The 286,659-nt window shown below is 44.8% G+C and overlaps 4 protein-coding genes, 1 long non-coding RNA gene and 2 pseudogenes across 14 annotated transcripts; 4 read left to right on the top strand and 3 right to left on the bottom strand.

Annotated features, from left to right (window-relative positions):
- Nucleotides 1–7,689: 7,689 nt before the first annotated feature.
- HEATR3 (HEAT repeat containing 3) lies at nt 7,690–43,951 on the top strand. Of its 3 annotated transcripts, XM_081215507.1 has the most exons (15): nt 7,690–8,005; nt 8,149–8,321; nt 10,310–10,397; nt 12,306–12,418; nt 14,654–14,763; nt 17,018–17,158; nt 18,665–18,942; nt 23,233–23,323; nt 23,430–23,587; nt 23,873–23,955; nt 25,381–25,517; nt 31,889–31,977; nt 36,997–37,140; nt 40,232–40,408; nt 43,191–43,951. In XM_081215507.1, exons 1-15 carry the CDS (start codon nt 7,871–7,873, stop codon nt 43,311–43,313), a joined length of 2,040 nt encoding a protein of 679 aa, XP_081071633.1. In that variant the 5' UTR covers nt 7,690–7,870; the 3' UTR covers nt 43,314–43,951. The 3 variants fall into 3 exon arrangements, with proteins under 3 accessions (XP_081071633.1, XP_081071634.1, XP_081071635.1); XM_081215508.1 differs by lacking the exon at nt 36,997–37,140; XM_081215509.1 differs by lacking the exons at nt 36,997–37,140; nt 40,232–40,408; nt 43,191–43,951 and adding an exon at nt 32,954–33,282.
- A 21,480-nt stretch (nt 43,952–65,431) lies between these two features.
- Nucleotides 65,432–81,747, bottom strand: LOC308605725 (RAD52 motif-containing protein 1-like; annotated as a pseudogene). The gene is made up of 4 exons: nt 81,665–81,747; nt 81,438–81,581; nt 81,014–81,299; nt 65,432–66,186 (listed from the first exon to the last, which is right to left on the bottom strand). The product of its transcript is annotated as an RAD52 motif-containing protein 1-like (transcript).
- A 216-nt stretch (nt 81,748–81,963) lies between these two features.
- TENT4B (terminal nucleotidyltransferase 4B) lies at nt 81,964–141,946 on the top strand. Of its 2 annotated transcripts, none has more exons than XM_081215503.1 (12): nt 81,964–82,671; nt 125,094–125,217; nt 126,927–126,973; nt 128,392–128,512; nt 129,838–129,945; nt 132,772–132,900; nt 133,651–133,864; nt 135,664–135,790; nt 135,895–135,998; nt 136,235–136,281; nt 137,982–138,146; nt 139,304–141,946. In XM_081215503.1, exons 1-12 carry the CDS (start codon nt 82,040–82,042, stop codon nt 139,478–139,480), a joined length of 1,995 nt encoding a protein of 664 aa, XP_081071629.1. In that variant the 5' UTR covers nt 81,964–82,039; the 3' UTR covers nt 139,481–141,946. The 2 variants fall into 2 exon arrangements, with proteins under 2 accessions (XP_081071629.1, XP_081071628.1); XM_081215502.1 differs by having other exon boundaries at nt 136,094–136,281.
- LOC308606201 (large ribosomal subunit protein eL21-like) lies at nt 107,933–109,267 on the bottom strand (annotated as a pseudogene). The gene has a single exon. The product of its transcript is annotated as a large ribosomal subunit protein eL21-like (transcript).
- Nucleotides 141,947–155,029: 13,083 nt separating the features above from the next.
- On the top strand, nt 155,030–215,139 carry ADCY7 (adenylate cyclase 7). 3 transcript variants are annotated; one of them, XM_081215506.1, is made up of 26 exons: nt 155,030–155,098; nt 187,997–188,434; nt 189,783–189,986; nt 191,134–191,295; nt 192,124–192,273; nt 192,573–192,721; nt 193,759–193,870; nt 197,179–197,306; nt 198,708–198,866; nt 199,084–199,216; nt 202,356–202,544; nt 202,910–202,944; nt 203,465–203,548; nt 203,692–203,764; nt 205,021–205,118; nt 206,057–206,141; nt 206,526–206,651; nt 207,494–207,592; nt 208,616–208,809; nt 210,172–210,259; nt 210,634–210,789; nt 211,482–211,628; nt 212,188–212,292; nt 212,681–212,795; nt 213,407–213,531; nt 213,733–215,139. In XM_081215506.1, the coding sequence occupies exons 2-26, from the start codon at nt 188,264–188,266 to the stop codon at nt 213,877–213,879; spliced, it is 3,234 nt and encodes a 1,077-aa protein (XP_081071632.1). In that variant the 5' UTR covers nt 155,030–155,098; nt 187,997–188,263; the 3' UTR covers nt 213,880–215,139. The 3 variants fall into 3 exon arrangements, with proteins under 3 accessions (XP_081071632.1, XP_081071630.1, XP_081071631.1); XM_081215504.1 differs by lacking the exon at nt 155,030–155,098 and having other exon boundaries at nt 187,618–188,434; XM_081215505.1 differs by lacking the exons at nt 155,030–155,098; nt 203,465–203,548 and having other exon boundaries at nt 188,143–188,434.
- A 4,324-nt stretch (nt 215,140–219,463) lies between these two features.
- BRD7 (bromodomain containing 7) lies at nt 219,464–258,061 on the bottom strand. 3 transcript variants are annotated; one of them, XM_081217125.1, is made up of 17 exons: nt 257,756–258,060; nt 257,133–257,341; nt 244,560–244,689; nt 244,156–244,213; nt 240,887–241,031; nt 236,966–237,076; nt 232,339–232,523; nt 231,213–231,336; nt 230,476–230,551; nt 227,878–227,985; nt 226,998–227,133; nt 224,755–224,866; nt 223,120–223,176; nt 220,936–221,050; nt 220,494–220,637; nt 220,135–220,278; nt 219,464–219,823 (listed from the first exon to the last, which is right to left on the bottom strand). In XM_081217125.1, the coding sequence occupies exons 1-17, from the start codon at nt 257,802–257,804 to the stop codon at nt 219,768–219,770; spliced, it is 1,959 nt and encodes a 652-aa protein (XP_081073251.1). In that variant the 5' UTR covers nt 257,805–258,060; the 3' UTR covers nt 219,464–219,767. The 3 variants fall into 3 exon arrangements, with proteins under 3 accessions (XP_081073251.1, XP_081073252.1, XP_081073253.1); XM_081217126.1 differs by having other exon boundaries at nt 220,936–221,047; XM_081217127.1 differs by lacking the exon at nt 227,878–227,985 and having other exon boundaries at nt 257,756–258,061.
- Nucleotides 258,062–258,200: 139 nt separating this feature from the next.
- On the top strand, nt 258,201–261,173 carry LOC308606200. The gene is made up of 2 exons (XR_014013785.1): nt 258,201–258,550; nt 260,477–261,173. It is a non-coding gene; the product is annotated as an uncharacterized lncRNA (long non-coding RNA).
- The last annotated feature ends 25,486 nt before the right edge of the window (nt 261,174–286,659 follow it).

Raw genomic sequence — 286,659 nt, 5'->3', positions numbered from 1 at the left:
CGCGGCATGTGGGATCTTTCTGGACCAGGGTTCGAACCCGTGTCCCCTGCATTGGCAGGTGGATTCTTAACCATTGCGCCACCAGGGAAGCTCCTAAAACAATAATTTCATACCATCAAATATTCAGCTCATACTTCCCCAATCGCCTCATAAGTGTCTCTTTTAGAGTTGGTTTGTCTGAATCAAGAATCAGATAAAGTAAATTTAAATAGCAACAGTTTGGAAAAAAAAACAAACTAGGGTCCAGGCCTGGGTTTCTGAAATTATATCTGATTACATTTGTGAACTCATGCATATAGAATACTTTTTCAATAACTAAAGTGACTCCAGTTAAGAGCTTCCACAGTAAACAACATTATCCCAGTGAACACCATTGCTCTCTCTTCATGTATTAACAGCTTCTAAGGAAATGGGGAACCCAATACTCAAGTCACAGTAAAAGTCCAGTATGACTGCTGTGTGGCATCCTTAGAGAATTCCCAGTCCAGATAAGGGCAGGAGGAAAGGAAGGAGATCACAGGAAGAAACTGGAATGGGTATATTTGAACATATGGCAAATACTGTTGACAAAGATGTTAGACTATTTGGAAAAAAATAATGGCAGATTGATGGAAAGCCAGGATAATGAAAAAAAGGCAGTTATTAACTCCAAGAAAAATGAAGGTTGTATAAGAAAGAGACTGGCTTTAGTGGACTTCTTAGAAGTTTAGCAGTGAGCAATATTTGCATTGTCCTAGTAATTTGGATAGTGATCGCTGATTTAATCAAGAATTGTGGTACAGTTTTGTTGGATGAAGGAGAAATGGGGGAGAGGGTACAGGAGAGCTAAGTCCTTACCTACCAGGGCAAGAAGGTAAGAAATAGTATATGATACTGACAAATAAGAAAAAGTAATAGCTTATCATTTGGGAGTATGGAGATACTAATAGGAGAAACAGGTGGAAGAGTTGAGAATGTCTGCTTCCTAGAATGGGCTTGGGGTTGGGAAGAAGTAAAGCAAGGGACTGTTGTTCTTCCTTCTATGATTTTTCAAATTGTGTATATATATAAATACTTCTTTTCAGTGAGGTAGCAAAATGAATATGAGTTTGCTCGCTGGAGTAGTTCGTTTTATGAGTGGAGAAACAGGTAGAGAGCATTTTACCCAATTTGGGAGCCCTTTCTCTGCTCTTATACTTAGCCATTTTCTGGGTTCCTCCCTTTATCTGGTGTTACCCATTAAACCTTTGGTTTCCTCAGTTTGCTAGCTCTTCAGTAAATACCAACAAATTCATTAGGAGACAGTGTATTGCATTTATTACAACTCAAGTCTGACTGTGTAGGGTCAGTCCCATATTTGTCGTTTGCAAATCATGTGCTTTTAGGCAAGTAGCTTAACTTCTCTGTGCTTCAGTTCTCTCATCTCTAACAGGGATGCTAACGTCACATGGGATTGTTGACGGTTTATATAGCTTAATACGTGTAAAACTCTTAGAGCAGTGTCTGGCATGCAGTGATGGCTCAATAAATACTGTCAATGGGACCCTCACTCTCCAAATAGGGAATGGAACCCATTATTATTACCAATGAATATGGGGGAACTGTTCAAAACTGGGATAGGTTCTAAAGGCTTTTTAAAAAATCAACTTTATTGAGGTTAATTTACATAAAACAACTCTCTAATTATAAAAAACAGTTTTTAACTGTACAGTTTGATGGATTTTGATAAATGTAGCACCCCTGTAACAATCACTACAAGTAAGACACAGAACATTTCAATCACCCCAAAGGGTTCCATCCCCTCCATTTCCCAGTCATTTCCATCCCCAATCCCTGGCTCTGGGCAACTCCTGTTCAGCTCTTTAGATTTGTGGTTTCTAGAGTTTCATATAAATGAAATCATAGTATAATCATACAGTACTCTTTTGTCTGGTTTCTTTTGCTAAACATATTTTTGAGACTTTTTGTCTATGTTAATATATGTATCTGTAATTCATTCCTTTTCATTGCTTTTTTTTTGTTTCTCCATTTACCTGTTGATGGGTATTTGGATTGTTTCCAGCTTGGGGCTGTTATTAATAGACCTTCTGTGAATATTCATGTACAGTTCAGTGTGGATATATTCATTTTTCGTGGGAATACCTGGAGTGGGATTGCTGGATTATGGGCTGAGTGTACGTGACTTTATAAGAAACCACTCAACTGTTTTCTGAAGAGGTTGCCCCATTTTACATTCCCACCAGCAATGTTTGAAGGTTCCAGGAGCTATACCCCCACTAAAAAGGCTAAAATTAGAAAGACTGACAATACTGGTTTAGGCGAGGAGATAGAACTGACTCTGTTGACTTTTGGGTAAATAGGATGCTCTTAAAATGTTCTCCCCGCACTCTGTTTGGATCAAAACCATTTAAGGTTTGTTGCTTTCCAAAGGTTAAGTGAGTTAGATGGGATTTAGGGCAATCTGTATTGCCCTAAATACTCACCGCAAGGAAGAGTAGCCCAGGCTCACCGCAACTAGAGAAAGCCCGCCCACAGCAACAAACACCCAACGCAGCCAAAAATAAATAAATACATAAATAAAAAATTATGCCAATACTACCTGCTCATTCTAGAAAACCCTCAAAATAAAATAGTTGAAAAATAAGATATTTAAATGATCACCCTTAACTCCCCCTATAGTTAAACACAGGTGACACTTTGGTATATATACTTTCATAGGTATTCCCTCTGTGTGTGTTTTTCCAAAAATGGGATTATACTATATATGCTGCTTTGTAACCTGCCTTTTTGCTTCATAGTACCTGGTGAACACCCTTCTTGCCTTATGAATAAACACCGTCAAAGGATGATTTTCAACAAGTTTAAATTTTCATTCATCAAATAAACGTATAGTGAGCATCTGTCAGTTCCTCAATGAAGGAACCAGGAAGATGGTAAAATTGGTATAAAGGAGGAACAGAAATTTATTCAGTGAGGAAAAATATACTTAAACAAGACTGCTAGGAAACCATAAAATTCCTAGAAAGAAGAAAAGATTGGCAGTACTCTTTTTTTTTTTTGGTTTTTATCTTATTTATTTTTAAATGAATTTTTATTGGAGTATAGTTGCTTTACAATGTTGTGTTCATAGGCAGAACTCTTTGACATAAATTGCAGCAATATTTTTTTGGATCTGTCTCCTAAACTGAAGGTAATAAAAGCAAAAATAAACAAATGGGACCTAATTGAACCTAAAAGCTTTTGCACAGTAAAGTAAACCATTGACAAAATGAAAAGACACCCCACTGAATGGGAGAAAATATTTGCAAATGATATGACTGATAAGGGGTTACTATCCAAAATATATAAACAATTCAACATCAAAAAAACAACCCAATTAGGGCTTCCCTGGTGGCGCAGTGGTTGAGAGTCCGCCTGCCGATGCAGGGGACATGGGTTCGTGCCCCGGTCCAGGAGGATCCCACATGCCGTGGAGCGGCGGGGCCCATGAGCCATGGCCACTGAGCCTGCGCGTCCGGAGCCTGTGCTCTGCAACAGGAGAGGCCACAGCAGTGAGAGGCCCGCATACCGCAAAAAAACAAAAACAAAAACAAAAAAAAACCCAATTAAAAAATGAGCACAAGAACTGAATAGACATTTTTCCAAAGAAGACATACAGATGGCCAACAGGCACCTGAAAATATGCTCAACGTCATTAATCATCAGAGAAATGCAAATTAAGACCACAGTGAGATATCCCCTCACACCTGTCAGAATGGGCTATCATCAAAAAGAACACAAATAACAAATGTTGGCGAGTATTAGAGAAAAGGGAATCCTTGCACACTGTTGGTGGGAATGTAAATTGGTGCAGCCACTGTGAAAAACAGTAGGGAGGTTTCTCAAAAAACTAAAAATAGAACTACCATATGACCCAGCAATTTCACTCCTGTGTGTATATATAAATATATATATAGAGAGAGAGAGAGAGTGCGCGCGCAAGCGCGCTAGTTGAAAAAGATACATGCAATGTATCAATGTTCATAGCAGCATTATTTACAATTGCCAAGATACAGAAGCAACCTAAGTGTCCATCAACAGATGTATGGATAAAGAAGATGTGGTATATATATACGATGGAATACTACTCAGTTATAAAAAAGAATGAAATTTTGCCATTTGCAACATGGATGGACTTGGAGTGTATTATGCTAAAGTGAAATAAGTCAGAGAAAGACAAATACTGTATGGTATCACTTATATGTGGAATCTAAAAATTAAAATAGTGAATATAACAAAGAAGAAATAGACTCACAGATACAGAGAACAAACTAGTAGTTACCAGTGGGGAGAGGGAAGGGGGGAGGGGATTAAGAAGTACAGACTACTAGGGACTTCCCTGGCTGTCCAGCAGTTAAGACTCCTTTGCTTCCATTGCAAGGGGCATAGGTTAGATCCCTGGTTGGGGAACTAAGATCCCGCAAGCCGCAAACCATGCGGTGTGGCCAAAAAAAGAACACCAAACAGTACAAACTACTATGTATAAAATAAATAAGCTACAAGGATATATTATACAACACAGGGAATATATTTTATATAAATTATAATATTTTAAAACTAATGGAATATAACCTTTAAAAATTGTGAATCAATCACTATGTTGTACACCTGAAACTTACACAATGTACATCAACGATACCTCAATAAAAAAAAAAAAGATTGCTAGGTTAGGTATGAAATTGGTTATGTCCTACAAGTCAATGAAATTGTATTCTTTGAGGTTATATTTTCTACTAGACAGAAATAATTTGCTTCTCAATAGGACAAAATCATTTGCAATTTATCAATCTATAAATTATATCTAACTTCATAGAGTCTAGGCCAATAAGCAAATAGTCACTCAACAAAAGTACATTTCTCTGATTCTCAACCTAGGGCAATACTGCTGCCCAGGAGACATTTGTCCTCTGAGGGGCAAAGTCATCCCCCCTGCTTAGAACCCCTGGTGTAGATTTGCACTGTACAAAACGGTACACGGAGGGCTGAGGATAGAATATCTGCTGGGACAGGAGGACAACAGGCCAGGCCCCACAGGACAGCCATCTTTTTGTTTTACATCTCCTATCCCACAATGAGTCTATAACACTCAGAGGAACTGGAAGTAGATCTGAGACTGTGTATCAGGAAAATGGAAATAATTAATGCCAGGGTGTACTGGGGAAGCTTGCTGAGCTATACAGCCCCCAGGCCTGGGTAAAGGAAAGTCCAAGGGAGTTTCTGTGGTGAGTGAGGAGGCTCCCCGGCAAGAGATGAGGTGTTGGAAGCATGTGGCAGGGTGCTGTGGCCGCACAGGTATGTCATGTAAAAGTCTGAGCCTGATTCTACCTGGTTCAGTTATGCACCTACAGGGGACTGTCAGAGGTTTTCAATGAATATTGATCGGAGTGTGTTTTTAGGAAGATTACCCAACAGACATGTGAAGGGGGAGAAACAGGAGTCTGAGAGAACAGCTAGTTCCTATTTAAAACAAAATTTATCTGCAAATAATTGATTACAAGCATTTTTATTGTCTTAAAAGGAAAGAGGCTTCTAAGCAATCTAATTCAAAAATTCCCTCTTGACAATGATAATTTGTAGGAAAAGGGGATGGTTGGCTGGATCATTGACATTGATCATGTCAATCATTGCTTGGCTGGATTTTTTAAAATGCCTGGTTAACCTGGATTATTAGACTGGTTAAAGGTCACTGGGCTTCCCCTAAGACTGATGATCTTAGGTGGGTCCTGGAAGAGCTCTTAAGCTCATTAAATAGTTTATCATTCATTTTTAGCAGAAATGTAATTTCTCACAGGAAATAGTAATGAAATAGATCCCATAGTTCTCCCCCGACTAAGGTTTTGAACTATTTTTTCTTGCTCATCCCCACAGTGAGAGAAATAGCAAGAATCTGTTTTGTCTCCCCCTATTCTGTCTAGATTGCATGCCCTGCTCTTTCTTGATTATGTGGTCTCTATTCATTTAAGAAATGGCATGCTTATTTTGTGCCAGGTCTTGGCCAGTGTTGGGAAGACAGTGATGTGTGAAAACAGGCAGTCTTATCCTCACAAGGTTTAGTGTGCAGTTGGGCAGAGTATGGGTATAAGAATTGTGTAGAACTATACACAAATTTAAGTTATAACTGTAATTTTGAACTGTGCTTTGAAGCAAAGGAACAGGATATGTGCCATCTCAAGGGAGACCCATCTCAGACTTCAAAATCAGAGGAGGAAAAAAAAAAAATCAGAGGAGGCACCTATGAAGAAGTGACTCTTGCATTCACCGTGACAGGGGTGGGGTCTGGGGCTTGTCCAAAGGCCTAAGGCAGAAGAGGCCCTTTGGAGGGCGGCTTAAGGGCAGAATGCAGGAGGTGACGTGAGATGAAGCTGCAGGCCAGGATGAGACACTGCAGCCGGCTAAGATTTTGATCCCCATCCTACGAGAAATGGAAGCCATTGAAAGGGTTCAAGCAAAGGAATGCATATGAGAAAGTTGGAGGGATATTCATTCTGAAAGAAATCACTCCAGCTTCTCAACGGATGGTGAGGGTAGAAAAAGAGAGACCAGAAGGCCATGTGGTCAAGACAAGAGAAGATAGTAGCTTGGACTACGGAGGTTAGGAGATCAGTAGCCAGAAAAGAGAGATCTAGGAAGTAAAACCCACCAACATATATCTGGGGGCTCCAAGTTTTCCTTGTGCCTAAAGTTGGTCTTTGATAGGCCTCAGCTTCTGTACAACTTCAGCTACACCTCTGTGATTATTTTCCAAAATATGCTATAGTAATTAGTCATTTCCTTTACTAGACAGTCAACTCTTTGAGGGTAGGGTTGCCATGGGATGGAACTTTTCTCCCATACATTGGTGACCTGAAAGCTATGTATCTATTGGGTGCTCCATAAATGCATGTTAATTATAAAGACTACAGGAGATTCTCCTGTACTTTTCCTTCTTTCTGAGTACTTACCACAACTTAATTAAATACTCACATAATTATATATTTAACACATTTCTCACTAAACTGTAAACTCCATAAGGACAAAGACAAATGACAGGGTCCATATCTGTCTTGGTTATTGTTTTATCCCAATGCCCAGCACTGTACCTGGTACTCAATAAATATTTGTGAAAGAATCCTTTTGTTATTTGTTAAATGAAAGTTTCAACCATACATTTATATGGTGCTTATTATGTGTTCTTAGCATATTAAACACATTAACACATTTATCCTTATAACAACTCCATTACGTATATATTATTGGTATCCCCATTTCACTGATGAGGAAACTGAGGCAGGAAGGTTTAGTAACTTCTTAGGGAGTCCATCAAATAGGGACTTTGTCTATGACAGGAGCTGTGCTAGGCACAAAATAAAATCGTGGTTAATATTTTTTGAGCACCTACTACATACATACATCAGGCTTGGAGTTAGGCGCTTTACATAATATTTTTTAAGCCTCACAATAACCTGGCAAGTTAGGTATCCTTAATCGCATTTGATTATTATGGAAATAAAGGTTTGGCAAGTTCAGTAACGATAAATGTCACTAGCTGGTGGGAGGCGGAGTCGGTTCTACCCTTCAAATCCAGCCTTCCCCTTCCTGAGAAAACCCATAAGACGCGCCCCTCCGCAAGGTCTGGGCCCGCCCAACCTCCCCTTTACGCCTGCGCTCTCCCCGCGCTGGCCACCACCCACCTTCGCCGCCAACACGCCACGCGCACGCGCATTGCTTCCCCATGTGGGCTCCGGCCGTCATCGGGCCCAGCTGAACAGTAGTGCGTAGACCCCTAGACTGCAAGATTTTGCTGCCAGCTGAGCAGACTCCACCCTCTTGCTGTTGCCCTCCTCTCTCGGTCTTCCCGCCAGGGCAGTTCACCATGGGCAAGAGCCGGACGAAACGCTTCAAGCGACCTCAGTTCTCCCCTACGGGCGACTGTCAGGCCGAGGCGGCGGCGGCGAACGGGACTGAGCCAGAGGAGGACGACGGGCCAGCGGCGGAGCTGCTAGAAAAAGTGAGGCGAGGGCTCGCCGGGCCGCGCGGGGAAGGGCGGGGGTCAGGCCTCGCGTGGAGCCCCCCGGCAACGCCACACGCCCCTGCCGCCGCGCCCCCGCGCGTGCGCTCTGCTCTCTCTTTGACACTTGTTCTTTCCTGCAGCTCCAGCACCCGAGCGCCGAGGTCCGCGAGTGCGCCTGCGCGGGGCTGGCCCGGCTGGTGCAGCAGCGGCCGGCGCTGCCGGGCCTGGCTCGCCGGGACGCCGTGCGACGCCTCGGGCCGCTGCTGCTCGACCCCAGCCTGGCGGTGAGGGAGACGGCGGCTGGCGCACTGAGGTGAGCAGGGAATGGAGTCCGGGGTGGTGCCTCGGATCCGGGCCCACGGCGTCCAGCTGGCGCCTCCTGTGTGCCACGCACCGTAGCTAATCGGCTTCATCCTCAGTGCACTTGTCTGCGGCAGCTCGGGAGGGCCGGGAACTGCAGAGGCTCTCCTGTTTGCAGAGGGGGCATTTGAACTCAGGCTTCAGACTCCGGAGGACCCCAGTATAAATGCCAGTTGTTCTAGGTGCGGTAGATTTTGAGCAGGCAGGACATTGAGCAAGACAGCCAAGATCTCTGCCTTCACAGAACCCGTGTTGATGCGGAGACAGACAGGAAACCAGTAAACAGGTGAAACCTAACATTAGATCGTAAGTGGTGCTATGGAGAAACCAAGAGGATGATGAGTTGGGGGTGGGAAGTTACTTTAAATTGGGTGATCTTTAGATGACATTTGTGAACTCTAGCCTCCTGGCTCTGGAGGCTAGAGCCAGGCGTGGACAAACAAGGGAAAGAGCATTCCTGACAGAGGGAACAGCAACAGCAGAGGGCTTGGCATGGTTAAAGAATGGGGGGCTTCCCTGGTGGCGCAGTGGTTGAGAGTCCGCCTGCCGATGCAGGGGACACGGGTTCGTGCCCCGGTCTGGGAAGATCCCACATGCCGCAGAGCGGCTGGGCCCGTGAGCCATGGCTGCTGGGCCTGCGCGTCCGGAGCCTGTGCTCTGCAAGGGGAGAGGCCACAACAGTGAGAGGCCCGCCTACCGCAAAAAAAAAAAAAAAAAAAAAAAAAAAAAAAAAAAAGAATGGGAAGGTAGGAAGGTTATGTGGCCGAATAGAGTGGAGGGCAGGCATTGTAAGAGTTGAGGCTGGAGAGATGGATAAGGATCCGGTGGTGTAGAGCTAAAGGACCTATTCTAAGCAGGAGTGACTGGTCTAATTTACCTTTTCAAAAGGCCACTCTGGTAGCTGTGCAGAGAATGGACTGTAGGGGGGGCAAGAGTAAAGTTAATATTTGTAGTTTTCATAGCTCTGTCTTTATTTATTCTGTTTCATTCATTGATTTAGCAAGTATATATTGAGCGCCTGCTGTGCACCAGGCAGTGGGCTAGGTCGTGGGCATGTGGCAGTGAACAAGACACATAATTTCTGTCCTTAATGGATCTTACAGTATTGAGGGAGGCAGGCATTATGCAACTAATCACACGTGTGTAATTACAGCCAATGATATTTACAGAAGATGCTCTGAGAAGGTATACCTGAGGGTTCAGGGAAGAAAACCCTAAGGGCGTGATGTTTGAGGTGAGATCTGGGGGATGAGTGGGGATTAACCACTTGATGGAGGAAACGATGTGTGGAAAGCCCTCCCCTCCCCCCAAAGCATACACACACTGAGCGCTCTTGGAAGATGGCGAGGCTTCATATCCTGAGTGCCTAGCACAGTGCTGTGCACTCAGAGGGGAAGCAATGTCTTTCCAGTCAAAATTAAATTTAGTCGGGATTGCTTCAAGGGAATGTCTTTCTCAATAGTCTCACCCTTCCTACCCTGGAAGTCTTGATTCCAAGAAAAGTTCCCTTCGTATAAGATCAGGCAGGGGACTTCCCTGGCAGTCCAGTGGTTAGGACTCCGTGCTCTCTCTGCAGAGGGTGCGGGTTCAATCCCTGGTCGGGGAACTAAAATCTCACAAGCCAGGCTGTGTGGCCAAAAAAAAAAAGATCAGGCCATGACTGATTCACATTAAATAGGAGAAGTCTTCCCTCTCCCTGTGTATCGTCTCAGTCCTGAAAACGAAGCTGTTGCAAGACAGAGACATCTGTTTACTTCATGTAGAGCAAGGATCAGCATAGGTGGAGATCTGTGGATTGGCTGTGCAGCATCTTACAGGAATCGTAAGCGATTTCTTCAGGGAAACCTTAAGTATGGGTAGAAATAGAAATAAACTTGAGCGCTTAATATGTTTTGTGACATGTGGTCTGAAAGTAAAACCTGTTTTAAACTTCTTGTGTAGAAATCTCAGTGCTTGTGGTGGTTTCGAAGTTTGTGATGACATGGTGACTAAGGATATCATGACTCCGCTGGTCGCACTGCTGAAAGAGGTATGCCACTTTCCCAGGTCGCTGTTAGTATACACACTCAGACGGTTTGGGATTTTGTTTTGCCTTTTTTTTTTTTTAAATAAGTTTATTTATTTATTTTTGGCTGCGTTGGGTCTTTGTTGATGCGCGCGGGCTTTCTCTAGTTGCGGTGAGCCAGGGCTACTCTTCGTAGCGGTGCCTGGGCTTCTCATTGCAGTGGCTTCTCTTGTTGCGGAGCATGGGCTCTAGGTGCGAGGGCTCAGTAGTTGTGGCTCGTGGGCTCTAGTGTGCAGGCTCGGTAGCTGTGGCGCACGGACTTAGTTGCTCCACGGTATGTGGGATCTTCCCGGACCAGGGATCGAACCTGTGTCCCTGCATCGGCAAGCAGATTCTTAACCACTGTGCTACCAAGGAAGTCCCTGTTTTACTTTTTAAGTACTTTGGTGTTGGTTATTTTGTCTTCCCTCAAAACATTCTATAGGAATTGTATTTCTTTCCTGGAAGCACTGATCTCATCATGTATACTAGTCTCTAGTTTGTCCCCACTACCTTTATTTAACTGCTTGTTAGAAAAGACCTTCCTAAAACTATAGACTGACTCCTTTAGACTTTAAACTTCATGCGATGAAAATAATTTGTATTTATTGGTTGCTTATTTATGTGCTAGGTGCTGTCTTGTGTATTATTTCACTTATTCCTTGGAGCAGTCCTATTTGGCAGGTATTGTTATTCCTGTTTTACAGATGAGGAAGCTGAAGCACAGACATTAGGAATTTGCTGAGAAGACTAGATTATGTTCTCAGATTTAATCATGCCACCTTTATTGCATGATGTAGTTCAGGGATTAAGGAGCTCTTCCTCCACCGTGCCTCTGGTCCACTATTCTGTATTGATGGGTAATTTTCACTTGAGGCCATATAAAGAATATCCAGTTTTGATAAGAGGTGTCAGTCTTGTTCCCTTTAGAACAGTGATTCTACTAGGGATGATGTGCCCTGCAGGGGACATTTAGCAGTGACTGGAGCCATTTTTGATTGTCATGGCTTTGGAGTAGGGGTTGCTACTGGCATCTAGTGGGTAGAGGCCAAGGATGCTGCTGAACACCCTACATTGCGCACGGCAGCCACATGCACCACGGCAAAGAATCGTCCCACCCAAATGGCAATAGTGCTGAGATTAAGAAGCCTGCTTTAGAGGGTGCCGTGGATTGTAGGAGAGGGGCAGAACTGCAGAGTGGTTCAGAGCACCCACTTCGGAGCCAGGATGCCTGGATCTGAATCCCACTTCACTAGATACTAAGCTACACCTTCAGCAAGCTCTCTGTACCTCTGTTTCCTATTTGTAGCAGGACATTAGGGATAAGAGTTCATCTGCTTCATAGGTTTGTGGTGAGGATTAAATGACTTAACAGACATGAAGTGCTTAGAATAGTGCCTTGCACATAGAAGGTACTGTATAGATGTTAGCTCTTATTATGTGTTACTTTTCTTTGCCTTATATACTATCTTTACCACGTTAGATAATATATTTTGTATTGATTTTACATTTTCACTTAAAATGTGAAATGCTTTTTATCCAGTTTGTACAGTGACTTGTGAATCTTTCTTGTCTGTATTTCTTGCCAGAAGGGTGCAGGGTTACAGGAACTGTACTGTTTATGAGAATTTGATGGGCTTGTTAACCACTATTGTTTTTTTTTTAATTTTTATTGAAGTATAGTTGATTTACAATGTTGTGTTAATTTCAGGTGTACAGCAAAGTGCATCAGTTGTACATATACATATATCCACTCTTTATTTTTTTCTTTAGATTCTTTTCCCATATAGGCAACCACTATCATTTTTGATGTTTACTTTTTGTGATTCTTCACTGTCTTTCTGTTTAATTATTCTTTTGAACAAAGTTGCTAATCATGGTATTTGGTTTCAGTGTAGTACTGGACTGGATTCAAATGAGATGTCTCCACAGGAAGAAAAAGATCAGAACAGAAATTCTATTGAAAACATAGCCAATGAGGCCGTGAACGTGCTGTGGAATATATGGTAAGATGCTTTCCAGACGCAGCCTCCTGCTTCAGTGCTACTCAGGCTGCTGCTCCCTCTGTTAAACTGCAGAGGAATCTCTGTTCTCTTTGGTAGGCGTGTAAATCTGTGATGTTAGTGCTTGGTCGGAGGTCCCATCAAGTGACCTAAGATCAACTGTCCTTCCCAAGCCGTTTTCCTCATAGCATCACTACGTCCTTTTTTGCTTTACAGCTCTTCTCTCCAGTCATTGCTGCTGACAAAAATAAGAGGAATCATGGCCATTAGTACCCACTGCACCTCCTTCCTCCCCCACTACCCGTGTACCTTAAGGAGCAGTTGTCTTAAAGCCAGCCAGGCTCCAGTGCAGTAGCTGCTTTGGCCTGGCATCTGGAATGAGACAGGGACCACAGACCTCAGTGGGTGCTTCACTCCTCTGCCGTGGCAGGTGCCACTTGACAGGGAGGTAGGTGCCCGAGAAGAGCTCCTTTGGTCCCAGTAGGAAGAAGGCCACGCTCCATTCCATCATTGTAACAGTGGCCCGGGGCGGGGGAGGGTGGGAGTAGGGGTGGGGGTGGGTGGGCTTGCTTTTAGGAATGGAGATGGCTGGAAACACAACCTGCATTTTTTTCTATGCCATTTTATTGTCTCACATTTCTAGCCAGATTCTAGCAAGAATCTGTCATTTCCTTATTTTTCAGTCAGCAGCGATGATTATTTCTGACCTAAAGCACAGGTACTTCATAGAATACAAGGTTAAGTTGGATCCTAGAAAGCTGCCTACATAGCAATCCAAACTTGCCTATGAGTTCTCTCTTTTTTTTTTTAGTTTTTGTTTTTATTTTTTAATTTTTATTGGGGTAGAGTTGATTTACAATGTTGTGTTAGTTTCAGGTGTACAGCAAAGTGAATCTGTTATACATATACGTATATCCACTCTTTTTTAGATTCTTTTCCCATATAGGCTATTATAGAGATATTGAGTAGAGTTTCTTGTGCGCTACACTAGGTCCTTATTAGTTATCTGTTTTATATATAGTAGTGTGTATATGTCAGTCCCAATCCTCCAATGTATCCGTCCCCCCCGTGATTTCATTTTAAACTAGTGGATGCATTCCACCAGGAAAATTGGAGAGATCAGATCTGAGGAAATGCCATATTCAAGCAAGCTAGTGGGTGCTGTTTTTCAGATAACTTTAATATATAAATTGTTGAACTCAGAAATTTAAAAAAAGTTTTCTTTGAAAAGTGCCTGAAAAAGTGGTCTCCACAGTGATCTCTCTTTCCTGAGTGCCCATTATCTTAACACGTTTATGCTTTATTTTCCTGACTATACCTGACTTTACTATGGGCTTCTTGAGGGGAGGTTCATAGCAGTGTTGCAGTAACTAGATTGGATGGATGGATGGATGGATGGATGGATGGAGAGATGGATACACAAACAGAAAATAGTTTATCTTTAGACAGCAGGATTGAATTTAATCATTTAGTCAGCTCTGTTAGCTGTTAGTCTGTCATGTGTATATATGGTATGTCTGGAGGAATATTCTCTGGAACCAGGGATAAAATTATTATAATTAGTTCTGTTTACCCTATATTTAGCATATATGTTAATTAATAACATTGATAACATTAATTCTGATTCTTTTATTAAAAAGTAGTATAATTTCAAAAATATTTATTTTAACAATTTCTCTGTTGCAGACTGCAAATTCTGTTAAAATTATAACAGTCTAGATGGAATGAATAAAATTTTAATTTTGCTTTCTTTTAAATTTGTACTGTTAGTGTAATAAGTATAAAGGCCTTTTATCCTTACTTTAATTTATTATTACTGTGATATAGTGGAAAGACAAGTAAGCTGGACCCAAAGACTCACCAGTAACAAAGTGTGTGATCTTTGGACAGATCACTTCACCTCTTGGGGTCTGAGTTTCCTTATCCACAAAATGAGGAATTGAAGTAAATGATTTCTAAGCTCTCTTCCATCTTTAACCTCCTGTAAGGAAATTGGCGTGCAGGTAAAGAGGTTGGCTAAAAGATCCTACTGTGATGGAAATAAAAATACAGATAGCCAGTTGTGTTCCTGCACAGTGACTATGAATGGGCATTGGTTTCTTCATCTATAAAAATGGTGGGTGTTTGACTACAACTCTTTGGTTCTTTTACAAAGCCTAATTATTTTTTCATGAATTTCTGTGGTTGATAATGTTAAAATGTGAATAGTAAAACTCTTTTTTCCCCCCTTCAATTTAGTGAATGCAGTAGTAGAGCAGTATCTATATTCAACAAAGAAGGGTGTTTGGAGATTATATTAAAGTATTTAAGTAGGTTTTCCACCAATGTTGACCTGGCCATTTCAGTAGGTAAGTGAAGAAAAGTATGTGTGGCCTTATTCAAAATTTTTTATTCAGACATAGCATGTTTATTCTACAGGAGTGATTTTTTTTTCTCATTGTATGTAAATGCATAGCTGAGTTCTATTCTGAATCTTTTAAAGTCTGTGATTAATGCTTTACTTACTCATGTAGTTTTCCTGCTCTTGACCCTGAGAGGGAGGAAAGTAATTATGTTGAGCATATGTGGTTTCTAGTATACTACCATTCTTAGAAGGCTTTATTAATTCTTGAAGCTTTCATCTCCCATTTACTGAGAAACAGTAACCCACAACTACCAGGCCTTTGAGCCAAAGTTAATTGGAATGTAGACTTATTTAAATGGCTTGTACCACTATCTCATACTTCCAGAAGAATACTTCTGATAACCTGTGCTTTTTTTGAGAGAGGAAAATAAGTGATTGGAATTTCACATAGGCCTGCTTGCCTTCCAGACAGGGAAAGCAAAGTCTGGCAGCCTCAGCTGCCTTGGCTCCCTTGCCTTCTGTACATGGGGTTAGAGAGCCACCGGGGGCCCTTACTCAGCAGGGGGAGGAGACAGAAACCAGAGGGTGGGTGGCTCAGCAGAACTCTGGGGGCAAGTGGAGAAATAATGGGTGAAAAGCATTTTTTTCTACCCATCATAATATAGGCATCTGGCTGTCCTTTTATTTAACTGTGTATTTCTCCTGGCAAGGACAAGTTTATTCCGCTTACTGAAGTGTATTCCCCTTACCAGTGTTTCTCTTGGCTCTAGTGGAAATAGAACAGAAAAGGAAAAAATAATAGTGGAATAAATACTACTGAGAAAAAATTTTAAATCAGTTTCTCAAAATGGAATCTTTGGCAAAGGGGAGATTTGTGAGTAAATGAGAATTTTAAAAACAGTCGAACTAGGAAATTGGTAGGTGACTTTTAGTCTCAGAGGACAGTCTTTATTACAATAAGAGAATTTCAGGAAAGTTCATAGCTTTTAAAGGAGAAACTTCACTTCTGTTTTGGGGCCTTAAGTTTTATAGAGTTGGTTATTTATTTAGTTTTTTTCCTAAAGAACTTTTTTAAAGAACTTTAAAAAAATGGATCAGAATAAAATTATTTTGCATTAAATAGCAGCGTTTTCCTTGGCACTTACCTAGGTTCATGATTTTTTAAACAAATGTCAAATTACTTTTGTTTTGAAAATCAAGCACAGCTTATATACAGTAAAGGGAAATTCTGAGATTCCATACTATGTATTAATATAGCTTTCTTTGAGCTTGTGTTGTCTTAGCAATCACAACTTATCTTGTTTTTTTTGCTAAAGTGAATTTAATTAGTCTCTTAATGAAAAAAGTACTACATTGGGATGGAATATATGTATATGTACATATATACATATATATGGATTTATATCTAAATGTATTTTGGAAACCAAAATAGAGCACAGCAATAGCATGTATTTTGACTACTAATTTGGATGGGAACGATCTGCTTTGGAAGTTTTAGACCTGGAAAGAAATGGATTTGTATGGTCTACAGTATCTCAAAGAAAACAGATTTGGGCTTGCTTCCTCATTTGTGCTTCAGTCAGACCTTTCATGCAATCCCAACTTGTTTTTATACTTTCAGTTAATTATTTCTAATTTACAAGTTGTAATCCATTGTCTTGTTCTAATGCCAGAGAACAGTTAAGTGCTAAATAAATCATATGTCTATTAATATTTTACCCATCTCTTAATTTGCTCATATTTTTATATAAAATACTTTTTTCCTTAAATATGTTTCACCAGAAATAACTCTAACTTTTAAGGTCATGCTGAATTTCAAAGAAGCCAGAGTGTTCCCAAACCTAGGGCTTGTCTTTGACAACAGAACTACCCTGAGAGTGTTGTCAGTGCACTGGTGTTTGGTCCGCAGGCTGTTTGCTACTGGTCTGTGATGAGTACAGAAATAGAGGCTAAACCTTTATAAATGTTTATAGTAATTCCACATTGTCACGGCGGTTAAGAGGCTTTTAAATTATATTTTATAAAAGTATAGTTTTATAAAGGATTAGAAATTAAGAAAAAAGGTCTTTTATACCTCTGGCAGTTTGGGAAGCCTCATTTGCATGTACCATGTTTGAGGGAAAGCGTATATCTCCTACAAAAGCTACCTGTGTCCAAAGAACTTGTAAAGATGCAAATGTTTTTTGATGAGTTATTTTGGTTTAAATTATCCTAGCAGAATTCATTTTTTTCTAAATATTTCATGTTTGTCTTTATAGCATATTGTTTGCAGACGGTGACCGAAGATAACCCAGAGCTACTGAAATCTTTCAGTGCCCCAGCATTGCATGTGCTGGAATCAGCAATGCTTTCACCTGTCAATTCCATGGAATATATTCTATTAAAGACATTGGTGGCAGGTAAAGTTTAGCCATATGTGATAGTGTGCTTTTTTAGTAACTTGTAGCAGGTAAAGATGGGGGACAAAGTTATTCCCCCATTTCACCACATCAGGGCTTTCTGTGCTTAGTCTGTTCTGAAAATTTTAATATTTTAGTGGAGACCCTTAATTCAAGCGGTTCTGCATAGTTTCAAAGCCTTCTAAGATTAAATTTGTTTTTAGTTTAACAAACTACTGTTGTCTGATAAAGAAATGCTGTTGTCAGGACCCCCTCTTATTTATGAACCAGTGAGTTCAGAAGTTGACTGTAGTGTAGGCATCTAAGACATGACCATTCACTTTCCTATAAGATCTTCACCTGCAATGCATCTCCCCAGAATTTCTAAATACAGAAAGAAGAAATAATCTGATGACATGTCAAGTAGTAGGAAACTTATTATATATTTTCCTCTTGCCCTTTGGTCTTCCAGGGGTAACTTATCTTGAGAGGTGGTTTTTTCCCCTAAACTGATAAAATACACATAATATAAAATTTAACATCTTAACCATTTTTAAGTGTACGGTTAAGCAGTGTACATTCGCATTGTTGTTTAACCAATCTCCAGAACACTTTTCATCTTGCAAAATGGAAACTCTGTACACATTAAACAACTCCATTTCCCTCTCCCCTCAGCCCCCAACAGCTGCTATTCTCCTTTCTGTCTCTATGGATTTGACTGCTCTAGTCCTCAAATAGGTGGAATCATACAGTCTTCTTTGTGACTGGCTTATTTCGCTTAGTGTAATGTCCTCAGGGTTCATCCATGTTAAAGCATGTGTCAGAATTTCCTTCCTTTTTAAGGCTGAATAATATTCCACTGTATGTATATATGACGTTTTGTTTATCCATTCATCTGTGGATGGACACTTGGCTTGCTTCCACCTCATTGTTGATGAATAATGCTGCTATGAATATGGTTCTACAGATGTCCGTCTGAGTCCTTGCTTTCAATTCTTTTTGAATATATATACCCAGGAATGATTTTTATTTTAACCGTCACATTTTTTTTTTTTAATTAGTCTAACTACTTAGTAGTAGCTATTTTAGTTTCATAAGCAAAAAACCAAGAACCTGCTCTCTGGTTGTCCGTGAGACCTTGGAATTTTACTGCATTCCATTCCACTCTTGGAATATAAGAAGCTGCTTAGGAGAGCAGCTCAGGTTAAGATGAAAGAAAGCCAGGCAACTCAGTTTGTCGTGGTAGAAGAAACTCGATCGGTATTCTCTTGATCTGTTGCTCTCTGGTGTATCAGAGCAAGGCATTGTGTGCCAAGAAAAGGAGACGATTGTGAAGGACTGCTGTAATAAAGGGAGCTGCCTCAGTGCAAAGCTTTTTGACATTTAATAAAAACTGAACAAAGGCAGTGGGATCGGGATTTTTTGAAATTACACCTGAGCTTAAAGAACCACTCTCATGGAAACTGTATTTAATAAAAGATTTCACAGTTGATTTCTTTGTCCTTATGCTCATTTTTTTTTCCACAGGCACAATTTGGAATCTAAAGGACATTATTCCATCCAAGAGTCAGGCAGAAATCATAAATGCCATACTAAAGATCTTATCTGAAGTTCTGGAAATGGATGCTGGTAAAACAGTTATTCAAATGAAGGAGGCCGAAACTCAAAGGATAAAAACTGCTGCAGAGACTGAGGACACACTACAGAATGTTAATGGTGATGATTTGATTGAGGATGATGAAATGGAAGAAATTCCTCATAGAAGGAAAGTCAGAAGGAAAGCTTTCATTTCAGATTTACTTCCAGTAAGTCGGATTGATGCTTTCAGACATGGATTAATACAGCTATTTTCTTTCAATAGGTATCCTAAGCTTTGTAGGAAAATGTTACAGCAAAGTTAATTATAAAGTGAATTTCAGTTTAAAAAAAAAGTCATGTTTTCCCATTAACTTATAACTCAGAAATCTCCCAAAGGAGAAAAAAAAATGTCCTAAGACAAAACTTTTATATAGAGAAGGTTTGAAAGATGCGGTAGACCAGTACTTTTGCAGCACTTCAGAGACATGTGGTCATCTCCCACTTCAGTTACATATTCTCTCCCAGACTGTCTTCAAACTAAAGGAATTTTTACTTTGCTTGAATTGTCCCTTGCATTCTTGTCTCTTTTATTTTAGTGTTTAGCCTTACCAAAGTAGCAAGCCAAACTTTCATTTACCCCCCACTGGCGAGCAGAGGAGGTTGGGTGATTATGAAAATTAACGATGGTTTGTAGTTTTTGCAGACTGGTTTCTAGTTTTTGTTTGTTTGTTTGTTTGTTTATAAATTTATTTATTTTTGGCTGCGTTGGGTCTTCGTTGCTGCACGCAGGCTTTCTCTAGTTGCAGCGAGCAGGGGCTACTCTTCGTTGCGGTGCGCGGGCTTCTCACCGCGGTGGCTTCTCTTGTGGAGCACAGGCTGTAGGCACGTGGGCTTCAGTAGTTGTGGCACGCAGGCTCAGTAGTTGTGGCTCGTGGGCTCTAGAGCGCAGGCTCAGTAGATGTGGCACACGGGCTCAGATGGAAGCAGAAAGGCAGATGCTCTCAGAAAAGGCTTTGTGGACAGAACACCTGAGCTGTCTTAAAGGATGGCGTAAGAAACAGCACGGTGAAAGCGGGTTAGTGTTGTTTGAGGGGACTGGCCGCAGGAAGACCAGACAGGAGGCTGCTGAAGTCATTCGGAAGAAAGAATGAAGCCTGAACTGGAAGAACCCTAGTAATGTCCTGTCACACTTTCTACCATCTCACTCGTGGCCTGTCCTGATTCATGCACAATGAACTGACACTGAGAAGTATCTTAAGTCAATGTCTTAGAGGGGTTTTTTGTGTGTGTGTGTGGTATGTGGGCCTCTCACCGTTGTGGCCTCTCCCGTTGCGGAGCACAGGCGCCGGATGCGCAGGCTCAACGGCCATGGCTCACGGGCCCAGCCGCTCCGCGGCATGTGGGATCTTCCCGGACCGGGGCACGAACCTGCGTCCCCTGCATCGGCAGGCAGACTCTCAACCACTGCGCCACCAGGGAAGCCCCAATGTCTTAGAGTTTTGACTTATTTATTTATTTATTTATTTATTTATTTTTGTCAGATTTATTTTTAAAGAATTCTTAGTGGGCATAAACTCATCAGTATACCACTGCCCTACATTCATGACGTCTTGTGAAGCTGAATTGGTGGGGTCTTAAAGCAGTCAAATGTTGTAGTTAAGAACTACTTTCTCACTACAAATAACTCAATTTCGTTTCTTTTTGTGGCTGATGAATACTCCGTTGTGTATATGTGCCACAATCCCCATGAATAGCTGTTAGGTGCAAAGCGTTGTGTTAAGTGCTGGGGTGAATACGAAAATGAAAAGGCCCTCCTGCCCTTGAGTTGCTTGCAGCTCGCAAAGCAGCTTAAAAATCACATCACCCCCTTGTGGTGCAAGAGGCGTGCATTTGAACCCCACATTTACTCCTTGTCTCACTTGTGCATCTGAGTCAGAGCGGGCAGAATTTAAAATCAGTAAAGCAAGATAGTCAAAGGCATAGCTATGAGCCTTGTCATTCCAAAGGGTGTTTCTAGAACCCCAGCAGCATCCCCTCAGGTACCACATGGAGGTGAGTTACAGATCTGGGATCCACATGCGGAACATCAGCTATAACAGGTCAGGGTTTGGAGGCTCTTCTGCACGTGTTGCACCGTGCTGACCAGGTCACTTTATGCTGCCAGATGCACATATACTATGTTTCCCCACCCCGAATTCCCATCAGAGCAGAAGTGGAAATTCCAGTTGGGCTGTCAGGGGGACTCTGAAAGATTGGACATCTCTGGCTGGGAGAACAGCACTCCTGCAGGGTTTCTCCATCTCCAGCCTTGCTTTCAGGGGCCCTACGGGGAATGAGTGAGTGGGGATTGAGATCCACGTCCACCAAGATGAAGTGCCACTGTTGAAAAGTATCGATATTTAACTTATTTAGAGATTCACTTTCCCAAGTATTACTTAGAAATAGAATTTTGGTCCTTAGAAAATGCAGTATTTTCTCTTAACAAAAGCTTGCTTTTTAAAGCCTATCACCATAGCTGAGTAGACTGGATGATTAACATGCTGATCAGGCAGCCAGTGTTTGAGTGCCAGTAGGGTGCTAAGCATAGCGCTGCCATGTGCCAGGAATACAAATTTACAGCCAGTCAGCTCTGGTCTTTCACGCTGCCCAGTGGCTTGTGCAGGGATCCTTTAGAATCAAAACCCTTAATTGCATCATCTAATTTAAGAAGGTATAAGCACAAATCTGTAACGAGAGAACTGACCCAAGTTGTGGCTGTAACATGCAGAGAAGTAGGACACTCCCTACCCAGCTTCCACAGTTAGCAGTTGTCAAATCACAGTCTGTTTTCTTTCATCTATTTCCCTACCCACTCTCCCCTCTCAACTACTGAATATTTTGAAGCAAATCTCAGCTGTCATAACATTTCCTCTAGATTGGTTCTTTATGTCAATTTGATAACAATAAGAAGCAGGGAAATGTTCTGAGCAGGAAAGTCAGGTAAAGAAGAGGAACTTAGTTTCAGAATTCTTCTAAGCCAGATCTTCGTAGGTTTTAAATGGATGAGAGCCCAGCAAAGGCATGTCTTATGTAGCTTTGAGTCGCCTCTAAGAAATGTTTAGTTGAATATCATACACGCACGAAGTGAGTAGGAGTAAGTTTTAGATACGTTCTTTTCTTTTTACTTAATTTTATTTTTGGCTGCATCGGGTCTTAGTTGTGGCACACGGGATCTTTCATTGCGGCGCACGGGCTCCAGAGCACCTGAGCTCTGTGGTTGTGGCCCGTGGGCTCAGTAGTTGCAGCACGCGGCCTTAGTTGCCCCGCGGCATGTGGGATCTTAGTTCCCTGACCAGGAATCGAACCCGCATTCCCCGCATTGGAAGGTGGATTCTTAACCACTGGACAACCAGGGAAGTCCCTAGATACATTCTTGCCAGCAATAAAATGAATATAAACATAAGGATTCCTATGCTACATCTATTAAATTAGCTGTCTGCTTTTTTTTTTTAAGAATGTGGTTCAAAATTACAGTTAAATCGTTGCACAAGAAGTTACTGGAGGATTAAAAATGAGTACAACATTCTGGAAAAGGAGACCAGGAATATGTCACAAGATCTATAGATGTGTTTTTAACCTTTGATCCAGTAAATCTGAGGAAATAGGATAACCAAGTAATCTGAAATATTCCGTGCTAGAGGAATGCTTAATAAATTATAATACATTCATTTAATGGAATATTTTACAGCCATTGAAAAGACAGAAAACTTTTGAAACTGGGAAACATTCAGACAACAAAATATACATTACTTTTAGCTTATGTACTGTTTTGGAGTGAAGCTATTTCACTTTTCATAGGTGACTTGAGAATTAAGGTCATATAAATTTATACAACCCATTTTGAGAATGTCAATTGATAAGTTAGGTTCATGTTATTTATTTCCAGAAGAAAAAGTCCCCCTCTTCCTTCAGTCTTTAAGAAATGCTTTATTGCAGTCTTCAAAGAAAGCCAGAAAGCAGCAAGCCTATCTGCTCCTTAGCCGAGCTCTGTTGGTCATATAAGGGCCTGTTAGTAGTTCTGGTTAATGAAGTCTTTTCCAAGAAAACGTGTAAGCGTCTAAGAGCAGGTTTGTTGTGTGTAAGTGCCTGGTGTCCAAAATGAACTCTTGTTTTAATCTTAGTATGCTGAGCTACTTCTTAACACATTAGATTAAGTTTCAGGGTGAATTTAGTTCAGAATTCCTGAATATTTTTCTGTTCTCTCCAGCTAACTAAGCAACACTTAGAAAATAACCGTGCAGATAGATGCAAACCCGGTGAACGGTGGCACACTGCACAGCGCCAAGAGGAATCATAATGCCTGTTTGTGCTTCCAGCACTTTATGACTTTTCTTCTATTTACCCACCCCCACCCATGTCCTCTATTCCAAGTGCAAATATCATTTAGTAGGCTTTAACTAAGGAGAGTCACATGAAAATATTTTTCCACACATTTGAGAGTTGGTCGTTTGCTTTTTTTTTTTTTTTTTTTTTTTAAGCCCACCGACAAGGAGCTGAGAGAGACCATAGCGTTGCTGACAGCCCAGCAGACTGCTCTGGAAATCATTGTCAACATGTGCTGCAGTGAAGGTTTGTGACCAGTTCCCATTTAGATATCCTCCCCTGGACTGGGAGGGCAGCTTCCATGAGGATTATCTTAAATAGTCCAGTTCTGTGTGATCTGCACTCTTCCCAGATCCCACCGATGATGAATGGGAGGAGCTTTCCAGCAGTGATGAAAGCGACGCATTTATGGAGAATTCCCTCAGTGAATGCGGTGGGCAGCTGCTGTCTCCCCTCTGCCTCTCCCATGAGGTTCACACCGCTCTCACCAACTACCTCATCCCCCAGAAGGTAATCTGTTTTCAGTCCAGGCTCATTCTAGAGCACGGGGAAGGCTGAAGAAAGCTGTTCCTTCTGTGTGCAAAAGAAGTACGCTAATACTGCCAGGTGTGGGTAATTGATAAGATCTGGGAAACAAAACAATGAACAGCACTGGAGGTGGGCTGTTCAGAATTCCTGAGTACCTCTTTATCAAGCCTGACCATCTCACTTTGAAGTCACATGTTGGGATTTTATAAAGGAATCATGTAAAAACCCTACTCTTTAACCTTTGCCTTACTTCTTTTTTAAATTCAGATTTTTGAGAAAACTGCCTTTCCAAACAGCACTGCAGTTGACATGTGTTCTAGAAGCCCCAGTTGGAAACCTTTGATTAGAAAGTAAGAACTTTTCTGTTTTCAAAACCATTTGTCATTATGTTATTATATGAAATGATGGACCATTAAATGGAAGATGCCAACTCCCCCCTCAAGATCTCTCCCCCAGTGTCCTGTGTATGTTCCCTGGAGAAGTGTGCCCATATGTTCACTAAGACAGGAGAGTGCACATAGCAGTGTGGTTCACAGTTGCCCCAACTTGGAAACAACCTCAATGTCCCTCAGTGGCAGAATGGATAAATAAATGCTGACATAATCATACAGTAGAATACATACAGCTGAGCTACTTCTTAACACATTAGATTAACACATACGGCAATAAAAAATCTGAACTAGAACACTGACACTGAACTGTTTCATTTAGTGATGCATACATAGGTGGTAAACCTGTAAAGAAAAGCAAGGAAATATCTGCTATAAAAGTCTGGAGAGTGGTGACCTTTGGGGTCAAGGAGGTGGGGCATGATAGGGAAGGGACAGGTGGGCCGTGAGGGCGCTGGCAGCGTTTCTTTTTTTTTTTTAATTGAAGTCTAGTTGATTTACAGTGTTGTGTTTGTTTCAGGTGTATAGCAAAGTGTTTCAGATATATATGTATTCTTTTTCAGATTCTTTTCCCTTATAGGTTATTACCCTATAGTTCTCTGTGCTATACAGTAGGTCCTTGTTGCTTATCTATTTTATATATAGTAGTGTGTGTATGTTAATCCCAAACTCCTGATTTATCCCTCCCCCACTTTCCTCTTTGGCAACCATAAGTTTGTCTTCTATGTCTGTGGGTCTACTTCTGTTTTGTGAATAAGTTCATTTGTATCTTTTTTTTTTTTTTTTTTTTTAGTTTCCACCTATAAACAGTATCATATGATGTTTGTCGTTCTGGCTTAGTTCACTTAGTATGATCATCTCTAGGTCCATCCATGTTACTGCACGTGGCATTATTTCATCCTTTTTTATGTCTGAGTAATATTCCATTGTATAAATATGCCACATCTTCTTTATCCATTCATCTGTCGTTGGACATTTAGGTTGCTTCCATGTCCTTTAAATAGTGCCAGCATTGTTTATTTCCTACCTAGATGCACAGGTGTTTGCTTTGTAAACCGTTAAACTCTGTATATCCGTTGAGTGCTTTATGTATGTCATATTTCACAATTAAAAATAATTTTAAAGATGCTGCCATGCATAGAAATTTTTCTCAAGCAGATTCCATGTGACTCATAAATGAGCTGTGCCTCAGAGGCCTTGAGTGCTCAAGCAGTTTGATCTGGTAGGATTGACAGTTCACTTTAAGAATCCTTGCTCACTGCCCTGGAACTCCTTCTTCTTACAGATGGTCCCTTTCAGAATCTGACACTTAGTTTCAAGGTCAGTGCTGAATTCCGCTGGGTTACTGTGAGAGGAACAGACTGCATTCTCTCTCTTCCTTTGCAGAATGAGCACTATACAATGCAGAGCCCTCGTGTGTCTCCAGAGCCTTGTCTCCCTCCTGGATGTGGACCATCTGGGAGGACCTGCAGCCCTTCAGACACTTGCACAGCATCTGTCACAACTGCTTTTCTCTCAGCCAGGTAAATATTTAGGCCTTATTGTGAAAAACGACTGGGATAGAGCAGAATTTTGAAGGGCCAGGAACTTGGAGTTTGTAATTATACAGTCTCTCATCCAACCTGCAGAAGCCTTTCCCAGACGGTAGCAGTCATATATTTATAGTTGCCGGTGGTATAGAGTCAAAACAAAGTGTGCAGGCAGGCCTCTGGGGTATATTTTTCTTTTTCATTAAAATTGCTTGCATCCAGTTATGTCAGGACAAATATCATAAATATTAGGGTTCATTAAGATATTCGGGTAATTCTCTATTCTTTCGTTTTCTTCTTAAATATAAAATCGTTTGATTTACATTTGATTGGGTGCTACAGATGTGTATGACAGAATTCACAAGGTTTGGGAGCACATGAAGTGGAAAGCCTCCCTCCTTTTTCTCACACTACCCAGTTCCTCTCCCAGAATTGGTCACTGTTACCGGTTTCTTGTGTATTCTTCCAGAGAGATTCTCGATACAAAAGTATGTATGTGTATTTTTAAGGCAAATGATGGACTACCATACACACAGTTCTACACCTTGCTTTTTTTCTAACACATGTCTTTCTTCAAATACCTTTGCATGGTATAAGCTGAATCTCTTAAGTTACAGGTATCTGATATGGATTAATTTCATTTGTACGCAGAAACCTAGAGAGATACTGCACATTAGTTAGTTAGGTGTTCTTTTTAATTTTTACTGGAGTATAGTTGATTTACAGTGTTGTGTTAGTTTCTGCTGTACAACAAAGTAAATCAGTTATACATATATCCACTCTTTTTTAGATTGTTTTCCCATGTAGGTCATTACAGAGTATTGAGAAGAGTTCCCTGTGCTATACAGTAGGTCCTTATTAGTTATCTATTTTATATATAGTAGTGTGTATATGTCAGTCCCAATCTCCCAGTTTATCCCTCCCCCCGCCTTCCCCCTGGTAACCATAAGTTTGTTTTCTACATCTGTGACTCTATTTCTGTTTGGTAAATCAGTTCATTTGTATCATTTTTTAGATTCCACATATAAGCAATTTGTTAACTGTTCTTTTTAAATGACCTAGCTGTACAGTGTATAATGCATGCTCTTCTAACAGATTGTCATAGTTCACTGTAGTAGAATCTCATTTAACTTCGCCACATTAAACTATAGGAGCTCAAACAAGACAGAGAAAGGAAATAGAGGTATTTTACATAGTAAAGGAAAATTCCTCGCGTTACTCTATCCAGCATGTATGTCTGGAGTGAGGGTTAATATGGGAGATATGAATCTGCTCTTATTTCTGTACCAAACGTTTAACATTTCCCCTTCTCAGACACAGTACTAAGTCCAAGAGATGAAACTCTTAGAAGATCAAAATATGGTTACTTTTGACTAAATACAAGTTTCTGTATAAGCATTCCTTCAAGAGTCGGTCTTTGATTCTTTAAGACATCTATCTTGCACTCTATGAAGAGGTGCTGTGTATTTAATGGTGCATGTTTTAGAAGTTCTAGATTAATTTTTAAAGATTAAGTAAATATTTAGAAACTCATTATATAGTTATCAAGATATTTGTCAGTTAACAGGCAGAGTTTTCAAGTGATCTCACGCTGTGTATTCTTTAGCTGGTGCCATCATGTGAAAACCACATGCCCAGCCATACCTAAGACAGGATGTCGAACAGGATGTGAGCAGTGTTAGCCCCACTCCCGTTCCAAGCCTGTACTGGGCCAGCTCTGGAGTACAGAGGTGACTGGTCATTGTGAGCTGGCCAAATGATGACTATAGCTTTATATTTCTCTCCCAGCCTTATAAACCTAAAGAGATCTGGATGGCATGGGGGGCAAGAGGGATGGGTTTCCGTCGGCCCAGCAGGATGTCCTGTGGAGGGGTGGTTGGGGGAGACTGCTATTGCTCATGTCCCCTCCCATCCACGCATTCCCATGGGCTCCCTGCAATGAGCAGGGCCAGATAGGGGAGTCCACAGCTAGGCCCCCAGGCGAGCAGGACCTACCCAGACCTCTTAGTGCTTCTAAGACCTGCTTAACCTGAGAGAACCCTGTCTGCCCTAGTTTCACAATTGCCATCTCTTTCCTCTGGGCCATTTCTCAATGAGAATCCAGTCAAGGTCCCACAAGCCCGATTCCCTGCCAGCATGAAGAGTTTATTTCACTGGAAATAAGTGCACATATTCTGTGCCTCTGCTATGCAGAAAACACTTAGGTGTGTTTCTCCTAGTTCAGCTGGCTATTCTTGGTCACTGGTACATGCACATTTATTACCTGGAAAGATCACAGGAAAACTATAACAAGCTGAGCCTTAGAGAAATAATGGAAAGTTTCTTAATTGTGAGAAAGTATAATTAAACACTTAGATTTTAAATAAATTCCAATTTCCTAGCTATTCTAGACATAACCTTTTTATCAGAATGAAATTTTTGATAAAGGATAATTGCTTATATTTATACTATTCTAGTATAATCTTTCCAAATATTTGGGATTTATAAAATAGTGTAGCCCTATGAGCTCTACATAGATAATGTGAACTGTTATTGAAGAATTTGGTGGGGAGAATGGGGCTAAATTTCTCCTTTTTGTGTTACCATGTTTGAAAGTTAAATGTATGAGGATCGTACAGCTGTACTGTATTTAACTTGTTTTAGTTTTTTTTTTTTTTTTTTTTTTTTTGCGGTACGCTCACGCTCAGCGGCCATGGCTCACGGGCCCAGCCGCTCCGCGGCATGTGGGATCTTCCCGGACTGGGGCACGAACCCGTGTCCCCTGCATCGGCAGGCGGACTCTCAACCGCTGCGCCACCAGGGGAGCCCTTGTTTTAGTTTTGATGCTGAAATACAGTTCTGAATACTTATAAAATTTGTGATATAGGGCTTCCCTGGTGGCGCAGTGGTTGAGAGTCCGCCTGCCGATGCAGGGGACACGGGTTCGTGCCCCAGTCCGGGAAGATCCCACATGCCGCGGAGCGGCTGGGCCCGTGAGCCATGGCCGCTGAGCCTGCGTGTCCGGAGCCTGTGCTCCACAATGGGAGAGGCCACAACAGTGACAGGCCCACGTACCGCAAAAAAAAAAAAAAATTTGTGATACATACCTACATAGATTTGTGGCTGACATCAGAGATAAAATGAGCAAGTTTTTAGTAGAGTCTGGTCCTTGTGTTCAAAACACCAGCATCTTTGTCTCCTTCATTTAAAATATTGATCTTCAAAACATAAGAAATTTTTAGCAATGTTGTATTTGCAGATTGGGTCAGTTTGTCATTTGTTCCATTACATGGGTTCTAAAATCATTTAGGATTCCCTGCTACCCTAGATTTTGGGAAGCAGAAAGCTCTTTTACATTACAGTTAGAATGGTAGTAGCACCCATTCTGGGATATGTTTTTTATTCCATATCAGAACATTGAAAATCAGTCTGCAGAATTCACCTAAATATAATTTGCTGCTTGATTACTTGTGGGTTGACTGTTTACCTACATTTAGGTGTGCTACAAATTCTTAGATACTGTACAAAGTTGTTGCAGGGAAAGACATTTTGAATCACCTCTTTTGTTTAATAACTTCTTTTGACATTTACTTAATTTCTTTTGACAGTACCACATGTCTTGACCTTTTATTGAGAATTTCTCAGAAAGGCAGAGTTGTTTGAACTTCCTTCCCTAATTTGGATAAATGACCAGAAATGTGAATTAAATAAAAGTCATCCAAATTTAGGGAAAATATGAATTTCACATAATGTAAAACAGTAGTGTAGTTGAGATTAGGATTTTGAATCTAAGGTAATTGTTATTTTCCTAAGAACAGAGGATAGAAAAAAAATTGGTACTGAGATGTGTTCTAGTTTGTATCAGGTTAGTTCTTCATAACATGGTTTAATAGTTTTATGTGCAGCTGACAGATTTCCAGGACTACACTTACAGCTTTAATCGAATATAAGTTACTTTTCAGAGCCAGTATGGTGACTTTTGGAAGTTTAATAATAACAATTTTATACCAATTTTCGAGGGCCTGTTAGGTACTAGGTTTTATGAGCTAGGCATTTATTACTCCACCTGCCTGATGAGGACGCTGAGATTTAGAGGTTTAGGAACTTTTTTCAGGGGGGTTCCTTCTTTTAACCACTATTTATTTATTGACTTACTTTATACCTTGCACTGTTCTAGGTCCAAGGTATACAGGCATAAACAAGATAGGCAAGGCCGCCATGCTCATGGAGCTTGCATTTTCATATAAATAAAGGTTTAAGGTCATTTTGGCTAGGAAGGAAAAACATAAAAGCAGAATGGTATGAGGTGTTGCACTAGTTAGTATGGAAAGGCCCCTTTGAGGAGCTAACACTTGGGCTGAGACCAACATGAGAGGTCACATAATGTCAAAGGCTGGATTCTGTCCCTGGTCTGTCTGATCCTAAAGTATCCTGGTATCTGTTCTGTGATACTTACAGGAATTCCCTACCTCTGTGCATAACATATATCTGAAAATGAGAGAGCTGAAAGATAAAACAAGCCTTGATTCCAGTCTTTGCAGAAGCTGCCTTGCTCTCATGCAGCCCAGAAAGGGGCATCAGAATCTTTATTTGGCCAAGGGCACCATAGAGGAGAAAGACAAAGTGTCTACTGCTATATAACAAATCACCCCAAAACTTGGTGGCTTAAAACAGCAGTAATCATGTGCTATTTCTCATGGTTTCTATGGGTCAGGGATATAGAAAGGGTCCAGTGGAGATGGTTTTCTCTACCCCATGATGTCTAGGCCAGTGTTTCTCAACTGGCAGCAGTTTTTGCCCCCGAGGACTTTTGTCAATGTCTGGAGACATTTTTTGTTGTTATAATTTGGGGGTTGCTGCTGGTATCTAGAGGGTAGAGCCCAGAGATGTTGTTAAATATCCTAGTGCACAGGCGACTCCACACGCACCACAAAGAATTATCTGGTCCAAAATGTCCATAGTGCTGAAGTTGAGAAACCCTAGCCTAGGGCCTCTGCTGGAAGACTGGGAGCCAGAATCATCTGAGGCCTATTCACTCACATGTCTGGTAGTTGGTTTGGGGCTGTCAGCCAGAACACCCACCTCTGACCCCTTCGTGTGACCTGGGCTTCCATAATATGGTGGCTGGGTTCCAAGGGCGAGAGTTCAGAGAGAGGAGAGGGCAAAGGCATGTGAGTCAGGTGGAAGTCATGCCTTTTACCACTTAGCCTGTCACTTTGACATGTTGTCCTGGTTGAAGAAGCCACAAAGTCCCACCCAGGTTCAGGGGGAGGGGAAATAGGCTCCACAGTCTTTATGGGAAGTGGCAAGGTTCTGCAAGATTATACAGAACTGGATATACTGTTGTGGCTATTTTTTTTTAATTTTAAATCAATTTATTGGTTTTTTAAAAAAATTTATTTATTTGTTTTTTTATTTTTGGCTGTGTTGGGTCTTCGCTGCTGCATGTCGGCTTTCTGTAGTTGCGGTGAGTTGGGGCTACTCTTCGTTGCAGTGTGCAGGCTTCTCATTGCGCTGGCTTCTCTTGTTGCAGAGCACGGGCTCAGGGCACGCGGGCTTCAGTAGTTGTGGCTCGCGGGCTCTAGAGCGCAGGCTCAGTAGTTGTGGCGCACGAGCGTAGTTGCTCCGCGGCATGTGGGATCTTCCCGGACCAGGGCTCGAACCCGTGTCCCCTGCATTGGCAGGCGGATTCTTAACCACTGTGCCACCAGGGAAGCCCTGTTGTGGCTATTTTTGGAAAATATAACCTATCACACCACATCAGTCGCTTTCCCTTCCCACCAAAGGGGTTAGGTAGCCAGCTCACCTAGGCGGTCCTCACCCTCCTATATGGCTGTGTTAGCATAACTGTTTATTGCTGTTGTTCTGTTTATCCTGTGTGGGAAGAAGGAACAATAAGAAAAGAGTAAAACTGAGCAAGAGTGGGAAGGGGAAGTTGGGTCAGTAAAAACCACAGGAACCACTGAAAACCAGAGGCATAGTGGCCTGGCCCTGCACAAGCAACACTTCTTGGCTGGGCAGTGGGCTTGGGTTGGCGAGGAAACACTGTGACTTGGGAGATGACTGTACCCTATGTCTGCCCAGCACCATGATAGCAGTCTGTGAAAAGCGGAATTCAGTCTACAAAGGTTAGCTCAGGCTTATCATGTGCTAAAGTGTGAGTTACATGAAAATCCAGCATCTACAAGTCAAGGACTGTCAGGACTATCCTGATTGTGGTAATCTTTCAAAAAATATACAGTTCACAGTTTGGGCTTAAATATCAAATTTTTTATTATTGTAGCGTATATTAACATTTAACATGCTTTATTTTGACTCTTTTTCTATAAAATAACTCTTCTTAGAGAAAGACAAAAACAAATTTCTATATCACTTTTGTGTTTTAGATTTTGCTAAGCATGTTGACTTTTTAGAAGCCATAAGTAGTGCCTTGAGGGCCCTTTTGCAAACAGTGGCCTCCAAGAACATTCCTCAGGTAAGGTTTTAAAATTTTTATGTGAAACTAGCAAAGATTCTATATTACGGAGGCAAAATTTATTGCTTAACTATTTTTAAGTATTTATTTCTATTGAAAGAGTAATGCATGATCCTTGTAAAGTGGAAACAAAAGTACTGAAAGTATAAAAGTAAAATCCTTTCCTTCTCCCCACCACCCCCATCAAAACATACAGTTTTTTAGTTGATACAATGTGTTTGGCATTTGTGTTGTAAGTATTTTCTCTGGAAATCATTTGTCTCTTTAAACATTTTCTTACAGAAATGTTCAGGCATGTGCTCCAGATCCTCCACAGTGATCTGTCTGCACTTCTGTGATAGGTGCCTTATCACTTTTACTTTTTACTTTTCATGAAGGAAATTTTCAAACATTTCTAAAAGCAGAGATAATAGTATTGTTACCTGAAAGCATTATCATCAAGTGTCAACAGGTTGCCAACATCTTGTCATTCTTGTTTCTTTCACTTGCCCTACATTTCTGTTTTAGCTTCTTGGAATAGTTAAAGCAAATCATATTATTTCACCCATGAATGTTTTATTGTGTGCTTCATTATGTGTCTGTGACAGAAAATGAACTTTTAAAAAACTTAACCGCAATACCATTATCCCAAACCCTCCAAATCAACAGATGTTTTAAAATTATCATTTGATATGCAGTCTGAGTTCAGTTTTCCCTGATTGCTTTTAAAATGTCTTTTTTTTTTCAATTTGTTTGTTCAAATCAGCATCTAAGTAGGATCCACGTATTGTTCTTAGTTGACCAAAATACATATTTTGGTCTCTTAAATATATATATTTTAACGGGGTTAGTGAGATTTAATTCACATACCATATAGTTCACCCATTTAAAGTATACAATTCAGTAGTTTTTAGTATACTGACAGATCCTTAAATCTCTGAATTTATAACATTTCCCCTGCCTGCCCCCCTTTCCCCGTACTATTTATTCATTGAAGAAGCTATCGGGCTTCCCTGGTGACACAGTGATTGAGAATCCGCCTGCCAATGCAGGGGACACGGGTTCGAGCCCTGGTCCGGGAAGATCCCACATGCCGCGGAGCAACTAAGCCCGCGCACCACAACTACTGAGCCTGCACTTTAGAGCCCGTGAGCCACAACTACTGAGCCCGAACACCCAGAGCCTGTGCTCTGCAACAGGAGAAGCCACCGCAATGAGAAACCCACGCACCGCAACGAAGAGTAGCCCCTGCTCGCCGCAACCAGAGAAAAGCCCGCGCACACCCAAAAATAAAGACCCAGTGCAGCCAAAAATAAAAAATAAATTTCTTTTTAAAAAAAGAAAATGCCATAATATTAAAAAAAAAGAAGAAGATGCTGTCATCTGTCCTAAAGAATTTTCCCCATTCTCAGATTTGGCTGCTTTAACAATGTTGTTATTTAACAGGTCCCTCTGTCTCCCATATTTCCTATAAATTGAGAGCAAGGTCTAGAGCCTTAATTAGATTCAGGATCAGATTTTTTTAGGCAAAAATAATTCGTAGTGCTGTATGTATATTCTACTTTTATATCACAAATCACATATTGTTGTAAAATAGTGATGTTAAGATTAATCAATGGATTCACTTGTAGCAACCAGTGATTTTTGTTGTATAGATCCACTATTTCATTAGGGTTTGCAAAATGGAGATATCCTAATTTTGTCATTCCTTTTAAAGCATTTATTAGCTGTGATTCTTCTATAAATAAAAACTTCCTATTTCATCAATTAGTTGGTAACTTTGAAATAAATTTCATACCAAAAAAGATAGGGTATGATTCTCCCTCCCCCCACCCTACCCTTTTTTCTAGAATAATGAGTTGGTGTCCTAGCAGTCTCTTAAAATGACCAGTTTTTTAAACCATCATTAAAAACTCATTATTAATTATTTACTTTACCTTACAGAATGTAGTTAATAATTTCAAAATAATGGTATTACTAACAGTAACACTACTGAGTGCAGTTTAAGATTTCTTTGTGATTCTTCATGTCCTTAGGGAAACAGATCCCTCTAGGACTATACAAATTACTGTGTTTTAAAGTTGCTTGAAAAGTTCTCTTTGTGGCTTGTTATAAATTTAGCTTCAGTTGTTTCAGCTTTTTTTTTTTTTTTTTTGCGGTACGCAGGCCTCTCACTGTTCTGGCCTCTCCCGTTGCGGAGCACAGGCTCCGGACGCGCAGGCTCAGCGGCCATGGCTCACGGGCCCAGCCGCTCCGCGGCATGCGGGATCCTCCCGGACCGGGGCACGAACCCGTGTCCCCTGCATCGGCAGGCGGACTCTCAACCACTGCGCCACCAGGGAAGCCCGTTTCAGCTTTTTTTTAAAGCATTTTTTGTTTGCTTTAATTTTTACTTTTTAATTATATAAAACATTTACACAGTTTCAGAGTTAAAACTGAAACAAGATATATTCAGAGAAAAATATGGTATATACATACTATGGAATAGTATTCAGCTTTAAAGAAGAATGAAATTCTGATACATGCTACTGCATGGATGAACCTTGAAGACATTATGCTAAATGAAAGACACAAAAGGACAAGTATTGTATGAATCCTCTTATGAGGGACCTAGAGTAGTTAAATTTTGGGGACAGAAAGTAGAACAGTGGTTACCAGGGGTTGGGGTGAGGGTGGGGTTTGTGGGGAGACATTGTTTAATGGGTACAGGGTTGCAGTATGGAACAATGAAGAAGTTCTGGGGATGGATGGTGGTGATGGTTGGTTGCACAACAGTGTGAATACACTGTACTTACTGCCCCTGAACTGTACTTTTAAATATGGTTGAAATGGTAAGGTTTACGTATATTTTATCCCCAAAAAGAATATATATATGTATATGTTTAGAGAAGTCCAGCTTCTGTCCCTTTACCCCTGTTCTTTCCTTTGTGCCATTGGTAATCATCCTTTTTGATTTTTTAGTTTATCATTCTATTGTTCTTTTTTGGAAAACATAAGCAAAATATGTATGTATTTGTATTTCACTCCTTTTCTTTTTTTTTTTTTTTTTTGCGGTACGCGGGCCTCTCACTGCTGTGGCCTCTCCCGTTGCGGAGCACAGGCTCCGGACGCGCAGGCTCAGCGGCCATGGCTCACAGGCCCAGCCGCTCCGCGGCATGTGGGATCTTCCCGGACCGGGTCACGAACCCGTGTCCCCTGCATCGGCAGGCGGACTCTCAACCACTGTGCCACCAGGGAAGCCCCACTCCTTTTCTTAAAAGTAGTGCTTCTGTACTTTGCTCTTCTCCCTTATTAATCATCATAGGCATGTTTCTCATTTCTTTTTTACAGCTTCATATCACTCCATTGTGTACATATTCCATATTCAACATGTCTGCATCGATGGATATTTTAGTTGTTTCCAATCTTTTGCTATTACAAATAGAACTGCAGTGAATAGCCTTTTTACAGAAGTTCCATTGTGTTTTTGCCATTGTGTCTTTGGGATCGATTCCTAGAATTGGGCTTGCTGGCTCAGAGAACGGATGGATTTGTAACTTTGCTCTGGGTATTGCTGTAGACCCCTCCCTAGAGTCTGAGCCATTTCGAATCTCCACCAGCAGCGTATGAGAGTGCCTGTTCTGCCAGAGCCTCACCAGAAGAATATGTTGTCAAAATGTTGGATTTTAAGTGGTCTGATGGGTGAGGAATTACATCCCAATTTTAATTTGCATTTCTCTTACTGTGAGGAGGTTGGACATCTTTTCATGTGTTTTAAGGGCCTTTGCATTTCTTTTTCTGTAACTTTTCCCATCTTTTGCCAGTTTTGCTATCGGGTCCGTGGTCTTTTTCCTCTTTGTGTATAAGGGCAAATCCTAGGGCTTTGCCCCCAGTCTACGGAAGCAGAAACTCTGGGGAGGGGCCCAGAGACGTCTGTGTTTTAACAAGTTCTCTAGGTGATTGTCATGCACTCTGAAGTTTGAGAACTACAGTTCTAAACCGTCCTCACTGCTTCCTTTCTAAAATCCTCCAGTTCTGAGTACCATGTCACTAGACCACACCACCCCACCTCTCTTGGTTACTGTCACCCACCATCCCCAAGGGCGTCCCTCGTTCCTTGAAGATTCCTGCTGTTGGGCTCTGTTACTTTTCACTGGTCCCGTCGTGATTCTAGGTGATTTCAGAATCCATGTGGATGCTCTTCCCAGGAACCTGGCTTCACAGTTCTTGGGCCTCCTTCCCTCTGGTGGCCTGTCTTCCTTCCGTCCTTAGTCATTGCATGGCCACACCTCTAGAGCAGTGCCAACCCAGACTTGGCCCTGTTCCAGAGTTTAATGGGAAGTCTCTGGTGTTTTACTGTTAAATATAGCACATGATGTTGGCCTCTAATATATACTCTTTAAATTTTTTCTCTTTGTATATTTGAGAATTTTTTTCAAGAACATAACTTCTAAAAAAAAAACGAAAACATAACTTCTGACCCTCAGTTTCTATGAAAGAGAAAGTGACATTCGCACTCTGTTGTGATACCTGTGTCCACGTGTGTGTTCACATCAGCTTAAAATGAAAATTATCACTACTTGGTGGAAGCACTATATAATTTAATGGGTTTTACAATCTTTAATAATTTACCATAACACACAAATCTCAGAGTCAGTTCTTACCTTGTATAGATTTCAGCCCATTTTTATTAAAGCTGCATGATCCTATTTACATTTTTTATGATCCACGTTGAAAAGAAGAAATGAGAATCTCTTTGGTCTGTGTGCCTCTGAATGAAAGTCTTCAAATGAGACAAATAGGAACTGAAGGTTCTTTTACAGGCTTACAGCCGTGGGATAGAGTAAGTGGTGACAGTGACATGAGCAGGCCTCGTCCTAGTTCAGAGTTACCAGCGTTATTAATGAGTGATGAGAATATGTAATAACTTCTCCCCCGAGAGCTTGTGTCACTTGTAGCATCATGCCTCTTGTAGAAGAGACTCCTGCCAATCCCGTTGCACATGCTGTTGGAATTGGCTGAGTTTAACATGCTAAATCCTCTCTCCTTCTCTTTCAACAGTGCATGACTCCCGACCAGCTGTTGACACTATGCAGAGCAGGCATCCATAGTAGTAATGTTGGGGTGAGGGTAAATGTGGTTAGTATTTTAGGAATCACTGGCAGCGTCCTAGCCAAAGAAGATGGCACACTTGACACTCTTAAGGTAAAAACAATATGCTTCCAACCTAAATCATTAAATCATTAGAAATAGGAGAAGAGTGATGATTGGTGTGGGATTTTAAAAACTTCTATGGACTTCATGAGAAGAAATCATATCAAGAAGTTGCTTACTGGGGACTTCTCTGGCAGTCCAGTGGTTAAGACTCCAAGCTTCCAGTGCAGGGGGTATGGGTTTGCTCCCTGGTCAGGGAACTAAAATCCCGCCTACCGTGCGGCACAGCCAAAAAATAAAACTAAAAAAAATATATATATATATATATATTGCAAGAAAAAGAAAAGTTGCTTACTAAGGTATATTATTAAAATATACCCCTTGGCTTAATCTAACTCCATGAATCAGGTAGGTACTTGAAGAGTTGTCGCATTTTGCCATTTAACTTTACTCTGGAGATGCTTTATCAAAAATAAATTTGTCTTCAGTGGAAGGCCAAGGTTCAAAGTTGTTCAAGATGCCTCTGCCTTTGCTGTTGCATTAAATGTGTACATGTTGTATTCTCCTACTGATGAAGGAACAGTCCAGACAGTTTCCTCAGCACACCAGGCTGTAGTGCATTCTGCACAAAGCCACCCAGTTCATCCTAAGACCTCTCATAAATTTTAAGCAGCAACTCTGGTAGTGCCAGCACACTAAGAACTCACTCAGCATGTTTGCTTCCAGCACTTTATCTCAACAAGTTGCTTAGGAACTGCACTGCCAGAGATACAGCCTAGTAAGTAAAAGAACAGTAATAGTAAAATTACCCTTTGTTGTGCTAATCATAATTGCTGAAGTGTAGATTGCTGATAATGGTTTATAAACTGATTATTATAAAGTATTTCTTAACTTGCTAAGAGCTAAACAATGTGACTGGTATTTTTTAGAAGCTTATTTTGAAATGGTGATATATGCATATAGCAAAACATTTAGGAAAGTAGAAAAGAATCTATAGTGCAAAGACACATCTCCACTCCTAAACATCCTGTCCCCCAGTTCCACTCTAGAGAGGTAGCCACTGTTACCCATCTCTTCTGTGTCATTCCAGGGATTTTGATAGACACCAAGTGAGAGAGCATGGCTGTGTGGCTCTGTACGTGTACCCATATACCGATGAGGATGTGTAGGTATAATCACTTCCCACCCCTTTAGACTGTAAGGTCCAAGGTCCACTTTAGGAGAACAGCGAGTTTTTCTCAGGCATAACATAAGATTTCTAAAATATCTTTATTTAGTCACATTTTCAAGCATGAAGAAAAGTAGCAAGTACAGTAAATTTTTGTATAGCCATCAAGCGTATTTAAGAATTCCTAGTTTTCTATCATATATACTTCAAGTAGTTCCTCTGCTGAGTGTGTTAAAGTAAAGACATCCTGGTATTTTGCCCCTATGGGTTCAGTACGCATGTCTTAAAAAGAGGGACACTCTCTTATATAACCACCATTATGCTGTACACAATTAACAGTATTTCTTAATATTTCTAATACCTGGTCCATATTCAGAACTTTCCAGTTGTTCCAAAAATATCTATTTGTGGATAGTTTGTTTAAACCAGGATCTAAGTAAAGTCTACATGTTGTGCTTGTTTTGGGGTCTTCTAAGCCTCTCTTCATGTAGAGCTGGGCTCCTTCTAGCACCACCTCCCAACACCTGTTTTTTCCTCAGCTCCTGGGTTGGTTGGCTCATAATGTTCAGCCTTCTGGATTTGTCTGATTGCTTCCTTGCGGTGTTAAGTTTGTTCCTTTATCCTCTGAATCTCCCGCAAGATGGAAGTTAGATCTAAAAGCTAGGTTAGATTCAGATTTAATCTTTTCGGTAAAACTACTTCATAGGTGATGCTGTATATTTCATGTTACATGATAAGATACTAAATTTTAATACTATCCTAGAGGTTATCTAGACCACTTATATTCAGATGAGAAAACTGAGGCCCAGAGTGGGTAACGGGACTGTCCCGGTGTCACCCCATTATTTACGGTAGAGCTGGAGTTCGAACTCAGCATTTCTTAATTTATTTTATTTTATTTTATTTTTGGCTGCGTTAGGTCTTCGTTACTGTGCGCGGGCTTTTCTCTGGTTGCGGTGAGCACGGGCTACTCTTTGTTGCGGTGTGCAGGCTTCTCATTGCGGTGGCTTCTCTTGTTGCGGAGCACGGGGCCCTAGGCACGCGGGCTTCAGTAGTTGTGGCTTGTGGGCTCTAGAGCGCAGGCTCAGTAGCTCAGTAGCTGTGGCACACGGGCTTAGTTGCTCCGAGGCATGTGGGATCTTCCCAGACCAGGGCTCGAACCCGTGTCCTCTGCATCGGCAGGCGGATCCTCAACCACTGCGCCACCAGGGAAGCCCTGGACTCAGCATTTCCACTCTCCCACCCGTAATACCAGATGTGCACATCGCCCTTAAGACATAAAGTGTGAAGCAGAAAGTGTGAAGCAGAACAGCCAAAATAAAATAACTTTACTCTTAAACAATTCTTTGCAGGTTGGAAATGGTCCGTTCATTAGCTAGCTAATTGTGAAAAAAATGGGTAGATGTTAAAAATCATCACAGTGATGCAAAATGAGATTATGTGCTCGTTATTTTTTTAATTAGAGTGTTTTTCATGTAATTTAAAAAGCAGGGTTTTTTGTTACAAATAATATTTATATGCATTTTGATACCATGGGAAAAGCCTTTTTGATGGAGATAGAAGGGAAATTTTAATAACTTCTAATATCTGTCTTTCATATATCATTTATGGATCTTAATTCATTTTATTTAGGAATATAAACTCTAAGATTTTAAATTTATCTTGCTTATGTCATACTTGGTATTTTTATAAATATGTGATGCCTTTGATCTTTTTAAAGTTTTAATTTTTCCCTAACATTTATTTATTGGCCACACTGCATGGCTTGTGGGATCTTAGTTCCTGAACCAGGGATCAAACCCACGCCCCCTGCAGTAGAAGTACAGAGTTTTAACCACTGGACTGCCAGGAAAGTCCCTCCCTAGCATTTTTATGTAAAATTTTATGCGTGAATTGTTGTCACCTTTAGAGTTAGTACTTATTTCGAAAGCTGACTTAGGATATTGGATGATAACTGTGTTTTGTTGTCTCCAGACCATCGGGTGCTTTCTGCTTGAGGTTGCCACCAAAGATCCCTCCCTTGTAGTAGCAGGAGAGGCTTTGGATGCCCTCTTTGATGTTTTTGCAGATGGTAAAGAAGCTGAAAGGGCCTCAGTTCAAATTAAATTGTTATCTGCTCTGAAAGAATTCCAGCCAGTCTTCAAAATGAAGGTATGTAGCATTTTATTTAGAAATGCTGAAGTCTCAGCATTCTATGGGAGGAGGGTGTGTGTGGTTCCCTCCGTGCAATCTCAGTGATTCATATAGCACTTCATCCCCAGTTCTGTGTAAACGCTTGTTGGCTGAGTCAGGGCTCAGTCTCCCTTTCTGTTGAATCACTGTGACGTGAGCCAAAATGGTGTCAACACGTTCCTCTTTCTGCAGCGGTTTAGAAATGTTAACAATGCTTATGTGTAAGCACTACAGTCTGGCCTGCAAAGCACTTTCATAGACATGTTAAATTTATTTTATATCATGTAATGCATTATAGGCTGATTTCATTGTTACGAATATTTCCTTTTGGTGCTCTGAAAAAAAGGCAAACAAACTCCAAGCTGGCCTGTAATGGAGAACGTAGCTACCTTCATTTGCCCTTTTACTGACTGATTGATTCATTCATTCATCAGAAGCATCAAAGCTAACTTTGAGTCAAACAAATAATGTTCAAAAACTGTTTTAGTGGTTGGGGGAAGGCAGCCAGAAATTTTAAAAACAGCATTTGATCACATGTCCACAAATGTAAGTTTATCAATTCTCCTCTTATCTAAATCTCTATTTCATTTTGAGAAATAAAAATATTTGTATTTTTTGCTTTTACATTTTAAATTAAACTTTTGCTTTTAAAGCTTTGTCAAGAGAATAGAGGCTTTAATGGAAAAGTAGCTTTCTTTTGTTGCTTTCCAATATGTGTTTCTTTTCTCTAACAAGCTTCTAAGGCAGAATTCAGTTCCTGTGGCCAGAACTCTGTGATAAGTTTTTAGGTGAATGTGATTGTATGTTTAGAAATTTAAACTTTTTGAATTTTTTTTTAAGGCATAAAAAATAGTTTTCTTTTGCAGAAGAAGAAAATAGCAGCACATGCCATGCACATTTTGTGTCATAGTCACATCAGTATTAGTTTAGGAACATTAATAATTGGTTTGTTTTTAACCTTTTCATGTTTTGGCATCCCACATTCAAAAATGTAGTGATAGTGGCTGACACTTACTGAGTTAAGCTTCACCAGTAGGTGACTTTAGTCTTGAGGGGGGAAAATTGATCAGTTTACTCTTAATTATGCTTTGTTTAAGCCTGTAGTTTTGTTTGTTTGTTTGGGTTTTGTTTTGTTTTGAGATGTAATTGACATATAGTGTTAGCTTTAGGTATACAACATAATGATTTGATATATGTATATATTGCAAAATGATTACCACAGTAAGTTTAGTTAACATTCATCACCACACATAGTTACAAATTTTTTTTCTTGTAATGAAAACTTATAAGACCTACTCTCTTAGTCACTTTCAGATATATAGTACAGTGTTGTTAACTGTCATCACCTTGCTATACATTACATCCCCAGGACTTATTTCTCTTATACAGTTGATCCTTGAATAACACGGGGCAGATCCACTTAAATACACAGATTTTCTTCAGTGGTAAATACTACAGTACTACATGATCCGCAGTTGGTTGAATCCGTGGCCAACAGTAAACTTATACCCAGATTTTTGACAGGGGGGGTGGGGAGTTGACGCCCTGACCACTGCATTGTTCAGGGGTCAGCTGGAACTGAAGTGTGTACCTTTTGACCACCTTCACCCGTTTTACCCACCCCGATCCCCACGGCCTAGTGTTTATTTTTTAAGCACTGAGAAGTTTTATTCCCAACTGTTCCCTGTCTCATGGGTAACCAGATTGAATGGTGTTTCTCTAAGCAAAGACAAATGCACCTTAGTATTTTCCCCCTTTATTATCCAAAAGGTAGTATAATATATTCACATTCCTGCACTTTATGTGCTTTTACTTAACACTGTCTCCTAGAGACATTTCCATACCAGTACGTGGAGGGTGTCCACGTTGTTCTTAAAGATCACAGGCCCTTTAAACTTCTGAAAAAGCAGTCTGCATGGTAAAGAGAAAATATCCCCTTTCCCTGCAGCTGCAAGGAAAGCAGATGCAGTTGAGTCATCAAACTCTATAGAAGCGAATGCTTAGAGAGCAGTGAAGTAAACTGTGAACTAGGAAAGTAACCTCTAACCTCTGGAATGTCCATTGTTCTGATTGATTTTCCTACTTAATATGCATTGCAGTGGTGGTGATATTTAATTGTTTTTCTTTTCTCAAAGCTATAAAGCCCTGACGAAATTTCTCTGTTAGCCAGAATGGCAGCATGTAGTTTTTTATATGAAGCTCCTTTGTGAATGAAGCCACAGTTGCATTAAAGGCTGTTTGGTATATATTTAGCCCCAAATTGCATCTAAACACAATACAATGCATTTTACCAAAAAACTTCTTTAGAGCAGCTGTCCTCAAAAGTGTCCTGTATCCGCAGCGCCAGCATCAACTGGTAACTTGTTACAAATGCAGATTCTCAGGCCCAGCTCCAGACCTACTGAAAATCAGAAACTGTGTGGATAGGCCCACCAGTCTGTTTTTTAACAAGCCTTCCAGATGCTAAAATTTGAGAACCATGGCTCTGGATTGGAGGTGAGGTATAGTTCACATACCATACAACTCATTCCTTTAAAGTCTACAATTTAGTTGTTCTTGTAACTATCATTTAAAAGGTGCACAATCTTAATTTATCTTTATTATGGCTAATGTACTGTGTTCCATCACCTTGGAAGTGAAAATGTTTCACCAAAATCTGACTGCTGTTTGTTCTAAAAATAAATACACCGCAAATTAAATGCTTTCTTATTTAAAGGAATTAGTGATACATACCAAACCACATATGATATTTTTTTGGCAGATACGGAAAGAAGGGAGAGCTAAATACAGTCCAGATCAGCTGTGTGTTCTCGACAACGTGAAGATGAACTTGAGAAGGTTTGTCGCTTATCAAGAAACTGTTGAGAAAAAACTGACTACTTGAAAGAGACCAGTCCTCGCCTCAAAGCGTTCAAAGCTGAAGAATACTAGAGGGTTTCCTTTCAGTGTGTGTGTTCCTGAAAGTCATTTTTTAATGCGTGTACACTAATATGAAGTTCATAAAAACTCCAGAACCTGTCAGAAACTCTTTAAAGCTCTGGGATCTGTGTGGCATTTCTAGTGCTCTCAGAAATGTTTCCAGCATGTTTTCATCACTGGAAACAAGAAGAGTGGAGACACAAGGAAATCTCAGGTGCTGCTTCACGAGCAGTGAAGACACTTCCAAACAGTCATGTTTTCCTTGAATTTTGCAAAAAAGGAAAATGCAGAGCATTGCTTGGATGTTCTTTTAAGCCATTATCATTTTATATTAGCTGAATCTTTAACTGAAATATGAAGACAAGCTTTATAAATTTTTTTTGGTATGAAGTATATCAATTATGCTTACCTTTTGTGAAGAGGGGAGTGAGCTGGAGTCATAGACCACTATTTAGCAGACTACTAGCTAATGAGCTCATGAAGTCATCATCGTCCTCTGTACAAAAGGATCTGATCGGATACTGCTTTGGAACATCACTCCTTATTTAATTTGATATGAAATCAGAGTTGGAAGAATATGTTTTTTAATAAATAACTTTTAAATTGAAAGCTTTGTGTCTTGGAAAATCGTTTTTAAAATATCAGATAATCCTATTACCGCGTGTTTGCTTGCTAATGGATCTTGCTTTGAATATATGTGTGCTATTAAAAACAAGACTTTATAGCAAGAATATCCAGCATTACTATCAATGTCCTTGAAGTAGTACAGTGGCAGGTGGAGCAAAGAGAGGGAGTTTCAGTGCACATCATTGTTGGAGTGGGGCCCCTGGACCAGGTCTGTTGTCTATCCATTTGCCTGATCAGGGGAGTTGTTGGAGATTTGAAAATTTACCCACTGTAGATCTCAGTTGACCTGTTAAAAGGCCCAATACCCAGCACAGGACTTAACTTTAGTTAACGTCCATCACCTCACATATATTTGTTTTCCTTGTGATAAGAACCTTTAGCATCGACTCTCTCAGCAACTTTCAAATGTGCAATAAGGTATTTTTTTTATTAGTTTCTGCTTTATAACAAAGTGAATCAGTTATACATATACATCTGTTCCCATATCCCTTCCCTCTTGCGTCTCCCTCCCTCCCACCTTCCCTATCCCACCCCTCCAGGCGGTCACAAAGCACCGAGCAGATCTCCCTGTGCTATGCGGCTGCTTCCCACTAGCTAGCTACCTTACGTTTGGTAGCGTATATATGTCCGTGCCTCTCTTTCGCTTTGTCACAGCTTACCCTTCCCCCTCCCCATATCCTCAAGTCCATTCTCAAGTAGGTCTGTGTCTTTATTCCTGTTTTACCCCTAGGTTCTTCATGACATTTTTTCCCCCTTAAATTCTATATATATGTGTTAGCATACGGTATTTGTCTTCCTCTTTCTGACTTACTTCACTCTGTATGACAGACTCTAGGTCTATCCACCTCATTACAAATAGCTCGATTTCGTTTCTTTTTATGGCTGAGTAATATTCCGTTGTATATATGTGCCACATCTTTATCCGTTCATCCGATGATGGACACTTAGGTTGTTTCCATCTCCGGGCTATTGTGAATAGAGCTGCAATGAACATTTTGGTACATGACTCTTTTTGAATTATGGTTTTCTCAGGGTATATGCCCAGTAGTGGGATTGCTGGGTCATATGGTAGTTCTATTTGTAGTTTTTTAAGGAACCTCCATACTGTTCTCCATAGTGGCTGTACCAATTCACATTCCCACCAGCAGTGCAAGAGTGTTCCCTTTTCTCCACACCCTCTCCAGCATTTATTGTTTCTAGATTTTTTGATGATGGCCATTCTGACTGGTGTGAGATGATATCTCGTAGTTTTGATTTGCATTTCTCTAATGATTCATGATGTGGCGCATTCTTTCATGTGTTTGTTGGCAGTCTGTATATCTTCTTTGGAGAAATGTCTATTTAGGTCTTCTGCCCATTGTTGGATTGGGTTGTTTGTTTTTTTGCTATTGAGCTGCATGAGCTGCTTATAAATTTTGGAGATTAATCCTTTGTCAGTTGCTTCATTTGCAAATAGTTTCTCCCATTCTGAGGGTTGTCTTTTGGTCTTGCTTATGGTTTCCTTTGCTGTGCAAAAGCTTTGAAGTTTCATTAGGTCCCATGTGTTTATTTTTGTTTTTATTTCCATTTCTCTAGGATGTGGGTCAAAAAGGATCTTGCTGTGATTCATGTCATAGAGTGTTCTGCCTATGTTTTCCTCTAAGAGTTTCCTAGTTTCTGGCCTTACATTTAGGTCTTTAATCCATTTTGAGCTTATTTTTGTGTATGGTGTTAGGGAGTGATCTAATCTCATACTTTTACATGTACCTTTCCAGTTTTCCCAGCACCACTTATTGAAGAGGCTGTCCTTTCTCCACTGTACATTCCTGCCTCCTTTATCAAAGATAAGGTGACCATATGTGCGTGGGTTTATCTCTGGGCTTTCTATCCTGTTCCATTGATCTATATTTCTGTTTTTGTGCCAGTATCATACTATCTTGATTACTGTAGCTTTGTAGTGTAGTCTGAAGTCAGGGAGCCTGATTCCTCCAGCTCCCGTTTTTCGTTCTCAAGATTGCTTTGGCTATTCGGGGTCTTTTGTTTTTCCAAACAAATTTTGAAACTTTTTGTTCTAGTTCTGTGAAAAATGCCAGTGGTAGTTTGATAGGGATTGCATTGAATCTGTAGATTGCTTTGGGTAGTAGAGTCATTTTCACAATATTGATTCTTCCAATCCAGGAACATGGTATATCTCTCCATCTATTTGTATCATCTTTAATTTCTTTCATCAGTGTCTTATAATTTTCTGCATACAGGTCTTTTGTCTCCTTAGGTAGGTTTATTCCTAGATATTTTATTCTTTTTGTTGTAATGGTAAATGGGAGTGTTTTCTTAATTTCACTTTCAGATTGTTCATCATTAGTGTACAGGAATGCCAGAGATTTCTGTGCATTAATTTTGTATCCTGCAACTTTACCAAATTCATTGATTAGCTCTAGTAGTTTTCTGGTAGCATCTTTAGGATTCTCTGTGTATAGTATCATGTCATCTGTAAACAGTGACAGCTTTACTTCTTCTTTTCCAATTTGGATTCCTTTTATTTCCTTTTCTTCTCTGATTGCTGTGGCTAAAACTTCCAAAACTATGTTGAATAAGAGTGGTGAGAGTGGGCAGCCTTGTCTTGTTCCTGATCTTAGTGGAAATGGTTTCAGTTTTTCACCATTGAGGACGATGTTGGCTGTGGGTTGGTCATATATGGCCTTTATTATGTGAGGAAAGTTCCCTCTATGCCTACTTTCTGCAGGGTTTTTATCATAAATGTTCTTGAATTTTGTCGAAAGCTTTCTCTGCATCTATTGAGATGATCATATGGTTTTTCTCCTTCAATTTGTTGATATGGTATATCACGTTGATTGATTTGCGTATATTGAAGAATCCTTGCATTCCTGGAATAAGCCCCACTTGATCATGGTGTATGATCCTTTTAATGTGCTGTTGGATTCTGTTTGCTAGTATTTTGTTGAGGATTTTTGCACCTATGTTCATCAGTGATACTGGCCTTTAGTTTTCTTTCTTTGTGACATCCTTGTCTGGTTTTGGTATCAAGGTGATGGTGGCCTTGTAGAATCGGTATTGTTAACTGTAGTCCCCGTGCTGTATATGACATGCCCAGTCACTTATAATTGGAAGTCCGTATCTTTTGACAACCTTCACCCGTTTTGCTTGCCCCCCACCGCCCACCTCGGGTGACTAACAATCTGTTCTCTCTATGAGTTCAGTTGTTTGGTTTTGGGGGGTTTTGTTTTTTTTCTTTTTTTAGATTCCACATATAAGTGAGATCATACAATATTTGTTTTTCTCTGATGTATTTCACTTAGCATAATGTCCTCAAGGTCTATCCACATTGTCACGAATGGCAGGATTTCCTTCTTTTTTATGGCTGAATACTACCCATTGTGTATATACACTACATTTTCTTTACCCGTACGTCCACTGATGGGCGTTTAGTTTGTTTCCATGTCTTGGCTACTGTGAATAATGCTGCAGTGAACAAATGGTGCATATATCTTTTTTAAAATAAAATTTATGTATGTACGTACGTATGTATGTATGTACGTATGTATGTATGTATGTATTTATGGCTGCGTTGGGTCTTCGTTGATGCCTGGGGGCTTTCTCCAGTTGCGGTGAGCGGGGGCTACTCTTAGTTGCGGTGCACAGGCTTCTCACTGTGGTGGCTTCTCTTGTTGCGGAGCATGGGCTGTAGGTGTGCGGGCTTCCGTAGTTGTGGCTTGCGGGCTCTAGATCGCAGGCTCAGTAGCTGTGGCGCACGGGCTTAGTTGCTCCGCGGCATGTGGGATCTTCCCCAACGAGGGCTCGAACCCGTGTCCCCTGCATTGGCAGGCGGATTCTTAACCACTGTGCCACCAGGGAAGTCCTGCAGATATCTCTTTGAGACAGTGACTTCATTTCCTTCAGATCTATACCCAGAGGGGGAATTGCTGTATCATACGGTGGTTCGATTTTGAATTTTCTGAGGAATCTCCCTGCTGTGTTCATAGTGGCTACACAATTTACTTTCCCACCAATATTGCACAAGGGTTCCCTTTTCTCCACATCCTCACCAACACATACCTCTTGTCTTTTTGAAAATAGCCATTGTAGCAGGTGTGAAGTGATAACTCATTGCGGTTTTGAGAGACAAATTCTTCCAATGAAGAAAAGTTTCAGAGTTCTCCCTGCTTCAAATGTTTATAGCATATATTCATTTTCAAGGAGGATACAACTTCCAAGTTTGTAATCTTTCTCACACTTTCCAACCTGTAAACATTATGCAAAATATCTAGCACGGGGCTTAGTACGTAGTAGGCTCTCGATAAATATTTGTCGAACAAATAAATGCTAGTGATTTTCTGTCTTATTAAGCACGCTTGTTGCAGTTGTTGAATGCAGAATCACCCTATGGAACAGTAGAACGTGAGTTAGTACATTGGAAATGTGCCATCCCCCCAAGTTTTTAGGCTCCGAGGCATTAAGAGTCTGTACTGCTACCATTTAATTTTGCTACTCAGAACAACAATAAAGATAGGAAAAGATTAAATATACTCTACGGCTGTTTACATAATAGCTCAGCAAGCATATGAATATTATTCATGGCACAGTAAAATAGAAACTGTAGTTTTTATGTAGGAAAAAAAAAGTCTGCTTTAAAATACAGTTATTTGCAAATTATCCAGAATAGTCCATTAAGAATATACACTGTTTTGGGCTTCCCTGGTGGCGCAGTGGTTGAGAGTCTGCCTGCCGATGCAGGGGACACGGGTTCGTGCCCCGATCCGGGAGGATCCCACATGCCGCGGAGCGGCTGGGCCGGTGAGCCATGGCCGCTGAGCCTGCGCGTCCGGAGCCTATGCTCCGCAACGGGAGAGGCCACAACAGTGAGAGGCCCACGTACCGCAAAAAAAAAAAAAACAAAAAAAAAGAATATACACTGTTTTAAGAGTTGAAATATAAGCTCACGTGAGACCCTTTTTTCTAGAAAATATTTTTAAGTGTCCAACCTGCCATGGCATGTTTATCCAAGGAAATAAAAATCACTGCTTTACTTCTCTCTGTTTCTTTTTGCCTTTAAGATGGAAACTCATTTTAAAATAGAATTGATTTTGAAATATTAGTCATTTAATTACATTTCTTTATCTGTAGTTTTATCTTTTGCCTTTATCTAGTCTTTCAAAGAAATACCTTTGAGTAATCAAGATAGGGAAAGTTCTTATCTCTTCAGCGTTCCTGTTCAGCCAGTTCTGTTGTAGGCTTGCTTCCTGCCTTTTTGAAATTGCATGGACCAATACTTGATTGTACAGGCAGACCTCAGAGATATTGCCAATACTAGTCCAGACGACCGTGTCAAAGCAAATATTGTAATAAAGTGAGTCACCAATTTTTTGATTTCCCAGTGCATAAGTGTGCAATAGCATTATGTTTAAAAAATAATGTACATACTTTTTTTTTTTTTCCCCTTTTTGGCTGCGTTGGGTCTTCGTTGCTGCGCGCAGGCTTTCTCTAGTTGTGGCGAGCGGGGGCTACTCTCCGTTACGGTGCCTGGGTTTCTCATTGCGGTGGCTTCTCTTGTTGTGGAGCACGGGCTCTAGGCGCACGGGCTTCGGTAGTTGCAGCACGCAGGCTCAGTAGGTGCGGCACGTGGGCCCTAGAGCACGCGGGCTTCAGTAGTCGTGGCGCGTGGGCTCAGTAGTTGTGGCTCGTGGGCTCTAGAGCACAGGCTCAGTAGTCGTGGTGCACGGGCTTAGTTGCTCCGCGGCATGTGGGATCTTCCAGGACCAGGGATCGAACCCGTGTCCCCTGCATTGGCAGGCAGATTCTTTTTTTTTTTTTTTTTTTTGCGGTACGCGGGCCTCTCACTGTTGTGGCCTCTCCCGTTGCGGAGCACAGGCTCCGGACGTGCAGGCTCAGCGGCCATGGCTCATGGGCCCAGACACTCCGTGGCATGTGGGATCTTCCCGGACAGGGGCACGAACCCGCGTCCCCTGCATTGGCAGGCGGACTCTCAACCACTGCGCCACCAGGGAAGTCCCAGGCAGATTCTTAACCACTGCACCACCAGGGAAGTCCTACATACCTTAATTTTAAAATACTTCATTGTTAAAAAATGCTACCCATCATCTGAGCCTTCAGTGAGTTGTAATCTTTTTTGCTGGTGGAGGCTCTCGCCTGGATGTTGATGCTGCTGACTGACCCGGGTGGTGGTTGCTGAAGGCTGGGGGCACTGTGGCAATTTTTTAAGTCACCAGTAAAGCATCTCTTGACGCCTCCTTTCGCAAACAAGTTCTTTGTAGCATGCAAAGCTTTTGATAGCATTTTTTCCACTTCCTTCAAAATTAGGGTCAATCCTCTCAAACCCTACTGCTTCCTTATCAACTAAGTTTTTGCTCATCCATAAGAAGTAACTCCTCGTCCATGAAAGTTTTATAATGAGATTGCAGCAATTCAGTCACATCTTCGGACTCCACTTCTGATTCTAGTTCTCATGCTGTTTCCACCACATCGGCAGTAGCTTCCTTCACTGAAATCCTGAAATCCTCAAAGTCATCCATTAGAGTTGGAGTCAACTTCTTCCAAACTCCTGTTAATATTGATATTTTTACCTCTTCCCATAAATCATGAATATTTTTAATGGCATCTAGAATGGTGAGTCCTTTCCACAAGGTTTTCAGTTTATTTTGCCCAGGTCCATCAGAGGAATTGCTGACTATGGCAGCTATAGCCTTACAAAATGTATTTCTTAAATAAGACTTGAAAGTGGAAATCACTCCTTTATCCATGGGCTGCAGAATGGATGCTGAGTTAGCAGGCATGAAAACAACATTAATCTCATTGTACATCTCCATCAGAGCTCTTGGGTGACCAGGTGCCTTGTCAATGAGCATTAATATTTTGAAAGGCATCTTTTTTTTTTTGCTGAGCAGTAGGTCTCAACAGTGGGTTTAAACTATTCAGTAAACTATGTCGTAAACAGATGTGCTGTCATCCAGACTTTACTGTTTCATTTATAGAGCACAGGTAGAGTATATTTAGCATAATTCTTAAGGGTCCCAGGATTTTTGGAATTGTAAAGGAGTATTGGGTGCAACTATAAAGAGTCACCAGCTGCATTAGCCGCTGACAAGAGAGTCAGCCTGTCCTTTGAAGCTGTGAAGCCAGGCATTGACATAACCTCTCTAGCTGTAAGTCCTAGACGGCATCTTCTCCCAGTATAAGGCTGTTTCATCTACAATGAAAATCTGTTCTTTAGCGTAGCCACCTCCTTCATTATCTTCGCTAGATCTTCTGGATAACTTGCTGCAGCTTCTATCTACATCAGTACTTGCTGCTTCACCTTGCACTTTTATGTTATGGAGTTAACTTCTTTCCTTAAACCTCATGAACTAACCTATGCTACCTTCAAACTTCCTTCTGCAGCTTCTCACCTCTCTCAGCCTTCATAGAATTAAAGAGAGTTAGGGCCTTGCTCTGGATTAGGTTTTGGTTTAAGGGAATGTTGTGGGTGGTTTGATCTATCCAGACCACTAAAACCATTTCAGCTATAAGGCTGTTTCACTTTCTTATCATTCCTGTGTTCACTGGAGTAGAACTTTTAATTTCCTTCAAGCACTTTTCTTTTGCATTCACAACTTGGCTAACCGTTTGGTGCAAGAGGCCGAGCTTTTGGCTGATCTAGGCTTTCACGTGCCTTCCTCACTGAGGTTAATCATTTCTAGCTTTTGATTTAAAGTGAGAGACATGCGACGCGTCCTTTCACTTGAACACTTACAGACCAGTTAGGGCTATTAATTGGCCTAATTTCAATATCTTTTTGTCTCAGGGAATAGGGAGGCCCAGTAGAGGGAGAGTAACAGAACAACCCATTGGTAGAGCAGTCAGAACACACACAAAATTTATTAAGTTCATCATCTTATCTAGGTGCAGTTTGTGGTGCCCCAAAACAATTACAATAGTAAACATCAAAGATCTTTGATCACAGATCACTGTAACAAATATAACAACAATGAAAAATTTGAAATATTGTGAGAAATACCAAAATGTGACACAAACACAGAGCAAGCAAATTTGTAAAAAATGCCGCTATCTGTGAATTGCAAGGTATGCCTAATTTAACTGATATATTGGACATGAGCAATTTTAACACTCTCTTCTCCATATCCAAAAACACTTTGTTTTCAGCAACAGTAAACTTGTATTATACTAGTTTAAAACATCCGCTTTTAGGAACAGAACACTTCCTTCCTTTCCTTGCCATTTTATTTTTATAAAATGTGGATTTATAGTGTATGGTTAGTCCATATATTCTGTCCCCTTCAAAATAAAATCTGTCATCATCTCTGCTTAGATTTATTGCTGCTTAGATTTATTTCTTTTTTAAAAATTTATTTTATTGACGTGTAGTTGATTTACAATATGTTAATTTCTGCTATACAACAAAGTAATTCGGTTATACATATATACATTCTTTTTCATATTCTTTTCCATTAGGGTTTATTACAGGATATTGAATACAGTTCCCTGTGCTGTCCAGTAGAACCTTATTGTTTACTCATTCTATATATAATAGTTTGCATCTGCTAGTCCCAAACTCCCAGTCCTTCCCTCCGCTACCACTCCTTCCCCTTGGCAACCACAAATCTGTTCTCTATGTCTGTGAGTCTGTTTCTGTTTCATAGATAAGTCCATTTGTGTCATATTTTAGATTCCACATATAAGTGATATCATATAGTATTTGTCTTTCTCTTTCTGACATACTTTACTTAGTATGATAATCTTTAGGTCCATCCATGTTGCTGCAAATGGCATTATTTCAGTCCTTTTTATGGCTGAGTAATATTCCATTGTATATATGTACCACATTTTCTTTATCCATTCATCTTTCGATGGGCACTTAGGTTGTTTCATGTCTTGGCTATTGTGCTGCTATGAATGTAAGGGTGTATGTATCTTTTTGAATTATAGTTTCTAGCTTTGTCTGGATATATAGCCAGGAGTGGAATTTCTGGATCATACGGCAACTCTATTTTTAGTTTTTTGAGGAACCTCCATACTGTTTCCATGGTGGCTGCACCAATTTACATTCCCATCAACAGTGAGAAAAGGAGGGTTCCCTTTTCTCCACACCCTCGCCAGCATTCGTTATTTGTAGGTTTTTTAATGATGGCCATTCTGACCAGTGTGAGGTGGTACCTCATTGTATGCTTAGATTTATTTCTAAGTATTTATTTCTATTATAAGTGGACTGTGATACTGATAGATTGTCTGCTGCCAAAGTAATTCTTGGTCCTTTGGATGATTCTGCCCCAGGACTTGGACTGCTATGGAGCCAACACCAAGTCAAGTGTTTGTGAGATATTTGTGGCAGGAGCAAGAGGCCTGTGGTCACAAAGGTGTCCTCTTTTGGGCAGCAGTTTCTTACTAGGCCGTTCCTATGGCTGCACCAGGTCCTTCGTGCCCTGTGTCTGCATTTCCTGTCCATCTACAGAAACTGATTCTCCCTCCCTCTCATCAGTTTTGTGAGCTACCCTAGAACTTTATAATAAACTTTATTTTTTGATAGCCATGCTCAGTTTCTGCTGCTTGCAACTTAAAAACCCTGGTTGATAGGTATCCTTCTAGAACTTTCTGGGCACATCCATCTAGACATACATGAATATATTTTTTCTACAATAGGCACATAATGTTCTGCAGCTTGGCTTTTTTCTTTAACAGTAATTCAAGGATGTATTGTCATGTCAGAATCGTGATTAGGTCTTAGGGTAAACCTTCCTTCTTGAACGTGAAAAATCACTTCATTTCCACTGGAGAGTCTGTTAGATCTTAGCTTGATAGGTTGGGGTGAATTTGCTTTTCTAGGCCTGTTCTTTTTTTTTTTAATTGAAGTATAGTGGATTTACAATGTTGTGTTAATTGCTGCTGTACAGCAAAGTGATTCAGTTATAAAAGTATATACATTCTTTTTCATATTCTTTTCCATTATGGTTTATCACAGGATACTGAATATAGTTCCCTGTGCTATACAGCAGGACCTTGTTGTTTACCCATTCAATATATAATGGTTTGCATCTCTAGGCCTGTTCTTGAGACAGCACTTTTAAACATTCTTTTGAATCTTCCAGTGGTTTGGAAAATTGAATCTCCTCATTTGTTGGACCTAATCCCAAACTTTTATTAAAAATACATGCATAGAAACTATAAGATGGGGACCAAAGATTTTTAGAAATCTAGTACGTATTTTACAGTAGTAATTCCTAACCTTTTCTAGGTCATTAATTATGCTGAGAATCTAATGAAAATCATAGACCCTTCAAATAAATGCATTGCATTAGTTATCTCCTGTGTAACAAATTACCCCAAATTTAATAGCTTAAAATAACAAACTTTATTATCTCACAATTTCTGTGGATCAGGAATTCAGGAGCAACTTAGCTGGGTGGTTCTGCCTCTGGGTCTCACAAGGTTGCAGTAAAGATGTCGTCCAGGGCTGCAGTCAGCTGAAGGCTTGACTGGGCTGGAGGGTTTCTTCCAAGGTGGCCCATTCACTTGGTAATTGGCAGGAAGCCTCAGTCCTCATGACACAGCAAGTGGCTTTCGCCAGAGTCAATATTCCAAGAGAGAGAGGAGAAAGCTGAGATGCCTTTTATAACCTATTTTCTTTTCTTTTTTTAAAAAAAACATCTTTATTGGAGTATAATTGCTTTACAGTGGTGTGTTAAGTTTCTGCTTTATAACAAAGTGAATCAGCTATACATATACATATATCCCCATATCTCTTCCCTCTTGTGTCTCCTTCCCTCCCACCCTCCCTATCCCACCCCTCTAGGTGGTCACAAAGCACCGAGCTGATTATAACCTATTTTCAAGAATATGAAAAAGAATATGTATATGTATAACTGAATTGCTTTGCTGTACAGCAGAAATTAACACATTGTCAATCAACTATACTTCAATAAAATTTAAAAATTAAATAAATATAACCTATTTTCAGAAGTAACACACCATCACTCCAGCCATGTTCTGTTTGTTGTAAGTGAGCCTATAAGTGCAACGCACGCTCAGGAGGAGGAGAATTAAGTTCCACATCTTGAAGAAAGGAATAGCAAAGAATTGGTGGACATATTTTTAAACATACATACCTTTATTCTGCATCAGAGTTCAGATTGTTTATGGATTTTTCAGTTCACACATGGACATCAGGTTGAGATTTGTGATTTTATACTGAGTTGGTTACTCTTCTAACTTTAAGTCAAAAAGTATTCTGTGCACTTCTAGATGCAATTGTCTATTGAATTAATTTTTAAAAATTTTATTGAAGTACAGTTGATTTATAATGTTGTGTTCATTTCCACTGTACAGCAAAGTGATTCAGTTATACATATACACACATTCTTTTTCATATTCTTTTCCATTATGGTTTATCACAGGATATTGAATATAGTTCCTTGTGCTGTACAATAGGACCTTGTTGTTTATCCATCTTATACATAATAGTTTGCATCTGCTAATCCCAAACTCCCAATCCTTCCTTCCCCCATTCCCGCCCCCCCCCCTCCCGCAACTACAAGTCTGTTCTCTGTGTCTGTGCGTCTATTTCTGTTTCATAGATAAGTTCATTTGTGTCATATTTTAGATTCCACATATAAGTGCTATCATATGGTATTTGTCTTTCTCTTTATGACTTACTTCACTTAGTGTGATAATCTCTAGGTCCATCCATGTTGCTGCAAATAACATTATTACATTCTTTTTTATGCTGAGTAGTATTCTGTTGTATATGTATACCACATCTTCTTTATCCATTCATCTGTCGATGGACATTTAGGTTGTTTCCATGTCTTGACTGTTGTAAATAGTGCTGTTATGAACGTAGGGGTGCATGTATCTTTTTGAATTATAGTTTTGTCTGGATATATGCCCAGGAGTGGGATTGCTGAATCATATGGTAACTCTATTTTTAGCTTTTTAAGGAAACTTCATACTGTTTTCTGTAGTGGCTACACCAATTTACATTCCCTCCAACAGCATAGGAGGTTTCCCTTTCCTCCACATCCTCTCCAGCATTTGTTATTTGTAGACACTTTTAAATATTTTATTTTATTTTATTTGTTTGGCTTTGCCTTGCGACATGTGGGATCTTAGTTCCCTGACCAGGGATCGAACCTGTGTCCCCTGCATTGGAAGGCGAACTCTTAACCACTGGACCACCAGGAAGGTCCCCCATGTAGACTTTTTAATGATGGCCATTCTGACTAGTGTGAGGTGGTACCTCATTGTGGTTTGCATTTCTCTAATGATGAGCTAGATGTAATTGTCTATTAACAGATTTCTTTATTCATTCAACATTTAGTGTTTTATTAAACAAATACTGCCCCCATTGTTATCTTTTCTCCACATTGGAGTGAGAGTAGTCTTTTTGAAACATGAAATAACTTATGTTGCTTCCTTGCTTTTTGCTCTAATTCTTCAATGTTTCCCATCACCCATAAGACAAAGTTTAAAATCCTTGCTATCCCCTGCAAGTAGCGTGATTATATGTCCAGGTTTGCCTGAGAGTCCAGCATAATTATTAACACCACTCTATTTGACTGTCAGAGGTGCTGTGGATTAGGATTAAAGGAAACTAATGAGACAGTGTAAAATCCAGGATTGGGTCTGGGACCAGGATACAAGCAGCTCTAATGGACATAACTGAGACAACTGACCAAGTAGAATTTGTAATGTGGACTAGATAGTAGTATTTTATCACTGTTAAATGTCCTGATTTGATTACTGTGTTTATGAAAGGGAATGTCCTTGTTCTTAGGAAATACACATTGACACATTTAGGAGTAAAGGAGCAGGATGTCTCTGACTTACTTTCAAATGATTCAGAAAAAAAATTCATCTATATATAAATGTAGAAAGAAATAAAGCAAATGGGGCCAAATGTAAAGAACTAGTGAATTGGATAAAGGGTACATGGGACTTCTCTGAACTATTCTTGTACTTTTCATTAACTTTGAAATTATATCAAAATTAAAACTTAGAAAAATAATGTCTTTAAATTAGGGGAAAAAAAGTTCTCCAGTTTAGACATTAAATTAAATGGTCATCCTAACCATAACCCCCTGCTTGACCCCTGGTTCCTCCTGCTCTGCTATCTGCCTCGCTAAGTTTCAGCCATTCTGTCCTTTATTCAGTTGTTTGAATGCACCATGCTCCTCCGTGTCACATGTGTATGCAAACCCACCATCTGGCTTCTTTTCCCACTTAACTTAGGGAACTCCTATTCATCCCTCAAAACTCAGCTCAAATAGCAATTTTGCAGGGAAGCTTTCTCTAATCCTCCAGACAAGGTCAGGAGTTAGTGTTCTAGCCACTCATAGCATCTTGTACTATATACCCTTCCTTTGTAGCACTTCATTCTTCATCATGTTAGCACTTGCCTGTGTGCCAAGCACTCAGCTTCTGTAGACACCAAGGTAAGGAAAATGTCTTTATAGAGCTTATGGACTCACAGGAGACAGACATAGTCAACGTAAAATTACAAACGTGAGAAGTGCTACAAACAGAGAGTACAGGCTGTTATGAGGTCATAAGAGAGACTTGCTCTAGTCAGCGAGGTCAGTGAAGGCAGGATACACAGGAGCAACCTGAGAGGTAGGAGAAAAACCAGAAGAGTGCAAAGACAGGGGCACTAGGGAGTGCTTTCAGGAGGAAGGGGCCAAGATCGTGGAATGTGATTCAGGTCCAGGAAGAGGAGAGACGAAAAACGGCCACCAGTTTAGTGACTCGGATGTCACCGGTGTCAGTAGCAAGGGCTCTTTCCATGGAGTGATCAAGTCAGACGTCAGCCTGGAGGGAGTTGGGGGAATGTGAGAGGGGAGGAAATGAAGCTGGTGCGGAGACCAGTCTTCAGAGAGGTTTGTGAAGGGAAAAAGGAGACAAGGCAGTAGCTGAAGAAAGGAGTCACATGTGTTCATTTACTATTTAATTCATTAGAAATGAATGAATTGGTGATGTATTGGATATGGACGATAGAGCAAAAGAAAATCCCAGGATGATCCTGGCTTCCAGCTTATGGAACTAATTGAATAGTGGTCTATTTGTCTATTTGAGATGAGAAGCAAGACTCAAGTTAGGAGGAAAGTACCTGTAGTTTGAGTTGAGGAAGAATTTACCTAGGAAAAATTTTTTTAAATTAATTTATTTTTGGCTGCGCTGGGTCTTTGTTGCTGCGCGCAGGCTGTCTCTAGTTGTGGCGAGCGGAGGCTACTCTTCATTGCGGCGCGTGGGCTTCTCATTGCAGTGGCTTCTCTTGTTGCAGAGCATGGGCTCTAGGCGCACGAGCTTCAGTAGTTGTGGCACGAGAGCTCAGTAGTTGTGGCTCACGGGCTCAGTTGACACGCGGCATGTGGGATCTTCCTGGACCAGGACCGTGTCCCCTGCATTGGCAGGCGGATTCCTAACCACTGCGCCACCAAGGAAGTCCCTACCTAGGAAATCTTAATTTACCTTTTAAAGAAGTTGCTTTTTTCCTCCCCAAACCTCAAAACCTGTTTACTGCTTCTGTTGGTAACAAACATTGAGAGTTTCAAAGTCTTAACACACACTCTTTTCATCTTATCCTGTCTTTGAGTTAAAAGTTCACCTTAGTCTTACTGTCTAACCAAAAAAATGTTATTTCTTCATGTAGTGGAAGATTCTCAAACTTTGCCTTATTAGAGAAATTTATACCTTTAATTGAAACTATTTTGGTCCCCTTATTTTAATGAACAGAATTAATTTGAGTCATTTTTTTCTAGGCAAAGTGAGAAATTACAAACAAGTGATTTCCAGTTTTGCTTAAATATATTTTTATCCTCCCTAATCTCATATAGGAATCCTAATTATGAGAACACAGTTGCCCTAAACTTTTAACATTTTCAGCAATGTATGCCTGTCCATGAAAAAAACAAATTCTTTTTGAATAAAGAAGTTATAGTCTTCAATTACTTCCATTTAGTATGAATGAAACCAGGAAAAATGCTTTCCTACTCTCATTTGTAGGAACCAATTTCCTGAGTTTATTTAACATAAAGATAATTAAAGTTATTCAAGTAAAATAGGAAGAAATGAAGTTTTTTTTTAGACTGTATGTTATTGAATTAAAGGAATAATGGATTTGTTTTTAGGGCCATGAAATTTTAAATTACAGATAGTGGAATAGGTACAGAACATGGAGCTGAAATGATTTCACAAAGGTGTTAGAAATAGTCGCCTCCTTTTCCTTTTTTATTTCAAAGATTAGTGTACAAAGTCAGAAAAGAAGTTTAAAATCATGGCCATTTTTTTTTCTTTTTTAATTTTTGGCTGCATTGGGTCTTCATTGCTGTGTGCGGGCTTTCTCTAGTTGTGGTGAGCACGGCCTACTCTTCATTGCAGTGTGCAGGCTTCTCACTGCGGTGGCTTCTCTTTGTTGCAGAGCACGGGCTCTAGAGCGCAGGCTCAGTAGTTGTGGCGCACGGGCTTAGTTGCTCCGTGACATGTGGGATTTTCCCAGACCAGGGCTCGAACCCATGTCCCCTGCATTGGCAGGTGGATTCTTAACCTCTGCACCACCAGGGAAGTCCCATGGCCATTTTTAAAACATTACACACTCAAAGGAAATAACTCCGTATCGTGCGATTATTTTCATTAAAATTTACACATGAATTTTTTTTTTTTTTCTGGTACGCGGGCCTCACTGTTGTGGCCTCTCCCGTTGTGGAGCACAGGCTCCGGACGCGCAGGCTCAGCGGCCATGGCTCATGGGCCTAGCAGCTACGCGGCACGTGGGATCTTCCCGGACCGGAGCACGAACCCGTGTTCCCTGCATCGGCAGGCGGACTCTCAACCACTGCGCCACCAGGGAAGCCCTACACATGAATTTAATGTGTTTCACAATTTGATAAAAGTAAAACTGATAAGCCACCAAATAAATTTTTAAACCATATGAAAGATAAGGAAGTTTTCACCTTTGGTCTTTCACTTTGACCTTAAAGTATAAAGTAAAATAAGTTCTGAAAAATTCAGAAGATGACATTTCCCATTGCTCTATTGAAAGAAGTTACATTGCCTTTCAATTATTTATTTATTTTAATTAAAAAAGTTTTTTTATTTTTATTTTTTGGGCATGCTGCGTGGCTTGCAGGATCTTAGTTCTCTGACCAGGGATTGAACCTGGGCCACAGCAGTGAGAGCGCCGAGTCCTAACCACTATACTGCCAGGGAATTTCCTCAATTTTTAAAAATTATATTCAAGAGGTATTACATGTGTATGATAAACAATTAAACAATAACAGAAAAGTCCTTGAAAAGTTTTTCTATTTCCCGGTTCCTCTCCCCAAAAAACATACCCCTTCCGGTTTTACATGCATCCTTCTAGAAATGCTCTTTGCATGATAAAGCTCATATATGTGTTCTGCCCCTGTTTTGTATAAACATCTTAGGGTACTCTTCATACTATTCAGTATCTTCATGTTGTTAGTTAATATCTTCAAGATATTTCCATACCAACTTTTATAGAACTGCCCCCCACCCCCCCCTTTTTTTTAGCAGCTCCATAGAATACCATTAAAGGGCTGGAAGCATGATTTAATTAATCTCCCCTTAGAGAGGGAGGCAGCATTGCATCCAGGTCAAGAGGTTAGACTCTGGAGCCAGATAGCCTGAGTTTGAATCCCGATTCTACCACTTCCTCATTGTGTTAAGTTGGAAACATGACTTAATTTGCATGCCTCAGTTTTCTCATCTGAAAAAGGGAATAATGACATTAGACCCTTAATAGGTTTGTTGTTGAGGGTTAAGTGAGTTAATATTTGTAAAACACAGAACAGTGCCTAACACGTATTTAAAGCTATACAAATGTTTCTTACCTAGATAGGTACCTAGACTGTTTCCAGTCTTTTGCTGCTACAGACAATGCTGAAGTGAATATTCTACTACTTATGTGAATATCTATGCACAAGATCCTAGGACTTGAATTACTAAAGGAAAAGAAGTGTATATATATATATATATATATATATATATATGCACACACTTATATGTATATATAATGTATTATATATATTATATATAACATATATTATGATGTCCCTTCCCACACCCCTCATCTGAAATAACACACCCTTGGGAATTCCCTGGTGGTCCAGTGGTTAGGATTCGGTGCTTTCACTGCTGGGGCCCTGGTTCAATCCCTAGCTGGGGAACTAAGATACTGCAAGCCACACAGCACAGCCAAAAAAACAAAACAAATAAAATAAAATAGCACACCCTATACACACTATACGCCCTTACTCTGCTGTATATTTCTTCTTTAGTACTTATCACCATTTGATATATACTTTTATTTAGAACATTATATTTTAAATTCAATAAATCAGCCCAGATTTCTTCTCTTTACATTTGGAAAGAATAGCAACCAGAAACTGGAGAAACCTCCTGTGTTCTAGGTTTTCGCATTGCTTTAAAGAGGGCTTTAGAAAGAACAGGGATCTGGAAGCCGCGTGTTACCTAGCGCTCACCTTGCCCTTTCCTGCTAGCGCTGGAAGACGAGGAAGTTGCTGTACCTGCCTTCCGGGGGCTTGCAGCGTCCCTGCAGAGAATGAGAGGCCTGTGAGTCTCTGCGATTTGTAATGACATGGGCAGCCAAATAAATTTTGGAAGAAACAGGGGAAAAGAGGCAACTAATCCTGCTTAGAAGTTTTAGGAAGACAGGTGTGTCAGATGCTATCCTACAGATCTGCCCTCATCCTTGCCCCCTTGGCGCACACCTGCCTAATTTCCTGCTGCCAGCCCCTACGTTTCCTTGCCTGAGGACTTTCTTTGGCCCCCAGGTGTTTCTTTGCCCCAGCATGACAAGGAATGGATGAAACCTCCCCCTTCCCATTCCTTCCATCAACGACTGGCAGGCAGAGGTGTAATAACTACCCAGCAAACTTGTCCCCTGGATGGGGTGTGGCTCTGAGGTGCCCACATGCTCCAGCAGGATTAAGGCTTAGTTACTCACACTGGTAACTAAGACTAAAACAAACCCTTCATCACTGCCTCCCTTCCCCATCTGGCTTTCCTTCTTCCCACTGGGGTCTCCTGGGATCACCTCCCACATAAACTGTTTGCACTTGAAACCTTGGCTCAGTGCCTGCTTCTCAGAGAACCCAAAGCAACACAAGACATATTTAAGTTGTATTTTAGGGGGCAAAACTATGTGTGTGTCAAATTCGTAAGTTCATAAATTTACATTCTGGGTGTGCAAGAGTTTTGTGCATTAGCCATACCCATGGAGTGGTTCTAGTCAATGTGCAGGGTGATTATCTTAGATTTCCTGCCTTAGGATAGAAGATAATTCTCATTTCCATTTATCAAACTAATTTCCTTCTGCAGATATCAAAAATTGCTTACGCCAGCCCACATCTCTATTTAACAGAAATGGATTTGATGATCGATTAAATTATATTTCAAACTACTTAGGATCAGAATAATATAGCTATTTGAAAAAAATGTGTTAAAAAATACTAGTGGGGGCTTCCCTGGTGGCGCAGTGGTTGAGAGTCTGCCTGCCGATGCAGGGGACGCGGGTTCGTGCCCCGGTCCGGGAAGATCCCACATGCCGCGGAGCGGCTGGGCCCGTGGGCCATGGCCGCTGGGCCTGCGCGTCCGGAGCCTGTGCTCTGCAGCGGGAGAGGTCACAGCAGTGAGGGGCCCGCGTACCGCAAAAAAAGAAAAAAATACTAGTGGGAAAATATGATGGCACTCCCCATATTTGTCATGTCATTGCCAATTACATGGGCAACAAATTCAAGAGGGAAATATTTCATCCTAAAACTCATAATTGCTGGTGGATTCTGAGGTCCAAACAACTAACTTCAAAGCTGATTTTTGAGATCTAACCTATGAGTGTGTGGATGGAAATACTTGCTGAACTACACATGAAACTGCACTTGAAAAGCCAATTGATAAGTTCTTGTCTAACAGGAATGAGATGAAATGAGATACTGGAAAATCAGAGCAATACACCTAGTGTGAAAAACAATGTTTTAATCCAGGAGAGATGACAGGTATAAAAAATATAAGAACTTCCTTATCTAAACTGTGCCTCATTTCTTCATCTGTGAGGGGGGATCACCTTGATGATTACTTGGATAGATCTGGGGACTGATTTAGAAAAATAAAAATAAAGTCGTTATTAAAAGACATGCATTTTAAGATATAGAACTGTGCAGACTCCTATGAAGATCTTCCTTACAGCAGTGTTTATGATAGCAAAAGATTGCAAACTAATGCCCATCTGTAGAGGGGTGGCTAAATTCCGTATGAAGTTAAAAAAGGAGGAACGTAGGGGCTTCCCTGGTGGCGCAGTGGTTGAGAGTCCGCCTGCCGATGCAGGGCACACGGGTTCGTGCCCCGGTCTGGGAAGATCCCACATGCTGTGGAGCGGCTGGGCCCGTGAGCCATGGCCGCTGAGCCTGCGTGTCTGGAGCCTGCGCTCCGCAACGGGAGAGGCCACAGCAGTGAGAGGCCCACGTACCGCAAAAAAAAAAAAAAAAGGAGGAAAGTAGATCTACATGTATTAACACCGAGAGATCTCTAAGATTGCTAAGTGAAAAGAAAGTTACATTACAAAATACACATCTATATTTTTAAGACAAATTATATGTTTTGATAAAGATACATATGTATGTGTCTAAGAGTATGAGTGTGTGTGTATTGAATTTTTTAATTTTTTGTTTGTCTCTCCTACTAGACAGTACGTTCTATCAAATCATGGGCTATGTTTTTTTTTATATATGTATAACTGATTTACTTTGTTATAAAGCAGAAACTAACACACCATTGTAAAGCAATTATACTCCAATAAAGATGTTAAAAAAATAATAAAATAAAATGTTGCCATTTCCTTCAAACTCTCAGTATTCACGTCTCGTTATTAATTCACCACTCTATTACTAGGGGTTACCACTGAATCAGTGATGACTCCAGAACTTCTGTAGGAGGGGTTTGGGGCAGGTGAGCAATTCATTCTGGGAAAGAGAGTCTAAAACCAAGTGAATGGCCCTTTACATTAGCACGGGAAAACTTTCCCCATCCCACCTTGTCTCAACAGAGCCATTAATCTAGAAAAAACTACAGTGTCACTTTTCAGACGTCTACCCTGTGTGCACACATGGAGAAGGTACTTAGAATGTTAAAGTCAGCATGTTAAGTAATTTTCTTGAAATACTGTAACTAGTACCCAGTTTACTTTCTTCACAGTCCTTTTCATAATCTATTTAATTTTATTCATTTTTAATTGTCTGGTACACGTTTAACACCTAAACTCCAAGAGAGAAGGAGCTTCATCTTATTTCCAGTGCCTAGCACATAATGGTTTCTAAATGGAACTGATTCCAAGATTGGCCTCATTTAGGAATGGATGTTGTTATAATCAGGTTTCCGAAATCTTTAGTATCAATACGGAATCCTTTCCTCTCACATTTCACAGGAAGCTAGACTTCTTAAAGCCCAAACATGGATATGTTTGAAGTTTCCTTGACTGATTTAAATTGAATTAAAATAATAATAATAATAATTATTATTATTATTATTATTTTTTTTTTTTTTTGCTGTACGCGGGCCTCTCACTGCTGTGGCCTCTCCCGTTGCGGAGCACAGGCTCCGGACACACAGGCTCCGCGGCCATGGCTCGCGGGCCCAGCCGCTCCGCGGCATGTGGGATCTTCCGGGATAGGGGCACGAACCCGTGTCCCCTGCATCGGCAGGCGGACTCTCAACCACTGCGCCACCAGGGAAGCCCTAAAATAATTATTTTGTACAGGAAAAACTTTCAAAATTTTTACATTTTTCAGAACATAACCACCTTTTGTTTCTCTACTTTCTTCCCTTCAAAACAAACTTTGCAACATTGGGGTGAGTTAAATAATCAGAAATCTAGCCCCAAATTAAGTTCTCAATGACATGAAACACATTTTTTGCTCCTTTTGAATAAAAATCCTATATGCAGTACATTAATGTTTTCTTTTAGAAATTACGTTGACAACTTAATCCCTAATTCAAGGCATCCATATAATTGGTTTACAGAAAGGTTCTTCAGCAAAATATTTAACACAAGATATATATGAGATGCTGAGATCTGGGTAATATACCTTACTTGAAAGGCATGAATAGTTTTTAAACACTGTAGCATAATCACACTTAAGGCCATAGTTACTTTGTTCCCAAATCCCTGCAATTCTCTTTGAGGGGAGTTCGAAAAGGCCTGTGTCTTCTCCTGTGTCCACAACTGTAGACGTACACTGATGGCCCTCAATCCTGCTCTCCAAACTTCAAATAAGGGGCCAGAGACAAGGCTCGGGACTTGGAAAAGTCCTAGAAATACCCTGCCTCAAAAGCAGTTTCAGAGTTTCACATTTTCCTAAGGATGACAGAGCTGAGTAGACATGCCAAAGTCTTCCAAATCCTGCTGGTTGTTTTGAATTATGGCTACACTGGCTGTGTACCCCTTGAGTTTTTATCTCCACATACTTGAATTAAATCCTGTAGTTCCTCTTCGGTTCTAGCATCTGTGACCTCTTCACGGGGTCTATATGCCACAGCTATTTTACCACTTTCTAAAACCACAATCGGCAGTTTCTGGAATGCATCTGTCATAGCCTTCTGAATAGCAAGCTTCTGGGTTACCTTCCTTTTCATAAGGACTGATAATGACCCTTCCTCCGACTTATCCAAAGGTTCCTCAGCCATGCCAACTCCAGGACTCCTGCACTCGTGGGAGGGCAACACCACCTCTAAAGCACAAAAGAACTTCAGGCTTTGCTTCTGAAGTGGTGTCACAATATCTTCATTTTCCCTTTCTTCAAGGTTAGAAAGATCCTGAAGCTTGATGATCCTTTTGACTACCCATTGAAACCAAAGTAGTAATTTGCCAATGCTTGGCATCTGGAGCTGTTTAGGGCAAGCGTATTATGTTGAACCGCCTTCTGTCTGGTGCCGAGACGAAGCATCACTGGAGATGTCTGAAAAAGCGGCTTCTGGTCGCATGCCTTTTGGGCTCTGTGGGCATCCCTTGCTGAATAAAACTTGATGATGGCATAGAACCCAGGACCGGCCACTGCTGCGTTTGGGAAGACTCAGACCAAATACGGAAGGCTAAATTGCAAGGCCTCGGCAGTGGGTCCAGAGCTCAGCTCCCACACCAGCAAGGTTTTGTCACCCGCGATGGGAACCGCAAAAGGTACCTACTCCACCATCCTACCGTCACCACGTGTGCGCGGCTCGGGGCGCAAGCGGACCAAGGGCTATGTATTATACGTTATGTTCACTGCTATATGTACCTTCAGTGTCCTTAGCAGGAGCTCAGTAGTTATTTTTATTTATGTGTATATGTGTGTGTATGTTCCTCTTCTTTTTTTGTGGCAAAATATACATAAATATATTTTTAAAATATACTTAAATATGACGTAAAGTTACATTTTCATCCCTTTTAAGTGTACAGTTCAGTGGCATTAAGGACACTCACACTGTTGTGCAACCATCACCACAAAGCATCTCCAGAATGTTTTTCATTTTCCTCAACCAAAACTCGGTACCATTAAACATTAACTCCCCTCACCCCACAGCCCCTGACACCCATCATTCTACTTTCTGTCTCTATGAATTTGACTACTCTAGGTACCTCCATATAAGTGGAACCATATGATATCTGTTGTTTTGACTTATTTCACTTAACATTATGTATTGAAGGATCATCCATGTCTGAGCGCGCATCACATTTTTTAAAATCCATTCATCTGTTGACGGACACTTGGGTTGCTCTCACCTCTTGGCTATTGTGAATAACGCTACTATAAACACGAGTGTATATATGTCTGCTCAAGTCTCTGATTTCAATTCTTTTTTAAAAAAATATTTATTTATTTATTCAGCTGCACCGGGTCTTAGTTGCAGCACACAGAATCTTCGTTGCTGCGTGCGGGCTCTTTTGGTGGCTACATGCAGGCTCTTTTGGGTATATACCCAGAAGTGGAATTGCTGTGTGGTGTGGTAGTTCTGTTTTTAATTTTTTGAGGGACGACCATGATGTTTTCCCCAGCAGCTGCACCATTTTACAGCCCCCACAATAGTGTGAGGTTGCAATTTCTCCACATCTTTGACAACACTTGCTACTTTTTATGTTTTGATAATAGCCCTCCTAATGGGAGTGAAGTAGGCAATAGTTATTTTTTTTGAATAAACAAATAAACAAACAATATTTCTAAAATTAGAATAATGACTGTTTATTGCATGGCATTTGTCTAAGGATATTAATATTACAGAAGAATACTGGTATCCTTCTGAGATGCGCTGTTTCAGTTCAATTCAACAGCAAGAGCATTAGACTTTCCTTTTTTTTTTTGGCGGTACGCGGGCCTCTCACTGTTGTGGCCTCTCCCGTTGCGGAGCACAAGCTCCAGACGCGCAGGCTCAGCGGCCATGGCTCACGGGCCTAGCTGCTCCGCGGCATGTGGGATCTTCCCGGACTGGGGCACGAACCCGTGTCCCCTGCATCAGCAGGCAGACTCTTAACCACTGCGCCACCAGGGAAGCCCTAGACTTTCCATTTTATACAGGATATCTAACAGACCCTAAGACAAAATATAATGTTAAACCCAAATTACTGCTTTAACTACAATAAATAATATCCATTGTCAAAGAGAGACCAGCCTAAAAGATCTCTCAAGATCCTGTCATATACATTCTCATTTATGGCATGTAACTAAATATTTAAATACAATCAAAAGTAATATTCGGGCCTCCCTGGTGGCGCAGTGGTTGAGAGTCCGCCTGCCGATGCAGGGGATACGGGTTCGTGCCCCGGTCTGGGAGGATCCCATATGCCGCGGAGCGGCTGGGCCCGTGAGCCATGGCCGCTGAGCCTGCGCGTCCGGAGCCTGTGCTCCGCAACGGGAGAGGCCACAACAGTGAGAGGCCCGCATACCGCAAAAAGAAAAAAAAAAAAAAAAAAAAGTAATATTCATCCTCAGAAAGTTAAAACATAGAATTACCATATGACCCAGCAATTCCACTCCCAGGTATGTACCCAAAAGAACTGAAAAGAGGTATTCCAATAAAAACATGTAAACAAATGTTCATAGCAGCACTGTTCACAATAGCTAAAAGTTGGAAACAATACAAATGTCTGCTGCGAATGAACAGAAAAACTACCTGTAGGATATTCATACAATGAAATATTGTTCAGCCATAAAAAGGAATGATACATGCTACGGTATGGATGCATCTTGAAAACACTATCCTAAGTGAAAGAAGCCAGGCAGAAAGCCCACACTCTTATGATTCTGTTTCTAAGAAATATACAAAGAAGGTAAATCCATAGAGATGCAAAGCAGATTAGTGGTTGCTAGGGGCTGGGTGGAGAAGGGAGAGTGATCGCTCCTTTGGGGTGATGAAAAGGTTTGGAACCAGAGAGAAGTGATGGTTGCATAACATTGTGAATGCACTAAGTGCCGTTGAATTGTACGCTTGTAGATGGTTAAAATGATGAATGTTCTTCTACGTAAATATTTTACTTAAAAGAAAAGTAACGTGCCTTCACCTAGCAGTGAGGGTGGGCAAAGCACAAACGGTATGGAAGGGTATAAGGAACAAATTCTTCCTCCTCATGCTCCAAGTCCACTCTTTAGTGGTAATGACTGCCAATAGTTTCTTGTAAATCCTTCCAGAAAATATTGGTGCTTAATTTTTTTTCCTTTTTACAGAGATTGCATCATATTCTATACACTGCTTTGCACCATGCCTTTTCCACTTAATGATAGAGTTTAGTGAGTTCTCCATGTCACTGTGTTTAGTGCTGGCTCATTCATTTTAACAGTTGCATAGCAGTATTTTATTGACTGAATGTACCTTAATTCGTTTGACTAGCCATCTCCTGATGGATGCTTAGGTTATTTACAGTTTTTGGCTACAGAAGAGAGTACAGTTTTTGGTTTTTTAAAAAAATTATTTATTTAATGTATTTATTTTTGGCTGCATTGGGTCTTCGTTGCTGGGCTTGGGCTTTCTCTACTTCCGGCGAGCGGGGGCTACTCTTCGTTGTGGTGCATGGGCTTCTGATTGCGGTGGCTTCTCGTGTTGCAGATCATGGGCTCTAGGCATGCGGGCTTCAGTAGTTGTGGCACACGGGCTCAGTAGTTGTGGCGCACGGGCTTAGTTGCTCCATGGCCTGTGGGATCTTCCCAGACCAGGGCTCGAACCCATGTCCCCTGCAATGGCAGGCAGATTCTTAACCACTGCGCCACCAGGGAAGCCTGACAATACAGTTTTAAATATTGTTATTTAAAGATCTTTGTGCACAATGCAAACACATATGTTGGATAAATCTCCAAAACTGGATTTGCTGGGTGTTATGGACTATACTGTGACCCTAACTCCTGCCCCCTGCCAAATTCACATCTTGAAATCCTAACCCTCAATGTGTATTTGGAGAGAGGTCTTTAGGGAGGTAATTAAGGTTAAATGAAGTCATCAGTGTGGGGCCCTGATCCAACAGAACTTGTGTTCTTTAAAGGAGAGGAAGAGAGTCCAGAGATAGCTTTCTTCCTCTGTGTGCACATTTAGACACAGGGAAAAAATGTCATCTACGAGCTAAAAAGAGAGTTCTCACCAGAATCCAACCCCATCAGCACCTTGATCTTGGGCTTCCAGCCTCCAGAACTGAGAGAAAATAAACTTCTGTTGTTTCAGCCAGCCACCCAGTCTGTGATATTCTGTTATGGCAGCCTGAGTAGACTACAACACTGGGACAAAGGACATACACATTTTTAATTTGATAGATGGACCAACATAATCCTCTGAAGTTTTGCTCCACTTGACCCTTCCACACACAGTCAACAAGGCTTGTTTCTCCTGTATCCTCACCGGCACTGGGTATAATCACACTGTTTAATCTTTGTCAATCTGAGAGGCACAAAAAATGTATGTATGTAACTTAATGTATGCTTTTTAAAAAATTTTTATTTATTTAGTTATGGCTGTGTTGGGTCTTCGTTTCTGTGCGAGGGCTTTCTCTAGTTGTGGCAAGTGGGGGCCTCTCACTATCGCGGCTTCTCTTGTTGCGGAGCACAGGCTCCAGACGCGCAGGATCAGTAACTGTGGCTCACAGGGCCAGCTGCTCCGTGGCATGTGGGATCTTCCCAGACCAGGGCTTGAACCCGTGTGTCCTGCATTGGCAGGTGGACTCTCAACCACTGCGCCACCGGGGAAGCCCTAATGTATGCTTGAAATTGAGATTTTTTTCCAAATGAGTGTGTGTGACTTTTAGAGTGAATCCTTTATCCTCCCTCTCCATCCCTGGAAGCCCATTATGTGGTATTACGTGAAAGCTCGTCCAACTCCACAGGGACATTTCGAGTAATTTTCTTATTCACTTTCCATTTCCTCTTGCTTCTTTAATAATTCATGAGTTGAAATGGCTATAAAAGAAATAAAGGTAAGAGAACATTATTGGGAGGGTCTCTCATATTTGGTAGTAAGATATTTAATTCACTGTGATTTGGAAAAATGAGCTATAGGTCATATGATATTATAGATGAACATAAGTTTCCACTAGAGTCAACTTTTCTCAACTGCCTGATTGCCATGTGAAATGTATTTGAACAGTTATAGAACAGAAGCTTTTATTGCATGTGTCCACAGACCGATAGAAGTAGGAATGAGGGAGTCGTGCAATTTTGTTTCTTTGAGATATGTTGAGCTAGCTTCTTACTGATCATTCTTCTTACTTCTTGGGAGTACAAGGATGTGTCACCAGGACACTCTGCTCCAGGGGCTCCCAGGTGCCCCATTTGAATTATACATCCCCTATGCCTGTCATCCAGGTGCTTGCATTCCAGTCAAATGAAAAAGGTTGGGCTACAATGACATACATTGATTAGAAAACACACCCACACACCCACGGACCACTGGATTATGAATGATGCCCCTGACTTATGCCTCTTTGTACCCCAGTGTTAAATGTTGGTGGAACGAGTAAATGTATGTATGTAGGAATGAATGGCAAAAATACCAATTAGTTCAGTATCCAAATGTTTCTTGGGAAGGATGTTATTTTGGCCAAGAGGCTGAGCACAGCTTTTGATCTTCATAGCATTCAAAGTCATGACTTTGTAGCCACATTGGCAAATTTCGTGGCTTGAACAGATGGAACAATCAAGCCAACCTATGAAAAACTGAAATATTTTACACATATGTACCCTCATACGAAATGAATTACGATTTGAGAAGCTGGATAGCGGTGATATCTTTTTTTTTTTTTTTTTTTTTTATATTTTTTTTTTTTGGTGGTACGCGGGCCTCTCACTGTTGTGGCCTCTCCCGTTGCGGAGCACAGGCTCCAGACGCGCAGGCTCAGCAGCCATGGTTCACGGGCCTAGCCGCTCCGCGGCATGTGGGATCTTCCCGGACTGGGGCATGAACTCGTGTCCCCTGCATCGGCAGGCAGACTCTCAACCACTGCGCCACCAGGGAAGCCCAGCGGTGATATCTTATTACTCACTGTTTTTTAGCCGTTAATTCACAGATGTTGATTAATCATTGACCACTCATGATTGTATGTTTTCAGATTCAGTTTTAGAACTTTGAACAAGGTCAGTAACCTTGTGTTGCTGCGGTCATAGTACCTTGCTAATTACTGAGAGTGAATAATTATGTCAAATATTTTCTAGAGCACTAAGAGAAATGGCTTTCAGTATATCGTAAATTTGTTATATAGGCTAGTTTCAAAACAGATCGGGGCTACAAATTTGAAACTATCCCACTGGCATGATGTCTACGGGGGCGGGTGTGTGTGTGTGGTGTGTGTGTTTGTTTTTTGTTTGATTGTTTGTTTTGGTAAGTGGTAACCTTGGCAATTTCTATTTGTGGCACATGGTGTGTGGCCTCTCAGAGCTCTGTGCTATACTCTCTGACTCAGTTTTCCTTGCTATGCAATGAGTCCATTTGTCCTCAGCCTGCAAATTTCAGTTGGCTTTTTTTCCCTTCTGCCAAACCAATATGGAAATTGCAACCCCCCCCCCATTATTTTGGCCACATTTTTCAAAGCTTATCAGACCAGCCCCAAACTCCAGCGTAACTCTATAACTTAAATTATTCAAAATTTTCTTGAATGAGATGCCTTTTAGACTGGATACATGATAACAATAAGGGAAAAACTTGGCACATTTTGTCTCACATTTTACTGTAGAAAAGGCCCTGGTGGCTTAGCTTACACATGCCTGGAAACAAAATTTGCCTTTCTGCTTCTTTGTGAGGCAGTCAAAGCATGATGTGCAAGTCCAAAATATATTTAGTTCTGTCTGTAGCAATTCTTTTTAAAAAATATTCATTAATTTATTTGACTGCGAAGGGTCTTAGTTGCGGCATATTGCCACGTGCGGGATCTTCATTGCAGCATGCAGCATCCGTTGCGGAGCACAGGCTCTGGACGCGCAGGCTCAGCGGCCATGGCTCACGGGCCCAGCCGCTCCGCGGCATGGGGGATCTTCCCGGACCGGGGCACGAACCCGTGTCCCCTGCATCGGCAGGCGGACCCTCAATCACTGCGCCACCACGGAAGCCTCATGTGGGATCTTTGATTGCAGCATGAACTCTCTTAGTTGTGGCATGTGGGATCTTAGTTCCCTGACTAAGGGATCGAACCCTGGCTCCCTGCATTTGGCAGCATGGAGTCTTAGCTACGGGACCACCAGGGAAGTCCCCGTAGCAATTCTTTTGTTGAAGATGCTTGCCACGAAACATCCTGGAGGGGGACTGGGTGGAAGAATAATAGACTAGGGTGTTGCTTGGATGGGGCAGGCAGAGCACCACCTAAAGGAGTAAGTGCTGAAGAAGTGATTTTACTTTAGAAAACATTCAAATCTGAAGTCACGGGGGCTATTTTGTTCTGTTGTGTATGTGTTTAAGCATTTATAGCATAAAACTATTTTTCAAACAGTTCAAAAGGGTATAAAATGAAATGAAAGTCTCCCTCCTTCACGGGTTTCTAATACTTTTGTTTGCCTCCCCAGACTTTTGTCAGTTTCTTGTAGACCCCTCTAGAGAAATTCTACATTTATGCAGGTACACACATACACACACAAGTGATAGCATATTATAACACTATTGTCCACTTTGTTTTCTCTGTTTTGTTTTTTCATAATAATATAGTAATTCAACAGGCATTTATTGGGCACCTAATATATGCTGGATCCTGTTCTAAGTACTCAGGATAGAATGATGAAGAAAAAAATCTATGTTGGTTTTCTATTGCTGAATAACAAATTACCACAAATTTAGTAGCTAAGAACGACAGACATTTATTATCTCTCAGTTTCAGTGCATCAAGAGTCTGGGCACTACTTAGTTGAGTTTTCTGCTTCAGGCTCTGGCCAGGCTGCAATCAACATGTCCGCAAGGCTGTGTTCTCATCTGAAGGCTCAGTTGAATTCTTCATCTGCTTCCAAGCTCACTCCAGTTGTTGGTAGAATCATTTCCTTGTGGTGCCTGGACTGAGAGCTTCAGGTTTTCAGCTGGCTATTGGTCAGAGGTGCTAAGTTCCCAGTTGCCACCCTCAAACAGTTCACAAATGGCAGCTTGCTTCTTCAAGGCCAGCAGGAGAGTGAGAGTGGATCCACTAGCAAGACAAAGTCTTATATTATGTAACATAATCATGGGAATGACAGCCCATCACTTTGTCACATTCTGTTGGTTAGAAACAAGTCACATGGGACTTCCCTGGTTGTCCAGTGGGTAAGAAGCCATGCTCCCAATGCAGGGGGCCCGGGTTCGAGCCCTGGTTGGGGAACTAGATCCCACATGCATGCCGCAACTACGAGTTCGCATGCTGCAACTAACACTCCGCGTGCCGCAACTAAGAAGCCTGCATACCGCAACTAAAAGTCAGCATGCCGCAACTAAAGATCCTACATGCCTCAACTAAAAAACATGCCACAACAAAGATCCTGCATGTTGCAACTAAGACCCGGTGCAGCCTAAATATATATATATATATATATATATATATATATATATATATATATATATATATATATATATATATATACACACACATACACACACACACACACATATATATATAAAAGAAACAAGTCACAGGTCCCACCCGCATGGAAGAGGAAGGAATTAAACACCAGTAAGTGGGGATCATGGGTTGGGGCATGTGTCTTAGAGTCCGTTGCCTCACGAACCAAGCCCCTGCGGTCCTGGAGCTTACATTATAGTAGGGGAAGAGAGACAACAAAGGAATAGACAGATAAAGGTTGCAAATAAATGCTAAAGCAGAGCAATAAATCTGGCTAAATGGAACAGAAGTGAAGGGTGCAGTCAGGGCAGGCCTCTCACGGGCAGCAACATGGGAGCAGAGACCTGAAGGGAGTCAGGAAGCTGCACAGAGTGCCAAGAGAAGTGGGTTCCAGCCTAAGACAGCAAGTGCAGAGGCCCTACCTTGTCGGCTTGCTGGAGAGTTCTGAAACAGTCGGCAGACTGGTGTTGCGGCAAGCCATCGCTCAGGTGGTAGGACACAAGGCCAGAGAGGAGATGGGGTCAGATGGGATAGGACCTTGTGGGTGTAAGGATCTCTGAGCAAGATGCAGAGCTATTGGAAAATTGGGGGCAGAGGAGAAAGGTTGTCTGGCTTATCTTTGCAAAAGATCACATGGTTCCTGGGGTGAGAACAGACTGAAGGGAGGCGTCGGTGGAGTCAGGGAGACCAGTTTGTAAGCTGTTTTAATTGCCTCGGGAGGAAACAATGATGGTTGGGATCGAAGTGGCGCTGGTGTGTTTCCTGGAAAGTAGGTGGATCTAGTCTGAGGTGGAGGCTGCAGCACTGAGGGTGGAATTGATGGGCGGTGGGAAGGAAAGAGAAAGGTTAAGGGTGATGGCAAGGATTTGGGCCTGAGCCACTTGAAGAATGGGGTCACCATTTACTGAGATGCAGAAGACACTGGGAGGAATGGGTTTGGCCAGAAAAAATCTAGAGTTTGATTTTATTATACACTTGAAGGCGAAGGATATAGTCAACTTCATATTTTTAAAAGTTCACTCTGGTTGCTGTGACATGTCGGATTGCGAAGTTGAAGTGTGGATGCTCTGAGACAACAATTGGAATGGTATTGTGGCAGTCCAGGCAAGGAGTGTTGGTGGCCCGGGCTCAGCAGAATAAGGTGGGAGGAGACGGAAGTGAATGGACTCTCAGTGTGTCCTGGAGGTAAAATAGGGCAGGTCTGGAGGTTGTCTGAAGGTAGTAGGAATGGTTCTGTTGCAGGGAAGACCACACTTATCTGATGGGCATAAAGCAGAAGATGACTATCAAAGTAGAACAAGAGCAAGAGTAAAACTGGATTCTCCACAGGGGCTTTGGAAACTTCTTTCATGAACAAGTGTCTTAGTCCAGGCTGCCATAACAGAATGCCACAGAAAACCACAAGGTGGCTTATAAGCAACAGAAATTTATTTCCTGCAGTTCTGGAGACTGAAAGCCTAAGGTTGGGGTTCCAGCATGGTCAGGTTCTGGTGAGGACCCTAGCTTGCAGACTGCCAATTTCTCGATGTATCTTCATATGGTGGAGAACAGAGGGAGGAAGCTAGTTCTCTCATGACTCTTTAAGGGCACCAATCCCATTCGTGAGGGCTCCACCCTCATGACCTCATCTATTCCTAGTCCTATACTCAACTCCCCCAGCCCCAGACTCCTATACCATCACATCAGGGAGTAGGGTTTGGGAGAACATAAACATTCAATCCATAATATTCTGCCCCTGGATCCCCCACATTCATGTCCTTCTCACACACAAAATACATTTGCTCAAAAGTCTTAAACTCATTCCAGCATCAGCTCTAAAGTCTAAAGTCCAAAGTCTCATCTAAATATAATCCAAATCAGGTATGGATGGGACTTGAGGTATGATTCATCCTGAGGTTGATTCCTTTCTAGCTGTGAACTTGTGAAACCAAACCAATTATGTGTTTCTAAAATACAATGATGGGACAAGCATAGGACAGACATTCCCATTCTAAAAGGGAGAAACAGGGAAGAAGGCAGGGGTGATGGGTTCCAAGCAAGTCCAGAACCCAGCAAGCCAAACTCCATGAGATCTTAAAGCTCCAGAATAACCCTCTTTGGTTCCATGCTCTCCCCTCCAGGCCCACTGGGGCAGAAATCCCACCTTCCTGACCCACTGGGGCAGTGGCCCCACCTCCACTGGGGTGGAGGTGCTGCCTCCAGAGCCTTACTAGGCAAGAGTTGGCCCCCAGGACTCTTCTAGGAAGCCCCATCTCCACAGCTCTGGGCAGCCCTGCCCGTCTGGCTCTGGGCAGGGGCTGTCTGGCCTGGTAGAAACAAGGCAATGGTCTTCTTTTCTGAAACCAAGGAGGCAGCCCTGATGATCTCTGAATCGCCTTTGGGGTCACTCTTCTCTCGTCTTGAAGAATAGCACATGATCTCACCAAATAGCTCTACGGTTTCATCCTGTAAAATCCACAAAGTTTGACAGCCTTCCTTCATTCCTTCCTATTTCCTTCTCCTTCAGTTTAAATTGGCAGTTTTCCTCCTGGGGTGTCAGCCATATCCTTACTCATTTCCTGATGCCCCAAATGGTCACTCGGCCATATCCTTAGTGTTCTCATTTTCTGCAATATGGATAGGCTGAGAATTTTCCAAATCATTAAGTTCTACTTCCTTTTTGCTTAACAGTCTGTCTTTAAGTCATTTCTCTCTTCTTGAATTTTACTATAAGCAGCCAGGAAGAGCCAAGCCACACCTTCGACACTTTATTTTAGCAATCGCTTCAGTTAAATACCCAATTTCATTGCTTGCAAGTTCTACCTTCCACAGAACACTGGAACACAAACACAATTCAGCCAAGTTCTTTACTACTTTATAACAAGGATTGCCTTCCCACCAGTTTCCAATAACATGTTCCTCATTTCCATCTGAGACCTCACCAGAATGGCCTTTACCATCCATATTTCTACCAACATACTGCTCATGACTACTTAGGTATCCCCAAAGAAAACGGAGACTTTCTCTACAGATCTCTTTTCTTTGACCTCTCATCAGAATGACCTTTAAAGGGGGAATTCCCTGGAAGTCCAGTGGTTAGGACACTGTGCTCTCGTTGCCAAGGGCCTGGGTTCAATCCCTGGTCAGGGAACTAAGATCCTGCAAGCCATGCGGCCAAAAAAAAAAAAAAAAAATTACCTTTAAAGGGCCGTTCATGGCAGTAAACTTTTCTACCATGTGCCTCCAAACTTCCCCAGTCTCTACCCACTTCCCAGATCCAAAGCTGCTTCCACATTTTAGGTATTTGTTAGAGCAGCATCTCCACTTCCTAGCACCAATGACCTATATTAGTCAGGGTTCTCCAGGGAAACAACCGGGAGGATATATATATATTATCTATTATTTGGATTTCTTATATATGTAATATATATCCATATATAGAGATCTATATGGAGATTTATTATGAGGAATTGGCTTATGCAGTTGTGAAGGCTGAGAAGTCTCATGATCTCCTGTCTGCAAGCTAGAGACCCAGGAAAACCAGTGGTGTAATTCAGTCCAAGTCTGAATGCCTGAGAACCAGGGATGCTAATGATATAAATCCCAGTCCAGGCTGGAAAAGATGAGATGAGGTGAGATGTCTCAGCTGAATCAGCAAGGCATGAAAAACGGGGTGAATTCCTCCTTCCTCTGCCTTTTGTCCTATTCAGGCCCTGAACCCATAGGACTCCAAAACTGGATTGTGGTGATGGCTGCACAACTCTGTAAATTTAGTAAAAGTTATTAAATTGTACACTTAAATTGAGTGAATTTTATGGTATAGAAATTATAGTATAAAGACTTTAAACACACACATGTGTGTAAACACACACACACATGCATACACACACAGATACTCTCACTCCAAAGATCCCAGAATGCACACAATTTGAGCAATATTTTTTCTAAAAGTTAGGAATGGGAGAAATTTCCATTGTACAGAACAAGATACAGGCTTCCACATTGCATGTTATTTTGAAGTCTCATTGAAATGTAATTCCCTACTTGGAATCCTCTTTGTACTCACAAAGGAGGAAACAAACATGGTACAATGGTGTATATTCTGTGCAAAAAAGGGAAAGTTGTAAATGGTACCTAATCCCAAGATTATTAATACCTGGGCAAATACTTCATTTGCTAAACACAGAAGATACTAATAACTATAACTATGTGACTATTATTCATGGTTTTGTGAACTCTGGAGTAATATAATCACACACTGTCTAAGATTTAGTTATAATGACAATTATTAATAACACCATGTAGTAGTATGTATGTGCAATTCCCCTTCTGTTTTATTCAAGTTAATAAATCAACAAAATTGTACTTAAATTTGCCTGATTCTTGGGCAACTTGCTTCTCATTTATCTACTCAATTTTTACTCTGCAGAATCTTGGTGTTTCTGTAAATCTTGCAAGTTGAGACCATCAGCTCAGTATTTTCCCCCCTAAGAACAAGAATGCTGAGAATGAATAGGACGTTATATTATGCAGGATAATGTCTGGTGTTGTTTTTTTTTAATTAATTAATTTATTTGGTTGCACAGGGTCTTAGTTGCGGCAGGCAGGCTCCTTAGTTGTGGCATGTGAACTCTTAGTTGTGGCATGCATGTGGGATCTAGTTCCCTGGCTGGGGATCAAACTTGGGGCCCCTGCATTGGGAGCACTGTTCCAAGCACTGTGCCACTGGGGAAGTCCCCAATGTCTGGGTTTTTGATAGCTGTGTTTTTTGGCTCATCAGTTTAATGAAGGTGGTTTTAAAGAATGTAATGTTCTTTTTTTTTTTGTGGTATGCGGGCCTCTCACTCTTGTGGCCTCTCCCGTTGCGGAGCACAGGCTCCGGACGCGCAGGCCCAGCGGCCATGGCTCACGGGCCCAGCTTCTCCGCGGCACGTGGGATCTTCCCGGACGGGGGCACGAAGCTGTGTCCCCTGCATCGGCAGGCGGACTCTCAACCACTGAGCCACCAGGGAAGCCCAAGAATGTAATGTTCTAAATAGCAAAATGAAAAGGTTGAGTAATCAAAATTTATTATTGAAATTAGTGTAGTCTTTCTCTTTGGTCCCAGTAATAGATTACTTTGAGACAAAACATTGAGATTTGTTGTGGAAAGTGAATATATTTTTGCGTATTTAAAATTCCCTATTGTTTTAGACTGGATGGTTTTTGAGGAAACTTCCAGAAGAGATACTTTATGATTCTATACACATTCAACACTCATTTACATTGCCTTATCATCCTGCACACAAAGCAAATTCCTGCCTCAGGGCCTTTGCACTTGCTGATTTGCACTTGCTATTCCCTCTGTCTGATGTGTCATTCCCTAGATGGTCATGGTCCACTCCCTCACTTAAGTCCCTGATCAAATATCACTTCCTCAGAGCAGCCTTCCCTGATTAGCCCATCTAAAAATAGCACACCGTCACTATCCTTTTAGCTTGCTTTCTTTCTCTTCACAGCACTTAGCCACTGTCTGACCTTATATGCTTGGCAGGGACATCGTCAGTATTGTTCATTGCTATATCCCCAGACTTTGGCACATAATAATTGCTCAAAACATGTTTGTTGAATTAACTGAATGAATTTTAATTTGACTTTAAATATTTACCTTTTTTTGCCTCCCTAAGCAGACAGTAAATTCATGGAAGGCAGCCAAAGGCCCTGGTTGCTTATTTATCTTCTCTAACACAATTAGCTCAGCTCTGCAAGGATGCTAAACATTCAACCAAGATTTACTGAATGAATGCCTTGAAACATGGACATGTGACACGGCTAACCAGTCAGCATTACCTGCAGGTGAACAAGAACAGTGATGTCTTGCCTTACAGCCCACATTTTACAAACAACTTTTATGTATATTAACTCATATGATCATTTTGGTAATACGTTAGTAGTTCTGAAGGTTTGCCTGAAGAAACAAGCATTCAAAAATAACAAATGTTAATTTCTGGCGTGTACTATTGCTAATTCTGAATACTTTTTTTTTTTGGTTTAAATATCATTTAATGTGTTCTTGGACATCTGAAAAACTATTTTAAAAGACTAAGATTTAAAATAAATAAGGAAATAAGTAAAAATAAGAAAGACTGTCTTGAAACATATATATGCATGGAGAGATTTTTCGAAGAGTGTTTATCGAAGTCTTCATGGTAGTTATTTCTACACGGTGGGATCTTGGTAATGTTTACTATTTTTGGCTTTGTATTTTTCTCACTTGAATGTTTAAAACAAATTTGAAGTCATGAAAAGAAACTTTTTTCTATACAATGCTTTATTTTTAATTTGCCAGTGTGAATAGCATAAAAATATCACTACTCATTTTCCTGGCTATGTAATTCTCAGGACATAGCAAATTTCATTCTGAGAAAACTTTTAATACTGATTTATAGTAAAGCAACAACAAACAGAACGAACCAAAATTCTTTAGGGTTTTCGGTGTGTTTTCCATATTTATGCCCATGTTATTCTCTGAGCAAGAAAAAAGGTAGAGCAATGCTTCGTAATTTGTTAATTTTTCATCTTCGCCAAAAAAACCTTTCCAGGAAATTGAGCTCCCAAAATAGGCCAAAATCGAGCGTTAGGGGCTCATTCTGGACTTTGGACCAACCTTAGAGCGCACACATGAAACGTACTAACTTATTTTCCGTTTTTCTCTTGATTTAAAACACTTAAAATCCTTGTCTTCTCTCCACAGGAATTGGGAAGATATGCAAATAACCACTTTGTGGAAAATCTCTGCTGATGCCAACAATATGGTCCTCAAATTAGGCTTAAAAGGTTTTGGGTTTTCTTTCATTCTGAACTAAGAAGGGTTTTTCATGGTTGCTGGTGCACCTTAGGGCAAGTGAAGTTTCTTTACACGCCGAACACCTTGTTCCTGTCTCCCTGCCGGTGCGTCTGTGCGCGTTTCTGTGTGCAATTCTGCATAAAGTCGGTTTGGGGTGTGTGACGGTGGTTTTGAGCCCATGGCTTACGCACTCTACGAAGAAGCGCGTCCAGCGCTGTAGGTGGGCACAGGTTTCTCCAGTCTCGGGGTCGTGTGGGGGGACCCTCCGCCAAGGCCTGCGGCTCCCAACCCCAGCCAGGGCGCGGCAGAGCGGGCGCAGGGAGTAGTGGGATGGCCCGGCAGCCTGCGTCCAGGCAGGGTCCAGGACACATGCTCGGGTGGCGAGGGGGCGCATTTTCTCCCCTCTGGAACAGTGCTTAGAGCGGAGATCTCGGGAGGGGTCGGAGAAGCGCAGGGGGTCCCGGCGCTGCAGACTGGGGGAGGGGACAGTGGGCGGGGCGGCACCTCCCACAATCCATTCCCTGCGGAGGGGGCGGCGACCTCCGTCCGGCCCCACCCAGCCTCAGGGACCGGGAAACTGATACCGGAGACGGCACGCGCGTCAGGGGCGCCTGGACGCCCAGGTACGTGCTACCCTCTCCCTAGCCGGCGCCGGGACGGTTGGGCCGGGCGGTTTCGGCCCCAGACGCACCTTTCCCGCAGCCTCTGTGACGCACCGCGCGGCCTCTGGGGCTGGACCGGCGGCGCGGCGCGCGCTGTGGGGGCGGGGCGGGGGCGGGGCGTGAGGGGCGGACCCGGCAGGGGCCCCGCCCCGGGGCCGGAGGAGCAAGGACGCTACGGAGCAGGCGCGTCCCGCCGCCGCCGCTGCCGCTGCCGCCGACGACGATCGCCCTTCTCCAGAGCAGCCGCTGCAGCCGCCATTTGCACGGGGACCCCGGTGACAGGGGCTCGGCAAAGGGGCGGAGGGAGGGGGGGAGGGCCCGCGGAGCCCCCGAGGGCGGGAGCGACGCCGCCGGCGCCGGCCGGGCTCACAGCGCGACCGCGCCGCCCGCGGCGGGCCGGGAGCAGCAGCAGCAGCAGCAACAGCAGCAGCAGCAACAGCAGCAACAGCAGCAGCAGCCGCCGAGGCCGGGCGTGCGCCTGAGGCGCGGCGGCGGCGGCGGCGGCCCTGCGGGCAGCCAGGAGGGGCGGGGGCAGCGGCCGCCGCCGTTTGATGGATCCGAGGATCGCCTGGTTCCAGCCAGAGCAGCTCGGACCGTCCAACAGTCTGTGGATGCAGATCTGGGAGACGACCCAGGGACTGAGGAACCTCTACTTCAACCACCACTGTCACAGCAGCGGCGGCGCGAGCGGCGGCGGCGGCGGCGGCAGCAGCACGGCCACCGGCGGGAGCGGCAGCAGCACCGGCAGCCCGGGCGGCGCGGCCCCGGCCCCGGCCCCGGCCGGCATGTACCGTTCCGGGGATCGCCTGCTGGGCGGCCACGCGCTGTCGGCAGAGCAGCGGGACTTCCTGCCCCTGGAGACGACCAACAACAACAACCACCACCACCAGCCCGCGGCCTGGGCCCGCCGGGCTGCCGCGGGCCCCTCGGCATCCCCGTCCCCCTTGGCGTCCTCGTCCCCGCACTCCTCGGCTGCCGTCCCCGCCGCGGAACCCGCCGACCCAGCTTCGGGCAGCAGCAACAAGAGGAAGCGCGACAATAAGGCCAGCACCTACGGACTCAACTACAGCCTGCTGCAGCCCAGCGGAGGGCGGGCCGCGGGGGGCGGCCGGGCCGACGGCAGCGGGGGCTTGTACAGCGGGACCCCGTGGAAGCGGAGGAACTACAACCAGGGAGTCGTGGGGTGAGTGGTGGCCCTGCGGCCTGGCGGCCTGGCCCTTGCACACGCGCAGCCGGGCACACGCCCACAGAAGGGGGATTGGGGGGGAGCCTGGGTGAGGCCACCCCCCTCTGCCTGCTTTCTTTACTGGTCCTCAGGGGGCTGATGGCCATCCCTCCATCCCTCCGCCATCCATACCTTCTCCCAACCTTCGTTAGCGGTTCACAGCTTTCCCCCCTCCCCCTCAGCTCCACGCCTTTTCTGGACATCCCCTCAGCCATCCACACCCTCCCCTCACCTCCCTTAGTCATCCACATCCTCCTTTTTAACCCTCCACACCTTCCCTGGACACCCACCCCCCCCCGTTATCCATCCACTCTTTCCTCCCATCCCCCCTAGTCAAAGACACCTTCCCTCTATTCCTTCTCCAGCCCTCTAGCCCTCCCCACCCTGCTCCCCATCATCACACCCCAAAATGAAGTCGCTTAGCACAGGCAAATCATTCATTCCCTGAGAACGTTCCTGTGTTAGTGCCTTTTGACGGTACAGGACTTGGAGGTGCTTTCCTTGCCAAGAATAGAAACATCCAGAAAGCTCCTCCCCCTCCCCCAATCCCAAACAGGAATCGTGTCAGCCCTGAAAGGCTTTGCCTGCTATTGACCCTTTGGCCCATCTCTTTATTTTTTATTTTTAAAACTTTCCTATATTAGCGATGCCTTGCTTTGTGGGAGTGAGGAATGGGGTGACAGTTAAGTTTAGGCTGATGAAGATGGTGAGCTCTTCTTCTCAGACGGATAGAACTTTCTAGGAGTTCATGGTCCTTGGCCCCAGTTTCTCCCTGTAAAGTTGTCATCCTGGCAGAGACAGCCAGTGCTTTTCATTCTAGGGGGTAACTTTATGCTAATGAATGAGCGTTGCACCACTAATGACTTTCTGTTTAAAGTTCAGCTGTTACAAAATGGAATCTTACCTGACCCCTAGTGAATTATGTACATAAACAGGAACTGTTTCCAGCTAGATTTCCCTTCTGGAAGAGCCCTTGTGCTGGAATAGATTATAGAGTCTTTTAAAAAATGTTTTGTAAAATAAAGCTTTTGGGCCGTGTGTGTGTGTGTGTGTGTGTGTGTGTGTGTGTGTTTAGCTTGAGTATGGAGAATGAGCTTTAAAATTGCTTTTCATTTTTCAGATCCTGTTTTACATTGTGGGCTACAGTAGGCAAATGAAATCACCATTAGTAGTCCCTTGTGAAACCTTTTCTTAGATTCATCCATTCAGATCTGCCCTGCTTTGGCAAGCAGAGAGAGTTCTGTGTACCTTTTTGAAGGTCTGGGTAAAATGAGTTGGTGGGTTCCATCTGCTTCTAGTGGGCTGGTGTCTGCTGTATGCTACTATTACAACTCCCACCTTTTATGGAAAATGCAGTCAAGCATTTTAGGACTGGCATTGGGGTACATATCAAACCTGTCCTCACTTTCCAGAGGGGAACCTTTTTGGGTTTAGTCCTCTGTTGCTAAGCTTCAAGGGCGCTCTCCATGGTCATCTCGTTTTAATAAAAGGCTCATGGTTCCATCCTGTTAGCATTTCCAAGATGAAGCATAAACCTGTGGTTTAGTGACAAGCAAATTGATATTGAGGGATTCTGGTAGTTTCATTTCACAGGAATAAGCTCCAGTTAAGTAATCACTGTAAACTAAAATCTTGAAGTTCCCTAATTTCATTTTACTGAAGCTTCTGCATATGTATGTAGCAATGATACATTATAAATCCAAAATGCTGGCTGCCTCTCTTTTTGGTAGATTAGAAATTCTCCTCTCTTTTACTTGCTATTTAATGTTGAGGATACTGTAAAAGGCTCACATTTGAACTTAGGTAGAAGCAAGATGTTCTTGTTCCTGATTCAAATATTATGTTGTCCTCAAAGGGATTAAGGAGAGGAATTTCCATTTCCCAGAGGGATTACTGTTTAAAAACTGATTGTAAACCTGTCTTAAAACTGCTTATCACTTCATCCTACTTTCCATTCTTTTGCCTCCTTCTTTAGAGGATGTCAAGAGTTAAATTTAAAAAATTTTATTAAGCGGTTCCTAAGAGTGTTTTTGCAAAAGTGTCTGGGTGCTTAAAAATTCTTCTTGTGATTTATGGATCCTTATTTCTTGACTTTTACAAAAGTTTTGCTTTTTTTAATACAGGTATTTTAAAAAATCTGATTTCAGAGTGCACCTCAATGTTACGCTATTCTGAGATTAAATATAGTAAAGCTATTCCAAGTTCTTGGGATGACTGACATTTAGCTAACAGATTAACAAATCGTGGTGGTCCCTGGCCTCTGAACTGACATGACTGTCCAGATAGCGAGAGGAAGAAAAAGCACATGAACAGTGGACTGGAACTGTGGGACAGCTGTATACACACTCTGTCTCACATGTTTGATCTCTCTGTGTTCTTTGTTTTGACCAGACTGGTTGACTTATTCCCTGAACACTCCAAGATCCAGTTCAAAATCCTGACTTTGTTGCCCAGGTTCATAATTTTTTTGGTTCTTCCTCTGAAATCTTGTAGTACTTGTTTCATGCTCTTGGTATAGCTTGCTTATGTTTGATTTTCCTTTTATGTATATGTTTTCTCTTACCCACTAGATCACTAGTTAAGATGAAATTTCTTTCTTTCTTTTTTTTAAATTGAGGTAAGATGGAAATTTCTTAACTGTAGAGTAAGATATTTGGATTTCATCCTGAAGTCTTCATGGTCCTGTTTCAAAATTAAAACTCACCTGGGCTTACCATCTCAGCCTTCTCTGTGTACCCCAGATCCAGGGAGTTTGTTTGCTTTTCTTTTATTTATTTATTTATTTATTTATTTGCGGTACGCAGGCCTCTCACTGTTGTGGCCTCTTCCGTTGCGGAGCACAGGCTCCGGACGCTCAGGCTCAGTGGCCATGGCTTACGGGCCCAGCTGCTCCGCGGCATGTGGTATCCTCCCGGACCGGGGCACGAACCTGCGTCCCCTGTATCGGCAGGCAGACTCTCAACCACTGCGCCACCAGGGAAGCCCTCTTTTTTTCTTTATAAAGTTGCTTTCATTTATTCTGTTTCTTGGAATTCATCCCCTTTCAGCGCTGGCTATGGTGTAGGACGAGTCCACCTGCTCCTTCTGGTTGTCCATGAAAATGAGCTTTAAGCCCTTTGCTTTTCAGAGATTTAATTGTTGATCATAATGGAGAAAGAGGAGATGCCAAAAGGTAGCAAACATGGGAAACTTTTGGAGATTCAGAGTCCTTGGTCCTGAGTCCAGGTGTCCAGAAACTTCTTGTGGAAGGTGCTTGGTGCTTGTCCAAGCTCATGAGGATAGGCTTGTGTTGGCTGCACTGCCAAGTCTGTAGATATTTTTTCAAGGCTTGGATGACTTGTTCAAAACAACGTTTTAGAGTATGAATTTGACTGTGGGACATCAAGAAGTCCCTGGTGGGAAACTTGGGTTTAAGGAATAATTTCTTGAACTGGGATGATGGGTATGGGAATGGGAAGGAGTGAATGTGAGAGGTACCACAAGGTAAGAATGGAAAAGATTCTGACTCCCTTCATGGATTTAATAACAACTTTGAATATGAGTTACTAGGGTAATGTTAGTGTTATTGTTGAAAATAAGGGTTATGACTGTTGGTTTGGAGCAAAAGGTATGGTGATGTTTAGATAGAACTGTCTAGCAGGGAGATGAAATTTTGGGGCTGAGATACAGTCATCTTTACTGCAGTGGGGCAGTGTCCTTTCTTATGTGTGTTGTACACTGTATCATAGTAAGTCCGAGATGTTGACGCTATTCTTCGGCACTGGCCTTATGGCCTCTTTCTGACTGTTTCTACACAATATGATCAGTGGGATTGGTGTTAGTGCTGGGCTCCAAAGCGAGCAGGCAGATTAACATGAAACCATTTAGAGGCCTTATTCCAAGGGTTTGCTCTAAGTATAATTTCTGTGCATTTGCAAATGTAGCCCACAGTAATTCTTCAGTGAACTAGGATCTTCAGGTTATTGAATTTTACTGCATTTGGGTGTTTAAATGTGCTTTCAAGGAGACATCAGGTTTTCTGCAGTGTAGTTTCTACACTAACAACATAATTCATATTTGAGAATTTCAAATCTAGTATACTGTGTTCAACTAAGCTGCTTCCATGCCACAACTCATCTTCTGTCTGAAATCTGTGACAGTGAACACTGTCACACCGTCAGAATCATTGGCATTTTAGCGTGTGGAATTTTCTTCAACACCCATTAAGTTTTTAGGTGCCGAAAGGCAGAAAGAAACAATGACTAGAGCTTTTTGGAATCTACCGGGGGGTCACACAGAAGGTTTAGTTTTTTTCTGGGAAGGAAGCATGGGAAAGGGATACTAGGAAAGTCTAAGGCAGGGAGGAGGAGGGAGTGTGTGTTACAGCAGTTCTGGTCCTGGTGTAGTAGATGGCCTTACATCACAACTTCTTCCATGAAACCGCTACCAGTAAATCCTAGTGTTAGGAGTCCAGAAGGGTCAATGGGGAGAAAATTTCAAGGGCTCCCTTGCTGGTATTGGACTGGTCAGACAGTTGTGGTTGGGTATTCTTATACCTGAGAAAAATTTAAGCCACTTTTCTATGGAAAGTAGAAAAGCAAGGTGTTGTATGATTTTACTCAGCTTTCTTTTTGTCCTTTAGAGTAACATTTAGTGGAGGAAACTATTTCAGGATCACACCCACTGCACTGGAGACTGTATGTATTAATCATTTATACACACATAGGTATGGAGTAGTCTTGAAGGGGCTGTAGGCCAAAGAGGATGCTCATCTGAAGAATTAGGGTCCAGTTCCCAGCAGCTGGTCTGAGACTCCTATTTTGCCTCTCTCCTACAGAGCTGGCTGGACAGCTCAGCCTACTTCAGGGATTCAGAGGATGGCCAGTAGAGTGTTCTTCCTAACCCTCTGAATATTTGTTAGGGACTCAGCTGATACAGAACACCAAAAAGACTTTGAATTCATTTTTACCATTTTTAACATGGCAGGAAATTATTTTTTTCTAAGAGAATATTTAGCATAGTTGAGGATGCCCTTGAACTAGGCTTTTCATTAATTTGAACCCAAACAGCAGGTGTTAATTTATTTCCATTCTATAAGTTACTTAATGATATTAGAGACTTTTTTTATACTAAGGGCTTTGGGTTATGTGGAAATCTGAGTTAAAGATTTTGGGAAAAAGCTGAATGTGGAGCTGTTTTTGTTGTGTACTGGCTCCTTAATCACTTGAACGGATTCAGACTATGGAAAAGAATCTTGCCATGTGCATAAGAGATTTCATGTAGTATCTGGTAACTGAACTCTGGAATTCTAGCTCAAGTCATGCTTTCTGCTAAAATAGTTTGAATAGTATACAGAAACCTGTGTTTTCAAATTAGTTGCTTTATTAAAAGTGGTCTATAAAATAAAAGTGCTCATGGAGCCTTTTTACCATGTTCCATACGCTATGTTAAACCTTTTGTATTTCTTATATTAACCTTCTCATGCATAGCCCCATCTAATTTTTAAAAACTATTTATTTTGAAATATAGATTCACAGAAAGTTGCAAAAAATAGTACAGAAAGATCCCACGTTCCCTTCACCTAGTTTCGTGCAGTGATAACATCTTACATAAGTATAGTTTAATATCAAAACCAGGCAATCAACATTGTTGTAATCCATAGCCTTATTCAGATTTCACCAGTCTTATGTGCACTCATTTGTGTAGTGTGTATGTGTTTAGTTCTGTGCAATTTTACATGTGTAGATTTGTGTAACCACCGCCACCGTCTTTAAGATGCAGAACTATACCGTCACCTCAAAGATCCCTCATGCCGTCCCTTTATTTTCATGCACACACCCCCTCATCTCTAACCTCGGAACAACCACTGATCTGCTCACCATGTTTATAATTTTTTCATTTCGAAAATGTTATATATGAATGGAATCATAGAGTACTTTACTTTGACTTTTTTCCATTTACCATAACTCCTTTGAGTTCTTTCCAAATTGTTGCATGTTTAATAGTTCCTTCCTTTTTAATGCTGAGTAGTGTTCCAAAATTTGGGTGTACCACAGTTTGTTTAACAGTTTACCTGGTGAAGGACATTCCGGAAGAGTTATATGGTTTTTGGCTATTGCAAATAAAGCTGCTATAAACATTCACGTAGTACACATTTTTATGTGAATGTAAGTTTTCACTTTGGGGGGAATAAATGCCCATAAGTGCTGAGTCATTTGGTAAGCACATGAAACTGCTAAACTCTCTTCTAGAGTCGCTGTATCACATTACATTCCTACCAGCAACGTATGTGAGATCTGGTTTCTCTGCATCCTCGCCAGCATTTGGTATTATTACTGTTTTTTATTTTAGCTGTTCTCATATGAATAGCAATAGTTTATTATGCTTTTGTCATATTAACCTTCTCATAAATAACTCCACCTAATTTTAACTTTAATTTTTATTTTAAAAACTTCTTGGCAGTATTGAGAATGTCTGCAATTAAAAATCTCTAAGTAAAATTGACTTAAAAGGGCCTTACTTTTCGATTTGCTTTGATTTTATGCTTAGCAATATTACTTTAACTCTTTTATCGTTGAATTACTTTACAGTGTTTCCTTTACATGTTGCTTTTTCTTAGAAACTAGTATGAAGTAGAGCTTTATTTTCATTTTCTAAAAACATATAAAAGGATGACTTCAGAGTTGATTTCAAAATTTAGAGTCCTTCCTTTCATATGCTATGAATAAACTTTATTTTCTGTTGGCTTGGCTATATTTTGGGGACTAAACCCTGTGGTTAGTGGTGATTTTTTTTTTAATTAATTTATTTTTTGGCTGTGTTGGGTCTTTGTTGCTGCACGCGGGCTTTCTCTAGCGGTGAGAGGGGCTACTCTGTTGCAATGTGCGGGCTTCTCACTGCAGTGGCTTCCCTTTGTTGCAGGACATGGGCTCTAGGCGTGAGGGCTTCGGTAGTTGTGGCGCGCGAGCTCAGTAGTTGTGGCGCACGGGGTTAGTTGCTCTGCGGCATGTGGGATCTTCCTGGACGATGGCTCGAACCCATGTCCCCTGCATTGGCAGGTGGATTCTTAACTTTTGCGCCACCAGGGAAGTCCCTAGTGGTGATTTTTTTTGTTGGTGGTGGTAGTAAGGTTTTTTTTTTTTTTTTTTTTTACGGTATTTTTACATCTGAACAGTGCCTTCAGACTGCGTAGAATAAATATATTATCTTCATATCTATGCTAGAATAAACCATGTTTCATTGGAACCATTTTCTGGACTGAGAATAAGGACCTGGTCTCTTATCTTTCTCTTACCAGCCCCTCGAAGTCACTGTTTTGATTTTTGTCAAAATAACATAACTTTTAGCACTGTCAAGTTTGTATTATAAATTGTAAATTTATTGTATTGTAAATTTCTGCCAAAGCAAGAGTAAGGATGCATTAGGACTGTGGTTGTGGAGTTTTAAAAGTTATTTTCTAGTAATTTGGATTTAATAAAGTGTTAGCTCTGTGATGAGGTTTTAAATTTGATGTCTCTCTCTTTTTTTTTTTTTTTGCGGTACGTGGGCCTCTCACTGTTGTGGCCTCTCCCGTTGCGGAGCACAGGCTATGGAAGCGCAGGCTCAGCGGCCATGGCTCACGGGCCCAGCCGTTCCGCGGCATGTGAGATTCTCCCAGACCGGGGCACGAACCCGTGTCCCCTGCATCGGCAGGCGGACTCTCAACCACTGCGCCACCAGGGAAGCCAGATATCTTTATTCTTAAATTTAGTTATTCACCCTTGGTTTTCTTCTTTGTTTGAGGTGTTAATACCACTGTTCCTTAGAATACTTGTTTTTTGGTGTTTTTTTTTGGGCCGTGTTGGGTCGTTGTTGCTGCGCGCGGGCTTTCTCTAGTTGCAGGGAGCGGGGGCTACTCTTCGTTGTGGTGCATGGGCTTCTCATTGCGGTGGCTTCTCTCTTTTTGTTGTTGTTGCAGTTTTATGTTTTTTTAACATCTTTATTGGAGTATAATTGCATTACAAAGGCGTGTTAGTTTCTGCTTTATAACAGAGTGAATCAGTTATACATATACATATGTTCCCATATCTCTTCTCTCTTGCATCTCCCTCCCTCCCACCCTCCCTATCCCACCTGTCTAGGTGGTCACAAAACACCTAGCTGATCTCGCTGTGCTATGTAGCTGCTTCCCGCTAGCTATCTGTTTTACGTTTGGTAGTGTATATATGCCGATGCCACTCTCTCACTTTGTCACAGCTTACCCTTCCCCCTCCCCATATCCTCAAGCCCATGCTCTAGTAGGTCTGTGTCTTTATTCCTGTCTTACCCCTAGGTTCTTCATGACCTTTTTTTTTTTCTTAGATTCCATATATATGTGTTAGCATACGGTATTTGTTTTTCTCTTTCTGACTGACTTCACTCTGTATGACAGACTCTAGGTCCATCCACCTCACTACAAATAACTCAATTTCGTTTCTTTTTATGGCTGAGTAATATTCCATTGTATATATGTGCCACATCTTCTTTATCCATTCATTCGCTGATGGACACTTAGGTTGCTTCCCTGTCCTGGCTATTGTAAATAGAGCTGCAATGAACATTTTGGTACATGACTCTTTTTGAATTATGGTTTTCTCAGGGTATATGCCCAGTAGTGGGATTGCTGGGTCGTATAGTAGTTCTGTTTGTAGTTTTTTAAGGAACCTCCATACTGTTCTCCATAGTGGCTGTATCAATTCCCACCAACAGTGCAAGAGTGTTCCCATTTACCATTGCAACAAAAAGAATAAAATATCTAGGAATAAACCTACCTAAGGAGATAAAAAGACCTGTATGCAGAAAATTATAAGACAGTGATGAAAGAAATTAAAGATGATACAGATAGATGGAGAGGTATACCATGTTCTTGGATTGGAAGAATCAACATTGTGAAAATGACTCTACTACCCAAAGCAATCTACAGATTCAATGCAATCTCTATCAAACTACCACTGGCATTTTTCACAGAGCTAGAACAAAAAATTTCAAAATTTGTTTGGAAAAACAAAAGACCCCGAATAGCCAAAGCAATCTTGAGAACAAAAAATGGAGCTGGAGGAATCAGGCTCCTTGACTTCAGACTATACTACAAAGCTACAGTAATCAAGGCAGTATGGTACTGGCACAAAAACAGAAATATAGATCAATGGAACAGGATAGAAAGCCCAGAGATAAACCCAGGCACATATGGTCACCTTATCTTTGATAAAGGAGGCAGGAATATACAGTGGAGAAAAGACAGCCTCTTCAATAAGTGGTACTGGGAAAACTGGAAAGGTACATGTAAAAGTATGAGATTAGGTCACTCCCTAATACCATGCACAAAAATAAGCTCAAAATGGATTAAAGACCTAAATGTAAGGCCAGACACTATCAAACTCTTAGAGGAAAATATAGGCAGAACACTCTATGACATAAATCACAGCAAGATATTTTTGACCCACCTCCTAGAGAAATGGAAATAAAAACAAAAATAAACAAATGGGGCCTAATGAAACTTCAGAGCTTTTGCACAGCAAAGGAAACCATAAACAAGACCAAAAGACAACCCTCAGAATGGGAGAAAATATTTGCAAATGAAGCAACCGACAAAGGATTAATCTCCAAAATTTATAAGCAGCTCAATAACAAAAAAACAAACAACCCAATCCAAAAATGGGCAGAAGACCTAAATAGACATTTCTCCAAAGAAGATATACAGATTGCCAACAAACACATGAAAGAATGTTCAACGTCATTAATCATTAGAGAAATGCGGTGGCTTCTCTTGTTGCGGAGCTTGGGCTCTAGGTGCGTGGGCTTCAGTAGTTGCAGCACACGGGCTCAGTAGTTGTGGTACGTGGGCTCAGTTGCTCCACGGCATGTGGGATCTTCCCCGACCAGGGATTGAACCCGTGTCCCCTGCATTGGCAGGCAGATTCTTAACCACTGCACCACCAGGGAAGTCCCAGAATACTTGTTTTTAAAATCAATGTATGTTTTATATACTACTAATAAGTGCTAATTGTCAAAAAATTAGAAAATACAGCTAAACCAAAGGAACAAAAAATAGCCCCTATAATACTAGTACCAGGACATAACTATTGTTAGCATATTTTGTTGTAGATATTTTTATAATTTTATAGTTAGTAAATATATTTAATCTACTTACTATATTTCCTTTTTTCTGCCTATCAATATGGACTCCACTATGGGTATACTTAAAATTTTTTCCAATTTAAAGAAAAAAATTTTTTGAATAACAGAAGTTTATTCTCTCACAATCTGGAGGCCAGAACTTAGAACTGGTTTTTATCTTAAGATTGTTTTCTACTTTGGGAGAAGGGTATCAGACTATTGTGGGCATACTTTTTTGACTTAAAAAAATGTATTAATATGACAAATATCTTGCATATGAAATACATTTCTACAGCATTTAAACATACCCCATTACCTTTAGTATGACTCTGTACCTACCGTGTGTGGACATGGTATTCCAGTGATTGAATGCACCTTAATTTATTTCACCAATCCCCAGTTGAACATTTAGTTTGTTTCCAATCTTTTGTTTTTTAAAAGACATGTTTTTAGCTAAGCCTGTGCCACAGTGAGGATTATTTCTTCTATTTTTCTACTTATTTTTACTGAGGTAAAATTCATATGCTATCATATTCACCCTTTTGAAGTGTACAATTCAATGGCTTTAGACCATTACAAGATTGTGCAACCATCACAGCTATCTAATTCCAGAACGTTTTAATCACCACAGAAAGAAACCCTGTACCCATTATCACTCCACTATCCCCTTCCCCTTCAGATCCTGGAAGCCTCATACAGACTTTTTGTCTCTGTGGATTTATGATTCTGGACATTTCATAAGAATGGAATCATATAATATGTGGCCTTTTGTGTCTGGCTTCTTTCACTTAGCATGTTTTCAGAGTTCATTCGTGTTGTAGCATGTATCAGTACTTCATTCCTTTTTATGCCTAAATATTCCAGTATATGAATATACCACATTTTGTTTATCCATTTATTAGTTGATGGACATTTGGGTTGTTTCCACTTTTTGGCTATTATAAATAATGAACATTCATGTACAGATTTTTTTTGTGAACACGTGTTTTCATTTTTCTTGGGTAAATAACTTGGGGTGGAATTTCTGGGTCATATAAAGTGGCTATAATATTTTTCATTCCCACCAGCAATGTCTGAGGTTTCCAATTTCTCCATGTTCTTGTCAATACTTTTTATTATCTGTCTTTTTGATTATAGCCATCTTAAGGAGTGTGAAGTAGTATCTCATTGTGTTTTTTTTTTAATTTATTTAATTTATTTTATTTTTGGCTGCGTTGGGTATTTGTTGCTGCGTGTGGGCTTTCTCTAGTTGGCGCGAGCGGGGGCTACTCTTCGTTGCGGCGCGTGTGGTCTTCTCATCGCAATGGCCTCTCTTGTTGCAGAGCACGGGCTCTAGGTGCGCGGGCTTCAGTAGTTGTGGCGCGCGGGCTCAGTACTTGTGGCTCGTGGGCTCCAGAGCGCAGGCTCAGTAGTTGTGGCGCACAGGTTTAGTTGCTCCATGGCATGTAGGATCCTCTCCGACCAGGGCTCGAACCCGTGTCCCCTGCATTGGCAGGCGGATTCCCAACCATTGCGCCACCAGAGAAGCCCCCATTGTGGTTTTGATTGCATTTCTCTAACGACTAAGGGTGTTGAGCATCTTTTCATGTGCTTGTAGGCTGCGTGTATATCTTCTTTGGAGAAATGTCTATTCAAGTTGCTTGCCCATTTTTTCCTAGTGGACTTTTTATTGTTTATGGTAAGAGTTCTTTATATATTCTGGATTGTAGACCCTTATCAGATAGATGATTTGCAGATATTTTCTCCCATTTTGTGGATTGTCTTTATATTATCTTGATATTGTCCTTTGAGGCACAAAGTTTTGTTTGTTTGTTCTATTTTATAAATTCCAATATGTCTATTATTTTTTTTCTGTTTCTTGTCCTTTAGGTGTCATATCTAAGAAACCATTGCCAAGATCACAAAAATTGACCCCTATTTTGCCTTTTAAGAGTCTTACAGTTTTAGCTCTTAAATTTAGGTCTTTGATCCATTTTGAATTCACTTTTGCATGTGGTGTGAGGTAGAGGTCCAAGTTCATTCTTTTGCCTGTGGATATGAGGTTGTCCCAGCACCATCTGTTAAAGACCATTCTTTCTCCATAAATTGTCTTGCCACATGGTTATTTCTTGAGGATAAAGTTTTAGATTGGAGAATGTTTATATCTTTTAAGGCTTTTGCCAAATTTTCCTGTGGAAAGATTGGATCAGTTTACCCTTACATTAGCAGTGTGCAAGAGTCCGAATTTTCCCTAAACCTTCACCAATGCTACATGTTACAAATAAAAGCAAATACCAATACAAAAGAAAACATTTTTTGCCAATTTTATAGGTAAAAAATAGTATTTTACTGATTTCATTTGCACATGCCTTCACATTAATTGGCTATTTATTTTTCTTTTCAATTTCTTATTTCCCTTGCCTATCTTTTTTTTTATTGGAGTATAATTGCTTTACAATGTTGTGTTAGTTTCTGCTGTACAATGAAGTGAATCAGCTATATGTATACCTATATCCTCTCCCTCTTGGACCTCCCTCCCACCACCACCCCCCATCCCACCACCACCCCGCATCCCACCACCACCCCGCATCCCACCACCCACCCCCATCTCACCCATCGAGGTTGTCACGGAGCACTGAGCTGAGCTCCCTGTGCTATACAGCAGGTTCCCACTAGCTATCTGTTTTACATGTGGTAGTGTTTTTATGTCAAACCTAATCTCCCAATTCATTCCATCCACCCCTTTTCCCCTCTGTCTACATGTCCGTTCTCTATGTCTATGTCTCTATTCCTGCCCTACAAATAGGGCGTTTGTACCATTTTTCTAGATTCCACATATATGCGTTAATACACGATATTTGTTTTTCTCTTTCTGGTTTACTTCACTCTAGGTCCATCCACATCTCTACAAATGACCCCGTTTCGTTCCTTTTTCTTGGAGATGTTTGTCTTATTTATAAGAGCCCTTGTTCTGTCCTATTACAAATACATGTAATTTTTAATTCTAATTTTATGATTTATAAATAGCTTTTATTAGGATATGATTTATATATAATAAATTCACCCATTTAAATTGTACAGATAGGTGACTTTTGGAAATATATACAGTTGTGTGACCACAACAATCAAAATGTAGGAAGAAGATATAGAACATTTCCATCACTCAGAAAGTACCCTCATGCCCGTTACAGTCAGTTGCTTTACCCCATCGCTTCCCCTGAGCAACCACTTTTGCCTTTTCTAGGATTTTGATTAAATGGAATTATATATGCTGGGTAGTCTTTTGTGCCTGACTTCTTTCTCTTAGCATGATGTTTTGGAGATTCATCCATATTGTGTGTAATATAGTTGTTTGTTACTTTTTAATGCCGAGTAGCATTCTTATTGTATGGATCTATCACAATATGTTCATCCATTCTTTATGACATATAGATTTTATAAACATGTCCTCTGCTTTTGGTTCTTTATTACTTGTTGATTTTGTGACTCATCTCCAAACCAGAATGACCAGAATGATCCACACGGTTTTTTTGGTTGGATAATCTACTGCTGTATGCAGGCCACTGCGCTAGGCTTTTTGTGGGAAGTAAAGACAGTAAAACATTCTCTGCCTTCTAAGAAATTATGGTCTGGTTGGATAAACTGGATAAGGTGGAGAGGTTGCTTTTGAGTAGTGAGGTAAGGGCAAACTTTGAGAAGTGTAGAGATTTTTTGCTAATGTTTTGAAAGATTGGTTAGGTTGTGGAGGGTTGGAAAGGAAAAATTGGTTGTATTGGTTTCATATGACAAGCCCTAAAGGGATAGTTTGGATATACAGTGGTCCCTGGGTATCCATAGGGGATCAGTTCCAGGATGGATACCAAAACACGGGGATGCTCAAACCCTTACATAAAATGGTGTAGTGCAGTGACTACCGTTGGCCCTCCGTATCTGTGGGGTTTGCATCTGTGGAATCAACCAACCTCGGATTGCCTCTACTTCATTTTTAAAAACATTTTTATTATGGAGAATCACAAACAGTATGAAAGTACACAGAATAGATAATGAACTTCCATGTACTCATCACACAACTTCAACAGTCATCAACCCATGGCCAAACTCATTTCACTTGCATGCCAGTCCATTTCCACCCCACATTATTTTGAAGCAAATTCCAGATGTCGCATCATTTTATATAAATGTTTCTGTATGCATGCGTCTCTAGATAAGGACTTAAAAAGAAACCATAATCTTGATACTATTATTACACCTGAATAAGTTAACAATAATTCCTTAGTTACCTCAAATACCCAATGTTTATATTTCCCCAGTTGTGCCATACTTATATTTTTAACAGTTTGTTCAAATCAGAATCCAAATGAGTTTCTTGCATTGCTGTTGGTTGAAATGCCTTTTTAATCTTTTAATCAACAGCTTTCTCTGCCGTCTGTTTTCCCCCCATTAATTTATTTGTTGAAGAAGCTGGGTTGTTTTTCCTGTAGATTTTTCTACTTTCTGAGTTTTGCTAATTGCATTCCTGTGGTATCAATTTAATATGTTCTGTGTCCCCCTGTATTTTCTATAAATTTGTAATTAGATCTAGAGGCTTGTTTAGATTTGTTGTTGTTGTTTTTTTGCAAGAATACTTCATAGAGGGTGGTGTGTACTTCTCCCAGGAGACATATAGTATCTGAATGTCTTTATTTTTGTGATATTAGTAGCCATTAATGATCATTGCCTATAAATATTAGTTCATTATTAGAGTTGTAAACTTGGGGTCTTCTTATTCTCTTGATCCTTTATCATTTATTAGCGAAACACTCCTAAAAGGAGAAACTTTTCCTCCTCAACCATTTGGTTGTCCTGAGGGTACGGTTCCCATAGGGAAAACAGGATAAGAGTGAGAAAGGGGATATAACTTTTAACTAGCTCTGTTAATGACCTGTCATCCCTCAGAAAAGAGAAGCAAGGTGGGCTGCAGGAGCTGAAGTGGGCTTTGGGCCGACTAGTGCCTGGTGTGTGGAAGAGGCAGTAGTGAACTGTACGTGGCCTTTGGTCGGTGGCTGGCACTGTCAGGTCCACAGGCACACCTGACCCTTGGCCCACAGGCACACCTGACCTTTGCTTTCAGCTTGTGGTAGCTGAAGAAAACCATGATGGATGTAGTGGCCTGTGAGCCTCTGCTCAGGAGACAGAATTCTCACAGCCTTAACTTGACAACCAGAGTAATACATTTATTTTTCCTTTAAATGAAACTTGGATTATGTTTCTTCATCTTGTGCTAATATTCTTTAACCTTAGGCTAAAGAATGCTGTAACCCATACAGCATTATAGGAAGGATTCCTACCGGGAGTAAATGTTTAACACCTTACCTCCAATCAAATACTTATTTTAAAGGTTACTATTTACGTATAAAAACCATGTAGCAAGGTGTGTAAAGGAAGGGTAGTATGACCTCTGTAAAGGAAGGCTCCAAGATGATGACCTGAATTGAGCCTCTAGATCATGGTTTGGCTTCAGCTTCCTTAGCAGTTTGTGGTCGCCCCTTCTGGGGAGTCAGTAGGCAGGGAAAACTGTGAGACCTGGGCAAAGTGGAGATATTCATGGACATTTCTGTTCTGAAGTAGTTGGATCCTCTTTCCTTCCCCAAGAGCCGTGTGTGTGTGTGTGTTTTATGTATATATGTGTGTGTATATGATTTTTCTTGAGCAGTTTTACGTTTACAGAAAGATTGAACAGAAAGTACAGAGTTCTCATATACTCCCTCACTTCCCCACTCCCACCACAGTTCCTCTATAATTAATATATTGTATTTATTGTATTTGTTACAATTGATGGGCCATATATTGATACATTACGACTAATTCAAGTCCATAGTTTACTGTTAGGTTTCACTCTTTGTGTTGTACGTTCTGTGGATTTGGCAAATGTATATATAATGACTTGTATCCATCATTATGCAGAATGATATCACGCAGAATAGTTTCACTGCCCTAAAAATCCCGTGTTCTACCTGTTCATCTCTCTCTCCCCCTGAGCCCCTGGCAACCACTGATCTTTTTATTGTCTCCATTGTTTTGTGTTTTCCAGAATGTTATATAGTTGGAATCATACAGTATATGACCATTTCAGATTGTCTACTTTCACTTAGCAGTATGCATTTAAGGTTCCTCGGTATCTTTTCCTGGCTTGATAGCTCATTTTTATTGCTGGATAGTACTCCAAATGTATGGATGTACCACAGCTTATTTATCCAATTACCTGCTGAAGGACATCTTGGTTATTCCAGGTTTGGCAGTTATGAATAAAGCTGTTATAAACATCTGTGTGCAGGTTTTTGTGTGAACATAAGTTTTCAGCTCCTTTGAGTTAATACCAAGGAGTGTGAGATTCCTGGATGGATGGTAAGAGTATATTAAGTTCTGTAAGAAACTGCCAAACTGTCTTCCAAAGTGGCTGTACTATTTTGCATTCCCACCAGCAATGAATGAGAATTCTTGTTGCTCCACATCCTCTCCAGCATTTGGTGTTGTCAGTGTTTTGGATTTTGGCCATTCTAATAGGTGTATAGTAGTATCTCATTGTTTTAATTTGCAGTTCCCTAATGACATATGATGTCAGGTATCTTTTCTTATACTTGTCATCTGTATTTTCTTTGGTGAGGTGTCTCCTCAGATATTTTGCTTTTTTTTTTTTAAAAAATTGAAGTATAGGGCCTCCCTGGTGGCGCAGTGGTTGAGAGTCCGCCTGCCGATGCAGGGGATACGGGTTCGTGCCCCGGTCTGGGAGGATCCCATATGCCGCGGAGCGGCTGGGCCCGTGAGCCATGGCCGCTGGGCCTGCGCATCCGGAGCCTGTGCTCCGCAACGGGAGAGGCCACAACAGTGAGAGGCCCGCGTACCACAAAAAAAAAAAAAAAAAAAAAAAAAAATTGAAGTATAGGTGACTTACAATATTGTATTAATTTCAGGTGTACTGCATAGAATTTGATATTTTTATAGATGATACTCCATGTTTTGCTCATTTTTAAGTTAGGTTATTTTCTTATTGTTGAGTTTTAAATATTTTGGATACCAGTCCTTTATTAAATATGTATTTTTTAATTTTTATTTATTTATTTATTTTATTTATTTTTGGCTGCGTTGGGTCTTAGTTGCAGCATACGGAATCTTCATTGAAGCATACGGGATCTTTCGTTGTGGTGCGCGGGCTCTTCGTTGCGACACTCGGGCTTCTCTGTAGTTGTGGTGTATGGGTTTCCTCTTCTCTAGTTGTGGTGCGCAGGCAGGCTCCAGGGTGCGTGGGCTCTGTAGTTTGTGACCCGCAGCCTATCTAGTTGAGGCACGTGAGCTCATTAATTGTGGCACGCGGTCTTAGTTGCCCTGCAGCATGTGGGATCTTAGTTCCCCGACCAGGGATTGAACCCGCAACCCCTGCATTGCAAGGTGGATTCTTTAACACTGGACCACCAGGGAAGTCCCTTAAATATTTGTTTTGTAAAAAAAATTTTCCCAGTCAATGGCTTGCCTTTTCCTTCTCTTGACAATGTCTTTTGCAGAGCAGAAGTTTTTACTTTTAGTGGAGTCCAATTTAGCAATTTTCTTTTATGGACTGTGCTTTTGGTATTGTGTCTGAAAAGTCATGGCCAAACTCAAGGTCAACTAAATTTTTTCATAGGTTATCTTCTAGGAATTTTATAGTTTTGTGTTTTACATTTAGGTATATGATCCATGTTTTAGTTAATATTTATGAAAGATGGACAATCTGTGTCTAGATTCATTTTTTTGCATGTGAGTGTCCAGTTGTTCTAGCACCGTTTTCTATGAAGACTGTCCTTGCTCCATTGAATTGCCTTTGTTCCTTTGTCAGAGATCAGTGGACCATATTTTGTGTAGGTATATTTCTGGGCTTTCTATTCTGTTCCATGTCTAGTCTTTCGCCAGTACTACACTGTCTTGATTACTTTAGCATCATAGTAAGTCTTGAAGTCAGGCATTGTCATTCCTCTGACTTTATTCTTCTCGTTCTATATTATTTTGGCTATTCTGGATCTTTTGCCTTTCCATATAAATTTTAGAATCAGTTTGTTGATATATACAAAATGTCTTGCTGAAGTTTGATTGGGATTTCATCGAATCTGTAGATCAAGTTGCAAAGAAATGGAATAGATCTTTGATTTCTTTCATCAGAGTTTTGTACTTTTCTTCATATAGATCTTGATCATATGTTGTTACATTTATACCTAACTATTTCTGTTTGGGTTTTTTTTAAAAATGATATTACATTTTAAATTTCATATTTCATTTGTTTATTGCTGGTATATAAGGAAGCAATTGACTTTGGTTTATTAACTTTGTATCCTGTTACCTTGCTATAATGGCTTATTAGTTCCAGGAATTTTTTTGTTACTTCTTTGGGATTTTCTACATAGATAATCATGTCAGTAGCAAACAAAGGCAATTTTATTCTTCCTTTCCAATATGTACACTTTTTATTTCCTTGTTTTGTTTTATTGCGTTAGGACTTCCAGTATGATGCTGATTAGGAGTGGTGAGAGTGGACATCTTGCCTTGTCCCTAATCTTAGTGGGAAAGCATCTAATTTCTCATCATTAAGTAGCTATAAGATAATTTGTAATATGTTCTTTATCAAGTTGAGTAACTTCCCCTCTATTTCCGGTTTCCTGAGTTGTTTTTTTTTTGGGGGGGTGCACCACGAGCCATGGGGGAATATTAGTTCTCCAACTAGGGATTGAACCCGTGCCCCCTGCAGTCGTAACCATTGGACCACCATGGAATTCCCTTCCTCAGTGTTTTTGATTGGGTGTTAGATTTTTTCAAATGCTTTTTCTGTCTATTTGATATGGTAATAGGATTTTTCTTCTTTAGCCTGTTGATGTGATGGATTACATAAATTTATATTTGAATGTTGACTCAGTCTTGCATACCTGGAATAAATCCCACTTGGTCATGGTGTATAATTCTTTTTGTACATTATTGTATTTGGTTTGCTAATATTTTGTTCAAGGTTTTTACATCTGTGTTCAGAGATACTTCAGAGATAATTGGTCTGTAGTTTTTCTTTCTTATAATGTCTTTGGTTTGGGGATTAGGGTAATCGTCTCAGAGAATGCATTAGAAACGATTTTCTCTGCTTCTATTTTCTGGAAGAGATTGTAGAAAATTAAGATAATTTCTTCCTTCGATCTTTGGTAGATTTCCCTAGTGAACCCATCTGGGGTTGTTGCTTTTTATTTTAAGAGGGTTATTAGTTATTGATTCAGTTTCCTTAATAGACATAGGCCTATTCAGATTGTTCTTTGCTTCTTGTATAAATTCTGGTAGATTGTCTCTTTCAAGGAATTGGTCTGTTTTATCTAGGGTATCAATTTGTGGGTTCATAATATTTCTTTATCTTCCTGTTAATATCCATAGGATCAGTAGTGATGGCCCTTCATTCATTTCTGATGTTAGTAATTAGTGTCTTCTCTCTTTTTTCTCAATTTGGCTAGAGGTTTATCCATTTCATTGATCTTTCCAAAGAGTCAGCTTTTGTTTCACTGATTTTTCTCTATAGATTTCTTTTTTCACTGATTTCTGCTCAAATTTTGATTATTTTCCTTGTCCTTACTTTGAACATAATTTATTCACCTTTTTCTAGTTTCCTAAGGTAGAAACTTAGATAATTGATTTTTAGATCTCTCTTCTTTTCTTTCTTTCTTTTTTTTTTTAATAAATTTATTTATTTTTGGCTGCACTGGGTCTTCATTGGTGCTCGCGGGCTTTCTCCAGTTGCAGCAAGCAGGGGCTACTCTTCGTTGTGGTGCGCGGGCTTCTCATTGCGGTGGCTTCCCTTGTTGCGGATCACAGGCTCTAGGCACGCAGGCTTCCATAGTTGTGGCATGTGGGCTCATTAGTTGTGGCTTGTAGGCTCCAGAGCGCAGGCTCAGCAGCTGTGGCGCACGGGCCCAGCTGCTCTGCGGCATGTGGGATCTTCCCGGACCAGGGCTCGAACCCACGTCCCCTGCATTGGCAAGTGGGCTCTCAATCACTGCGCCACCAGGGAATCCCTCTCTTCTTTTCTAATATTTGCATTCAGTGATATAAATTTTACTCTGTGTACTGCTTGCCCTGCATGTCACAAGTTTTGATAAGTTATATTTTCACTTTCATTTAGTTAGGACTATCTCTTGAGACAACTTCTTTGACCCAAGTTTTAATTTCCCAATTATTTAGTCTCCAAGTATTGCATATTTAATCTTCAAATATTGTATTTGGGATTTTCCAGCTATTTTTAAATCCTTTTTTTTTTTTTTTTTTTGCGGTACGCGGGCCTCTCACTGTTGTGGCCTCTCTCACTGCGGAGCACAGGCTCCGGACGCGCAGGCTCAGCGGCCATGGCCCACGGGCCCAGCCGCTCCGCGGCATGCGGGATCCTCCCGGACCGGGGCACGAACCCGAGTCCCCCGCATCGGCAGGCGGACTCCCAACCACTGCGCCACCAGGGAAGCCCCTCCAGCTATTTTTAAATTACTGATTTCTAGTTTAATTCCATTGAGGTCTGAGAGTATACTTTGTATGATTTAAAATTTTTTAAGTTGTGTTTTATGGCCCAGAATGTGATCTGCTTACAGGTCTTTTTTTTTCCCCCCAAGAAATGTGATGATGTAAGGTTCTCTCATTTTTATTGTATGTGACTTCAAAGTAACATACAGTTAAAAAAAGAAATCAGAATGAAGCAACCCAAGTGTTCATTGATGGATGAATTGGTAAACAAAATATTGTAATATACACACAATGCAATATCATTCAGCTTTATAAGGGAAGGAAATTGACACATGGTACAACATGGATGAAACTTAAGGACGTGCTAAGTGGAAAAAAAAGCCAGTCACAAAGGACAGAATTGAATGAGATTCTACTTCTGTGAGATACCTAGGGAGTAGTTAAATTCATAGAGACAGAAAGTAGAACAGTGACTGCTAGGGGTTTGGGGGCGGGGGAGAGCAGAATGGGGAGTTAGTGTTTAATGGGTACAGAGTTTCATTTGGGGAAGATTAAAAAGTTGTGGAGCACACACTGTAACTACGGAAGCCCGCACGCTTTACGGCCTGCATGCTGCAACTACTGAGCCCGCGAGCCACAGCTACTGAAGCCCGTGCGCCTAGAGTCTGTGCTCTGCAACAAGAGAAGACACCGCAGTGAGAAGCCTGTGCACCACAACAAAGAGTAGCCCCCGCTCACCGCAACTAGAGAAAGCCCGCACACAGCAACGAAGACCGAACGCAGCCAAAAAAAAGAAAAAAAACAAGTTCTGGAGCAAAGTTTCAGTTATGCAGTATAAACAAGTTTTGAAGATCTATACAGCATGGTGCCTATAACTAATAGTGTAGGGCCTAGCCGCTCCGCGGCATGTGGGATCTTCCCGGACCGGGGGCACGAACCCATGTCTTTTGTCTTTTGTTACGTATTCTTACCACACACATTAAAAAAATAAATAAAGGGGGCAGGAGGAAACTTTCGGGAGGTGTTGGATATGTTTTTGGCCTTGATGGTTGGTGATAGTTTTACAAGTATGGTTATATACATGAAATATTTTATGTGTCAGTCATACTTCAGTAAAGTGGTTTAAAAAAAAAGTTCTATAGATGGATAGTAGTGATAGTTTCACAAGATGTGTATGTCTTTTTTTGTTTTTTTAGCGTCTTTATTGGAGTATAATTGCTTTACAGTGGTGTGTTAGTTTCTGCTTTATAACAAAGTGAATCAGCTGTACATATATCCCCATAACTCTTCCCTCTTGCATCTCCCTCCCTCCCACCCTCCCTATCCCACCCCTCTAGGTGGTCACAAAGCACTGAGCTGATCTCCCTGTGCTATGCGGCTGCTTCCCACTAGCTATTGGTTTTACATTTGGTAGTGTAAATATGTCCATGCCACTCTCTCACGTTGTCACAGCTTACCCTTCCCCCTCCCCGTGTTCTCAAGTCCATGCTCTAGTAGTTCTGCATCTTTATTCCCGTCCTGCCTCTAGGTTCTTCGTGACCGTTTTTTTTTTTCAGATTCCATATATATGTGTTAGCATAACAGTACTTGTTTTTCTCTTTCTGACTTACTTCACTCTGTATCACAGTCTCTCGGTCCATCCACCTCACTACAAATAAATCAATTTCGTTTCTTTTTATGGCTGAGTAGATGTGTATGTCTTCATGCCATAGAACTGCACACTTAAAAATGGTTAAAATGGTAAATTTTACGTATATTTTACCACAGTTTTTAAAAAATGGGAAAAAATTTCTTTAAATCAGAACATTGACAAAGATTGAATTATTTTAAAAATTTCTTTATTCCAAATGTATTTATTTTATAGTTTTATTTATTTATATCTTTTTATTATTTTTTTAAATAGATCTTTACTGGAGTATAATTGCTTCACAATACTGTTTCAGTTTCTGTTGTACAACAAGATGAATCAGCCATATGCATGCATATGTCCCCATGTCCCCTCCCTCTTGAGCCTCCTCCCCACCTTCCCTATCCCGCCCCTCTAGGTTGTTGCAAAGCACTGAGCTGATCTCCCTGTGCTATGCGGCTGCTTCCCACCAGCCAACCGTTTTACATTCGGTTGTGTATGTATGTCGATGCTACTCTCACTCCGCCCCAGCTTCCCCCTCCCACCCCATGTCCTCAAGTCCATTCTCTATGTCTGCGTCTTTATTCCTGCCCTGCCACTAGGTTCATCAGTACTATTTTTTGTTTTGCGGTATGCAGGCCTCTCACTGTTGTGGCCTCTCCCGTTGCGGAGCACAGGCTCCAGACGCGCAGGCTCAGCGGCCACGGCTCACGGGCCCAGCCGCGCCGCGGCATGTGGGATCTTCCCGGACCAGGGCACGAACCCATGTCCCCTGCATTGGCAGGCGGACTCTCAACCACTGCGCCACCATGGAAGCCCAGTACCATTTTTTTTTCTTTAGATTCCATATATATTCATTAGCATATGGTATTTGTTTTTCTGTTTCTGACTTCACTCTGTATGACAGATATTGAGCTCCATGAGCTGTTTGTATATTTTGGAGATTAATTCTTTGTTTCCTTTGCAAATATTTTCTCCCATTCTGAGGGTTGTCTTTTTGTCTTGTTTATGGTTTCCTTTGCTGTGCAAAAGCTTTTAAGTTTAATTAGGTCCCATTTGTTTGTTTTTATTTTCATTACTCTAGGAGGTAGGTCAAAAAAAATCTTGCTGTGATTTATGTCAAAGGTTGTTTTTCCTATGTTTTCCTCTAAGAGTTTTATAGTGTCTGGTCTTACATTTAGGTCTTTAATCCATTTGGAGTTTATTTTTGTGTATGGTGTTAGGTAGTGTTCTAATTTCATTCTTTTACAAGTAGCTGTCCAGTTTTCCCAGCACCACATATTGAAGAGGCTGTCTTTTCTCCATTGTATGTTCTTGCCTCCTTTGTCATAAATTAGGTGACCCTATGTGTGTGGGTTTATCTCTGGGCTTTCTATCCTATTCCATTGATCTATATTTCTGTTTTTGTGCCAGTACCATACTGTCTTGATTACTATAGCTTTGTAGTATAGTTTGAAGTCAGGGAGCCTGATTCCTCCAGCTCCGTTTTTCTTTCTCAAGATTGCTTTGGGTATTCGGAGTCTTTTGTGTTTCCATACGAATTGTAAAATTTTTTGTTCTAATTCTGTGAAGAATGTGATTGGTAGTTTGATAGGGATTGCATTGAATCTGTAAATTTCTTTCGGTAGTAGAGTCATTTTCACAATGTTGGTTCTTCCAATCCAAGAACATGGTATATTTCTCCATCTGTTTATGTCACCTTTGACTTCTTTCATCAGTGTTTTTAGTTTTCTGAGTACAAGTCTTTCACCTCCTTAGATAGGTTTATTCCTAGGTATTTTATTCTTTTTGTTGCGATGGTAAATGGGATTGTTTCCTTAATTTCTCTTTCTAATTTTGTGTTGTTAGTATATAGGAATGCCAGAGATTTCTGTGCATTAATTTTGTATCTTGCAACTTTACCAAATTCATTGATTAGCTCTAGTAGTTTTCTGGTGGCATCTTTAGGATTCTCTATGTATAGTATCATGTCATCTGCAAACAGTGACAGTTTTACTTCTTCTTTTCCAATTTGTATTCCTTTTATTTCTTTTTCTTCTCTGATTGCCGTGGCTAGGACTTCCAAAACTATGTTGAATAATAGTGGTGAGAGTGGACATCCTTGTTTTGTTCCTGATCTTAGAGGAAATGCTTTCAGTTTTTCACCATTGAGAATGATGTTTGCTGTGGGTTTGTCGTATATGGCCTTTATTATGTTGAGGTAGGTTCCCTCTATGCCCATTTTCTGGAGAGTTTTTAATCATAACTGGGTGTTGAATTTTGTCAAAAGCTCTTTCTGTGTCTACTGAGATGATCATATGGTTTTTATTCCTTAATTTGTTAATACGGTATATCACATTGATTGATTTGTGTATATTGAAGAATCTTTGCATCCCTGGGATAAATCCCACTTGATCATGGTATATGATCCTTTTAATGTGCTGTTGGATTCTGTTTGCTAGTATTTTGTTGAGGATTTTTGCATCTATGTTCATCAGTGATATTGGCCTGTAGTTTTCTTTTTTTGTGATATCTTTTTCTGGTTTTGGTATATCAGGGTGATGGTGTTTTCGTAGAATGAATTTGGGAGTGTTCCCCCCCTCTGCAATCTTTTGGAAGGGTTTGAGAAGGAGCGGTGTTAGCTCTTCCCTAAATGTTTGATAAAATTCACCTGTGAAGCCATCTGGTCCTGGACTTTTGTTTGATGGAAGATTTTTTTTTTTAACCTTTCATTTATTTATTTATTTATTTATTTATTTTTTGCGGTACGCGGGCCTCTCACTGTTGTGGCCTCTCCCGCTGCAGAGCACAGGCTCCGGACGCGCAGGCTCAGCGGCCATGGCTCACGGGCCCAGTCGCTCCACGGCACGTGGGATCTTCCCGGACCAGGGCACGAACCTGTGTCCCCTGCATCGGCAGGTGGACTCTCAACCACTGTGCCACCAGGGAAGCCCTCATTCATTTATTTTAAATCCTTTGTTCATAGGAATTTAGAGACTATTTTCAAACTAGTACAAATTTTTATAAATAATATCTAGCAGTTTATTAACCAGTGGAGTATACTGCACAACAAACTACCTCACATCTTTCAGGAAGAAAAAACACTAAATTTGAAAAGTAAAAAGATGTCACCTACTGAATTTGGACACAATTAAAATGTGCTTTAAATATTTGTTTGGGGGGGGTCACACACTTCTACTCAATTAAGAGAAACATTTATACAGTCCAGGTCTTCTATTTTCTTTACCCCCATCGTGCCATGAATTCATAGGGAATGGGCTCCAACAGTTCAGGATCCTTTCCGTTGGTTCTCAGAAAGTGTGCTTCTCTGAGTGGAGCAGGCTGGTGCTTCAGTTGAACCCAAGTACCTTTCTCTTTGTCTTCCTTCTTTTTCTGATCATTTTCCTTCACCCGTTTCAGGAAGCTGTCTCGGCTCTTAGAGTGCTTAATATGCTTGATACGCACATTAATTCTCTTGGCAAGAATCTTGCCCTTAACTTGTTTGTTTACAATGATGCCAACAGCATGCTGGGTGACATTGTAGACTCTCCCAGTTTTGCCATGGTAACATTTCTGGGGTATTCCTTTTTGAACAGTGTCCTGATATCCACAGTATCACCTTTCTTGTAGATTTGCATGTATGTGGCCAAAGGAGCAACTCCATATTTTCTAAAAGGCCTAGAGAACATGTAGCGGGTGTCCCTCCTCTTTCCCTTTGTGTTGGTCATTTTGGCGAATTACTGGAAGATGGTGGTTCCGGCCGAAAAGCTGTTGGAAGATTTTTAATTACAGTTTCAATTTCATTGTTTGTGATAGGTCTGTTTATATTTTCTAATTCTTTCTGGTTCAGTCTTGGAAATATGTACCTTTCCAAGAATTTATCCATTTCTTCGTGGTTGTCCATTTTATTGGCATATAGTTGTTTGTAGTAGTCTCTTATAATCCTTTATAATTCTGCAGTGTCAGTTGTGATTTCTCCTTTTTCATTTCTAATTTTATTTATTTGCATCCTCTCCCTTTTTTTCTTGATGAGTCTGGCTAAGGGTTTATCAATTTTGTTTATCTTCTCAAAGAACCAGCGTTTAGTTTTATTGATCTTTGCTATTGTTTTCTTCATTTCTATTTCATATATTTCTGCTCTGATCTTTATGATTTCTTTCCTTCTACTGACTTTGGGGTTTTTTTGTTCTTCGTTCTCTAGTTGCTTTAGGTGTAGGATTAGATTGTTTATTTTGATAGCTTTATTTATTTATTTATTTGTTTAATTTTTAAAGAAATATTTATTTGGTTGCGTTGGGTCTTAGTTGCGGCTCGCAGGCTCCTTAGTTGCAGCTCCAGGGCTCCTTAGTTGTGGCTCGTGGGCTCCTTAGTTGTGGCATGCAAACTCTTAGTTGCAGCATGCATGTGGGATCTAGTTCCCCAACCAGGGATTGAACCTGGGCCCCCTGCATTGGGAGCGTGGAGTCTTATCCACTGCGCCACCAGGGAAGTCCCTGTATGTATTTTGAGACTTATGTGACCAGTTTAATTTTCACTTGTGATTGATCTGATAGAATCTAATTACGTTCAGTTAGGATTTCTTATGGTGTGACGATGAATAGAATTTTTCTGTAGATTAGCACAGAATTATATGTATGATGAATCTGATACTCGCAGAAGATATTCATGCATTTATTTAAGGACACTCTGCTTATGGACTTGATTGAGTTGTGGCCACATGGTAGAATCATCATGGGGTTTGAGATCAGAGGGTCTTCGGAGGTCATTTATTCCAGTCCTTTAAAAAATTGATAATTTGAATCTCAGAGAGGTTAAATGACTTTACCAAGTTTCAAGTTAGTGGGGTGACTTTATCTTTAGTTGAAACCAGGGCTTCTTACTAGCCCTAGTTTATAATGGATCTTAGTTATAGAGAATCTGGTCCTGTTAGCCTAGCTCTGTGATTTCAAATAAAACTGGGGGTTGGTGTTTCACCTCCTCTGCTGGCTGCCACTGTGTTTCCTATGGCCCATGCAGATAATGGTGTTCTGCTTAATGAGCTTGATAAGGGCAACGCCTAAACCAGTTACTTCAACACAGGGTTCTCAATCTGAGGAAGTTAAAAAAGAGAATTGATGACTGGAGCCCACTTCTCAGAGATTCTGATTTAATAGGTCTGCAGTGGGTGGTGGCTTTCACGTCATATTTAAAAAATAATAATCATATGCAGCACGGATTGAGAAGTACTGCTTAAAACCCCCTTTTAGAGCGTGGGTTCTCAAATCCGGCTAATTGTCAGAATCCCTTGGACCCCCTTGCTATAAGGGGGTTGAGGTGGGAGATGAGATGCTGGAAGTCCTCTGAAATTATGCTCAAAATGGAATAGCTTTGCCTTCCCACTAACTTTTCTGTATTGATTAATACCAGACCAGGTGAATGAAACAACTTCAAAATAGTTATGTGGGCAACAGACATCATCTTAATGAGGTGAAGTTTGGCTAAGGCTTTGTAACACTATCGTTTTTTGGATGAAAAGTAAAAATGCTTATTAAGGAGTTTGAGATTATGTGTAAGATTTTTTAAAAATTTGGTCTTGTACTAAAAGTGCTTTTTTCCTTTTTTTTTTTGGCAAGGAGGGTGTCTGGGGTTGTTTTTAAGGAAGGAAACATGTTTACATTGTTGGAGAGGTACAGAGGGAAGTGTGTTTTTGTATTTAAATGTGAAGACAGGGCACCTTCAATGCCCTTTATCAGTTAGACTCAAACCACCTGTGTTCATATAGATTTGAATTCCCTTAATGGAATATTAGATAAATCACATGCAGTTTATGACCCAGAGATTTTTCTTAAATTATAATTATGGAAATAAGGCATGAATTTATTGTCCTTGTAAAAACTCAAAACGTTACAGAGAAGTCAGGAGTCTCCTTTGACCACCATTCTTGTTCTTAGCCCCAGCCTCTTCTTCAGAGGTAATGATTGTTTCCAATGTCCTGTGGATCCTCCCAGAACTTTTCCTACTGGGTGGACTTTATTTTGTAAATTTTGTTTTTTTCCAAATAATGTATCTTGGAAATTTTTTCGTGTCAGTTCACGTGCTGTGTAGAATTCAACTGTGTAGTTGTACCGTAATTTTTAAAGCCATTTTCCTACTGGTGAACACAAATGTTGTTTCCACTGTTTCCTATTCCAGTGCTGCAGTGAACATTGTTGTGGATGCCTCTGTGTGCACATGTGCTGTGATTGCTGGGGCAAAATGCTAAATTGTCCTCCAGCCAGGTCATGTTGCAGAAGTGTCGAGGGGAACTCAGGAGAATTTTCTGGACTTCATTGAATTTGCAAATATTTCAGTGAAGACACAAGAGTAGCAGAGCAATTTTTTTGTTTATAATTGTCAAAAATTTGAGGAGTGTTTTGGGTTTGCTCTGCAGACCCTGAATGTCTTCATGCCCAGTGCCATTGTGCTGGCTGCTGACTTGGAAATAGTTTATAAAAAACGCTGAATTAGGTTAGTGATGTGAAGATGATTAACAGATAATGGTAGCCAGAATAATTGTGTCAAAACAGCAAGAAATATCAAGAGGATTTGATGAGTTCTGCGTTTTCTTTGGTGCTTGCCTTTCATAATAGTGTTAGAAACTTTACGTTGTATATTCAATAATTTGTATTGTATATCTGATCAACTTGACTGTAAAATAACAACAAATACGCCATTTCAAAGAAGCTCTTCATTAAAAATTATCAACTAATAGTAGTCTCCATAAACTCTTATTTAAGTGTCATTGTAAAATGTCCATTTAAAAAAATACAATTTTCTTCTACTTGAAAGATCTTATTGCTTCTCCTAGTTTACATTTTGCATGGTCTTTTCCATGTATTTACATAGTCTACGATGCAGTGTTTTTTGGAGAGGGTAGAACACATTTTCCTACATGACTATATACCAGGGTTTACTAAAGCACGCCCTTGTTGTTGGACATCTAAGTTGCTTTTCATTTTCTGTTGTGAATAAAGCATGAGAAACATACTTATAAGTGTTGTTTACTTTTGAGCCAGTTTCTCCATCTGTGTTCCTCAAAGTAAAATTGCTGGTCTCATTGTGTGTTAGAAAGACTGTGAAGGTTAACGGTGAATGAGGGAAACTGTTACTACTTTTCTGAAGGCTCCCAGGCTCCTACCCCGCACCCCCCTACCCCCAAGGAGATTTGGGCTTTATCCGTTTACTTATTTTTGTCATGGAATAGTGGTTGTGAGATTTTTGCCCCATGGGTTTGTTGGTGTGTGTGTTTGTTTGTTGAGGTATGTGTAAATGTGTTGGCTGTATTATTATTCTACTTTGAAGTTTCTAGTGTGTTAATGTTCTGATTTTTCTCACGCGTATCACTTTCTTATCTGAAAGTGAGGTAATAGTGAACTTGGCACCACTGAATTAGAACATTGGCAGTTTGTCCTTGACCAGAAGATCATATGCCCAGGAAAGGGGTAATTACATGAGGGATTCAGCAGTTCCAGAAACGGGTGGTTGTGTCTTCCAATGGAGAATGTCAAAGAGTTATTCAGATTTATATAACTTTCTGTAAAATGAGATAAGACTTCCTAAGTAATGGTAAACTTAAGGACATATAAATATATGCTCATTGTTAGGGAAGTTAATGGTGAAAAGAGTTTTTGTTTTTGTTTTTTTGTTTTTGACTTTCTGTGGATGCTTGAGGATTATCCTGTGAAACCAGCAGTGCCCAGGAGGGAGCTGAGGTGGGCAGGCGCAGATTCATGGACTCTCTAATGACATGTGGAGAAGCTATTGGGACTCTCGGATTAGATTGATGTTGCGTTAAAAGTTCTGAATGCCTTAGATACCTGTTGACCCTGGGATCCCTAGGTCCTTTTTGGGTCTTTCAGTATTTCAAAAAGTGTAACAATTTGCCTGTTACCTTGGTCCATGTGCTAAGTAAAATGTCAAGTTGTTTTGTTTTGGGTTTATGTTAAGTCATTTACTACCTGGATATACAAGTCTTCTTTCTGTTGACTCATAGACTCTCCTATTCGTCTTATTTTGCTTTGTGGTAACATACAAGTTAAGGCAGAATCTTTTGGGGTCTGTAATGGCAGCTTGTCCTTTCTTTTTCTTTTTTCCCTAATAATAGCCTCACTGAGATATGTACAGTTCAGGTGTTTTTTAGTATATTCACAGAGTTGTGCAGCTATCATCAGAATAAGTTTTAGAATATTTTCATCACCGCCAAAACAAACCTCATATCCACTAGCAGTTACTTTCTATCTCTACGGATTTGCTTATTTTGGACATTTCATATAAATGGAATTATATAGCATAGGTGTCCTTTTGTGTGTGCCTTCTTTCACTTAGCATGTTTTTAAGGTTCATCCATGTTGTAGTATGTATCATTCCTTTATGTGGCTGAATAACATTTCAGTGTGTCCACATTTTGTTTATCCATTCATCAATTGATGGACACTTGGATTATTTCCACTTTTTGGCTATTGTGAATAATGCTGTTACAAACAGCTTTTGCGTGGGTATACGTTTTCATTTCCCTTGGATAGATACCTAGGAGTGTTCCTTCTTTTGGTTCTTAGTGTCATTTTGAGCCTGGTGTACTTTTACATCTCCCATACTTAAGTGGAAATAGTGTTTTGGCTGAAAGAAAAAAGAAAGATCTAATTGTGTTGTGTGTGTGTGTGTGTGTGTGTGTGTGTGAGAGAGAGAGAGAGAGAGAGGGAGAGGGAGAGAGAGAGAAAGAATGACTATGAATGGCTCTAGGGTTATTTCTACCGTGATCTTATTTGTACAGTTTTGATATAACTGGCAAAGTAGCAAAGCTCCAAGTTGCGGTTGCTTCCAGGTTCTGGCTTATTTGGGAATTTTTGCCTTTTATTGACAATTTTCAGTTACCTGCAGTAAGTAATTATGAACCAATCGTAACTGTATTACTAGCCTGGTATGAATTTAATTGTATGTAGAAATGCTGCAGTTTTTACATTAATTCTAATGGGAATTAGTGTTTTTTTAACTTGCAATTTTGGAGGCAAGCAAAAATTGTAAGACCAATTATGGTCTCAGAGTGAGAGAGAGAAAAGTCTGGCTAGTGAATGCTGATTGACAACTCTTGACTGCTTGTTGATGGCAGCTTAGATCTATGGGGAGAGGGGAAGATGGGAAGTAGAAGGTGCTCTTGATGGTAAATTGGGAACATGGCCTGTGTCTGGGCTGTCTGCTCATTCATTGTGTAGAATGGCTAAAGGAAGTTTTAATTCCTTATTATGTAAACTTTTGATTCTTAGTCATTTCAAATTTTTATTATTAACTATTTCAAACATGTGGAGAGGATACAGAATAGCAATGAACCCCTGAGTACCCACCATCTGGATTTAACAAATTTGACTTTTCCCCTTTTTTTCCCCTCCCTCCCTCCCTTCTTTTGTTCCATTTTTTTTTCTTTTTTTCCTTTACGTAAGGAATATAACTTTTCAGATACACTTGAACACTGTTTGGCATACCTCCCATTTACCTCCCTCCTTTCCCAGAGCTAACCACTCTTGCAACGCTGATGTTCTTACGCTTCTATGTTTACATCCATAGCAATATATACCATTGGTGTCTATATTTTTAAACATTACGTAAATGGTTTAATTTTTAATTCTAACTCTGTAGCAGTGTTTCTCAAATTAAGATCTTCAAAAAATATTTTTGGCAGATATCCAGTGTTAGCTTAAGTTTTTCTTATTGTGATAAAATATGCATAACATAAAGTTTACCATTGTTAAGTATACAGTTCAGTGGCAGTAAGCACTTCACATCACTGTCCAACCGTCACCACTATCAGTTTCCAGAAGTTTTCGTCATTCCAAGCAGAAACTATCTACCCATTAAACTGTCACTCCCCATTCCCCCCTCCCCTCCAGCCCCTGGTAACTAACCTCTGTTCTGCTTTCCCTCTGAATTTGCCTATTCTAGGTACTTCATGTAAATGGAATCATACAATATTTGTCCTTTTGTGTCTGGCTTATTGTTTCACTTAGCATAATGTTCTTAACATGCATGTTATGACATATATCAAAATATCCTTCGTTTTTAATGCCAACTCATATTCCACATTTTGTTTATCCATTCATCTGTTGATGGACATTTGGTTGGTTTCCACCTTTTGGCTATTGTGAATAATGCTATGAACATTGGTGTATAAGTATCTTGAGTTTCTGCTTTCAATTCTTCTGGGTTTATACCTAGGAGTGGAATTGCTGCATCATATGGTAATTCTACTTTTTAAGGAACTGCCACAGTTTTCCACGTGAGCTAATCATTTTATATTCCCACCAGCAATGCAGGAGGGTTCCGATTTTTCCACATCTCACCAACACTTGTTAATTTCTGTTTATTTGATAATAGCCATCCTAATGGGTTGAAGTAATCTGATGGTACTGATTTGCATTTCTCTAATGACTGTTGATGTTGAATATCTTTTCATGTGCTTATTGGTCATCCATAGATCTTCTATGGAGAAATGTCCATTCAAGTCCTTTGTCCATTTTTGAATCGGGATTTGATTTTGTTGTTGAATTTTAGGAGTTCTTTGTATATTTTGGATATTAATCCCTTATCGGATATATGATTTGAAATATTTTCTCCCATTCTGTTGGTTGTCTTTTCACTCTCTCTCTTTTTTTTTTTTTTTTGTGGTACGTGGGCCTCTCACTGTTGTGGCCTCTCCCGTTGCGGAGCACAGGCTCCGGACACGCAGGCTCAGCAGCCATGGCTCACGGGCCTAGCCGCTCCGTGGCATGTGGGATCTTCCTGGACCGGGGCACGAACCCGTGTCCCCTGCATCGGCAGGCGGACTCTCAACCACTGTGCCACCAGGGAAGCCCCCCAGCACCATTTTCTGAAAAGACTGTCCTTTCTCCATCGATTGCTCTTGGCACCCTAGCTTGAGTTATTTTTATTATAATGTAAGAATGCACACAAGGATAAATTTCTTATGTTTAAAAAAGGTTACAAAAACAAAACAACCAGTTAAATACAGATACAATGACAGAATCAATAAAATTAAAATGAATTTATGGGACACATGATGTTTTACGCAAATCATATTGCTACTCTCAATGTAAATATGATATTGCCAGCTGTGGTGTTGGGAATGCACTGGAAATGCCTTTAGTACCTTGCCATGTGACAACTCAGTTCTCTCATCATTTTTCTCTATTCTGAAAGCTGTAGAAATGTTCAGGGGTGCCATTTGACCTTTACTTGGCATATATGTGTGATACATGTATCAGGTCTTACCCTGTTCTTGACTGTTAGTACAGACCAATTAAAATCCTATTCTTTGGCCTTAGCTTGATGGTAAACACAACAGCACATGTGGGCTGGGGAATCCTTGGGCAGCTCTCTGTTTCCAGAGAAGCATCTAGATGATCCAGAACAAGCTCATGCTAATGTTATACAGAGTAATATTGAAGTGAAAACACACAATTTAAAAATTCTCATAGAGAACGTATGAACTTGGAAGAAGTATCTACAGGGCCAGTTTGAGACACCTTTCTTTCTTTCTTTCTTTCTTTCTTTCTTTCTTTCTTTCTTTCTTTCTTTCTCTCTTTCTTTCTTTCTTTCTCTCTCTCTCTCTCCCTCCCTCCCTCCCTCTCCCTCCTTCCCTCCCTTCCTCCCTTTCTTTCCTTCCCATGCCACGCACGTGGCACCTAGGATCTTAGTTCCCCGACCAGGGATCAACCTGCACCCCCTGCACTGGAAGCAGGGGAGTCTTAACCAGTGGACTGTCAGGGAAGTCCCAGGTTCAGTTATTTTTATTATAACTTCAGGGTTTTTAAAAATTGCTTGTCTTTAGTGATTTTATATATTATTGTTTTTTCTCTTGATTACAACCAAAATAAAAGCTGGTATTCTTAATCTCAGATCCTGATGTATGTGTTTAAATATAATTTTACTGCCAAAAATCTGTCAAAGTTGGCTCTTATTACGTTAGTTTTGTTTTTTGTGGATAACATGACCCTCGAATACCATGTCTTCTCACTGTTAAATTCTCAACTGAGTTGTCCCTATTTGAAGTGTAAGACTGCCAATTTGATTTTAAAATATTGGAAGTGAATTATGGTGAGATAGAGCTGTGAAGAAAGAAGCTTCATGTTCCTCTGGTTATAAATGCCTTTGGCATTTGTTTCTACTTGAAGACAACTTTTTCCTAATGCTTTTTTGAGGGAAGAACGTCTCACCTCTTCAGATAGGTCTGGGGGCAAATGGCTAAGAGACATGAACTAAAGCCCTGCGCTGTCTCCTGACAGGAAATCCCTTTCACACTCTCTCTCTAGTGTTCTAGTATGTAAGTGTGTTTCCTGTTTGTGTGAACTCCTATTTTTAGCGCCTAAAATCAAACTCTTATCTTCTATGCCTGACATGAAGTTTTATGACATGTGGACGTGAGTGTGGGTAGATGTACACACGTCAGCTCAGGGTCCCTTCCTCAAGAAGTGCTTTTCTGTACTGCGTCCTGGGTCTGGGGACACAGAGCTGAATCGGAGAGTCGAGTCGGAGCAGGGAGGCCTGTGAGCAGGGCATTTGCTGTGAACTCGCTTGGATTGACTGCTGGGCAGGAGGTAGGACTAAGACTAGAGGGTCAGGAGCACTGAGGAGGAGCTAAAGTAACACTGCTTCTGGGAACTTGACTGAGGAGGTACTAGTTGAGCTCTCAAAGGCTGAGTAAAAAGGTATTCCAGGCACAGGGCCTGCCTGTACAAGGGCAGGGCTCTTGAAGAGGCCTGGCATGTTCTGGCACAGTTCTTTGTGGCTGTACTGGGGGGAAGAGGCATCAGGAAATGACACAGATAGCTTGAGGAAGGGTGATCACGTGGAAGATGGCCCAGAGAAGGGGAAAGCTAGGGGCAGGGAGACCAGTTTGGTTTCCATTTTGGGGAAACAATAACTCAGGGGAGAAAATGCAAGCAGGAAGGCTAGGTTTTGGAAAAAGACAAGGAATTTCATTTTGAATGAGTTTGAGGTGACATATAGGTAGAGGAGTCTAGCCAGCAGCTGGAAATATAGGACGTGTGTGTGTGTGTGTGTGTGTGTGACAATTTCTTTGTAAAAATCAAATTCTAGAGCCTCCTGAAGGTGTTACTCAGACTGCTCTAGGGATTGCCCCAGGGCTTGCTGTTATTCACTTCTCTTGGTGCCTACTTGCATTTGAAAAAAATCAAACAGTACAAAAGGCTATATAAATCCCTATACCTCAGACCTCAGTCCCACCCCCTCCCCGCCAAGAGGAAACCACTGCGAGCAGTTTTTATGTATTCTTCCAGAAATTTGTCTTGCATATACACACACATTTAAGTCCCTAGAAGGGGTGAGTCAGACAGCAGCAGAAACTTACTACTATACTCACTGCATCATGCATGCAGTAACTTCCCAACTGTGTCATGTGTCAGTTGCTGCGTGCCCCGGTTTGGGGTCCCTCTCTGCTCAAGTCTTCCAGCTGCCTGATGTGTAGCCTTTTGGTCTGCAAAGCTTGATTATTAGAGTAAGTTGAGTCTTTTTCCTTTAAGTGTTAATTTTCTTTAATGATATTTTTCCTTGTTATAAAGATCTTGTTATGAAACTATACAATGGTAATGAACATGTATGCATTTTAAATGATAGACTATATATATCAGTGTATACTTTAGAAAAAGTGAGTCTCTTCCCACCCCTAAATTCACTCACCAGGTTTAATCACCATAAACAGTATGGTATACAGACCGTGTTCTGTGGGGCGAAGCTTTGTGGAAATACATACACACATGTATTTTTCACATGGAAAATATAAAGAAGATGACAAGTGACCTGTAATCTCTCCAAACAGATAATGATGATTCCTGTTAGAAAAGCAGACAAACAAATAAACATTAGTGGTTTTTAAAAAATTATAAGATTATACAGAGTGATATGAAATAAAAAACTAAAGTGTCCCTACCTCTCCTGCCATGTCCTGTCCCTACAGCCATCACTGTTAACAGTTCTCCTTCCAGAAAACTTGTAATGCAAATAGAAACATATTGTGACTCTCTCTCTTTGTGTGTGTGTTTTTATTTTATTTTTTTTAATTTATTTTATTTATTTATTTGGCTGTGCCGGGTCTTAGCTGTGGCGCGCGAGATCTTTGTTGCGGCATGCGGGATCTTAGTTGCGGCATGAGGGATCTCGTTCCCTGACCAGGGATCGAACCTGGTTCCCCTGCATTGGGAGCATGGAGTCTTACCCACCGGACCACCGGGGAAGTCCCTGTGTGTGTCTTTTAATGTACATGAAAGGGATCCTTTCTTTTAAACATAACAAATCTTAGATCTTTCTCTCTCAGCTCATATAGCTCTTCATCATTCTTTTTAATGGGTTATTGGCTGTAGTTCAAGGGAAGATCAATGAGTACTCCTGTGATTATTTAACTGGATCCCATTGATGGACATCGAGGCAGTGTCTCAATTATTTAGTATCCTAAATCATGCTGTGGTGAATATCCTTGTTCCCTCATGGAAATATTTCTGAAGGGTGAAAAGAAGGGGATTTGTTTTTAAACAGCTTTACAAAAAACTGCACGTATTTCATGCAGATATCCAACTTGATGAGTTTGGACATATGCATACCCCCCATGAAACCATTACTACAATCAAGGTAATAGATACATCCAGCACCTGCAAAAGTTTCCTTGTGTCCCTTCACTTGTTTTGTGGTAAGAATACACATGAAATCTACCCTCTTAACAGATTTTTAAGTGCATAACACAGTACTGTTAACTATAGACACTGTGTTGTACAGCATATCTATAGAACTTATTCATCTTGTTTAACTGAAACTTTATACCCATTGAACAACTCCCCACCCACACCCCCATGCCAGCCCCTGGCATCCCCCATTCTGTTCTCTGCTTCTATGAGTTTGTTTTAAATATTGCATATAAGTGGAATCATACAGTATGTGTCTTTCTCTGATTGGCTTATTTTACGTAGCATAATGTCCTTCAGGTTTGTCTTTGTTGCAAATGGCAAGATTTCCTTTTTTAAGGCTGAATAATATGTCATTATAGGTATAGACCATGTTTTCTTTATCTGTTCATCTGTCAATGTACATTTGGGTTGTTTCCATTATCTTGGCTATTGTGAATAATGCTGCAGTAAACATGGGACTGCAGATAAGATACTCTTCCAGGTCCTGATTTTAATGAAATAATGGGATTTTAAAAATGGTTTATATAAACATTATTTATCACTAATTAATACAACCACCTCTGGAGAGGTTGTAGTAATTTATATTTTTACACACAGCATGTGAGTGCCTTTTCCATATGTCCTTGTCAAAATTGGTTATTATTAGTCTTAAAATTTGGGGGGGGAAGTAATTGACTAATTGAATAGAACTTTGTCCATGCCTTCATGTAAGTCTGAAGTTATAATTAATGAGGACTTCAGTTATGGAAACTGGAAAGCTTGACCTTGATGTGGCTGTGTTCTCAGGCACATTGCAAGCTGGGCAGGTGTCCCTCAGGAAGCAGGGTTAGCCCCTGAACAGATTTTGGCTGAACTGCAGGGGGCAGTGTTGAGCAGAGGGGCCAGCAGTGGGGGATCTGCCTGCCTTGGCCTGGAGGCATCAGGGAGACTGCCATGTTGCCTCTGGTTTTGAGGGTACAGAAGCTCCTAAGAGACTCACACCGCCACCCTGGGCAACCCAGCTGAAAGGGTGTGAAGCAGTTCTTCCCTTTGATAGCCAGAGAAACTGAGCCTTTGAGGGCCATTTTGAAAGGCTAACATTTCTCCCTGGTGGAACTTTTCTCAGAGCAGAAGCAATTTTTTTTTTCATGTCTCTGTTTTGACCTAAATTATCTGTGGGGTTGTACTTTTTAAAATACAGAAGCTATTTTTTGTTGATATTTCTTCCTTGTCACTTTAAATTTTTGTATTATCATTAATTTTGAGATTAACGTAAATTTTACCCCAGCAAATTAATTTTGATTCTGTTTTTTGGGGGGGTGGTATCCTCTCCAGTTGTATAGTAGCACCTACTTTATCATATTGCTTTTATATTATGTACTTTTCCTTTAAAAACAGGGAGTGGGTGTGCTTTCTTGCTCACTTTATCTTATAAAAAGAAAACATTGATATCCTGATAGAGGTCACTGTATTTTGATCACTCAGGAGTTTGGATCACAGGAGAGTTGTATTTTATAATTTAAGACGAGAAACCGTAAGGCTGCGTATGTAGCATACAGCAATATTTACTAATTAATCATATTGAGTTTTGACCCAGATGTGGGAGAAACTAAAGTTTTCTCTGAGTCGTTGATTTCAGAGGCATAAAGTTGCATTAATATGTGAAAGCAGACTTGCAAAGTTTCTCTAGTTTCCAGCCTTTATTAGGTCATCATGTCACTCAGAAGTGTGCCAGGAATGTAGTAGTTACTCCAAAAATGGGATTCAGTTCCTTCAGGATTTTTGAAGCCCCTAGATAGACATGGCACCATGCCAGTAAAATTATGCAGTCCACAGGGATAGAGCCCCTCAGAATTATTTTTAAATCTTTACTGGAAATTTATTTCCGAAATATACCAACATTTCTCACTTAGTTCTTTAAGCATTTTACAAGTAGTTAGTTAAATATAGACGAGATATAGGTAGTGATGTTTGTGTTTGGTGTGGGTAAGGAGATGACCCTGGCAGGCTTGAGATGGGTTCTCTTGTTCTTACTGTTCCAGTACATTTTTGTTTTAATAGCCCTCCCTTTTTCCTTTATTCCTCTTTCCCCCTTTCAATATGGCAAATGCAAATCTACAGATAAGCTGTAGAACCATATTTTCCTAAATGGGAAGATGGTTCCATGGATTTTTAAAGTTTAGGGTAGTCTTCATTTAAGGATTTGTCACGTAACACTGTAATATCTTGTCTCCAAATTAATGTGCTAATTAGAAACCTAAAAGCCTAGTGATAAACAGGAATTTTAGAATCTTCTCCACTTTTTACCAAGTTCAGAAATCTCTTATAAGACCTTTGTTTGCTTCATGGTCATCTAGTTTTTTTATTTATACTTGTAGTGACGGGGACCTTACTACCTTGCAAGGCAACCCCTTTCCATTTCCCGAAGCTATCATCATTGGAAAGCACTCCTGTTCATCTGCAACCTGCCTGTGGTGGAACAGTGCGGAATATATATATTACACATCACAAAACTACTTCAAATGAGTATTTCTTTTCATCATTAGATGGAAACTACCCAGTGCAAGGATCATGTGTGACTAGCCTTTTTCCTTGTAATGCCCTGAACATAGGCACTCAGTAGTGTTCAGAGGATGAATTCTTACTTAGTTTCATATGACTTGAAGATTAACTGGAAGACAGGCTAAATATTTTTTGCCTGTATTTGAATTAGAAAATGTGTAAGTGGGCCTTTGTAGAATAGATAACAGTCAAATTTAGGAGGTTTTTTCCATTGGTTAAAATGGAAGTATTCTACAGTGATGTGCTTTTGAACCACAAATAAACTCTGATACATAGCAAATGATCCAGTTAGATAAGAAGTCCATTTATTTTGTTGTTTATTTGTGGCCCTCATCCCTGCCAAAAGTGCAGAAGAGTAAAGCAAGCTGTAAACTCTGTAATGACTAGTCATTTTAGCTGTTGTCTTTAAGAAGCCAAAGGGGATACTTTAGAGAATGTATTAAAACCTGGGAAGCTTAAAAAAAAAATCAGAAGATCCTAGGGTACCTAGAAGCATACCAAGGAAGACTTGATTCCACCTGCAGAACTCCCTGGAGTTTTAAAATCCAGTTTTCTGTGGTATTGCACAGTGAACAGGCAGAACACTGCTATAAATCATTCCTTACCAAATGGCCCAGGGTTTGAAACTAAGGGGCTGAAAAGGCTCCCTGTTGCCAACCCCTTGGTTGTGCCTGAGGATACTGAGGCCAGAAAGTGCCAGTCGCATTTCAAAAAGAACATAGCTGCCCTCAGGCAGAGCCTGAGTCTGGAACCCAAGTTTTTTTGACTCTGTCTAAAAATAAAACATCAGAAGAGGCAGAAACTGTTGATTGCTTACTCAGCCACATTTTAAATGTTATAGCCAGTGGAGGTTGGGACTTAAGACATTTTTCTTTCCTTTCTTTATAACCATTTTGGATCTCCTGGTGTTTCTAGCTTCCTCTGAATCCTGTACCCGCTCTGGACCTGAATGGGCTTGCCACTGCGGGCACACCCCTCCTTCCAGATTCTGTTACTTCGAGGCTGCACTGCCTACCACTGCCCCCCAGCATGCTCCCCTCTGGCACGTGGCACCCATTGCTATTTAACTAGTGCCCTTCTCCTGGCTTCCCGGTCCATCACAGCTGTGCTAGACTGAGACACCACGAGAACAACCTCACTCCGGCTTACCTCCAGCCACCTGGAGCCTGGCCTCCCACCGTGTCTGCGTCCAACACAAGTTTAGCAGATTTCCTCCCATTTTATATTCAGTTTTCCCTCCTAAAGGTAGCTCTTCACAGTTGCGCCAGCTTGTTAAGGAATGCTATTTTCATTTTCTTCTATTCTGCAGTAGTAATTGACTACACCCAGCCCCTTAGCCAGCCTAGTTTTTCCTTTCATCTTGTTCATCGATGCCCCCAGCCTCTCAGGCCTCAGCCCTTGCAGGTGTCCTCACTCCTGTCTTTCCATTGCTGGTCATGCCCTGCGACCCAGCCATTGTGTCTGTGTGTGTGGCACTTCTGGAGCCCATTTCTCTCCTTCCACCATCCTCCAGGCCTTCAGCTAGTTCTTCTACAGTTGCAGTAATTTATGAGCCATTCCTCCGCCTCCAGTCTCGTCTCTTTCCCAATCCATTGTTTGCACCACTGCCAGATGAATCTTCTTAAAATGCTCCATTTTTTAAGTCAGTCTTTCCTTGGTCCCTCTCAGAAGCATTTAAATAGTTCCGTTACCACCGGGGAAGGTCTGAACTTCTTAGCTTTTTGTTCAAAGCCTGCTGTCATCAGGTGCTGCCTTCCTCTCAGCTGCTGTTCCTCCCTTTACTCCTCCCTCCGCCACAGGCTGTGCCCTTTGCTCGGTGCTCCCTGAGTGTGCCTCGTACCTCTCGGTCTCTGGAAGTCTTCTTAGCTCCTTCATGGAGCCTTGTCTGCCAGCCATTCTTTTCAGGTCTTTGCTGATATTCGCTGGCTGACCTATTCATTTGACACTTAATTCACTAAGCAAACATTCTGAAAGACACGCTGTTTTGCTCCTGTGAGGAATGGATTACAGAGGGGTTAGAGGGTCATCCCCACTGCCAGGAAGCTTGTCTTTGTCACCTAGCTTCTGTATCTTCTTGTGTTCATATCCACTGGATCAGAAGTGTAAAGGCAGAGGCCGGGCCTTACACTTGAAATTTAAGAAATTTAAAAATCACCAGCGCCCAGCAAATATTCTGCACAGGCAGATAATACATGCTGTGAAAGCTGCTAGTACACTTCTATTAAGGCTTCTTGGAATTGGGAATTTCTTGTTTTATTTATCTTGGCATTTTGATTAAATTTCGTACGTTCCCATTTTAGCATGAATTGTAACTTTAAAATTAAGGCGAGACCAGTCAGAATGGCCATCATCAAAAAATCTAGAAACAATAAATGCTGGAGAGGGTGTGGAAAAAAGGGAACACTCTTGCACTGCTGGTGGGAATGTGAATTGGTACAGCCACTGTGGAGAACAGTATGGAGGTTCCTTAAAAAACTACAAATAGAACTACCATATGACCCAGCAATCCCACTACTGGGCATATACCCTGAGAAAACCATAATTCAAAAAGAGTCATGTACCAAAATGTTCATAGCAGCCCTATTTACAATAGCCCGGAAATGGAAGCAACCTAAGTGTCCATCATCGGATGAATGGATAAAGAAGATGTGGCACATATATACAACGGAATATTACTCAGCCATAAAAAGAAACGAAATTGAGCTATTTGTAATGAGGTGGATAGACCTAGAGTCTGTCATACAGAGTGAAGTAAGTCAGAAAGAGAAAGACAAATACTGTATGCTGACACATATATATAAAAAAAATAAAATAAAATTAAGGTGAGAAATCTATGCATGTAAAATCATCAGCTGAGTTATCCTGTAGACTTAATCAGGTAAGATTATTTAAGCTAGTGATTGCTCATTAGTCTGGCCCTGCTCATATGAACTTTTCTGCTTTTTTTTTTTCAGTCTGCATGAAGAAATAAGTGATTTTTATGAATACATGTCTCCAAGACCAGAGGAAGAGAAGATGCGAATGGAGGTGGTGAACAGGATCGAGAGTGTGATTAAGGAGCTCTGGCCCAGTGCTGACGTGAGTACCTGTCTGGGTCGGAGGGTGCTTAGGTGGTAACATCCCTGTGTATGTGCATCTGTAGAGTTGTGATCTAATGCAATTTTAAAAGCAAAGAATTTTCTTCAGCCTTTAGAATTTTGGGCTTCCTAATTATTTGCATTGAGTTGGATGACTTACTTAAAACTGTTTCTTTGCAGTACTGAATAGCAGCTACTAACTGCAAACTATTTTTAGGAATCATTACTATAAAGAGAAGAAAGACAAATAAACCCTCCTTGTAGTAGTGGGTTATTTGGATGTGATGTATCAAAACGCTGTTACTATTTTGTTCCAGCCTGTCCGTATGAACATTACATAATTATGTACAGCTGAATGAAGATGTCCAGTAGGAATTTCTTATGTCATTTGAAATTCGTCTACATAGGCTAATGCGGGCGTGTGTTCTACTTTCCTGAAACTGCTGTTTTCTTCTCTTTTTCTAATCACTCCTTGTCTCCCAGTATAGCTCCCACCCAGTGAACAAAACTTTTGCCCAAGATTTCCTCTGCTTATTTGTGGTTCTTATTGTTGACGCTCACTTTTTAGGGCTGCTTTGAGGGTCTGTTGTACAATTTTGTGCATTCGAAGAAGTAACTTATTAGAATCCATTACATTGTACATTGTGTTATATAGCTTTTCTTTAGACTCCGTCATGGGCTGGTAAAGGTGAAGCCAGGGAAGTTTTTCTGGTCCAGTTGGCAAAACAAAGAAGCTTCAAATAAGATACTGTAGGTACAGGGAAGAGGGGAGGACACTAATAATATTTTGTTGAGCAGCCACTGTATGCCACGTTGTTTCTCCTGTGTGATCTAGATTGACAGCTTTCACCTGGAGACAAGTTTCTCCCCCACGAGGCATCTGGCAATGTCAGAGACATTTTTTATTATCGTGACTGGTGAGGTTCTCCTGGCATATAATGAGTAGAGGCCAGGGAGGTTGCTAAACACCACATGATGCACAGGACGGCTCCTCAACACAAAGAATTATCTGCCCCGGATGCTAGTAGTGCTGAAGCTGAGAAGCCCTGATCTAAATCAGTCCTCCTCCTTCTGAGGTGGGGGATTTTATCCACAGTTTCTTTGCAGATGAGGAGCACGAGGCTGTGATTAGGTTCCTGGGTCCATCTCACCTCAAAAGTTGAACGTTTTCCATTGTTCATCCTTTATTGCAATTACTTGCAGACACATATTTGCCTGAGTCTTCCACCGTTCTCTGTGGTTTGAGATAGGATATGTCCTGATTTTATGCCACAGCATGATGTTATAATGACAGTGCCTGGTGTTCTCTGTGGAGATGGCCTATAGGCTGGCACTTGTCCTGGAACTGAAGTAGCCTGACCCTAATTCAGTAATCTATGAGAAGATTCCTTTTGAGAGAACAAAAGTTAAGGATTTGTGATTATATCTCTAGATTATCAGGGAACATTAGTGACCTGAACATTACTTTCGAAAGGTTTCTATTTAAGTCTACATATTTGATATTTGATATTTGAACCTAATAAGTTTAAGCTATATTCCGAATGTCTGCCTATAAGCCACGGGATCCCGCTTCATGAAAGCATGGTGTTAGAAAAAAAGTGCTCTTGTAGTACTAAAAATTACCAGTAGAGGGTGGCAAAACCCTGCATTTCTCCATAGCTTGGTGGCTTTTCATCTGATATTTTAATATAACAATTTTTTCTCTTTTAGGTCCAGATATTTGGAAGTTTTAAAACTGGCCTGTATTTACCTACTAGGTTAGTACATTTATGCACTTTTAAGGGACTGTACATTTTTTTAGAGTGTATGCACTTTGACTGTTGAATGTGTAAGAGTTGAAACAAAGCAGATTTATGAAACAAAAATTCACATACCTGTATTTTATTTGAATTATCTTGAGGTAGAATATCACTGCAGAGAACTGTTCAACCCCATAACTTAACCCACTAACACAGATGTTAATGTAATATTATGGTAAAACACCTGATTATGCTCTAGAACTTTGTATTCTCTGGAATGCCAGGTCTCTCATTTTTTATTAAGAACTCATACTATTAGCTCCTGTTCCAGTGTTCTGATTCAGAAAATCAGGGTACAAACTCTTCTCTGGGGGAAGTCTTGGTCTTTTCAGGCCTCTTGTTTGTTTCGGTCTTCTCAAATGAGGGCTGTCTTGGCCAATAGCTGGGGGTGGGGCGTGTGTGTTGTGGGTGATTTGGGGGTTAGTAAGACTTCCTTGAGGAGTGAGTACCCGTTCTGTAAGAATTGAAATGCTGTGGTCTTTACGAAGCAAAAACTCTTATGATGTTTTTGTTTTTACTGTGGTAAGAGCACTCAACCTGAGATTTACCCTTTTAACAAATGTTCAAGTGCACTATAGGCATCCATCATTTTTTTTCATTTGAGTTTGATTCAGTCTACTTTACCCAAACTTAAAATGTGTTAAAGTGGATGGATCCTAGCAATTTCCATTCTTCCCATTGCTGTCTTAGGCCTACAAAAGCCGTAAAATATTCAACTTTGAGTCCATTAATATTTTTCCTTGTTTAGGTTCTGAGCCTCAGCAAAACCTGAGTCACTCTTTCTAATAATTAAATTTTATGAACAGTACTACATTTACCTAGTTCAGATTTGAAAAGAGCACACACGTAATTACAATGAAAAGTCTGGATCCCACCTCTCTCCCCCAGTTTCTCTCCTTGGAGGAGCTGCTATTACCAGTTCTTTGCATATCCTTCCAGAGATATTCTATGCATATAAAAGGAAATGTGTGTTTCTTCCTTTTGTACACAAATGGTAGCATACTAGATACACTGCCTGCATCTTGCTTTTTATACTTAATAATGTAAGTCACAATCAGTTAACCTCATTCACTTGGAAGGTCTTAAGTTTTTTAGTACCAGAAGCCTTTATGAACAGGAAACGTTAACTGGTGTTTTTGAGGTGTTACCTCTTTTAAAATCACCCCGGGAAATGACCAGGAGAAGGAGGAGTTTGTTAAAATCACCAGTTTCCACCTCCTCTCTAAAAACAGTCCTCACCAACACATTTAGTCTTCATTGGGCGGGGTGAGAAATAGAGTTCCATTGTACTAACCTGCTATCTGTAGCTTGAATGAGTTAAAGTAAGTACAGTTTCTCACTTCTTGAAACAACTCTTGTGTGTGCTCCGTGTTCAGTGACATCGATCTTGTGGTGTTTGGGAAGTGGGAGAACCTACCCCTCTGGACCCTGGAAGAAGCTCTTCGGAAGCATAAGGTTGCAGATGAGGATTCGGTGAAAGTTCTAGACAAAGCAACTGTAAGTTCTTCAACATTTCATCTTAAACTCTCTAGGTTACTTATGCATGAAACTTGTAAAATTAAAATTTAATTTTGGTGAGCACCTCGGATTGTGAGTGCATTATTCCTTCCTTTTGTTAATGATCACGGTGCTGTACATAAAAAGTTGTGTTTGTGAGACAAGTGAATTATTCTGGTTGTACATTTCTTTAAAAAGTATTATTCAATTTATCATACATAATACTGTAGAGATTTTTTAATATAAAAACGTAAGTAAAAATGTGGATATCTGATAAAGTTTATAGTTGCACAGCTGTTACTTTTCTGTCATATTTTGTATCCTTGAAGAATTGTATTAATTGAAATTTTGTAAATCAAGTCATATTTTAACTAACGGAATGGACATTAAAGAATTTTCACAGAAGCTCATTTTAGAAATAAATATGTCTATTTTAGAAGTTTGGATTTTTGCATATTAGGTTTTATTAGAGCAAAACAACTTGTATTGTTTTTTATTAAAAGCTGTTAATTTGGAAATCCAGTTCTGTACACAAAGTTTGCTGGCCTGAGTTTTCTAATGCATGGTAGAAATAGAGCTTTTTTTTTTTTTTTTAAAGGATTCCTGATATCGCATATAAATCATCCTATCATTGTTCATTTGAGAATCATTCTTACATTTTAAGTTCTCTTGTTAGGTTGTTTTTTGGGCTGTTTGCAAAACTGACCAAAAAGGCCAGTGACTTACTGTGTGTGACTTAAGAATCTAGCAGTTTTCTTACTGGAAACAGTTTGGTGCTGTGGGCTGATATTCATAATTCTTGATTTTCTTGAGTTGGAAACTGTTCTCCAAAGTATATTAATGTTGAGAAAGTTTTTGTTACCTGAATTAAAAACTCTCAGTTAGTAGAAATTACAAAATATATTGCATGAGGTTAAATGCTAAATATGTAATGTAAAATATCTAGAAGGCCAAGTCAACTACGGTATGGAGTGTTCAGAATACTCAGTGTTTTTTTTTTTTTTTTTTTTTTGTGGTACGTGGGCCTCTCCCTGCTGTGGCCTCTCCCATTGCAGAGCACAGGCTCCGGACGCGCACGCTCAGCGGCCATGGCTCATGGGCCCAGCCGCTCCGCGGCATGTGGGATCTTCCCGGACCGGGGCACGAACCCGTGTCCCCTGCATCGGCAGGCGGACTCCCAACCACTGCGCCACCAGGGAAACCCTCAGTGTTTTTTTATGTCCTCATGAGGAGGTCAAGACCTCAAGTCTGATAACCTTCCATCCCCTGATTTTGTCATTTAATCTCGTTAAAGTGTTTAAATTTTACCTGTCTTCTCTTTCTAGGTACCTATTATCAAATTAACAGACTCTTTTACTGAAGTGAAAGTTGATATCAGCTTTAATGTACAGAATGGGGTGAGAGCAGCTGACCTCATCAAAGATTTCACCAAGGTCAGAGAATGTATAGCGTTTATTCAGTGAAAATATTAGAAATGGAGTTGTGTTTTGAGATTCTGTTGTGGTGGTGTTCTGATATACTTGGCTGAACTATTTTTATATGTGTATCGCTGACAAATGCTTCTTTTCTGTGCAGTGGTTTTACTTTCCTTGAATCCGCTTGTAATAGTAATTGATAATGTGACCTCAAGTAAGAATGAAGGGTTGAGGAATCTTTTGAAGAACTTCTCTCCAAGAGTTCAGATTAAGACCCTCTCTAGGGAGCCTCTTCTAGATTTTAATCCCCAAGTCACCTGTAAGATAGGTCCTGCAGGTGTCCTTATCTTATCTTGAAGTGGTTTAAGTCTGTTTCTGCTTATTCTGTTTTCTTCCCAGATAGGGCAGAATTTGTCAGCATCATCTTCAGAACATTTCACATGCTTAAACCCATCAGCTTTTTTCTCCCAAAACTAAAACTGTGAACTGCTTTGGCTTATGTAGAATATCATTCCTCTCCATTCACAATGTTTTTTTTCCTTTAATAAATTTATTTATTTTATTCATTTATTTAATTTTTGGCTACATTGGGTCTTCGCTGCTGCACGCGGCTGCTGAGAGCGGGGGCTACTCATCGTCGCAGTATGCGGGCTTCTCACTGCAGTGGCTTCTCTTTTTGCGGAGCACAGGCCCTAGAGCATGCGGGCTTCAGTAGTTGTGTCGCATGGGCTCAGTAGTTGCAGCACGCGGGCTCTAGAGCGCAGGCTCAGTAGTTGTGGCGCACGGGCTTAGTTGCTCTGCGGCATGTGGGATCTTCCTGGACCAGGGCTCGAACCTGTGTCCCCTGCATTGGCAGGAGGATTCTTAACCACTGCGCCACCAGGGAAGCCCCCACGATGGTTTTTTTTTTTTTTTAGCAGCTCTTCAGGTTCACCTTTTTCTTTTCATGTCAGAAAAAATGTTAACTCCCCTGTGGTAAACATTATATTCTTGTATAAGTGAGCAGAGTATAGAAAAGCAGAAAAAGAAAAGAAATATTATCTGTAATCCCACTCTTTTGGAGGTACTGGGTGTGTATAAAGTTTCTTTTTACCAGAAAGAAACTTTTTAAAAAATTGAGAATAATACGTACGATAAAAAATCTTACCAGTATAAAAGGGTAGTGAAAAGTGAGTCACCCTTATACCTTATATGCTTAGATCAGCTTCATAGGATGTGCCTTCATTGGCTTTTTTTCTTTGCTTTTTATCCTCTTCTTGAAATTTTTAACAAAAGGAATATAGAACACTATATAAAGATGTCTAATACTTTTTTTCTAACTTAATATTTTGGTGCGTTTTTCTCTATCAGCACAGTCAGGGTTCCTTCATTCTTTTCACTGACTACATGGTTGTCCCTTGTCAGGATTATTGTGCTTTGTGTAGCACTTCCCTGGTGTTGCTTCCAGTGGTTTTTTCTGTTACAAAAAGTGCTTGGTGGACATCCTTCCATGCCTACATCTTTCTTTACACTAATAAATTGTAGGAAGATTCCCGGAAGTGGAATTTCTGGGTCAGAGGATATATGCAGAAAAAATTCTGTTGGAAATTTGCCTAGTTGGTTTTTTTTTTTTTTTTTGCGGTACGTGGGCCCCTCACTGTTGTGGCCTCTCCCGTTGCGGAGCAGAGGCTCCGGACGCGTAGGCTCAGCGGCCATGGCTCACGGGCCCAGCCGTTCCGCGGCATGTGGGATCCTCCCGGACCAGGGCATGAACCTGTGTCCCCTGCATCGGCAGGCAGACTCTCAACCACTGCGCCACCAGGGAAGCCCGCCTAGTTGTTCTTTAAAGAGACTATATTTCTGAGTTCAACTGTAGTGTTTAAAAATGATTATTTCTCCATATTTTTGTTGTTTCTCATGCTTGCTTACTTTGACATGATTTGCAAAAGTATAAACTTTTTTCTTTCTTATGGAAGCAGTTTGTTTTCATTGTAAGTGTCAAGAAAAGAGTGGAAATCACTAGTAATTCTACCACCCCTAGGTAATGGCTGTTGACTTCTTTCTTGATGTTTGTGCCTGCTTTGTTCCCCTCAGCGTCCCTAGCCTAGGGCCTGGCTTGTGGAGAGTACTTCATGAGTGTGTGCCTGAGTGAAAGACAGGCTCACACTGTCCATATTTGCCAGCATGGATGTTCTCACCCTTTGTAAAGCACAGAAGGTGTGTCTGTGTGTTCACCTGCCAGCATGGAGAACAGCAGGCAGGATGGCTCCTGCTTCTGGGCACTGCAGAGTCATCTGAAGGACCCTGGTCTGCCTATGGAGTGCCACCTACAAGAAGTGATTCTTTAAAATCCCACTGATTTAGTGCTTTAAGAGATGGGAATTCCCTGGCGGTCCAGTGGTTAGGACTCTGCGCTTTCACTACATGGGGTCTGGATTCGATCCCTGGTCGGGGAACTAAGATCCTGCAAGCTGGGAGGTGTGGCCAAAAAAAAAAAAAAAAAAGAATTGAGACATTGTCCTATACTGTTTCTGTTACCTATTTACAATTGAATATTATTCAGTAATAGTCATAAATCAGTGTCACAAAATATGTATTGCTAGCGTTTCTGTCCTGTAGTGAGTGCTTGGGTGCTGTCATTTACGTCTACATGTTTTAGATTTTAGATGTGAGGAGACAATCCTTAATTACTTATAGCTTGCTTTTTTATAGCTTGTTTTTAAAATAGAAAATTAAGTATATTACATATGTCCACCAAAGTTTGTAATGTAAGGACCAGTTTATACTTAGAGACCATATATGCTGTTAATGCTTAGAGCTATTATTGATGTAGGAATTCATTTAAAATACAATTTTCTTTTCCAGAAATATCCTGTATTACCATACTTGGTTTTAGTATTGAAACAGTTCTTATTACAGAGGGACCTTAATGAAGTATTTACAGGTGGAATTGGTTCTTATAGTCTCTTTTTAATGGCAGTGAGTTTCCTTCAGGTAAGTTATACCATACTAGTGTACACTAAACATTTTTTAAATAAATCAGTTGGGAATCATTTTGGAAAAAATTTAAATCAAGCTCTAATTAGAGTGTCTCCCTTGATTACTAATGACTTTTCCCTTTAAACTAGGTACCTTTTTATAATTTAGCAAATAAGTATCTTAAAATCCCTAGGGAAGAATATTTAAAAAAATTTTTAATCCCGTGTGCTCTAGTATTTTTGAGACTTTTCACTGCAAATTTTAGCATGCAGAAGTATGGTGTGGTTTCCACAGGTGTAAACAGTAACACAAATGCCAAAATTAAGAATGTCTTCTCAGCAACTACTCTTGTAAGTTTAGCTGGAATTGAGATTTGCTGTCTGGTTAAGATGAGTTAGAAGTCTTGATCTCACCAGTGAGCATATTTATGTGGCGCAGTGTTGCCAACTGTGTGACTCTGCTGGTGAGTCAGAATGACTTCCCTGATGTTGGACCAAGCCCGCGCTCTCAGCATCCTGGGGCAGCTGTAAAATTCAGCCTTATAAATTGTCCCCCACCAGGTCCCCCCACACCCATGGGGCTTTAATTTAGGTTGTCTATAACAGAAGTACTATTATGATTAGCCTGCTCTAACTCCATGACCTATTGGCTGCTATACTAAACCAAAATTATAATAATACTGTTTATAAAAGTTAGAATGTCATTTATTATCCTCACCTTGAATTTAGAGAAAGTCCAATATAATTCTTTTTCTTCTCATTATAGTTACATCCCAGGGAAGATGCCTGCATCCCCAATACAAACTATGGTGTTCTCTTAATAGAATTTTTTGAATTATATGGACGACACTTCAATTATTTAAAGACTGGCATCCGGATAAAGGATGGTGGTTCCTATGTGGCCAAAGATGAAGTACAGAAAAATATGCTAGATGGCTACAGACCATCCATGCTTTATATTGAAGATCCTTTACAACCAGGTATTGAATTTAGGTAAATTTATGGACATTCAAAGAAAAAGCATTGGGAATTCCCTGGCGGTCCAGTGGTTAGGACTCACTCTGTGCTTTCACTGCTGAGGGCCTGGGTTCAATCCCTGGTCGGGGGAAGTGAGATCCTGCAAGCCTCGCAGTGCGGCCAAAAAAAGAAAGAGGAAGGAAGGGGCATTGTCAGTCATCATATTGTACTTTAAACTCTCTTCAGATGAAAAATTAAGCATTAACTTGTAATTGTAGTCATTTTTTTCCTCTCTCTCTCTCTCTCTCTCTCTCTCTCTCTCTATATATATATATATATATATATTTTTTTTTTTTTTTTTTTTTTGCGGTACGTGGGCCTCTCAGTGTTGTGGCCTCTCCCGTTGCGGAGCACAGGCTCCGGACGCGCAGGCTCAGCGGCCATGGCTCACGGGCCCAGCCGCTCCGCGGCATGTGGGATCTTCCCGGACCGGGGCACGAACCCATGTCCCCTGCATCGGCAGGGGTACTCTCAACCACTGCGCCACCAGGGAAGCCCTCAAAATATTTTATAAGCAAACACATGAACATAAACACACACACACAGCAGAAAAACACATTGCATACTTCCAAATGAGTTGAGTTGGGAGTAGAATCCATTTGATTCTTAAAGGCAAAGGAGAATGGGTACTAACTATATGGGTGGGTTTGTGCATCTCCAGTTTGGTGCCATGTTTCTTCTTTCTTGCGTCCTCACTGCTCTTGATTCTAACCAGTTGTCAGCCGGTGCTTTAAGTGAGGATTTTGAGGTCCTTAGAGGGAGTGAGCACGCTCATATGTCTCAGAATTCATGAGGGAAAGGGTACCAAGAGATAGTTTAGTTTCCCTTTGGACCCCTTCTTACCTCTTTAATTTTGCATAGTCTCCCTGTGTTTTTTCCAGCTTTATGTTGGCTTAAAAGTGAGCAGAAAATGAATTCCTCCTGTGCTTTCATGATGCTGTGTTTGCTTGCTTGTATCCTAGTTTTTCTGGGCAATATTTTTTCCTGATATAATTGTAGAATATTTAGATTCCGTGTTATCGGACTTCAATGGAAATGCTTTTAGTCATTTGCTTTAATGTATTGGCCTTGAAAATGAGTAAGGAGAGGGAGTTAAGAGATAGAGTAGTTGCCTAGGAGCCCTTCTGTGGCTTGATGAGCCATCTTATAAACATTAATAGTTCTGTGTGGTGACTTCCCTGGCGGTCCAGTGGTTAAGACTCCACGCTTCCAATGTAGCGGGCTCAGGTTCGATCCCTGGTCGGGGAATTAGGATTCCATATGCCGTGCAGTGCGGCCAATTAAAAAAAAAAAAAAAGTTCTGTGTTTATTCATTGAGGAAATGTTCACTGGGAACCTGCCCTACATAAAGGACACAAAGGTTTTTTCAGCAAGATGGTCCTTGCTTTTTAGGAGCTCATAATTTAGTGAAGGAGATGTCTATATACCTACCAAGCAAAAAATAAGTATTTATAATTTAGCTTGGTTTCCCTCTTAGGGAAAAACAGGCAGTTACTTCTTTTATTTGCATGACTGTGTTTGGGATAGTCCTGTTGGGTCAGAAGACATTTAGGCAGTTTATATGCCACAAGAACATACTTATGTGTGATGCACACGTTTATAGAGCCTGGGGAGCTGTGGGACCGACTGACAGCTCAGATTCTGAGTGCCGCTCCAGCAGGATAGTGAGTGCCCTTGCCCTCCCAGAAGAGGGCTCACAAACATTTAGTTCATCTTAAGCCACGGTAAGTTTTAATATCTTATGTATATATTTCTTTTAAAGGTAATGATGTTGGAAGGAGTTCATATGGGGCCATGCAAGTGAAACAGGCCTTTGATTATGCCTACGTTGTTCTGAGTCATGCTGTATCGCCAATAGCAAAGTACTATCCCAACAACGAAACGGAGAGGTAAAAGTTTAACTAAAATCAGCCCATTGGGTCAAAATTGGTTGTGGCTTCTTATCTTCAAATTAATGTACCTCCCCTCTTTTTTTTTTTTTAAACACTTGCAGCATATTAGGTAGAATAATTAGAGTAACAGATGAAGTTGCCACATATAGAGACTGGATATCAAAGCAGTGGGGCTTGCAGAATAGGCCTGAGCCTTCATGCAATGGTAAGAGTTTTTCATCGATTGAGTATTCGAGGCTTTTCTGTGTTGTGTGTGCTTAATGGGAAGAAACGTTTTCCAATCTTTTGCCACTCTTTCAGGAAATGGTGTTACCTTGATAGTAGATACTCAGCAGTTAGATAAATGTAATAATAATCTATCTGAAGAAAATGAAGCCCTTGGAAAATGTAGAATCAAAACTTCGGAATCTGTTAGTAAACACTCTTCAAACTCTTCATCAGGTCCAGTGTCTTCCTCTTCCGCTACACAGTCCAGCTCTAGTGACGTCGTAAGTATGAAGACATTGTTTTCTAAACCTAGACCCTCAGCAGTTCTGTCGGGGGTATAACTCTATCTGGAGAGCCAAGGCTAGCTCATTTTCTTATTTGTTCCTGGGAAATTTTAATAACTTTATGATTGTACTTTTTCTCAACATTGTGTTCAGATTTTCAAGCATACAGGCAAAAGTGAAAGGATTTTAGTGAACATCCATATACACCACCACTAGATTCTACCATTAACATTGTATTGGCTTATCACAGAGCTGTCCATTCATTCGCCAGTTCATCTTATTCTCTGACACATTTCACAGTATTGCAGACGTTAGCACACTTCCCACAAAGTAGTGCTCTGTGCTCATCAGTAACCCACAGTTCAGTGTGTGTCCAGTTTTTTCTTTTGATATAAAATTAATGTATAAGGAAATCTTAATTATACATTTACTAAATTTTAACAAATGCATACACATGTGTAACCCCAAATCCTAACAAGATACACACTATTACCATCACCCCAAAGAGTTCCCTCATGATGTTTTCAAGTAAATTCCCCATCTTACCCTCAGAGGTAACCACCGTTACGATTTCCTAATACCATACATCAGTTTTGTCTGTTTCAAAATTTTATATAAGTGGGATGTATGCTCTCTTGTTCACCATTTAGAAATGTACAACTTAAGTGGGTTTTTTTTAGCATATTTATAATATTGTGCAGCTATACCACTATCTAATTCCAGGACATTTCCATCACCCCAAAAACAAACCTATTAGCAGTCCCTAATTTCTTCTCTCCCCCTGTGCCCTGGAAATCCCTAATCTACTTTCTGTCTTATCCTGAGTTTACTTAAAATCAAGATCTATTAATAAAATGGGCTTTATTGGCTTCATTAAGTGTATAACATTAAATAATCTGAATATGGAAGAGGCATAGTTTTCTGTTGTCGACGATGACCATTTATCGTAATGGACTCATAAAGGCTCACATGCAGGATCTACCTGTGGGCACTTCTGGTTCCTAGAGCAGAGCTGTGGAGGACAGGATGCTGAGCTAGATGTCAGAGACACAGAGGGGTGAAAGCAGACACGGCCTCGAGAGGGAGCCTTAGGGACTGAGAGTATGTGTCTCTGAAATGCTGGGCAGAGTGTGAGGGGAAGGGTAGACCTGAGGAGAGAGTAGCAGTCATGGCCCCAGCAGCCCAGAAACAGGTGGGCTCAGACCAGTGTCTCTGGGAAGTCTGATCCGCTCGGTGTGTTTGGGGGAGGGAGCACTGATTTGTCATCGCAGACTCTGAGAGACCGAGCTTTGTAAAGTGACTGTTCTGTATTTGGTTGAAGACATTGAATCAGGGACTGGGACCTAGGTGCTCACTCTTTATCATGCTCCTTCAACTATACCATGGTTCATTTTCTGTAAATAAAAATGCACATAAACTTGGACCTCTGTGAGCTCCTTCAAGGCCGATTAACAAGGTCAGGCGTGGGCAGTGGATTTAACAATGAACAGAAACCCTCTGATAGAATAAGCCACTTTAAATGTTTAGAAGAAAACTTAAGCAGTTAATTTTATAAATTCCTCAGTGTGCTTCCTTTAACTCCCAAATATTTATTAGACTTAGTCCAGAGAGTGCTTAGCTGAAGTTCTTTTCCTTTCTTAATATTGAATGTCTAAATTATTACTGTGTCACATTATAATTCATGTGACTTGTGTTAGGATTCCGATGCGACACCGTGCAAAACCCCGAAACAGCTGCTCTGCCGCCCGTCCACTGGGAACCGGGTAGGGTCGCAGGATGTGTCCTTGGAGTCCTCTCAGGCAGGCGGGAAAATGCAGAGCGCCCAGACCACTAACATATCCAACAGCACCAACAAATCCCAGGTGTGTGGAATTTGTGTTTTTGATTGTTAATATTCCGTATAGAATACTTAGAGTTTTGTACATGCATATACATATATACATATGTATTCATACATATTATGGGTTTAAAGAAAGCTCTAGGTTAAAAAACAAACATATTTTGTTCTGAGAGGTGCCAAAGCATGACAGTGCTGCTAGTAACAGGATGTCCTGAGGACCTCTGTGAGACACCATTGTAACATAAACCTTTGTGGGAATCTAGCACCTGGTCCTTATAAGATGTCCCAGCCAACCCACCTTATTACAGATTCAACATAAAAGAAATTGCTCCAAGTTATAAAAAGTTTCAGCTGTACTTGAAGTAAACTCACGTGAAGTTTTTGCATGATCTCATTGCAGTGTTGTGCACATCTGGGAATAATATATCCTTTTTTATTTTAAACTTCAGTACCTAGTTGCCTGTGTTGAAATGATCAGGCAGCAGTCAGCCATGGTCAGCTGATTAGCTTTAGCTTTGACTTAAAAAGGCCACAGACACTCTATTGTAAGTTTTTCAGTTGCCTGAAATTTTATGCGTCATGAGTAATGAATCAAAATGAGGGGAAGAAGTCATTTCGTACTAGACTCTGGCCTAAGGCCATCACACCTTCTCCCAGTACATCAGGGACCCTGGGGAAGGCCCCTTGGCAGTACAGATTGACTGTTAATGTCAGTCACCTCATGTGTGACGTGACTCGCAGAATCCACTTTACCTATAGTCGTGTGCACCAAACACAGACTCGTTTAGAAATGGCAATTAAAGTGACACGTGATAGCAGGAAAGGAGTGGCCAGCTGTGATGACCCCTGACCTGGCAACACACCTGCATGTCTGACAGCTTCTTCCAGTAATGCCATTTGTTACGTGGTGTATTGGTTGATAGGCTCCTTAAGAAAAGCCTTACATTCCATATACTCTCTTAAAAAGACAGGGCGGCTTCTTGACAGAAGAAGTGGTCTATGTTTTTTGATATTTAAAAGTTTTAGAGCCCGAGGGAGTTAACCCCTGTAGCATCGTTTTCTGCCTGCTAGATAAGTCAGCATATTCCTAGTTACGAAAGCTCCCCGAGGTAGGTCTTAGCCGGTGCTCTGTGGAATGTGCAATACTGATGTCTTTTTGACCGCTTTCCTTCTCTGCAGCATGGATCAGCAAGGCTCTTTCGTTCTTCCAGCAAAGGCTTCCAAGGTACAACCCAAACAAGCCATGGTTCCTTGATGACAAACAAACAGCATCAAGGCAAATCAAATAATCAGTATTACCATGGCAAAAAGAGGAAACACAAGAGGGACGCCCCCCTCTCAGACCTTTGTAGATAGTCGGCGTTGTACGATGGACTGTCTTCTGTGTGCAATGATCTCATGCTCAGGACAGTTGGATAGGGACTCCTGGGAAACATTCGGGAGCCTTACACTGTTCAGACGTTGATTTAGCAACTGCGTTTTTTCCCAGCTCGCCACGGAATGGATCATGAAGACTGACAACTGCAAAAACAAAAAGCAAGCAAAAAAGGGGAAAAAAAAAAAGGCTGCTCATTTGATAAGTCATATGCTATAACAGGGTCATTTTAAGATTTAAAGCTTGAATGTAAAATAAATCTATTTCTCATTGGCTTTATGCAGAGTTATAGGGAATAGTATTCAGTGTGGGTAGGGTGATAGAAACAAGAAACAATTTCAGAGGATGGGGTGGGGAAGGAAAACAGGTATCTTATAGGAAGTCCAGATTTCAAAGGGGAAAGTGATCTGTGCATGTTTTTTTTTTTTAATATTTTTGCATATATTTACCATTTTATTGTGTGTATATATAGATGACCATATAGGAAATTGATATTTGTAATAGTGGATTTGTTAATACTTTTTACATAACATTACTGTTTAAATTGTAAACAGATTTTTCTCAGGATTAGTTTGAAAAATAATCTGAATTGTCATCTTAACATCCATCTATAGGGAAGTGATTAGTTCTATTACTCAATTTGTTTCCTCAACATTCAAATGACTTAATAGAACCCTTGTGACCTGCTGCAAAAATTTTCCTCTCTAAAGAAAAGATTATGGTGGCAAATGACGTTTACTTTATTTTGTAAAAAAAAAAAAAAAAAAAAAAAAAAATGTACTATGTACTTTTGTGTAAACACTGACAAATCTCTAGTCATCTCTAAGAATTAACTTGCAACTGTTTTCTATAGTGCTGTCGTCTTGGGCAATGGGCAATTACATGACTTTGTGTTTGTTTCCTTTGCAGTCTTTTTTTTTTTTCTTCTTCTTCCTAATAGGAAAAAAAAAAAAGGCCACCCACGTCTGGTCCCATTCCTGTTTCAGTGAAACCTCGAGTTCCACAGACGTTGCATGCTGGCTCCTCTAACCCTGTGTGCTGCGTGTGCTTGTTTTTCTCATCTCTTATTCTTTTTTAAATTCATGCTTAACTACTGTGGGAGAGAATAACTGTAAACAGCTTTAATTAAATCATACTTATAAAAAACTATTTTCTTATACTCCACTTTATGCTTTTGGTATTGTTGATCTTTAAAAATTAAATGGTCTTTGATAATGGATCTATTTTGTATTGCCTTATTAAGACCAAATACTTCTTGTCATCCCATTCTTTATCCTCTCCTTTCATGGAATTGTTATATTTAATTAAAACTTTTTTAAACATTGGCTTGTTTCAATCATACTGTAAATTTTGGTTGTGGTCAGTTTTGAGTGCAAATGAGATGTATAATTCTGTTATTCATCACATGTTGAGTTTGGAACTCGGTTGGGAGTATTTAATAGAATGTAAGTGATATTTCTGAAAATGCTTGCTTTCAAGGTGAACGCTCTTACGTTTAGCATCGCTATGTCTGGCTCTGTTAATTACAGCCATTTCTGAGATGAGGTTCTTTTATAAATATATACCTATAAAGTACTATTGGCTTTTAGGAATTTCTTTTATATATGTTTATGAAATACTGAAGACCAATCAGACCATTAATGGACACTTAGTGCAACTTTTTATAAAGAAAATAATGCTAAAATAAGACCAAAACTGATGTCATCACTGAAATTAACAGTTTCCAGTAAGTTCGTATTTTAATTCGCAACAAAAAAATGTGTTCCAAAACTGGAAGTTCATAATACTTGTGTAAACCGTGGAAGATTTTAAATGTGATGTTATTTTGACAATGTTTTAAATTTTAGAGTCACATTTTATTCTGATCAGAATTTTTATCAAGATGTTGAGCTTCTGTTTTTTGAAACTAGTTTGTCATAACATATTGTGCGTAATCACAGTATTTATTTTCTAGGACTATTGTGAATGTGTAGACTTATGTTTACTGCTAAGGGAACAATTATTTATAAAATAATATTAAATCCAGTATTAGCTGCCTATTTCAGACACTTAATACTTGCAGAGATCCATGTTACATTTACCACACTGAAGTTTTTTTTAAAGAATCACCCTCATTGTTGAAAGTAAATGTACTCTTAGGGTGCAGATATTAGTGTTTCAATAAGCATGTGATTATATTAAGGTGGTGGTAGCGGGAAGATAATCTTGATTCCATTGGGAATCTTAGGTTTTCGTAAATTTATTGGGAAAATAGTTTTTCCTGTACTGCTGACGTTTCTTTTTGGTAAACAGTATCTTTCTAAAAGAAAAGCATGAAGGAGAAATTGAGGTGTGTACATTTCCTCAAATGACCAGCATTGTATTCGTGAATACTGTGTATCTTGCAATGAACGGTGTGGAAGCTGTTCATTTTTCAACCTGAAGTAAAATACTTTCAAGAACTTTTAGTTTGCCTGCTCATTTGTTTTGTACATTTCATCTCTGTATTTGACTCCTGTCTTTTTTCTTTTCTGAGTTTAAATACTTTCTATAAAGATTTTGTGAATATGTCAGAAATGTGCCATTTAAATATTATAGTCCATCCATATCCATGAGTCATAACCTCCCTTTGCTAGTACTTGTCGAATGGGGTTTTACAAATCCTGCCTCACTGTGGTGACATTTCCCTGGCAGTGGCGTATGTGTACCTGGTTGGTGTGGAAGCTCCTTAAAAAGTCATAATAAACTTTTCAAAATACTGGTTTTTAGAGGTGCTGATGGGTCAAAGAGGTGTCAGCACAAAACCTGAGTGGTTATGCTTTGATGATAAAGGTAAATGCATTTTTTCTTCCACTTTTAAGGTGTCCGTGGAGGTGCCCAGTTTTTAGTGTCTTTGATTTGTTTGGAGATGTTGCGCATGGCCTGCAAATCTAGCTTTGATCTGTGGGGTCCACTGGTTTTACATGTAGTCGCCCTCCAGTCTTCACCAGTTGACCATATTATATTTTTGTCCTGTTTTGAGTGTTTTACCTTTCCTTGCATTTTGAGCCTCTCATTAATATTTAGGTTTAATATTTAGGTCATTTGCTTTGGCTCCAGATATTCCTGGATAAAGTCTTCACAGAGCAAAACACGTGCGGTAGGGAGAGCATTTTTAATAGCCTTTTTTCCTCTGGAGTCTTAAATCTCCTTGTGTTTTCTTTTCATTGCCTTAACCTATGGCTTAGTGTTTGGGGGTTCTGAACTGTAGGTGGGTCACAAGAGAGTATGGCTGCTCTGAGCTGCAGGACCCTATTGCTGTGACGTGTATTCATTGCAAAGACCTCCCCGATGACTAGGATGTAGTTTTTTAAGTTGCTCTGTAGAAATCCCTAGGAATCACCATGGATATTATTTTGGGATAAGTTTTGCTGATGTTTTTATTGTTCATGACGTATCTTCTCAACTTTAATATCGATGTAAAGTTTGAAACCAATCAGTTCCCTCAGTTATCACACGCTGTTGATTTCTTAGTGTTTCAGTCACTAACTTGGAATGTTGATAGGAAATTGGTTGCTTCTCAATTAACTTTTCAAGCATTAAATGGTCAAGCATAAAAAGTAGTCCCAATTTTGCTGTGATAAATATTAAAATGTCAAAATTAATAATCAGAAGAGTTTATGCTTATCCATCAGTTCTTACTCTCATTAAACTGTTTGAATTTGTGGAAAGCAACATTCTCGTAACGTATTTTGTGAGTGGAGTATTCAATAAATGACTCTATTAAACCTGAGCAGGAAAGTTATAGTTAACAGTTACTCTTTATCCTAGTTTTCATCAGTGACATCTAGTGAAATGTGTAGAGAGAGGATGATGTAGCATTGAAGTGGGATCAAAGATACGTGTAAGTAATTCTTTGGAAGTGGTGTCTTTACCTTGTCTCAGTTTCTAAACCTCAAGACTCTTAACTGCCTGCAATTTTGTCAGAACATTTATGGGAGGAATAATGTTAAAGAATGAATTCTAATATGCTACTTGGTAGTTACCATAACTAAGAAAGAAGCCAGATTTTACCCCGGAGAGCATTTGCATGACTTGAAAACCCTACATCACCCAGAAGCCTTTTTCTCGACTGTCTTGTGAGCTGTCTTGACTTTACACCTTAAGCAACATTTTTTCTTCAAAGAGAATGAACTAAATGTCTGTATACATTGAATACTGACAAAATTATTAACCAAAGGAATTGCTTATAAGGTCTGCTGATCTGTTTTATATCCAGAGTTAAATATTTACTTAAGGACGGCTTTTAGCTCATAAACTGCTAATGTGCTAATGTTTGTTTTACTCATGTCAGGTTGGGTTTTTGTTTTTGTTTTTTCTGAGTATTTGGCCTTTATATTTTCTGCTTGAGTACGTGCCTTATTAAGTTTAAGTTTAGCCTAGTCCATAATCTACTAGCCTGAAGGAGGTAACACTTTAGAAAGAGGCTGAACCAGAGAGATGGAGATAGTGCATCCCCTTTGATGACTAAACACTTGAGGTATCTCCTGGATTTACTGAGAGACATGTTAGCCATGTCAATAAGAACAGATGCTAACAGGGAAGTCAGGTGTTCTCTTATTTTGTGTATTTCAGCGAACGTGTTGATTGGTTTTTGCACATCATCTTAATTTTGCATTTTAATTTAAGTCCTTTTGGTTCCACACAGCCATGGCTTCTTTTCATTGCAGCAGCTTCTACGTGTCCTGATTACAGGGAAGGTCTCTACTAAGGAAACAGTCTGGATGAATTTGTTAGGAGTGTTGTTTTATCTTAAAGATGCTGTGGTAACGAGAGATGATAAAGTAAAACAAGCTGGTCGTTACCCACTGGTGGGGTGGGTGGGGAGGGGAGAAGAAAGAGGCCCAGGAGGAGCATTCTATAAAGCCAGTAATTTGGTGAAATGTAGTCCTTGTCCCTTATGGATTAGTCAGCCGTACTTTTTGAGGAGAATGAGATTTTTGGTTATCAACCACTTTCTTGGAGTTTAAATTTATCTTCAGCTTTCTGCTTGGGTTCTGTGCAATTCATAGCTGTTCCCTAAATCATTTCATATTACCTTTTATATTTGGTTGCGGCTTATCACAAAATGTCTCTTTGTCCCTAAACATAATCTCTGAAATTTAAGGTCCCCTCCCTCTGATTTTTACATACTGAAACTTCCAGTCACTTTTTTTAAAGAAGTCTTTTGAAAGTCCTGTAATCCTAAAACAATTCAAAGACTTGTTACAAATATCAGAGTCTTCACACTGTACTCACTACTAAAAAGCACCGTCTTACCGCATGGTGTTAAAGATGAGAGGATAGGTGGCAGCCAGTGTAGCTTCTGGATATGAAATGTGAAGGACTATTGAGATAAACATTTTTTTTTAAGTGGAATATACATAGATACACGTACTTAGCAGTTTAATGAACCTGTGTTTGTTTTTAATAACCTTTTATTTATTTCCTTCTTTGATTAGCGTTGCCTTCTGTGCTAAGAAATGCGGACTCCTGTGAGGTGCTGGAGGCTTGAATCATCTTGAAAGCTTTGCAATCTTGTCTAGTTACCGCTGCAGAGGCAGTAAGGAATTTACCAGAAAAAGAGATTTGATACAAGTGATTTATGAAATCTCGACATTTCCTGAGGTCATATCACTGGGCACCGGTAACCCTGAATGCTCTGAATGAATTGCACATCTGGAAGCTTTTTTTTTTTTTTTTTAAGCTAACAATGATTTCTTCAAAGATGTCAATTGTTCGCCTTAAAAATTTTATAAATTGCATTTCTGCACACATCTGCCCCCAGTGCTTACCATTGGGTTTATTATTCATAATCTGCAATTGAATAAAGGCTTTGTGCTTTGATTTATCTTCATAACCTCTGGTATGAGCCTTTATGTAAGACTGGAATAGCTACTTTAAAAAGAAATTATCTTGTAATTCTAAGGATGGCCCAATTTAGACTGGTAAGAGGTTTTCTTGTATCTGCACAGATAGCATTTCTGTGGGTTTTCATTTTTTTAAATGCCAGCAGTGGAGAGGAAGCTGCTTGAAGATGCTTTTTTTTTTTTTTTCTTTTGCCCATGTCCTAGCCAAAGATATCCTTTTGGCCTCCCCATAGCCATTGCAAGACTCTGGGGATGGACTCCCTCAAATCTGGATATTTGCAAGTACCAACCCAGTTTTACTCTTTGCTTTAATGTAAGGGGTTGTGCTTGCTGTACTAAGAAATTGAGATACCATTTGTTCAACGGAGCAGATGACACAGACTCTTACAATAGAGTAATGAAAATGTTAGTTTCTCCAAGGAACAGAGAGAAGCAGGGTTAATGATCAAGTGCAACTAAAGCATGTGTTCAGAATTATGCTCACCCAGGGAGCAGAACTGGCAGTCCTATGGCATGGACCAGTGGTGCTTGCCTGGAACGCAAGGGAGTGGTGGTGGGGAAAATCCTGAATAGTTTGCTTCAGGATGACTACAAAGCTTGGTTCTGGGTGAAGAGTAGCTCAGCAGTCTGTAGGCAACTGGCTGGTAAATCCAGACTGCCCACTCCAGTTACTGGAAATGTTCTCTTTTAAAAAGCAATAGGGCTTCCCTGGTGGCGCAGTGGTTGAGAGTCCGCCTGCCGATGCAGGGGACATGGGTTCGTGCCCCGGTCCGGGAAGATCCCACATGCCGCGGAGCGGCTGGGCCCGTGAGCCATGGCCGCTGAGCGTGCGCGTCCGGAGCCTGTGCTCCGCAACGGGAGAGGCCACAACAGTGAGAGGCCCGGGTACCGCAAAAAAAAAAAAAAAAAAAGCAATAAAGTATAATCCTGTTAAATAGCACCCCAGAAATTTCTCAAAGTAAATTAGAAAATAAATTGAATATACAGGATGATTTTGTCCATACACCCAGACACAGTGAATTTACTTAATTTCTCAACAAATACGTGAATGTATGTGCATTGTAAAGAAATGTAATTTGTAAATAGCTACATAAAAGGAGTTAGTTACCCTTCACCCTCTAATCCCTTAATGTTAGAGCCAGCTTCTTTAATATTTCGGGATGTATACTTTTTTTTTTTTCTTCTGGTATGTGGGCCTCTCACTGTTGTGGCCTCTCCCGTTGCGGAGCACAGGCTCCGGACGTGCAGGCCCAGCGGCCGTGGCTCACGGGCCCAGCCGCTCTGCGGCATGTGGGATCTTCCCGGACCGGGGTACGAACCCGCGTCCCCTGCATCGGCAGGCAGACTCTCAACCACTGCGCCACCAGGGAAGCCCGGGATGTATACTTTAAGATTTAAAAAGAAATGCATTTTCACACATAAACATATCTGCACAAATATAATTTCAGAGGGGTCATTTCCCCTTTTACATAAGTGGTATCATTCTATAGTATTCTGCAAATCCCCTACCATATAGAGACATCTTTCCATGTCAGTGCACATACAGATCTACTTCGTTCCTTTTTATATGCTGACGTTTGCTTGCAAGTAGCTTTGGTAAATTCACATGTCAGATACCCCAAGGCTCTTATAAGCTAATAAGCGCTTATGAAATGTCCAGTACTTTTCAGCTCGACTTGAATAGGGGTTTTATAAAGTGTTGCTGTTTGATGGCTTTTTTCTTCTGAACCTTTACTGAGAAAAAAAAAGATTCCCCCAGTTTTATCTTTTAGGTGACTTTTCATGAGTTGCTTTTTGATATTTTTACTAGGATTTAAATGTTATAAATGCAACATGGTCGTCTGAAACTACACCCTGCTACTTTTCTGTACTTCCACGTAAAAAGTTACCCTTGGCAAAACTGATAAAAAGATATTAGTTTTATTGATCATTTTCCCCCCACCTGTCCCCTAACTTAATCTTTTAAGACCATTCAGTGACTGTAGCAGCAACAACCGTAAAATTCTCTCTAAAAATAAGTTGTCTGTCTTAGAGTAGAATGAATCATACAGTGAGCCAAGAGAGGGAACTCTGGCAAGAAAAGGGATCCAGCTATTTGGGTCAAGAGTAGGTAAAAAACTGCCTTGGATTTTATTGGGAAAATCTGCTGGAAAAATTTGTTGGAAAAAGGATGAACAGTAGCTTTCGGAAATTCCAGATGGTGATCTCCCTGCTCTTCAGGAGCTCTCATCTTCTAAGGAGATACTTCCCTTGAAATCACTTTCTTAGGCTGCAGTTGTAGAATTTTTGCTGTAATCTGTGTTCATTAGCATTCAATAAAGTCTGTGATGAGATGTTCTATATTTTCCAGGTTAGCTTAGGAACGCAACAACTTTGACTTTTTTTTTTTTGTGGTACGCGGGCCTCTCACTGTTGTGGCCTCTCCCGTTGCGGAGCACAGGCTCCGGATGCGCAGGCTCAGCGGCCATGGCTCACGGGCCCAGCCGCTCCGCGGCATGTGGGATCTTCCCGGACCGGGCCACGAACCCGTGTCCCCTGCATCGGCAGGCGGACTCTCAACCACTGCGCCACCAGGGAAGCCCTTGACTTTTAAATTGGGGCCATTTTTCACTTTATAAGGAGAACGCTTTATACTTCTTGCTTGTCGAATTTAAAAAATTTTTATTTTTAAATTGTCTTGCCATAAAATATGAATTTTTATTTCATCGGCATTTTTAAATGGTTTTCTTTAAAGAGAGAAAAATTTTCTCTGCCTGTTTGGGCCTCTTCCCTCCCCTCTGGTGTGCATTATGCATCTGCATTATGCATTAATGAGACCTCCCCAAGGGCAGAAATACCTGCTCAACCATAAAGATCAATTTTTCTCCTTCTGGTACCAGCCATGTAACTCCTTAGACGATAACATTCCTTTCTCTATCCTGTAAGGGGTCATAATAATCTTGTACATGCAGACATCTTTGGTGAACTTTCTGTACAATGCCAATATATCATTTCCTTTAAAGATAGCAATTGGTGCAGAACAGACTGGTCAGATGACCTGGGGATCTACTGGGCTGCACCTAATAGAAGTTCTTAAATACTTACTTATGACCTTATTAATGTTACTAGCTATGTTACTTGTATTCTGCCTATTTTACAAGATTACTGTTTCTTGCATTACCAATGTGTGCCTAGCCTCAGATAAAATTAATGATGATTAGGCAACTTGAAACAATTGATCAAATATGCAAGATAATGACTGTAATAGTGTAACTCTAGATGTGGGAAGAGGGAACTTTCCTGGACCATAACAGACTAGTAAGACAGGTGGTCCAGAGGCTTTTGGTTACTGTTAATAGGGCCTAGTCCAGTAATAGCAAATTGAGTGGCCTATCAACGAAATCCTTGCCTGACCAGGGAACGAACATTCTTGGCATCATGGGACAAACTGGTCACGAAATGCCTCCCAAAACTTGGTCAAAATTAAGAACAAAAGGCAAGGGATTGTAAAATGAAGAATGTTGCCCACCATCCAGTCCTTAGCCACTGCAGCTGCTGACCCCCAGTACACCCTGAAAGGAGTTCAACGTGAAGATCAGATGAGGCACTTTGTGCTCTGAGAAGACAGAGACTGGCCCTCAGATAGTTAGATATTTTCAGGAGAAGGTTTTACGAACCCAGTTTCTTGCATCTTCCCATACTTAGAAAACCATTAGCTAAGGTGTTTGTTCCTTGTGGCTAGCAGCGACCGTCTACCAAGATGTGTGCTTGGTTGCACGTACGCCTTTTGCCAAAATCACATCTCTACTGGACTCCGCCACTTACCTCTTCAGAACAGTTCTCAGAGCTCTCTGAGAGCCTGTCTCCTGGGTTATAATCCTCAGTTTGGCCCAAGTAAAATTTACCATTTCTTTCTTAGATTGACTATTAAATTTTTTCGTCAACAACCCAAATTAATATGTGAAATAATCTATTTGGGAAATAGTATAAATTTGTGTTATATGTGTGTTTCTAAAGCAAGTAACTAACTCCAATTTGAAAACACAGGATTTGGGCTTCCCTGGTGGTGCAGTGGTTGAGAGTCCGCCTGCCAATGTAGGGGACACGGGTTTGTGCCCCGGTCCGGGAAGATCCCACATGCCGCGGAGCGGCTGGGCCCGTGAGCCATGGCCGCTGAGCCTGCGCGTCCGGAGCCTGTGCTCCGCAGCGGGAGAGGCCACAACAGTGAGAGGCCCGCATACCGCAACAAAACAAAACACAGGATTAAAACGTTGAAGAGAAACCCATCAGAGATAAAAATGTCAGTGTTTAATGCCAACATGAAAATGAAGGGAAAGGAGAGGGTTAAAAGTATCAAGTGACCTAATCAAATGGTGTCAATCAATATTCAAAAGAGCTATTGCTCAATGTGGGTTGCAAACCACTTTTGTACTTAAATCACTCAGCAGGTATCTTTAGGAATGTGGTTTTGTGCAAGCACTCAAGATAGTTGGAAGGTGATTACATCATGCATCTTTGTTTTCTAAAATCCAATTCAGGAAAACAGTGCTTTCACATAAGTAGGCAAGACATCTCCACAGGAAGACCCAAGTGAAGGGGAAAAGGCGACACAGAACAGCCTATGGAGATAGGGGTGCGTAAGGCAGCCAGGCTGGCATGAGGGGGCCCTGCCAAGGAAGTGAAAAGCAGGTGGATAAGGACAGAGCAGGAGTTGTGTTATAGTTTAAAACCAATCGTTCTAAAAGTTTGTCTCCCATTCCCTCCCTCTGCTTTCTCCCTCCCTGCTTTTTCGGGGGGGTGGAGTGTTTACCTCCTTGTCTCTAAATAACATACCTTTAATACACTTCTTGATTTTTTGTGTGTGTGTTGACTTCTCACCAACCCCAAACTTCTGTGCCCCAACCTCCCAACACAGTTATATTGAATTTTGCTTAGCACAATATACAGTGGTTGCATTATCGTGACTGTGTAGATGCTGTTCTTACCCATTGAGCTGGATGATAATATGACTCCCTTTTATGCACAAGCTTTTTTGTTTTTCCTGGAGTTTTTTTGTTTTCAGTTTTCCACGTTAATTCACCCTAAACTCTGCCAATTTTCTAAGCCTCTCTAAATGCTCAGGTGCATCAGAGGCGTCTCTCCTGGAGCTTCTGGCCTGCTATGCGTGTGCACACGTCACCCTGGTCTGTCCAACCTCCACCTGGACATTCCTATCACGTATCCTGTGTTGCAGCTCCTGTTCTCTGTATCCCGTTTCCCTCTTTTTGATAAACTCTCTCCTTTCCTTAGCACACATTCCAGTACCCTGGAAAAGGGTGCACAGACAGTAAACATCTGAAAATGTCTTTGTTCTTCATTTATGCTCAACTGATAGTTTGGCTGGGTAGGAATTCTAGGTTAGAAAGCACTTTTCCTTCAGGATTTGAAAACATTCCTTCATCACTCCCACTGTTGTTGTGAGAAAAGCTGGTTGTAACCTTTTGTTTGTTTGTTTGTTTGTTTTTTTCTCTTGAAACATTTAAGAACTTCTCTTTGGTTCCCAATGGTCTGAAATTTCACTACTATGGAAATTTGGTGGTTCTATTTTTGTCACTTGTATTGGGGCATTAGATAGTACGGGCCCTTCTGATCTGACACCGCATGACCTTTAGTACTGGGAAATCTTGAATTCTTATCTTCCTTTCTTCTGTTTTCTCAGGAACTCCACAATTATTCCGATATTGTGTCTCCTGGACCGATCTCTCGTTTTCTTATCTCTTCTTCCCTATTTTCCATCTCTGACTTTTTATTCAATCTTATCTTCCAGCGCTTCTGTTGGCTTTTCATTTCTGCTATCATGTTTTCATTTGAGGATTCTTTTTTTTTCCTCAGATGTTCCTTGTCAAAAAATAGTACCCTATTCGTTTTCATGTTTACAATGTATTTTTTGAATCTCTGAAGATATTAATGATACAGTTATTGTTTGCCTGTATAGTCTCTGTGAACTTTTTTCCCCCTCTTGCTGTCTTGGACTCTGTTTTCTTGGGTTAGAGGCTTTCCTCGGATTCCTGATGTCTTCTGGTTGCCTGCACATGTGTAAGAATGGGGCCTAACAAGCTTGTGGGAAGCTCTGCACTTAGTGTGGCAGCCAGCTGTGTGCTTCTCTCAGGGTGATCAGGCTTGATGAGGCTGAGGAGAGGATCTTCAGGGGTTCCCCAGAGAATCCCTCCAGCCTGGGGGTAATGGTCTGGCTGCCAACCCCCTGGGACTAGCTGAGTGGAGAAGAGGCCTGGCTTGGGGCGGGGTATGTCTCAGCTTCCTGTATAAATTTGCCCTTTAAATTTCTCTCTTCCCACAGCTGGGCTTGGTGTGGTCCAATCCAGAGACTATTTTAGCTTTTCTAGAGAAAAACCCTGCAGATTTCTGCTTGCCTGGGGAGGGGTACTCAGCTGGGTGGTGGTAGTCAGGGGTGGGGGAGAGACTGGCACTCTTAATTGCTTCTTAGGTTTTCAACCTACCTTCTTTACTTGAGCTGTACCTTGCTTCCTGAGATACCCAGCACTTCCACTTTCTGAGACTTTGGAGCTTACTCCAGTATAACTGGGATTGAGTCTTACTTCCCAACTGCCAGTGGATGATTCAGTTTCTTGTGTCTGCCAAGTGAGTACCACTGGTCCATCTGCTTTCCACCTTCCAGATTTGTACTCTTTACTTCCCCTCTCATTCTCTTCATTTTTGTGGGCCTTAAAAAATCCTTTCATTGCTGTTTTAGTAGGTGTAAGGGGGTAGCAGGAGTAGATAACGGGTTCAGTCCACCATCTTTTCTGACCATTGTTCCCCCCCAATTTTATTGAGATACGGCTGACCTACAGCACTGTATAAGTTTAAGGTGTACAGCCTAATGATTTAATCTGGTGAGTTTTCTAACGTAAAATTGCGTTGCCAAGGAGAAGGGTGTAGAAAGAATATAACCCAAGCCTTGAGAATCCATTCTCTCAGGGAGTGGCATGAAGGAGAGGACAGATTTCCAATCCTTCATATCTTTGGATTGTTTCATTCTTCTACTGTGAAGTACATATCCCCTTTCTAATTAAAAATCGATAGCTGCATAGCCCATTCCACAGGTACTCAAAGAACACCTGTCCATGACAAGTGCTACTCGGGGGAGTGAGGGCAAGAAGAAAGCTCCTTCTTCCTTAGCGGTAAGTGACAAGGACCATCTGGCTGGGAAGGCTCACGCGGCTCCACGTAGTGATGAGTGATGAAGTTGCACCAGGACTGCAATGACAAGCACCAACTTGGCATGCTGTCCTGCTTGGCCTGATAAAGAGAAGGGTTGAGTTTGCTGAGATAAGCAAATCATAGCTTCCATTGTAGTGATTTATTTTAGGTTTTTGAATCTTCTCCCTACACAAGTGAATCAAGGCCCCTGAACTGTTGCCTACCACAGAAATTCATTCAGGCAACCAATGCTGATGGTTTTCTAGTGGCAGATGCCGGCCCTCCATGGGAGACTCTGTCCCTGGGGCAGTTAATGAGGGACTCTTCAGACAAACGTGCTGTGGAGGTTTTCAACACAGTGGATAATTAAAATCACAAACATACTCGATGTGGACATTTGGAGACCCCTCACCTGGAGAGAGATGTTCAACTTTTAACTGCAGCCTTTCAGTGTGGATTTGATTTCCTATGCAGACTTGTCCACTCCGAAATTACTAAAATATCTTCTTTTTTTTGCGGTACGCGGGCCTCTCACTTCTGTGGCCTCTCCCGTTGAGGAGCACAGGCTCCGGACGCGCAGGCTCAGCGGCCATGGCTCACGGGCCCAGCCGCTCCGCGCCACGTGGGATCTTCCCGGACCGGGGCACGAACCCGTGTCCCCTGCATCGGCAGGCGGACTCTCAACCACTGCGCCACCAGGGAAGCCCTAAAATATCTTCTTTTATAAGGTTTGTTTTCATACACAAAGATCTGATTCTACTGGTTGACTGTTGTTGTTACTGCTGTTTTAGTATGGTGTGAGGTGCTTTCTAATAGTTTTGCCTCAGTGGTAGCCAATTCAACACTATGGATTGAAGGAGCTATTCCTTCCCTTTCTGATTTCAAGTGCCATCTTCGTCATGAACTAAACTCACTATGGGCTTTTTAATAATGCATATTCGCAGACCTACCCCAGTATCAGAATCTCTGGGAATAGGATCCAACCATATTTGGAGACCAGTGCCTTAGAGCCTTGCTACACAGGCTGGCCTGAGGACCAGCAGCATTGGCATCACCTGGGAGCTGGGTAGAAGGTAGAACTCTCGGTGGCCATTGCTGGACCTGCTGCATCAGAAACTCGAAGTGGGGCCCGGCAGGGTGTGTTTTCACGAGGCCTCTGGGCGATTCTCATGCTGGCTATAGTTTGAGAATCACTGACTGAGGACTGAGTATGCAAGGAGGTGACTGCCACTGAGGTGACCACAGCACTGATGGGGTGATGGAGCTATCCTGGCAGTTCATGGCGAGTGCTTTTGCAAGCATCACACTTAACTCACTTTCTCTGGCTCCGCTTTCCTGTTCACTGTCAAGAGAGTTGGTCACAGAGTTGCATAAAGATGACACACACAACAGGGTGGGAAGTCATAGCATCGCTCCCCGCCCCCCCCATCACGAAGGGCAGAAGGCTTCTAGAGCTCTGCATGGAGAGGCCAATGGAGGGAGACAGCTGAGAGCAAGCCCCAACTGGGCCATCCCATGCCCACGGCTCCACCTCACTCTCCAGGGCTGACCTCACGCAGCAGAACGCACTGCTGCGGGGCTGAGACACTCACTGTTCTTGAGGCCTTGGGGCACACAGGTGGGCTCCCTGACTTCCTGGGTGGTTGAGGGGGAAGGGCTGCAGGAGGTAGGCAGGCACAGCTCCCAAGTCAGCTCTGCTGAGCATGAGGTGTGCCCACCATCTTGCGCACTGCAGGGCTTCCCATTTCCTGCGGAGGGAAGTCCCAGCAGCTGGGAAGACCTTCCCCTGTGAGCCCTCAGGAAGCAGCAGTGACCGCACCAGGGCTCCAGCCTAGAGGGCCAAGGGCCACTGTCTGGACACCCAGAGGCTGTGGGAGCCCAAGGAGGTGCCTGACCAGTCTCCAGGGAACCAGGGAGGGCTTGCTGCTGAGGACAGACGTTTCAGCTGGGATCTTCCCACCTGCCATCTGGAATGGAAATCAGATGTTCACCTTCCAGCATCCCATCATCTGATTCCTCATAATAGTTCCAAAGTAGGTGGCCTCTGGGCTGGGTTCTAGGCCCACTGCAGGGTCAAGGCTGTGACACATCCAGGGTCTCCTTCCCCCTGGAGTAAGCTGTGGTACCTGGCTCCAGGATTCCACCACAGGGTCCCAAGTAGACCAGAGTTCATCAAACTGCTTCTCATAGGATCACCTGGGGGCTCGTTAAACTGCAGATTCCCAGGAATCTTTCCTGTGGGGCTCTGGCCTCTGAGGTTGGACCTGAGAAATGGGTATAACAGATGCTCACGTGATTCCCCTCAGCAACGTGGGAGCCTCGGGATTCCACGGTGGGCATAAGGGTGCTTTGGACAAGTGGGAAGGGAGAAACTCATGCAGGTCTATGAGTTAAACGCCTCCTGCTCTTGATTACCCCTTCAGTCAGCCTCCTTTGTCCCTCCCAGTGGTGACTCAGAGGAGGGATTTCTTGTTCTCCCAGCCTGGGTTCCTCGGAAACAGGACAGATTTTTTTGCTGCCAGCTCTGGGGCCTCACCCGGGATGTAGGCAGCGGTGAGTGCGATCACGACGAGGTTACGGCACCTGCTTTCTGAGGACAGCTACTTTCTGAAGCGGTCTTGGTCTTCCCGGTGCCAGAGAAGAAGGTCAATAAAGGCCTGACTCTCGCAGGTGCTGGGGCAGCTCCCGCCTCCGGACCCCTAGGAGTTTAAGGCCTGAGTGAGACAGTGGGTTTCGACTAGTTTCCCTCATCTTGGCAGGAGGGCACTGGACCACAGTCCATGGGTCCTCGTAGAAACGGCGTTACTGGTGGGGGTGGGATGGGAGTCTGGAGCAGAAACAGCTGAAAGAATTTGCTAGAAAGTGTTTTCCTCTGGGAGTGGGGCTGCACCTGGCGCGTCCAAACACGTGCGTGGCTTTGAGGAAGAGAATGTGTTTTGAAAAGGTTTTGTTTCCTGCTCACGTTCCGAGGTTGCCTGGCCGCTCGCTCCCACACCCGCGTGGGAAGGCGGGCGGCGGCTGTGGGATGCTTGTGCGTTTTCAGCGTTTCTGGTGAAAACCGAGCAGGGTGGCGGCACGCGGCGCCCGAATGGGGGCCGGGGCGTCCGGGCCGCCCTCTCTCCCGGCCGCAGGGCCCGGGGCCCAGAGCTCCGGGCTGGGCCGGGCGGCCAGCGGGGGGCGCCTGCGGCCGCTCCGCCGCCCCCGCCCGCACATCCCGATCCCGCCCGCGGCGGCGCGCCCACTCGGGCGGCGGCGGCAGCGGCGACGGCGGCGGCGACGGCCGGCGCAGGAGCGGGGCGGCGGCGGCGGCGGCGGCGGCGGCGGCAGCGGCAGGTGAGCGCGGTCCGGACGGCGGGGAAAGGCGCGTTGGGCGGACCGGGCCGAGGGGGCGCGCGCCGCGGCTCGGGGCCTGGGGACGCGTCCGCCGGCCGGGTCCTTGGACCCCCGCGTGGCAGGGCGTCGGCGTGGGGGGCGTCTGCGGCTTCCTCGTTGCTCGCCCGCCAGGCAGCACCCGAGCGGAGGGGTGGGGGTGGGTGTGGGCGGGGGCGGCTGCAGCCGGGCCCCTCGCTCGGCCTGCCTTCCCGGGCCTCGGGAGCCGGGGAGAGGCGCGGGGCCGGCCGACTGCCCCCTTCCCCCGCCCCGCGGAACCGCCCCCGCCCCATTCCCCGGTCTTGCTCTTTCGCTGGCCCAAGCTTGGGGTGGTTCTTCTCAGATGCCCCCTCGCTCAGGCACTGCGGGGAGACGTTTCCCGCCTAGGAGCTCAGCGCAGGAACTGGGGCCCAACCCCACTTTCCGGATGACAAGACTGAGACCTCACTGAGGGGCATGGCTCTGCGTCCCCCCTGGGTCTGGCACGCTCCGACCACTCTGTTGGAACGCCCATTGGCTTATGATGGTAAAAAAGAGGGGCTGGTTTTTCAGGTTTCTCAGACTCAGGCAAGGCAGGGGCCCCAGGAGGGTCAATATGGTCTGTTTAAAGTAAAAAATAACTCAAAGGGAGAAGGCTCAGCTAAGGGCAAGACTACGGCCTGGGGTTGGAAGCAGTCCAGTCACAGCCACAGTGAGCAGGACGCCTCACCAGTTAAGGGGGGCAGTGTGTAGATGGGAGAGCCGGTGAGGCATTTGCTCTGGCTTGCGTCCCCACTGGGACACTCCCGAAACCTACCCTTTTACGCGAACGGCATGGTAACCATCCCTGGTTGGGGGTGAGATGATGGATCCTTTCTCAGTGTGGGCTGGAGTTGTTCTCTCTCCTGGTGTATATCTTGGGTCCCCTTCCTCAAAGGCGAAGAATTCATGTTCTTTCTGAGTCCCAGAGCCAGAGCTGGAAAATGAGAGTTTGGGCCCTTTCGCTAGAAGTAGAGCCTTTAAGGTGAGGACCACTGGTGCCCTTGGTGGTTAGGCTGTGCCTGGAATGGCCAGATGTGGACTGGCCTTAGGTTCAGGGCCCTCATTGCTTGCTGAAGCCTCCTCAGACCTGGTCCAGGATGATGGTCAGCAGAAGCATGAATGAATGAATGAACGAATGAATGACCAGCAGGACTGCAATGGTCTCAGGGCGTGAGGCTGAGGGCACTTGGCAGGCTGGGGCTTTGGGCTCAGAGATGAGGGCCTCTGGCATTCAATCAATCACCGCTTTCACAAGTGGGCAGGTGCCCTCCTAGGAGAGGTGAGCGTTTCCCGCTGTGGACCTGGAGCTATAGGGGAGGACCCCCAGTGGAGTGAGGAAGCCCCACAGGAGTGGCCAGCTGGGTCTGGGGCATGGAGTTGGGTCCACAGGGTGACTTTTGGAGCCGCCTCCCCCAGTGCTGAATGTTTGGGATCCTCAGAGGCTGGGTCTTCTTCCTCAGCCCTCGAGGCCCTTGGGCTTTTGAGAGCGGTTGCTCTTGGGCCTTTTATGGAGGAAGGCAGGAAGAGGTGGGAGAGTTCCAATTTCTGAGGCCAGGTGGCTTACAAAGCCATGGCATGTCCCTTGTACCGTTTGATCCTGTGAGTTAGGGCCAGGATGATGAGCACCGTTTATGGGTGGGAAAGCTGAAGTCCTTGAAGGTCTTGTAGCAAGTTAGGCCTGGAGTGGGGACTAGGGCCTGGCCTTCTGGTCTTCCCATCCTGTTCTGGCCGGGTGCTGGTGGAGTCTGACTAAGCCCCCATTGGGAGCCTGATCCCACCCCAACAGGCAGTCTTAAGTGAGCCCATTAAATCCCCCTCAAGGGTAAAGCACATTGCCCGCCCACCTACCTGCCCACCTCTCTCTTCCTCCTGTTCCTACTCCTTACCAGGAGATGCTCTGGACTTTGCTGCTGGCCTCACCTCTTGGATCCCCTTCCTCTGCAGCTGGCCTCAAAGGGACTGCTAATGGGGGGATAATGGCTTATGTTGCCTCCGTGGCTAACTCCAGCAAGGGAGCCTCGACGGGCCTGCCCTGGTAGGAGGCAGAAAAGCGAGTTAGGCGTGATCCCTGCCCCCTGCCAGTAGGGGGCGACAGCGTGGTTGCACCTTGACCCCAAACACCTCTGTAGAGAGAGACTCACAGAGCAGGCAGGCCGGTCTGTGCACTAGAAGGATGGACGGAGGGGTCTTCATTGTGATATCTTTGGGAGAGTTTGTCAATAGGTCATTTTCTTATTTCTTCATACTTTCTGTATTTTCAAAATTGTCTACAATGGAGAAGAAAAGCAAAACTATTCCGTTTTTGTTTGTTCTGGAAAATTTTCAAGACCTGTTCTGCTTCTGAAACTTGGAATTGGGTTTGCAGGTGAGGTCGGTAAACTTCGGAACTTAATAGGGCATCCAAAGGGAAGGTCCCAGGATTTTGAGATATTTCAGCACAAATTAGTCTCCAGAATGGCCTGGAACTCAGGCAGAAGTTGCAAACTTCTTGTTGACAGTGTTGCCCCTCCCACTGCAAGTCTGCTGATATTTGTGGCTCACGACCAACTGTTGGAGAGCTGTCTGATGGGGCCTAGCTGGTGGGTGGGCAAGAGCTAGAGGTGATGGAGGCAAGGCTGGTGGCAGCTTCCAGGCCCTGAGCCACACCCATCTGGGAACCAAAGAGAGTGGTTTTTTAAGCTGATGCTGCCCGGCCTAGGTTGGCATTGGGGGTAGGGACTTTGGCCAGAGAAGAGTGGACAAGTCCACATCCATGTGGATCCTCCCTGAGGAAGCTGAGTTTGTGGGATCAGCCCACAGCCTCCTGGTCCTCTTTGCACGTAACACAGGCAGCGTGATGCCCTGGAGTCCTGAGTCCTTGCCGCGAGAGCTCCACTCCCACCTCCAGCCCTTGCTATTCCTTCTTCCTATAAACCCTTCTCTCCAGTGCAACTCTGTCGTGTGTCTTAGGATGTGCTCAGCCCGCCTCTTGGACAACTGACCTCAGGGGTCCCCTTCAGTCTGGTGCTCTGTGGGTCAGGGACATGGCCTGAGGGCCCTTTTGACTTCAGGCTCTGTCCCTGGGGTATTTGCCTTGCTCTGATTTTGGGACGTGGGCGTTTGTACCTGGACTGTCACTTTAAGAGGGGGAAAAAGCAAGGTAGGAGCTGTGGTCCCCTCCAGCTCTCCACCGCCCAGCTTGTATAGAGGGAGCTAAATGGGGCCCCACAGGGTGGGGTGGTGGGCCTTGGGCCAGGGCCATTGCCAAGTGTGGGGAGCTGGCAGCAGGAGGTCCAGCCAGTGTGTGCACAGGAGGCCACCTCTTCAGTTAATGACCACCTGCTGAGTGAGGTGGCCGTGATCAGCCATCCACCTGTTTGCAGAGGGAGCCACTGTTTCCAGTTATTAACAACAAAGGCCATTATTTGCAAGCTTTTATGCCTGGAGGACAAGAACACAGGCTCTGGAGGGAACCTCTTGGGCTTGAGTCTAAGCTCAACATTTCCTAGCTGTGTGACTTTGGGCAGGTGCTTCAACCTCTCTGAGCTTCAGTTTCTTATCTATAAAATGGAGACAGAATAAGACAACTGATCTCAAAAGCCAGGAGCAGTTCCAGATTAAAAGAGACCAAAGTGACGTGACAACCAAATGCAGTTATGTGAACCTGGGCTGAAAAAAATTACATAAAGGACATTATTAGGACAGCTGATGAAACTGGATATGGACTATAGATTAAAGTAGTGTGTCAATATTAAATGACCTGATACCTATATTGATCCTTGTTCTTAAGAAGCATGCACTGAAGTATTTAGGGGTAGAGGCTCACGGTATAAGCAAACCACCCTCAAATATTAAAGAGAAACATATGTATAGACAGATAATAAAGAAAGAGAAAATGGTACAAATAGGCAAACATGAATTAAAGTATAGGAGAGTTCTTTGTAGTTTTCATCTAACTTTTCTGAAAGTTTGAAACTGTTTCGAAATACACAGTTAAAAAAAATGCCTCTCTAATAGTATGAATGAAATGACTTTAACTGATGTTACTTAGGACAGTGCCTCGCACTCCCTGAACATTAGCTGTTATTGTTAGTGTTGCTTTTTGTTATCATTAATATGGACAAAGTATACATCTTTGTCTTTGTCTTACTTCATTGTCACAATACCCTGTGTTATTTTTCCACTTTACAGATGATAGTTGAAGCCCAAAGAGGTTAAGTGGTTTGCTCAGGGCCACACAGCAGTGAGCCCAGAGCACTGATAGGAGAACTGCTTAAAATTTATTTTGGATTAATTGCCAGCATCTGCAACCATGAGATTTTATGTAAAAAAACCCCAGATTTCTTTTTTTTTCAGTTATATATATGTAATATATATATATATATATATTCAGTTACATATATGTAATTATATATATAAAAATTTTAAAAATACATATTTTTCAGATTATTTTCGTTATAGATGATTACAAAATATTGAATATAGTTCCTTGTGCTATGCAATAAATCCTTGTTGTTTATTTTATATACAGTAGTGTGTATCTATTAATCGCACACCCCTAGTGTATCCACACACCCCCCCCCCGCCCTTTCCTCTTTGGTAACCGTGAGTTTGTTTTCTATGTCTGTGAGTCTGTTTCTGTAAAAACCCAGATTTCTGATTTCCTTTGATAATTCAGAAGGCTTGCAACACTGGCCACATTCCTTTGTGGCAGCTACTGGCTGAAGCTCGGCAGCAGCTTCTCTTTACACAGAGCTTGGGCCTCCAGTTTACCCTAGTCCCCAGCCAGCCAGCCAGCCAGCCAGCATCACTGGTTGATGTCCCGTCTGATCTCTGGGGGCTCTGAGTTTGCGCTCCTGGGAGAGTGCCATTGTACACCTGATCCCAGGGTGCCAGGCCAAGGCTTGGGTTCTTCCCTTCCCTCCTGGTGCCCCACCTTGGGTTCTTCCCTCCGCCCACCTGCTCCTCCAGCCAGAGGGTGCAGCATTGCACGTCCTGTGCTCAACCTACACTTGAGCGCCTACCAGCTGTGTGGAGAGGGGCTGGGGGGCTGCAGGGGAGGGGGAGGAGGAGCCGGAAGTTCTGTGGCTCCAGCCTGGTGTGTCCTACCACGTTCCGCGTCTTCCCTCGGTCCTGCCCGCAGCCCTAAGCAGTGCGCCTGGCTCTTCAGAAAGGGTGCGGGGTGGTTTGCTGATACCCCATGAGGAGGGTGTAGGAGGAGCTCACAGAAGGGCCCCCAGGCTGCAGTCTTCATCTTGGTTTGGTATATGTAGATGGGCGGTTATTTCTCTTCTCTGAGTCTCTGGTTCTTTCTCTGTAAGTCGGGGCTATACCGCCTTCCTGGAGGGTGGTCAGAGGACTGGAGGGACTAGCCTGTCAGCCTCGAGCAGCTGGAGATCTGGGGGTGTGGTCGTAGGGCTTGTTTCATTCCACGTTTGGCCTCTGATGCCCCTGGTTCCCCACCACGCTGGGTGTAGGGTCACCAGGTGCCCAAGAGGCAGAGGAATGAGCAAGGCTGGCAGTGAGGGCGCCAGTCCCCAGTGGGGGAGGGGAGGCTAGGCAGGTGGTGTTTGTGTGGCCTCGCGGGTGTGCCTTACTGTACCCATGTCACAGAGGAGGGAACAGGCTCTGTGAGGAGGTGGGAAGAGCTCACCTGGTGGATTTGGTGTCTGACAGATGGGGAAGCTGAGGCTCAGAGAGGCCGTGTGGCCTTGAGAAGTCCCACAGCCAGGCAACTTCTGCCTCCTGGGCCAAGACTGAGCAGCGTTCCTGGGGAGGAGGAGAAGGTCAGCTCATTTTTTATTTTCAAATGGCTTGAATTTTGTGTTAATTACCCAAATAATTCACACTTATTACTAAAAAATCAGAAAACCTAAGCAGTAAAGTGGGGAGAAAAGCCAGAATCTGTACCCATTAATGTAACCTATTAGCGTATTGGTGTACGTCTTTCCAGACAATTTCTTGTTTTGGGGTTTTTTTTTAAACATATGACAAGAAAAAAAAAATGAGCATCACAACATTTCTTACTGTGTCTGTCCTGCTTGCCCCCAGGCTTTGGGAGTGGAGTTGCTGGAGTTCTCAGACACATATCAGGCCCACTCCAGCATTTGGTATACTAGGAACCCTGGTTGATTTTCTCTGTCCCCTATTGCTGGACATTTAGGGTTTTCTGCAGTATTTTTGCAGTTAGCTCACGGCGCTAAGTAGCCCATAAGTGAAGTCTTTGTACGCACTGGGGATTATTTTCTGTAGGGTTTGTGGCACTGCAGACTGGGTGCAGGTTTGTGGTTGGGCCGTGTCTGCAGGCGTGGAGGTCCTGGGCGCCCCACTCCCCCGGTAAACTGCTTTGCAGTCAGAGGATGCGACGGGGAGGGGCTCCCACCGGAGGGCTTTGCCAGAAGAGGGGTTAAGATGCCGCTGCCCAGGCTGGTACTGGAAGCCTTTAAGCTCCTGTGTGGGGAGTTGGGTGGAGGTGGAGGCGAAGGAGAAGGTGGCCGCTGCTCCAGGCTAGTACCTGGCGGTGGAGCCTGCAGCCTTGCAGCCTCCTGTGCTTCCGCAGAGGGGCCTGGGGGTGTCTCTGCCCTGCTCAGGGTTCAGGCCGAGAGTGCATCCGCCCCTCCCAGTCGGGAGCAGGGCTGAGGCGGATTCTGTGTTACTGGCTCTGAGACTCCCTGGGGGCAGGGTGGGGGGCATTCCTCATCTGTAGGAAGGGGCTGAACGTGTCGCCTTCACCAAGTGAGACTCAAATGAGACAAAAGATGCCAGAGCTCTTACAGTGACAGTGTTTCAACATTCCATTATGGAAAAATTAAACACCCACAAAGGAAGAGAGAATAGCACGTCCACCCCCACATACCCGTCCCCTAGATGCCACGGTTTCCAGCTCTTGGCCAACCTGGAGTCATCTCTCCTCCCACACACTTCCCTCCTTCAGACCTCATATCACTTCATCTGTAAAAACTGTAGTACAGGCATCATCCGTCGTTTTATTGTGCTTTGCAGGTATCGTGTTTCTTTTTTTTTTATAAATTGGAGGCTTGTGGCCACCTTGCCTTGTCAGATGACCCTTAGCATTTTTTAGCAATAAAGTCTTTTAAAATTAAGGTATGTACATTTTTTAGACATAATGGTATTGCACGCTTAATAGACTACAGTATAGTGTCAGCATAACATTTATATGCACTAGGAAACCAAAAAAATGTGTGTGACTCACTTTATTGCAATATTTGCTTTATTGTAGTGATCTGGAACTGAACATGCAATACCGAGGAACTATTCCTAAAGGAGAAGGAGTAGAAAAACAAAACAAAACAAAAAAACCCCAGAGTATTATTACCACACCTAAAACTTAGCAATATTCTTTAAGATCATAGCTATCCATGCAGTGTATTGTGTTCAAATTTCCAATTGTTTCGTAAGTGTCAAAAAATATATATATGTTATTTGAGTTTTTTAAAATCAGCATCCAAATGAGGTCTATGTAATGAGATTGGCTGATATATTTCTCAAGTCTTCTTTCATCTGTATGATTGATATTCATTCACTCTCTCTCGAGCCATGTTTTTTTTTTTGCTTCCTATAATGCTTAATGTGTTTTTTATCTGCCGAACCTCCTATAGATTGGTAGTTGTATCTGGAGCCTTGATCTAATTTAGTTTGGACTTTTTTCCCACACAAGAGCACATTGGAAATGGGGTTGCAGACTTCTGCTGGGAGGCTCACATTGTCTGGTTCAATCTCTTTTTGTGATCTTCAATGGCTTTAAGGTAGTCGTTTGTTTTTTTTTTTAATTTATTTTCTTTATTTTTTTGGCTGCGTCAGATCTTTAGTTGCGGCACGCAGGATGTTTCCGTTGCGGCACGGGCTCTTCGTTGTGGCATGCGGGCTTCTCTCTAGTTGTGGCACACGGGCTCAGTTGCCCCCCCCCGGCATGTGGAATCTTAGTTCCCTGACCAGGGATTGAACCTGTCTCCCCTGCACTGGAAGGTGGGTTCTTTACCACTGGACCACCAGGGGAGTCCCAAAGGTAGTCATATTTTAAATTATCATAAAAACTTTCCATTTTCACTTGGTTACAGGTGGTGCTGAGTTTGGCATTGGGTGGAGACCTTCCAGTCTCAGGCCATTGTTTTCCCTTATTCCTGCTTTTTCTTCATAGTGGTTGCTTTTCCCTGTTATCTTTTCATTGCATGGGAGGTATATTTTCATTAGAGAAAATTGGAAAACAGGCATAAATGAGAAAATATGCGATTAAAACTGTGCTAAATTTTATCACCTGGCGATAACTCCTAAGATTCGGAGTATATTTTTCCGGATTTTCCTCTGTGCAAACAAACATACGTGCATCTGTGCAACTGTTGAATGAGAGGTCTGTTTCCACCTCGTGGCACCTCCATCACCTCCTTCCCAGGGTCTGTAGGGAGGGTCATGGTCTCCCTCCCTGCCCATCAGTAGTCCACACCAGGCGGGCTGTGGGGCCGGACCGGCGGCCGCTGGTGTAGCCCAGCTGCCACGTTCTTCAAAGGAAATAAAGGACTTTTGGTTGGCAGGGCAGTTGCTTTCACATCTGTTCTCTTAGGATTCTCTGCAGTTACTCAACACCCTGTGACCTGGGCTGCCCTTTCCTTCTCCAAAGCCCTGCCCCCGAGGCCTGGCAGAGGCTGGGGCCATGGGGGTCGTGGGAGCCAGCCCCCTGCCCTCTGGCAGGCCGTACCACCCACATGATGCAGGGGTGTTCATTTTTTCCTTGACTGGCATTCTAACTGAGACCAGCAGCAGCTAGTTAGATTTCTGCATAGGCGGGGCAGTGGCTAAGGGAGCTGAGTTGGGTTGCAAAGGTGCTGTTTACTTATTAACACATGTGCTTTTTTGGAGTGGCTTTGTATCTCACCCCTTAGGACCACCCCTGATTAGGAGTGAAGGCCTTTGTTCCATCCTATAACTTGTAACTGGTTGCATGACCGCAGTCGGCCCCTTCTCGTCTGGACTGAAGGACTGAGCTAGAGCATCTCCGTATGTCCCCGGCCTGGGGAAGGAAGGGGTCCTAGCGCATCCCTGAGCTTGCAGTCGACTGGGAAGAGATGATGGCAGAGGGGCCAGGGGTGAGTCACTGCGTTGGAATGCACCCCACCCCCACCCCCCCAGTGTGAAAAATCATTCTGGGAGGAGGGTGAGTGACGGGACCACAAGGCTGTGCCTGCCTCGGTGAGGCTGTCTCCTTGGGGAGCTCCTGGCCCAGAGCGTGGAAGAGCTGGGGGCCTGGAGGAGCGGGGCCAGCAGACCTGACACCAGTACTGAGCCAGACTGCTCTGTCCTCCCAGGCACGGGGAGTGCTGCTGTCTGCACAGACTGGGCTCTGCGTTTCTGCTTTATGTTCTTGTCAGGAGATTCTGGGTGCAGATCAGTTTGGCAGAAATGTCATGAAGGCCTCTTAAGTGCCTGGTACTGGGGATGGGTGGGTCTGCTGGAAGAGAAGAGGTGTCCCTCTGTCATTTCTGATCAGGTAGGGATGCTACAGTGAGAGTGCATCAGTCCAGTCTTGACGGGGACTGGAGGATCTGCTTCCGAGGTGACTCAGTCACATGGGTGGCAGGTTGGTGCTGGCTGTGGGCAGGAGGCCTCAGTTCCTCACCACAGGGCTGCTTGAGTGTCTCACAGCACGTTGGCGAGCTTCCCCCAGAGGGAGTAATCCAAGAGGCAGCAAGGTGGAAGCCAAAGTATTTTTCATGACTTCAGAAGTCAAACATGTGATTTCTGCAGTATTTTGTTGGTCGCCCAGGTAATGTGGGAGGACACCATACAAGGGCGTGGACACCAGGAGGCAAGGGTCACTGGAGGCTGACTACCACTGTGGCACAGATGAGCCCAGCAGCTTCCAGCTCATATCCTCCCAGCCTAGTGAAACGAGAGCGTCTTCTTTTTCCATTTAGTTCCAACAAAAGTCCCAGAATTCAACATTTTGAGTCACACGCCCATTCCTCAATGGACACTGATCAGGAGCCCACCCCTGAAGTGCTGGTTCTCCATAGGAATAGGGAGCTGTTACTAGAAGTGGAAATGGACGCTACAGAAGGAAGGTAACAGTGTATATCCTCTAAGGAGAGGCCTGGGGCACTGTGGCCCAGCGGAGGTGACGATGGGGCATTGCTTCCTGAAAGAGGTGGCATTTGTACTTGTCTTGGCAGGATGAGTAGCATTTTGACCATTCCTGGTGACAGAAAGGCTTGAGCCAAGGCATAGCAGGGTGAGGCAGCTGGATCATGGGGTCAAAGGAGATCAGGATGGAAAGACGAATTGGGCCAGGTGTGGAGGCTCGAGAGGAGGAGCCAGGACTTGACTCAGGAGGTACCGTGAAGCCATGGAAGTTCTTTGAACAGGACAGGCGTACAGCAGAGCCAGGATCTAGGGCTTAAAACTGAGAGAGCACCCTCTGTGCAGCCTCCCTTGTCTTCAGCTGTAACTGAGCACTTACTGTGTGCCTTATACACATTTCTCACTAGCCCTCACAGCCTCCCAAGAAGCTGGATGATGTTGTCCTGACTTTACAGATGGGCTCCTTGAGCGGCCAAGATCATGTAACTTGGCCAAGGTCACTTGATGGGGACTCTGACTGCAGAGCTCTCAGCCTCTTCATCCCACATTCATGGGACAAGGGACTGGGCTGGGGGCGAATCGCCAGGCCTGATTGCTCAGACCCCTCTCGGGCTGCTCTGGGGTGTGGTGCCTGTAGTATTGATGGTTTCCCTGCTACACTCCCTCTCATAAATCTGCCTGGAGTTTGAAACACGCTGGGGTGCTCTGGGGTTTCTTCCCAAGGGGAAAGGGATTGACATCTGGGTTTGTCAAATGGGGCCAAACTATGTGCTCAGAGCTCAGTGTTATTTGTCTCTTGGCCGACTGCCAACGGTGTCTGCCTTGTTTTTGCTGCAGTTTTATTCCTTCTTGCCCACTATTTCACGGCCTTGCCACTCTCTACAGCCTATTGCTCCCACGCACCAGTCAGGGATTGGCTGGGCCATCTCCCGGGCCTGGGACACCCTCTCTTGGGTCCCTTTCTTCAGGGAGGCCCTGAACCTCCCCCAGGTGGGTGAGGTCTCTCTCCCCTGAGCTCCGGACCACGTATCTTGCCTTCACGGATGCTTCTCCCAGACCTTTGTGCCATGTCATTGGTGGTGGGCACGCTGTGTCCAAGTCACGCTTGTGTCCCCAGCACCAGAGAGGAGTCCTGCCCACGGGGAGGAGGGCGGGTGCCGCTGAGTGGAACAGGAGAGGGTTGGGCTGTGCTTTGTGCCTGGCACCTTGAGCGCACAGAAACCAGTCTTCCCTGCCTGATGCTGAGAAAGCCCGCAGTTGCCCCTCCTTTGGGGAAGTTTCGCTGGCAGGTTTGGGAGCACCGAGTGCCAGGGCTTGGAGATCTCGGGCGAGGGCACCTGCCAAGGAGGGCGTAGTGGGATTTGGATCAGTCTGTCTCCAGGGAAGCCCTTCTTTGCTTCTGGGGAGGGTCATGATGTGAGTGGTTGAGAGAGCCTAGGCCATAGAGTCAGACAGACCTGAGTTTGAATCCTGGCTCTGCCTTTTTTTTTTTTTTTAAGCTGTGTGTGCTTGGGCAAGTGAGTAGCCTGAGTCTCAGTTTTCTCTTCTATAGAATGGGCATAATAGCAGGACCTCCTCATGAGGCTGTGCATGGTGCCCAGCACACAGTCAGTGTTTAAATAGTGATCCTGGGTGCGTTAGCCTGTGTGCACAGGTCCTGCCTGCTGGGACCTTGCAGTTGGTATGAGGGGTGAGGTGTCAAGTGCCAGGTGGCTGGGCCTCGGGGTGCAGCAGGTCAGCAGCAGAGAAGCGTCTGCTTCCTCTGAGGAAAGAGCTGGAAGGGAGACCTGGGGAGGGCAGGGCGTGTCAGCCGGGAAAACTGGGCTCCGTTCCCTACTTTGTTACTAAACAGTAGGGTTTACTGTCAGGGTAAAAGGTAGAAGATGATCCCGGGTCCCCATGTCACATGCTCAGAGGGCTCCCTGAGGACCAGGAGGCGCTTTCCCCCTCTGTTTGGGGAGGTCTGTGCGCCCTGCTTCCCAGCCCCTCCTAGTCTCCTGCCTCACCACTGAGCACCCCATGATCCCAGTGGGGAAACTGAGGCTCAGAGCCTTGTGTGAGTGGCGGAGCCAGGATGCGGCTCCCTGCCAGGCCGCTCTTGCTTCTAATTGCTCATTAGGGAGGCGTTTACTCCCTGCCTCCATAAGTTGTCGCCGGGCTTCTAATGCAGGCTGTTGGTGCTTGTTTTATTTTTTTACTTCTTGAATATGGTTCCAGCTTAAAGCTTCCAATTTCCATGAAGTCACTGGAGTCAGGAGCCTGGCCTGACAGCTCCCCCCCCCGCTCCTGTTGAGGGCCCTCTGTGGCTGGGAGAGCCCCACTACACACCCCGAGAGGCCCTGAGCTGAGGGTTGAACGCGAGGCTTTCTGCTGCTCCCACCGCCAGAGCAGGAAGCTGTGGGTCCCAGATGTGACTCACTCTCGTTAGGTAGCTGGTGGAACGAGCCTTCACACGTGTGAGCCTGGACACTGGCCTAGGAGGGGCAGGCGGCGGCCACTTCCACGCTGGCTCTGACCCTGGCCCAGCTGCCGAGGGGCCCTGGAGGAGAGCCAGGTAATGTGGGGAGGGGAGCTGGGGCACCAGGTGTCCTAGTGGCCTGGGCTTGAGGGGACCGCGGGGCAGCGCCCCTCCCCACCAGGCGGGCCTAGCCTGGGAGTGGATGGACAGGGTCTGGACTGGAGGTAGGGGAGGCTTTGGAGGCTGCTGGGCAGACAGCAAGGTGGGGGTGCTTCTGGACAAGAAAGAGATGCCTTGTCACCGGTTTTTCCAGGCCTGACTGGAAGGTGCTGTTATGACTGTGCTGGTGTTTATTTGGCTTGGTCCACCTAGACTGCCGTGACTGTCTCTCAGGTGCCCGCGTTTCTTTACAGGGTTGTAATTTTACCTTTACAAGTACACTTTACTTTTCTCAATGAAAGTAAAAGTTAACTGGGGAAGTGCAACTGAATTTATGTTGTTAGATTGAAAAAGAATAAGCAAAAACCAAACCCTGAAAATGATGCATGCCCATGAGGCAAAGAACCAAGATGTCTCAAGAAAATGGAACAGTCTCTCTTTCCCTCCAAGTCCTCCTAGCCCAAGGTCTCGGGACCACCAGTGTGGACCATGGGGAGTGGGTCTTTCGGGATCTTTCTGCCCACTCATCCAAACACACGTGCACAGACACAGGGCGAAGCAGGCATCTCCTGTCCGTGTCATCACATGGGGTTCAGGACAGCTGGCCCTGGGGGCTTCCTTCCTGGCCAGCCCTGAGGTGGGGGGTGTGGGAAAGCAGAGGCCTGGGCTGGGCCTCTGGGAGACAGAACCCCGGTCCCCAAGGCCTGGATGGGTGGCCGGAGCCCAGGCTGGCTCTGCCTGGAATGGCTGTGTGACCGTGGGCTGTCACCGGCTCTCAGCCGCAGACATGCAGGTGGACGATGTGAGGGGTGACCAGACCAGCATTTCTCAGGGTGGGGACCCTGCTCCTCGGACGGTTTAGCCTGGATGTGGATGAACATGCTTCAAATGTAGGTATTCGTTTGAATACATTTCAGAGAAACAATTTGGAAATAGGACATTGGATCTGTGACTTCATGCACGTATTTTTGCCTTGGAAAAGGCCGAAGAAGACACAGAAATGAAACGGGTAGACTTAAGAGGAAGTATAGTGGGACTGGCTCCACAGGAAGTGCAGGCGTCCAGTGGGGCGTGGAGTTCTGGAAGGCCCGTCTGAGCGCCCTCCGTTCTGACCAGGCTGCGGGCCTCCCCACTCCAGATGGGCCCTGGGCTCCCTGGAGTTTTCCTGTGGCTCCTGGTGTAGGGGAGGGGACGCTCAGGTTGTGCACATTCTCTGCCCTCAGTGGGGAAGGTGTGAGCTTTGGAGGGGAAGTCGCCAGTGGTCATTCATCGAAAAGAAGTGACTGTTTACTGGCAGCCGTTTTCCCAGGGGTCGGGGGTGAGGGTGGTCTCACGGGGCCTCTTTGCCAGGAGTGGGTCTGGGGAGAGGCAGTCTTCCTATGGGCCCTACGGGGCTGGGGGCTGGCGCAGTGAGCTGGGGGTAGGGGGTGGGGAACGAGGCAGGAGTGGGGCTTCCACACAAGCCAGAGGTGCTTCTCAAGAGGAGACAGAGACCCGACTTGATATCACTTTGGACATGTGCACCCCCCTTTACAGTTTGTAACTATTGGTCTAACCCATTTCCTGCCTCCACGCCACCCTGTGTGGTAGTGTCGTCTGTCCCCAGTTGACAGAGGAGAAGCCCAAGGCCAGCAGGGCACCGTCTCGTCCTGGGCCACAGAGGGGGTCGGTCCCCGGGGGCGTCCACTTGCACACACCACCTCTCACGGAGAGCCGCCGCGTTCGAAGCCTGGGGTTGGGTAGGGACGCTGTGCCTTTGGGGAGGTTGGTGGGGGGCAGCACAGCTGAACAGGGGTCCTGGGTGGCTTTGGAGAGCTGGTGCGGGGGAGCCTTCCTGGCGGAGGGTCTTACCTGTCCCCGCTGCGGGGTGGCCGGGCTGTCAGGGCTTGCGCCCCAGCTGGGCCGTGTGTTCTTGGATCCGTGCTCGAGTCCTGCCTCAGCCGGGAGGTGGATGACCCAGCCCTTTGCATTTTCCATGACTTGCCATCCCACCATTACCAGGGGTCATGAGGGGGTGGCCAGTGGCCTGTCCCTCACCTCCCTCCTCCTGTCCTGGGCACATCGCACTGAGCTGAAGGTGGCTTTCCACATCCCATTGCCCAGGCCAAGGGCAGTGCTTAACTCGCCCGGGAAAGTTCCAGGGCCCCCTGAGGGAGCAGGCAGAGTGGGTCACACTGGGCACCTGAGTCCGAGGAGCCGATTCTAGCCTTTTGTGGGGTCGGGTCTTAGGGATGAGAGGGAAGTGCTGATGGTGGACCTTTGGGGGGTTTAGTGTCTTTAAAAAGGCCTATGTAGAAAGAGCTGGGAGTTAGTTTGGCCCAGTGAATGAGGCCTTGGCGTCTGAACAGTCGCCAGAGGAGCTGGGTCTTCCGGAGGTCACCGCGTCCAGCCCGTCTCCGGGCAGAGCTGGGTGATGGCCTGGGTTCAGCCGCACTGTGCCTCCTCCTGGCAGTGTGCGAGATGAGCAAGGGGCTGAGCTAGTTTCTCGCATCTATAAAATGGGCTGCTCATGCTACCCAGCGTGCCAGGTAGTTGTAGGATTAAACGAAGGGATGTACGTGGTACGGCTGGCACAGAGAAGCCACTACGCAAGTGGAGGTGTTTGTCATTACTGCCCCGTCCTGCCTTGGGTGGGAGGGTGGACCTCCCTAGGGAAGGGAGCCTCGGAGGTGAGGATGGGCAGGGCCAGCTGAGGGGTGTCACTGAGAGGCCTCCCTGGTAGCCCGTAGCCCTTGGGGTAATCACTGTCTCTCTATGCCTCAGTTTCCTCATCTGTAAAATGGCAGCGCCCAGGCAGGTTGCTGGGAAAGTTAAATGCGTGAAAAATGCTTCCCAGGCATCTGAGACCAGCAAGCCGAGGCCTGGAGGTCCCTGGCGGTGGCGAGCCCCCCGAGCCTGTGTGTGTGGAATCCTGCCAGCCCCTGCAGGGGTCCTCCAGCTCCGCCCCCACCCTCCCAGCTGAGCCTGCTGGCGGAGGCTCCGCTTGCCCACCTGTGGCTCCTGCCAACACCCCCCCAAGGAGGGTGGCACGGTGCCCACCTGACAGCCACTGGCATCTGGCTCAACCTGCCGCTGCCCACGCATTTCACAAGGGGCTACGTCATGGCTGGGGCATTGCCCAGTCCCGGGCGCAGACCTACTGGGCTGAAGCACCTCCGTTCCCTGGGCTCCCCTTTCCCCACGCCCGCGCCCACCCCAAGCCTTCGAAGGAGGACAGGGTGTCGGGATGGGGCGGGGCGTGAGCCCTGGGCAGAGGTGGGCTCATTCCCTCTTTGGTTGCCTTTCTCGCTGTGAAGCCTGGGATCCTCGTTTCTCCCTGCAACGTGCTGATCTCCGATGGGTGTATTTCACAGGCGTCTTCTGGGGCACTAAGTGCTGTGCTGGGGGATAGACCTGAGCCCACCCTGTTGTGAAGATGGGGTGGGACAGCCCTGGAGAGGAGGCCCCTGGGGTTCCTGGGTTCCTCTTACACCCGCGTCAGTGGGTTCCTCCTGTCTGGTGTCACGTTGGAACCCCTTCTCCTGGCTTTTGCCCCCCTTGCTGTGTTGGCGGACCACCCGCCCGCCCCCAGTTCTATGTCTCAGACACTCTGGGCCCACCCCGTGGCTTGGGCAGCAGGTCGGCTTGCCCCCTTTGCCATGCATCCCCTCTGCTTAGAGTGCTTCCCCACCTCGAGCCCCCCCTTGCCTCGTGTCCCCCCCTCAGGGGTCCTCGGGCTCAGGAGAAGACGGGGGCCAAGTGTGTCTGCTCTACTTGGCAGCCTCCCCCTCCCCCTGGGCTCCGTGTTGAGACCCCCTCTTGCTGGTGCCGGTGCTGGGGGCACCAGGAACACCCTCCTCGTTCTCTCCTCCTCTTCGTGTCTCTGTCTGCCCACCCGCCTTGAGCTCTGAAAGGAGTTACCCTGCAGCTGTGCCTGAGGAAAAAGAAACAAATTGAGGCCTTTGTTGTGGGTGCCCTGGTCCTCAGACGTGATCCTGGCCCCCAAGGCCCACCTTCTCTTGCTTTCTTCTGAGCTGGGCTGGAGGTGATGGGGTGGATGACCCAGGGGGGAACTCGTGCCCCCTTGGGGGTGGCAGCCTGGCAGGCCTGGCTTTCGGGCATCGTGAGACCCCCGGGGGTGACGCGGTCAGTGGTGCCACCACCCACCTTCAGGACCCAGAGTACCTGCTGGAGGCCTCTTTGTCTTGCAGGAATCCAGGCCTTCTTGCCCCTTGGAAGTGGCTTAGTTCACTACCTCAGGTGCAGCTGACTTGGGTCGACGGTTCCTGGCATCACTGGCTGGCCAAGCAGGGGGAGGCCCAGGATCCAGGAGTACAGCCTTTCTCTGCACAAATGGGGAAACTGAGGCCCAGAGGGCTCCACAGCCTCGGGGCGAGTGTGATTTCCTGGTCAGAGCTGTTTGGAGGCACATTTCCCTGGCCTTGCTCAGTGGGGGATGTGGATTTGGGGTGGTCGTCCTCTCCTCCTGGCCTCAGTCTCCTCATCTCTGCAGTAGTCAGGTTGACCCTATTCCTGCGCACCTGCCTGTTGTGCGGTCCAGGGACCTCCCGGGTCCACCCACCCCTGCTGCCCAAGCCCTACTCCCTGGCTTCTCCTTCGGGCCCCATCTGCCTGGGGGAGGAGGTGCCCTTTGAATAAGTTGTCTGGAGGCGTTGCTTTAATGGGGTCCTGGGCTAATGGGGAAGTGCCCTCTTTTGAAATATTCAGACTCCCTGGAGCCACTGCCAGGTCCCCTGGGGAAGGGGTGCCTTAGTGCCAGGCAAGGCCTGGGACAGGGGCTGGCACCCCGGCATCCCTTTGTCAGACGACCCTGCTTTCTGAGCAGGGGAGCAAGAGAAGAGAAGAGCTGCCTTTTGGGGGCTGACAGGAAGTGAGGCTGAGGCCCCTGGGTCTCGAAGTGTGTCCCCCAGGTCTTTGTTGTTGAGGTCTTTGTTGTGGGTGCCCTAGTCCTCGGCCGTGTTCCTGCCCGCCAAGGCCCACCTCCTCTCTCTCTCTCTCTCTCTCTCTCCTGGGCCCGGCTGGAGATGATGGAGTGGGAGTGATGTCAGAGTTTCTCAGGCCCACCCCTCCTGTTTGGAGCCAGTTGGGGCCGACCCACGTAACAGCACTCCCTGTGTGCCAGCCTCTGTGTGAGGCCCTTGGGCGTTCGGTACCATCACCAGTCCATTCTACAAATGAGAAAACCAAGGCCCAGAGAGGTTAATTAACGTGCCTCAGGTCACACAGCTCCTCTGATGTGGAGCTGGGGTTCTCGCCTGTTTGGTCTCAGAGCCTGTGCTCACAACCACTAGGCTTTCCTGCACTCCTGACTGCCCGGCCTGAGGCTGGGCCCGCTCCCACCCTGGCATTTCTTTGCCTCGTGTGGCTTCTTTGGCACACGTCTCTTCCCTCCCCGCAACATGGGCTCCCAAGGGACCCTGCGTCCATCTTGTTTGCTTCAGCACTTCACCTGGTACCTGGCACAGGCAGGAGCCCAGTGGGCACCTGTTGGATCGCAGTGTGGGAGCCTTAGGCTGGGGCCTGTTTTCCTGTGGTAGAAACAAACACAGCAAGGTTGGCCCCCTTCCATGTGCGAAGTTTCTGGATTTATAAGGAGTTTTTATAGCCACGAGGTCATTTCACTGCCAGAACAGGCTGGGGAGTGGGGGAATGTTTTCGTCCCCATCGCTCAGGTGAGAAATCGAGGCCTGAGAGGCAGGTGACCTGCCAAAGCTCAAGCAGATGGGACTAGGGACACCAGGGTTGGGGGCCAGACCCTGCAGTTCAGGGCGGACTGTATTTGACTCAGTTCATGAACTTGGGGTTTGAGTGTCCGCTATGTGCCAGGCACTGCTGGGTCCTGAAAGCAGGGCAGCGCGTGGCCAGACATGGCCTTGGTAGAGCCATCACGTGATCGGGCAGCGACAGGCCAGGGGCCTGTGTTGGTGGTGGGAAGTGCAGACACTGAGTCAAGGTTGGGCAGCCCTCCTGGAGGAGGTGGCAGCTCAGCCTGGCTCTCAAGGGCAGGTAGGAGTGTGCCAGGCAGAGGGAGTTTGGGGGTGGGGAGGTAGGCAGTGCTTTTAGGCTGTCTGAGCCTGGAGACAAAAGGGTGGGGCTTGTTTGGGGAACCGAAATAAGTCAAATCACACAGCCGTGAAGAAGGTCTCAGGAAGCCCTGGAGGAATTGGTTGGCCGGGGGTGAGCAGGACGGGGCTCGTTGTCTTTGGGGTCGCGGACAGGCGTGGGGAGCCCTGGTGGAAAATCCCAGGGGAGGCTTGGGTTTGGGGGGCATGTGGCTGCCGGGGACTGAGCCTCCATCACAGCGACTTCCTGTGCCCAGCGGAGCCTGGAAGGAAGGGTGCCCAAGCAGGAATGGGGAGCTTGGGCTCGGGGGACAGCCGTGGGGAGGGGCTCCCGAGCCCCTGTGTTTGTGGCTCCGGAAGCCAGGCTTTTAGGGGTGCAGGGGAGGTCGGCTGGGGCTGCTTCCCCTGTAGAAGGGCTCTTCCGGGCTCTGGGCTGGGCTTCACCAGGCAGCCCTCCCGCCCCTGCCCCCCCATGTGCCCCTTTGACCTCGCACAGTTCTCAGGAAGCCTTGGCGAAGGGGGGTCTTAGCATCTTGGATTAGGGCCGGGCACTTTTAGTGGCTGGTGTGGCAGGAGTCCGAGGGAGGACCTCTGGGGGAGGCACTGGCTTTGGGAGGCAGACAAGATAGACAGTGATGCCTCACGGGTGCTGGGGAGGCCACGGCCCCCACAGGGCCTGCTGAGCTCTGCGTGGAGGTGCCTCTCCATGTGCCTTTCCCGCTGCCCTCTCTGTGGCTAGCTTCTCTGGTAGGTGGTCTCAGTGAGAAGGGACCTCGCAGACCCTGGGGGCCTTCCCTGCCCCTGGGGGAATCAGGCCCAGAGAGGGCGAGAGGCAGAGTGGGGCTGGACCTTAGGTCTCTATCCCCCACCCCCGCACTGCTTTGCTTATGGCAGGTGGGGAGACTGAGGTAGGGGGCACTTCGCAGCCCTTCGCGGGAGAGGCAGGAAGTATGACAGGCGGGTCTTTCCTGGTCGGTATTTAGTGCCTTTTCCCACTTTCTCTTCCCCAGGGCAGATTGCTTCCCCAGCTGAAAACTGCCCTAGGGCAGGGCCTCCTCCAGTCTTCCCCGAAGGCTACCCTGAAGGCCAAGATCAGGGCTGGTCCCTGTGTGCCCACGCAGCCCAGCCCAGGGGAAGGTGGAGGTGGAGGTGGGGGAGTCGGGGCCCAGCTTGAGAGAGCTCCCAGGCTCTCAGAAAAGGGGCAGATAGTGGCCTCTGTGGGCCACAGTTGCCAGGGAGTCTTCTTGGGGGAGGATCCCTGAGCCGAGTCTTGGAGATGCCAAAGTCAGCATTTCCCCAAGAGGATTCCTTAGAGATTTAATGCAAAAAGGGCCTCGTGAACCAAAAAGACTGGGAAATGCTTAGCCGTGTTCATTAATTCAGCAACTTGCTTTCCTGCAGGACTTCTCAGAACCTTGAATTTGCTAACGTGCACAGGGTATCTTTAGAGAAGGAGGAAGAGAATGCTTAAGCCCAGCACTGCCTGTGACCAGAAACTGGCGTGCATGTGGCTTTTCACGGCCCTGCTGTTGGGCAGAGCACACCTCAGGAAATGCAGACACGGGGTTAGGAAGGAGCCTGGGCCTTGGAGTGGGCAGCTCTGAGTTTGCATCCCAGCCAGGAGGCTTTGGACGAGGAGCTTAGGATCCCAGAGTTGGTTACCCTGGCTGGAAACAGAGGGAGAGCGCCCCTAACCCACCCTGGGGGTCCGGATGCAAGGACCTTGCCTCTTCCCAGCAGGTGCTTGGAGGCTGATGGCAGGGGCGCCTCCCGTCGGGTTTCCTGCCCTCTGTCTCCCAGTTGGGTTCAGGGTGTGCAGGGCATGTCTGGAGGGCCGGGCATTGTGTTTCCTCTCCTCTCCTGTCCACAGCCCTAAAGGCCTTGGGGTGAGGACCCGGTGCTGCCTGGAAGCTCTCTCTGGCTCAGGCCCACCTTCCCGCTTTCCTTGACCCAGTGGACAGCTGCTCCCTTGAGGTCCAGCTAGGCTCTGCGTGGTCGTGTGGGCCCATGAGATGCTGATGCTGCTTGTACCCCAGAAAGCAGTCCCTAGGTGCTGACACTGCTGTATCCACCCCAGAGGCTAGGCCACTTCCAGAGCAGGGAGGGGGCCGGGGCGCCGTGACCTCTTTGGTGCTGAGGCCCACGACAGAGTGGGCTGAAGGGGAAGGGGCGGGTTCTGCGCCCACCCACAGCCCTTGAGGCCCTTTCTGCCAACTTGGTAGTACTTGTCGTCTTGACCTAGCGTGTTGTGCCAGGTGCAGCCCCCTCCCCGCCCCCCGCCTCCGTGCGCTGCTTGCATCACCTCCACCGAATCCCCTCAAAGCCCTGGGTGGTCTGAACGTTTTTCTCCCTTTCTTTCAAATGACGAACGTGCGGCTCAAGGAGGATAAGTAACTTTCTCAGGGTCATGCATCTTAGATGCGATGGACCTGGGGCTCGTTTTCCTTTTCTTCTTCTTTCGTTTATAGGCTCTATTTATTTTTTGTGTATTCACATACATATTTTATAAAATTTTTTAAAAAAATTATTTATTTATTTTTGGCTGCGATGGGTCTTTGTTGCTGTGCGCGGGCTTTCTCTAGTTGCGGCGAGCGGGGGCTACTCTTCGTTGAGGTGCACGGGCTTCTCATTGCGGTGGCTTCTCTTGTTGCGGAGCACGGGCTCTAGGTGCACGGGCTCAGTAGTTGTGGCTCACGGGCTCTAGGCGCACGGGCTTAGTAGTTGTGGCTCACGGGCTTAGTTGCTCTGCGGCATGTGGGATCTTCTCGGACCAGGGCTCGAACCCGTGTCCCCTGCATTGGCAGGTGGATTCTTAACCACTGCGCCACCAAGGAAGTCTTCACATACATATTTATATATGTACACACACACACACACACACCCCGACAAAGATGCCAGGAACACATCTTTCCATGTTAATAAACTTAGAGCGTCACTTCAATGATCAGTTGCTTTATATTGCCCTTTGAGTTTTTCTGTTAGGGTCGTTATTTTTTACTTTATGTATTTATTTTAAAAAACCCTTTATTGAGGTATGAGTGACATACAAAAAGCTGTGCATTTTTATTGTATACAACTTCATAAGTGTGGAGATAAGTATACACCCGTGAAACCATCACCACAATCCATGCCATAAACCTGTCCCTCACAGCCTAAATTTTCCTCCCCCCTTTTAGTTTATCATTATTATTTTTAAGATAAGAACACATACAATCTACCGTCTTGAAAAACAATTTTTTAAAATATATTTTTATTTAGTTTTGGTTGCACTGGGTTTTTGTTGCTGCATGTGGGCTTTCTCTAGTTGCAGCGAGCGGGGGCTACTCTTCGTTGCTGTGAGTGGGCTTCTCACAGTGGCTTCTCTTGTTGCAGAGCGTGGGCTCTAGGCGCACAGGCTTCAGTAGTTGTGGCATGTGGGCTTCAGTAGTTGTGGCTTGCAGGCTCTAGAGTGCAGGCTCAGTAGTTGTGGCGCACGGGCTTAGTTGCACTGCAGCATGTGGGATCTTCCCGGACCAGGGATTGAACCCATGTTCCCTGCGTTGGCAGGTGGCTTCTCAACCACTGTGCCACCAGGGAAGTCCCTTGAAAAAATTTTAAGTATACAATACAGTGTTGTTAACGATAGGCACTATGTATATGGTTCGTCTTGTTTTCTCTACTGAAAACTTAAAAAAAATTGCATAAGCTACATTATAACAATAGAAATAGAAACTGAAAATGAGGAGAAGTAAGATTCGTTCACTTTGACAAAGCAGCAGTTTTGGTGTTTCTGTGTCCTGGTTGAGTCCCTAATCCATTCTAGGCATGACCTTCACCATGTGGATTTTTTACAGGATACCCTTCCACAGTATGGTTCAAGCTGCTGCATCTTTGTGATAGCTGCATTGTATTCCACTGTAAGAATGTATTGTGATTTATCTTCCCCAGACTGATACACGTATTGTTTTCAGTGTTTTGCAATTACAAATAATGCTGCAATGAATAATTTTGTACATATGTCAAATTTCACACATGTGAAAGTGTTCGTAGGATAAATTACTTGATGTAGGTTTGCTAGGTCAAAAGGTGTGTGTGTACATTAGTGAGTCTGTTAGATATGATGAAACTGCCTGCCCCAGAGGTTGTGCTGAATCACACGCCGGCCAGGGGTGAGCGTGAGTGTCTGTTTCCCCCCGGCCTAGCCAACACAGATTTATGAAATGCTTTGATCTTTGCCAGTTGGGTAGGTAGAAATGGTTTTCCATAGTAGTTTTAATTTGCATTTCTCTTGTTATGGGTGAGGTCAGCTTCTTTCCAAATATTTAAGAGATTTGTATTGTCTTTCTGTGAACTTTCTGTTCATCCTCTTCTCCCATTTTTCTACTGGGTTATTGTTCTTTTTGATTTGTAGGAACTCTTTACATATGAGGGAGATTAGCTCTTTAGGGAGATAAAAATTGCAAATGTCTCCATAATCTCTCGCTCATCTTTTGATTTTGCTTTTGATAATTTTTACTATGTAGAAAAAGAATTTTTAATTGTAATCGAATTTATCAGTCTTTTCATTATGGCTTTTAGGTTTTGTGTCAGGTTAGAAAGGACTTACTCACTACAGCATTATATGAGAATTCTTTCATGGTTTCTTACTCTTTGGAAATCATCCTGGTATAAATTATGCCTCCAGCTTTCTCTCCCTCCTCTGGGCTCTGCTGACTTTTTAAATAGGCAACTTAGCAGTGCAGAAGTTAAGACTTAAACCTAAATCTTTCTTGCCCTTTCCAGGACAGTGGCTACTCTGGGTTAAATCTTCTGTCACCAGCAGACCCACTGTTTGGGTGGGCCGTGGGAAGCCCAGAGTTCTGCCATCTTGGGCAGAAGTAGCACCACATGAGGTCCCTGAAGGCCAGCTAGACTTCCCCTTTCTGTTCTTTGTTATCGAGGGGAAAGGGATCAGGAATGAAACATGGGCATGAAAGTGTTCTTATTCTAAAGGGGGATCCTAGTGAAGATAGTGCTTAAAGGAATGAATAACTAATGGTGGAATTTCAGGCAAGAGTTGGGGGAAGATATAACTGTTCTTTCCAGTATGGGAACCTGGCTGTTTAGTTGGTTCATTAGTAAACATTGTTGCCTGAACACCTCCTGTGTGCAGAGCCCTTTGCAGACACCTGGGGGAAGGGGGCACCAAGGTCTCTGCCTTCTGAAAACTTGTGCCTGGAGCTGAGTTTCCTCTTGACACATAGAAAGTGTTAGTGCCCATCTGCTGAAGGAGTGAATGCGTAAATCTCTGTCAAGATGCGTGAATGAATAGATGAACTCCTCCCAGGCAATCACTAACCATCATTAGAATTGGCACAGGAAATGGCAAACTGGATTTATTATCCCTGGCGGCTGGAGCCTTGGGTGGGGAGGGGTGACAAGGTATTTGTGCTTTAGAGGAGAGATTGATGAGGGTAATGCCTAATCCAGAGGAAGAGTGGAAGGGAGGATTTCAGGAGCAAGGAACAATTCCCTACCCCACCCCTGGAATTAGCCCTCTGGGGCCAGATGACAACACAGCAGGCTTTTCAACTTTTCCTCAGTTCTCTTTGTTTTATGATTTAGCCTCCGTTCCTAGCCCAGCCCAGAGCTGGGCCTCAAAGGTTTGACATAACCATCTCCTTTGGCAGAAGGAAAACCGAGGCCCGGATCAGGTAAGGGTCACAGAACACGTTAGTGGCAGAGCTGGGACTGGCACTCAGGTCTCTAGACCCCAAGACTGAGTGACAGCCTGTGGTCCCTAGAGGCCGGGGTAGAGTCAGCCTGGGAGTTCTTGGGGAGCAGGGCTGTCTGGGGGCGTGTGCTATTGGGGGCTTCGGCTTTTGCTCCAGCCTGGTGGCTTTGCAGACTGTCACCAGGAGGTGGGGCGATAAAGAGGAGGGTCGTGCACCTCTGTCTCTCCTGTTTGGACCTCATGGTTGGGCTTCCTCAGCTCTAGGAATCGAGCTTTCCTTCTGGGCGCGTTTGCTATTTTGTCCTCACAAACTTGGCCTGTTGGCCGTGAGGACCTGCGCTTCGCTCTCCCCCGAACTTGGGTATCAGCACCTCAGTTTACTGATGAGAAAACTGAGGCCCAGAGTGTGAGAGACTCTGCCACTCCTATGGCCAAGGGTAGCAGAGCTGGGATTTGAACCCAGGCCTCCTGCCTCCAGGTACAGCTCACCTGCGGAAAGGTGTGATGCAGCAGGTGCTTCCTGTTCTGGGGGAGACCCTTTTGTCTGTTTTCATCATCTTCCGCCCTCATGCCTGCCCCCCAGCCCCCTCACCAAAGCCGCCCTGCCTGCTCTCTGCCACCTTTCTGCCTGGCTCAGGACTCGAGCTGGTTGGCTCATCCATCTGTCCGTCCCACAAGCATCTGCCAGGGCCTATCTGCAGGACACAGACTTAAGTCCCACAACAGTTTGGTGAGGTAGGTGCGGGGATGTTTGATAGAAGTCTCAGAAGGCCTCCCGAGGGGGGCAGGTGTCCAGGAGAGAATGGTGTGGGGAGGGAGGTTAGGCCCCGGCATGAGCTAAGGCTTGGGGAGGCCCTTAGTCCCATGAGGTTTTCTGGGTGCCCCTAGGTGCCAGGCCGGGGCTGGGCAGAGCAGCTGCTGGCTCTCCTTCACAGAGCTCCGGGTCTCCTGAGGGAGGTGGCATTAACATGAGTCCCTCAGCAAACAGAAAGTCTGCCAGTGACCCAGCCCACCAGGCACTGGGCTGGCCTAGGGGGCAAGACTGTGCTGGTGGGTTCCCGGCTGCAGCAGTACGGTCACCTGGGCGGGGCGTGGGCCCAGGGTCCAGCCTGAGGGGCTTGAGTGGGCCCTCTCCTCTCCTTAGGCCTGCCTGCCTGCCCCGCTTCACACCCCAAGGCCCCACTTCCCCTTTCTGGGGCCACCAGACCCTGTACAGCTCCGGGGCCTGCCAGGGCAGGGCCAGAGGAAGCCGGGCTGGGTTCCTGCCAGTATTGCTTGGGTGAGGAAGTGGGTATCCTGTCTGTGCCTGTGAACGCTGGGGTGGGCTAGAACTCCCCCGGGGTGTGGTAGGGCTGGGGGTGCTGCCAGACCAGCCAGTTCCGCCGGGGAAGGACTTCCTGAGCACCCCTGAGGGCCCAGTCCTGCAGTCATAATTCGAGGTCCCAGTGCCCTATCTCCAGCAGCTCTTCTAGCTGAGGAACCTGGACCCCGCCTGTCAGTATTTGGCAAGAAGACCCCAGCCCTGTCTTGTTTCAGGGAAGGGAGAAGACGGTGTGTATGGGGTAGTTCAGAGGGCTTCCTGGAGGAAGAGGCCCTCCTGGATCTTGCTGGCTTCGAGGAGGCTCCCTGGCATGGCTGCCTCATTTTGCCCCTGGAAGGCAGAGGGAGGTACCTTGCTGGAGTCCACTTTGCCCCCCACCCTCTGTCTGGGGCCTTGAACGGGGAGGGCAGAAAGGGGTTGGCATTTTGAGATGTTATGGGCTTTTTTTTTTTCGGTACGCGGGCCTCTCACTGCTGTGGCCTCTCCCATTGCGGAGCACAGGCTCCGGACGCGCAGGCCCAGCGGCCATGGCTCACGGGCCCAGCCGCTCCGCGGCATGTAGGATCCTCCTGGACCGGGGCACGAACCTGCGTCCCCTGCATCGGCAGGCGGACTCTCAACCACTGTGCCACCAGGGAAGCCCTGTTATGGGCTCTTTGAATGTCAGCATTGGAAGGGTGATGGGCAGGACCCTGAGTGGCCTGTATTCAAATCCCAGCTCTCCTTTACTAGCTTTGTGACCTCAGGCAAGTAACTGAATCTCTTTTTGCCTCAGCTCCCACATCCATGAAACAGACACAGCAGTCTTACCTACAGGGCAGGGGTGGAGATTTAGAGAGACTACATACAGTGCTGGGTACACAGTAAGCAGTCAGTAGATTTTGTGATGGTCTGTCCTGCTCAGTCACAGGCCCTGCGGCTGCGGGGAACTGGGTCCACCAGGATCGCTTGGGGGAAGAGCTTGATTCCGCCGGTGTCAAGTTTCTTCCTAAGTATATCCCTTTGCTCCCTGATTCCTCCCGCAGGGGAGGAATCTCTGGAGGGCACTGGCCTCCTGCAGCCCTGGGCCCCCTGCTGCCCTGCTTAGCTTGGGACACGGTGACAGAGGTATGAGCCGGGGTGGGGATGGTGAAGGGTTCCCCTCCCTGGCCGGCGTCCCTCCCGAGGAGGTCTTAGCCAGGACTGGCTGCGTCTGCAGGGGCCCACTCTCACCTTTGAGCTAACTTCTCCCGACTTGGACTCATCAAGGGGCCACGAGGGCTTTCTGGGCACAACAAACTGGGGCAGGAGGCCCAACATGGACCTTGGGACTCTTGGTTGCAAGTGCCAGAAGCTCACCCTGGCTTCAGCTGGGAGGGGTATTGATTATCCCTTGGGAGTAAATATCTGGGGGTTGCTTGAGCCTCAGACAGAGCTGGATCCAGGGGCCCCCAGCGGGTATGTTCAGGGCTGTGTCTCTCACCAGTTCTCCGTGCGGGCCTCCTTCTCAGGTGGGCTGTCTACTGTGGTGGCTCAGGTGGCTGCCAGCAGTTCCAGGCCGCTGGCGAAGAGCCTCTTTTCCTCGTGGGCCAGCAAACATCCCAAAGAGTATTCGCACTGACACGGTTTTGGTCACGTGTCTATCCTTAAACCAGTCACGGCGGCTTGGGAGAGACTGTGCTGATGAGCCAGACCTGGGTCATGTGGCCCCTGAACCAGGGCTGAGAGGGGGAGAGGACCATGTCCCTCAGAAGCGGGAAACACCCTCCCCCCTGGACCCCTGGGTCCCCCTCCTCCGTGGGATGGGGCTGCTCCCCTACCAGAGTTATTGTGAGGTGTGAGTGACAGTGAGGGTGCCCTGGGAATCCAGCCTCTCCAGGGAACGGGGCCTCGACGTCTCTGCTCTTGGTGTCTCTGGAGTTCACAGAGGACCCGTGGGGTGGGGGTGAGGGAGTGACAGGGAGGCAGGGCCTGGCTTGACCTAAGGTCGGACTTACAGCCAGAGCGGCGCCCAGCACTGGAGAAGACCGCCCTGGGAGGGGGTGAGCTCCCCGTCACCGAGGCCTGCAAGTTGAGGTTGCGGCAGCACTTGTTGGAGACCTGGCAAAGGAGTTCATCCAGGGCCTCGTAGGGGCCCTCCCAGTTGTCAGCTGAGTTGGCAACTGGCAGGAGAACTGGAGATTGGGCAGAGGGGCCTTGAAACCTGCCCTGACAGAGGGGGCCTCTGGGTCTCATTTTGTGGGCTGGCTGCCGGAGAGGAGCTGGCCTGTGGAGATGCCTGTCGGTGCTGGGTTGTCTGCAGGAGGGGGAAGTGCGGCCCTTCCTCCCAGCCCTGCCTTGTGCTGCCGGAGCTGGACGGGGTCCCGGGGTGGGCCTAGTCTCCGTGCCCAGCACTGCCCGTTGTCCGCCTCCTCTCCCGCCTGCCGTCGCCCAGGAAGTGGCCTAATTAGGTCCCCAAGAGGAGTGTTTACCAGGCCCGAGTTCCCAAGACTCTTGGAATCTTCCAACTAATCCCTCTCTCTCCATGCCTGGCTCAGCCCAACTTTGTGTGCCTGGAAGGGCAGGTTGGCATCTGGGGGTGAAAGGCTCCATGGTGTGTGTGTGTGTGTGCACGTGTGCATGTGCACACACATGCACACTTGTGCATGTCCTGGCCACCCACAGCTCTGCTCTGGGGGCTTTGCCTGGGGGATGGAGCAGCTGTGGGGAGTTGCCTTGGTTCCTTGGAGTTTGGGGTTTCTCAGCCTGGAAGTCCCGGTGCACTGGTGTTTGCACCAGGCCGGAGGGACAGGCAGTGTTGTGTATACTTCTGACAACTGGTTCAGTCACTGGGACCTGCTGCTTCTGGAAGGAGCTCCATGGGGAAGCCTTTCTCAGTTCAGTAAGACAGTGAGGCTGGGCCAAGGAGCCCTGGATGCAGACTCAGGTTTGAATCCCAGCCATTCTACCAACCAGCTCCAGCTGTGTAATCTAATCAAGGCACGCTCCCTCTCTGGGTTCAGTTTTGCATCTGTAAAATGGCTGTAACACCTTGGCCTTAGCAGGTTATGAAGGCGAGAGTGGAGACGGATGTGCAGGCACCCGGCGTGACAGCTGTTTTACACGTGCCCTGGAGTGGGGGCTTCTCAGGGCAGGGACCTTACCTTGTTTCGTGACCCCTTTAGCACAGGGCTGGGCATATAATGGTTAGTAGTCAGAAAATGCCTCCTGTGGAACAAAGACTGGTGAGTATAGCTTTAGAGGTGGCAAACTAGTGGGCTGCACTATGCAAATTTTATAAATTTTTAAAAATTGAAGTAATGTTGATTTACAGTGCTGTACAAATCTGCTGTGCAGCAAAGTGAGTCGGTTACACACATATTTATGTTCTTTTCCATTAGGTTTATCCCAGGAGATTGGATATAGTTCCCTGTGCTATACGGTAGGACCTTGTTGTTTATCCCTTCTAAATGTAATCGTTTGCATCTACCAACCCCAAACTCCCAGTCCATCCCTCTCCCTCCCCTCTCCCCCAGCAGCTACAAGTCTGATCTCTATATATCTATGAGTCTGTTTCTGTTTTGTAGATACGTTCATTTGTGCCATGTTTTAGATTCCACATGTAAGTGATATCACCTGGTATTTGTCTTTCTCTTTCTGACTTAATTCACTTAGCATGATAATCTCTAGTTGCATCCATGTTGCTGCAGATGACATTATTTCATTCTTTTTTATGGTTGAGTAATATTCCATTGTATATATGTACCACATCTTCTTTATCCATCCATCCATTGATGGATATTCAGGTTTTTCCACGTTTTGGCTGTTGGCACCAAGCAAATTTTAAAAATGAGCTGGGAACAGTTTGAAATCAGTATTTCACGTAGAAATCAGATTTGTAGCTTTTGTCCAAACACTTTGCACACTTTGGCGGTGCTGGCCCAACCCCCTCAGGGTTGCCTGGGTTAAACAGGTAGTTGCCGAGGCTTGTAGACACCTGCCTGGGCCCAGAAGGAGCGGAGGGGCCCGGACTCCTGGCAAACAGCCCCTTCCTCCACCCCCACATGTGTGGTTTTTCCATTTTGTTCCTGGGATTTGAGGAACAGGAACTCCCAGATGGAATAGTGCCGCAGGTGACTCCTGATCCAAGGTGGCCCCAGGTTGCTCAAGGCATTTGGCACTCACCGGGGGACTTCACTCAGACTCTGGGATTCTGGGTGCCCTTCTATTTTGCCTTTGGGGGCTCTGGACCAACTTTCCTTCGCAGCGTCCACCAGTGGCCATTTGCACCCTTTGTGACTGCCCTGAGACTTCCCATGTCTTACCACCTCCCTGCCCCCTGCCCCCTGCCCTGTCCTGGTTCCTATCGCTGATGCAGGCCTGGAGGATGTTGGGGGCCTGGACTCCTGGTCCAGGGCTGCTCCCTTGACACAAGGTTCCTGCTGGGAATGTGTCAGCCACCCCAAGCCCCAGTCGCTGCATCTAGGGATTGCACATTTTTTTGGTAACTTTCTCTCCCTGGAGACTGGGAGCCCTAGGAGGACAGAGAGCTAACCTGACACACAGGCGATATAATGGGCCTGGTGTGCCGCAGGCATGGTTAACAAGCTGTTTGGGAATAAACAAATGGGCAAATAAATGAATGGTGCTGGGGAAAGAGGGAGCCCCTCTGGGCTAAGCATGGCAAGCCTGGGGTCCGCTCTCAACTTTGTCATAAAGGGTCCACCGTGTTCTTCTCTGAGGTTCAGTTTCCTTATCTATGAAGCGGAGCTTGCAAGGTTCTTAAATTCTTGTCAGTGGGCCCTTTTAGAAAAATTCAGTCTTACGTGGAAGCTTAACTTAATGTGAATGCAAGGGGTATGCTCTGAGTGAAGCTGGCGTTAGTGTCTGAGACACAAGACTCATTGAAAGGTTCCAGTAATCGAGTGAGTGAGGTCTTTGCACAAGAACCATTGGAACAGAAGAAAGCCTGCAAACAGACTTCACATGCATGGCCACCTGACTTAGGACAAAGGTGCCTCCGCTAAAACTCTTGAAGGAAGGATGGTGGCTCCACGAAAGGCTGGTGGGGTAGTTAGATATCCATTCAGAAAAAAGAAGCTTGATCCTTGCCTCACACCATACACAAGAATTCCTTGAGATGGATCGGAGACCTACATGTGAAAGTAAACTGTTCAAACTTCTAGAGCAGTGCTTTCCAGTAGAAGTTTCTGGATAATAGAAGGGCTCTATATCTGTGCTGCCCAATGTAATAAACGCTAGCTGTGTGTGGCTGTTGAGCACTTGAAATGTGACTGGTGTGGCTGAGAAATTGTTTTTTTAACTTTAAAAATGTTTTAAATGTAATCATCAAGCTATTATTGTACTCAAAAAATTAAGTGTAATTTATTAACTTAATCCCACCTTCAGTTCACATTTAGATTTCACCAGTCGTTTCAAAATTTTTTTTGTGGTTGCAGCTTTTTAAAATCAAAATCCAGATAAAATCCATTATATTGCATTGGGTTTGTAAGCCTTTTAAATTTATTTTATTCTGTAATATCCCCACTCTCTCTCATGGTACTGACTGGTTAATAATGGGTTATTTGTCCTGTAGGCCAGTAGTTTTCAAAGTGTGGACCAGCAGCTTCATCATCTTCTGGGAACATGTAAGAAATGCACATTTCTTCTCAGGCCCCTTCCAGTCCTACTGAAACAGACACTGGGAATGCAGCCCAGTGATTTGTGTTTTAACAAGCCCTCCAGGATCTCTCCTGGGTACCAACCACTCTTGTTGACTAGCCCACGTCATAGATTTGGCTAGTTGCCACCTCCTGCCGCCATTTATCTTCTCCAAGTAGCCTCTATATGGGACTGAACTTTTAATTTCTTTTTTTTTTTTTTCTTGCGGTACGTGGGCCTCTCACTGTTGTGGCCTCTCCCGTTGCGGAGCACAGGCTCCGGACGCGCAGGCTCAGTGGCCATGGCTCACGGGCCCAGCCGCTCCGCGGCATGTGGGATCCTCCCGGACCGGGGCACAAACCCGTGTCCCCTGCATCGGCAGGCGGACTCTCAACCACTGCGCCACCAGGGAAGCCCCTTAGTTTTATTTTTAATCAACTTAAATTAAATTTTTGATAGTCATATGTGGCTAGTGGCTACTGTATCGGACCGTGCAGTTCTCGGAAACACAGGAGACTAGCTTTATGACCTTGGGGTGGGCCAAGCTTTAAAGACCTAAAAGTTAGGTTTGGTTAAGGTTGATAAATCAGACCTGGGGCTATGAGGCCTGGCCTTGCTCTCGCCCAATGCCAGCCTTCCCAGTCCAGGTCAAATCTTGGTCTGCTTTGTGTCTCTGCAGAGCTGAGGACCCTGCATGTCTGTTCATTCGGGCCTGGATGCAAAAGCAGATGCGGGAGGTCCAGTGAGCGAGACCTGGTGGCTGGAGCAGTGCAGGCCTCGTGTGTCCATGGAGCTGCTGGCTGGGGGGACTCCTGCCCAGCTCCGCCTGCCAGGCTCGGAGAAACCAGAGGCCTAGGTGCACAGGGGTGGGTGTCAGCAGACAGATGCTCCCCAGGCTGTGGGGTTTCCTGTGTGGACTGTTGGGCGGGTGTGCCAAAGGTGGAGGATGCCGGCCAAGGGGCACTACTTCCTCAACGAGGGCGAGGAGGACCCCAACCACGACACGCTCTATGAGAAGTACCGCCTCACCAGCCAGCATGGGCCGCTGCTACTCACGCTCCTGTTGGTGGCCATCACTGCCTGCGCCGTCCTCATCATCATCGCCTTCAGCTACGGGGTGAGTGGGGGCAGCCCGTGGGCGCTGGGGGCTTCCCTGGGGCCCAGGTCTCAGCTCTGATGCTTTGTGCTTGGGAGGTCTTGGGCAAGTCATTATCTTCTTTAAGCCTGAGTTTCTGCATCTGTAAAGTGCTGTGGAGCATATTTAGGCTGCAGGAAGACACATTTTTTATTTTAATTTTTAAGTCTGGGGTGGTTTTAGATGTTACATTAATTTGGCCAAATAAAGTACCCTCACTTTTCTCCACAATGGACTTTGATTTTACTGAAGGCCTGTGTATCACTGCTCCCACTTCCAGTACCGGGGCAGACATCATGCATCAATCCCAGCACTCCTTCTCACGGAGCCGGCTGGGGTGGGGGTGTGTGTGTCTTAGAATCCTTCTTAAGACAGCAGGCACCACTAATATTATCTCTGACTTAGGCCTCGTCCTGCTATAGCCATTACCTCTGCGTGGCTGTTGAGCACTTGAAATGCGGCTAATATGACTGAGGAACTGAATTTTCAATTTTATCTTTAATTATTGGAAATTCAATTTTGAATAGCCACATGTGGCTAGTGGTTGCTGTATGGGACAGTAAAGTTCTAGAAGAAAACATCAGAGACTACAGGCTGTTAACAGGGTGATATATGTAAGGTGGCCAGCACCCAGTAGGTGCTGTGCCGGTGCTGCCTGTACCTCTGTGGATGTAAACCCGAGGGCCTCTGTTTTGTCGTTCAGCACATAGTTACTGAGCACCCACTGGGTGCTGGCCCCAGATTAGTCTCTGTGCTCATGGAGCTTACGGGCCTCTGGGGGAAACCAGGTGCCGTCCACCTGCGAACGTCTTGCCTGTGACCCCTTCTCCCCACAGCGTCGCACTTCTGTACCTTTCCTTCAGCTCTTCCCCTGTCTGGGGTGCCTTTGGACGTATTTCCTCAAAAACATCCATTCATCCTTTAAGAGTTAGGAGCAGTGGCCTCTCCCCCAGGAGGCTTTCCACAGCTTTGCTCCCGTGCTCTTGTACCTGTGCCCTGCAGGTGTGCACAGAGCTGCTGGGGACCCCAGGGGATGCCTGAAGGGGAGGGGTGGGGAGTGAGAACGTCACAGGGCTGGGCCCCACAGGTGACTGGGGAAAGGTGGTGGTGAAGGCACCCCTAGCAGAGGCAACAGCACAAAGCCTGAGGTAATAAAGAACTTGATGTTCAGAGGGAGGATGGACGCCACCCACGTGGAGGAAGCAGCAAGTGACCTTGCTTAGGGCAGGCTGGACAGGCTAACCTGGCAGGCTTTCTGGAGGAGGTGGCACCCCGCTGGGGAAAGCTATGGCATTTCTGTGTGTGTTCACCCCCCGGCCCCTCCCCGCAGGACCCCTCCAGACACCAGGCTGTCCTGGGGACGGCGTTCTTCACGCTTGCCGTGTTTGTGGCTCTCTACGCGCTCGTGTATGTTGAGTGCCTCGTCCGCCGGTGGCTCAGGGCCTCGGCGCTCCTCATCTGGGCCTGCCTTGTGACGCTGGGCTACGTGCTGGTGTTTGACTCATGGATGAAGGAGGCGTGTGACTGGGAGCAGGTAACAGGGCAGGGGACCCTGGCGCCCCTGGGGGCTGGGTGCTGCCAGCCAGCTGTGCACTCAGTAGCTCCTGCCCTCTCTGGGCATCAGATCCCTTCTGGAGACTGGGCCCGCATTGGGTGTGCCAGCCACGGGCCCCTCCCTCTCTCCGGGCTATGGTTCTGGGACTGAGAATGGGCCCTGGGCTGATCTTGTTCTCTCAGCTCTGTGCTGATGAGATGCGGGTGAGGTGGGAGAAGAGTGTCCACTTGAATGTCTGGCTGTGCTGTTTCTGGAAATGACACATCTCCACCTCAAAGAGGCAAAAAGGCACAAATTGGCTCATGAGCCGGGAAGGGCCCAGGGGTTGGTCTGGGCCTTCAGCAGGATGGCCAGATCCCGAGTTCTCCCGGCTCTGCTTTCCTCTGTGCCGTTTCATTCCCTGTCAGGCCACCCCCAGCTCAGGACAGAGGTGCCTGCGGCACCTCCGGGCTGCCCGTCCACCAGCCTACCCAGGCCAGCTGAAAGACACAGCCCTTTCTCAACCAGCTTGGGCTGCACTGGCTGGCCTGGGGCATGGGCCCAGCCCTGGATGGTCATTGTCACGGGGTGGGGGGGCTCTGACCATTGGGGCTGGGTCCTGTGACTGGGGTGGGGTGAGGCTTGGGCAGGTCATGCAGGTGGGAAGCTGGGGGAGGGTGCCGTTCCCAGCAGGGGTGGGAGCGGGCGGGGGTGGGGGGAGGGGAGCAGCAGGGGCCAGCGCGGAGCGTGGGCGGGGCCGGTGGGCGGGGCTGCTGGGGGTGGCAGTAGTTACCATCCCTGCGGAGGGAGGGCCGTGGGCGGTGGGCGGTGGGCACCAGGCGAGAGCTCCCTGGGTCACGAGGGCGGCGGAGGCTCAGCCTCGGCCCCAGACGGTAAGTCAGCTTGTAGGAAATGATGCTGGCTGGGCGTCATTTTCTCCTTCTATCCTGTGTCTGTCGCTGCCTCTCGCCACACAGGGTGGGGGGGGAAAGGGCCGACCTGAGGGCCGAGGGCGCGGGGAGGGGGGCGCAGCCTCAGCGTTCAGGCTTCCAGGGCCATCCCCGCGAGCCGGGGCTGCGGAGTGACCCCAGCTGAGCCCCGGGCGGGGGCGGCGTGGTGGCCGCGCTCACGACGCCGCTGTGCGCAGGTGCCCTTCTTCCTGTTCGTGGTCTTCGTGGTGTACACGCTGCTGCCTTTCAGCATGCGGGGTGCCGTCGTGGCCGGGGTCGTCTCCAGCACCTCCCACCTCCTGGTGCTCGGCGGTCTGATGGGGGCCTTCACCACGCCCAGCGTCCGGGTCGGGCTGCAGGTGAGGGGCGTGTGGGTCTGGGCGCGCGGGCCGGCTGAGGCCTTGGGTGGGGCTTTGGTTTGGGCCGAGGGCAGCCAAGGCTGGAGCGGGTGAGTTGGAGGCCTTGGAGACAGAGGTGTTTGCCGACGGGTGGCCTCGAGGCCGGGCTTCGTCCAAGTCGGCAGGTGCCCTGCCCTGCAGCCTTTTCTTTGCTGGCCTGGGGTACCCCGGAGGCTCAGCCCCTCCCTCGAGCCCTGACCCTCGGGCCTCCTTCCTGGGTCCAGAGCTCTGCTGCTGGGTGAGGCCCTGTTCCCGAGGTTTCGCTCGTTCAGCCCAGAGCCCCATATGCACAGGGTCGGACGCCCCATCTGGTGTCCTTTGCGTTGAGTGATTATGAAGTTAGTGGTGACGCGCAGATGTGTTTTCCTCCTGACCAGGCCTGGTGTCCGGTCTGGGAGGTGGGGGCCAGAGCTCTGGGCAGCCAGCCTGGCCCTGTGCCTTCCGTGACTGTCCTTGGCTCTCCCTCTGGGCTCTGTGAGGGGATGTGCTCCTGCCGCCCTGGAAGCGGCTGGCTGCTCTGGTCTCTGGGGCCTGAGCCCTTCTGCACCAGGGAATGTCTGGCGGATGCTGAGACAGGCCTGAGTCCTGGTCCTGGGGTCTCAGTGACCTACTAGGAGACCAGTGAGTCTGGACCTGTTTCCCTGCCTGCCCACCCCAGGGAGGCTACAGCCCGAGTGGGTTGGGAGGCCAGGGATCAGGGAGGGGGTGCCGTCACCAGCCCACCAAGGGGGCCGGTGTCCTGGGGCACGGGCCAGGCCTGATGCTGAGCCCGCCATGGCCCACCCGCAGCTGCTGGCCAATGCTGTGGTCTTCCTGTGCGGGAACCTCACGGGCGCCTTCCACAAGCACCAGATGCAGGATGCCTCCCGAGACCTCTTCACCTACACTGTGAAGTGCATCCAGATCCGTCGTAAGCTGCGCATCGAGAAGCGCCAGCAGGTGGGGACCCGCCTGACCCTGCGCGGCCCCCCGGCTGTCTCCCAGGTCCCACGCCCTGCATCCTTTCTCTGAGGATGTGCTCACTGAACAGCACAGTGAGGCACCTGGGGCCCCTGGCCAGACACCTGTGCTGGCGTCATCCCGGGGGCTGCTGGGGACACGGGAGGGTGTGTGCCTGCCAAGTTGCTAGCAGGGTGTAGGCCAGCAGCGATGGGGCACGTGGTGGGCAGAGGGGCAGGAGGGCAGAGAGGATGGAGACCCGGGGCCTGACGCCGCCCTGCCTGTGCCCCGCGTGCCAGGAGAACCTGCTACTGTCCGTGCTGCCTGCCCACATCTCCATGGGCATGAAGCTGGCCATCATCGAGCGGCTCAAGGAGCGTGGGGACCGCCGCTACCTGCCGGACAACAACTTCCACAGCCTCTACGTCAAGCGGCACCAGAACGTCAGGTGGGCGGCTGGCCGGGCCTGTATGCACAGTGTCTCCCAGGGCGGCCCCAGCAGGTGGCCCGCTGCCCTCCTACCTGTAGGCCCAGGTCCCAGCCCGCACGGGGACTGGGGAGAGGTAAATCCAGGCCCCTCCCTGGGCCTCAGTCTCCCACTTGTTCCCCCAACGGGTGGGGGCAGATTAGATTAGTACTGGGGGAGATCCACTGCCCCCTAAAATTGTCAAACTCTGTGCACGAACGTGACTGTTGGGAAGAAACGGGTCTTTTCAGATGATTCTCAAAGGGGCACAGGCCCCCCAAAAGGAGATGAAGCACCCAGGTGACCGCCAGGGGCCCCCTCAGTCCTGACACCTGTCTTTGACTGATTTGAAGGGGCTGCAGAATCTTACTGAGCAGCGCTGACCTGAGTGAAGCATAGATGTGGGCGCTGTGAGCTCCAGCCTGGTCCTCTGCCTGCAGGCTCAGCATTACCCCCGAGACTGGCCTGCTGCTTCTGGGTTGTGGATGGTCCAGAACTGTAGACTCAGGGGCGGGGAGATCTGGTGCAAAACGCAGCTCTGGCTTCCCAGCAAGTCTTAACCTCCCTGGGACTCAGTTTGCTCGTCTGTAGAATGGGGTTCCTACGAGGGCAGCGTGAGGACTAGATGTGTGAAAGCGCTGGGTGTGGAGCTCATCTGGAAGGAGCGTGCAGTCATATCTTACCAGGGCTTTAGCTCTGAAGTCTGCGCAGACGTGAAATCCAGGTATAGGGGAGGGGAGAAGTTCCCAGGTGCCCGAGAATCCACCTGTAAGGGCTCCATTCAGTCATCTGTGGTGAGGCTCTAAAGGGGTTAGGGGTTCCGGAGGGCCCCCTCAAACTGGGGCTTGCTTCATTTTGCTTTGATGTGAAGCCTCTGGAACTTTAATTCATCCTTAGGGCGGGGGGCTTCTCTCCCATCCCCGGCGGGAGAGGGCTCGCAGGGGTGCTTGGGTGCGGGGCTGGCAGATGCTCAGGGGCTCTTGGCCCTGACCCTCCTGCTGGCCCCACCCTACCCCCAGCATCCTCTATGCTGACATCGTGGGCTTCACGCAGCTGGCCAGCGACTGCTCCCCAAAGGAGCTGGTGGTGGTGCTGAATGAGCTCTTCGGAAAGTTCGACCAGATCGCCAAGGTGAGCCCACTGGCCTGTGCGGCCTCCCCTCCGCTGATGGTAAAGTCAGGAGCCCTTCCCACTGCATCCACGGGGTGTCCTGTGTCCAGCGCTGTGCTGAGATGGGTGTGGGGAGGCCTGGGCTGAATTTTAGCATTCAGTCAGCAAAGCTTTCAAGTGCCCCATGGTCAAAGTGGAGGTTGAGCCAGGATCCTGTCCCCCAGAGTGTGAGGCCTCTGGGGAGACTGTCAGTGCACACTGGGGAATGCACTGGGCTTCACGAGCTTAGAGGGGGACTCCAGAAGGCTGCCTGGAGGAGGAGACGGCTCCATCCTCACTACGCAAGGTCAGCAGCCTCAGCCTCAGCTTCACCTGGGAGCATGGGAGGACTGTGGAATGCCAGGCCTCACCCAGAATCTGCCTTTTGACAAGATCCCAGGGTGAATAGTCTGCACATTAAAGTTTGAGAAACCTGAAAAGAAACTGAAGAGGAAAGGGAACCGTGTTATGGGCAGAGGGAACAGCATATGCAAAAACCTAGAGAAGAAAGCAAGCTCTGTGTGCCCATGCAGTGAAAGTGGCTCGGTGTGAGTGGGGCAGAGTGCGTTGGCGGGGATCATGGTCACAGGGTCAGACGTTCAAGGACTTGAGGGCTGAGGTGAGGAGCGGGATTTGACCTAAGGACCCTGGGGAGCATAGCAGGTGCCAGGCAGGGAGGGCATTGGGCAAGGAGAGCCTCCAGGGTTCAGCCAAGGCGGGAGGGGTCTGGAGACCAAAGAGGGCTGAGCTGAGATCTCACTGTTTTGTCTTCACAAGCAACACCCAGCTCCACAGGTGTGTGTAGGGGGCTGGGGAGGAGCCTCAGTTATTCATTAATTTACCACCTGGTCCGGGGACCTGCTGAGTAGCAGCCCTGGGCTGCCCTCAAGTTGCTCCCGGGCTACATGCTATGTGGTTGGAAGAGGGGTACAGGGGGCAGGACTGGGGGGGTGCTTATTTAGCCCAGCCTCAGGTGGTCAGGAAGACTTCCTGGAAGTGGTAGCCACTGAGTAGAGACCCAAGAGTAAGATTTAGGGCAGTGGCTCTCCGTCCTGGCTGCATGTTTGAATCACATGAAAAGCTTAAGTAAAATCCCAGTACCCATGCCCGCACCCATGAGAGTTTTTCAGAGCCTCCCGGGTGACTCCATGTGCAGAGAATCGATGGTTTAGAACTTGATGGGAGCAAGTTCTGGCCTCGCACTCAGTCTTGGGAGGGACTGCCTCACCAGGAGCGGGCTCCACCTCAGGAGATGAGCTTCCCGTCACAGGAGGTAACCAAACTACAGTTGGACACCACTGGCCAGGGGTGCTCTGGAGAACTGTCCCCCCTGGGTACTGTGGACTGCGTGACTCTGAGGGTCTGTTTAGCCAGGAACCTTCCTTTAGGAGCTTCCTTCCTTCATGATTTCTCTGGTGGAGGTTCCTAGAGGTTGGGCCTTATGTGGGCCCAGGCTCCATCCTCACTACACAGGGCCACAGCGGGCTCTCTCCCTGCCACGAAGCCAAGGACCTGCCCTTGCCCTTTTGGACACAGCCCGCTCTCCATGGCAGGCCCAGGAGGCAGCCTCATTTTACAGATGAGAAGAGCGACGCTATGGCAGGTGCCAGTCTTCAGGCCAGAGTGTCCAGTCCCTGGGCAGACACAGCAGGAAGAGCTGGTCCCAGGCTTTTCTCCTATCAGCAATCAGATTCCAGAGCTGTAACCTCCTCTCGGAGGTGTCCGCATTGCGTCTGGGCTCAGGCACCTTCTGTCCCAGCACACTCACACAACTCCGCCAGTTTGTAAGTCTCAGAGGCGCGGGGAAGAGCAGCCTGGGGAACGTGGCCTCCTGTAAATCCCTGACAGCGGGGCTGGATCCAGACTGTTATCCTGCGCCTGGCCCTGGAGGAGATAAGGGCAGCGGTGCCCTGAGCCTGTGCCTGGGTGTCCCAGCCCTCGCCAAGCTTCTGCTGCTTTCTAGGAAAGCACTGTCCTCACCCAACCCCGTTAGGCCATTCAGAACTCAGCATGTGCCAGACGGAGCCCACAGGGAAGCAGCTGGCACACACTCAGATGGGTCATTGGAGGAGGGCTTAGGAAGGGGACTGCTCACAAAGGCCTGGCAGGTAGGGGACCTCGAGGGAGGGATGGTGCCTGGCCTGGTCATTGGCGCTGGGTGGTCACCCACAGGCCTGGGGGGCATGCCAGGGAGTGGGCACTGGATCTGCAGACAGAGGGTATCCTGGTTCTAGGGGCCAGCCCTCTGGGAAAAGGCAGGAAGGAGCTGGGGCAAGGCTTCACTGGAGCCCAGTAGGCAGCTTCTCCTTCCTGTTCCCTAAAACCCCACCCTCAAGGCCTTGATATGTATGGCCACCTTTGCTACGGGCTTATGGAGGGTCAAGTAGCTGCAGCACCACCTCAGATGGAACCTCAGACAGCCTACCTGGGCCTCCCCTTCCCCTCCAGGGGCATTTTTTTTACGTGACCCCACCCTCTCTCCCCACTCCCATCTTTCGTCTCTGTTCTTCCCCCACTCCCCAAACCCTGTATCCCTAGCAGCAGAGTCATCTCTTGGGTTACCTTGACACCTGCTGACCCCATAGCTTATGGCACCTGCTACCTCTCTGTTCTCATCCCCCCTCCTCTCTCCACTCCACCCACACTGACCGCTGCGCTATGTCTCAAACACCCTTCTGGCCTCAGGGCCTTTGCACATGCTGCTTCCTTCTGCCCGGATGCTCTTCCTCCAGATCCTGGCATGGCTTGCTCCCTCAGTTCCTTTAGGACTTTGCTCGAATGTTACCTTCACTGGGAGGCCTTTTCTGGCCTCCTGGGAACTTCTTCTTCCTTCCCACTCCTTATTTTTCTCCATAGCACTTATCATGGGTGTCTACAGATTTTATTTATGTAGCTTAGTGTCCAGCTCTGCCACTGGCTGCAGGGATTGTTTTCTGTTTTGCTCACTGCTGTGTCCCAGTGTCTGGGGCAGGGCAGGGCACTCTGTAGATGCTCAAACATTGCATAGATGAATGAAACAAAGGTAGCACCTCCCTAGAGGCCCTCAGGTGGCCGCCCTTGGTAACACTTGTTTTTATCCCTGACACCTGCTTGGGGTTCCTCCCGCAGAGCCCCCGTGTTCCCCGTCCTTTTGCCGGGCCCAGAGGCAGCTGCTGGTGGCTGGTGCCCCAGGAAAAAGCCCCTGGCCAGAAGAGAGCCTGGCTGACTCTGGAGGGTGTGGGGAGGTGGCCAGCATGCCTGCTCCCTGGCCCCTGGGCCATCTGCTGACCAGGCCTCCCCTTGCCCTGCAGGCCAATGAATGCATGCGGATCAAGATCCTGGGCGACTGCTACTACTGCGTGTCAGGCTTGCCCGTGTCCCTGCCCAGCCACGCCCGCAACTGTGTGAAGATGGGGCTGGACATGTGTGAGGCCATTAAGTAGGTACCACGCACAAGCCTGGGGCACTGGGGCCTCTTCCCACGGCGGGCCCCTTCTGCTCCCCAAGGCATGCTGGGGAATGCATTGTCCCCACTTTGCATATGAGGAAACTGAGGCTTCCAGGGGCGCAGGAGGCTTACCTGGACCACTCAGCACTGTGTTTGCATCCCTCCCTCTGGGCGCACCGGGACTCCGAGTTCCAGAGAGGCTCAGAAGCTCAGAGCTGAGGGCCATGAGGACGGGCAGCTGGGCTCCGTTTCTCCGGAGGCTGAGCCTTCGCAGCAGCAGGGGAGCTGGCAGACGCAGGGTTGGACTCCAGGACTCTGTCTGCTTCCTGTTCCCCCTGTGAAGACCCTAGAGTTGGGGGACTAGCCCTCAGAGCTGCAGGGAGATCCCCAGCCTCCTGCGGCTCCTTGCCACCAACATCCCAACTCCCCACAAGGCTCTCTGGAGCCCCGAGCAGCCGTGGTCTGTGACGGTCAAGCGGGTGGCGGAGGGCCAGGCGGGCTTGGCCAAACGGCCCAGCGTTCGGGGCAGAGCCGGGCAGCGCACAGCTTCCGCGCCAACCCAGCTCTGGCTTGTCCTCCTCCTGAAGTCTCACCAGAAAAAAACCCAGTCAGGGAGTCGGTCCAGGTCACAGGCTGGCTCTGCGTCACCGCCTGTGTGACCTTGGGCTGGTGCCACAGCCCTGGGGCTTGCTTCCCTCCCTGGAGCATGTGGAGGTTGTGCGGGGCCCTATGCTCCCACTGGCTTTGACCCCGGCAGGCTCGGTCCATCCCTAGCCCCTTGGCGGACACGTGGCACCGGCTGCTCCCCAGGCCCTCACACACGTATCGAAGGGACCCGGAGGCCTGCTCATGTTGGGGTGCCTTGTGCCCCAGGGAACTCTGAAGTTGGGGCTCCTTGTACTAAGTGGTGCCAGCAACCCCCAGTGCTCCCAGTTCCCAGAGATGGGGGTGTATAAGGCCCCCCAGGGCTGGCCCCATGTTCCTTGTTTCTGCTGGGTTTGGGGGGCAGTGTCTGGGTCCCTCTGCAGACTCCAGCTGGGGCTGCCAGGCAGGGGTAGCACCCAGTGATAGTATGTTAGGGCCCCCAGCAGGAGGCACAGTGACCAGTGACAGTTGGAATTCCTCCTCCTTTTAACAGCCTCTGAGCTTGGGGCGGCCACATCCACTTGCACACTCCTAGAGATGGGGGGCTCATCCCCTCTCAAGGAGGCAGCCCCCTCAGGCTAAAGTTCTCTCCTGTGAGCTGGGCCTGCCCTCTTCCCATGCGCTCCCCACACCCTTGCTCTGCTCCCACCCCGTGCCACACCCCCTACCAGGGACCTTGAGCCTGTCTTAGGGTTCAGGGCGCCCCAGCAGCCCTGGCTGGGGTGGGCTGACGGGCCTCTGCCCCAGGCAGGTGCGGGAGGCCACAGGCGTGGACATCAGCATGCGTGTGGGCATACACTCGGGGAACGTGCTGTGCGGTGTCATCGGGCTGCGCAAGTGGCAGTATGATGTGTGGTCCCATGACGTGTCCCTGGCCAACAGGATGGAGGCGGCTGGAGTCCCTGGGTGAGGCTCAGCTGGATGGCGGTGGGGTCAGAGGTCCGGGGCTGACTCTGGGCTGCGGTGGCGGGGTGTCAGCATGGGGTCAGAGAGGGAATCAGCGACCTGAAGGTGGGGGGAGCCCACCTGGGCTCCGGCCTGCTCAGCCCTGCCTGCTGTGCACCCCCGGGTGGGTGTCTGCCCTCGCTGGGCCCTGCTGCTGTCTTACGCTCATCTCCCCCAGCCGGGTGCACATCACAGAGGCGACGCTGAACCACCTGGACAAGGCGTATGAGGTGGAGGACGGGCACGGGCAGCAGCGGGACCCCTACCTGAAGGAGATGAACATCCGCACCTACCTGGTCATCGACCCCCGGGTACGAGGCTCAGCTGTGGCAGGCTGGGGGGCGGCGCTGGGGCTGTGCTTGGGAGCAGGGCCCACACCCGGGGCACGGCCCCCATGGAGGGAGAGGTGGGGCCCGCCCGGGGTAGGAGGCAGTGCCCCGTTCCTAGGCATGTTCTAGGCCCCAAGGGACAACTCCTCTGGGCCTCAGTGTTCTGTTCTATGAAACGGGGATAACACGGCGCCTACCTCAAGAGGAGAAAAAGCTAATCTGAGTGAAGCCCTCATCGTCAACTGGGTGCGTCATAAACATTCTAGGAATAATAGTCACTGTGAGTTTATTTTCCATGAGGTTGTCCCTAATCGTCCAGATTTTCAAAAGACACGTTTTAAAAACATGCTTTGGATGGGAGTCAGGGAAGCAAGGAATGGCCGGGGGCCACTAGGCAGGAGCCCCTGTGTGTCCTGGGCTCTGACCCGCCGTGTGCGCCCGGCTGGTGCCTCTAGGTTCTCGGTCGGCCCCGCTTCCTTCAGGACCCCGTGGTGGGGAAGGCTGTGAGCCTGCTTCTGGGCCGTGGGCCCCGGGCCTGCCCGCAGCCCGCCTGTGCCGGCAGGGCCCTTTCATTCCCGCCCGTGGGAGGCCGGCTCGTCTGGGCCCCCGGTGAATCATCCTTGGGGCTTGCTCAGGAATGTCGGCGGTGGCTGGCTCTTTCCAGCTCCCTCTCACTCCGGCCTTTGCCGTCCTCGGGGCTGGCCCGCCTGCCAGTCTCTGGGGCAGCCGCGGGCCAGCCTGTGAGCCTCCCCCGACCCCCTCGGGCTTCATCCTGCCGACGTTCCCCGTGCGCCCTAGGTGGGTCAGCCATGCTGAGCGAGCATCGGGGGAACCCCTCCTGGTACCTTGGGGCTGCTCCCAGCCCACTATCGTGGAAACCACCCAGCCCCTCACCCTGTCCCTGCAGCTCTGGGCCCCTCCCACTCCTCTGACACCCCCACCCCCCGCTTCCTTCCTCCCAGCCCCGTGCCAGCCTCCTGTCCCTCCACTGCCAGGCTGTTTCCACTGCAGAGCCCTTGTCACTGCTGCCCGCTCCGCCCACAGCCCTCTTCCCCCTGTCCCAAATGCTCCTGTTCATCCTTTGTACTGTTTACTGTCAGTGTGAGCTCCACGTGGGCAGGCTCGGGGTGGGGGTCCCTCTTCTCCAGGCTTCAACCCCCGGTCCTAGGACAACGCCTGGTACAGAGCAGGGCCCCAGATAGCTTGTGAACGAATGAAGCAGAGCCCTTGACCCTGAGGTGGTGGCAGGCGTAGCCCTGTAACCCACCCTGCAGGGCCGCCGGATCAGCAGGTATGACCGCGGGCGCCCAGTCAGACTCGTGTTCTAGATGGAAGGCTTTAGTACGAGTGTCTCATGCAGGGTTTACCGGGCACCCTGTCTTTTATCTGGCAACGTGACCTTCCCCCATCTTTGTTTAATTTTATTCATTCCCACAGTTGAAAATTCAAAAAGCATGAAGGGTGTGCTATAGAAAGTTTTCCGTGCATCCCTGTTCGCCGCTGGCACGTCCCCCCTGACAGGGACCCGTGTGGTGAGAGGTGTCTGTGCGCATCTAAGTAGAGGGGGAAAGACTCCTCTGGCCTCTTTGCTGAGCTGGTGGTAGCGCCTCCACCAGTGTGAACGTTGCTTCACCAGCGACGTAACTTGGAGACCTTCCCTTCTGTGCACAGAGACCACCCTTATCTCATGACTGCTGCATGCACTGCGCCGAGGCGTGGTGGGGAGGTCCTTTCCCAGCTCTGGCTTCTGTAGGCTTACGTGTGTGTGAGGTGCCCCAAGGGATGAGTGTCCAGAGGTGGCTGGTAGGGGGCCCGTGGCCAGTGCAGGTTGCAGGTGCCCTCCCTGGACCCTGCTTCTGAACAGATGCGTTTTTGCTCAGAACTGATGGATCTTCAGGACCCATTTAATTTTTAGGGACAGTGTCTGGCTTCCCTGCCCTAAGAGAGAAGTGGCAGTGACCTTGAACTTGAAGAGCTGGCTGCCGTGTAGGCAGAGTTGCTGACGGTGGAGGGGGAGGCCGAGAAATGTGACCTCCCCAGACCCCCAGGGCAGGTCACTCACCACAGGACGCAGCTCACTCTCAGGACCCCGGGACTCTTCACAAGGATTGAATTCCATGCCATTCCCTCTGGCCTGGCAGACAGACATGGCTCAGAGTTTAAGAATGTTTCTAACCTAGGAGGAGGCAAGAAGTTTCCGGGAAAGTTGCTGCCTATGGCTTAACGAGTGTTTGTGGCAGTAGGTGTTGGTCTGTGTGGGTGTTTGTGGGAGCCGCCAGAGACTGGGACTCCTGGAGGGCAGGGCTGTGAGGGGATGAGGGGGACTCAGCAGGCCTCGAGATGGCCCGAGCTTGTCCCTGGCGGCCTTGGGGGTCTTTCTCTTCCCTCCCCCTTTTCCAGTCCTGTCCGGCCTCGCCAGCTGAGGATGGTCCCAGGCGGGTTGTTGTTCTTGGCGGGGGGCTGGGGCAGGAGGCGGGGCTGGGCCCCTCCTTCAGGGCCTGGCTAAGCCACCATGTCCCTAGCATGGCCGTGGCAGGCTTGTGGCAGATAGTGGACCCGTGCTGTGGTTTGGGGGCTGCACGAGTGGAACTCCCTGGAATGCTGCCCCGTGGGGAGCAGCCCTGGGTTGGCCAGCATTCCCCTTCCTCCTGGCTGCTCCCACACGAAGGACGTGTGCTGCCACGTGTGGGTGGGCAGGGCAGGATGCCTGTGGCTTCTTCCCTGGGTGCCATCTCCCTGGGGTGCGTCCACTGGGAGGGGCCGATGGGCTTTCAGACCCAGGGAGCTTCAGGGGCCAAGTGGGGCCTTCGGGCTTGGGGCCTGACCCCACCTCTTGCCCTGGGGAGGCAGAGAAGGGCCTGAGGGGCTGTGCACAGTTGTGCCTGTGGCAGGGACAGGGCCCCGAGCTGGGGCCTCCCCGGAGCCCAGCCAGGGAGAGCACTGGGCTTCCGCCAGTCCCCGTGGGGCTGCAGACCCAGCAGCTGTTTTGCCACTTTCCCTTTTCGCCAGATGGGCCAGCGTTCTGGGCAGCATCGCGTTTCTGGGGGAGCGGGATGGGGGCGGGCTGTTCCCGTGCTGAGAGGGGAGGGGTGGGACAGGCCGTGTCTGCGTCTGCCCGCAGAGCCAGCAGCCGCCCCCGCCCAGCCTACACCTCACCAAGTCCAAGGGGGACGCGACCCTGAAGATGCGGGCCTCCGTGCGCATGACCCGCTACCTCGAGTCCTGGGGGGCGGCGCGTCCCTTCGCACACCTCAACCAACGCGAGAGTGTGAGCAGCGAGACCCCTGTGCCCCACGGGCGGAGGCCCAAGGTAGGACCTCTCCTCCCAGAGAGCTGGAGCAGGGGCCACGGGCAGGGGCGGGAGAGCGCATGCTAAGGGTGTCCTTCCGTCCAAGCCTCACTTTCCGCATCTGCGGGATGGTTCCGGGCTCTGCCCTCCCTCCCTCCCTCCTGGGGCCCTTGGGGAAGTGAAGGCATTTGGAGAATGCACCAGGGTGGTGGGGGATGTCCCTGGCCTCCTGGTTCTCCAGACCAAGTTCAGTTTCAGTTCTGGGTGCCTGCAGCTTGGACAGTCCTTGCATCCGAGAGTGCCGGAGATGATAGACCCAGTCCGGTGAGGCACATCAGGGCCCCGGGTCCTGGAGAATAACCGTCTCCCCCTCCCTTCCCTTCCAGGCCATTCCCCTACGGCGCCACCGGACCCCTGACAGGTTTGTGCCCTGTCCCCTGCCTCCCTGGCCAAGTCCTGCCCCAGTCACCTCCTCCAGGCAGGCTGCCCTGACCAGTCTCTGTCCAGGAGGGCAGCTCCACAAGGCCCAGCCCTGACTATGGGTTTCACCATGGCTTGGGTCAGAGTGTTTTTAGGAACCAGAACTTCACAATGATCGAGTGGCTGTCGTAGACCCACCCTGTAGTGGGGTCAGTGGGGTTGGTGTGATGGAACCCTGGGGTTTAGTGGAAGAGACCTTGGACCGGGGCTTGGGGGGTCTGCCCTTTGCTTCTGGCTGGGCTGCTGGTGGCTGGGTGATGCTGTGTGATGCTGGGCCTTTGCTTGTCCTCTCTGGGCCTCAGTGGGACCCGCCTGTCCCTCCTCCCTCCTGCACGAGGCTCTGGGACCTCCTGCAGGCACCTGGGAACCCCACTTGGGTGAGTCATCTCGTCCACGCCCCTGCCTCTGGGCAAGTAGATGTGGGTTCCTGGGCTGATGCCGTCACGGGTGTCTGATTCCAGAAGTGCGTCCCCCAAGGGGCGGTCAGAGGATGACTCATATGATGATGAGATGCTGTCAGCCATCGAGGGCCTCAGCTCCACGAGGTGAGGCTCCGAGACCTGTGCTCGCCGTGTGCCTCACGCCCAGTGGCTGTGTCCATGGCGCTGCCTCCTGGGAGTGGCCCCCCGCGCCCTCCCCCCGACTCCTCCAGGCGTCACCTCTCACTGCCTGTGTCTCCACCCCACAGACCCTGCTGCTCCAAGTCTGATGACTTCTACACCTTTGGGTCCATCTTCCTGGAGAAGGGCTTCGAGCGAGAGGTGAGGACCTCTGAGCAGCCCCAGGAACAGGGGCTCCAAGGCCTGGGGTGGGGGGGTGGGTGCTGGCCACAGGGCAGCCAACACCCCCAGAAGGTCTGCTCAGGGAGGGCACTGGGGAGTCGCTCCAGCTGCCACTGGGGTGGGGACAGGGCTCAATGCAGCCTGTTTGGGTCTTCTCGCCCCTGCACCTGACACCCCCGTTAGTCATTCCCCGACTTGGGTTTGGGAGACTTTGCTCCCTTCAAATGCCAAACCTCAGCCAGTGCTGATAGGGGCCAGCGCGCACCTTAGGCTCTGCGCTTTTTAGGAAAAAGCCCCAAACTCAGTATCAGTTTGACGGGGCCTGACTGGTTCCCCCTTCTGGCTGCTGTAACACCATGCTTGTGTCCCACTAGCGACCATTCACTTATTTTTCGAGAGCCTCCTGGTTCTGGCAACATCCAAGGCACGCGTGTGTCATTCTGCTCTCACCTGCTGGCCAAGGTGGGCGATGGTACCCGTTTCACAGACCCCAAGGTTTGGGGCGTCTTGGCCTCAGGTGTGGCCTGAGAGAGTGACCCAGCCCACAGCCCTCTGGTGCTGGGACCTCTCTGCCGCTTCAGCCTCTAGGACTGGGGGCGCTCCCTGAGTTGGGGGCTCCCTGTGTGGGGAACTTGGGGTCTGGAGGCAGGTGTGGTCACCAGGAGAGCCGCCTGGCGGGCCACCTGCTGGCTGTGAGACCTGGACAGGCTGCCGGGCTCCCTGAGCCTCGGTTTGCTCATCTGCGGCAGGAGGCCTGTGGGCTGAGATCTTGAGATGGTGCCGGGTGTGGCGGGGCGGGCAGCACGGGCCCCCCGCCCGACAGCTTGGGGCTCAGGCCTGGCCGTGCTCCTCGGTTTGGGGTGAGAACAGAACCCCCACTAGCCCCAGTCGCAGCAGCCCCAGAGCTCCCATTTGGTTCTCGCCCACGGACTTGGGCTACGGGCTTTACAGGGACCTTGGAAAGGAAGTCGGAGACCTGGGCGGGGTGGGGGAGGGGAAGGTATCGCCTCTAAATATAAAAGAGAGACTGCAGAATGGAAACATATGAAAATTGTTTGTTCATGGTGATGTAACAGTCAAGGAGGGGAGGAAGTCCAGGAGCGGGTGTAAGGTTTTTCTTAGAGATGATTAATTCGAGCCAGGGTGGAGCCCAGGAAGGGGTCAGAGCAAGTAGCCTGCCCTGCAGACCGGGCCTCGGCTGCCCGGCCACCCCTCACGGTCTCTGTCGCCCCCAGTACCGCCTGGCACCCATCCCGCGGGCCCGCTACTACTTCGCTTGTGCCAGCCTTGTGTTCATCTGCATCCTGCTCGTCCATGCCCTGCTGATGCCCAGGTCAGTCGGGGGGTGGGCCGGATGGTCAGGCACACTGGGGTCAGGCTAGGAGGGGTGGTGACCTTGCAGATCCCACCAGAAGACCTGCAGGAAGGGGCTGGCTGTTAGAGTTAGTACCTTTAGTCCCTTTAGGCGTCAGAGCCCCAGAAACTGGACCTGGCACCGTGGCCCCCATACCTGGAGTTGCCAACGTTTAGTTTTAGTTGTAGTTGAACATGCTTGCTCGCTCAAGCCGCAGGCCTCCCCACTCCCAGATGCCTCTCGCCTTCAGAGTCACCTGTTTTCTGTATGGCCCTTCAGGCGTTTCAGTTTTTTGTGACTGTTGCCTTAGGTGTTTGGAGTCCTAGAAGGGCAGACCCCCAAAACCGTAGCTGCCACCACCTCCCTGTTAGGTGTGGGAAATTGAGGCCCTGGGGGCTTAGTGCCTTATTCAGGGGGTGTGGCCAGTACACAGGAGCCACTGAGATTCACGCTTCTGCGAAAGGGCTCTGTTGCTGGGGGCGGGGGCAGGGGGCTGAGGTCGCAGGGAGGTAGGAAGGTCAGCTAGTTGGCGGCTTCTGGAAGGATAGTTAGGCCAGAGGATCCACTAGGATCGTGGTTCAGGATGTGCTTAATAAAGACGAAAGAGGGAACGCTTTTAGATGGTGCTTATGTGCCGGGCAAGAGTCTGAAGGCTGTGTAATCAGTTGTTTCTTGTATACTTGGCCCGGAAAGCGGGGCGTGATGTTGATCTTGGTCCTCGTGTCTCGGCCAGGCCTTGTGTGTTGTTCGTGGGGCAGCTGGACCACAGTGTGCAGTGTGCCCCTTTGGCTGAGTGCAGAGTAGCCGTTTGGGAGGGGGGGAGAAGGTGAACTGAGGCGCTGGGGGTGGGGAGCATGCCAGTGGCTTGGCCCCGGGCAGAGGGTCCTCCAGAACTTAGGTTTTTCCTTCCTCTCCAGGATGGCGGCTCTGGGTGTGTCCTTTGGGCTGGTGGCCTGCGTGCTCGGGCTGGTACTAGGCTTGTGCTTTGCCCGTGAGCTCTTGGTGAGTGGGGAGGCCCCCGACTGGGTGGCGGGCAGGCCGGGCGCCCCAGGTGTCGGGGCTGTGGTGGTGCGAGCCCCGGCCCCGTGACCCCTTCCCCTCCGGCCTGGAGCACGGTCCGGAGGCTTCTCCGTCCTATGTGCTAGTGGTCCACAAGCGGCTGTGGCTGTCCCCAGCCCCAGGGGTGGGGCTGTCCCTTCTGTCTGCGCACCACACGTGTCCTGAGCTCTGGGCCGGGTGGGCACGGCACCCCTGACTCCCCAGCGGAGCTCTCAGAGGCTCTCGCTCTGCTGGGCCCTTGGGCTGTGGGTCCCCGGGCCAGGCCTCCTGCGGGCTCTCCCTCCACCTCGGGTGTGGATGCTGGGTGATGACACTGTGATTCCGCAGAGGTGCTGCCCGGCCCGGGGCGCGCTCCGAGCCATCTCCGAGAGGGTGGAGACGCAGCCCCTGCTGCGGGTGTCCCTGGCCGTCCTGACCATCGGCAGCCTGCTCACCGTCGCCGTCATCAACCTGGTGGGTTCTGCGGCGGGGACGGCAGGCCTGGCAAAGACCCCTCGGGCCGTGCACGCTTCCGGGGACGAGGGAGCAGTCTTTGACCCTGGGGACCTCCGGATTCTAGAATCCTATAATCCTGTTGCCTAAAAGCCCATCTGGTGTGACCGTATCCAGAGCCCTGTGAGGTTCCCGTGGTGGCTGTGAGCTCCTCATCCTGTGTTTGTCACATGAGGACTTGGGGGCCCCCAGAGCATTCACGTGGCCGACCCCACAGGGCCACCACGGCGTCCTTGACGTCCCAGTCTTTCTTTTCAGCCCCTGAGGAGGTCCTGTCTCAGCCTCTCTGAGACCCAGTCTCCTCACTGGGGATGCGCAGCCCTGGGTACATGCTGGAGGGCACACCTGCTTCTCGGGCCGGGCTCGTGTGCTTTGGGCTCAGACAGCACTTGTCCCACCCGGTCCTCCCCGGCTCCGACATTTAGAGCCAGAGTCTCTCCCACCTCCGTGTCCCCTGCACTCGGGGCTCTGTGACCACCTCCCTCCGCGTCACCTGCGGAGAAGGGGGCTCACGGAAAACGCTGCTCCCAGCTTCTGGCCCCGCCCCGAGTCAGGCGCTGGGGTGGCGTCCCTGCGCCTTCCTTGGACTCCCTCTTCCCGCAGTGAAGCTGCCAGCTGCGGTGGGACGTCGGGGGCACAGAGGCTTCGGCCGGGCTGAGAGCCGGGCCTGGCAGGAGATGCCCATGGTGCTCTCGGAGGCCCCGGCCCTGCCCTCTGTACCCTACAGGTCCCCAGCCCCGCTCAGCCGGGACAGACCCTGGAGCCCCTGGACCACCCCTCACGGGGACCTGTCTTTTCCGTAGCCGCTGATGCCTTTCCCGGCCCCGGGGCTGCCTGCTGGGAACGAGACGGGCCCGGGGGCCGTGAGCAGCTGGGAGAGGACCCTGTGCAAGCTCCTCCCGGTGAGTGTGTCCCTCGGGGCTCCTGTGCCCTCACTTGGACGGTCCCTGCGTGCTCAGAACACACTGAGCACCGGAGCCCATGGGCACAGAAGAGCCGAGTCCCCTGCCTCCCAGGCAAGGCGACAGAGCAGGGCCGGATGGGGCTAAGGGGTCCAGGTGCTGGCGCCTGGGTCCAAGGCACGAGGGTGGGGGCACCCTGCACTGGTGGTTGTCTCCTGACCACGCTCGTCATGATCTCCACTTCGTGGATGGGGAAGTGGGCGTGGGGAGGCCGACAGTTTGCCTCATAGGCGGCGGAGCCGGGACTGGACCCAGGTGGGCTGACACCAGAAGCTGTGCCTGGAGCACCCTCCCGGACAGGATGAGGGCTGTGGGACTTGAGGGTGGTGGTTGGTGGTGAATTTGAGCTGGTCTCTAAAGGGCAGCAAGGTTATGGGACGGGGGTTGGAAGAGGGGACAGCGAAAAAAAGCCAAGGCAGGTAGTGGGCACAGTAGGTTTCAGGTGGTCGTGTCACGGGGAGGGGTGGGGGAGGATTGGGAGATGAAGCCAGAGGTAGGTTAGATCCAGCTCTAGTGGAGCATGAGTGCCAGGGTGAAGAGCTTGGTCTTTATTCTGGGGGCAGTAGGGAGCCACAGCATGCTCTTGAGCAGGAGAGTAACATGGGCAGAGATGCACTTTGGGAGGGACCAGCTCGTGGCAGAACTCAGATCACTGCCTGGACCTTGTCACAGCCTCCCCAGCACCTGCATTTTTATTCACTGTGTTTCTTTTTCCTTAAGTTCACTTGCCATAAGTGGAAGTAAAAATATAGTAAAAACAACACAATATAGAAAGTTTTAGTTTCCGTTGCCTGCTCTTCATTAAGGGAGGTCAGTGAGGCAAGAGAGTGGTGCTGAAGACACACTGGATCTTCACGGATTCCTCTGTGGCTAAAGGTGTCCCTCCCTTGGGTGACCTCTGATCCGGGACCTGCCTCTTGGTGATGGGAGATGGTGGGGTGACCGACATCCCCATCTCCCCAGTATTACACCTGCAGCTGCATCCTGGCCTTCATCGCCTGCTCTGTCTTCCTGCGGATGAGCCTGGAGCTGAAGGTCATGCTGTTGACAGTGGCCTTGGTGGCCTACCTGGTGCTCTTCAACATCTCCCCATGCTGGCAATGGGACTGCTGTGGCCACAGCCTGGGCAACCTCACCAAGACCAATGGCACCCTCAGGTGGGGCCCAGACCCCACACTGCCGGGACCCCTGCCCACTGCCCGTCTCGACTGTGGACCATTGTAGCACTTTTTGTCTTGCCTCAGTGTCATTTCAAACTAAGGTGCTTTTGCATTCACAGTGCCCTCTGGACTGGACACCTTGTGGGCTGGACCGGCAGGTGGCATGGTTTCCGCTTTACAGAAGGGGAAGGGATGGGCTCAGGCCCTGGGTCTGCAGCACTCAGAGCTGAGTGTGACTGAATTGCAGGGGGTGTCCCCGGTCCCAGAAGGCCACCTGGGTGATCCTGTCTCTAGGCCAGTCTGGGGGTGGGGAGGCGGAGGCTTCAGCTCTAGCCCAGTCCCCTGCTTCAAGCCATGTCCTGGGTCTCCAGAGCTCTGGAGAGAGCAGTTGGCTCTGGGCTATTCCCAGACTGATGCGAGGGGCTGGCGTGTGCGTGGCTCTGGGGGCTCTGGGCCTCAAGTGGATTGAGGAGAGGGGGCCTGGATCCCCTTGAACTAAAAGGCAGGAACCTGGGGACCCAGAACTAGGTGTGCTCCTGTGGACCTGGCTTGCACCTGCACATTGCTTCTGCCGACCTGCAAGCCCTGCTCACCTCGAGGAGCTCTGGCTGCCTTTGGCTGCTCCCCTGCCTGCCTAGGGGGCTTTCCTTCAGACTTCGCCATGAATATCCCTTGAGACCCAGGTGTGAGCTCAGATGTCACCTCCCTGTCAACTGCACGTCCCTCTTTACAACCTGAAGCGTCCTGTTTTTTTTTTTTTTTCCACAATCAAAGTCATTTATTTTTAAATTAGCAATAAAATAATCAAGTTTACATTAAAAAAAAAAGTACAAAGAAAGAACAAAAATCCCTTCACCTGTGTTCCAAACTATAAGCCCCAGGCCTCAATCTCAGGACAGCAGAGATCTGTCTGTGATCGAAGCTTGTCTGCCCTCGTTGCCGGAGCCAGGCCTGTTGGACATCACAGCCATAGGCAAGAGGGCGTCCCCTTGGCTCTGTCCAAGTGCTGGGCAATGATTAGGAGTAATCATTCCTTTGCAGAGGAAGCCAATGGACCATGCTTGGGTTAGGGTGCTCGCCTTGTCCTAGAAGGCATTAAAGTCAAAGCTGAAATATCAATCCGGGAGGCTGGCAGAGACCAGCAGGGAATCTAAGGGGCTCACACTGGCTCAGCACAGTCACTACACTTAAAAATTTCCTGGCTTTTGTTTGCTCCATGAGCTGCGAGGGCAGCGATCGCCCATCTTGTTCACTTTCCCGTGGGCTGGCCCTGCGTCTGGGCCTCATGCCATCCCCTGAATGTGGGGGGCTTTGGGTGGCAGTGGAGATGACGCCTGCCTTTCCCCTCGTATCTGGCAGCACCCCGTCCTGTTCATGGGATCTGAAGACAATGATCAATTTCTACCTGGTCCTGTTTTACACCACCCTCATCATGCTCTCCAGACAGGTACGGCCCAGGAGGCGCCCACCGTGTCCCTAGCTCAACGTGGCTGCTTGTACCTCTTTCTGGAGAGGCCGGGGGTGGGGCTGGGGCTGCCTCAGATTTGGAGCAGCACACAGGACTGCAGTCTTTCGGGGAGCTCTGGTCCCTGGGTCGGGGTCCTGGGCAAGGACCCATCAGGACACGAGTGACTTTTAATCCTGTGGGTCACTTGAGAATTAAGAGTCATGGCTGACTGGGGAGTGGCTGTTGAGTTGGGGACGTTTGCCAGGGGCACAGGCTGGAGTGCTGATGGGCCGGCTCCGTAGCCCCCAGGGTCACGAGTGCGCTCTGCCCTCACTCACGGCTGCCGGGACACCGATGTTCCCTTCTGTCCGCAGATTGACTATTACTGCCGCTTGGACTGTCTGTGGAAGAAGAAGTTCAAGAAGGAACACGAGGAGTTTGAAACCATGGAGAATGTGAACCGCCTTCTTCTAGAGAATGTCCTGCCAGCCCACGTGGCTGCCCACTTCATTGGTGACAAGTTAAATGAGGTGTGGGTGAGAGGGGGCTCAGTCACTAGGACAGGGAGACAAGGTACAGATGCAGTCCCGGGGTGGGGGACGCGCTATAGCTACAAGGTGCTTTCTGCACTTGGTTTCCATGGCTCTTGGCCTCACTGATGCGCCCAGGAGACAATGTGTGGTGTTAGCTGTAAGAACACAGGCTTTGGATCAGAGATCAGGGTTCAGGGGTGATTGTGGACATGATCTCTCACTGCCCTGGGCCTTGATTTTCACATCTATAACATGGGGCTGATAGTACTTGGCTGGCAGGATGGTTGCAAGGATTAAATGTCCAGGTATTTGCAATCTGGACCATCTGTTGATGAAAACATGCATTTTTACCAATTCTCTGTAGCGGAGAGTTTTTTATCTATGGAAACTCAGGCCCAGTGAGCACGGAGCCCAGGCCTCCTGATTGCTAACTTCTGCTACCCACGGGTTCTCAAGCCCAGCTGTACAGACCCAGGGTACTTAAAGGAGACCAAAACCAACCTGAGTCTGACCCTCCCCAACACATTGATTCGGAATCCCCTATTTTGTAATGGCCGCCACTTGAGTCCCATATACAGCCAGCATCTGCTCCTGGAGCGCGAGGAATCGCCTCCCGTCTGCTTCCCCCCCCCCGCCCCCAACGAGGTCTGGTGGCCACAGGGTCATGTTTCTTCCCACCCCCAATCCAGGACTGGTACCATCAGTCCTACGACTGCGTGTGTGTCATGTTTGCATCCGTGCCGGACTTCAAAGTATTCTACACGGAGTGCGACGTCAACAAGGAAGGGCTGGAGTGCCTGCGCCTGTTGAACGAGATCATAGCTGACTTTGACGAGGTAAGGCCTCCCTCCACACAGCCTGGAGACGGCAGGGTGGGGCCGGGGGCACCCTGCGCCCGTGTGCTGCGGCGCCCTTGGGGAGAACGCATGGTACACAAATGATAAAAAGTACCTGCGCCTTTGCTTGTTTGTTTTGTCACGATGTAATTTATCTTCTCTGTGAGGGGCAGCTTGCTTAGATTACACTTAGGTTGTAGAATAGTCTGATTTCCTGCTAAGCCCATGCTAGCAACCTGTTTCAAAGGAAGTCACTCAGTTGGGCTTAACTCTTAGCTGCAAATAATCGACTTTCCTGTGTAGATACTATTGGGCGGGGTGTTTGCTCCTTTGCAGGAATGAGACCAGATGAGAATGGAGGAGACAGGGAATGTCAGGGAGAGAACCCAGAGGCTGTGTCCCCACCTGTACGGAGGTGTGAACTCAGGTGGGAAGGGCCCTGCGTGAGAAATGTTTGCATTAGGAGTGGTGGTGGGAGAGAATCCTACACCCTTCTCAGAATCTGGCACAGGCCCCGGCTGCAGCTGTGTTGTATGGCCTGCTTCCTTTCGTCTTATAGCTGCTGTTAAAGCCCAAGTTCAGTGGTGTGGAGAAGATCAAGACCATCGGCAGCACGTACATGGCAGCTGCAGGGCTCAGCATCCCCTCAGGGCACGAGAACCAGGTACCCAGGCAATCTGGTGGTCTCATGTCCCAGCCCCAAATGAGGGGAAATTCAAGACAGCCCCAGACCGACACCTCTCCGTGCCCGCTCCTGTGAGGGAAGGGGAGAGGAGCCCATGGCTCAGCCTGAGGGAGCCTTTTGGTGGAGGGGTTGGGGCAGGCGGCCCCTCACCAGGAGGGGAGCTTAGGTGGGGGAGCAGGTCCTAGACCCTCTGTGGAGGAGCCTCGGTACATCTCTGCCCATCAGTGGTCCCCCATGGGTTTCATGCCCAGGCTGGCACACGGCGCTCAGCAGGGCAGGGTGTTCTGGAGCATCCGTCTGACAGCCGGTGGAGGCAGGAAGGCGGGGTGTGATTGGCCCTGGCCCCATGGAGCGCTCTGTCCTGCAGGACCTGGAGCGGCAGCACGCCCACATCGGCATCATGGTGGAGTTCAGCACCGCCCTGATGAGCAAGCTGGATGGCATCAACCGGCACTCCTTCAACTCCTTCCGCCTCCGAGTTGGTGAGGCCCTGGGAAGGCGGCCCCGGGCCTGAGCTCCGGGTGGGACTGTGCAGCTCCCACCTCCTGGCAAACCCACTCTCAAGTCCGGTGTATGTTGCCATCTGCTATGAAGAGTTTTAGAAATCCCTTTCTGATCTTAAAACCCCAGTGACTGGGTAATAAGAATTCTTTGCGTACTATTTATGAAGTTACCTTGGCAAGTTTTAAGTAAACAGGAATATATCACTACGGGGAATGGAAAGCCCAAATCCCTGTAAAGAGGTGACCTTAAATACACTGAGGACAAAGCAAAATCATTAACCTGAGTAGTCACTGTTAGCTAACAGGGTCAGTGCTCAAAGCCCGTTTACTGTTCAAGAGGAGATTAGTAGATACAAGAAGTGTTACCAGTGGACTCAGGTTTCACATCCAGCAGTCTGAAAAAGAGCTGCCCAGGGAGCGCTCTCCTCCCATCCCAAATACCACCACCCGTCAGACTCAGGAAGCACCCTTCCAACTTCACTGTAGTTGTTTTGTCAACGCTTTTTTCTGTGGTTGCTGCGTGAATTCTGTGGCCTTATAAGCCTGAGGCTTTGCCTCCATGACCTGCTAACTGCAAACATGTTCTTTAGGCATAAACCATGGGCCCGTGATTGCTGGAGTGATTGGGGCACGAAAACCTCAGTACGACATCTGGGGAAACACGGTCAATGTTGCCAGTCGAATGGAGAGCACCGGAGAACTTGGGAAAATCCAGGTAAAAGCTCACCTGGGGAAACCTGTGCCCAAGGGGGAGAGAACTTCCCAGAGGTGAGGGAGCCCGGGCATCAGTCAGCTGTAGGATTCTAGCCACAGAATTCTTGAGGGAAACCAGACCCTGTCAGCCAATTTCTCTTCATCCCTCCCACAGCAGATTTTCTTTCTGCTTCTGAAGACTTAGGTTTCTTTTCCTTTTCAGGTTACTGAAGAGACATGTACCATCCTCCAGGGACTAGGTTATTCTTGTGAATGCCGCGGACTGATTAACGTCAAAGGGAAAGGCGAACTGCGGACTTACTTTGTCTGTACGGATACTGCCAAGTTTCAAGGGTTGGGGCTGAACTGAGGGCTTTAGGTAGGTGCAGAACATGCTGGAAGCCGATTTCCTTCCCTGAAGCAAGCCAGGGGGAAGGCTCAGCCCCACGTCGGTCACAAAGGCAGTCCAAGGGTTTGGCCATTACCACCCCTAGCAGGTGGTTGTGCGTGGCTTCCTTGAACTGGCACTAGAGAATTTCTCAGCTTGAGGTGACCATGAAGCCTTACACACAGGCAGCCAGAACCCCTGTGATGTCAGAGTCTGCAACTCGGCCTCCAGCACAGCAGGGAACGGCTCATTTGTGAGTTTTAGACCCTCATTCCCCCAGGTGCTGTGGATGAGACCCCCGCCCACCCCTACTCCCCCTTGGCCTGTGAGCTGCACAGGCGAGACTCGTCTTTCTTGTCTTGTCCAGGATGGGTGGAGACTCCTTTCTCCCCAGCAGAACAACTACAAGAGTCCACGTTTCTCATACAGGCATTCTGGTAAAGAGTTGAAAGGGTGTTTGTTTTAAATCTATAAATGGTTTCAAACAATAGGGAGAAAACCCCACAGTGGACACTTCTTACTTCTTGTCATCTTTGGCATGTGTCTGTTTTAAATGGATACATTGTTAATGGAGGTATTTATTATCCTTTAAATGACTTCTGAGATGCTAGACAAATTATCTTCTCTGCAGTGCAGTGTCTGCCTTTGTAACCACTGACACACAAGTGGGACCACTGTCCAGTGTGAGCATATGGGATCAGCTCATCTGTGGGATGGAGCTCAGAGGAATGTGGCTCATAGCAGGAAGGCAAGGAGTGTCACAGCCTTGGCTCTGAATCAAACAACTTTGAAGCCAGAATTTTGAGATGAGGTTTAATAAGAGAAAAGCCTAGAAAATAAGGTATAAGCTCTTAGCCGTTCCTTGGCTCCTCATGCGTTTTTGAGCACCCGCTGCAACCTTCAACTCTGTCTTAGCTTTATACTGGAGAGGAATGGAGTCTGTGTGGAGAGAAGTTGGACGGCCTGTAGTTCTTTCCTTTCCTTCAGTCCTCATAGCTAGCTTTGAAGAGCTTCAAAACTAAGAGGATCTACTCAGCATCAGCATGCGTAGAGGTTCCTGTATCTGGGAAGCCCGCCCTCTCACAGGTGCTCAGATGTTCTTGTTCTGAACTGAATGAATCAAGGCAAGTGAAAAAGCCAGGTCTGTGAGGTGGTGTCTTACAGTACTTTAGCTCTAAAAGAATGGAAAGAAGTCTACCTATGTTGTTTCAAGGTGAGAAATAATAACCAAACTGCCCATTCCTTTTTCTGAACTGACGTCATTGCCTCATAACCACAGTATCCCCGGGGTTTCTAATAAATACAGCTGAATTTCACTACTAGCAGGAATTCTTAGCCAGAAGTCATCCATGAATTCCCCTGAAATTATACAGAAACTCTTGCATACGTGAGGCTTCAAAAGATTACACGTTGCAGACAGGTGACTAAGCAGCCAGGTCTGCCTGGGATGGAGGGCTGTGGGTGAGCTGGCACCCCAGCCACGGGCAGGGAGGGGACTGAAGCCAAAGCTGCTGCCTGCTGGTGCTGTGTCTTGTTGGGGGCTGGGTGGGCTAGTGGCAGCTCTGATGCTCTGCATGAAACTGGAATAGGTAGGAATAAATCACAAGAACTTGCTGGCCTAAAGGAATTTCATTGTGAAAACGCTGGTAAGGGAAATAAGCCGTACTTAAATTGTCTTTTTTACACACCAATTCTTCATCTAAGTACTATGCTGAAATCTATACCCTTAAAATCAGGAGCGACCAGGGCTGCTCAACAGGGCTCTCCTGGGAAGTCAGGAAGGTTCTGTCACTGATACGGTGTAGACACACATCAGTGTGCTGGGCCTCTCTGAGGTGGACATACTTCTGCTTGCAATATGCAAATTACTTTTTTCCTCCAGCAAAGAAATCCCAGTTGGGAGTTTTAAAAAATAATTGGTTACCATTCATCATGTATTTTTCTTGCACTGTGCTCAGATAAGAATACTAAGTTTTGAGGGTTTTTTTTGCGGTATGCGGGCCTCTCACTGTTGTGGCCTCTCCCGTTGTGGAGCAACAGGCTCCGGACGCGCAGGCTCAGCGGCCATGGCTCACGGGCTTTGTTGCTCCGCGGCATGTGGGATCTTCCCGGACCGGGGCACAAACCTGCGTCCCCTGCATCAGCAGGCGGACTCTCAACCACTGCGCCACCAGGGAAGCCCCTAAGTTTTGAGTTTTTGATGATCAGATAGATCATAGTGTATAACTGACCATAAAAATCACTTAGTTATTTTTCAAAAATTTGTTTTCCAATTACCAAGTCATTTCTTCACAGGTGTCATTTTGCTTTATGACAAGTATCTTTCCTAACACTGACCTTCTCTATGGGTCAGGGACCTGCTTCAAATTTCTACTGAGGTGGCCTCACTGATGCTAGTGAAAAATCACACCTGAAGTTTTCTGGTTTACTTATTAAGAAAATTTCCTAACAGACAAGATCATTAACCACTGTATACATTGTGTATATGTACAGAAATATGCATTGAGAAAGTACATGCAAATGACTAGGGGTTATTCTATATACTGAATATTTATAGACCTGTAACATTTGTTTCAAAATGTTATAATTTCATTTTTATAAAGCACCAGTGTTTCTCCTTTGTTTAGCTTTTCATAGATTAAATTAGCAATTTGGAAAACCTGATGTCCTAAGGTTTTTTTTTTTTTCATTTGTCGGTTTTTTTTTAAACATCTTTATTGGAGTGTAACTGCTTTACAATGGTGTGTTAGTTTCTGCTTTATAACAAAGTGAATCAGTTATACATATACATATGTTCCCATCTCTCTTCCCTCTTGCGTCTCCCTCCCTCCCACCCTCCCTATCCCACCCCTCCAGGTGGTCACAAAGCACCGAGCTGATCTCCCTGTGCTATGTGGCCGTTTCCCACTAGCTAGCTATCTTACGTTTGGTAGTGTATACATGTCCACGCCACTCTCTCGCTTTGTCACAGCTTCCCCTTCCCCCTCCCCATATCCTCAAGTCCATTCTCTAGTAGGTCTGTGTCTTTATCCCCGTCTTACCCCTAGGTTCTTCATGACTTTTTTTTTCCTTAGATTCCATACATGTGTTAGCATACGGTATTTGTCTTTCTCTTTCTTACTTCACTCTGTATGACAGACTCTAGGTCCATCCACCTCACTGCAAGTAACTCAATTTCCTTTCCTTTTATGGCTGAGTAATATTCCAGTGTATATATGTGCCACATCTTCTTTATCCATTCATCTGTTGGATGGACACTTAGGTTGCTTCCACGTCCCGGCTATTGTATTGTAAATAGAACTGCAGTGAATATTTTGGTACATGACTCTTTTTGAATTATGGTTTTCTCAGGGTATATGCCCAGTAGTGGGATTGCTGGGTCATATGGTAATTCTACTTTTAGTTTTTTAAGGAATCTCCATACTGTTCTCCTTAGTGGCTGTATCAATTTACATTCCCACCAGCAGTGCGTGAGTGTTCCCTTTTCTCCATACCCTCTCCAGCATTTATTGTTTCTAGATTTCTCACTGCTGTGGCCTCTCCTGTTGCGGAGCACAGGCTCCGGATGCGCAGGCCCAGCGGCCACAGCTCACAGGCCCAGCCGCTCCACGGCACGCAGGATCCTCCCAGACGGGGGGCATAAACCCATGTCCCCTGCATCAGCAGGCAGACTCTCAACCACTGTGCCACCAGGGCAGCCCCATTTCTAGATTTTTTTTGATGATGGCCATTCTGACCAGTGTGAGATGATATCTCATTGTAGTTTTGATTTGCATTTCCCTAATGATTAATGATGTTGAGCATTCTTTCATGTGTTTGTTGGCAACCTGTATATCTTCTTTGGAGAAATGTCTATTTAGGTCTTCTGCCCATTTTTGGATTGGGTTGTTTGTTTTTTGTTATTGAGCTGCATAAGCTGCTTGTAAATTTTGGAGATTAATCCTTTGTCAATTGCTTCTTTTGAGGGTTGTCTTTTGGTCTTGTTTATGGTTTCCTTTGCTGTGCAAAAGCTTTTAAGTTTCATTAGGTCCCATTTGTTGATTTTTGTTTTTATTTCCCTTTCTCTAGAAGGTGGGTCAAAAAGGATCTTGCTGTGATTTATGTCATGGAGTGTTCTGCCTATGTTTTCCTCTAAGAGTTTGATAGTTTCTGGCCTTACATTTAGGTCTTTAATCCATTTTGAGCTTATTTTTGTGTATGGTGTTAGGGAGTGTTCTGATTTCATACTTTTACATGTACCTGTCCAGTTTTCCTAGAACCACTTATTGAAGAGGCTGTCTTTTCTCCACTGTGTATTCTTGCCTCCTTTATCAAAGGGCTTTCTATCCTGTTCCAAGCTCCCATTGATCTATATTTCTGTTTTTGTGCCAGTACCATACTGTCTTGATTACTGTAGCTTTGTAGTATAGTCTGAAGTCAGGGAGCCTGATTCCTAAGGTGTTTTGAATTTAAATGTTTTCTTGGTCTTCGGGAACTTACCTTATTAGCTAAGTAGATCTAAAGTTTGAGTCGGTTACTGCCTGAATTATATTTGAGAGACAAACTCTAAAAAGACTTGATAAATACATATTTGAACTGATTCTTTAATTCTCTTGGCATATGATTTCAAGTATGTTTTTGAAAGATTAGGTCATCTTAACTCTCTTGAGAGATTCAATTCTCCTTCACCCTACTTGTTAAGTGTTAGTTTTCAAAGTCAAGAAAAGAATAAAACAGCTTCCTGCCTGGATGTTTTACAGAAGGGCTCCATGCAGTCTGAGTAGGGTCTTAAGCTTAATTTGTTCACTGAACTAGGCTACAGTCTAGTGCCTGGTTATAGAAGAGGACCACATCATCGTCTCGTACTTAAGTAATCAGATTGCTCGGGCACTTGACCTTTGCATTTCAGGTAAAAGTAGATGAGTATTAGTTTAGGGGGCACGGCAGAGGCATAGGTGCCCTGTTAGAAACAGTAAATAGAAAAGTAAACTTTCCTTTAAGCTTGGTGATTTCCTTATGTATTCATGGATGATTTAGTTTGTTATCTTATTTGGCTTAGCCTTTTACTGTAGTTCCAAATAACCCTCTGACAAATGGCAAAAACAAACCAAAAAGGAACACTAGACAAGTTAGTGCTATGAAAACTGCTGATACGTTTTGTTTGTTTTGTTTTTGTGGTGGTGGGAAGCCCCTAATCCTTCTACATAAGGACATCATTCCCAACAGGTATACAGGGGACACACTAGTAAATTCTAAAGTTATTTTAAGTGTATTTGTTTTCATGGTATAGCAATGGAAAATCTCATTGGATGGGGATTTTAAAGAAGAGTTTCTCAGTCATGGTCCTGCCTGTGAAACATAAGGAAGCAGCACTATCACTGCTCTGCAAGAACTTTGCCCAGGTCCACTCCCACCCACTTTCTGCTCAGTATGGCAACAGGTCAAAATCATTCATTCCTCACAAGGCCACTTTTTGAATAAATCATCAAGGTGAAATCTGGTAAGTCAGGAACCATTTGGTTATAATTTCCTTAATGAGAAGTATGGCAAATGTGGAAAAATGAGGGATTTCAGTTATTTGGGGAACTTCTTTTAATGGATGGTCATAAAAAGGCTGTTTTATTTTTTGAGCTTTTCTGTATCATTTCATCCTCAGATTTAGCCCCAGGGAAAGGTGAAGGGGTACTTAGCTGATATGCACAATACAGCTCACAGTCCCAGGTTCAGCTTTATTACCTAACAGCAGTCCAATCTCTGGAACATTAAAATTAATTGTTCCGAAGTTTAATTAAAAACACAATTTACAAATACTTAATATCTTCTGAAAAAGCATTTCCAAGTTAAGAATGAAAAAAATATATACATAACATATAATCAAATACCAGTTAGCTTCAAATCTCATCAGGTCCACACTCAGTAACATCAGTCTTTTTAGGTTCTTCAAAATCTGGAAGAAAAAAACCCGCTTCATTCAGTACTTTTTTCCTTTTAATTAAAAAAGGTTATGTGAAGGTAAAAAAAAGAGTGTTGACAGCCCTTCTTTACTATGTTCAAGGTTAAAGACTAGGTGCATCACTGTGGCTTTTTTTGGCAAATGTGTGAAATCTTTATACCTTAGACAAGATGGAAAGAAAACTAAATAGTTTATATGTTAACAGCAGAGACAAAACCTTTCGGATGTTACTTGGAGGGGGAAGACCAATGTTTACTTTTACTCACACTTAGCCCTCCACTCTCCCGGAGACACAGGGCACGTACCTTCTGTTAAATCTACAAAGTTGTTTTCAACCACCAGGGAGGGGATGGAAATCCCCATTGCTTTTCGGACTCCATACATGCTTACAATATCACCCGGAGTTACTTGCTGTGCAAGTTCTTTAAGGTTATTGGTCACTTGTTCAGCTGGAAAGAAAAATCAACATAAAGACAGTTCAAGGTACTGAAATGTGGTTCCTTTAGATAACTTAAAAAAAAAAACAACAAAAGCCCAATAAATATATAAGTGGAAACAAATAAACTGTCCATGGTATTCACTTCAGTGTTACTTTATCGTGGTATCACTACTCAGAAAAGTTCCCTTTAAGCACCCTTATTCTCCTACCAGAGGTACAACATACCAAGATGCATTTCTCTGTATGAGGGACCCAAGAGACAGATCATGTTGGGAGGGGGTCTGGTGCTCAAACGCTCATTCTGGGCTTCCTGGAGCTCTCTGAGCAGTTTGGTGGTCTCATCAAGTTTCCTCTGGAACACTTCAGCTTCTGTGTGGTAAGAAAAATAACTTACTAAGGACAACATGGACATACTTGTATTTGATCTTATGCAATAAATTGAGTACTATGCTCTGGGGTTTTGCTATTTATTGGTTAGTCTCTCCTCAAAAGAGTAATCCCCCTCAAATGAAATCAACACCACAGACACGCTTTACTATGCCAGTGAAGCATGGCCAGTCAAGATGTCCCTGTAGTGAATGGCTATGTTAATCTGTGTTACTGTGACATTAAATCTTGACTGCCTGTGTCATGAAGTATTTCCTTCAAACCCTCTGGAGACACTTACCTTCCGAGTCAAAAACTTCAACTGGAGCTCCAAAGTTTGCTACTGCTTTCAGTGCTGTAAGCCTGTCTCGATTATTGGAGTCTAAATGCCCTGTTGGTTCGATTTCTGTAATCTGCTTTAAGAAAAAAGATTAATTGAGCTTGCTAAGCCCTGACAGTGCTAGAATGAGAAATTAAGAAGATGGCTTGTGTTTGTCAGCCAACCTATTTCACCTATTTAGAGTTATAATTCTGATGCCTATAAAAACCTTTAAAATGCCATTCCCAAATCCTGGCAAAAGTGTCCATAAATCACACTTCTTGGTAATGGAATGGTGTGTCTTACACAATCTGCATCACTTGTTTCATCACCACTCTAAAGATAAAAGCCTCGTTACTCCCGACACTGTGAAGCGCTTTTGGTGACTGTGACAAGGCTGCAGTTTCTGAGGTTCACAGGCAGTGTTTCAGTCTATACACTTGCACTCCCCTGTGGTAGATCTTGAACATACGATACTTCCTGGGTCTCCTCCAGGACCCAAAGCCAGGCTGTAGTAGTGCATGGGAGAAACAAAATCCTAAAAAGGTGTGGAGTTTTATTTTTGGAATCACAAGACTTGGAGTTTTCCATAACCCCAACACTGCTTTTTAGGAACAGATCAATCCTGACAATGAGTAAACAAAAGTTAATGGTTCCTTTTATACTTTGGTGTTGCACTCTGAGCTCGGACAGTCTGAACCTCCTATTTTTCTACCGACACACGGGCTAAAAGTGTGTGGCGGAGAAAACCGTATCAGTACATATTGATACTTATGGTTTGCCATTTTGGCTGGGCCCTTACAGCTCTATTCAATAAACTTCTTACCCAGCTTTCTTTCCCATTCTTAAGTTTTCTTTCATTCTTGCCCGCTCACCAAGTACATGACCTTGCTTGGCTCCTCCTTCTTGGAAAATGACATGATTTGTCAGTACCATCTACACTACCATCTACATTTGCATCTGTCTTTACTTGATCTCACATCATCAAATTTTCTTTCCCTTCAAAGAGCTTACGTCTCTCTGATCTTCAATTTTTCAATTCTTCAATTTTTCTTCAGTTTTCCTCCAGTCATTTAACTCACGGTACCTTTATCTTGTCCCCACCATTTTACTGAAATTACTCTGATTAAGGTTACAAATGACACCTGCTGGTCTCCTCTTACTGGGCTTCTGTGCAGCAACTGACATTGCTGGACTCTTTCCTGCATCAGTCTTCCATGGTTTTCCAACCTTAACTACTGGTCTCTCCAAGGTTCTGTTCTTTGGCCTTTTCCCAGCCTATGTGTTCTGCCTGGACAATCTCAGTCACCTAATACCTACAATAATTCTACCTTGACACCAATGACTTCCAGATCCACACCTCCACTGATGTCTCAAATCACACTCACCAGCCCTGAAACCAAGTGAAATTTCTTTCCCTGCCAAAGGTGTGCTCCTTTTCCTGTATGTCCAATATGAGCTAACAATACTGATATCTACCTCGTGCAGGTCCTGTCAATTTTAGTTCTACTGTATTTCTCTTTATTGTACATCTTCATTCTCTTCCATTGTATTGTTATCTTAAGTCCTATAGGTTTACACTGGTCCCCTCCCTCCAGCCCCTTTTGCCTCCACATTTGATCACAGCAGGCTGACTTCTAAAGTAAACTCTCCACTTCTTAAGCACTGCGTATACGACCCGTCCTCACTTGGTCCTCAGCACCCGTCCTCCTCTCTCCAGGTGCCCTGAGGTCACTCACCTGCCGGGTGCTCTGCACACGTGCCTTGCCTGCTCGGATCTATTCAGGTCATTACACGTGAAGTTCTACCCACATCACACACCTGGCTCTGTGCTGCGGGAACCCTGTTCATCCCTCTAGACCCAGTTCATCCGGAAGTCCCTCTGCGAGGATCTCCTCAGCTGTCCAAAGCAGCTGGTTTCCCCAACCTGCGTTCCCACAACATGTACATTTACTCTGTATGGTGACTGGCTTTGGCTCCCTTGTTTACGTGCGTGCTTATCTACTGCACTCGCTGCTACTACATTCCCCACAGGCAAAAAAAGTTCTTTGATCTCAGGAGACACTCAATAAATATTTTTCTTTTAAAATAAAAGCTTTATCATTTAGGCTTTTTAGCTTATTTGCCATTTAAATATTTCTTATAAAGAGTAAAACATATAATCACCTCCATTTCTTTTGCTGTGTCAAGTATCCTAGTTTGGCCTTCATCTTCAGGAGATGACTATAAGGATAAAGAAAAACACTTTATTAAAATATATATAAAAAGGCAAATATCAAGGAAAACAGAAAAACATCAAGAGTTTCACGGCAAGATAAAAGGAATAAGAATATGGATTATCAAAATATAATTTTTTAAACCAAAAATGAATTAGATATAATTACTAGCATTTTGAGAGTATTTTGTGAGTCCAGAGTACATATTACCGGTGACTTTAAGACTGATAGTTCTATGACCAATCAAGAAGCAACATACATGTTTAAGAGGATACTTGGTAAATAGCATACAAGGACCTAAATAAATGGAGTCTTATTTTCAGCAATAGGTGGTTGAAATCTCTGACAAAGAGAAGACAGGAGTACTCCAGGGTGTATTCTGCATGAAAAGAGGCAATACTTGCAGACAGCAGAGAATGTAAAATATTCAAATGCTACAGAGAACGTGAAAACTTCCCATAATCCTAGTCTTCAGAGATACTGCGTATATAAATAATACATGTATCACGCACAAAAATCAATCATGATCTGTTATCTTTTCTTGAAAGGTTATACTGTGATTTATTTAACTGATTCCCAATTTTAAAAAATTATTAACACTGTATCGCTTATATGTAACTTCTATCTTAATTTGCTAGTATAAATTCTAAGAGGAACTGCTGGATCAAAGGGCAGAGGAACTTTATATTTGAAATATGTTGCCGTATCAACAAAATGAAAGACATGCAATTGTAGTTCAAGACTTCTAGTTAATTCAGGTTAACTGCTGGGAAGGGTATAGTAAAAATATTTTTGAATTGATGTACAGCTGAATATTTTTTAGGTCATGTGAAGAAAGCACTTTATGTGCTAAGATACGACTGTACAGCGGTTCTCACTGAACTTCAGGTGCTGACTCAGCTTTGCTGACAGGTCACCCAAGGACCAGCAGCCACAGGTACAGCGAGGGCAGAGGACGAGGCAACTACAGTCACAGCCACCAGGAAGAGTTAGGACCCCCAGGAGATACAGGGTTCCTCTAACTACGGTGACAAGGACATGCAGGAGACCAACTCTCCTCAACACTGACTTTCTGGTTTTAATCTTTGAGCCAAGTCTCTGAATTATCCCAGATTATGAACTATGTCCAACTGAACTGGAGCTAGTTTACAAGTGTTAATAAAATACAGCAATGAGGAAGCTTTTTACTTTTTTACTTGAGGCCCCACCACTGTATTACTATATAATAAGGAAAAGGACATTCCCTATCATCTTAGTCAACTTAATGTCAAACCAGTGAGCAAGACTTCCTTTTTTTGTTAGGGTACATAACACGAGCTGACTTCTGAGTTATAACCCCCACTTTTGATTCCTACATTTCCAAGATGAGGAGATAATGACAATCATCTGGCCCTCACAGATCCTGGTAGCCGAGTTACTTGTTTCCGTTCATTGTCCTCCACCCATGATCTCCACCCGGGCTGGGCTGTCTTTTCAGCGGAATGGAGTTCAGCTGTCACACTGGCTAATCCCATGGTTTCATAACACTGATGACTAACACCTGAGGGCCAATGATAACTCACTGTTTCTTTAGCAGCATTCTTACCATCTCCAACTCCTGCAGGGTTCTAGAATGTCCTCCTTTTGTTAAAACATCCAGTAAACTATCTGCCATAACATATGGATAATCTTGGCATGTGGCCAAAAACTCATGGATGCTGAAAGAGAGTGTATTGGGAAAGTCACTTGCATACAATTCATCTCCACTGGCGTAATCTTCCTATCATAGCCAACTGTTTCATTAGACGCCCTTAATTTATACCCCATGATGTGAAACTTTCCATCTAGACACAACACTGTATTTACATATTTACCAGTGATCAAGTTATCATCATGAAAGAATTAAACAATACCAAGAACACCATGAAAAGGAAATGCTCCTGGGGAAAACTTCAAAGAAAAACAAGACCTCAGTGATGGAGGGGATCAGGGCTCAGTCTGTGGAATTCTTTGCTTCTCCTCTTCACTTCTTCCCTAAGGTGATCGTATTCACCTCGGGACTCTCACATATACTAAAAGACTCTAACAGTCACACTTCCAGTTTGGACCACACTCTTTGGACAGCTCCATTTGGAGGTCTAATAAGCTCAAAATGTCCAAAATTGAGTTGCTGGATCTTCCTCCCGAAGTAGTCCTTTTAAAATCTTCCCCTTCTCAGTAAACAGCAATGTCATCCTTTTAGGCTTGGTCTAAAGCCCTGGAGTCCTCCTTGACTTTGCTCTCTCACACCCCACTTCAGTGAGTCAAGAAATCCTACTGGCTGACTACTGATCCCTTCTCAGCACCTCAGCCACCACTCCTGCGGTCCGGTTCTCATCTGGATTATGACAGCAGGTCCTCTGTTTCTTCCCTTGCCCCCCTGCAATCTGTTTTCCACACAGCAGCCATAGTGATCCTTTTAAAATTATAAGCCAGCCTTGGTCACTACTCTGCTCAAAAGCCACCAATAGTTTCCCATTTCACTTAGAATAAAACGCCAAGTCCTTACAAAGATCTACTCCCACCAGTTATTTCCCCTACTCTCCTGTCCCTTACTGCTCTTATTGGTCTCTAAATGTGTCAGGCAGGTTCCCACCTCAGGGCTTTCGCACAGCTATTCCACTGGCTGGAACGTTCTTCTTTCAGATGGCAGCAACGTTTGCTTCTTTACTGCCTTCAGTTTTGCTCAATGTTCACTTAGCAAAGCCTTCCTTGACTACCCTATTTAAAACAGCGCCCCTCTCCCAATCCTAGCACTCTCTATCTTCCTTTACTTCTTTACTTTTCTTCAAAACACCTGTTACCACCTGACAGGAGGGCATGGGTCTTTGTCAGCATTGTTTCCCAGGGGAATCCCCAGTATCTAGACGAATGCCTGGAAAATAAGGCACCTGCAATGCCTGTATGTGGAATGCATGGATGAATAATCCAGAAAGAATTTATTCAAGCTGGTGAGAAGAGGTCTAAAGGATATACAAATGGCTTGATCTTAAACCACAGTCACTGACTAAGGACCCCTGCCTTATAAAAACACTGCCACCACTACCACCATACATATATAAAAGTGAACAATCCCCCGTTTGTCAGAACACCAGGAGACTGGTTAATCTATTGGGTTAAATTCTTACATATAACGAAAGTTAACAAAGTGCCAGGGCCATGGAGGAATAACCCAAGCTCAGTGTCCCACCCCAAGTCAGAATCCCAGTAAATCAGGACATTTCATTATGTTGATGGGATGCAAAGTACCCAACATCCTAAATAAGAACACAAAATCATCTTCCCACAGAAACAATTAATAAGGGATAGTTGAGTGTATCTGCAATGGTCTACCGGTATGTGATGGGTCAAACAGGCTTGGATGTGGGTTGCCTTAGGAATCGAATCATGTCCTACCTCTTATCTTGGGGAAAATGGGTTGTGGCTTCCCAAACTGATCAAATTTGGAACTCACTGACACACAAAACTGTTACAGTAAAGCAGGTGGCATGTCAACATTTTGAAGCAACAAGCTCCTGAATTTTAGTAAGTGGAGGTACACAGCATTTTAAAAAAGATTTTGGTAAGAATTAAAATACTAAAGATGCCAACATCAGAAAATATTAGGGAGATACATTCTTTCTTTAAAATATATAGTCTCTATTAAAGAACGATGATAACTAAGGGTCTATTTAATTACTGTCAATTAAAAAAATTACTGAACACATTTTCTACCATTTGAATAACTCTAAGTCTATCAGTAGATCACTTATGTATATCAGTATTTTAGGACAATGTAGCACTCAGAATACTGATGAACTGGTGACTCACCTGAAATCACTCGGGAGGTCAGAGTCTTCCCCATAGGTTGAATAGATTAAATCAGAATCGTCCTTGCTGATATTTGCAAATGTGGAGTCATAATGTGGTGCATAAGAACTGTAGGGTCCATAATTCAAGTATAACACTGTTGATAAACACACACACACACACACACACAAAACCACAATACCATTCTTTAACTTGTATGTCAATCTATTTTTTTGTTTATTAAAGATTATTCCCTTCTAACTTTGCTACTTCATTGACTGGCATACAAATCTAGGGTAAACATTTTCTCCAAAACATGTATTTGTGAAGTCACACCTCAGGTGAATCTTTGCTCACAAAGGGGAGAGGAAAAAAAAGAAATAACAAAACTCATTTTGAATACTAATACTGATTTTTCAGGGGCTTCCCTGGTGGCACAGTGGTTAAGAATCCACCTGCCAATGCAGGGGACATGGGTTTGAGCCCTGGTCCGGGAAGATCTCACATGCTGCGGAGCAACTAAGCCCGTGTGCCAGAACTACTGAGCCTGTGCTCTAGAGTCCGCAAGCCACAACTACTGAGCCCACATGCCACAACTACTGAAGCCCGCGCGCCTAGAGCCCGTGCTCCGCAACAAGAGAAGCCACCGCAATGAGAAGCCCACGCACCACAACGAAGAGTAGCCCCCGCTCGCTACAACTAGAGAAAGCCCACGCACAGCAACAAAGACCCAACGCAGCCAAAAATAAATAAATATAGAAAAAAATACTGATTTTTCAGTTTCTTCTTAATAAAATAGCTAATTAATGTTGCAAAAATATCATAAAGAGAGTGCTTCTTTTCCTCAGCTCCTTGAGAAAGAGAGAAGAGAAAAAACTTGATTACCACGTGGGAGCCTTACCTGGAGTTACCTTGTTCCTTTTATCTTCTTTGAACCCCTGCAAAGTATTCACTCCAGACTGAAGTCTTCCAGTTGTCATTCCCAGTCTCACAGGGCAGTAGCCTGGTTCTAAAACATAAGAGTGAGCACGGTGGAGGCAGCTCATGTGGCAGTGATCCAGATGGTGCTCTCACTCAGCGTCTGTGCGCACACTACTTCATGCCATCCACGTGACTCTGAGCAGCCCTTGCTCTACCCATTTTTAACATAAGAAAATCTGAGCTTAGAAAGGCAGGAATGTATGCGGGACCAAAATCTGGTCCTTTTCATTATACTCTACTGCATCCTGGAATTCTTTATAATCATGTTGCACTTCACTTTAAAAAACATGTTTAAAGTTTTTTAAACATGAACTTAAAAAAAATTTTTCTTTCGGCCGCACCCCGCAGCATGTGGGATCTTAGTTCCCCCACCAGGGATCAAACCTGCGCCCCCTACATTGGGAGCGTGTAGCCTTAACCACTGGACAGCCAGGGAAGTCCTGAAGGTCAGATCTTTTAATGTTAAGATGATGGAAGTAAACCAGTAGAAAAGGTCAAGTAAAAGACTAAGGGAAAATACATGATTAAAGACAAGAACTCATAATATATTCAGGATAAGTTAATCTGAATTAATCTGAGGCAGATTTGCACTGCAGGGAAGAATAGCCTTTAAAGATGTGATGTCTGTAAACCAGGAACGAACCCCTGTAATGATGCTAGAAATCTGTGATACAAGCATAAGAACTGAGAAGGATGGTATCAGGAGAAAACGCGGTCTCTAACGAAATCCAACAGAAAGGACATCTTCTCTTGAAGAAGAGGTAAGATGATTTTTGTAGCATGACCACCCTGGAATAGAGTCTACTGCCACGTGTGATCAGTGTGATAAAATAAAAGCACTTGCGAGAAACTTCAAACACCTGAATCAGATCTTCTGGAATTTGGTGTCCCAACTGGTACTAGTGCCTCCAACCAGGAGGATGGAGCTGAGACAGGGGCATCTTCTGCCTTAAACCAGTAAACTGGCCTCCTGGGGGAGCTGCTGTGTGAGGAGTCAGGTCAGCGTTGGCCACATTTGATAATGCCTACAGAAGTAGGAAATCCAGAAAACCAGACCAAGAGCAGAGACCAGACCCCAGGTACAAAGAAAGGGGCAGATCTTAAGGTGTGACCTAAATCAACTTAGTTGCATCAACAAATTTTCATCACGGCTATACTAGAGAGAGCAATGCCCTCAATCCTGTGGCATTTTCTTTTTTATTTTTCTCCCCTGTGGCATTTTCTTTGACCCAAGACCCTAAAAAATTCTTATGAAAAGTTCATGTAAAAGTAAAAAATGAGTTTTGTTTTGAAAACATAGCACCAGTTCCCTTTCTTCTAAGTAAAGGAGGCTATTAATGTTCTCCTTCAGCGTTTCAAGAGTGGAATGCAATGCTCAAAGAGAACATTGACAGGCTTGCATCAAATGCATCAAGCTCTTCTCTGCTTCAAGGTGTTTTTTTTTTCACCTGTTATTCCCCAATCCCTTCCTCACCATTTCGGGATCAACCTGAACATCTCTGAAGGAAGCCCTCTCTGACCCCCAGACACTAGGTAGATATATCCTGTTACTACGCTGCTGCTCTGTTCTCTGATGTACTGATTCGTGGTGGACAAGTTGCCATCTCTCTCTACATGATTCTTTTTGTTTGTGTCCTCCTTTCCCCACTCCACAGAACGTAAGAGGGACTTACTTGTCTCTTCCTGTTTTGCTCCCTTTTTACACCTAGCTCCACCTCAAGCTCCTAAGACAGTGTCTTGCTCATGGCAAACAATACATGATGGAGACTATTTCCTGAAGTGCAGGAATTTTGTCATTATTCATTTTTGTATCTCCAATTAACTCTCTCCTAATGGTAGTATGAAAACAGATATTTATAAAATATTCTCATGCTTATCACATGATTTCCCCCCCTCAGATGAACGACATAAATTTCCCATTCTTACATCAAGGTTTAAAATATTCCCTATACTATTTCCATTAAAATATCATTTGAGAAAATATAAGTATGACTTGAGTTTCTAAAACAGTGATTCCCAACCTTTATAAACTTTCTATCAACCACAGTGAAAGGTATGTCATTAACTATATATTATTCCATTCCCATTAAGGTATTACATGGCATATATATTCATTTTATTCCCTGAAATTAAAAAGTCAAGTTAAATTTATTATGCCATAGTCTGAGGGTTTTGAGATACTTCAAGAAATAACTGAGCCTTTATACGGGAGTCTCTTAAAACCAGGGCTAGAAATGACTGCCTAATATTTTGGCTTTGTTAATGGTGGGTATGATATTCCAGGCACTTTATATTTTAAAGAAAACTTGATCTGTAGCACTTATTTGGGATGAAATAAAGTTAGGCTAGCTGTTAGCATGAAGTACACGATGCCTAGCCAAGTTCTTTATGGATGATGATACAGTTAAGTTTATCAATATGCAGACTTGTTGCTTTAAAATGTTAACCCAGGTTACCGCTCTTTGCCAAATTAGCATCAAGTTCAAAGTTCATGCACAGTCTAATTCTGTGAACTTACCTCCTACAACAGGATCCACAGGATGGAGAAGTCCCAATGTTGTTGTTCCATCTGGTTTTCTCCTTTCAAATTCACACTGCAACGACCCAAAGTATTCAAATGGCATGAACAGTTTTATATACCATATGTACATATGCTGCTCATCAGAAAACCTTACCTTAGTTTAGTCAAACTAATATTACAGGTAGCGATCATCATTATACTCAGATATCAACTTTCACACCTGTCTCCATGCACACAGGTGTTGATGGGTTAAAGAAATGAAGGTTAGAGAAATCTCAGAATTTTGAAGAGCTGTGTGGGTCCTTAAGGTCACCGAGTTCTGTTCACTCTATTAAAAAAGGATACTGAAAGGCCAGGGAAGGGGAGTGACTTGCCCAAAGTCATGTATTAATTCATTTGGTTTTAGAACCAACGTGCTATACAATATGACTTGAGAAGACCAGTACATAAATGTTTTCTTTGTAAGCTCTAAGTCTGTGGTTCATTTTCCAACCTTAGAACACATTAACATCACTTAAAAAAAAAAAACAAACCCAAATCCCTTTATCCAGTAACAGAGGATAATACTATGTACTTTACAAACCCAAGTATATTATTACTTTTTCTTTTTGTGAGTGTTCTCCTTAAGAACTCTATGGCAGATATGGATTAGAAGTACACAAACAACTTAAAAACTGAAAGTTTCAGACAACCCGAATCAGTAGGTAAGGAAAAGAAAGGAAAAGCTTGGTCACCTGACTATTAACAAGCCGCCTGGTCAGCTTTCCTCCAGATTCCTTAACAATGCGGTCAATCTGCTCCTGCTCTCTTTCTACGTTATTGCTTTTAAATTTATCTTCAAGTACATCTTTGTCTTTCCTGAAAACACACATTAGTACTAAGTAAAAAAAAAAAAAAAGATAAGATGAAAACATTAAAATGTAATTCCAAATATGAATACAACTAAAGCGGAGAAATTTGCGCTACTGACACCAATGAAAACTTTGTTCCTTAATGACCTGGTAAGGGGCCCTAATAACACACCAACGGTAAGGCAAACCAAGTAGTTGGTTAGTTCCCTCCCTTTTTGTGTCCAGTGTTACTTGCTTTAAACTTTTTTCGTAGAAGATTCACAAGAATGAAAGTCCACCTCAAATATGTTTTAAAAGGGGAGGGGCACACAATTTGTTTTAAGTCCAAATTTTTAAAATTAAAGTAAATGTACATTTAAAATGTATAAATCTTAGAAATATAACAAAAACTTGTCACAAGTTTACTTTCTTTGCATTATGACAGCAGAAATCGCACACTGCTAACTAAACCCTTCTCCCAGAGTTGACAGCGAGGTGCTGGGCATCAGAGTAGGCAGTGGTGTGAGCGGGACATACATGACTGCATCCGGCCATGCCAGCTGCTGCCCGGTAGGACCAGTGGCTCATTACTGCTCCTACCAGCTGACACCGAGTGGAAAACATGCACACATCTCAGTGACAGCCCATCTGTTTAGAAGGTAGCTTTAACTGTGCTTAGGCTTAAGTACGGTCTCAACTCCTTTGTGGAATGAAATAATGAATACACACTTTTTTCTTGAACAAATAGTTCTATTAAAATAAACTCACAGACAATATGAGTCTCTAAAGGTAATTTACTGGTTTTCAAACTACTTTCATACAGAATAGACATTCAGAACTATTTTCTGAACTGTGTTTGGACAATTCCATATCATGCTTTGCATGAGAAGAGGGGTATCAAATCATCAAAATGGACTTTCAGGACGAAACCCAACCAACCATGGACCCAAGGCAGGGCCCCAATCAGTATTTTCTCCCAATACTGGTGTGAAAAAGACAGCTTAACCTTAATATTCCAAAGATTCTTTACTTTTTATTTTCCTTATTGGGACTCTTGAAGCCTTGTGCCTCAGTGTCTCCAGAGTCTTCCCTCTCTCTTGGCCAGCAGCCGCTGTCCTCCCCACTCTGCGAGGTGTCTGTTCCATCTTTCTGCTTTCGACTTTTTTGCAAGTCTGCCATGAAGTCTATGCTCTGCTTCAGGCTCTGAATTCTCTCCTAAAAATATTCAAGAATATTCTTATTGAACGTTTGTCATTCATTTTGAAAGTCATGCATTTTTCCCCCACAAGAGTTTGCACTTATCCTGTTATTAACTAGGGAAGAAAAACAATTAAATGTAATCATACCAACAGAGTAGAATATTTAGGAACCAGGACAATAACGTCTATTCCTTCAATGCAGATAATTTCCAACGTAAGAGAATGCTTTATAACTTTGCTGCATCATCAGAAAGTTCACAGAAGAGAAAGTGTGAATAAATACTGAGTATTCTTTGCAGTACTAAATTTAAAAAGTAAAATTTAGTTTAATAGGATGTTAAAGTTTTATATTTAACAGAATGGTTTTATCTCCTGAAATTTAAGAATTATCAGGTATTTAAAACCTAGAGCATGTGAACATGTGAAGATCCCTTACATTCTGGTATCCTGGGATGACCAATGATGATTCTGGCATTTTTCTCTGGGTGAAAACATGCCTGAAGGAGAATACAAAGGCTGCTAGCGCAGTCTCTTTTTCAGAGTGCATAATGTTCTAACCAAAGAAGTATTGTTTCTGTTTTGTGAAACGTGCTGAATTTTCCACTGCATTGATATGCTGTGAAAGTTTCATGGTGGTTAAGGACTCGAGGTTTCTGGACAAATGTTAAAGAGGAAGATTTGTTCCCAGTGACTATTCTGCCTTTTGTTTCTGAGTGTTGTCACTGGATAAAATATGGACTGCAGTCTCCTCAAGCTGCACAGCAACAGCAGGGAAGACTTCTGTGGAATAATAGAAACTAGAACTGGAAAGGACCAGAGGTCATTCAAATAAGAACGGTGTAGCCCAGAAATGCTAAATGACTCACCTAAAGTCACAGAACCAGTGACGAAGACCAGGCCTCTTGTCTCTCACGATGGGGACTTTCCTCATCGTACTCTGCTGTATTAGCAGTACAGACTGAGAGCCTCAAGAAATGAACCCTGCTGTTTTTACTGGACTATAATTTTAAAATAATCTTAAAACTATTTAAGCAATATATTTTATGGTAGACAAAGATACAAGTAGAGGAGAAAATAAATACCTTGTTAATTTATTATCCAGAGAGGAAAAGTGTTAACAGGGTTAACATTCTAGTATTTTCCTAAGCATTACACATATTAGCATATTGGAATTTTGATGAACATTTTGTAACAAGTAAAGTTTTTTCAGTTAATAAATTGCAAGTATCTCCCTTCTGTATCATAAAATATTCTTAACAACTATATAGTATTTCATCCCATGTGCATCTCATGGTTTAATTAATGACCCTTACTGGACATTTAGCTTATTTCCAAGTTTCTCCTATTATAAATAAAAGTCTCCAGGAATCTCTATCTCTTTAGAATGAATCCTAGGAGTAAAAATACTAGGAAAGGGAATGAGTATTTTTAAGGCTTCTGATGTCTACTACCAAACTGCTTTCTAGAAAAACTGTAACAATTAATAGTATTTGAAAGTTTCACCAGTGTTTGAAATTTTCTGAATCCCTGGCAAACTGGTTAGAAGCATTAAAAAAAATTACTAATTTGATTTTTAAAAACAGGTTTTATTTTAATACACACTTAAAAAATATTAGTGTGTGATTCTGTGTGCATTTACTGGCCATTTGTGTTTCCCCTTGTGCATGTCACTTAAGCCATTTCTTACTCATCTATTTCTAGCACCTGAAATGGAGGTTGGCACATAGTAGGCACTCAATAAATGCTGGTTAAATGAATGGGCTTAGATCACAAAGTTCTCAGTAACCTTTTAATTTCCATTCTAGAATTTTATAAAATAGAACCTACATTTAAGAACATTTTCAGATTTTTAGAAAAACATAATATGCATAATTAAAATAATTCAATTAGAGAAATTTTCTAAATTTCAACACAAGTCATGGAAAATATTGAGTTTAATTAATTTTAATTTGAAAGCAATGTCTTTTTTGGTAACTAAAATGTCTCCAAATCAGCATACTGTTTATTAATTCTCAATTTTACAAATGTCTAAAGGGTTTGATTCTTTGCCATTAATAACAGCTAACACCTACTGAATGCTCACTCACACAGCAGGTATAATTTTATCAGGTAAGTACTACTGTTATGCCATTTTACATGATGGGAAAAAGGCTGAGAAAGGTTACATGGCCTGCCTAAGATCACACAGAGTCTCAATAACACAGCCAGGACCTGAATCTTGGTTAGTCTGATTCAAAGCCACTATGCTATGAATAGTACTGTTTATACTATAATGCAGCATTTAGTATTTATTTGGGAGATCAAAAGAATTATTCTGCATATGTCCACTTTTTATAAAAATAACACATCTACTAATAGTCACCTAATAGTCACTACTGGTGTGTAACTGAAAAAATAATGAATGACTGCTCTACAATCTTTACACTGAATTCAAAAACAGTTATCTTTGAAAAGACACCATTCACAGAAGGGTGTACTGGGCTCTCTTGGGAGATGTGCTATTAAAAGAGTAATTCAGAAGGTCTAAATTTAAACATTTAAAAATCACTACTGTAAGGGTCTCTCCCATCTAGGGTGGAGAGAACAGTCAACAGGAAGCTACAACACAGGATGCATAGGGCTCCTCAACAGGAAGAGATCTGAAAAAAGGGAAGACAACAGAGAGAGAAAAGGGAAAGTGGAAAAGAAAGGTTTTTTTTTTTGTGCTTCCAGCCATCCCATCCCCAATAAAATACAAGAGACACTGGAGTTGTTTACATGTTATATTAACTACATTATTTAAAGATGAGAAAACAGTGGTAGATCAAAGTTGAAAATTTTACTTGGATATGTTATGTTTGTGAATTAAACTTTATTCTAAAAATTCAATGTACATATTTTGGAGTGACTAAACATTGCATTTGTTGGGTGCACTTTTACTTCAAATACAAAAATAGCAAGTATTTGCAGGTTTTTAAAACTGGAATATGGCGTGGTTCTGGATTCTGAGTTTTTCTGCAAAGAATGGGATAAACATTTTATATTCCCCTTTCCTCTGCATATTTTGCCAAAGATGGGTAACTGGCTTACATTACAGTTTCCCAAGTCTCTAGGAAAGGGTGGGAATTGATGTTCTCTAAACATTAGGAGTGCAAGAATGAACATCAATCCAAATGTTTTTCTTTCCTCAGTTAAGTGGATACAAGAATCTTTCAGAGCCAAGCACACAGACACTAAGACATCTGCGCATCAAGGCAATTCTTTAAATGTAAAACTGTGATACAAATGATCACCATAAAAATTGGAAAACCATGTGCATCTACACGACTCATTTCTACTATCCTCTAACTCCCTTGAATTTGAACCTGAGCCCTTGATTCTAATTTCTTTCTCCTCATACCCACTCATTTCTTCTTCGCAAAATCCCTCTCACATCTTGTTCTTCTTGATCTCCTCCTTATTCTAGCTCTTTCTAAAATGAGCACGTTAACGCTAGCAATTATCTTTGAGATCTCAGGTTAAACCTTCTTCTCTACAGATGAGAACACTGAGGCCCAGGGTGGTTAATGGGCCCAGGGTGGGCCAAGGTCCACAAGTTAGTGGAAAAGAGCTAAAACTAGAACTCAGTCTTCTGACTTCCCGCTGTGATAAGGTGCCAGGTTTGTCTCAGTTAATTTTCCGTCCTATGCAGAGTTGTGAGTAAAACCTCAAAAGACATGATTTATCTTGTGAGCTCTCCTCTTCTCCCAGCAGATGCACATGATCACCTCAATTTGCCCTTCAAGGTCATTCATCAGCCATCGCTCTGAGACGAGACTCCTGTCACTTTCTGCCACTATCTACAGTATCTCTGTTTTGAATAAGTTATCAGTTTAAGCTCCCTCATGAAGCCTGATGATGATGATGATGTGTCTGTGCCTCTGCACACGTTTCTCCCATGTCAAATGCCTTACTATGTGCACCAGTTCTTATCTTTCAAAGGAAAGGCTGCTCCTGCGGGGAGGTGGCTTTGAGACAATTCCAAATTATTGTTCATTTGTGTATTTTGTTTCTTTCTACTCGAAGGAGTTCCTGTGCTTCACCAGAACATTAGATTCCATCCCTACAAAGGGAAATAGAGAGCTTTCCTTCTAAAAGGTCTCATAATGCATGTAATCTATCCTGTCCTGGAATTCATGTTGATGTTTGTTTCACAGCCAATATAAGTCTATCTGGTGGATAGCAACTCAACAGCCTCTTAAGTAAATAATTACAAATGACTGCCAATATTTATTTGTGTCAAATCCAAATGAGAATCTTCCTGCTTTAATTTTCTTTTCTATGTTAAAATTTTTTTTTCATTTAATATTTCCCACTTTTAATATCATTTGCCTATAAAATAAAACCAGTACTGTACTGGATCTGTATCACTATAACCAAAAAACAAAGGGATATAGATTTTTGTAATAATTATTATTTATGACAAAGAATTTCCTTTACCTGGCTCAGAATTTTCATCCCTGAGTGCAGCAGCTTCTTTGCAGCTTTATAATAAATGGTCTCTGGTTTGTTGTAAATCATAGCATTAGTACACATTAGTTTGAAGTTATCCTGCAGAGAAAATATTAGGGAGAAATACATTAAAATGAAACAAAGTACCCTCCTGTCCTGTTTGAAATCATGCAGGTCTTCAAGAAATTAAAAAGCAACCACCACCACCAAAAAAACCCACAAAAAGCAAAAACAAACCAACAAAATGCACTCCCATCCTTTTACTGTTTACTAAGCAATATTAATAGCAATTTATTAAGTTTTAAAATTCGCTAACAGGGCTTCCCTGGTGGCGCAGTGGTTAAGAATCCACCTGCTAATGCAGGGGACACGGGTTCAAGCCCTGGTACGGGAAGATCCCACATGCCGCGGAGCAACTAAGCCTGTGCGCCACAACTACTGAGCCTGCGCTCTAGAGCCTGTGAGCCACAACTACTGAAGGCCACACACCTAGAGCCCGTGCTGCTCAACAAGAGAAGCCACCACAATGAGAAGCCCGCACACGGCAATGAAGAGTAGCCCTTGCTCACCGCAACTAGAGAAAGCCCGCGTGCAACGAAGACCCAATGCAGTCAAAAAAAAAAAAAAAAAAAAAAGAAACAATAAAAACTTAAACTTAAAAAAAAATTAAAAAAATAAAATGCACTAACAAAACGAATACTGCTAAATTAATTTAAATATCCTACTACATTCCCTTCCAAATTCTTGAACATTCTATAGTAACTATATAAATTTTAGGTCCTGAGATAAAATTTTAAAATGGGTTTCTCCAGTACAATCTTATTGCACAAAAAAAGAATTAGAAGAAAATACTTCTATCTTATATTTAATAATTTTAACTGTGTACTTCATTTAATTAAAAAATATTCTTAGTTTTAAAACAAACATCTTAATTCTCCAGTTACGAGTTAAATATTTTACTTCAGATCTTGACTGAAAACTGGGACAATGTTAAATTATCACAATATTTCCTACCAGATTCAAATTAACTGAACAAAAATGGCAAAACATTTACACTAATTTTCTTTTAAGTGTTTGGATACTATTATAAGCTAAACATAATTTGCAGAATGTTGCAAAATCATGCCAACCTGAAATAAACCATACAACCTCAAAGAGTTACAACATGTAACTGCAGTAGGCAAATTATCAAATCTGTACTTCTGGTTTAAATTTCAAAGTATGCACATGTGCTGGGGAACTCAATCCCACTGCATATTTTCATGGTTAAGTAATTTTCACATTGTATAAATGTGAGAGTGATTATGCCAAGGTCTTACTAAGTTAAAACGATAAAAACCCAACAAAAAATTATCTGAGCCCCAAACTCCTCCTCCGAATTTAAAACAAAACATTCAAGCCCCATTATTTAATAATTAGTGATGACAGCTTAGAACACTTAATGTAATGAAGATAGGTAGACTGAATATTATTTAAAAGCATATGAGAAGACTGTTCAAGGGTCACAATAAATTTGATATTAAATTTAAAGGAGATGAAACGAAGTATATGTGGATCCTCAGTTCTTGGCCAAGTCTCTAATCAGTTAGGATTTTGCTGGGTCCTGGATCCCTAAGGATCTGAGGAAAGCTATGGATCCACTCTTCAAGCACACACATGTAATACAAAGGTGAACACAAAATTTTCATGTCATTTTATAAGGTTCCTGGTTCCCCTAAAGGCTCATCCATGGCTACCCAAAGGACCCCAGGTTAAGAACCCTTGTTACAGATATTCTGAAAAGCTTCCATTCCATTAAGAACTATTAAATATTTATTTGGGGGTAGGAGAAGCAAATGAGGGGAGACACTAGATGACTATTACACTAAATGACCATTGGTCTATAACTGGCAAGAGAGTACTGGACTATTCTGATTACAGGTCTGATCTGTTAAGGCAATTTGTAGATTCCATGAATCTTAACTGCCACGTGCTAGGCTTTAATGGACTTTTGTGTAATGGCACTTCATCATTCATAAAGCTGAATGACCTTTCTGCATACTTTTCATGTAATAATAAAAAAAAACCTTGAACAGCCTAATGAGCTGGATAAGCTAATAAATACTACATTGGGCTATTGAATTTTCCTGAGAAAAAAGTGTAGTAATGTAGGAAACTCCAAAAAGTTAAAAATACTTGTTCACTTCAATTATGATAAATCTTGACCATTTGCTCAAAAACACTTAGGGGGCATACTTCGACTCCCTCATGTCATCATAAGGGAAAGATCCAAGGAAAACTATTCACAAAAAGGAAAAAAAACTGTGAAAAATTTTCCATTAAGCAATATATAAGGTCCAAAATATGCTGAAATAAACACTTCTCACCTAATTTTCACCAGATGAAAAGTTGAGAAAAGTTTCCATTTCTTTGAATACAAGAGAATACAATTCAGGTTTTTCAGAGTGAAATATTATCTATACGTTCAAGTTGATAGTAAAGACAGGACTAAATGCTAGTGTTATAAATTTCAGCTGATCAATGTGGATGAAAAAAAAAGAGACCAAGTTTTTTCCTTCTGTAACTGATGAGGGTTTAGCCCTTAGGTCAGGTGAACACTACAATGTTCAACCAGAAAAAACAAAGATACAATAGATATTATCTAAACCAGTTAAGTTCGTAATGGTTTGGTACAGAGCAAATTAAAAAGGAAAACACATGGTTCCTTTTCTTCGGATGACTAAAATGTAAAGTGTAATTCTGAAACCAACATATATACCAAGGCTATTTAAAGATGGAAAAAACTTCAACTATAACATTAGGCATATGTATCATCTCGGTAGCCTGTAGGTTCTGGTAACTTGTAGGTTCTTTACTTGTAATTTATAAATTTCTTTCTTCTTAAAGTTGAAGAAAATATGCTAAACAAGTATAGCTGAAGTGAACGCAGGGAGCAACTGACTTGCATCAAACTAGAAAAATGTAATTAAACTTCTTCTTTATTTTTATTTTTGGCTGCGTTGGGTCTTCATTGCTGCACGTGGGCTCCCTCTAGTTGTGGCGAGCGGGGGCTACTCTTTGTTGCGGTGGCTTCTCTTGTTGTGGACCACAGGCTCTAGGCGTGTAGGTTTCAGTAGTTGTGGCACACGGGCTCAGTAGTCGTGGCTTGTGGGGTCTAGAGCACAGGCTCAGTAGTTGTGGCTCACAGGCTGAGCTGCTCTGCGGCACGTGGGATCTTCCCGGACCAGGGCTGGAACCCGTGTCTCCTGAACTGGCAGGCGGATTCTTAGCCACTGCGCCACCAGGGAAGCCCCAAGAAAATGTAATTAAACTTCTGTTTAGTATTTCTAGACAAGCCAATTTATTCTCTATTAGGAAGATGTCTAGAAATAGAAAAAGAAACTACTCTAAATCAACTTCCATTAAAATACTGACTATTCAATATCTTGTTAATAACCTATAATGGAAAATAATCTGAAAAAATATATAACTGAAGCACTTTGCTGTACACCTGAAACTAATACAATATTGTTAATCAACTATACTTCAATTAAAAAATATATCAATTTTACCTGCACTGATCTGAAATTAAAAATCAAATATCTTTTCATTTTAAAGGTTGAGAAAATATTTTATAGAACACATGAAATTCAAAATTTTACCAAAACCCACAAAATAATAAAAGACAGCAGATGGCTTATTTTGTCAGGTTTTTTATCACCAAGCTCAAAGATGTTTTCTAAGACAAAAAAATACAGATTTTAGGTATTAAAATAAACTTGAGAAAGATTCTGAATACCAGACATGCAGATTTCTGCCAGGATTTTGTACATACAGGATCCAAAAGTTTGACTCTCAATTGGATAGATATGTTACTTTGTAGCACAGCTCAGTCTATTTCTCCAACACGAGGTAAGTAACTAGAGTTACCTTTAGTTCTTCTATGGACTGGTAATCATTGTTCTTGATCTTTTCTTTCATGGTACTAAAATCCATTGGGTGTTTAATGATCATGGAGTAGCCGGGAGCAATAAAATCAGTCACAGGAAATGAAAAGAAAGCACTTGGGTCTTTCCTGTGAAGACAGGAAAAAGGCAATTTTATTTCTACCACAAACAAATCTACTGGTCAAGGAGCATGAGTAAGAGGAAACCCTTCAGATGTAGAATTTGTAGTAGGCTAATATGTTTTTCACTGAAAACTGAAGTAACGATTTGAAAGACTAATAACTATTTAACAAGGTTAAGATGCTTTACATACAAATTGTACCCTTAAGACAGAGAATCTTTTAAAATATGCAGCTTAATTAATTCATAGCATCTCCAACACAGGGAAAGATGAAACAAAATAAGAAATCTAGATTAACTAACCAATATCTTGTACTCTGGAAGATTAGTACTATGTTTTTTTTTTTTTTTTTTTTTTTTTGCGGTACGCAGGCCTCTCACTGTTGTGGTCTCTCCCGTTGCGGAGCACAGGCTCCGGATGTGCAGGCTCAGCGGCCGTGGCTCACGAGCCCAGCCGCTCCGCGGCACGTGGGATCTTCCCGGACCGGGGTACGAACCCGTGTCCCCTGCATCGGCAGGCGGACTCTCAACCACTGCGCCACCAGGGAAGCCCCAGTACTATGTATTTTTATCAATCATAGAGGAAAAAGCAGAAATAATAACAATGAATGCACACCTGCAATCTTCCATATTGGTTTCTCATTAGGCATGGACTCGTGGGCCACAGAGCTGTTGCTTCCTCGTGAGTACAGCTGGCCCTCTGTATCTGTGGGTTTCTCAATGTGCATATGGAGGGCTGACTGTATTCACTGGACTGCTGTCATTTTATATAAGGGACCTGAGCATCCTTGGATTCTGGTATCTACGGGGGCTCCTGGAATCAATCCCCTATGGATACCAAGGGATGACTATATATGTTTTCTTCATCAATGGATACAATTTCTATTGTGTGTGTGTGGGGGGGGTCCTCAAAAAACTGACATTAAAAAGGTCCTCATAATACCCACAAACTTGAGACCCAGTGCTTTCCATCATAGGTTCTTAACTCTGGCTGTGCATGAGAATCATTAGAGGAGCTTTAAAAAAATTCCATTGGGGTGGGAGGCTTACCCTAGACCCACTACATGAGAATCTCTTATAAGAGGGTGGTCCAGGCAATGGTTTTTCTAGGGTTGAATTTTGATATTTCCAGGATAGACAGGGCTGAGAACCACTGCTCTATAAGATTAGTTCATTAGACTGTTATTTTCCTCTGCAAATCTGGCATATCAAAGCTTTCTTACTCCAAATAATCACATCAATAAAAATGGTTATTTATTATTAAATAAATATATTTATTATTATTTAAAAATAAGAATAGCAGCAATTTAAAAAATGTATTTACCGGGCTTCCCTGGTGGCGCAGTGGTTGAGAATCCGCCTGCCGACTCAGGGGACACGGGTTCGTGCCCCAGCCCGGGAAGATCCCACGTGCCGCAGAGCGGCTGGGCCCGTGAGCCATGGCCGCTGAGCCTGCGTGTCCGGAGCCTGTGCTCCGCAACGGGAGAGGCCACAACAGTGAGAGGCCCGCATAACGCCAAAAAAAAAAAAAAAAAAAAAAAAAAAAAAAGTATTTACCACATGCCAGGGCCAGTGGTAGGGAATTGAGGTATTTTATATCTAATCCTCACAAAAGCCATCAAGGAGGTGGTATCCTCACTTAGAGATGAGAATACTGAGGCTCAGAGGTCAAATGATTTGTTCTAGGTCATAAATCTGATAAAATACAGAGATGGAATCTGAATTTAGGTGTGTGTGAATCTGCCTTTGTTCTTCCCAGCAGGACGCCTAAGCAGTGAGATTAAAAAGTACCGAGAATAAGCAAAAAAGTCCAGTCTGGAATTTATACATCCAAATGCATATTATCCATGAAAGCTACTGTGAATAACACCATGAAGCATCTCTGGAGGGCCTCTTCAGAGCAAATTATCTACACCTCCTAAAATCAGTCATTTTAATATAGAGTCCCACTTGGTTTGACCAAAAATGCTATTATTAAACTTGGTCAATTATATTCTTTACCAGCATTTGCGCTGAGCCTCAAGGATGAAGAATCATTAAGGCTATTCCAAAAAAATGTGGCCCTGGGTTCTAATTCCCAAAATGTTCTGAGCAATGTGAACATCCTTAGACTAAGAGAGACCCTGATAAGTAGATTTCTTTTAGGGAGACGTCGTTATCCTACATTCCAGTCTTACATTGTAAGAAACAAAATTAAAAGGTAGCCAAAATGCTTTATAGTCATACATTCTAATTGAGTTGGAATGCTTAATACTTACCTGTTCACTCCTTTGGGACAAGTAATGAATGATTTACTCAAGTGTAAAGACTTGAGATGTAAATATCTCAATTGTTCTGTAACACCAAAAAGGAAGAGAGGCCACTAATTTCTGATTTTCACTGCAAAGCTGAATAGGTGTTGAATACAGGTAGCACTAGAGGCTTTACCTTAAAAAATTATTTATGATATGTTCTGGGGTTGACATATAAGGCCAACATGGTAAGAAGAAAGCTGACTGTTAGAATGCATGCCCTATACCCATGAATCCTCTGCCAATAATGTAAATGTCTTTGAGCTGAGAATTCAAATTCTGAGTAAAGACGGGTATCAAAATAAATATTTTGATGAAGATCATGTTATTCTTTTCTAAGAACATTAGTGTTACCAAGATATTGTAATTTTTAGAACAAATTTCTGCATTTAAGAGAGGGTCACAAATCTTATTTATGGCATTTTGTCTCTTCTCCCAGACTTGGTAATTGTTGAATATTCACAGCAGTGATAAGCACTGCACAAACATACAGAAGGTGTGTTTATGTATTAGCAAATGGAAGTATCTATATTGTTTAATCCTGGTTTAAAGCTTTAACATGAGAAGTTACTTTAGATTAAGGAGAAATTTGCCATTGAGAGTATTAAGTAACACTCTTCAAGCTGCCATTTAAAATAAACCAAATGAGAACATCTAGAAGTCAGCCTCTTGGAGTACTTCTATTGCCAGGCAAAATATTTATCATCCACTTTAAAATCAAGTACATTTGGATACAGGCCATAAACTATGGCTTTAATAATAATAATAAAAAGACGTGGTTTTGATCCTGTATTTCCCATTTCAATTTCCATGTTATAAAAATGTTGGAAAAAACATTCACCTCTGCAGTTGTCTCATCAGTTGATTCAAAGCTTCTTGAAGCGGTGTCTGTTCTACTTCTAAAGAAGAAAGGAAAAGAGTGTTTTAAAAAGGAAGATTCTAGAGAGTATTGTTTAGCTTATTTTCTTTCTATATATGACTTATCTCATACCCATCATTAAATATCTCAGAGAAATTCCATTTATCTTTCAAATATGGTGAAGTATGAGAATATCAAGTTCAAAACTGAAGCTAATTTAAAGCTCTTAAGCAGTGATATAAATAAGAAAACTTAAAAAAAATTTTAATTTAATAGCTTTTAAACTTTAACTTAAAAGCTAAAAACCCAGTCACTTTCCCTGGCTACCATCTTTAAAATAATTTCAGCCTCCTCATTCAGGACAGTTAATTCAGATTTATTCCAACCTTCTTGTTTGGCTAAAGAGCTTGCAAGAGGCTTCTCAGGAGGCAAGTCTAATCCTACAGGGGCCTGACACTGGAGGTCTTTTTCTGCCTCGTTGTCCACACGGTCCCGATCTCGCTTCTTTTTATCTTCCTAAATGGAACAAAGGGAGATAATTTAGAAATACTCCAGAATCAATACCGCTAAAACAAATCATTTTAATTTCAGTGGAAAAAATGAAGACACCACTGAAAAGATTATTAATAATGAAATCTTAATGTATTTTACTGCCATCTACTGGAAAATGAGAGAATAATAATGTTCATAAAGGGGGAAAAAAAGTGCTTCTATATGGTAGAAATAACCAATTAGAAAAATAATACTATTCACAAAAGCAAGATAATATACCTAGGAGTAAATCTAATAGAAGATGACCAATACCTTTTAGGAAAAATTATGAAACATTACTGAAAGGCCACTGTGGAAGATCTGAAAAAAGGAGATATACCATGTTCATGAACTGAAAGATAGTCAATTTGCTTCAAAGTAATCTATAAATAAAATGTAATGCCTATCAAAATTGTAAGACAGGATTTTTCATGAAATTTGATAAGCCAATTGTATAATCTATCTTGAAGAGTGAATCATCAAGAATAGTCAGAACAGTTTTGAAAAAGGTCACAATAAAATGTCTTAGCAGATATTAAGTATTTGTATAAAGTGATAATTAAGACAATGTGGGTCTGGCACAGGCACAAATGGACCTATAGAATGTATCATAGAGCCCAGAAACAGACCCATGCACATAGAAAAGTCTTGATATATCACAGATTGGCATTATAAATCAATGACAAAAGGGTAGTGCTGGGACAACTGGTTATCTACATTTAAAAATAATATGAAATTAGATCCCCACCTCATACCACATGCAAAAGTATATTTCAGATAAATTAAAGACTTAATTTTAAAACTTGTGATAAAGTAAAAGAATCTTTATGACTCAAGAGGAGGGATTTTCTTATCTATAAAGCTAAAAGACTAGCCTATTGACTGAGAAACACAAATAACTCAAAGTATTAGCAAAGGGCTTCCCTGGTGGCGCAGTGGTTGAGAGTCTGCCTGCCGATGCAGGGGACACGGGTTCGTGCCCCGGTCTGGGAAGATCCCACATGCCGCGGAGCGGCTAGGCCCGTGAGCCATGGCCGCTGAGCCTGCGCGTCCGGAGCCTGTGCTCCACAACGGAAGAGGCCACAACAGTGAGAGGCCTGCGTACCGCAAAAAAAAAAAAAAAAAAAAAAGTATTAGCAAAGATTACATAAAGAGCACCTACAGATTCATGTAAAAAGGTAAATAACCCAATAGAAAATGGGTAAAGGGTATCATAAGTAATTCCCAGAAAAAAAAACTGGAAATGTTAAGAAACATGAAAACTAGCTTCAGGCTTCCTGGAACTCTGGGAATTATGAATTTAAAAACTGGAAGGCATTTCATATCTCTATGATTGGTAAAAATTAAAATGTCTAAAAATGTCAAGTTTTGATGAAAATGTGGAGAAATGGGGCTCTCATACCTTGCAGATGGGTGAGTAAATAGGTACAACCATTAGGAGAACAATAAACAAAATCTAATGAAGCTGAAGCTACCTTTATCCTACTTCTCAGCTATTCTACTCCTACTCCTGGGCATATACCCTAGAGAAACTTCCTTTCACAAGTGTACATGTAGACATGTGCAAGTTTATTACAGGACTCTGTGAAATAGTAAAAAGTTAGGAACAACCTACTAAAAGGAAAATGGATTAATAAATTATGGCATATTTACATAGCAGGTAAAATTAATAGTCTAAAGTTACACTGTATCAGCATGTATTATATTCAGAAACATAATTTCTGGAAGAAAAAGTTGAGAATTATTACAAGATCAGTTATGCAAGTTTTGAAAATATATTAGTGTATTTTACAAACGTATGCAGAAGGAGTAAAATTATAAAAACAAGTTTTCATGTGATGCACACCAAATTCATGGTCCTCTGTAGGGAATGAGGAAGAGGAATGGATTCTGGGAGGGTACACAGAAAGCTTCATCTGTGTCTGTACTCTAATTTCTTAAAAAAACCAAAACCCAAAAATACGAGCAAAAGGCAAAATGTTATGATTTGTTAAAGCTGAATGGTTGGTATCCAGGTGGTAGTTGCTTTTTGTTTTTTTAATTCTCTGTTCTTTGAATTTTAAAAATTAAATTTTATAGTAAAATTGTCCAAAGATGTCTATTTTATGCTCAAGATTCTCAATAGGATCTTAATTTTCTTGGCCCATGTCCAAATTTCTTGTTCTATTATCTAGAGCAGTGGTTCTCAAAGTGTGGTTCCCAGACCAGCAACATCAGCATCATCTGGGAAATTGCTAGAAATGCAAACTCTGAGGTCTCATTATGGTTCTCAAGCTTCAGTGTGCATCAGAATCACCTGAAGGTCTTGTTAAAACACCAGTGACTAGGCCCTGTCCCCAGAATTACCGATCCAGTAGGTCTAGAGTAGAGCCTGTGAATCTGCATTACTAACAAGTTTCTAGGCTATGTGAGTGTTGCCGGTGCAGTGATCACACTTTGAGTATCACTGATACAGAACTTCACATTCTATTCTCAGAGTCCAAAGCATCTAATACAGAATATATGACTGACTGAAGCTCCAGAGAACAATGTTATAAACTGTACTCATTGTGCACTTGATGTCAGTTTCCATTAAGTTGACTGCTGTCTTTTTTATGGCCTCATATTTTGGAGCAGCAATTTTTGACTCAGGAAAATTTTGTATCTTTTCCCCAGAAAAACTAGTATGAATCTTTTATAGGTTGGCAGGTTTAGAACAACAACTGTTCAATGGAAAAAAGACCCTCAGAGACAAGAACTCTTCCTATTAAACATAAATTGTGGATAGAGGACAGCCTGAAAGGCAGTAAGCACTCTCCTAGGTGGAAAGAACTAAGGCCATAGTACAAGAAGGCTGGAGTACGGGTTGGCAAACTTTTTTTTTGGTGAACGGCCAGGTAGCATAATTCATGCTTTGTGGTCCATAATGTCTGTCGCAACTACTAACTTTGCTGGTATAGCAAGAAAGTAGCCACAGACAATATGTAAATGAATGGGTGTGGCTATGTTCTAATAAAACTATTTACAGAATCAGGTGGTGTTGGCTCTAGTTTGCTGACACATGGTCTAGAGGCTCAAGTTCTTGCTCTACCTTCATCCTTAACACACTCTGACCTTCTTAGGCACTCATTTACTCTCACTAGGCCTCTTTATCACCTGCAAGATAGAGATTCAACTGTTGATTCTTATTTTAGAGTTTATGAGATGGTGAAATGACCATGAAACAGAAAAGCTGAAAAAGTACCAAAGGAAGGTATAATGTCTCTGAACTACCCCTATCTGGTAACTTTATCTAGTTAGACTGGTCTACAGTGACCACTTTACTATTTGGTATGGCAAAAGAATACTGCCTTCTGGGCCAGAGTCCAAAAGAAAAAAAGAATATAAAAAACATATACTTGGAAACTACCCAAAAGTGAAAGGAGATATTGTAACATGTTATTGCCAGACTAGAAATTAAGAGATCTAGCTTCTAATTTACCAGAATGTAAACCTGAACAAGTTATTCCACTGTTTTAGTCTCAGTTTCACCTGTAAAACAAGAGGCTTTGATCTCTATAGTTCTCTCTCCACCTAACATTCTGATTCCTACCTTCCAATTTTTTTTTTATGATTCCAAAATACTATAGAACCCTACTGTTAACATCACTTACTAAAAGTAATAGATACGTAAAACCGGAAGTTAACACAGTTCTGGTTAAGAGCGGTTTATTTTTCTAATTACATAGAGAAAACTGAACAAAAATACTAAAGCCATTTAACTTCAGGTAGGAGGGTTTATAATTTCAGTTTATAAAATGGGTTCAAATTCCGGCTTTGCCACTTATTAGCTATGAGATCATGGATCAACTACATAATTTTTGTGGGGGGACTAATTTCCTCATCCCTAAAATAGACACAACAATACCTACCTCAGAAGAGTGTTTTGAGGATTAAATAAGATAGTGTATGTGAATGTTCAGCACAGTGCCTACCTAGCACATGGTGAATACTCATTCATTCATGCATTCAATAAATAAATGAGGTTCCGCTGTGTGGATATTTACTGGTGGATAAACAAACACAGCCCCGCCCTTAGGAAGCCAACAGTGTAAAAAGCCACAGACATCAAACAACTTAGTAAAAGAAACCCAAACAGATTTCAAGGAGAGAATAACTGTTGGGTGAATCTAATTTAGACTGGAGAAGTATGGGAAGGCTTCTATGAAGAAGTAACATCTGAAGGAGAGAAAATTTAGCCAGGTTGGGGGTGGGAACAGAATTCCAGGGAGAGTAAATATCCTGTGTGTATGAAGGTCTGAGGCAGGAGAGAAAACCAGTGGCTATTTCCTTAACTACAAACACATTGCATTTATGTCAGACTAGATTCTAATTTATCCATGACTCAATGGCTAGTTATTTTATTAATTAATTCATAACACCTCTGAAGTAAACCTTTGCTCATATTATTAATATTATAACACTCATTGCATGTCATAGACACATTTGCCTCTTTCTGGAGTTCTTGGTGGGCAGAGGCCCAAGTCTTATTCAGCTCTGTACCCCCAAGCTCAATAATGCCTAATACATAATATTTGTAGAATTAATTAATCACAAGAGACAGCGTGAAATGGTAACGTGAAAGCATGAGAAGTAACAGCTGAAGTTCTAGGTACTATCCTTCAGATTGGTTACTTTTGTAGGAGAGATATATATACATAGATATCTATGTCTATATGCAAATAATGCTTCCAGTGTACAAAACAATTTCAGAACTTTGCTTTGTTTTAACAGCTGATTTTAGAATTCAACTGAAAAAATCAGCTTTATTACTTTGAAGCTACACCTCATCTTTGGCCCTCGGTTGAGAACTGCATCTGCCACATAATTTATCTCTTACCTCTATGATGCTTTCCCCTACTTCCCCAAGGCATAATGAGAAACACTTTCCTCTGGACTCCCAGAACACTTTATTCATACCTCTATTAGAATTTACCAGGCCATAAAGTTTATTTATCTTTTTGGGTCTGATTTCCCAGCCTAACTTGGAGCTCCTGCAGAGTAGGAACTATATTTTATTTATAATTTGAGTCCAGTGCATCACAGGTTTCTGGTAGATATTTGTTGAATAAACAAACAAATAAATAAGCCTTCTATCAGAGGACCAACACTACTCTTATGCCCTTAGTCAGAGTCCTTTCTTCTCTGGGAAGACCTTCTGTGATTAAGAGGACCACCTCAGGGGGCTTCCCTGGTGGTGCAGTGGTTCAGAATCCGCCCGTCAAGGCAGAGGACACGGGTTCGAGCCCTGGTCCAGGAAGATCCCACATGCCACGGAGCAACTAAGCCCGTGCGCCACAGCTACTGAGCCTACGCTCTAGAGCCTGTAAACCACAACTACTGAAGCCCGTGAGCCTAGAGCTGTGCCAGCAACAAGAGAAGCCACTGCAATGAGAAGCCTGCGCACCACAACGAAGAGTAGCCCCTGCTTGCTGCAACTAGAGAAAGCCCGCGGGTAGCAACGAAGACCCAATGCAGCCAAAAAAATAAATAAATAAATTTATTTAAAAAAAAGAAAGAAAGAAAGAGGACCACCTCAGGAGGGAACAGCAGAATGGGAAAAAGCGGGGAGGATTTTCTGCCAGCCCAAATAAGCCATAGCAGCCCTGAGACCTTGGGTGTGGCAGATTCATACGAAAGAAGTCAATGCATTGTGCTTTGAGAGAATACACACTTTGCTCTACAATTACAGTCATTCATTTCTCCTCTCTAGTTATAAGCTACTTTACAGTTAACTCAGCAACAAAATGAGATACTAATAGTACCTACCCCATAAAGCTATTAAGTATTAAAATAGTAAATATAAAGAAGTCAGAACAATGCCTAGCATATAGTAAACACTCAAATGTTAGTTTTTATGAGTATGTATGCCCCTTGGGACCTAGTACAGTGTTTAATAAAAATGGGCATTTATTGTATATGAATAAGTTTTAAATTTTCATTAAAAGTCTTACTTACATTGGGACTTCTCTGGTGTCCAGTGGTTAAGACACCACACTTCCACTGTAGGGGACGCGGGCTCTATCCCTGGTCGGGGAACTAAGATCCCACATTCCACATGCCGCCCGGCGCGGCCGAAAAAAGTAAATAAATAAAAAATTTAAAAGTTTTACTTAATTTGAAAAGATATATGCACTCCTATGTTCAGTGCAGCATTATTTATAATAGCCAAGATATGGAAACAATCTGAGTGCCTATCAATGGATGGATGGAAAAGATGCATATATACGCACACACGTGTGTGTGCGTATATATACATATGTATACATACACGACGAAATATTACTCAGCCATAAAAAAAGACCAAATCTTGCCATTCGCAACAACATGGACGGACCTTGAGGATATTATGCTAAGTGAAACAAGTCAGACGGAGAAAGACAAATATTGTTACGATGCCACCCATATGTGGAATATAAAAAACAAACAAGAAAACAAAATAAATGAACAAATCAAACAAAAAAACCCTGAACACATAGATACAAAGCACAGAGTAGTGGTTACCACAGGGGAAGCAGGGGGAGGGTGAAATGGGTAAAAGGAATCAACTGTATGGTGATGGATGGAAACTAATTTTTGGTGGTGGGCGTGCTGTACTGTATACAAAAGTAGAAATATAATGCTGTACACATGAAACTGATATAATGTTATAAACTAATGTTACATCAATAAAAAATAAAACAAAATTTTACTTAACTCTAGCATTGTGAATAATATCCTATATATTTAATGCTCATGATTTTAAAAAAATTAAAGAAAAACACCTGTCATTTTATTCTGATAACATCCCTAGTAACGGGACTAGCCTAACTTCTTTGAGCATCTAAACCTGAAGCTGACTCGCAAAGTTGTTAAGACAGAATTCGGGTTAGGATTATGCTTTTCTGAAGAACAGCTTTGAGTTTCAATGAAAGAATTTAGACCTCTCATCTGAGCTATTTCAATGAAAAGCCTTCTAAGTAGGTTTCCTTACACCCAGTCTCTACTCTCTTCAATATCTGCTAGATACTGTTAACAGATTACTGTTACTAAGGCTCAACTTTTTATCATTCTTCCACTCAGAAAGTTTTTGACTCTCTACTGCTTACATATCCAAGTTCAAACTCCCTACTCTGACATCTCAACTGCCTCTCAGATCTTATCCCATACTCCTCTTCACGTATTCTGTGCTTCAAAAAGAGAACTACTTTATGTCCCTTGTACACACCCTCACATCTGCCCACTTTCATGCTATTGTTCTTAGTTCTCCACACGGTGTGCAAGCTTCCTTACTTCTGCAGTAATGTACCATTCTGTTCAGGGATCAGCTTCTCAAGTCAGCATATAAATGAAAAGTGGGTTGTCAGGTTACTTTTGAAAATATCTGAAGTAGCCCATAAAGTATAATACTCATGGCTTTATACATATGATCCTTTATGTTTAATAGTACGATATGAAAAGAATATTTCTACTATACTACAGTAATAGCTCAGAATATAGAGTTGACCCCATGTTGACTATAGTGTTAACATCACTGCACTCTGATTTCTAAAGACTAGAGTTACGCCAGCAGGCAAATTCTTTGCCAACTGCTTGGCATTCAAATGTTTAAGGAAAAAAAAAAGCCAACACACTTCGGTGTTGTGCAGATTATGGTCTGATTAAAACTAAAGCATGGGGACTTCCCCGGCAGTCCAGTGGTTAAGACATCGCCTTCCAATGCAGGGCGTACGGGTTCGATCCCTGGTCAGGGAGCTAAGATCCCACATGCCTCGTGGCCAAAAATCCAAAACATAAAACAGAAGCAATATTGTAAAAAATTCAATAAAGACGTTAAAAAATGGTCCACATCAAAAAAAATCTTAAAAAAACAAAAAACACCCCACCCCCCGCCAAAAAAAAAAAAAAAAAACACTAACGCATGGTGTGCTCTTAATGCTGTGGTTGGTATTAAATACCACTGCTCTACAGGGAGAAACAATACTGATCCTATCTGTTGGGGCATTTTAAACTAGTATAATCAGAGCCTTCCTACTCAAAAGAAGAATATTACTTAACTTTATATGACATCTTTGAGAAATTACAGGGTTTTGTGTTGTAAACATCTGTGCTTCCCCCAAACTTTATCTTCTCCTTATTTTCCTAAGTAAAAGATTCCTGATTTTTATTAGGATATAATGCCCCCAACCCCTTCCCTAAACTAAAAGACATTTCCCAGCCTCCCTAGCAACAAGGGTGGCTAAGTGATTAAGTTCTGGCTAATGAAATGTAAGCAGAAGTTATGAACGCCTTTTAGAAAAACACTTTAAAAGGGAAAGGGCATGTTTTATCTTCTTCTTGTGCCCTTCCCCCTTCCCGCTACATGAACTGACAGAAGAGTCACCAGTCCCTCAGAACCACACATACTCTAGCCCCTTTCAGGCCCACAGGTGTCACATGGCTGACCTTCCCCAAGAAAAGACCAGAAGCAACTGCTGTTCCTAAAACTCCCTGGAGATCCAGAGTACAGCTCAGAGAAAAGTGTCCTTCTGAAGTCTCCCTAGCAAAGGAACCCCTCTTCCCCCTCCCCAGTCCAGCCTGGAAAAAAGGGATAACCCAAACAGGCTCTACGGAACCAGTGACACCCCAGAAGTATCCCACAGTCCCTAGCCCTGAGTCCTGGGGAAGTGGGACCTTGGGCAAATTCACTTCAATTCTGAGTTTCCACTTTACCTTCTGTACAATGGAAATCATTAACCTCCCTGCCCTACTTTGGGTGTTATTTCCAAATGAAACTGTGGATGTGAAAACATGTTAATTTGCAATGAAATAAAAATATATAGGTGGCTAATGATACTTAGAGCCACTGTCAAGAAAGGGCAGAGGGGGAGACTTCCAGGAACCTATCCTGAAGATATCCTTACAAAAGTATACAAAGCGATGTGAACAATGAGGTTCAATGCAGCATTATCTGTAACATTCAAAAGTTATATAAAATAAAATATGGTACAGCAATATAACCAAATACAATGTAGTTAATAAAAAGATGAGATAATTGATAAAACAAGAAATGAGGAGTACGAGTATATCAGCTGGCATAATGGTAGTAACTGCCAGAACTAAAACCAGGAGTGGTTAAAAGGGGTTACCTCAACTTCCAGTTAAACGAGATGATGGCGGGAAAAAAGAGTACAGAAGAGACAACAGTGGGTGAAAGATATCTACACACTTGGGAGATGAAAGGCAAGTGGACGAGTCTGCAGATCAGAGAAAGCAAGATACCTCCTGCATGCAAGGAGGGAGACACCTCTGAGAAAAGTTCTAACCCCAGAAACCTGGAAAAGCACAAAACTTTGGCGGCTCCCAATCAAAATGATCAGGTCTCTGTTTCGTGATGCCCACAGTGAAGTCCATCAGCTGACAAAATTTGTCGAGGCAAAAAGCATATAATCAGCCTTTTTGTGCTTCACATTTAAATACAAATAGATTACAAACGCTCGATAGATAACTAAATGATGCTTTTAACACAAAAGGAAGAGACCAAATAAAATGAAGAACTTGAGGAGAAATAAGAGACAGTGCAAGGAGCAAAAAAAAAAAAAAAATTAAAAGAAAAATATCAAAAAAACTCATCAATTAATATTTCAGAGAAATAAAAGATCCTGCATGTAAAAACAAGAACAGGATGTTATTAAAACAAGAACAGTTAGAAAACATGAAAAAGTTCTTGGAAGTTCAAAATACAAGGTCTGAAATAAAATTCAAGAGCAGAGCCAGAAGACAAAGTTTAGGAACACTCTGTGAAGGAAGAACACAAATAACAAAGAGGAAAAAGAGGAGAAAAAAACATAAGAAAATTAGAGAATCAGTCCAGAAGTCCAACATCTAAATGGCAGGGGTTCTAGAAAGAGAGAAGAGAGAGAACGGAGGGAAGGAAACTTATCACAGAAATACTTCAAGCAAACATCTCAGACCTGAAGGCAAGAATATCCATTGTGCAACAGACCACTGAAGATAAAGGGGAAGATTCTAAACATTTTGAGACAGCACATACTGGTCATGTACAAAGGACTAAGAATCAGAAGGCAACAGACTTCTCAATAACAAATCTAGAAGTCAGAAAACAACACGCAATGCTTTCAAAATTCTGGGAGAAAGTAATTTCCAGTTTGGAGTTCCATGCTGAGTCAAACCATCAATCTACATGAGGAGAGTATATGGGAGTAGAATAAAGATGTTCAAACATGTAAGAAACTTACAAAAATCTACCTCCTATGAATGCTTTCTTAGGAAGTTCGTAGAGTTAAGACTCCAGCAGAACAAAGGAGTAAATCAAGAAGAAGTCACGGGATCCAGAAAGAATGCAAAGGAGGCCTAGAGAACAACTAGTCCAGATGAGAGCAGGAGGGGACAGAGGGCTGCAGGACGGATGTCCCCAAAAAGGGGGATGTGTCTGACCACGTGAAGAACAGAAATCAGATGGGCTTTACAAACCTGTTAGAAGTTTGGGAAGAATCAGTACATGATAACTAAACAAATGAAAGCAATTAATTAACTGGTTAGGATCAGATCTGTATTTGTATATTCCACGTGTCTCCAGTGAACAATAATGAGAAATAAACACTGAATACTGAGCTGTATCTACACTGGGAGAATGCAGGAAGGGAAACTGGGGGCATGGAGCAATATAAGGATGCTAATTTAAATTCTCATCTTCTGCAACATGATGTCAGTCAAAGATGTACACATAAATCAGTAAACAGCAATATAAACCTACATTTAGAAATAGAGATAAACATCCAAAGAAAAAAAGTTTGGGAAGTAAAACTCCAGGATGGAGCAGGACACCGCTTTTATGTTAAAAGCCTTGTAGTACCCTTGACATTTTTTTTTAATATAATTTTTTTTCAATTGGAGTATAACTGCTTTACAATGCTGTGTTAGTTTCTGCTGTACAACAAAGTGACTCAGCTATATGTATACATATATCCCCTCCCTCTTGGTCCTCCCTCCCCCTCTCCCCCCATCTAGGTCATCACAGAGCACCGAAGTGAGCTCCCTGTGCTATACCGCAGGTTCCCACTAGCTATCTATTTCACACGTGGTAGTGTATTTATGTCAAACCTACTCATGAATTACCTTACTCCTAATAGTAAATAATTTAAAAAAAATGAAAACAAAACTGGTTACCTCTGAAGAGGAAGACTAAATGAGGTACCTGAGTGAGCAAAACATTTTTCCCTCCCATTTTGTTCACTTCTGTATTACTTGAATTTCTTTAAAAAAAGAAAAAATCATAGGCATATATGGCTTTTATAGTTTAGGGAAAAAAAACATTAGACAGTTCTATATATTGTCACAATCTAGACAAAGGCAATAAACACTGGGGCAGAGAGGCATATAATTAAGAAATTCCAAAAAGAGAATCTCTAAGATTTAGTGACTTACCCATGTGTTTAATCACATGGACTAGAACATTTCTCTTGTATATATAAATACAGAAAAATTATAAAACTAAACCTACAGAAATCTAGCTTCAAGATCCAGTAACTGATTCAACAAGTCACTTCGTGACAGGTTAAATTTGGGAAGTGCAGAAGAAATCTAGGACAATTCCAGGTATGTATGTGATCATCCTTGGAAGGAAAGTGAATTATTATTACTATTTAAATAAAGATGGCAGCTACTTTCTTTTTTACTTTCTATTAGCTGCAAGTGGTTAAGAAAATGCTTATTTTTATCACTGGTGTCATATCCCTTAAAGGTCTCTGATCAAATTATCTCATCAATAGACTCAAACTTTGTTCTAAAATATGAAAGTTGTTCATTATGTATTTGGCATTGTACTATTTATTTCAGAACAAAACATGAATCCCAATAGATCCCATTTACTTTTTTTTTTTTTTGCGGTACGCGAGCCTCTCACTGCTGTGGCCTCTCCCGTTGCGGAGCACAGGCTCCGGACGCGCAGGCCCAGCGGCCATGGCTCACGGGCCCAGCCGCTCCGCGGCACGTGGGATCTTCCCGGACCGGGGCACGAGCCAGTGTCCCCTGCATCGGCAGGCGGACTCTCAACCACTGTGCCACCAGGGAAGCCCCCCATTTACATTTGAAATGACTATTTTTCACAAACCTTGAACACTGAGGCTTTCTTGAGCATGACTTTTACCTTTCCTAGATGGTACGAAGCAGCTCCTGAAAATCAGGACCTAGCTGCTCAGTCACCCGATGTGTGAGTACAACTAAGAGTATAACTAAAGAAAGAGTTGTTGAAACTCACAGATGATTCATGTTTCTATTCTGCCCTGCTCCTGCTCAAGGCAAGTCCGATTTTACAAGCGTTTCAGCATCTCACTAGACACAAAGAAAATAAAGCAAGGTTGACAGCAGGAGGCGGCAACCCTCAGAAACTGGTACCACCTGCAAAGCTGAAGCAAAGCAACGACCTTTACCTTTATTCGTCTCCGTTTTCTCCCCTTTTCCTCCCCTGGAACCTGCTTCTCTCCTTTCTTTCTCTTTTTCCGCTTTCGGTCCTTGTGTTTGTCATGATCGTTTTTGTCTTCTAAGAGGCTGGAGTCGTGCCCGGAGCTGCCCGTGGAGAGCTCGGTGACTTCGTTCCCTCCCACTTTGAGGACCAGCTTCAAGGGTTTCTCTACATACTCTTAAATGAAAGGAAAGGGCTTCAATTAAAGGAGGCCCTCGCGGGGCAGTATCCACAACGAAGAGTGACCGCTGGACGGGAGAGAAGGAGGCGCACAGGCCGAGGCGGTCCTGGGCACGCAGTGGGCGCCCCACGAAGCACCTGTTGAATGACGGGCCGCCTCATACCTCTCAACAAGAGGCCCGCTCGGGCCGGGGGTCCCGGGCTCGAATGCCGCCCTCGCCTGGGGTCTGCGCGCCTCAGACGGGCCCGCGCGCCCTTCGCGGGTCCGGTCCTGCCTGCGGGAGGTGTGGCCCCCGGCCCGCCTCGGACGCTCGAGGGTAGTCTCAAAGGCACGAAAACCCCACTAAGCCGCCGCGGGCTCGCCACCCTCCACCGCGGGCTCGCCGCCCCCCACCGCGGCCCACTCCTTACCCTCGTAGAGGTGTTTGTCCGACTTGTGCTTCTTGTGCTTCTTGCCCATGTCCGACCGGGCCCCGGTGCCCGCCCCCCGCGCCAGGCCCAGGCCGTGCGGCGCCGCTTCCGGTCCGGGCCAGGCGAGCGGAGGGCGGGAGCGGGGCCCACGAGACCCCGCGCCTCGAGGCAGGGGTACGGCGTGCGCCGAAAGGCGCAAGGCCTCTCACGAAGAGACCCAGCAGCGCCCGAGCGCGCGAGACCCAGCCAGAGCCCGAGAGCGGCTGCGGGTCGGCGAGCGGCCGGCGGAGGCGGGAGAGAGGGCCTGCCGCGCGCGCAGAGAGCGGCCGGCTGCGCGTGGCGGCCCCTGGCGGCTGGAGGTGGCCCTGCAGCCTGCGGCCCGGGGGCGGAGTCCGGCCCGGGGGCGGGGCCAGGGAGGGATCCACCATTCTGAAACTCTTTTTTTCTCCGTCCCTCTACCTTCCTTCCTCTTCATCTCTCTCTCTTCCTTCCCTCCCTTGATGCCTTCCCTCCCTCCCTCCTCCTCGCCCCCTCCTTCCTTTCTTCCTTTTTCTTTTCATCACCCTTCCTCCTTTCCTGAATCCTCCCTTTTATCCCACTTTCCCTAGCTTCTATCTTCCCTTTAACAGTATTTGTTGAACCCTGTGCTGGATGCCAGATCCAGCAAATCCAGCACCTTGGTAACTGAAGGATTGTAACTTAAAAAACAACAACAACAGAAAACTGATGATATGTAAAGGCCTCCAAGACCTTAATTAAAACAACATCAACCAAGTATGGAGCAGAGTGTATTTGGTAAGATGCATTTATGGAAATAAATGTTGTCATCTGGATTAAAAGGCTGTGATGGATACACAAGAACTGTTAACAGTGGTTATCTCAGGTGAATAGGACTGGAGGTGGAGTGGATTGGTTTAGTTTTATGCTTCTCTGTATGGTTTGAAAAATTTCTTATGTGCATGTTTAATTTTTTTGAAAAAACAAGAAAGAAACTTTAGAAATTAGATTGAAAAAATGATGAAAATATATCTGGATCCACACCAAGTGGGGTCCAGACTAACACTATTGCTCTGTAGATGGATGTCCACTCCTCAATCCTGTTTTAAGCCCTTCTTCTCATTCACTTTTATCCTTAGATGCTGAGCCTTACTGGTGAGATGAATTATTCACATTTTTGCTCACTGGCATTTACCTAAATAAAATGTTAAGGTGTGTTTAAGATAGCACATCCAGGGATTATGGCTGCAGGGAAACAAAATGATGTTGATATTTTTCTACATGACAACCTTGTAAGGTAGGAAGGGCAGAAATATTCTTATTCCCATTTTACAGATGAGGAAATGGATACCCAGAAAAATTAAGTAAGTTGCCAGTTAGTAGTAGAGCCAGGCTTCAAATCCAGGTTTTCTGAATGTGAAGCATGAGCTTGTGAACTTGATGAAGGAGGTCTTGATTGTCTCTACCTTTGGAGTTACAATGCCCTGTTTGTTTTCAGATAAACCTATAATCACAGCTTGCTCTCAAGAAAAGAGCTGACATTAGTCATTTATACTTGAGTAAGAGTTTGGACCTCTGGATTACTTCTCCCAGGAAGATCTGTAGCTTTAACTTGAACTGCAGTGGTGAAATGGTAGACTTGTAATTCAGAGCCCTATGGTTGGATAATGACAGAAATCCAGTTTGAATTATTTCAAGTAAATAAAAAGATGTATTGGGTCACACGTCCAGGAAGGACAGGAGCAAAGGTCGCCTGAAGAAAGATGGGAACCAGGGATTTGATGCTGTGACATCTCTCTCTCTTTCTTTGTCTCATCCCTTGGGCTCCATTTTTTGGGGCTCCATTTTTTTTTCCCCTACATGACTGAAAACACTGTTACCAGCAGCTGTATCCTGACCAATTGGGAAACGGGTCTCTTTCTTTCCTATCAGCTTCACCCAGGAAAAAATTTCAGGGGAGGGCTCTGACTGGCTTGGCTTGGGTCACATGTTTTATAGGCAAGGGAATGGGAGATTGATCCAGCTTGGGTACCAAGTGATCCAGCTTGGATACCAAGTCCACCCCTATGGCCAAGAGGAGTTAGAGTCTATGACTGGCAGTCCCCACCAGACCCCAGTGATTAGTCAGTGAAGATGAGGTTCCTTTAGAGGAAGGGAGCTGCTTTTTCACAAAGGCTAAGAGTTTGTGTCTGTTAGCTCCCTGTAACAAGCCTCACTGGCATCTGTGAGGTGGATGTCAGAGCGGAGCAAGAGAGGTGTTGGCAAAGGGAACCTCTGTTGCTCTGAAATCAAGTCACCAAAGCCCCCTAAGTATAGAGCAAAGCTTGGTTTCAGCTTTTCAACTTCTGGCTATAAGTGTTTTTGCTTTAAGGAGAACTGCTATGCCAGCTCCCCCATGGGTCTGGCCTCCACTGTGGAGTGAGTCTGGCCTCACTCCAGACTGAACCTGTGAGTTTTCCTGCCTTCTCCTCATCACCCAGTATGCTCCCCCAGGGCAGGATTTGGTCTGGGGAGCACAGGACCTTTGTGTCCATAGCACCCAGCACAGTGACCACTACTCTGCAAAGGCCTCAGAACTAGCTCACTCTGTGTGTGTGTGTGTGTGTGTGTGTGTGTGTGTGTGTGTGTGTGTGTCTTCCCTCTGAGCACCCTGTGATGGAGGGAAAGGGTCCAGTTAGCTCATTTACATTAGGGAGTTAGTAATTTCCCTCCTTTCCTCAACAGAGATCTTACCTAGTTCCCAAAGTATTCACAGCAGTGAAAAGTGAGTAAGAACCTGAAGCAGAGAACACTTCACAGAAAAAAGGTTCCTGGGAGATAGAAACCTCAACTCATCTACTTTTTTATTCCCAGCCCCAGGATACTGCCTGGCACCTAAGAGGCACCAGAAAATTCTAGTTGAAATGAACATTTTAGAGGCAGGCAGAGTCTAAAATGACCCTTAAAGATTCCTGCCTTCTGGTGTCACTTCCTCCAATTGACCGTGGACTGGCCTAGAGACTTACTTCTGACCACAGAATATGGCAAAAGTGATGAGATGTCACTTCTGTGATTTGGTTCCAGAAGATTGTGACTTTCATCTTGTTAGCCAACTCTATTGTCTTCTTGGCTTGCCTGCTTCAGTGAAGCAAGCTGCCATTTTGGATAGGCTCACGTGCAAGGAATGGAGGGCAGCCTCTAACCAACACCCCGCAAGAGCTGAGGCTGTCAGTCCAGCAGCCCTTGAGCCATTGGTCCTGCCAACAACCACCTGAGCTTCAAAGTGAATCCTTCCTCAGTGGAGCATTCAGATGAGACCTCAGCCCTGGCTCACACCTTGATTACAGACTTGGAGAGACCCCAAAGCAGAAGACCCAGGGAAACTATGCTCAGACTCATGACCCACAGGAAATGTAAGATAATAAATGTATGTTTACTTAAACCACCAAGTCTTAGTGTAATTTGTTATATAGTATTTGTATAAAAAGTTTATACAAATAAGCTTTCTGAGCCTATTACATATGTCAATAAGAAGGACTGAAATGACAGAAACTGAGCAATTGCCTGTGCAGGGGACTTGGCTGGAGTGTTGCCCATGCTGCCATCCCCTTTTATCCTCTTCTAGGTGGGTGAGAAAAGCACTCTTATCCCTGTCCCACAGGTGAGGAAACTGAGGCCTGGAGAAGTCAGGTGGTTTATGCAAGGTCACACAGCTTGCCTGTCTGGGATCTGAATCCTTGTCTGCCTACCTCCAAACCCCACATTCTAACCATTAGGTCACACTGCTCTTCAAAAAGAGGGTCAGATAATCTCCAAAGTCCCTTCCTGCATGTCTGGAGTAGCGTTAGATGAAAACAAATTCCAGAAGAAGATGCATATACTTACATAAACGTGTAGAAATGGATGTTTGTGCCTTGAAAAGGATCAGAAGGTAAGTTGAAGAATGGAAATAGTTTTGCTGTTATGGAACAAGGGGTAGTTGACCAATAAAAGATGACTGCTTGACTAGATGGACCAGCTCTCTAATGGCCAAACTTCAGTTTTTTAAAAAAATATTTATTTATTTTTTTGGCTGCATCGGGTCTTAGTTGTGGTATGTGGGCTTTTTCCTTGTGGCGTGTGGGCTCCTGTCTAGTTGTGGCAAACAGGCTCTGTAGCACGTGGGCTCAGTTGCCCCGTGGCATGTGGGAATCTTAGTTCCCCAACCAGGGCTCGAACCCGCATCCCCTGCACTGGAAGGTGGATGCTTAACCACTGGACCACCAGGGAAGTCCCCAAACTTCAGGTTTTATGAGACCTGTGTAGGGGCCTGGTTCTGACCTGGGCTGTAAGGGGAGGCTCCTTGCCAGCAGCTGGTCACCCCTCATAAGGAGAGGGAGCTTCTCTTTCGTGCATCCTTATTGGTGGAAGAGGAGGAGCACAGTGGGAGAGGACAAGGCTGGCTCTGCACCTTGCTTCGTCCCACCCAGCACCTTCCTACATCTGTGGGCCTCTGCCACTTCCCTTGCAGCCTGGTTTGCTGTATCTCCGTCATGGAGGCTGAATGGATGCTTTCTCTTTCCAAGGTGGACTGGCCTGATGCATTTCACCAGATTCCTAGAACACAGCCCCTGATGCTTTGGGCATGCTGTGACGCTTGTTGAGCATCTGCTGTGCACTCACCAGCCTGGACCCTTCCTCAGTGTCCTCCCTGCAACACCCAGAGGAGATAGCATGTCCAATCTTACAGAGGCATCATCAGGACAAGACAGGGGCCACCTATGTTACACAGCTCGAGGGTGCAAGTCAGAATCGAAACACTGACAGTGAGACCTGGTGTAGAGTAAGCGCTCCGTAAATGTCAGCTGCTAGCATTAATGTTTTAAAATAAATTTATTTATTTACTTTTGGCTGCATTGGGTCTTCATTGCTGCGTGCGGGCTTTCTCTAGTTGCGGCTAGCGGTGGCTACACTTTGTTGCGGTGTGCGGGCTTCTCATTGCGGTGGCTTCTCTTGTTGCGGAGCACGGGCTCTAGGCGTGCGGGCTCCAGTAGTTGTGGCCCACAGGCTCAGTAGTTGTGGCTCGCGGGCTCAGTAGTTGTGGCTCGTGGGCTCTAGAGCACAGGCTCAGTAGTTGTGGCGCACGGGCTTAGTTGCTCCGCGGCCTGTGGGATCTTCCCGGACCAGGGCTCAAACCCCTGTCCCCTGCATTGGCAGGCGGATTCTTAACCACTGCGCCACCAGGGACGTCCTAGTTTTAGAATATTCTATGATCCTTTAAAAACGTGATTCAGATAATGTCACTCTCCTGCTCAAAACTGTCTCGTGCCTCTCCATCTTCCTCAGAGTCAAAGCCCAACCCCTTACCTTGGCTTTCAGGGCCTGATCTGGCCTCATTGTCTCTCCAGCCCCACTTCTTGCCCCTATCACCGTGGCTGGGCCACACCGGCCTCCTCACTTGTTCTGACACACTCAGGACCACAGCCTCTGCTCGTGTCCCTGTGCCTGGAATACCCTCCCATCAGCTCCTGACCTGGCTCCTGCCCTCGGGCCATCCTGGGCTCCAGGGTGACTGCCTCAGCAGTACTTCTGACTCCTCAGCCCCGCGTGGCTTTGCTTCTCTTCATGGAGTTACGTATCAGTTACCCGTCTGTGTGCGTCTTTGTCCACTCTCCCCACTGGACTCCCAGCTCCTTGGGGACAGGGACTGGGTCTGTCTCCCTTACACTGTGTCCTCTGCACCTAGCACAGTGCCAGGCTCAGCGCAGGCCCTCAAGAAATATTTGCTGGATGAAGGAATGAATAATTACCACTGTTTTGTGAGATGATTCCCCCGCCCCGTCCTCCCCGAGGGTCTTTTAGTTGGGGACAGGAGGTAACTGGTGGCCTCTGGGAGAATCTGAGAATGAGGAGGAGGAGAGAGGCACTGGGGAAGGCTGGCCACTGGGGGGTGTGGCATTCCCAGGAAATGGCCTCTGACCAGCTCTCTCAGGCCCAGGCCTCTCTGCAGCTGCCCAGTGGGCCTGAGGCCGGGGCAGGCCAGGCCCTGAGCAGACTCATTACCTTGAGGTGTGCCAGGCTCCCACCACAGCTGGGCCTTCTTTCTGACCTTGGTGCCTCTGTGGAGAGGGCGCCCTGGGACACAGCTGATGTCCCGGACACCTGACCCTGGGATAGAGTGTGGTCTCCCTTGGTTGGGGCAGTTCTGGGAGAGCTGGTGGGAACCCTTTACAGGAATCCCCTTATAGCTGCCAGACGAAAAAGGCTTACTGGGAGCCGACCCCCTGATCTACACACACTGAAAGGCCTGAACATCAGGGGCTCCCACGACCTTCCCCTCTGCCCTGCTGTGTTCCCCAAAGTCCCCTAATGCAGCAGTGAGGCAGCGCAAAGATCTCCCATGACCAGTTGTCCTCGGGCTACTACTTCTTCTCTTGTCTTCCTTTGTCTGAGCCTCAGTTTTCTCCCGTGAGGAATGGGCAGAACCTGCCCTGTGCAGCCTGTGTTGTTGGCATGAGGGTCAGGGTAAGTGAAAAGGCTTCTTGCACAGTGAAAGCCTTCCCGAGTAAATATAATGGGGCAGGAAACTGCCATTCTCCTGGATACTCTGTGGGTGCCCTGCACTCTGTCCCCAGGGGAAAAGGGGGAGGTGGCATTTCCCGAGCCCAGACCCCCAGCAGCTGGAGCATGTGCCCCAGTTTGGCAGCAGGGATGGGCCTACCTGGCACCAGCCTGTTTGTGCTGCTGGGAGAGCCCCAGAGGGGGCCAAGGCTGGGTCTGTGAGCAGCTCTTTGGCGATGCAGCGGCCTGAGGTGATTTGCTGTGACAGGCTGTCGATGGTGCAGCTTCCAGGGTTGTCCATGAGGCCCCAGCCGCCTGCCTCTGAGCGAACAAAAGAGAGGTGGCAGATGACAGCTGTCCATGTAGATATCCTGGGCTGCCTCTGCCCTTGTGGCCCCGGAGCCACTTGCTCAAGTGCAGTAAGTCCAAGCCATGGTGCCCATTGCAGACAACCGCAAAGTCATTTGGACTCAGATTCTGCCATGATAAAGATAAACCTGGAGCCCTCGATCAAATAGGAAACATGAGTTAATTTTTGCGAAAGGTGTAATGTTTCTGTCCTGATTCATTTTTTTACATATGGATGTTCAGTTGTTCCAGGACCATTTGTTGAAAAGATTCTTTTCTCCATTATACTGCCTTTACTCCTGTCAGTAGATTATATTTATAGGCATCTATTTCTGTGTTATCAATTCTGTTCCACCGATCTATTTATCTGTTCTTTCATCAACACCACACTGTCTTGATTACTGTGGCTTTATAGTAAGTCTTGAAGTTGAGTAGCGTGTCTTCCAACTATTTTTTTTTTTTTTTTTTTTTTTGCTGTACGTGGGCCTCTCACTGTTGTGGCCTCTCCCGTTGCGGAGCACAGGCTCCGGACGCGCAGGCTCAACGGCCATGGCTCACGGGCCCAACCGCTCCGCGGCATGTGGGATCTTCCCAGACCGGGGCACGAACCCGTGTCCCCTGCATCGGCAGGCGGACTCTCAACCACTGCGCCACCAGGGAAGCCCCCAACTATTTTTTAAAAAATATTTATTTATTTATTTTGGCTGTGTCGGGTCTTAGTTGTGGCACGTGAGATCTTTTGTTGCGGCGTGCGGGCTTCTCTCTAGTTGTGGCTTGCGGGTTTTCCCTCTCTAGTTGTGGCGTGCAGGCTCCAGGGCTCTGTAGTTGTGGAGTGCAGGTTCCAGAGCATGTGGGCTCTGTAGTTTGCGGCACGCAGGCTCTCTAGTTGAAGCACGCGAGCTCAGTAGTTGTGGCGTGTGGGCTTAGTTGGCCCACAGCACGCGGGATCTTAGTTCCCTGACCAGAGATTGAACCTGCATACCCTGCATTTGAAGGTGGATTCTGGTCCAGTAGTAACCGGACCACCAGGGAAGTCCCTGTGTGTTTTCCAACTTTGTTCTTCTTTAATATTGTGTTGGATACTCTGGGTCTTTTGCCTCTCCATATAAACTTTAGAATCAGTTTGTCAATATCCACAAAATAATTTGCTGCAATTTTGACTGGGATTGCATTGAATCTATACATCAAGTTGGGAACAACTGACATCTTGATAATTTTGAGTTTTCCTATCTGTGAACATGGAATATCTCTCCATTTATTTAGTTCTTTTTTGATCCCTTTCATCAGAGTTTTGTAGTTTTCCTCGTATGGATCTTGTACATATTTTGTTAGATTTATAGCTAAGTAGTTCATTTTTTTAGGGGGGGTGCTAGTATAAATGGTATTGTGTTTTTAATTTCAAATTCCACTTGTTCATTGATGGTATATAGGAAAAAGATCGCCTTTTGTATATTGACGTTAATTCCTGCAACCTGCTATGATCACTTATTAGTGCCAGCTTTTTAAAAAATTCTTTCAGATTTTCTACACAGATGATCATGTAATCTAGGAACAAAGACAATTTCTTCTTCCAAATCTGTATTTTCTTGTCTTGTCTTGTTGCATTGGTTAGAATTTCCAGTATAATGTTGAAAAGGAGTGGTGAGAAGGGACATCCTTGCCTTGTACCTGATCTTAGAGGGAAAGCTTCGAGTTTCTCACTGTTAGGTATGATGTTAGCTGTAGATTTTTTGGTAGCTGTTCTTTATCAAGATGAGGAAGTTCCCCTCTATTCCTAGTTTACTGAGAATTTTTTTTTTTTTTTGCGGTACGCGGGCCTCTCACTGTTGTGGCCTCTCCCGTTGCGGAGCACAGGCTCCAGACGCACAGTCTCAGCGGCCATGGCTCACGGGTCCAGCTGCTCCGCGGCACGTGGGATCTTCCCGGACCAGGGCACGAACCCGTGTCCCCTGCATCGGCAGGCGGACTCTCAACCACTGTGCCACCGGGGAAGCCCCCAAGAATTTTTAAATCATGAATGAGTGTTGGATTTTGTCAAATGCTTTTTTTCTATCTATTGATATCATCATGTTAATTAATTCTTTTATATACCTTATTGGATTCTATTTGCTAATATTTTGTCGAGGATTTTTGTATCTATGTTCATGAGAGGTATTGGTGTGTAGTTTTCTTATAATGTTTTTGTTTGTTTGTTTTGCGGTACGCGGGCCTCTCACTGTTGTGGCCTCTCCCGTTGCGGAGCACAGGCTCCGGACGCGCAGGTTCAGCAGCCATGGCTCACGGGCCCAGCTGCTCCACGGCATGTGGGATCCTCCCGGACCGGGGCACGAACCCGTGTCCCCTGCATCGGCAGGCGGGCTCTCAACCACTGCGCCACCAGGGAAGCCCCTTATAATGTTTTTGACTTTTGTTGGTATTGGGCTAATGCTGGCCTTATAGAATGAGTTAGGAAATATTCCCTCTGCTTCTATCCTCTAGAAGAGATTATAGAGAATTTGTATATTCTCTTTCTTAAATTTCTGGTAGATTTCGGCAGTGAACCCATTTGGGCCCGATGCTTTCTCTTTTGGAAGGTTATTAATTATTGATTCAATTTCTTTAATAGATATGGACCTATTCAGTTGGTCTATTTCTTCTTTTGTGAGTTTGGCAAATTTCGTCTTTCAAGCAATTGGTCCATTTCATCCAGGTTATCAAGTTTGTGGGCATACAGGTGTTCATTGTATCCCTTTATTATCCTTTTAATGCCTGTATGAGCTGTAATGATATCCCCTCTTTCATTCCTTTTTCATTTTTTTAAAATTAATTTTTATTGGAGTATAGTTGCTCTACAATGTTATGTTTCTACTGTACAGCAAAATGAATCAGCCATACATATACATATTCCCCTCTTTTTTGGATTTCCTTCCCATTTAGGTCACCATAGTACATTAAGTAGAGTTCCCTGTGCTATACAGTATGTTCTCATTAGTTGTCTATTTTACACATAGTATCAATAGTGTATATGTGTCAATCCCAATCTCCCAATTCCTCCCACCCCCCCTTTCATTTCTGATATTAGTAATTTGTGTCTCTTTTTTTCTTAGCCTGACTAGAGGCTTATTGATTTTATTTATTTTTTTTCAAAGAACTAGCTTTTGGTTTCATTGATTTTTCTTTATTGATTCCCTATTTAACCAATTTTTACGCCTTGGAAACAAACACATTTAAATTTAGGTCGCTGATTATTTTTTTAAAATTTCTTTATTTTTTATTTATTTACTTTTGGCTGCCTTGGGTCTTCGTTGCTGCGTGCAGGTTTTCTCTAGGGGGTGCAACTCTTCGTTGCGGTGGCTTCTCTTATTGCGGAGCACGGGCTCTAGGCACACAGGCTTCAGTAGTTGTGGCTCGCGGGCTCTAGAGTGCAGGCTCGGTCGTTGTGGCGCGTGGGCTTAGTTGCTCCGCGGCATGTGGGATCTTCCCGGACCAGGGCTCGAACCCGTGTCCCCTGCACTGGCAGGCGGATTCTTAACCACTGCGCCACCAGGGAAGCCCCTAGGTCATTGATTATTAAAAAAGTAAATGGTAAAACTTTTAACTTAAAAGATAAAATACATTTGCACTAAAGAGACACTGCTTTTATTTCTTACACACAAGAGCTCTGCTTAATATTTCATTTGAAATAAGAAGTTGCAAAAAATCTTTGAAAACCACTCAATGATATGATCTCCAGGGGCCCTCCCATGGCTCTGTGATTCAGTTAGATTAAACAATGTTGTGATCAGATGTTTTTGTTTTAAAAATATTTATCTTTTAGTAAACCATAAAACCATACAGATTAGCCAAGTTTGGATATGTGGTTGGATAAAGTCACCTGGAACATGATATAGGGTAAGAGCACTGGACTAGAAATCAGAATGCCTGGTCCTCATCCTTGTATTGTAGCCTTCATGTGAAAGTCAGAATGCTTTTGTTTGGTGGTGTCAGAAACCCACCCCTAATGAGGTTGAGCTTTAGGTATGGCTCCATTCAGAAGCTCAAATGATGTCAAAAAATTCATGCTTTCTCTGTCTCTTGGGTCTGCTTCCTCTGCACTGATCCTGTTCTCAGACAGGCTCTAATGGCCTCCAGCAGCTCCAAGCTGACATCCTCAGAGATCCCAATTCAGAGAAAAGAGAATGCTCCTTCCCCCAGGGGTCCAGCAAAAAGCCATGGGGTTATCCGATTGAACCGATTTAGATCATGTGTCCACCCTGAACCAATTACCATGAAGGGGCAGGGTGGGGGGAGGTGGCCCTGCGTGGTGGATTTCAATGACAAGCCAAGTCTAGATCATAAGGCCACCCTGGAACTTGGGTGGGAGGCCAGTGCCACCTAAACCACGTGGCCTAAGTTGAGATCCCCAAGAAAAATTAGGGTGCTGTTACCACAGGATTGGAGAATGGATGCTGGATAGACAAAGCAATTTAGTAGAAACAAAAACAAAACCATTTATAAACTCAGTTTCTCTACCTGCCTTGAGGGGACCACTGCTGTGAGGATCCAGTGAGAGGAGGATGTAGACAACAGGGAGGACTGGTATCTGTCCTGAGATGGACGCAGCTTGGAGGCATGTTGCTGTGCAAACTTGGCTGGCAGGCAATACCTGGTTGAACAGAAACATACGGTATTTAATGAACACAACAGGCTTCACAAAATGTGAGCTCTTGGCCCTCACGAGGCTGGTCACCAATGAAGGGCTGGCAGAAAGATTCTTCCTGACTAATCACATTCTGATTGGCTTGGTTGACACTGCCCTGCTCATCCCAGAGGCAAATGTGCCCATTTGCTCAGGGAAATGCAACCGGGGAGGCTTTTTCTGCCTCTCTCTCTCCTGTGATCTTGTCTTTCAGAGGCCAGCGGGGATCAGACTTGGAATTGCTGACATTGTCAGCCCCAGGACAAAATTTGTGAGGCTCAGCCAGGTCTATTTATGCCAAATTTGATAATGTCACTGGGTTATTCTCCCTTGGAACTGCCGATGGTTTGTTATAATTGTTGTTTAATCCTCCGTGTAGGTGATTTGGAAGGTACTGACTGATGAATGCTCATCTCTTTCTAGTTTCTGAGGCAGAAAAAGGAAAAACAAGTTTTCCCTTTATTCAGGAGGAAAAAGCTTGGAAGGGGGAATGCAGCCTTCTCCTTTTTTTCCTGACTCTTGAGCTTTCACTTGGGGAAAAATCGCCTCCTCAAAGCCTTCCCATATGTCCCCATTAGGAGGGAATACCCCCCTCATCTATGTGTCCTTGACACTGACTTAGCATGAGCCGCCATGTTTCCCAGCTTCCACTCTGCCTCGCTCTCCATCCACTCTCCCCGTGACAGCCAGAGTGACCTTACAAACACAGATTAGCTTAGACCATAACCTCACCCTGTTCATAACCCTTCGGTGGCCTTCCTTCACACTCAGATAAAACCTGAGCTTTGGGGGAATTCCTGGAGATCCAGTGGTTAGGACTCTGAGCTTCCACTGGAGCATGGGGCACGGGTTTGATTCCCCGGTCGGGGAACTAAGACCTTGCATGCCACGCAGTGCAGCCAAGAAAATAAAAAATAAAATAAAATAAAACCTGAGCTTTTTAAAAATTGAAGTCTAGTTGATTTACAATGTTGTGGCAATCTCTGCTGTGCAGCACAAGTGACTCAGTTATACACGTATAGACATTCTTTTTTTATATTCTTTTCCATTATGGTTTATCACAGGATATTGGGTATAGTTCCCTGTTCTATACGGTAGGACCTTGTTGTTTATCCCTTCTAAATGTAATCGTTTGCATCTACCAACCCCAAACTCCAGTCCATCCCTCTCCCTCCCGCCCCCCTTGGCAACCACAAATCTGTTCTCTGTATCTATGAGTCTGTTTCTGTTTTGTAGATAGGTTCATTTATGCCATATTTTAGATTCCACATATAAGTGATATCATTTGGTATTTGTCTTTCTCTTTCTGACTTACTTCACTTGGTATGATAATCTCTAGTTGCATCCATGTTGCTGCAAATGGCATTATTTTGTGCTTTTTTATGGCTGAGTAGTATTCCAGTGTATACATGTACTACATCTTCTTTATCCATTCAACTGTCGATGGACATTTAGGTTGCTTCTGTGTTTTGGCTATCGTGAATAGTGCTGCTATGAACATAGGAGTGCATGTATCTTTGAATTATAAAAACCTGAGCTTTTGTCCTGGGCCCTCCTCTCTGACCCAGTCTTGTGCTGTAATCCATTTTGACTCGTTATACTCCAGATATAATATCCCTAATTTTAGTCTTAAACATGCCACATGCTTCTAAATGCATGGCCTTCTTCATACATGCTGTTCTCTTATTCTGGAAAGCTGTTCCCACATTCTTCATACAGCGGGTTCCTTCTTATCATTCTCAGAAAGGTAACCCCCTAAACCCTGCAGACATGAGCCTCTTTTATCAATAGTTACTTTCCTACCACTCTGTGCATTTTCCTGTTTCCTTTAAATACATCACATTTGTAACTGCATATTTATTTATTATCAGTCTCCCCATTAGACAGAGAGCTTCATGAGGGCAAGAGCTGTTCTATTTTTCTTTGGGGTTTACAGCTATATCCCCTGCACCTGGCACTTAGCCTGTGCATAATACATTTTTGTTGCCCAAGTGATTAGAGAGTTGGGGTTCTCTCTTAGGGTAGGCAGGGCTTCCTTCTGTGTTCTTCCTTCTGGCTGCCACTGATTTTTTCTTCCAAGAGGGGATTAGGGATTGTGTCACACTTACTGCTGGCTCCCTCAAGCCACTTACCTGGTGTTTGGCTCCCAGTGGGAGCCCAGTGGGGATTGCTGAATGAATTCACATTACCTGTGCTCTTCCCCCGCACCCTCAACTGCATAGCCAGCAACTCTTTTTTTTTTTTTTTTTTTTTTTGCGGTACGCGGGCCTCTCACTGTTGTGGCCTCTCCCGTTGCGGAGCACAGGCTCCGGACGCGCAGGCTCAGCGGCCATGGCTCGTGGGCCCAGCCGCTCCGCGGCATGTGGGATCTTCCCGGACCGGGGCACGAACCCGTGTCCCCTGCATCGGCAGGCGGACTCTCAACCACTGCGCCACTAGGGAAGCCCCTACCAGCAACTCTTGGAAGTGGCAAAGATAGCGACCTACAGGATGAGACTTCAGAGTTGCCAAGCCACTGCAAAATGTAAAACTCTCTCTTCCACCGGTGAGTTGTGGATCCTGAGATTCTGGCACAACAGAGCCAGGACAAGCTCTGAGAATCATTGTCCAAGAGACAGCACACCTAGATGAGGTAGTGCCTGAACTGAGCCGAGTAATCTCCTTCAGGGGCAGGGATGATTGGGGGGGGAGGGAGGGGGGGAATGCAGCAACAGCCCCTGAGCCCCTAGGCTCTCACTTCAACAGAATTCATTAAGCAAATAGTGATTGTGTTAGAGTCTGTGGGGCCTCAGACAAGAACAAGATACAGCCCCTGAGCTCAGGAGGCTCAGATTTTAGTAGAACAGATACATGACTTACATCTTTCTAGCTGTATGACCTTGGACCCATTACTTAACTTTTTCAAAGCCTCGGTTTCCTCATCTGTAGGACGGGGTAATAAATGTACCAGCCACCTTGGTGATAATTCAGTGAGCTGATGCACAGAAAGTGCTTAGGACAGGGCTGGGCTTAGTAAGCGTTGGCAGTAAGTATTATTATTTGCTATTCTGAGGCAGGGATGGGAGTCACTTGCAGCCCTCTAGCGTTAACGTCCTGTTTACCATTGTCTCCAGGCAGAGCTGCCCTCTGGTGGTAATTGTGCAGCATGACCATCTGTCCTGGGACCTTGCTTATTCTGCCTTGCTCACAAGCCAGCCCTGGTTCTCAGCCTGGGACCATTTAGGCATATGTGTGAGGAAACTATCATGTAAACCTTTACTAAGCAGTTCTAATTGAAGATATTCTCAGGAGTAAGGGTCCTGGGACTGGAAATATCTCATGCTTGGGCAAGTGGGTGGGTGGTAGCAGAAGGAGGTGGTGCTCGCTGGGCTCCCTGTCAGTATTTATTTTTTTTTTTGGCTTAAATTGTTTATTTTCAATCGTTCTTCTTTTTTTTTTTTTTTACAACTTTATTGGAGTATAATTGCTTTACAATGGTGTGTTAGTTTCTGCTTTATAACAAAGTGAATCAGTTATACATATACATATGTTCCCATATCTCTTCCCTCTTGCGTCTCCCTCCCTCCCGCCCTCCCTATCCCACCCATCCAGGCGGTCACAAACCACTGAGCTGATCTCCCTGTGCTATGCGGCTGCTTCCCACTAGCTATCTACCTTACATTTGGTAGTGTATATATGTCCATGCCTCTCTCTCACTTTGTCATGGCTTACCCTTCCCCCTCCCCGTGTCCTCAAGTCCATTCTCTAGTAGGTCTGTGTCTTTATTCCTGTCTTGCCCCTAGGTTCTTCATGACATTTTTTTTCTTAAATTCCATATATATGTGTTAGCATACGGTATTTGCACTGCTGGTAGGAAAGTGAATTGGTACAGCCACTATGGAGAACAGTATGGAGGTTCCTTAAGAAACTAAAAATAAAACTACCATATGACCCAGCAATCCCACTACTGGGCATATACCCTGAGAAAATCATAATTCAAAAAGAGTCATGTACCAAAATGTTCATTGCAGCTCTATTTACAATAGCCCGGAGATGGAAACAACCTAAGTGTCCATCATCGGATGAATGGATAAAGAAGATGTGGCACATATATACAATGGAATATTACTCAGCCATAAAAAGAAACGAAATTGAGCTATTTGTAATGAGGTGGATGGACCTAGAGTCTGTCATACAGAGTGAAGTAAGTCAGAAAGAGAAAGACAAATCCCTGTCAGTTTTGAGCAGGACGGAAGCAGAGGTGGGAGGAGTTGACATCTGGGAAAAAGAAGAACCAGGATTCAAAGAAGTTTGCCAGGCAGGGTTGATGGTGTCCTGGTTCTGCAGCGACAGACCTGGGGTGGAGTCTTGTTCTGACCATTTAGTAGCTTAACGACCTTGGGCAAGTCACTTGACCTCTCTGAGTGCATTTTCATGGAATGGAAATAGCAGCGATATTACCCCTGATAGGTTTGTAGAAAGCATCTAATGGGATAATGCCGGGGAAAAATTCTGTGTGAACTATAAAAATATTACCTTAATCCATCAGTTCTAAGATGGGCTTTTTAGACATTTCCTATTTCTGAAATTGGAAGGAATTACAATCCGTGGTGTAACATAATTTAATTGGTGGCTTGTAGTTTTGCTTGGTGGTTCATAAAAACTGTGTGTATTGCAATCAGGGGCATCTCATGAACAGATATGATGAGATGGTGGTTGAAACAGTAGTCATTGTCTTTTCCTCCCCCACTGCTACTCTTGCCCAGGAGCTTTCAGAGAATAGAAGTGACACCTTTTTGTGTGTGCCCCCTCAGAGCCCGGCACAGTGTCTGGCACAAATCAGCACTCAATTAATGCTTTATACTCTGATAAGCGCAAGTGGCCAGCTCAAATGTTCAACCAGAAGGGCTTTTGACAAGCCAAACACAACCTTCTCACCTTCCAATTAACTTGGCGATTGAGGAGTGGTCCGTTGTGTGCTTTGTTTTTCTGGCCACCTAGCACCCATCAGCCTTATTGCTGAGGGCTGCTGTGGTCCACCCTCACCCATTTAAATGAAATACAGAGGTAACACCTCCTCACCACCTTCTCATGTCCCTGCCCCCGACCTCCCCGCCCCACCCCATGCCTAACATAATTAGCATAGCACATCACTCTGGCCTCAGTGATTGGTCCAGGGATGAACATATGACCCAATCAAAACCTTTGAGATACAATGAGACTTTTGTCGGTGTAGCTGCTGCCTGTGCCTCCACCATAGCCCCCTGGCATCTGCCATTTCCATGAACGCTGGCTGAACTTCCAACTGCCAGTCCTTGGGACTCTGCCTGAGGGCTTTCTCAGGCTGCTGGAGCCCACTGTGCTCATGCGTGCAGCAGGCCAAAGTACCAGAGTCAGTTCTACCAGGGAGCTGCCAGGGCTGGGATTCGGGTGAGGAGAGTGGCACGCCTCATGTGTAAAATGTAAGGAGTCCTAGGCCCAGCCCTGGAGCAGCCCTCAACCAATGGCTGATGGGAGCTGGTAGACAAATGCTGCAATTCCCTTTTGGATGCATGCTCTACCCTGTTTCTCACAGCTCCTCAGTAAGATTAGGCTCTGGACGCCTGCAGAGGTAACTAGCTCAGTAACACAACCTTTATTGGCTTCTTTTCCTTCCCTGGCTCACTTTCTCATTCCCCTACCAGCATTTCCTGTGATCACTTCCTAATAAATGACTCGTATTCAAATCCTTGTCTCGGGGTCTGCCTCTGGGGGAACTCAAACCAAGACACCTGTTGGCTATGGTTAAGGGATGGTGCAGCTCTAGGAGATGCCGCAGCAGCTGTCTTGCCAGCCGTGGGGGGCAGACCCTCCAAGAATGGAGCCGACATGGAGGTGAGCAGAACCGAGATGGCAAGTGGGGTGATTTTTTTTTTTTTACATCTTTTTTGGAGTACAATTGCTTTACAATATTGTGTTAGTCTCTGCTGTACAACAAAGTGAATCAGCTATATGTATACATATATCCCCATCTCCCCTCCCTCTTGAGCCTCCCTCCCAACCCCCCATCCCACCCCTCTAGGTGGTGACAAAGCATCGAGCTGATCTCCCTGTGCTCTGTAGCAGCTTCCCACTAGCCATCCATTTTACATTTGGTAGTGTATATATGTCCATGCTACTCAAGTGAGGTGATTTTAATGAAGTTTTGCTATTAGGATCACACACCACAGTTCAGACACTTTATGAAATTCCCCATGAGATCTCTCTGTGCACCGGTATTTTCTCTCCTACAGCCAGCCACCTCCTCTCTTCTCTCTCTGCCTTCTCCAAAAATTCTATTGTCCAGAATGATTCATCTCCGTCTCTCAGCTTTTGCACCCACTCAACAAAATGAGTCTCCTTTGAGATTTACCATTCTGGAAGTTGCTCAGATGTGGGAGGGAATTGTCAAGAAAAAGTAAAAAGGAGTGCGTGAATGTTGGTAGGATGGGATATGGTGTGTGTGTGTGGTATGTGCACATGTGTGTACTCTTCTTGTGTTTGTGCACATGTGTTTGTGCTTCTTGGCAGGATTCATCTCACAGACTCCAAAGTCAGGACTTACGGAACAGATTGGTCTACTGGGAAATCACGTGAGAACCCCAAACCAGGGGCTCCCCCGCATCTCTTCCTGTCTCTTAGGAACCTTTTGTTTCTCTCATCTCTGCTGTTCTCAATTTTCTGTATCTTTCTCCTCCTCTCTGCCTTCTTCCTCTGTTCTTCAGAGGACCATCGATCCACACGACCTAACAGACTGACCCCAGTTCAAATTCTCCACAGAGAATCTGACAGGTTCTGCTCAACTGCCAATATCTAGCCTACCTTGGACCAGGTCCAACCTCTTGTCTAATCAGCTGTAGCCTTGGTGCTGGGGGCGAGGCCTTGGGGGTGGGTGGCCAATGAAATATCCCCAACAGCTCCACCCCTTTTAGGTGCCTGCTTCCTGAGCCTCAGGACAGTATCTGGGAGGGAAGACGATGATAATTAGAGTCAGTAGAGACTGAGTACTTCTTTAAATCAGGCACGGGACACACATTACGTATTTTATAATGAAATTTTATCAGAGTACAACAAGTGCACGAATATAAAGCGTACAGCTCAAGACGTGTATTTTTTCTTGCAATTCTTACAGCAACTCCATGATTACGGGTGTGATGATTATTATCTTTAATGTACAGGTATGAAAACAGGCTCAGCAAAGTCCATTCACTCGCCTAGAGAGTGGATCTGGGATTTGAACCTAGGCAGTACAACTCTAAAATCGGAGTGCGTGACCACTACTGAACACTGTTCATGTCACCAAGTCACCTCCGAGGATAAGCATGACCTGTGGTCCCGGGCAGTGACAGGGACACAAACAGGTGACATTCATTTACAAAGTGTGTCAGGTGCTGGGTGGAAGAACTGCAGCCCAGCTTTCTCCTCTTGGCCATCCTTCCCCCTCTCCCCCTCGTGGCCACTTGGTATCTTCCTCTGCTTTTCCGGGCAGCACAGCCTCAGCTGGAGACAGCCTCTGGGAACCACCAAGAGGCTTTATGATGTGCAGATGGCGTTTCCGCCGACCCCTCTCTTTTCATGTCGGTGGCCTCTGGGAGCTGGGCCAGCCCAGATGTCCCTGATCTTGAGAAAGGCTCCCGTGGCAAGACTGGCATAAGATGCCAGCGATGGGGGCCTCAGGCCAGCTCTGGCTGGGATCCTCTGTTGAGGGCCCTTGGCTGGATGCTTGTGAGGCAGACGATTCTGTGTCATTTGTGTCCAGCCCTGTGGATTAGGATGGTGCATCTGCAGAGCGAGGAATATCACTTCTGAGGCTACAGACAAACAGAGACACTGCACAGCTAGCTTTTCAAAGGGACGCTAGATTGATCTCTTTTTTCCATGCATGTTGTTTTATCTGACTCTCAAGCTATCTATGGGCACAGACTGCCTTTCCCATCAGAGGAGGTGCCCTCCTGTGACAGGAACAATCTCACCCCCATCAGTGATAGACTGGGCCAAGATTAGGAGCCATGTGTCTCCTCCATCAGACTTGGAGTTCTACAGTTCAGGGATAAATATGTCTCTGCCATCGGGGAAAATGAGAGTCCGCTACCAGCTCTCAGGCGAGGAGTTCCCCAAGTCAGGAAAATGTGACTCTCTCATCAGATTGGGAGCTTTCAAGGTGGAGAACTATGTATTTGTCTCTTCCATTAGGCTGAAAACTCCCCAGGGATGAAGTGAGTGTCTCCCGCATCGGACCGGGATCTCCCTGAGAGTGGGGTGATGGCATCTCTTCATCTCTCTCTTCCAAGAGTGTTCAGACAAGGATCTGTCTGCAGAGGATGTCTAGTGTAGGAGAAATGCCTGCGGACAATCCTAGGGGACAGGTAGCTTTCATCCTGGACTCTGCAGGCCTGCCCTTAGCCAACCACCTGGGAAGGATGGGACAACGTCAACCAAAGTGGGTGCTGGAGGTACATGGAGAAGAAGACCAACTGTGAGACTGATGGGCATCTTGGCCACTGTCTGTCTTGCGATCTGCTGGAGAACCTAGCTTTTTTTTTTTTTTTTGCGGTACGCGGGCCTCTCACTGTTGTGGCCTCTCCCGTTGTGGAGCACAGGCTCCGGACGCGCAGGCTCAGCGGTCATGGCTCACGGGCCCAGCCGCTCCACAGCATGTGGGATCTTCCCGGACCGGGGCACGAACCCGTGTCCCCTGCATCGGCAGGTGGACTCTCAACCACTGCGCCACCAGGGAAGCCCATGGAGAACCTAGCTTTTGGCTCAGGGCTTGCTCCTTAACAGGAGCTCAGTGATGATGGCTGAATGATGAATGAATGAATGAATGAATGAATGAATGAATGAAGACCTGGCTTCTGCCCTTGAGATGCTCACCCTCTGCTAGGGAAGGAATGAAGCTCACTTTTCTTGCATACCTGTATGCATTGGACACAATTTCAGCCTCTTTAATGTATATTACCTTATTTAATCCTCAAAACCACCCTAGAGGAAAAGTTTTATTTTCTCCACTTTACAGATGAAGAACTTGGGGCTCAGAGACCTGTCCAAGGTCTCACAGCTGGTAAATAAGGGAGTTGAGATTTGAACTGAGGTTCTTTGATTTCCAGACATAGGACCTCTTTGTGGAAAAATTACTGTCATTTAATTTCAGAGCTACCTAAGACAGGTGTGTATGAAGTGGCATGTGAAATGAGGGAGAGAAAGGCTTCAAAGAATGAGTGATATTGGATATGGGTTTTGAAGGATGAGTAGGAGTTCACCAGACAAAGAAGATGGGGAGGCATGGTTAGAAAAGGAGAGATGTTTTGTCTACTTGGAAGACTCCCATATGGGGTTTTTGAGCAGCTGCCCCTCCCTCACGTGCTCTTCTGTGGTCCTGCCTTTCCGGGAGCTGGACTCCCTCCCTCGGTTCGAGAGGACACACAGCCTAATCTTATGCTGGCACAGCACTGCCGAGATGCCGGAAGTCTCTGCTGTGAGCCTCCGCCCTGGCGCCAGGGCCAGCCGGGCTTCTAGGAAGAAGGAAGGGTGGTTGGGGGCCAGCTGTGATGAGAAACTTCCTCTTGGGCCCTCTGCAAAGGGCAGGGCAGTGGAGGAGGAGCTGGGACCCAAGTCCTGCATCTGGTCAGAGGGAGGCGGTCAAGAAAGATGGGGATGGGCGAATTGTCCCTCAGACCCGTGACCAGTGGCCCTCTCTTTGTGGTTTAGAAAACAGAGGGCAGTTTATTGCATCCCCCTGTGAGTGTGGACATCCCTTAGATATCTTTTCTGGAGACAGGCAGGTGTTACATTCTCCTGGGTGGGAGTGCAGAGTAGGTCTTCAGTAGATTCTTGATTGTTGATCAATGGTCAGCCTTTGCGAATTCATCATTTTTCTAAAACTGGGTAGAATGAAGTGTAGCTCTTAGTTGAGTTCATCAGGGTCCAGTTAGAATCACAGCTTCAAGGAGGTCAGAAGGAAGGAGCAGAGACCCTCTAGATCTGCAACTTTTAAATTATATGTGTGTTTTTATCAGCAGAACCTTGAAACAAGTCTGGAGATTTTACCTGAAGCCTAATGTGTTTAACAGATAAAAGCAGAGAAGCAGGGACCCAGAGGACTGCCTGCTCAGCTTTCTCTTGACCCCACCTTGGCCCCCTGAGGAATGTTCATAGAACCCAATTCTTCCCAGCACCTGAATGTCTCTGGTGAACTCCAATTCTCAGATTTTACTAGGATAACCGAGGCACTGAGAGAGGAATGATTTGTTTGAAGTTGCATCAGTAGTGGGTATGTGGGGTGATATTTCCCAAATTCCTGGACTGAAAGTCAGTGTGGATGGGGGTGTCTATTCAGTTGTACTACTGGCTGTGGTGCCAGCTCCTCCAGGCTCCCCATCCGGGCCAGTGGAGCACCCATGATCAAGGCTTTGGTCTCTGGGCACTGCTACCCAACAGGATAAGAGCAATTCTGCTTATGAGGGTAGGCCCTGTCCCTTTTGCAGGAGGGCCAACTGAGGTCCCAAGAGGACCAGCCTCTGGATTACGTGGATGTCAGCCAGGGTGTTAATGCAGCACTGGGTCAGAGTTGCCTTTGGTTCTGTTCCTCCAGATTTTCACTTGTCCCAGGCTCAGTCGGCCAATGGAGACCCTCCCAAGGGCCCTGGCAGACAGCCATCTGCCCAGGCTTCACCCAGCCAGGAGCTGTGTGAAGCAGGTTCTGATGTGGAAGCTGCCAGGGCGTTACTAATGGGCTGTCGGTTGCAATTAGGGCAGCGGCCTTTCATCTCCCTGCCACTCCCCTCCTGCTAAGGACAGCCTCGCATCAGCTTCCCGTCCTGTCCTGACTCTGTCTGGACGGTGGCAGGCACCCCTCCTGAGGTGGGACACCAGAGAGGGGCCCGGGTGAGCAGGCCTAACTGGAAACCATTGCCAGGGCCTGGCTCTGGATCCAACTGTGGAGTCTCCCTGGGGGCGCAGGGCCCACCTCCAGCGGCCTTCCATCCATCCCTCGGTCCCGCCCGGCATGGCCAGGCCCCTCTCTGAGCCTCGGCCTGGAAGGCTCCATCCACTGCAGTCAGGCCTGCCTGAGATTACCTAGGTGTTCTGGTGACTTCTGAGGGCCTCGCATGAAAGATAACGCCCAAATCAACAAATCTGCCATTGTGGCTTTGAAGAGACTGTTTCAATCACTTTATTTTGTCTTTATGTCAGGTTTGCCAGATGGCTTGGGTCTTTCTGAGGTCCTGTACCGAGGGGGCGCAGAGAGAACTGGTGCAGCTTCAAAGCTCCTTTTTAATCTTTAGCAACATCACAGCGGCTGGGAAACTGCCTCGGCTCCCTCAAGTCTCTCCCACAAAAGAGGCGCGGCCGAGGCTCTAATGAAAGCCAGATAAAGGGATGGCTGGAATCAGAAACAGAGGGAAAAGAGCAGTCGTTAGTCTTTCTTGTAGCTGTTTCAAAAGAAATTCTAAGACAAATTATGGCTTTGGGTGTTTTTCTAAAAGGACTGAAGCAAGGAGAGGAGCTGGGGGAGGATGCTTTGACCCCTCCGCACCCTTCCCCTTGCATAAAAGGCAGAGGAGACTGAAAAAAGGCCGAAATACAACAATAAACTTTCCGCGTGCGCGCGTGGGGATGAAAGCCTGGCTGGCATAATTATGGGCGAGGGTGCGCTGGGCGGGTGCCTTTACCTTGCCGCCAGCGCTGTTAATGATGAGGCTCCCTCCTCTTTCTTCTCTGGAAGGGATGCCTTTGGTTTTTGGGAATGGGGGCGGGGAGCTGTGCCACGTGGCTGACATTTGGCACAGGCTGTGTTGTGGGATGCGTCGTTCCATCACACAAGGGTCCGAGCGCCCTCGCTGGCTGCCAACGCCCGTCCTCCGTGAGAAGAAGGCCAAGGTGCCCACGGGTCAGCCTCCCTTCCCGCTCGCCTTTCTTTAAGGTTTCAAGGTCTGTCTCTCAGGACCCGGGGAGGGGTTTTCTGACCTGCAATTCCGCCTGCACACGCTCTCTCAGCCAGGGATCAGCCCTGTTCTAGGGCAGGGGTCCCCAACCCCCGGGCTGCAGACCAGTAGCGGTCCTCGGCCTGTTGGGAACCTGGGAACCGGGCTGCACGGCAGGAGGTAAGCGGTGGGGAAGCAAGCGAAGCTTCATCTGCGCTCCCCATCGCTTGCATTGCCGCCTGAACCCCTGCCCCCGACCACCACGTGGAAAAATTGTCTTCCAGGAAACCAGTCCCTGGTGCCAGAAAGGTTGGGGACCGCTGTTCTAGGGGACTCAGAGGGGTGGGGGAGCCTACAGACGTCCTTCCACGGCACGTACTGTCTTAAATGCCCACCATCAGCCAAAAGGCCAGGCCTGTCCTGTGCCGCCGCCGTGTTCTCCGGCAGGGGGGTGCACCGGGCTACACTCAGCTCCTGCCTCCCCTCCCATCTCCCCATGGGTCCTCTTAGTCCCTGTGGATGGTTGGTCAGCTCCTTGGCAAGGCCTTGAGGGAAAGGGACAGCTAAGATTTGATAGGCGGGGAAGGAAACAGGCAGAAAACTGGACTGTGTAAGGGGGCCTCCAGGGGTGGGGCCGGGTGGACGTTTGGGGGATGCTCTCCTTGTGAGGGCATCACTGGCTTTGAAGGTTGGTGAAGGCTGACAGACTCACAGGCCCCCCCAGAGTGCCAGCCCTAAAAGGGCCCGCACTGTACAGGTGGGAGACTGAGGTCCTGGGAGGGCAAGGGCTTAATCAAGGTCACACGGCAGGTTAGGGACAAGCAAGCCCTCAAGTCCACATTCCACAGGAGGACTCAGATATTCTGCGAGAATGAGGGACTTGTGTGACGTGGGGTCAGAAGGGAGTTCAGATCCTGATGAGGGAGTTGGACAGGGTCTGGCACATTCCCCTCCACACTGTCCCTCCGCCTTCTCCCTTTGCCACTCTGCAGGGCTCAGTGGCCATGGGCTTTGGCCTCTGGAGCCTTGGCCGAGAGGTGTTCCTGGGGCTCCCTGAGCATCAGGTCCATTGCCCAGGGTGCAGTCAAGTGAGGGACATCCCCCCGTGGGCGTGTCTTTACTCACTTCTCCTCTGGAGGTTCTTGCTGTGCATCTGAGACTTGAGGAGAACTGAAACCAAAGAAAAGTAGTCGCCCAGCGTTTACCTGCTAGTGTTAAAAGGTCTTCCTCTTTCCCCATCTTGTTCTCAGCCCCAGCGAGGGGAGAGTTAGATGTGTTGACGGGTGGACGAGGGAGGCGGAAGTCCCATCTCTTTCTCTTACTTTCTGCCTTTGCTCTTTCCCTGTGGGTCTCCCACTTTGTCTGTCTGTCTGTCTGCCTGTCTCTTCCCCATCCCTCTCCCCTGTCCGTGGGGCTCTGGTTTTTGTTCTTGGCACTGGGGTCTCTGTAGCCTCCTGTGTCCCCAGAGCCTCCCAGTATTTCAGGTGCCTCATCTCCCTGCTGCGCCTGTTGCTGAGTGAGGAGCTCGGGGTGCTGAGAGGTGAGAACCTCTGGATACTGAGGGGTGCAGGCTCGCTGGAGGAGGGGAAGGGTGGTGCTGTGGCAAGGGCTGGGATGTCACATGGCTCTTCCTCCCTTGGGGCAGAGCCAGGCAGAAGTGGCCTGCCAGGCCCCTGGGCTATTTTAATGAAGGAGAATTTGGGCAGATTAGAGGTTCTAACTGTGTGGGGGTGGATTTCTCCTGCTCTCCTGTGTGTATGGTGCACACCTGACACCAATAAGCTCCCCTTGTGGACAGTAATGCACATTGGGGGGTCACAGGCTCTGGGACCACATTCCTGAAGTTTGAATCCTGGCTCCTCAACTTCTTAACTGGGGGACCTTGGGAAAATGACTTACCCTTTTTGTGCCTCACTTTTCTTATCTGTCAAATGGGACTAATAATTGTACTTAGCTCATAGGGTTGTTATGAAGAATAAATGACTTATAACATGTAAAGTGCTTAGAATAGTGCCCGCACACTGGTACTCAACAAATCTGAACTACTGTTGTTGTTCCCATCTAGATCGCTTCAGCCATCATTGTCAGCAACAACCAAGTTGACAATCCACACTGTGAACCAGTTCTCCTGCTTGGGTATTGTTGGGTTACTGGGGTAAGTCAACTGTCTTTTTTCTCTCTCTCCTTGTCTTCTGACAACAGGCCCTCTTTCCTGGGGGCCTATTCCGTGTAGTTCTAAAGGGAGTGTGGCACCTGCTGGGCCCATGTGACACAGGCCTGGCCAATCAGAGAACCTTATTCCTCAGGCCACAGTGATTGACTGGCTTAAGGGGGTCATAGGACCCAAACCAGGCCAGAGTCCTCCCCAGAATTTTGCTGCCAGAATTGTCAGGAAAGATGGTTTTCCATCCTCTGAGACCCAAGTTCTAAGGATGCTGTAAGCTGGAATCCCTAGAAACCACCTTCTCCAGCTGCATAAAGGAAGCTACAGTAGGAGGAAATGAGCCATCAGGTCAAGGAAGGAGAAACAACACATGAAGAGGGGGAGAGAGAATGAAACCCTGAATCCAGCTGTGTAGGTATCCCCATTTTGCGTGTGTGTATGGCTGAGCCAATTGCTGTTTGCACTTAAAGCGTTTGACTTGGGTTTCTTGCAATTGAAAGAGTCCTGATCAATGGCAAGCCTGGCTCGACTGCCTAGGAGGCCTGATCTCATGCTCACACTACTGTCACTCACAGGAGCTTACAGCTTCCTCAACAGAGCAGCTACACCAGGAGACGAACGCTGAGGAGGACCAGGTGATGAAGGGCTGGGAGTCAGAAGCATGAGTGGCTGGGCTGGAGAATTGGAGTTGGCATGGATTCAGCAGAATATGAACCCTCCTGATGGGCTTGATTTCAGGGTCTCAGAGAAACGAAGAGGGGAACAGGTGAGCATTCCGGGGGAAGGGCAATGCGTGAGCTAAAGGCTCAGAGGAGAGAAAACATAGATTAGAAGAACAGCAGCTAGTTTGGTTTGGATGAAATGTCAGGTAAGTGGGGGAAGGAAACCTGGAGGCAATGAGGCTGGAGAGTCTTGTTGGGGTCAGAGCAGGGAAGGTCTTGAGTTTCAGGTCTAGGGCCTTGGATTTTTATGGGTTAGACAATAGAGAGCCATTGAAGTGTGTGTTTGTTCTTTTCTTTTGGAGTGAAGTGGAAAAATGCCGACTGTGCAGAGGACAGTTAAGATGGGGAGGATGAAGTCAGGGAGTTGTCCAGAAGACCAGGTGAGAAATAATGGCCATCTAGAGTTGGATGGTGGCCTAGAATGGATATGGATATCATGGGAATTTGTTGTTTTTATGTTCAGCAATCATTCTTGCTTCTTCTGGTAAGAATGTCCCCAGTTTCCTTGGGGAAACCACTCCTCCTCCAAACTCAGTCTGTAGAGTCTGGGTGGGACTGACCTCACACCCAGACCTAGGGCATAGATTGTGACCCTGGCCTAAGCTAACTCATATATCCATCCCGTGATCACAGGAAATGGTTCAAGTATGCCCATTGTCCCAATTTGGGGCAATGAAGGTCAGGCCCACTATTTTTGTGAGTTAGGGAAAGGGAATTCTATCTTCCAGTAGACCTACAGCCGAGAGGAAGTGAGTCTGGAGCTTTGGGGGCCCCCATGAGGCAGAATGGCTCAAGTGGATGACCTTAAGGCAAGTTCCTCTCCATGCCTCAGTTTGCTCATCTAAAAAGTGGACACAATGATGTCTATCTTGTAAGGTTGAATTTTTCTATAAAGTGCTTGGCACATAGTTGGTGCTCAATAAAGGCTTGCTTTGTTACTGTTATTATTTTTTAAATTATTTATTATTATTTCTCAAGGTATGGAAGCATGGAGGAGCATGAGGGGGTGTGTATTAATCAGTCTTCTTTCAGTTGCAAATAAAAGAAAACCAAATCAGACTGGCTTAAAAAACAAAAGGAAGTTGTTGGCTCACATGAGAGTAAAGTCTAAGGGTGCTAATGAATTTCAGGCATGGCTTGATCCAGAGGCTCAAATAATATCACCAGGATACTGTCTATCTCTCCATCTTTTGGCTCTGTTTTCCATGGTATAGGTTCCATTCCAGGCGTGTGCTGGAGCCAACTGTAAAACATTCAGGAATTTTGGGCAGTGTTGTTAAATCATTGGTAGCATGAAATTGGCCATGGTGAGAGTATTTATATCATGGAAACTGGCAAATGCTGCAAACCAGGGCTTTCTTTCCTTCTTCTTCTTTTTTCTTTGTGGGAGGAGAGCTAGTTCACAAGCACACAATGGCTCCATTCTCCAGAAGTCACTTCCTTTGTAGTGGCAAGAAGTCTGCCCACAGCAACTGGTTGACATCCCAGCACCTATGCAACCCCAGTGGGAAGCAAGTACCTCTTTTCCAGGAGTCCCAGAAAATGTCCCAGGGTTGGGTCTCATTGGCCTGGCTTGGATCACATGCCGTTTTGTGAAATAGCAACTGAAACCAGGGTGCTGGGGCACAGAGTGTACTGATTGGTACCTATCCTTTCTGGAGCTGGGAGATGGGGTCAGCTCTCTCTCCCCCTGAACCACGTGGACTGAGAATGGGTGGGGATGGTTCCCTACCGTAACAAGCAACCACAGAACCTGGTAGCCTGCAACAGGAAATGTTTATTGCTCGCATGTCTGTGGTTTGGCTGGAGGCTCTGCTTCAGGCTGGGCTTATCTGAGGCAGTTAGGTGGGATGCCTCTGTTCCCATTCTCTCTTCTTCTCCTCCTGGAACCATCTGAGCAGCCCAGAATGTCCTCCTTCTCGGGGTGACAGCAAAATCATAAGATGAGAAACAGTGATGCCCTCATAAGACCTAAGCTCGACACACCATCAGTTCTGCCTCATTTCATTGCCCAGAGCAAGTCACAGGACTCTGCCCAGATTCCAGGGGTGGGAATATACACTTTGCTTCTTTAATGAGATAAACTATGAAGTCCGAAGGTGAAGGGTTTAGATGCGGAGAGGGGAGAAGAATTGGGACCATGGAAACAAATCAGCACCTTCCCTAAAGAAAACCAGGGCACTGTCAGTAGCAGAAAGAGAATGGTTACTGAGTGAGTATAAACAATAGATGTCCACTGAGGGCGTCGGGAGGGAGGGGGACGGATGTGGCTGTGCTGGGTGTGTGGGTAGCGGGGAAGGAGGGCCTGCAGGAGAAGAGGCTGGAGTATAATGTAAGGACTGGAAAAAGGCCTCCTGCCTCTGTGGCACCACCGTGTGACCCAGATGACCACTCTTGGTCTCCAGACTCAGGGGAGCTGTCTTCATTTTCGTTTCCCCAGGAGCAGATCCTGAGCAAGGGTTTGGGTGCAAGTTAATTTATCTGGGAGGTAATGCCAAGAAACACTGATAGGGGAGCCATGCTGTGCTACTAAACTGGCTCTCTGGAAAAAAAAAAAACAAAACCCTGATTTCTAG

This window comes from Mesoplodon bidens (genome assembly GCF_964165515.1).
Source record: "Mesoplodon bidens genome assembly, chromosome: 18".
NCBI lineage: Eukaryota > Metazoa > Chordata > Mammalia > Artiodactyla > Ziphiidae > Mesoplodon > Mesoplodon bidens.
Note: the sequence above shows the minus strand (reverse complement) of the source record. Positions and strands in the feature narration are given on the sequence as shown.

Coding starts and splice junctions, on each gene's coding strand:
- HEATR3 (XM_081215507.1), top strand. CDS start 7,871: ATGGGCAAGAGCCGGACGAAACGCTTCAAGCGACCTCAGTTCTCCCCT. Junction 23,588..23,872: donor ACTACCTCATCCCCCAGAAG/GTAATCTGTTTT, acceptor TTTTAAATTCAG/ATTTTTGAGAAAACTGCCTT. Junction 25,518..31,888: donor ACTGCTTTTCTCTCAGCCAG/GTAAATATTTAG, acceptor TTTGTGTTTTAG/ATTTTGCTAAGCATGTTGAC.
- TENT4B (XM_081215502.1), top strand. CDS start 82,040: ATGGATCCGAGGATCGCCTGGTTCCAGCCAGAGCAGCTCGGACCGTCC. Junction 82,672..125,093: donor TACAACCAGGGAGTCGTGGG/GTGAGTGGTGGC, acceptor TTTTTTTTTCAG/TCTGCATGAAGAAATAAGTG. Junction 136,282..137,981: donor AGTCCAGCTCTAGTGACGTC/GTAAGTATGAAG, acceptor GACTTGTGTTAG/GATTCCGATGCGACACCGTG.
- ADCY7 (XM_081215506.1), top strand. CDS start 188,264: ATGCCGGCCAAGGGGCACTACTTCCTCAACGAGGGCGAGGAGGACCCC. Junction 193,871..197,178: donor AGTTCGACCAGATCGCCAAG/GTGAGCCCACTG, acceptor CTTGCCCTGCAG/GCCAATGAATGCATGCGGAT. Junction 203,765..205,020: donor AGAAGGGCTTCGAGCGAGAG/GTGAGGACCTCT, acceptor TGTCGCCCCCAG/TACCGCCTGGCACCCATCCC.
- BRD7 (XM_081217125.1), bottom strand. CDS start 257,804: ATGGGCAAGAAGCACAAGAAGCACAAGTCGGACAAACACCTCTACGAG. Junction 227,986..230,475: donor TGTGGATCCTGTTGTAGGAG/GTAAGTTCACAG, acceptor CTTATGTTTTAG/AACCAGGCTACTGCCCTGTG. Junction 220,279..220,493: donor ATACAGAGAAATGCATCTTG/GTATGTTGTACC, acceptor TTTTCTTTCCAG/CTGAACAAGTGACCAATAAC.